Here is a 286959-nt window from a genome sequence, read left to right as displayed (position 1 = left end):
GCATGTAGCTCCAGACAGGATCTCTCCAGACAGGATCTCTGCTTGTTGTGGAACCTGAACTGGTAGACAGGATGGAGGCCCCCATATGGTGCCACAAATGTAAATGTGTTGGTCCCTCTCCTAAGGAGCTTACAATTTAAAGATGAAACTAAAGAGATGGATGAAACCTAATGTGCTGGGGTGGAGAGTAAGATAGAGATCAAGGCTGCTGCCATTGGCAGAGTCCAGATAAGAGCCTGGAAGAGATAAAAGGCTGCTGAGAGTGGTTGTAGGAGAGGAAGCTGGTGTAGGCACTTGGAAGGGTATGCACATGGCAGGGAGCAAGGGAAGGTAGTGTTGTAATGGTTTAAATGACTTGAAAAGGATGAGGTGAATGTCAGAACACTGGCCAGGATATTAATCTTGGTAAGAGGAATGTGGGCCAACATGTATCTCTGAGTTAGGAACATGTCCCAGTGTTTACTTCTCCCTTTTAGATGTGGAATGTGATATTTTTTTTTCCTGTTTTTATTTATTTTTCCTTTCTGTAAGTTAATTTTCCTGCAGACCTGTGGCTGGTAGATTTGGTGTGAGCAGGTACGCAGGAATGTATACCAAAACACAGGATCACCCTGTGCAGCATCCCTTGGCAGTTCATGTGGTGTGGACTGGGGCCTCTGTTCTTGGTGAGACTTTGCTCCAGAGGCAGCCAGGCTGGTGGAACTGCCTTGGCATTACTACTGGCTCGTTCCTGGGGTTCTTTTAGGTGGCATCTCTGAGTTTCAGGCAGTCTTCTAGCATTGGAGAGAAGGCACAGTGGGGCTTGGAAGATAGTCACCTTTAGGATTTATAACCAATGCCCCAGAGCATTTAGAGCCCATCTCTAGGTGGGGAGGTGTGCATGGGACCTGCTCATTGCCACTGCAGTGCTGTCAGCTGCAGGAGTGATGCCTGTGGAGGCTGGAGTGCAGCACAGTCACTTTCACAGGAGAATGTGACTTTATTTTGGTGTCTATAGCTCAGGTTGAGCAGATGCTGCAGTGGTTTTGGGTAAATCTGGAAGTGGTGGCAGCATCAAGGCTGGATTCACTCTTGAGGGTATGAGTGTTTGAAATATTAATGTTGACATGTTCCACAAGGCAGACCCTAAACAAGAGTTGGACACTGTTGATTAAATGTTGTCTGTGTTTAGTCAGTTTAACTCTGTCCTTGTCAGCTCCCAAACTGCTCCTGGAAGCTGAAAGTGCAATCCTTGGCTCTTGGGCATGTCCTGAGGCTTGAGAAGATGTTGCTTCACACATGCAGTCCAATCTGAACTTCTCTTTTCCTCTCCTGAGTGAGCCAGACTTTGGGGTGTCCTAATATTAATGGAGAGGTGATAATGTAATAATTAGGAAATATAAAAAATTGGTGCATGCCACTGCTGTGTATGATAGCAGAGAGTGACTGATGGCAAAGATATATTTATTTTTCTATGCAGGCACACATGAGCCTGCACAGGTGTGTAACTGTGTAGGTGTTTGGCTGTGTAGTAACTTTTTGCCTTTGACAATAATTTATGGCACTAGAGGTGAAAGAAGAAGGTAGTGCTGAATGCTTGCAGGTGTTGAGGACTAAAGTGGTTGAGAAGAGGGAAGGGATGAATTACAACAGGTGAAACTCCATGTAGAAAGGAAGTTTTGGGAAAGGTGGTTTGAAAGGTGGGGAGCTGTTTCATTAGTCATGAGTGACCCTGCCCTTTCTCTTGGTTGTGTTCCTAAGAAGTTTGGCTCACTCAAGCCCCAGACCTGTGCCTGCAAGCAGACACTACCCAGCAGAGGAAGAGCAGGACAGGTGTGTATAATGCCTCCCACAAACACACACCCAAGCCTCTGATTTTCTTTCTTTTTTTTTTTTTTTTCTTCAGCTTTGGGGGATTTCTTGGGCCCAATATAGTATGTCTGTTTTATAATTCAAGTCTGTTTTATAATTCTTTAATCCAAGTACTTTTCCAGTCTCTCTCTGATCTTGCATTAACTCCTTGTATCCACAGCAGCCCACAATCCATCAGGACATGCTGCCTGCAGACCTCTGTGCATTTTGGACCCTGCTCAGTACCAGCTTATTTTGGCAGCCCCTGGTGTGTGTAGTGGAAGAGATAACAAATCTTATCTTCTTTCTCCAGGCCACTTAGGATGGTGTAGATGCTGTGCCCTTCTCTGCCTTAGGCTTGTCCAGTGTGTTGTACCACACGCAGTGTGGACCTGTGGTATAATCTGGGCTTTTAAAATTTCCTGTTGTGTCCCAGTTCTTCTCTGCAGGCTGAGGGGTTCTTGTCTGTTCCTCACTGGGAAGCTGTGTCACACCTTGCAGGAGTTTTCTCTGCACTGCTGAAACTTCCCAAGTATTCAAAGTCCTTTCTGGATGCAGGAAGCAGGGCTGTGTGTGCAGAGGTGTTTGCTGTGGCTGTTTTGTCTCCTATTTGTTTCCAAAGAGTTCATAATGCCCACTTTGCAGCAAGAGCACAGACAGGAAATATTCCTCCCTGTTGGCACCGAGAGTTCCTGACCTTTGTCATAGGAGCAGAGGGAATTGCAGCAGGTGGTGTTCTCAGAAGCCACACAAACAACTTTGTTTTTTTTGGCTAAAATTTACCCATATTTTCTGTGGTTCAGGTCAGGTGCAGTAACTCACACACTTGCTGTGAGAATGCTTTTTCAAAAGGAAAACCTTTTCTTGATTCTTCTGCAACATGAAAATCTGAAGTTTTGAAATATGTATTTTGAGGTGGAGAAGAGTTAATTTTTAGTGCTGTTGTGTTATATTGTAATAGAAATTTAATATAAAACCACCAAAACAACTCCTCAAAAAAACCTCCAATAACTTCTTGTCAAGCTGTCCAGTGCAATTTGAGTTGGTATTAGACCTCTGCCAAAACTGCAGGCAAGTTTACTAATTCTAGGAATAGTATCAGCACAAGAGATGACATTAGGGAGTGCGCATACGGCCTTCCTAGAAACAACCCTGCTGTTTATTCCAACAGGAAAAAAAGCCCCTGGTGCAAGAGATAAGGTATTTCTGCTAAGTGAGTAGAAATTATCTGAAAGCACGAGAGAGGTTTTTAGCTCATGAAATTGCTGAGCACTGATAGTGGCAAAACCATGTTTTGAATGAACAGTTCTGGTGTATGTTACCAGTTGCTGCTTTTAAATAGTTTACCCAGTGAAAAGTGGCTCATGCAACAGGGGTTTTTTGGTACCAGATTTTGGTTTTTTTTGCTTGTGGAAAGTCAGTAAAATTATAGGTTCCACATACATTAGGTAGCTGTTTTTGAGTATCATTAGTCTGTTGTTGGCTAAAGAAACTATATGGAGTGTGTGCTTGGTGGTCAGCAGGTAGTTGAACACCTTGCCAAATCAGGATGTCTCTGTGTCAGGGCCTCATTTGGGTCACCCAGGCACCACAACTGCACGTGTGAGGGATGCAGCAAGTGGGTCAGGTTTTGATTTGTATTTGTAGACTTAGTGTCTGTTAGATGCAAATTAAGAAATTCAGCTTTTCTCAACTGACACTGCGTGCCTCTAGCAAGATCTAAAGCTGTGCCATTAAAATAAGAATTCCAAGAAATAGGACAATTGCATGGGATAGTACTTGGTAAAATTTGGAGCAAAAGAAAAATTTTCACTAATTTGTGAAGAATTTATTTGGGCAAATGAGCCATCCCTGGCCTGCCTGCCATGGGGAGGGCTCCATGTGGAGCTCTCTGCTGTGCTCCTGCCCCAGCCTGGCTGCTGAACAAAATGCTTTTGGATGCCACATTGTGTCCTGAGGTTGTGCTGGGTTTAGTGCTTTCCTGAACAACAGGAATATTGTGTGGCTGTGTGCACAAAACATCTAGGGCTGCTCTGCTGCTTTTGATCTGCATAAATCAGATTAATTCTGATTTCCCCCTAACCTGAAGTTCAGGAAATGGAGAACTTCAGCAGTGTTCTCCACAAAGTATTAAGCTGTCTTAGTCTTTGACATGGAGATTTTAATAATTTAATTATCTTAAATTAATATCTTCCGTAAGCAAAGCTTTTATCCTTTTAGGAATCAATTGCAGAATTATGTCAGTAAAAGCCTTTCCTGTAAAAACAAGTATTATTAGGATGGATTTCTTTGAGAGAATTAGGGTATGTCTGCTGTGTTCTCAGAACCTCTCAGTATATTTCAAAGTGTCCTGGCTTGTATGGCCTTGATAATTCAGATGCAGGAAATGAAGTGTAAATTTGGTATATTCTCATCTCATACATTTTCAAGTGGAACACACTGGGTTTGCATCTAATAAATTACAGCTGATTTATATCTCTGCCCCTACTTTTTATAAAACTGTGATTTTTGCATAGAAAACTTGCAGTGCTTTCTCAGTGTGTTCCTTAATTTTAAATAAAACGTCTTTCAGCAATGCTGCCATCCTGTTTTAAATACTTGCCCCTTAGTTTCTGTTCTGCCTTGTGATCTTTTTCGCCTGATTGTTCCTCAGCAAAATTCAGACAGTTGCATTTCGTTTTATAATCTGATCCCATCTTAAACTGATGAATTGAAATGGAATTGTCTAATGAAGAGAACGTCGCTTCAATTTTCCAAACTTTGGTTATATATTTCATGAGATGAACTTTGAAAATGTTTGGATGCTGTCTAGACTAGTTTTCCATATTAAACATTGATAAGAAGTTGAATTTGTATTGTTGTCAATAGTCTGAAGCAACAGAGCTCAATTTTGAATAAAGGCTGAAGCTTTTGTGGAAAATCTGTTAATAGAGTTGAAGTTTGGATAGAAAAGTTTTTTTTGCAGTGTTTTTTTTTGCTGCTTGTTTGTTATCAGATTTTATTTTTTTTTAGACTGTGTAGATTTTCTTAGAAGAGCTTGTGACAGTCCAGGAACAGTTTTGTGTTTACACTGCAAGCAAAAGTTCTGTCTGATCTGGCCACCAGGCTTTATTTGGTGGCATTTTTATTTGAGAACTCAGGGGAGTGCAGGGATACTCTGTGAGAATGTACCTCTTGTCTCTGCTAGTTCACATCTCATGATTTGTTTACCTTATAGAAGAGTTTCTTCATCCCTTTTCCTGACAGCTTCCTTTGCTTTCAGTTAGTGCCGAGTTAAATCCATTTATATGAGACCTGGTATGAAGTGTTAATCTGGGTTTTATTGTTGATCAGCAATTCCCATATCTGTACTATTAACGTAGGAAATTGATGTCTAAGGAATCTTACATTATGAGACTGAAATAAATATTCAGCTTCACAGAAGCACTGCTGTTTCCTTCAAGCACTGCATGGCCTCATTAGGTTTCCTTCACCAACTGGTTAATGAAAAAATGGAAGCAGTTCAGGTGTGGGAGAGAAGAACCATTAAGAAGCTTAATGTGCAAGTTCTTTTGCAGCCTCTCAAAATAAGGTCATGTCCCTTCAAAAGGATCCTTCTGGTAGGGGCCACAGAGGTGGGGATCCAGGTGTCAGCAGCCCAACACACACTGGCCTTGTTCTCACATTAAACCCATGTTACACCTCTTCTGATGAGCAGCTTCTCCTGATAAACCTCCCTGGTGCCCAGTGACCCCGGGGTGCTGTGACCCAGCCCAGCTCCAGGGATGGGGGTGTTTGGGAATGGTGGCTGTGGCTGCACAGCTGCCTTGGGCTGGGCTGCAGACCCCACTGGCCCCTGGGTGCAGTCACTGGTGCTGACATGGGGTTTCTGTGATGCTGGAGGCTCGTGCTGGGTGACCTGTGGGCCTTCGGCTGCATGAATGGACTCCTGGGGTGGCCCTTGGGAATGGTGGTGACTGCAGCACTTTGCGGGAGGGATCTTGCAAGACTTCGGTCTCCTCTTAGATTTCAGATGAAATATTTTTCTTTTATGTGGTCAAATTTCACAAGTTGCTCTTAGTCTTTTCTGTCTGAGAAAAGATACATGATATATGTGGTATGTATGAAATATGTGTCCATATATACATATGCACATATATATGTGTGTGTGTGTATGTGTATATATATGTATATCTGCTTGATACTTTCATACCAAAAAAGTGCTGATGACTCAGGACACCAGCCAGCTGTACTGCTCCAACTGCAATATTGCAGTTTCCAGCTTTAATAAGGGGATTAGAGAAGTGGTGACAACCAATAGCTCCATGTATGAGAGACTCAAGGCTTTATGGACTGACATCAGCTTGTCGGTAATGTTTATGTGAAACTCACTCATGTTTTTTTACAGTTCACACAATTCTGTTTTACCTTAAAAATAGAGAAGAAACATGTTGAAGTGTAGTTTATTATTATGGAGGGAGGAAATTAATGATCTCTTGTTTAGGATGTGCAGCGTTTTGGGAAGGGGCGATACTGCAGGGTGGTCCCAGGCTTTCTTCTGGTTTCTGATAAATTAATCTGTGCTGTTTGGGGTTCTGCTCAGAGTTACCCGATGCTCTTGCTTTAGAATTGGTTGCCATGCTGCTGAGTACATCAGGCTGCTTCAGAGAATTAAACTTAGGACTTGAGCAGGCTTGGGGTTTTTTTGCTCTTAAGGCCTTTCCCTCCAAATACCTTAAATGTAATTTGGCATTAGTTTATGAAGATTTTCAACACGTTTTAGGTGTAAATACTGAATTCTGCCATATGGAATTGTCTGATTGAAGCAACTGGGCTTTTGCTTTTCAAAATGTTTTGGGGATGTGCTTGCAGAGATTAGAATAACTTGTCAGACAGCTTTCAGGTGTGTCTTGTGTGTAAGGCGTGGAGGAAAAATGTCCTGACAAAAGCAGAGACAGTTTTTGAAGTTCCTTTTATGTAAGCTTACAGGTCCACAGCAAGGAAAGGGTGGGGGGTTGCTGGTAAAGTTAATTTTTATTGAGTATAAGTTTAATATAGAAGCTTTAACTGTTTTAATGTTTGACTTGCATGCATCACTGAGGTGTGATTCATTGCAAGCTGTGGTGCATATTTTCATTCTTTGGTCTTACAACAAAACAATATTTTTCTAAAGAGGAAAATTATTTCAGAAATAATAGCTTCAGTTGGCATTTGTGAAAACAAAGCCATTGCTGACCACATCACGCTCTGTGACTACCAAGCAATAGCTTTTTGTAGTGATCTTATGATGTCTGTGAAATAACACAAATAGAGATTCTCAAGTTGTGGCTGTATTTTGGCTGTTTCTTCCTTTAATTGAGGAAAACGAAGTTGCTGTATTTTTGAAATCACTGAAATATTTGAAAAATGAAACACAGCAAGGACCTTTGTGAGGGCTGTGTAGGATTCAAAGGGAGTTTCTCCTGAAGTGGAAGGACCCATCTATACTTCCACACTGCTGCCAGCCCTGCCATTGCCTTGCCTCTGTCTCTGGAGCCATGGGCAGCCTTTGCTGAGTGCTGGGATGGGGCAGGGCTGCTTAGCTGAGCTTTGGTCTTCTTTCTGGTTTTTTTTGGCTTTCTTATTTCTTTCAGAGGGAGAGTACTTTTAGCTGGACAGAAGTCAGAATTTCTTTAGCACAGGGTGGAGTTTGTGTGTGCATACCTCATGATTGGTTTGTAAGTAAACATACAGGTTTGCATTATTACACATAATGCTTGTTCTTTACATGGTCATCTTTTCTTTAGCATATCCTTGGAGTAGAGGCAAGGAAGAGCTCTGAGATCTTCAGCAGTGAGATGTAGCTGATGTCCCTGTGACCCCCAGCAGAGCATGGGCAGGATTAAGCCCAGAAACCCCTTCCCCTGTTCCAGGGGCCCGTGCTGCCATTGCTGTGTAATGAAGTGTTCCCATATTGCAGCTCAGGCAGCTCCCAGAGCAGGGAGAGAGCTGGCACTGTGTGGCTTTGAGGGAAAAAGTAGCTGACATTTCTGTATCTGTTGTTTTCTTAAGCCAAAACCTCTTGCCCTCATTGTTTCTCAATGAGAGCAACTGGCTGTTTCCTTCTTCGCTGTACTGCAGGTACATCCTGCAGGCATGTACCTCAAACCTTGCAGAGCAGGTGAGCACAGACACCTGGCCTGGCAGAGGACATATATATATATATATGTGTGTGTGTGTGTGTGTCCTCAGTCTTGGCTGAGAGGACAGAAATGGTGGAAGAGGACAGTCTGGCTGAGCTGGGAGAGTGTGGTTCACTGGCTGGGTTGGCAGTAGCCCTCCAGACTGAAAATTAGTGTTCACGTTGGCTCAGCTGGGAGTGGAAAGTGACTTTCTATATGTTCCTCATTTGTGTTTGTGCAACTGAGAAAGCATTTGCATGCCCTTCATCACTTTGTCTTCCATGTCAGGAAACTCCTGAGTTGCTCTCACCTTGGCATGTGCATGGTTAATTGCAGGGCTGATACTGTGCTTTGAGGGCAGGCTCCCTCCTGTTGTAATTTCTACCTCGTCACCCATCTGTACCTTCCTACAACACAAGAGTATATTTTTTGCCCCTCATTTTAGCAAGCACTTGGACTTCTGCCTTTTCCAGTCAGTTTGGAGCCCTTGAAGAAGGGAGCTGGAGCTGGCTGGAGCTGTGTGCTTTTGTACTTGGGTGTTGCCTTTCAGCGAGACTTTCTTCAAAAAGGGACAGGTGTACTGTGAGGTGTTTCTGGTTATAACTAAATAAAGCTTTTTCCTGAAAAGCTGAGGACAGGGCACGCAGCTGTGCTGATTTGCTGCCCCTTGCTTGGAGCAGGAGTGTTGGTGTTGCAGCTGTGCCCTGCTGGGAGTGCAGTGTCGGGTCTGTCACCCTGCGAGGCAGCGCTGGGCTCTGAGCCCTGGGCTGTCCCCAGCACGGGCTGGCAGCACGGGCTGGCTGCTGCCCCAGTTCCTGTGCCATGTACACGTGTCACTCTGGCTGCAGTGGCTCTTCAGTGCTTGCTCCAGGCTCCATCGTTGTTCCTTCCCTCAGGAGCTCTGAGGGGTTGGCAGCTGGGGGTGTCCCCCCCTGCACGGAGGACCTGCGTTCTGCAGTCAGCAGCTCTCCCTCCTGCAGTGGATAAGCTCCATGTGTTCTCCTCCCTAGAAAACATTTTTTTTCTGATATAACTTGCATCTGAAATGTCACTGACTTTTTTTTTTTTTTTCCCCCTCCTTTCTAGACTGATTGCATTGCCATGGAAACCATTGTTGGAAGAGAAGACTTTTCTGCTGGTAACTCCAGAAACTGTGTGGTGCTTTTGGAAGCAAAGCTCAGCTCCAGCCGGCTACTTTCATTTCCACCAGCACGGACATAGACACACATCCTTTTCATTATTTTATTTCATAGACATCGGCTCTCTACAATTGAATTAATTTGAATTGACATTTTTTCATAGCTGTGCTTTGGTGATGGAATTTGGTCTTTCATGTCATATCTATTTGGGAGGCAGTGTGAATGCTAATAGGAGATCCCTGTATGTCCCTTTCTTCTTCCTGCCTCTCTTGTTAATTTAAAAAAAAAAATTTATATTCTGAGAAGTCAAAGCTGGTTTCTGATTGTCTGTTTAACATGGGTTTTACTTCTCTGGTACATTAACAAGTGGTTAGCTTAAAACATGTATTGCTTAGAAATACTTTGGCAGTTCAGGATTTTTCCAGGTGACTGGGCAGAAGGAGGGAGGGAGACGTGCACATTAGCTTGAGGGGTGAACCCGTGGGACTGGACGGGTCTGAGGAAAAGAGACCTCTTCTGCCTTTTTTTTTTTCTTTTTTTTTTTTAAGGTTTTGCTTTTATGGTACAAGAGGTATTTCTTGAGCATAGGCTAGAGGCTTTTCAGTCAAGTGTCTGTCAGAGCTTAAACGGAAATTTTTTTTGCTCAGAATTTTGGTATGTACAAAGTAGGATTAATGGGCTGGTTGTCTTGTAGATTGTTTTTGTTCTTGTTTATAAATATGAATTGTGTAAAATGAGGTTTTTGTTCATGGATTCGAATGGAGAACTGCGGAGTCGTATCCAATGTTTGTGACTTCTGCATTAGACTTGTCAGCTGTAGCTTTTTAAAGGGAAACCACCCTAATTGATCTTACTTTCAACCAAAGTCCCACTTTTAATTTGGGACTATTTTTGTTCTTTCTTTTTGGCATAATGGGGAAATAAAATGTTGGCTCATCGATTGTCTTTATCCCACTGACAGAAATGTGAACAATGACTATTTGACATTTTTTAAAATAAGCCCTGATTTTTCTACAATTTAAGTGCTTCACTCTTGTACTGAATTTTTTTTTGTTGAAATGAGTTTAGCTTTTTAACACTGCTATGAACTTAAAAGAGCATGACACTAGTCATTGGTACATGCAATGGATTATAAAAGGCACTGACGATTGCTAAAGGGTTTCAAAGTGGTACACAAATCCTCATGCTGTACTGCACCACACAGCTGGGAATCCTCCACATGTATATTGTACAACGGATGTGCCAGGCTGCCTCACCTCCAACAGACAACCTTTAGAGTGCTGGTACAATTTGTGTAACAAATCAGACACTGTCAGCTTGGATTGTTCAGTGATGTGTACCAGATCTGTTTCTGAGCAGTAATGAAATGTACATGTCACTAAAATACGAGGTGATTGTTTTGGGTTTTTTTTAGGAAACATGGTACCAATCAGTTTACACAGTGTCTAGTGACAGGAAAAACTGTTGCTACAGGGTTTAAAAGCACAGACCTGTTTTTGATTCTGGAAGGGAAGTTTCAGTTGGTACAATTACTTGCTGCTAAACATACAGGAATTAAAAACACGACCACTCTTACAGACCATGATACTGTCTTGCCATATAGCTGTTGGTTGGTCTCATAAATGAATAATGCAATACGTAGACAGCTTTTTATAAAGCTTTACATCTTTTCTAAGAAATCAAAATTTGGTGAAGATAGTTCTAAACATTTAATGTGAAAGGAAAAGGTTGTTTTGAAGAAATTTGTTACATACTTATTTCATATTAGAGTCCCTGAGGCTGCCATTGTACAATATACAGCACTGATTTAATACATGCTGAATAAATAAGTAAATGGGTAACCTCAAGTATAGTGGTACAAATACTAATAGGTACGGCATAATAAATATGCAATCTTTTTGAATCTCTTAGTTTACAGCAACTAATTTATTCAGTATTGTGCTGGAAGAACATTTTCAGATGATGTAAAACATATCACTATATATACTACCTTCCAGCTACCCGTTTATGCTGCTGTATAGTACGGAAATACCAATGATAGAACAATGTTTGTCCTGTAAATTTAATTTGATATTGGACAGTTATTGTCTGTACAAACTAAAACATATATGGTTGAAACTGTTCATTATATTTGCTATTTCTGCTCCACAGATCTGTTTTAAAGTTGGGCTGATTGATCTGGCTTTGTCTTCCATTGTAAATATTGTTCTGTTGTTTTCTTTGTAAAACACATCGCGTTTGCGGTTTTGGGAGACTGGCTTGAAGCTCTGTATAGTGTTTATATTTATCTGACTTGGCTTTCCATAGAGCTACTTGCAGTAAATACGTGTTCATGTAGCTCCGTGTCTGGGTTTTATTTTTAAACAAACTTTTGGGTTTTTCCGTCAGACCTCCTGCTGCGGCTGCTTCTCCTGAAAGTGGTTTTGTCACCCTGTATCCCTGAAGATTTGGAGAGATTTTAGCACTGTTTCAGGATAGTGATTCACCATCTCTCCAGTTTTCTTTGCCTTTCCACTTACTTTAGAAGGTAAGATACAGAAAAACACCCAGTTTTCTTTGCCATGGATTCATAGTGCCTGTAAACAATTACACTTTGGAATAAAAACAACAACAAATATATATATATATATATATATATATATATATATATATATATATATATATATATATAATCAGTGCCCAGTACATTTTCTGCTTTAAATGTAGAAGGCATGAACAAAAAATTGCCCCAGACTTTGACCATGAGTGCATAGGGAAGTCTCATGATCCAAAAGTACTAGTCCTCAAAGAAATTTTTAGCAGTGTGTTATCAAATAGGGGCCTGACTTTGGGGCAGGAAGCAACAGGTGTGTTTTGGTGTTGTATCTTTTACAGTGACATTTTGGTTTTAAAGATACAGTAAATAGGTCTGAGTGTGTGAAACACAAACACAATGTCATCACTTCAGGTAATGCACCCAGATGTAAAAACAACTGAAGTCAGAAAATACCAACAAAAGGTAGTGCCTTTTCAGATTCCTTACTGACATGAAGGATATGGCAAATAATTTTCTACAGAAAGAGGCTTTTATCCATAGATGGGACTATATATATGATCTCCATAAATGTGGGTGATTACTGTGGAATATGTTGGATGAGACCTTTCTTTAAAATTACCCAAATTAATTCTTTCCCTGTTACTCAGAATAGTACATTGAAACAACTCCCTGGAAAGGTCAACTTTGCTGTAAGAATAGGGTTTTCCTCAAATAAACCAGCCCTTTTCTTAGGGTCCCTGTGCATAGTGTGGAGCCTGTATTGGGAGGGAAAAGAATAGGGCTGCTCAGCCACAGCAAAAAGAGCCCTACCAGCAGTGCAAACAAGGAGTGACTGTTATCCAAACTCTGTCCAGACTGTTGTGACAGCGTCACAGTAAGTGCTGCAAACTACCTTTGGCTGATTTGATTTGAAATGGGCCAACTGCTGGAAGGCTGTAGTGTTTTTTAGGTGGGGAGACACAATTTTACACTGATTTTTCAAGCCCCTTTGGCTGCCTGAGCTCTCTTGCATCTGAAGGATAGTGAAAGCTCTCAGCTAAAGCTAAAAGGAAAGATAGACTTCCTGGCTGCATCCAAGACAGTCACTAGAATACAGATTAAAAGTCTTTGGAAAGGCATTGCCCAATTTTCTTGGCCTGTGTTATCTCTCTGAGCTCTGTGGTACTGGAAATAACCAAATACTGGGCAGTCAGTGAGTCACAGCCCTGGAAGAAGGACCTTGTTAGAGGTGTCAGGTATCAATACAATCTGTACTGCATTGTTTTCTTATCCCTGCATCCTCTTCTGGCTATAACAGTAGTGATTCCTCAAAGATTATATATATATAAAGTTTCTCCCCTCCTTTGTCCATGCAGAGCTGTGGAGCAGCATGTCCTGGGGAGAGCAGCTCTGAGCTTGCTGTGCATGTCTGGAAGATAGAAACTTTCCCCCCTCATCCCCTTTTGCTAAAGAAACACACCAAGTTTGGTTACTCTGGTTTCCTTCTGAGTTGATTTCCAACTTTTCAAAGCAGCAGTATGGTTACAACCCGAGTGGGAGGCAAGAGCCCAGCAGGCACCAAAGCTGCTGCTGGCAGAGCAGCCTCAGCCCCTGTCCCGTGCTGCAGCCAGGGCAGAGAGCCTTTGTAGGGACAGCAGGTGTCAGTGCTGACCAGGTACTGTCACCTTGGCTGAGGCTGTCCTCAGGCAGTGCTCACCTGTCTGCTGCAAAGGGGTAGAGTTAATAATCTTTCTTTCCAAAGCCTGGGAGTTCTAGATACTTACCCTACATTTTAAATGTAGAACACTTACTGCTCCCCTGAGCTAACCACTGCCTCTGTATCCCATTAGCAAGTGTCCTGCTTTTTTTCACTGGACTAACCTGGAAAGACTAAATTATTGCAGTCTCTTGTGCAGTTTTCAGCTTGTGCTTCTAGTGGAAGTAGCCATGGCAGCAGAAGTATTGTGTGTCCAGCAGTGCTCTGTTATCTAAGCATAACTTTTCTGGGAAGGACCTGTTGAAAACACATAATGCTGCTCTCAGCAGCACAGTTCAGGCAGCAAGATGACTACAAAAGTACTGCAGCTGGGTATCAAAGTATATAGAAAATATTTGCAGAACATCAGATTTTAGAACTTGAGCACTTTTTGCTTGCAAAATCAGTATGTTGCTTTTTTCAAGTTGCAGAACTACTTTTTAATACAGATCCTTCCTGCACCCTCTGTTGGAAATGGTCACTAGAGAGGAATTGACTTACACAGCAGAGGACAAAATGCTGCAGACTTCAGAGCTTCTGCAGCACAACACTTGTGTGTGACATCTAGTTTAGGGTACAGAAGTGCTGCTGCACTGCCCTGTATGCTCATTTCGGTTGAGGTTGTGCAAAAGTGCTTAAGAAGTTTAAATCCCACCCTAGAAATTAATGAGATGTTGAAGGAAGCTTTTTCCTCTTTTAATAGGATTTCTAGGGGGACTGAAGTGTCTGCCTAAAGCAGAATGTGTTTTTAACACTAGAACAGTGTAAATCCAGCCTAGGCACAAGATTACTAAATCCTGGGTTTAGGATTAAAACTAGTATTCCTGTTGAAAAAATTGCACTTTTTCACTCATCATTCTGGTTGCAATTTACAGTGCCCCACCTGCAGCAGCTTACAAGAACTGGGCCTGTGCAGTGGGCAAGGAAGGGTGAGGATCCCCCTCCTGCAGAGCTTTCCTGCAGCCCTCCCTCCTGCAGGCAGGGCCAGACCTGTCACAGCTGCTGCCAAAGCCACACGGTGCCCTCGAGTGGCTGCAGCATGTCCCCGACAGCTCAGACCTGCCAGGTGCCTGCTGAGATTAACTACAACAGCCCAAATCTGTGTGATTAGTTATGAGAATAAAAACTTACAAAAACATACCAGACATCAGGAAAAGAGCCCTCACTGGAGCTGCAATGGTGGCCACAGCTGCACTGTGTTTAGGCATTGTTGAAAACTATTTTAAGGATCCAATGGCCAAAGCATTGTTTTCCTTTTTTAATAATGAAGCTGCAAACACAAACTTTTACCTGTAGTTTAATGTTTATATAGTGATGGATAGCACCTAGAGGCCCCAACCAACATTTGAGCCCCCTCAATGTCTCTGCCCCAAGGAGCTTACAGTCTAAGCATCAAGAAGCAGAAGAGAATAATAACCGTGTTTTCTTTTATAGATCAGTAACTCCGATCCAACACAGGTCAAGTGATTTACCTGCTCTAAGGCACAGAAGGTGTGGTGAGAATTAACCCAACATCTCTTGAATCTCTGCTGCAGACCTCAAACTAAAAGATGTTCCTTCATGTCTAGACCACTTTTCTCTTAGTAAAATTCCCCTTTGGAATTCTGTGCCTGAAGCTCATTAAGGTTCAGGACTCCTGTCCAGGTCAGGGCCAGAACAGAAAACAGAGCTGGCACAAGCTGCTTTACATACTTCACTTTTCTCTGGTGATCTCAGAGCCTGGGGCCCTGGAGCTGCCACAAGACCAGCAGGTCTGGGTGCTCTGTGCCTTAGCCTGGAATAGGATCTCCTGTCTTGGTTTTACCTGCTGCAAGAGAAGCACAGATCTTACAAAGAAGCACCAGTTATGCACTGGTTTACTAAACATGGTCCACTCTATTCCACATTCCCACATCTGAACCCTTTGTGTTGGTAAACACAAGATGGGGTGTTGGTAGGGAAGCATGGGAGAGCCCTTTCCTTTGAGAGCTCCTTGGTCTTAGCATCCATTTTGCTGCTGGTTTAGGGCTAGGGATTGGTTGGTATGTTCATTTTAGACTTCTGCAGAGCCAGCAGCAAGATAAGGGCTTGTGTTTACATGAAGAGACTTACTATTTTATTTCAGCTTTGGTAACAAGTTCCTGACTTGGAGGTAGCAGCAGGTTCAGTTTATTACTACGTGCATCAGCAAACCAAACTAAACTGAGCTGAAAGATACACATTGCTGAATTCCCACTCTCTACCAACAGATATAACTGCAGCTAATGGAAAAAAGACAAAGCTATTATTATTTTGCACTTTAACCTAAAGAACTTCAGTTTCATACTTAGTTGAAAGCTAGAAATCAGCACCAATCTCATTGTATATCACTGCCACCTGCTCAGTCACCAGTCCTATGTCTTTTGTCAATGTGTAAAACAAGGAGATGTTGGATGCTCCGTGTTTACAGGGATAACTGGAAGGTAAGAACAGCCATTAGCAGATAAATTACTTAACAGTACTCAATAAACAAATAGACATCACCTGTATAGAGCAGTACGTTAATTCACAATTAGGTTGTATTGATAGTCGAGGTGGCAATATACAATGAAAATATGAAAATATTGTCACTTGACAGAGTCCTGCATTGTCAGGGAGCTGTTTATACACGAGGGTAAATGAAACGCTCTGACCATAGAAGCTGAACAGTCATGCATACAAAAGTGATCACTTTTCAGCTATTGCACAAGTAGTGACACTCTTTAGACATACATAGGAGGGTTCTTACAAACTGACATCAGAAAGACTGCATGCACCATCTTTCAAGGCCTTATGTGAACTATACATACACAGGAGTTGCTGTATACTGTGAATACATTGTGGATGTGTATAAATTCACATAAGATTAAAAGATAAATTTGTAAATAAGAAGGTTTCCACCAGCTTATGCTTTATTTTATTCAGAAGGTTTCTTAGTGTGTATACTATTTTGGATAAAACACATGACACCACTTCAGAGCTGAAGTTTCATGTAAGCATCACCCTAAATGCTTTGGTAACTGGATATTCCCAAAGGACAGGTTTGGTTAAACCAAACTGATTACTAAAATGTGAATGTGACTTGTATTCTTAAAAGGAGGATATAGAATATGGCTAATAATTTCACATATTTTCACAAGATAAAAAAACCCTTTTCAAGTGGATTGGGTTTTCTAATAAAACCATTGCTAGTATGGTGTACAACATTTAAAACCCTGATCAAAATTACTTCAGAATAATTGTGCATTCCCCAAATATATCAGGTTGGCAACTGAGGAAGGAAATTAAAAATTAAATGAATAAATTTGCCTAAGAGGGGTAAATTCTCTCTGTATCACAAGTTTCATAATAAAATACTGTCTTATCTTTTAATTTTAGACATAAGGATTTTTATATCAGTCTGGCTTGTTTCTAGATGACTGAAAGTTTAGATTAAAAAGGTGTTTACACAATATACACATTTCATTACTTACAAAGAGAAATAAGCTTAAAATTTCATATTAAAAATACAGTAGGGTTAGTAGCACCATGAAAAATGTTTTTCAAAACTGCAGTCTTGTTATTTTAAACATACTCAGTGCGTCGTGTTCTCGATTCTCTTGGTTGATCAAAAAGGTGCCATTTTGGTACAGGGAGAGAAATGAAAAAATTCATCTTCTGATCCTTTGTGAACCTCGAGTGTTCTTTTCTGTTTCCAAGAGGTCAATTCTTTCATCTTAGTCCCGTTGTCAAATACGTACTGAACAACCCTTAGTTTGGCACATGAGTGAGGTACACTTGAATTTGCATGGTTAAAACAGTTTGGATTTTTTTCTTTTCTTTTCTTTCTGCACAGTAGCACCATTGTTGCAGCTGGAAGACAGTGCATCTTAGGAATTTTCAACTGTTTCATAAAACATTCTCCAAGATGTTACGTCTTCTTCATGCAAACTTGACAACGACTAATCCGCGTCCTCAAGTCTCCAGCTTTCAGTGTCTCAGACTGAGGTTTGCTGGTTGACAGACACAAAGGAAAGGGTGCATTAGGTTTTTCTTTGTTTACAGTTCAACTTCTACTGATTTCATCATTTCATATAAAGCTTAAGTATGTGAGCAGGGAAAGAAAAACTCTCAAATTCAGGATTCAAAGAGGGATCATTCTGTCTGATGCCAGCACCAGGTGGCAGATGCTCAGTTGTGTCAGTGTCCCCAAGGTATGCCAAGCAGCTGTTTCAGTCTGGCAGATGATGGAGCACAAACACAGCCCGAGGGGAAGGTGAATTGTGTCCATTTAAGATTGTATCTGAGGTCTATTTCTGGCCTTTAGTTGAAGGGTACTTTAACAACACACCAAAAGTACTGCTACAGTCAGAGCTGTATTTAAGTGGTGGCTTTACCAAATAATTTATTTTCATTTTGAAAGAGTAACAAGATGGGAGATTAATGCAATTAGTGTAATGTGTGTGTACACAAGTCACATACTGAAGTTTATTTGAAAAACAGAATGAAGAAGGAAGTTGTTTTAATGGGAGGAACAAAACAGTAGAGACAAATCTCAAGGGTGCACGGCAGTTACTAATAGGAAGTTTTCACTGGTGAATTACCAATTATTAACTTCCCAGAAAACTCAATTATCATGTCAATTACCATGATTGTAGGTGTTACATAAAACCAACTTAGGGGCCTCCATTGCTCAGAGCATAGTGCCAGCCCTGTGACACAAAGCTACACTTTTCAGTTAGGTGGCAGTGGAAATATTAAGTTTTTTATCAGCACACAAACAGGGCAGTAGCTATTTATTCTATGAAAAGAGATGATTCTTCAGTGAAGAAATGATTTGCTACTCAACTTGAAAGGGAAAAAGTTCGAGGAGCTGAGAGACTCCAGCTGAAATGCTACTGCAGAGAAGCTGAGGACACAATGGCCACTGGCTTCCTTGCAGCCAAAATACCATCCTGTTTCCTTCTGCAAAGTGTGGATAAAAATGCTGGCCATGGAGGGTAGGAAACTGTCTTCATATAAGATTTTTCAAAACAAGTCATATGAACCTTTGCCTTAAAAGGTTTAAGTAGAGTTGATCTTGTGTATCTGTGAACCACCTTTCCAAATATTCAAGTTTATTGAAAGGTTTGGCAAGAAAAAAATGAAACTTGTTCTTTTGGGCTCCAAATATAGTAAACGCAGTAGGACTACTTTCAGAGGAGGTACTACAACAAAATGTGAATGAGAGTTGACACAAAAAGAATCTGGCTCCTTGCAAAACAGAATGTGCCCTAGCAAGTTTTCACATAATATTAAAGGCTTACCAAAGAAACACTTGAAAAACTGGTTGTGAGGGGGAAAACAAGCTAAATTATTTCCCTATATCCCTATAAACAAATATCTTTTGATCTTTGGAATAAATTGAGTTTCAAAAGCATTCATTCTGGAATAAAGCAATAGACAAGAAACAGGTTTTCTTACCTGAACATTTCTGACACCTCTACAGTTGCCAGCCAGAAACTGTATGAATTGGCATAATAATTACAGGTGCCCCGGCCGTGGCATTCGATGAACGGTGCCGAGCGGAATTCCTCCAGACAGGATCCCGGCGATGCCAAGGCCTGTCCAGAGCCCTCTGCCCCAGCACTCGTGTGCTAGTGGAGGAAAGAAGGACACAAACAAGGATCTTAGGTGTTAAAAACTTAATAGCACAGCTGTCAGCTACTGAAAAGTCACTGTTCATTCTTGGCAGACACCTCCATAAACGTCAGTGATGCTGGGATCTGTGCACTGCCAGTCCTGGCTACCTTGGTTAGTGGCTAAAGGTAAAATGACAACCCTTGCAGTTCTTAGCAGTGTCCTAAAGCAGCTGAGGACACAGGTGGGCAGGCAGTAGCTGCTTCTGGAGTAGCAGGCAGTTCTTACCATCATGAAAGAGTAACCAATCCAGAGGGAGTCCCAGCCTGGAGGACATGAGGGGATCTGAATGGTCTGGCTGTGGACAGCTATCACCATAGCGGGAGCTTCACACACAACACATCTGGACACAGGGGAATACCAGAGAAACACATGATGTTAAAATATAATAGCAGTACGTTTTATTAAGAATTCTTACACTGAAAAAGGGAACAAAATTTGCCTATTAACCTAGACTTCTAATTCTCACATAATTTGTAACTACAATAACAGTATTTTGGAGCTCAAATCTGTCTGTATTTTCAATACATTGGGTAAAATACTGAAGCAGTTCCTGAAACAAAAACTGGAAATTCAAAGTACCCAGGTAAGTGCCTTAATTTAGAGACAATGGCTTCCATGTTCTCTTTCCTGTCCACAGTGATCTCACACTGCTGACTACAGAGGCTGCTTGTTTGAGAAAAGCTCTACAGCCTCTCTTGTCACTACTGCAGGGAGATGAACCTCTGCAGACAACGAATACTTTAAAACAAACTACTTTTCTAGTCTCTCCCAAGACAAAACATGACAGATTCATCTCTTAATACCCAACCTGCATGTTGGAAACACCTGGGTAAGATGTTCTATTTCTGCAGACACCAAAAGAGACCTGCTGGCCTGCTTTGCCTCACCGGCTAATGAACGGCTGAATGCTCTGCCCCGTCAGTGGCTCCATGCTCATCGGCATCGACTCGGGGGTTGACAGCCAGTAGGAGTAGTCATTCCTTGATGCAAAGTTACAAACATTGTTGATGTTGCAGAACATGAAGGGCATGGTGCTGAAACGTCTAAGACAGCTCCCAGCAGTACCTACAGAGTAAGACACATAAGACAGCAAAGTTTTCACTTTGTTGCTTTTTATAGCAATTCTTTGAGAGCAGTACTTGTGGATCCTTGCTCTCCCTCCTGTGAGTGCACAGCAAGTGCTATCAGAAACTTCACTTCTCCATTTTGGTTTACATTTCTTCATCCAGAATTACAGTGTGCATCCTCTGAGACAGCAGATCTTAGCATGCAATCCCCACCCTCATCTAGAAGTCTCCAAGACTGCTGTGTCTTCAGAGAACCCAAGCATTCAAAGAAGCAGCTACAACACATTTCCTCTTAAGGAGAGCATACAGAATAGCTCACCCAAATCCTGGCCATGTGCTCTCTCATTTCCTTGCACATATAGAAGAGAGAATCCATCATATATTCTTGATGTTCCCTGTGGACATAGTGGTGTATCCCTGGTCTGGCTGTGCCGAGTTATAAGGAATCCGTGAGCAACAGAAGCTGTTCCAGGAGGACCTGGTGGGCCTTGTAAGCCATCAGGGCCAGGAGGTCCTTGTATTCCTCGTGAACCTGTTCACATAGAGAAACAACACACAGTGTTGATTAACACCATTGCTTGCTCTTTTAGGACCAACACAGCTCTGGAAGAGTCTTTTTCCAGTGAGTCCTCACAGCATCAGCACCCTACCTGGCTGGCCTGGGAGTCCTCTCTCTCCTTTTCGTCCTGCTGGACCATCAAATCCAGGAAGTCCATCCCTCCCTGGGTCACCAGGAAGACCAATTGGACCTAGAACACACAAAAGCATAACTGAAATAAAAGCTCTTGAAATCTCACTACAGAAATCTTCAAGTTGTCAGTGACTCATCTGTTGCTTCTTTCTGACACAAGAAGAACAGCCCATTAAACCAGATGTGTGTGGTGGAATCCTGTGTTTATCTGTTAACCTGTATTTCTCTCTTGCCCCTTGCTGAGCTCAGTAGCTCATCTCTGCAGCCTGTGCCATGTCACTGGCACTGCCACCTGCACTCAGACACATTTCTGGTCACGTCCCCTGCAGCCCCCTTGGATCGTACCTGGCAATCCCTGTGGCCCTGGCAATCCAGGTGGCCCTTTGGACCCAGGCTGTCCTGGAGGACCTGGGGAACCAGGATCACCTTTGACAACAATGCTTCGTCCAATGGTACCTGGTAAACCTGGGGGACCTGAGAGAAGGAAGATTGGTATTAGATAAACCAAGGTGCAAGACAGCATTAGAAACAGTTTCTTTATTTCAAAATCAGAAGCCAAGAGCTCCATCATTGCAAGAAAGAATAAGCGTATATATAGGACAAAAAAGTACTCTTGGTGACCCCCTCAGAGGAGTTAATCCATATAGACTGGATACAGAGTATAGAGCATATTAGAATTACTTGTAGGGGCTAAAAAGTACAGGTTGGAATTATGTTGAAGATCTTGCTCACTTTACTTTGACTGCTGCTTGAGACCAACTCATGTGTGTAACAAATTCTACTGACAGGGAGCAAAAGTGACAGTGCCACTACCCAGGACTCCTACCTGGTGGGCCTGGCAGTCCCTGGCTGCCCGTGAGGCCGGCGGGTCCTGCAGGTCCAGTGGGACCCTTCATACCTGAAACATCAAATTCACACAGTTACCCAGTGAAAGAACATGCTGTTCTACAAAGTCTGCTGCAGGAATGGCCTAAACAGGCTGTTACTGTGTCTGGAGGTTTTGCTCAAAGTGCTGGTTAAATACCTGGGAATAGCCAGTGAAATACCTGGGAATCCTGGAACGCCTGGAACCCCGGGGTCACCCTTCATTCCATTCAGACCTGGACGCCCAGGATCCCCCTGAAGAGAAGAGCCTCATGTTATTCCCTCATCTCAGCAGTTCCACAGAAGCAGAATGGAACAGGTGGCTGGGAACAGCAAAGCACACTGGGGGCTGTGGGGGGCTGCAGGGGAGTGGGAACACATGGACAGCTCCAGCCCCCATGGGAATACAGCAGGGACATCCTGCCTAGATACTGGGGGATAGCTCAGGAAAAATCCTCTTCCTTGCTACAAGACAGGGTGTTAGCCACCACATTTTGGCTTTCATTATGTTAAACTGCATGTTCCACCCAAATATATTCAATTTTTACTGGATTTAAATACTAACTAAGGGAAAACCCCATTTCTTGTCCTACCTGGCGTCCAGGTGGTCCTTGATCTCCCTTTGGACCAGTCAGGCCAGGTGGACCAGGTGGACCTGGGTTCCCTTTTTCCCCTTTAAGTCCTCCACTGCCTGGTGGCCCTCGTGGACCTTCTGGGCCTGGTGGACCTTAACATTGCAGAACAAATATGCCCACATCAGTATATATCATTCATTTCCCCCAAGCTTGTGCCTTCAGTGTTAAAAAAAAAAAAAAAGGTATTTTGGCTTAACTTCCCAGCTCTATTTCAGTGCTAAACTCAGGGTAAACTAAAACAAGAGGAATTATTTGCACTACCCAAGTCAGGAACCAAGGCCCCTTATCTAGCTGCTGAAGCAGGTCTTTCCACAAGGCAGTGCAGCTCACTGGTGACCAGACCAGTGCCTTCACCAGGAGCCAAGAAACCCAAAATTAGATGGTACAAATATCCCCTCTGCTGACCTGCATTACATTCACCATGTCTTAAGTGCCTCTTAACAGCCTGAATTCCTTTTGTAAGCCAGTCTCAACACTAGCACAGTGCAGTGTAAACACTGTAGTGCTGCTTTCTTTTTTGACATACCTATTAAGGAGCACACGTGTGCTGTCTCCTGACTGCTGGGCAGCAGGGAGCTTGTCATTCTGCCTTGCCTACATAACCTGAGTTGCAGAAACTTCCTTATGTTGAATGACTCTCCCTCAAAGTGATTATTTTTAATCTTTAGTAGACTTACACTGCGTAAATCTAACAGAGAAACTGGGCTGGTCTTTAAATATTTTGCCTTTGTTACAGCCAGATTAATTCAAAACAAAGCAGTGGGTATAAAAGAAACTTCAGTTTCTGGAGAACTCAAAGATGAGACCTCCACCTTTGTCCCACCATCTAAATGGAACGTAACCGGTATTAATTTGTGGCAAAATAAACCATAAGTAAGTGCAGCAACAGCTAATAACATTTTACAAGTTAGATCTCATAACTGGATTAACAAAAGGATTTTTTTGCAGGACATTGCTATGACATTCTCTCCTGTAGTACAAATCTAACAATATTTATCAGTGTGCTGGATATTCAGTCCTCCTGTGACCTTGAATAACTTGACATCTCCTTTGACATCTTCACACTCTATACCCAATGGATAAATTTGATGATTTGTATTTCTGCATGCAAATTTGAGTGTAGGATTCCTTCCCCTTTTAAATCAACAGCAGTTTTTTACCAGATTTCACACATATCCTGCAGCAGTTTCAGCTACAGAAAACATCCCATCATGCAAGGATTTTTTGCGTTCGTTTTGCTCTTTCATACTGGTCTGGTACTGTACACATGCAAAATAATACCAGGTTACCATCTGGGGCATGCTAATCAAACACATACGGTCTGCAGAGTAACCACAGCCCTTAAAAAGACAATCACAGAATTACAGGAAAACATCTGTTTCTCTTACATCAAGTGCAGTGCAGTAAAACAAATTGCCCGAGTTAAGAGTCTAACCTGGAGGCCCTGGAAGGATCAGAGTTCACCAAAGCCCAATGATCGATGTTAGAAGGGTCAGACATCACACAGTACAAAACAAGATTACTAGTTAGAAATAGTACAGATGACAGCATATACACTACACAACACCCCCTTTCACCAGCATATTTTGTATTTACAGTATAATCCACATGCATGCATAAAACCACACATGAATACACAAACAGGTATTTTCAGATACTAGTTATTGTGACTAGGCTCTACTGAAACTAATTTGACACTTCATTTAACAGCAAACTTAAAGCTTCACTAGAGAAAGTATTATTGCTTTAACATTACAGCTAAGGCCTGTAAATGTTAGTCCTGCTCACAACAGGGTTTGGACTATGCAACCATTTCACTGACAATACTCAGCCTCACAGGGCCCAGAGCTTGGCAAATAGGTAAATTGTGAATTACAGCTTACTCCTGTGCAAAATTCTGCTTTGGAAGGAGGGAAGTGTAACTAAAAGAAGGACTTATCACCACTAATCAGGTGTGAGCCTCAACTATCTGTGAATACAATTCCAGGACTGAAAAGTAGGCTTATGCCCACTTTGAAACTGTAAGCAGGATTGACATGGATCAACAGGGCTGCAAATGCTGTAAGCAAAAACACAGCAGAACTTGCAAATTTAGAATTTGTTGTCTTTACTGTTGGCATTATTTTGTCTTGATAAAAATATTTCAAGATGCTATTTTACCTGCTCAAGGTTGTATGAAGAATGGCACATGATAACATCCTTAGAAAAATTATTTAAATGTCCTCTCTCAAAAGATAGGAGCATTGTAGGGACAACCAGCTTAAGTTAATATATATTTTAGCTCCTTTTTGCCACTTGCATATTTCATGTCAGTGAAATGATTTAAATATAACATCACCATGCAATTTTCAGCTAAAAACTACAATATATACACAGATTTACCTCACAGCACTATTTCTTACATATTTGATAAGTTATCTTAAATACTAACTGTAATACAGTTGTTAAAAATAATGACATGGACATTTCATTGTTACTGTTAAGTACTTATAAACTATATTTCACTGATAGGTAAGTTTTGCTATGATTTATAAATCAATCCTACACATGTTCATCACTGAATTCTGGCTGATCACAGACACAGGGTGGAACAAAACTTGATGCAATTGCTCAGTTCCTCTCAGTACCCCATGATGGCAGCTCTCTTTGAAAGTGTGGTCACTGCTTGAATGACCACAGTTAAATTAAAAGGTAAAGCCACATTTCCTTTTTTTGACATGGCTGCATAAAGATAGGATTCAAACATCAGAGGCTACCAAATTTGCTACCTTGTGGTGCTTAGGACAGCAGCCTGAAAACTAAAATATATTCCTTTATTAAATTTTCATGACAGTTCTTTGCTGCCTGAAAGTCATCATAGCAAAACCTAAAGACATCATTATTATTAAATAGATATACCAAGTCATTTTCAGTCTAGACACAGATGTTAAAATCTTCCTAAGTGCCAGTTTGGGCTCCATGCTGATACACTAAGGTTACAAGAAATGTCTCACCAATTCTGTCCCACTGCCCTAGTGCCAGGGAGGACATGGCTGTGAGCTTTATTTTCATTAAATATTTGTGGAAGGAAGAACTTTCCTCATTTCCTCTAAATGGGCTAGTGAAGTGAAACAATGGAAATAAGGATTTCTCTGCACTGAAAACTTGAAATGCTCTAAATTGGGAATCTAAAGTATCACTGTTGGTCTATATAAATTTTCCTACCGATACTGTTGGTATAAAAGAAGCATCTAATTTGTTTAAGTCACTTGAGAGTGTCCAAAATCAACAGTAGCAGGTGCTACAAAAATTGCTACTGTCACTTGCCCAAGCTGCAACACACAATTATGCAGCAAGTCATGCAAGGACAGTGCAGTGTGCTTTTTTAAAAAAAGCTGAAAATCAGAATATATTGTTTCCAACTGCACTGAGGGGAAAAAAAAAAGCTAAAAACAAGTTTCACAGCTGGGGACACTTTATAAAAGCCTTGCAAATCTACACTCGCATCGTCTTTCACCATGGGCAGAGCAACTGTGTCCTTCCAATGTCAGTCCCACAAACACGTGGATGAGATGGCTGAAAGCCAAATTTTTTCCCACCACAAATTAAAAGGTATGTCTGAAACATGACTCTGCATATCTACATTTAGATACTACAAAAATAATACATTCATTTTCATGCAAAGTTATTATTTTGGAGTTACGGGGCTAACCTGAGGGACCTGGGAGTAGGGGGTCAGAATTCACCAAGGTCATCATTAGAACAAGGGGAAAAACATCAAAATTGTTAGAAATATCAACAAACTAACATATTCAACTAAACCTTTCTTTATAGATTTAGCTCAATATTGCTTTACATACAGTGTGCAAAACACCAAACTATTATTATTCATAGCAAGGAAAACAGACATGTGGAGTAACAGCAGTGTTCTGTTGCCCTGGAAATTGGCTTAATTTTATAATGAATTAATAAATCTATGCCAACACCATCTATCAGTGTTTATTTTAGGGGTAACTCAGCTGGAGTCAGAGAGCTACATCATGTTTGACTTCATCTCTTTTACTAATCTTAGAATATACCCAGAAGTCAACAACAAACAGTACACGCAAACAGCTTCTGGTTTTATTTCTGTCCCTAGAAGGGGTAATTTGACAGCCACACAGCTGCTTTTATGAGTAACTGCCTTATGTTGAAATGTTACAAAATCAGCATTCCAACAATAGACTCTGTTATCATCGGAAACAAAAGGCTGGAGTGCTGATTGTACCAGAACTGCAATAATAGTTTGGTTTATCCACATTAGTTCACACATAACTGAGCAAAACAAATGCTTCACTTTATACATTGCATGCAACAAAAATGGAAATAAGAGAAAGAAAGAGAAAAAGAGAGAACATGGCTGAGCAGAACCTCACTGGGTGTTTCCCCTGCTCATAAACCTGCACATAATGAGTCCCACCATTGCTCCACCTTCCCAGCTGATCAGAATCAGTAAATGCTTGATTTAGACAGGGAAGTCTAAATGAACAGATGAGCAGCTCCATAAAACCCCAATGCTACAGCAGAGCAGAGATCTCAGTTGGTACTTCTATTGCACCTCAGAGATTGCTTAGCCTGGTGTACTTTTAAAGACTTCTTTAAAATTTGGAGATATCCTCTGTAGAAGAAACTTTTAAAAATGAAAGCCTATACTGTTATGGACCAATCACTGTCCTAGGCCAAAACTTTAATTCCTGCACTGCTTTACATACAGAAGAATAAACAGAAAGTCCAAAGCAAACTGGAGCTACAAAGAGGCAGGGCTGCCCTGCTGACTGGTTAGAGCCACTGGGGCACAGCAGGGAGGCAGCTCCTCCAGGAAAAGGGGGAAGGCATGCACTCCTCATTCTACTAACCAAATAGGAAAGCAGGCAGACATTGTGACTGGCTGGGGATCATTGGCCCACAGGGTGCTTGTTCCACATCAGTCACACACAAAGCAGGTTCAGGATGAAACACAACGGAAGTGTTTTTACTGGCACTAAAAGAAAACCTCATTATACTGGCAAACAGCACCTCAGTTCTAAGGTGTTATAGATTAAAACCAATGTTTATAATTACTCACTTTTTAAATACACAGTTAGGGTATATGAGTTCATAGCCCACTCTGCAAAAGAAAAACCTCATATTGCCATTGATAATAACATATGATTCAATTTCAGCTCTAGGGAAAATATTTTGATAAAATTCCATTCAAAGAAACATTATTCAGTGTGACTGCCTCCTCTTGGGTCAGAAGCAAGCATGAGGAAAATGGGAACCTTTAAATCTCTTCAAGGGTATACTGCAAAGCTAAACTCTCCCTTGATACCCAAAAATCAACAATGTCTGTGCTGCAGCTATTTTACAAATGTACTAACTCATAACTAACTTTCCTCAGAAAAGTCTTTTATTTAAAGAATAATTTGAGGGCAATAAAGAAAAATATTACTTCACCATTAATCTGCAAAGGAAAAAAAAATCCCTCTCATCAACCAATGGCTTGGTTCGAAAGCAGGCTCCTTTAGGGAGAATATCAATCCTTTTATGTGAGATGAATCTTAGATATAGCAAAGTACTTCTGGATTAGAGGTCCAGAACTAAGCTTGAGGTGGAGCTGTGGCAGGTTCATTTAAATCAGATTTTTTCAAGAGCAGTATCTAAATGCAAACAAACATTCTATAACGCCAAATAGAAATTAATTTCTAACACAGGCCAGGTAGTTGCTCAGCAATGTTAACTCAGAGTAGTGTTTTCTCATTCCCAGAATTAGTTGGTGCAGGAATAAGATGCAAACATGGAATGGAAAGATGAACACGGCACGATGGAGCACGGAGTCCAGGGAGCCACATGACACGATGGAGCAATGACTTGTGTTACATGGCCCGGAGATGAGGAGCAGCATCCAATCTGGCCATGCTGGGATGCTAGTGGGAATTGGATTGTCATGACTCTTAGGATGATGGGGCTTGTTACGTTTGGTGTTTTGTGCGCGGTGACGTTTGCTGATGGCGTGACAACACTGCAAAGTCTCGGGTGTTCTCGTCGTGCTTATTGTGAGTGATTACTGGGGCAGCATGCGGAGACCCTCCCGCGGGGAACACCTTTGATTTTTGCTGCCAGGCATCCCAAATTTGGAGAAATTGGGCTAGTTTGTTTACAGATACTGAGTTTTTCTGGCAACAAAATGCTCTGGTTGCCCACACACCTATGCCATGAGGCTTGACCTTATCCATCCAAATAAACGGAGCCAATTTAAAGGCTGATGGCCTACCAGCAAAATATCAAAGTATAGGCAGATGTTCACAGGTATGGATCATGCTCTTACCTGGCCTTCCTGGAACACCTGGTGGGCCAGGGCTACCTTTAGGACCCTCCAGAGGTGGCCCTGGTATTCCTGGTGGACCTGGTGGACCCTGCAGCCCAGGGAAGCCCTGGAAACCTGGTTCTCCCTTTGGTCCTGGAAGTCCAGGGGGTCCTGGTGGGCCAGGTAACCCCAGTTCTCCTTTTTGCCCTGTAAAAAGTCATCTTTGTGAATACTGAAACTGAAAATTTATATAAAGCCCAAAAGCCAACTTGCAAAGCCATTTCTCCCTCTTGCAGAAGGCACAAGTCTGGCCACAACTCCCCTTATTTGCAGGGTGAGACAGGGTAAAATTGTCTAACATTCAGAAAAGATAATAATCCTTGCAAGAGAACATGCCATAGCTTATAACATGTCAAAAAGTCTTTCTAAGTCAGTGATGCTGTAATTCATAAACATGCTTGGAGACTGTAAGCCTACAAATAAGGCTTTCTGTGAAGAAACCTGTCAGTATTAAGACTTCATCCTTTTTTTGAGATGTTGCTGAAAATTAGGACATACTTGCAAAATTTTCAAATAAGCCTGGAGCTTTAATGCTACCAGAGAAGAGCAATGTATCAAGTACCTATACTTTCAAAGCAGCTTCATTTGTCATATGTTGTATGAATGCTTTATTTACTGACACCAATCGGCAATGTTCCACACAATGCATTAGGCTATTGCTCTGTGTGCATTTATTCTGGCTGCATAATTGCCAATTTACAAAATACAGTGGTCAGCAATAAAATGTCTTTATTGCTGTGGTTAAACTAAAAGTCTGCTGAGGAAAAAAAAATTACTTGTAGCTATAGCATTCATTTGTTACAGAAAAAAACAACATACCCTTCTTGGTTTTGGTGTGTAAATGTGTTTTACATTGAACCTTTTTAACAAAGGGCCACAGAAAAGCTTTACCTGACAATCCTGGGAGTCCTGGGGGTCCTGGACGACCAAAACCTGGTAGACCTGAAAAAAAGATAGATTTAGCCAAAATTAATATTTAGCTTTCAGGTCTCCAGGAATGGGAATATGAGGCTTAGAACAATGAAAGTGCAGTTCGTGTAAATAAGTGATTCCTTGAGATGACCTGGATTCTCATCCACTCACCAGTCTTCCCCAAAGTTGGAGGGTTTGCTATTGAACACATCCCTAACTCTCGTAACACTTTCCATCCCCTCACAATCCACATTCTTTCAGATTTTGGGAGTTACTATGTTTGCATTTTTGTTTGAAGATCTATCTTTAGAGCAGGGATTACACTGTTTATGCACTGTGTAACTGAGCTGAAGCTATACAGCTACCATGGAATACAGGAACAGGGGCTGGTGTTAAAGCCAGGTAATAAAATCCAGGAGAACTGACTGAATTCTTGTCCTGTGCTTCCCTGGCAGCTTCTCTGCACCCTTTGTGAGGCACCCAGCAGCCAGGAACCACAGATGCAGCTTTGAAGGTGCAAGGGCAGTTAGAGGGAAGAAAGACTAGAGCAAGCAGGACATGTCAGGGCAGAGTGAAGAGGAGGAAAGAAACAGGAAGGACACCTGACCTGGTTCACCCTTCTGACCCGCTGGTCCAGGGATGCCATCTCGACCTGGTAGTCCCTTTTCCCCTGAAGGACCAGGGGGGCCAGGACGACCAATATCACCTAAAACAGGGATGGAACACATCAGCACAGTCTTGCCTAAACTGCAGTAAAGAAAAACAGCATCCCCTTCATCACCACCCGAATCTAAAGGTGTGGTAATGCAATAAAATATTTACAGAGGTGTAATCTTAAAATGAAACCTCTCACCCCTGACAATTCAGAAAAGCCTTTTAGGCCTGTGAATTTTCAAGCAGTCACTGTTTGCTAAAAATATAATGCTTCCCTTTAGAATAAATTAGGATTTTGCTCCTATAAAAACAGGTTAGACCACTGTAATACTTAGCATAAATAAAGCTGGTAAGTACAGAAACAGTTAACTTCTTGTTTCAATAGCTAATAAATTGACAACAAATACAAGTCCCCAAAAGAAAGTTAAAATTTCTTTCTTTGCTGTTTAATTTCAGTGAATTAAGTGTGTGCAATGGTGTTTGAGCACCCATGTACATATAGAGAAACTTCTATCATGCTGAAAAGATAAGAAAGGAAGTGCCTTCATGTGTTATGTTTTTCACAGCTGATCTCTGCTGCACTGTCCATGCTCACCTACTGGCCCAGGCGGTCCAGGCAAGCCAGGATTACCTGGAGGGCCCTCAATACCTTTTGGTCCTGGAATTCCTGGTGTTCCTGTAAAAGTACAAGCATTTCAATCAAATAATGAACAAAACTGACTTTTCAGCAGATCATGAAATGCTACAATCTGAGATGCCCTGAGTAACAAATGAGCTAATTCTACCAAGATACTGTATTTATGCTCCTTTTGCAGATTTACAGCTGGTCAAGGAGATGAATTAGAAAGCAAAGAATGCACAGAAACAAAACATACTGGTACAACTGCCCTTCATGCTACTCTCAAGCATCCTCTTGACTGGTGAGCTCATGGCCAAGGACACAGCAACTCAACAACTACCATTGTAAAGACAGATGTTTCTGCTTGACAACAAATTGAAAGCATTATGAACTGGGATTGAATAGTCCTTCCCCAATCCTCTTTTCCCCTCCTGAAAAAGGAACTTGGTCTCAGAGTTTACACTGGATTCTCACCCCTACAGCATGAGCTGAGTGGAGGCAGAAGAAACACCTGATCTGTTGCATGTCTGCTCTGAACAGCACCTGAGCAAGGCAGTGTCTCAATACACCTTGTGGCTGTTCAGTCTTTTAGGCATGACACGAAACAGGGTAAAAACTGTCAGGTTCGTGGTCACGTTTTGCTTTCTTCTAAGCTTCCTGCTGTCATGACCACGGTTGTAAATTCCCTACTTTTCTACATCAAAGCAGCTCAAGCATATTTGTAAAACAGCCTTTACCTCTGCTGCATTTACAGCACTAAAAAAACTTTGTTTCTTTAAATTTTGAATGAAAAAACTGACAAACACTTGTGAACAACCAATATTTATATTTTTTAAAGAACAAAGTGCAAAACCTAATTTCAGAGATTTCTCTTTAGAACACTTTTTTTACAATAAATGATATGGAAAAAATGCTAAGTTTTCCAGGATGGCACTCTTTTACTGATTCACGAAATAAAAATATACTTTTTTTTTACCCTAATATTAGTGTTAGAGGAGGTAAGAGTGAGTGCTCTGGAGAGTATTAACCAACACAGCTGCTCCATCCCCTCAGAGGAGAGGAACAATTCAGAAGGCACTCACAAGAGATGCATTCCCACACTTTTGCAGTGACAACTCCAACAGCACAAAGCTTAGAAGCAGCAGATAGCCAGAAACTCTGAGAAGCTGGAGTCTCCTCCAGTTACCCACTGTGTTTAGCTGTTCATACCAATATTAGCAAGAGGGGAAATGAAAAAAAAATCTGCTGAGGATTACCTGGGAATCCAGGAAGGCCTGGTTCTCCTTTTGCACCTGGACTGCCTGGAAATCCAGGCAAACCAGGACTTCCAGCTGTACCTTTAGAGCCTGGACTACCTGGGTATCCAGGCAAGCCAAGATCTCCCTGGAAAACATTAAGCAGAAATAAGAACCCAGACTTCTAAAGATAGGAAAGCCCTTATTGCATGTTCCCCATCCTACCATCGCATCAGGGCCACGAGGATATTGTGTACACCTCTCCTCATCTCCAGTTAAAGTGAATCATCTCAACACAAAATAAAGCAAAACCAGCAACAGTAAAGACTTCAACAGTCTTTCCCTATAGTTTTGTGTACAGTATCGTAGTTTTTCCTCAGAACTGGCCTATGTTAAAGAAAAACCTATATTCCTTTCTACCAGCAGGATCAGAGATTTTTACCCCATGACAATGCAGAATAAAAAAGAAACCAGTGCAGCTCTAATCACGCAATGTTTTTGCTGAGTTAATTGTGCACAACATCAGTTGCAAGGCATCAGTGAAGACTGCAAGGAATTCTGAAGATTTTTGTCACTTTTTTGTGGGTGCCAGAAAGGATGATATAGGCAAATATTAATTAAAATACTTTATACTTTAGATTTTAATACTTCAGACTTTAAAATCTTAAGCAGCAGTAACCATGCTATATTATTAGTAATTTGTTCTCAAATGCATGTCTGAAATTTTTAGGAATTAATGACAATTAGACAGGGGGACAATGATATTAATTGTATAAATCACTAGCAACTACAAAAGTGTCACAGTGAAGATTAGGCCACTAAGTAAACCCAACTTGAAAAGTTCTCCTTTAACCTGATTAAGTTATATAGAAATATTTTCATCTTTAAAAGGAAAAATTTTTATCTCAGCTGAAAAGTCAACCCTGCTTGTTACTAATACATTTATAAATATATATTTACAGTTATACATAATATATATGAAGTAATAGTTGAGGGGAAAAATCAACATAAAATTTAATTTCCTCATGTAGTTTTCAATGGAAGAATTTTGTAAAGGTACCTTTGGTCCAGGGGGACCAGGAATACCAATGCCTGAGAGACCAGGGTCACCTTTCTCCCCTTTGAGTCCAGGAAATCCTGCAGGCCCAGGCTGCCCTGGACGTCCTGCTAGTCCTTGGCTGCCTTTAAGCCCAGGGGGACCTGTCCAAAAGATAAAATGAAATTAAAAAAAATAAAACTTCTGCAGTAATTTACAGAGATCATTCAAAGTACAGCAACTGAACTACAAAGGTCTAACAATTTGACTGGCTGGCCTTGAATACCTAATATTTTTTTACTTTTAAAACCAAACTAAAACAATTACCTTAAAATCTCCATTATGTATGCAGGGCTTGATGCAATCCTCACTTTATTGCTATTATTACATGCTAGACACAAGCAGAGTCATCTTTGGGGAGATATAAGAGGAGAACACTGACCCAAATGAAGTAAAATTCAAGCACAGAAACTAACCTGGAAGGCCCATCTCTCCCATAGCTCCTTTTAATCCTGGAGGTCCTGTTGGTCCTGGCTGCCCAGGAAGCCCCATGTCTCCCTTGATGCCTAGGAAAGGTGTGATTGAGTTAATTAATGGCAATAATTACAGGTTTCTGGTATCCATGCATTCTCATATGAACATGCTTATCTGATTACAAGCAATGGATTTGGAGTTGCTTTAGGCCTCTACTGCTCCTACTTGCTTTTCCACACTTATTTGTAGTAAAATATTCAACACCTTCATTTTGTTGCAAGCCAAGATTTGATCGGGATCACTGCTGATTTATTTTGAAATAAGTCTAATGAAATAGGTCAAATCTCAGTCCAGGATTCAGTTTACATCTCAAAGGATTCAGCACTGGTGTGACATGGTCTCTCACGAGTTCCTCTGCAGAAGGAACACATCATCTCTTTCTTATGTGCAACAAGTATTCAGCAGCTTCTTTTACAGAATTTAATGCAACCTACAATGCCCAAACTAGTTTGAGTCCTGGATGTTAACAATATTCCCCAAGCCCAACGAAATATTGACAGCAAGACCTACACTAGACACAGCAAGCAAGGACTCAAGATCTCAGATAAATTGTTACAGCTGCAGGGAGAAGTGGTGCAAAACAGAATTAGCTTTCTTGGTCCTTGCAATTCTTTAAAGCAAATATCTGACACCCTGACAGCCTTTGCAATACATCCGTTTGGCCATTTCAAAATATGATGCTTGGCAGTATACAAAATAAGCATATGAAATTTGAAAGTCCTATTGGCAGGTTCTGCAGTCACGTTGCTTGCTCAAGCAGCAAGTGCTTTTCCAGTCATCCCAAAAGACACCTTAATCTTTAATGGGATCAGTTTAAACCTGCTCTTGAGTCTGTTTGAAGGAAAGGGCTTCAAGCATCTGTTTGGATAATGACTCTAAATGTCCCAAAAACTGTGCTGCAGTTTTAAGTGCAAATCCCTAAGGTTGGTTTAGATGTAAGTGGATTAACATCCCAACTCCATGTGATAAAAACACACGCAAATTTTTATTCATCAAAACTGTCCAGCTGAGGCATTGTTTACTGACCTGGCAATCCTGGCACACCTGGTGGGCCACTAAGTCCTGGTGGGCCTGGGTCACCTGGGAGACCTTGATAACCTTTCTGGCCTGATAAACCAGGAACACCTCAAGGGAAAAAGACACATTTTATTATTATTACTATCACTATTACTGTATGTTTTCTTTTACCTTAAGAGATCAGATGTAGATATAGGTGAATAAAAAAACAAATAAGGATTTTTCTTCAGTAAACATAATTCCTCCTAGTTTAGCAAAGAAAAGTACCAGAGAACACAAAGTATTTGTTCTGGAAAATTTAAAATTACTAGAGAACAAGAACAATATAATAAGTAGAGAAAAAAAGGAAGTTCATGACTAATGCCAATGTATTTCATTCAAGGGCTGTCTTCTGCATGAGCAGACTCCATTTGAACCTCTGCATTCCCCCCGATTATTTATATACAAGTTAAATTACATTGCTACACCAAAATCCCTTTGGGACTAATATATCATAAAATTTAATGCAGGTATTTTAGCAGATTTTTACAAATTCTATGTGACTGTTATCCCCTAAGAACTTTGTGTTGCCCTGATGACATGGTTAAACCTGCCTTCCACAGGAAAAGAAAAATAGTGTCTTAGGAGCCTACCTAGGCTTGTGAGAAATTAATACAATAGGTAAATTAGCACAGTAATGGCTGGGACAACATTGGGGAAAAGCATTCTGGCTCTCTCTAGGGTAGAATATTTTTTACTCTTCTCAAGACTAAATTAAAGTTCAAAGGAGACTTCAGAACCCTTGGTGGGGGAGGAGGGAGAAGCCAGCAAGAATGAGAGAACACAGACTTGAGAAAGGCTTCCAGGCTGCCAACTTGCCAAGCAGAAACACACACAGAGATGACATTCAGCTCACAGGTGGTACAGAGACATCCAAAGGGTAGAATACAGAGGTGGTGCACGAGCAGATGACCTGAGCAATTTCATCCTATGTGGCAAAGACCAAAGGGCCTTTGAGACAGCAGGAATGCAGCCAGGACAGCAGCTATAAAAACTCTCTCATCATGCTTAGGAATAACTCCTAGAAGACTGAATTGTAATCCTGCTGAAAGTACCTTAGTGCTATTACAAAGCCATGTGCCAAATAATGACAACAGCTAAGGAGCAAGGACACTGCGGACTAACCATAAAGAGGAACTTTGTCACAAAGTTAGGCTTTTAAAAAAGCCTAAATACAAGACCCTTAAACCACATCTATATTTAGTTTTTTTTTTTCTGTAATAATGAATGAATAGTAATGGATTCAGTCACAGCTCACTACTATGTGTAGAGGACAAACCACCTCCCCACATCCACATGCAAAGCTCCTTACCTGGAACACCCGGCTCGCCTTTTTCTCCTTTTGCTCCCAGCTGTTTGGGATCAAGTGTTCCAGGTGGACCTGGCAGACCTGCTTCACCTTTGATGCCTTTCTGCCCCACTGGTCCAGGAGGTCCTGGTGGACCAGGCAATCCACTATTACCTACAGAAGGTACAGCCAACAAAAGGAAAAAATAAATCCTTAAGGTAGGCTGATTGTCATGCTTTTTCTTACAAGGCATCCCATGATTTATTCATGAGGTTGGAATTCACGGAATGATCAAGCAGTTTATGGAAGGTGCTCCACAGCACCTTTAGCCCTGGAACAAAGCAGAGTGAATGGAGTGCACAGGGCTGTCTGCCAGCTCAGGGCAGCAGAAGAAGCAGCTGTGCCTGCCTGAGCACAAAGGGGTCACAGCAGCTACAGCACCTTTGGATTCAGAGCCTCCTTGCTCTGGAGAGGTGACCTGGGCTTTCTTCTACCAAACTCTTTCAAAATTCATCTCCAGCAAGGGGGTTGGGAAAATGCAGAGAGAAGAAACTCTCTCTGATATACCTATATAGCTAATTCTTGATGAATCCATAACCCTAAGCTACTGATTTTCTTCTTTCTGCTGTTTTAAGCAGGCTTCAAAACACACTGCAGAAATATTGCCCCACTTCAATGCCATCAATCCAAAGGAAATGTTTCTAAAATAGCTAACAATTCATGACATCAACTAAATAGTGATTGAAAGCTATGGCTTAAAAATGCAAAGCAATTCTGAACATCACTACTGTCACAAGACAATAACTTAGGCAAGTCCCAGAAATTAAAAACCTAGATGCTAGTATTACAAAACCTCTTTCAATGCAGGAGAGGGAAAACAGCATTCTGTGTGTCCCTTTCAGGGGTGAATAAAACAAACATTACCTTTCAAGCCAGGCAGACCATTTCTTCCAGGAGTTCCTGGAGGCCCTGGAGGACCAGGAGCTCCCATGACACCCATCTCACCTTTGGCACCTAAAAGCATTGAACCAACCACACTGTCATTCTGAACAGAGACTCAAAACCTAACAGGTACCTTAAACTTGCTTCCCTGAATCTCTATGGTATTTACTAACCAGCACATGCCTGTTTTAAGGTAATTACAAGCACTCATTTATTGTATAAATGAATATCATATAAAATGACACTTGAAAATTGTGGCAATTTTTCCAGTTAAGTCCTGAGAATAATATTTGCACTGCTCTGCTATGGTTTACATCTCCAAGAGGTTTAATTCTCTGGTTTGAAACACAAATACTACTCAGAACAAACTTGACTTGAGTGAAAGGCAAGAAGACAATTAAGTATACACTACTTCTAGAATCTTTTGTATTGCTCCCTCTATCCAAGAGATGATCAAAATTAATTTTTAGTATTTCTATTTCAAAGGGCAAAACAGACTAGCTTAACTGAATAGTCTAACACCTAGAATAAGGAAATTAATACTTAAAACTAAATAGCATTTATAATTATTTTCTTTAAACAAATTTTATTTTTAATTATAGCAGTGACTAGAAAAAAAATCACAAAATAAATTAGAGAAGTATCATAACAATGATGATCAAAGCCATATCTGAAAGTTATGAAAAAGAATTATGTATGAAATATTTAAATCATGTTACAGGGAAGAGGTAATAAGGATTTTAATGCAATAAAACTTGTTACAATGTTTGGTTTTTTAAAGTATGAGGTGTAATGGTTACATATATCCAATTTTAAATAGGTAGGATAAACACTTAAGCACATTAAGCTGGCATGGCCAAGCACAAAGAGTTTACCACCTGTAACTGCAGTTTGGGCATTCTCCACAGGTAAAATACATGAACTTACCTGGAAATCCAGGTATTCCATCCCTGCCAGGGGGCCCAGGTGCACCCTGAGGCCCTGGTAGTCCAGGGGGTCCTGGATATCCTGGAGCTCCTTGGTCACCTGGAGGCCCAGGAATATCAAAGCCCGGAGGACCTGGATCTCCCTTCTCCCCTGGAACGCCCTGCAGCCCTGGACAATGAGGTTAAGACACAGCTTTTAGCAAAAAGTCAGGCAAGGCTGAGATCTGTGTGGCTGGGTATAGTACTGTAGGAGCAGTTTTAGTTGCAATCCATTCCTAGCACTGCTGAAAACCATGCAATTCTTCTAAAACAATTTACTTTTTAATAGCTTCCAAGTGTTGGAAGGCCATATTGTCCTGAAAAGAAGCATGACTAAAATTTTATTAAGATGCAGCAAATGCAATTCATATCTCAAAAGGAAAACAACTCTTTTCAACAGCATTTTAAGTCTAATTATTAAAAGAAAAAGCCAAATTTATTAGACTAGTTTGTATTTTATAATTAGGTATTCAGATTCACATATTTCCATGAATTATTAAATTTTCCTACATTCTAAGATAACCTCAGTTGAATATTTGTGAAGGTTAGCAAAATTTTGCACTGCATTGTATTTTCCCTGATTGAAAAATAATAATTGTCAAAATATGCTTAAGGTTGCTCAATGCTAATGACCCTGAGCTGAAGGCACTGAAGCAAGCACGTGGCTCGTTTCCCTCCAGTGCACAGGGTCAGTGAAGATGCTCACTCTGGAAATGGAGCTGACCAAAAAGGAGAATTCATAAATCTCAAGTTAAGAAAAGGCTTTGGTAAAGAAACCACAGTACCTGGGGGACCTGAGGTTCAAAAGCCAACGAGTTAGAGCTCATCAGGAAGTTGAGACAGGTAGCAGTAAGCAGTTGTAATAGTCATTAAGTTAGGAAACAAAATAAAGCACATATAGATTAGAACAAAGACCAAACAAAAAAGTCTATCTAAAGTTACTGAAAACAGATCTAAATACAAAGAATTCGATGCTAATGCAGCTAAGAGAAACCAGACTGCAAGGAAACTTGGAGATCTTTTTCAAAGTGCAGCCATCCCTGTATGCAGAAGCCACAAAAAGATATTTTCAAATATTGACGGTACATTAAAAAAAATTTTCCCCTCTCTCGTCATCTGTATTCTTTACAAAAGTGGGGGACAAGCCTTTTCTGATATGTTTCTTACAAAACTCTCATTTCTAGACACTGGCTTGCACCCCTTCTGAACACCAGAGTACACCCTATCAATCAGCTTCTCATTGATTTGCCCCACATTCTGTTAAATCCCTCCAAATATGGATTTTCAAAAGATGTTCCTTCCTTACTACACAAAAAAAGTTCCATTATTTCCCCACATTCTTTTAGTTCTATTGTGTAAGTGTACATTGTTACCCCACAGATGGTATACTGCATGTTGCATGCCCTGGCATAGTCTGAGATAATTGACACTGCCACGCCAAAACCTCATAAATAACTGCAAGGCAGCAGAATTCCAGCCCTGTAATGGTGACCCCACTCTCAGCTGCAGGAACAAGTTTAGGAGTGATGTCACCACGTGTTTTTTGCACACTGAAAAGGTAGATTGAATTTTCTTGATGGCATAAACTGTAGACTTGCATTTATTTAATTCTAAGCATGTTCCCCTCTGGCAGAAGCTTATCACTGCTGTAAAACCATGGTGTCTTGTGCCTGCAGTGGCTATTTTGCACAGAAAAAACACAGTACCAGATGGGCAGGGGATGCACATGCTCTGTGTTCAAGGGCTTTCTATCAGCAAGTAGGAAAAAAACCCCAAAACATAATATGTAGGACAAACTCCATACCTAGAATGGTAAAGATATTTCTTCAAATAGAAATTAATTCCAATCTAACTTCTGGTCTCAAAAATGTAACCACATCATAACTAGAACAATATGGACAACACACTAAATTCTCAAGTAATTTGTTACGTATTCAAAAAGGAAAACATGTTGAGCTATTGCAAACTAGTTGAATAAATGGTGGTGCAAAGAAAGCAAATTTTGAACAGGGACTTCCTTCCAAGAATTTTCCAAATTACCTGAAAAACAGGTCCCAGAAACTTTACCAAAATGCTGCATAAAGGATCAGAATCAAAACAGACTAGTAAAACACACAAGGGATGGGAGAAGGGAATGTGAGGCATTCTGCACAGAACAGAGACAGAGCAGTGCCAAGGGAAATAAGGATTTCTCAAGCAGGACCTTCCAGCATGCACCAGATTTCAGAGTCCCATGCTGTTAAAAGCCACACTGATTAGTCAGTACAGACATGAAGAGTGAAAATAGAGGCATTTCAAATCCATCAGCTCTAGTAATCATTGTGCATTTGTCAACATTGGTATTTTGCAGAATAAATTGGTGGACACATCAAATCAAACTCCGGCTAGCACCAGAGATGTTACAGGAAGACAAAGAACATGCATTGGATGAAACATTCAAACCCACACTTATCCATCTCCCCCTCACCCCAAAATCTGGTCCTTCCGTTTCAGTTTAGCCTCCAGTGCAGCTCAGGACCCTACAGTCAGCACAGCCAGCCAGGCACAGACCCACTGCTGCCCCAGGGAGCCCCTGTGTGCCTTTCCCAACCTCCTCTGTGCCCTGCTCCCAACACTGGGCACATCCCAGGCTTGCTGGTGCCCTGACCACATGTTCCTTGCCCCGCTCAGGAAGAACAGATTTAAACATGACCCACACTGTGCATGCAAGCCGAACTCAAGCTCCATGGGTCTGTTTACTCAAGTGCTTGTCCACCTTCAAGTTCAGCATTTTGCTGAATCTCAGCTCCCAGTTCATAAAGATCTGAATATGACCAACCAACCCATGATCCACGGTCTTGGAGCTGGCCATGACTTTGTCAGCATGCATTGCAAACAATGACAAGCCCAGTGCTGACACACGAACATGTTCAAATAGTGTAGCTCACAGACATGCAACACAAACATTTTACAGGCATGGCAGAATTAATTATTTTATTAAATACTGGAACTGGATGGGTTTGGAAGGGCTTCAGTGCAAGGCATGCTGAAGACCACAGGAGTGTTCTCACTGTGGTGACTGCCACATACTTGCAACATCAAGAGCTGGTGCACAGCAAGCCCATTCACTGAATGAAAGGAAAAGGAATTTCCCTGAACAAACTTTGTGAATAGAATGATGATGTACACGCATGCACATGTACCCTTCTGTGTAGAGATGGAACAAGTTCATATCTTCATCAATCACCAGTCATTTTAGACAAAAGGCAACCAAACTCCCTTCAGAGACATAATTATCACTGTCTATCTGTGAGTGGGACCTTCAGCCTCCTGTGTCCCTGCTTATATATGCCAGAAATAATCTATGGGAACCACTCATGTAAGTTTTACCTGGGGGGCCAACAGGACCTGGAGGTCCTGGAGATCCAGGAGGACCCTGACCACCAATGCCAGGGATGCCTGGTGGGCCTGGAAGTCCTGGTGGTCCACTTGGTCCAGGGTCACCTAAAAGAACACTCTTGTTTAGTCAAATACTGAACTAATTTCAGAGACATTTGCTTTCAGAGCAGAGTCCCTGCACATTGTACTTGAAATCTCATTCTTGGATGCAAACAAACATTGATCTAACAGAGAAAAAAAATCACACTCCAGAGGCTATTTCCCAAGGCCAGGGATCTGTCCTCACTCAACATGGACCACATGAAGTTTACATTTCCAGACTACACACATATTGCACCATCATCCACATCAAACCCCAAAGATGCTCTCCAGCAACCAGGCATGCTGGGCAGGTCAGTACAGACCATGGTCAAGAGCAGAGGTAAATGAATTGCTAACTCTGTGCATGTGGAAGCACAGTGCATCTAAATGACAATTATTCTACTGATAAAGCTTTACCTTCATATAAACATTATTTGTCTTTAGAATAGAGAGCTTCAAGTACTGACCCACAGATTGGGATTTATTCCCTTAGCTGCCTTTTGAGAACACAATTTGCCATTTACACAGGTGTGTCTGCTTTGGAAAAATTGATTTTGAAGTAATGGCTCTAAAGTCAGCACTGCTTGTATTTAACTGCCATATGCCTCCCAGCACAGCTACATTTTTAGAAGTTCTATAGGGGAACAAAACAGGGGAGAGTTCTCAATACCTTTGGGCCCTGGGGTTCCATCAAAGCCTGCCCGGCCTGGGAGACCAGGGTTTCCTGGGAAACCAGGATCACCTTTAGGTCCTTGAACTCCTTTTATGCCTGGGGGTCCTGGGGGCCCAGGAGGTCCTGGAACTCCAAATCCACGGTCTCCCTATAACAAATAAATTTAAAAAATTAAAAGAGGCTTTTCTAAATTTAGCCTCTCCTAAAAAATGTTAAAAGTAACAGATTAAAAATGGCCACCATCTTAGAGTTCAATTTCTATTTTACTACCCTCACTCAAGATGTCAAGTAAAATATTTTACTTCCCCACCATCAAAAGCTGAGAACAAGAGGTGAAATCCTCCTCACCATCTTCCCAATGACACACAAAAACCTCTAAGGGAAGTTTTATAGCAAACAAACACAGACCTTCTCTCCTGGGAAACCAGGTGATCCAGGAGGTCCATCCAGACCAGGGCGACCTGGAGTTCCTGGAGCTCCGGGAGGGCCTGGAGTCCCTGGGAAACCTACACACAACAGGAAGATTAGGGAGCAGAAAGGACAGCAGAGAGCATTAGGACAACTCCTCCAGACATGCCCAAAGCCCATGAAAAGAGGTTCTGTTCTAGCCCAAGCATACTTGAAGGGGTACCCATTCAGCTGAGAGAACTTCTGACATTCAGTCTTTGCCACAAAGGGTCTCTGGAACTCTCAGAGGGGGCACTCCCTATGCTTTGAGCTTTTACAAAAATCACAAGCAGTTCGCATCAGAAACATTAACATCCTGAGGCAGCATTTGGAGATCATTTATTGATGCAAGCTCATTTCCCAAAGTTTTATCAAAGTGTTATTGGTTTACTGAAAAATGCAAGCTACTGAGGAGCAGGACAGTGAACAGAGTAATAAGAGCTCAGCAGCTTTTTCTCCTGGTATTTCTGAAACTGTTATAAAGATGAATAACTTTACGACAAACATTTTTAAAAGGATTCTAGAGACAAAGTCAACTCACTAGTAAAAAGTGAAGAGACACTACCCCTTAAGCCCCCTCTTCCTGCCAGTACAACACAGTGCCAGGGCAGTAAACATACCCTTGGGGCCTGGTGGACCTGGAAGTCCAATGCCAGGAATACCTGGCTCTCCCTTTGCACCTGGGATGCCAGGTAAACCACGCTGACCTGGCTGACCAGGATCTCCTGTAAAAAGAAGAATATCAACATAGTTATCCAGAATCACAATAAAAAGCTCTTGGAATCCCCTGGGTATCTAGCTGTTGCTTTACCTGGAAGACCTGGATCACCAATTCTTCCTGGAGGACCAGGGGGACCAGGAACTCCTGGTTCTGTAATAGTCTGGCCAGGGTCACCTTTTGGACCTAAAACCAAAAAGTAGAAATATGAATCACTCAGTAGGAGATGCTTTTCTGTTTTGTTTTTTTTTAAAGCCGAAACAATGCCAGTCCCATCCCAAGCTAACAAAGAACTCAGACATCAGCAATACTTGTATTCAATAGACTCTCTAGTCCCAAGCCCCACAAAGCACTTAGAGGTTCAGAAGCCCTGTTCAATGCTCAGACAGTTTTTCTGAACTGTTATTTTTTAATAGCTTCATCCTAGGTACCATCATGTGAATAATATTTCCATAGCTGACACCAGCACTGCTTGATTAGGATCTGTGTAGTTGACAAGAAAGTAACAAAAGCAAACTTGTTCAGAGCAAGCCCTTTTTTCCCAGCCTGTTTTAGCTGCAGTATAGCCAAGCACACAAAGGTAGTTACAGTGCATTTCCACTGCAGTCAGTGGGGAAGGAGAAACTTCCCTGGAGGTCAGAGCAGAAGGTGAAGCACGTGCCTAAAGTGACTTGACACAGATGCTGCCCTCCCTCTGGTTCTGTGAGGACCCTCAGTAAGGCAGCACACAAATAACACATCATACAAAGCCTCTGGGAAATGTTTAGAAACAGCATTATGTTCTGAGAAGTACCTGGAGCAAAAGGGGCAAAGTTTGGCATTGCAGCACCTGCTCAGCAGCACCCAGAGACCAACTCACCTGGGACACCAGGAGGCCCTGGACGGCCAGATACCCCTTGGATGCCCTTTTCACCAGGTGAGCCTTGTGGACCAAAACCAGGAGGTCCAGGAAGTCCTTTCTCTCCAGGAAGACCTGGTATCCCTGGGTCACCTGGAATACCCATTTCTCCTTTGAATGCAACACTGCCCTGAAAACAAAAAGAGCATGATGGGGAAGAATGTATTTACTGCCAAAAGTGTTTCATTGTTTCTGCCTTGAAACTCTGTCAGTTTCCATCCTTCCAGTTCTCATGAGCTGCCTACATCTTGCTAACATGGTAGAGAGCAGGCCTAAACCTGGCTACAATTCCTCTCAGTACCCAGGGGAAATGTAGACAATGGCAGAAGGGTCCCTCTGACACTGCCCAAGAGGAGCCTTAGCTTATTTCAAGAGCACTGGCAGATTCAGGAGGCACCTCAGTGTATCATCACTAGACTGGCATTTACTGAAGAGAATTCCTGCCTTATCACATACAAAGTGCATTTGTGCCAGCTCTCTTATCTGCACTATGTCAAATGCAGGACTTCCCAAAACATCCATCCAGTCAAGGACAGCCTAAAATGGCACTCACAGGTTCCCCCTTAGGGCCAGGCAAACCTGGCAGTCCATCTCGTCCAGGAGTGCCATCGATGCCAGGGAGACCTGGGGGTCCTGGGAAGCCAGGGTCTCCTTTGTCACCTTTCAGTCTTGGAGAAGTCAGGACATCCCCTGGGTCTCCTTTAGGACCAGGTCTACCAGGAGCACCTGGGGTGCCTGGGAAGCCCTGAGGGAGGAAAAAAAAAGAAAGGAAAGAAGAAGGTATTTTAGTTTTTCCTTTCACTCTGAGTATGGAACAATGTACAAATCATGCATTCAGGATCGTTATGGACAAAAAAAATATGTATTAGACAATAAATTAAATCTATTGTTTACAGATCTACCTATCATGCAAGACAAACGAGACACTGTTTTCCCCACCAGAACATAACACCACCACTTACTGGTGGCCCTACAAGGCCAGTTAATCCAGGAAGGCCCTTTTCACCTTTTGGTCCAGGAAAACCAGGAGAACCTGAGTAACGCAGAAAAAACAAAAGAAAAACAAAGCTGGAGAGGCTGCAATATCAAACATTGTTTCATTGATAATAGCTAAATTGTTTTAAAACCAGACCAAGTTTACTCTGGTTTTTTTGGGGTTTTTTTGAGAGCTTCATTTTATTTCAGCAGAAACATATTTTCAACTCTAAGTTGAATCAGTAGTGTCAAAAAACGTCATGCTTTTAAAAAGCTCCAGCTCTTCCATTACTCCAGGAATAGCAGTAGTAGAAGTTGATTTTTCTCTCTCAGTTAAATCTACAGCAGACCCTAAACCTTCAAAATGCAGAATGCTTGCAAGGCTGTCTTTGAACAGAAATATTTCTCAAAGACTAGATTTTCAAAGAATGAGTGTTTGTTTTACACACACCCATCTTGTTTCTTTCCAACTGTGAAAACACAACGTGCACCAACTCTGCACTGGAGCTGACAAATGCTTGTACACGATATACAGATATATTGTGACCATTGCACCCACATAACCCTGATAAAAAGTGACTTTATGGAACATATTAAATCAACTACTGAAGACTCCAGCCCTACCTGGACTACCCGGAGGTCCTGGTGGTCCCCTCTCCCCAGGAGGACCAGTTACTCCAGTTCCTATGCAGTTGAAGCATGTGTCTCCTCGATCACCTAAAAAGATTTGCATTGAAAAAAGTGTACTTGAGCATCAGGTTTTAGAAAATACTAAAAGAATTCAGCACAACAGCAACTGTTTTCTTGCTACTGATCTATAATACCAGGTCCAAAGTGACTACTTTAAATAATTATAAGCCTCCCCTCCCTCAAGTTAAACTAAAGCTTTTTGGTGGCTAGGAGTCAGACAACCAATATCACATATGATTAGAATGTATTTATGACAGTGAAAAATAATTAAAACAAAAACAGGGCTTTCAGAAATAGAAAATAAAACCATGGACTTTTTTTTTCCTCAGCAATAGTGTCCCCTTTTAAAGTAGGTACTTGATACTCCTAACTACAATTATAAACCACCTGTATCAAAATCCCAAACAAACTCCAAGACTGCAAAATAAATACTGGGAATGTTTCATTGATTTGAAAGTAGAGTAAAAGTATTGAATGAGTAAAAAAAGATTTGTTTCAAGAAGCTTAGGAATTTCCTTCACATACAGACTTATGTGACATTCATCAGTGAAATATTTGAGCATTTCATTTAGGTTAATTAGTTAATCTTTACAATCTCCGTGACAAAATATTTTTCTTTGAAGTGAGTACAAAATTAAGTGAGATGTCTAAAGTCATTTATGATGTCCATGGTTGGGCTAGGAAAAGATTCTCACTTACCCATGTCAGCATCCTCATTGCAAGGTTGTCTTTTTGGAAACAAGGATATATATTAAATATGACTTTCTTTTGCTTAGCAAACAAACAAACTCACTGCAGACTGACCAGCTCAAATTAGGAGTCTTGTATTTATAACTTTAATGCTGCTTTCCATAAAAAATGTCAAATGTATTCATTTACTAGAAAACATTTTCACACAGACTTGGCCAGACTTGCTTGCTGTTACAAAGCACACAGTTTCTATCTGCCTGGGAGATACTCATAAACCTCAGGTTCCATTTTACTTTATTAGGGATCATTATTGGTTACAGCCTCACTCACTCAGACTCCTGTGCTTTAATATTAGGTGTGAAGGAGTATCCTACACTCAAAGCAAAGCTTTCTTACACAGAGACATAAAACATCTGCACTCAACCCTACTGGGAAGGGGCACCATTAATCACTATTTAATGCAGACTTTACATTTTTTTACCACAGTTTAAAAAAAAAGGAGAAAAATAGAAAACATAGCCATGACACTGTACCTTTTTGGCCTCGCTCCCCTGTAAAACCTTGTTGTCCTGGAATTCCTGGAGGACCTGGTGGCCCTTGCTCACATAACCCTTCACCTAAGGAAAATCAGGAGAGGTTTAAATATCTATTTGTGTTAGACTGACAGCAGCACCAAATAAATGTATTTGTGTGGAGATTCTAATACACCCACCACAATCACAAACATTTTGGCAAATCAGACAGGACTGCTGGTGAAAACCCACACATGTAATTCAATCTGAGAAGGAAACAGTGATATTACACAACAATCTTCAATTCTTTACAACCTCAAACATCTCCCACTGCTTCCCACAGCCTACACACTTCCATCTCTACACTTCATTCTGATGTTCAGCCTCATCATAAAAACATGCCTATGAATCATCCTCAGAGCAAGGGCACTTCAGATGCCAATGCCATCCAGACACTAAATTCCTTCCTGAACCATCTTAGCCCCTCCTCACTACAGCTTTCCAGTTCTTATATTCCATCTGCCATTCCCCACTGTCCGTATGCAAAAAAAAAGCCAAATGCTTTCATCCAAAGTATCCACTCCAAAGCTAATTTCATGTGGTCTACACACTAGAATATTTATGACATGAAACTGGAATTCTGTGAAAAGTTACACCTTTGACTCTCCTGCTATCACAGCTCTTAGAAGGGAACAAATTCTGTACCTCTCCTTAAGCCTAAGGTTCTCCTACAGATGTCCTGATTTGCAATGGGAGCAACTTGGAGAACCTATAGCAACAGAATCTCATGGACTTCAGCTGCTGATAAACAACATCTCTGGAGGTGGAATTAGAAAAAACCAAACAAACAAACCACAGAAACCCAAACCTAAACAAGTGTCAAAGCTGTTTAGTCTCCTCTACTTGCTGTTTATGTGATCATCACTTACCAGGAGCAACAGATGGTGCAGGTGGCCCTGGGGGACCTGGTGGTCCTGGCGGTCCTCGTGGTCCCTCCACTCCTGGCTGCCCAGGAATAGAAACCCCAGGTAAACCTGGATCTCCCTTCTGTCCCCTCTCACCAGGTAAGCCAGGTGGGCCAGGAGGTCCAACAGTAGTGATCCCTAAGACAGGAAGGATTTAGTTCCTTGCTAGCTTAATGGTTTACATCACATTTTTGCAAGGATGACAACGATACACATTTCACATTTTTGGAGACGTTTGTTTGAAAAATTGACCTGAAACTCAACAACTAAGTTTATGATTGGGAAAAAATAAAAGCAAAATGAACAAAAACCAGGACTAATGAAAGAATTATTGATGATAAAAACCCCCATACATAAGCTGTATCATGAGAATCATTATGTTCCTCTCTGTGCACATATAATGCACATACAGGTGTCACTGCTCACTCCCACTGTAGACTCAGATCATCTCCTAACAGACATGTGGTACACAAAACTTTCTCTGTGCCATGCAATGGACAACATATATTAATTACAGATGAGTGATATGACATAGATTACCCCTAGGAGCATAAAGCTAGTATCTGATCAGCATCCTCACTTCACCACAGCAAATGAATGCTCAGAATTCCTCACATTATCCTCAGAAGTTAAAAACTACCCCTCAAGCTCAAACGTAGTTCTAAATATTCTGCTTTCTGTCAAAAGGAGTGTGTAAAGGCTGTGAGCCCAAATACCCAATCACACATTTGAGCATACAACTTCATTTAAAGCTTGCGCTCCTACCTGGAGATCCTGGCAAGCCAGGTGGGCCTGGCCTACCCGAGAATCCACGCTCCCCTTTGGCTCCTGGAAGTCCTGGCAATCCTTTGCTACCTTTTGGTCCCACTGTTGCATCTATGCCTGGTCTTGGAACAACCTGTAAATGTTACATGCTCATGTGAAGCTAATTGCCAAGAAAAGAGTCATTGGAATCATAAAGAGTTGTGAGGGAGGGAAAGTTCAACATACTTTGAACCTTATGCCAATGACAGGATGCTTTCCCCACTCCACTGAATTACCAGGGAAAATTCCAGTAAAGAGCACTCCCCAATAGGAAGCTGTTTGCCTGCCAAGCCAACACAGTTACAACAGGCTTCAGTGAGGCTGACTCAGTCCTGCTGGTCTGAGGTTATAGCCCAGCCTGTGTTTGTGACCCAGAAAATCCCAGAGCACAGAACTGATCTCGAAAGAAGGAAACCATTGTTTTTGTCAGTGTATGTATGAAATATTTTCTGGTGCTCTTGATGTTGTACCCAGAGATAGGACCCTCAGACAGCCAAGAACTACAATGAAACAACACCATCAACCAAATGCAGAAAAAATAAAGGATCAGCAACTTACAATTCCAGGAGGACCAGGGGGACCCATGTCACCTTTTTCACCCTACCAATGAAATTAAGAGCATTTTTGATACTGTGCAGCACTACATAAACAAGTTATTGCAAATATTCCTCAACACTGTAATAGCAAAGGCAATGCAGTTACCACTCAGGCAGAAATGAACTCAGTGATGGCAAATTATCCTTCTATTACAGCAATATTGACAAAAATCCTGGCATACCTTTTCACCATCTCTTCCTGGAGCACCATTTATTCCAGGCCCACCAGGTAAACCCTTCAAGAAAAGGGAAATATAATCACATTCAGATCTTCTCCATATCAAAAGAAAAGCTTATAAAGAGTCTGTTTAGATTAAAAACATATGAATTACTCACATCCCTACCAGGCTGACCAGGTTCTCCATCTTTGCCAGGCTTTCCCTTCAAAGACAAACATGCATTGAAATAAAATGTTTCAATGGTAAAGAATTCTTATGGAAATTATGTTACTTGTTTCCCATTTTCAATGAACCAAACTATCTAGAATGCAGTCCCTGGGACAACACAAAGACATCAACCATAACCAATGGAGTTACCTAAACTGAGGTTTCCATTTTGAAAACCAGAGCACAAAGCCATGACAGTCTCAGAGTAATGTTGGGTGAATACAGCACAAAATGATCTCCAGTTAACTACTGCTTATTCATTGTGCTTACTACTCCTTTTATTTTAGCATTAGAGAAATTCTTTATTTGGAAAACAGATCCTGAATCCCTAAATAGTAGAACACTATACTTAATTAGGAAATTAGTATAATGTGACCAGTGAAACTAAATAAAACTTTGTGTTTGACTTTTAACTCTCCTTTAAATCAACATGACTTTCTCATTAGTACCAATGAAAATACAAGATGAAGTTCTGCTCAAAGAAGTGACTTCTAAAAGGCATGTTCTTGCTGAACAGATTTGTCATTGCTGCAATAAAAGCAGGGCAAGCTCCACTTTATTCCAGACCATTCACTGGGCAGACAAATGGCACTTCACTGTCAGAGTCACAGAAGCCATGTCTGGGGGCACAACTCGAGCAGGTGATTGAGCTTCACCTAGTGAACCTTCCTCAGTGCCAAGATCAGCTCTCAGTCATTGATAAATTGATAATAAGACCCCACAGATTTAGTGAATCGGAGTATAATGGGATTTGTGAAGTTTGTTTTCACTAGTGATGAGCTCTAACTCTCAAAACTGAGGTTTTAAAATTTCCTGTGAATGTGCAGAACTATCTATTTGAATATGTAGACTGACATTTTTATGAATATATTTGAAATGGCTTTGAGCCTCACAGAATCACATGAAGCCCCAAAGTGCAACTTTCAAGTAACTAAATAGCAAAATTGCACTTCAAGTATGCAACATGCTCAGATTCAGAGTAATAAAACCAAACAAAAATATTGGTAAACAAGTTTTTTGCAAAAGGCATCTGACATATCCCTCAGGACTTTTATCCTTTGAGATCTTTGCAAATTTATGTGGTTCCCATTTATTTTTGCAGAGAGAAGCAACAATTTAAAGCCCACTCAAAATATAATGAGACTTTTGGCTTGGTAAATCTGCTTTTCATGCTCTTTAAAAGAGACAAATCAAAGTCCATCTATAAGTCTCAGCAACTATGAAGGATTTTTATCAGCAGTACCAAACATTTTTTCCACTGTATTTATTTCCTGTGGAAATTGTAAAACCTACTACCAGCATGTTTCTAAAGTATTCATATATTGTCCAATTAACCAGAGCAGAACTTGTGCCTTGATTTTCAAAGGCACTTTGTTGATGAAACAATGCATTCAGAAGCGGTGGAAGTGAAGATACTGAATGTTTTGAACTGGTTACAGCCTCTCTTTTCTTTGCTGGTCCAGCCCATGTTATTTTTATCCTACTTAGCACTTCTATGATCTTCTTCAGCTTTTTGAGCTGTGATATCCAAGTACATTTAAATTCCAGGACTGATTTGAGTCTGATCAGGAACAAAGTGACTCCTGCTATCCCCAGATAAAGCTATTCTGACTTGTGCCCTCCCCAGATATCACATAAATCAAGACATTCTCTTGGGAAGTGACAAATGGACTACTTTTGGTCTTAACAGAGTTCAGAGACTTGGTTTTGAGACTCACCTCACAAGCAAACCCATCAAGAATGAGTTTACATGGACCAGCTTTTATATATACATATGTCTACACACACACCAATCTCATGCTGCTTGGCAACAGAGCAAACTGAATGAAGACCCTTTCTAAAAGGAAACAGCAAACTGCTGCTTCAGAGAAGCAGTCCAACAACTTTGAAGGTTTTCATATGTTAACCAGGTAACAAACTATTTTCTCCTGCCCCCTAAAGTAAGATCTACATGTAGACAGCTCTGTCAGAAAGCACAGAGGGCCACAGCTAGAAGCCCTGTCATGACCCCTGCACGTCATCTACCAGTTGCCAGGTTACAAGGAGGAAAAAAAGTAGTCTCTTACCCATAAGCTGATGGCCCCACCTGAATTCAACATTTGCTTAATTGTCAAAGATAACACTGAATGGAAAGATAAATGTTTGGTTAAACAGACTACTTACTCTTTTGCCTGGTTCTCCTTGCTCACCTTTTTCACCTTTCACACCACCGGGAAGACCCTGGACACACAAACGTCATCTTAAACTGAGCCCACAAGCCAGAGCAGACTGAAGTTACAGTTCTGATAGAGATGCATCAAAATAGAACTAAGAGTTCTACTCACAGGAGGGCCTGGAGGCCCAGGAAGTCCTGGTGGGCCTGGATCACCTGGAATACCCTGTCAAGCATGGGCAGAGAAAAAGAGGATTAAGGCTTTCGTCACTCCCTAACAGCTCAGTTGACTTTTTTTCTTAGCTAGAATATTTTTGCTGTCATTTAGATTCCAAGCCACAAAGAATAAATATGATCCTTTCTTTGTGTGGAATTTCAAGTGAATCTATAAATTTTATTAACTGCTCATCCTGTTTATTTAGGTGATTCACTCCACTAAAAACACAGCTGCCTCTTGCATGCACTGCAGCAGCTGGCTTGGTGGCCTGCAGGTGCTATCCAACAGTAAAGAGAAGAAAGGAAAAAAAAGGAAGAAAGAACAAACAAATGCCAAATCCTGCTGAAATTATAGTAACAACAGTAATTAGATGACTGGTAATTGCTGAAATTGAGAGGCCATCAGGATCAAAGTATGTTTGTCAGAAAAGTATCACAGGCTCATTGTGTTAAAAAATTATCATTTCTATTTTGTCTTATTACACCTTTTCACTATTAACCTAAAGAAAAGTTACAGGCTACTGAATCCTCAAAGTTTCTGTGCAGTTTCCATTATTTTCTTAGAGTCATCCCAGACTCAAGCCCGTCTACACTTGATTTTAGTCAAAAATCATAGGTGGAAGCACATACCAGAACTCTGCGTGCATTTCACAAAAAAAGTCACTGCAATGTTGACATTTTTTAATGATTGTGCACTACCAAGCAAACATTTTGCTGAAATAAAAACCAATTTGCAGACTTGGAAATCATTATAAATGTTGGTCAAAGGCAAAGCACTCAGAATGTTTATAATTCTTAGTGCTTTAAAAGAAGTGTAGATAGAATGCTTTTACTTTGTACATTTACATAAATTAGGGCCAGTGTAATTAGACCTTCAGGGGTCCCTAATGACAGAAGCAAATTATTTTGACCCCAATAAAATCAGATTAATTTTTGTTTCAACAGTGCGGTCAAAATGTTACCTTGTGTTTTCTTAGAATTATAAAGACACTCAATGCTGCTCTACTTTCTGTCCTATCACCCAGTTACAGACAAAACCAGAGACCTTCCCAGGATGACTGTGCACTGCAGCACAAAGTTCTAATTAATGCCTTAATGGTGCTTAATGCTCTTCTGAAAGGAAAAGTAACAAATGGTTTTGATCAAGATGAAGGGCAGAATTGTCCTACACCCTGCTCAGATAAAACACTGCTGTGTCCCAAAGCTTTCTTCTGTGACACATTTCCCAAGATAAGAAGATGGAAAGGAAGAAACTGATGGAAACACTGATGGAAGAAACTAATAGTTTACAGTTCAGTTACTACAGTGACATTTGCAAGATAGCCAGAGCACAAAAACGTGCTTTCAACACTTTCCTCAAAGTATCTACCTCAACTCTTCTATTACCCAGGGTGGTATTTGAGAACATCACAAAAACTTCAAGGAAAATGTGACATCCAGGCACCCACGATCCTGCTGGTTTTGCTCAGACTGTCTATGGCACCCAGAATTAAACAGAACTGCAGAATGCTCCCCAGTGAAAAAGAAAGAGAAAAAAGTGTAATAACTTAAAAAATGCCAACTCTCCCAATGACCTTCTGGCATTTATGGGTAGGGAGGGATCCATACCAATCAAAGCAGTACTTTGAGCTTACTTGTAACAATATGGCTGATATTTACTTTTGAGATGCCAGAAACAGGGAAAGCACTTTATTCAGACCACAAGGAATAAAGATCTTGGGGCATCACTAACAACAAAAAAAGAAGAAATTGAATTAAAATTTTTGAAAGACTTCTTCACAATGGATGACACAGCTGGTTAATTAGTGGGAATCTGAATCCCCAGACTGCTTTCAAAATTGCAATTCTGGGTGTTCCAAAGAATGGGAGTATTTTAACTGCTTTTAATGTTCCTGTGAACTGCTTTTAGAAAGTTTCTTTAGAATAGTTATTTTACAAAGGGAAATAAAAACTAATGTGACTAGCATGATTTCTATTAAAGGAAAAGTACTCAGGCCTGGAATATTCAGTACTCTGAGAAATAAAAAAATAGAACCTCTGCAGTAAGCAGGATGTGACCATACATAAGCCAAACCAACAGAGGCTGCAGCTTGATCACACACCCACCACAGATGGGTGCAGTGTCCCACTCACCTGATCTCCTTTCTGAAACTCAATGTCATTTGGTCTTTTCTGTTCTCCAATTTGTCCTGGTGGCCCTGGAGGTCCCTGAAGACCTTGTTCACCCTAATGTGTAGGAAGATGCAGCTTGTTACAGGCAATACGAGCAAAAATGGCAAGCATAAGTATTTTGAAAGTAATAAGTAAAAATATCATTATGATCACCTACTCACTTTTTCACCTTTGGGTCCTTGGAAATTCAAACCCATATTACCCTGCAAAAAGTATAACTCATTAGCCCTTAGAAATCACAAAGAGAAAGAGAAAGAAAACAGTTCATCAATATGAGAAAGACAGTACCTTGGGTCCTGGCAGCCCTGGTGGGCCAGGAGGTCCCTATTGAAAAAGGAAACCAAAAAACAAGTCACTTAAAAGCACTTTACAATCTCCTGTAGAAAAAAAACCCAAATAACAACAATGCTGCAGCTTTGATTCCTGTGAATTATCTCCATGCTGAGAAGGCACCTTGCCTGCCTTTGAAAACTCAAGCTGTTCAACTTCACAAATGTGTAAGAGACTAGTTCATCCCTTAAGTGAGACCATAAAATGAAGCTAAACAGTCAGGTATTAAATATCACAGTCTAAATAAGCTAAATCTTGTCTCATGTTTCACATTAAGAAGCCTGCACAACGATTCAGCACAACTTAGAGCAAAAAGATGTCTGGAACAGATTGTTTCAGAATTATGCTATTTAAAGGTGCCCAGTGACAGCTCCAGGCTGAACTGAATGTGTGCTTGCTGCTGTCCTCAAACCAAGTCCTGACTACCATGATCTCTGCACTTTCCTGACCTGCCTGTGAGAACCCGAAATGCAGCAGTAACTGTCCCATTTAAGGCTTTCTGAACAACAGGTTAAAGAAACTTACCGTCAAACCTGGGGGCCCTGGAGGGCCAACTGGGCCTGGTATTCCCACGGAGCCAGGGGGGCCCTGTTGAGGAAGGGGAGGAGGCCATGAGAGGCACCTTTTTATGAAAAAAAACCCAGTGAGAGCCTTAAGCTCAAATAACCCCAACAGCTGGCATCCCATCCATGTCACACCAATGTAGCTGACCACTAACCTACCAATCTGTCCTTGGGGAACGGCCTAAAGGGGTGTACATCATGTTAGGGGTTCTGCTCTTAACACCAATGCATCTCTTTGGCTGGGAGAGGGGAATGCTTTTTGGTTTGTTTTGAACGACTTCTGCACTTTCTTTCTCTTCATGCACTGAGAGAGAACAACAAAACACTGTGTTTGTGATTCCTCCCAGCCAGAAACAGACAATAGGGAAGCACAGATCAGAGGACCAGAAATGCTAACAGGCTCAGTCTGGTCACAGCAAAGTGGGGCTTGCCTCTCTGTACCAGGAAATGGGAGGCTGGCTCCTGCCCAGTTCACACTGATAGACTCATTTTCGGCTCCCCTTGTTCTTCCACTAAAGCAATGAATGGCTCAGTGGGGAAGCACAGGGCCTGGAGTCACCAGCTGTTTGCACAGAGCACTGCTGGGAGAGCAGAAACACTGCTCAGGATGGGCAACATGAGGAGAACAGCTGAGGCATCACCCTCTCCTCCCCACCATCCAAAACAGCAGCTACAGCCAGGAAGCCAGATGGGACCGACTCGGGGTAAAGAAAGGAAGGGAACTCCAGTGATACAAAGAATGTCTAGGAAGGGGGAAGAGGCAGGGAAAGCAGGGAAGCAAATCAGTAACTGAGTACTGCTGTCTGCTGGATACCACCCTCCTGACCAGGGGACCTTTCTGGCTTCTGTGGCTCACCCTGTTAACAGCAGTATGGAATCACACTTTCCCTCAAGCCACAAGCCAGAGGTACATTAAATGTGAGCCCTGCACCTTCAAGGTAACATATGAATCCCCAAGCATCAAGTTGCCAGTTTTCCTGTAATAAGAGTACTTTTCATGTTATCTTTTTGGCAGAACACAGCCCAGTAATTCTTTATGCAACTTACAGGTATTCCTGGAAGACCTGGAAATCCTGGGTCACCCTTCTGTCCTGGCAGCAAGGATGTAATTATTTCACCTGCTTCACCCTAGAAAAAAAAAAAATACAGTTGACTTTAATTAACAACACATTTTACAATTCCTTACCACCATTTTGGCACCAAAGGGCACATAGTGGCTCCTAAGACTCAAGAGAATCTGAGCTATGCTACACCCTGGCAGTACACCTTCATATAAACTCTAGATTCTCCAAGAACAGCTCTGTTTAAGAGAGATTAAGATTCTAAATGGCTAAACTAATAACTATTAAATTTATTCTGTACAAAGATAGCAGCACTGATTTAAATTCCAAAAGATTAGGGGATTGAAACACAAATTCTTCACAAAAGAAACATTCCAGCTTCATGTGAAAGCAGTGGATAGGACACAACAGAAAAAAGGCTCATTCAGCTTTTTGCAATGTCCCAGCTCATGAGATTAATGCTGAGTGTGCTGCTACAACAATTATGCTTTGTGGTCCATATTGAAGTAATTTCTTATTGATTTCAGGGAATATCTTTGTTTTGAAAGTATATATTCTGATGAGACTGTCTTTTAATGTCTTGAAAACAACTGGGAAGAAAACAACCGGGAAGAAAAAACAGCTAAGACAGACAATTTGGCTTAATAGTCCCAAATTTCCAGTACCAGTGTTATGCTGTCCTCTCAGGAGTTTAACAGTGTAATTTCCTCCTAAATAGATCTCAATCAAAACTGATGTTTGGGCCTGTGCTCAATTGGTCAAAGGTACAACAAAACCATTAAAAAATAAAAGGTTCAACATCAGATCGTGAGACTCTAGATTAGGAGAAAAGGCCACCTATGTAATATGTAGAGTACAAAAAACCATTTTCAAAAGAACAGAAGATGTTGTAGATTCTTGTCACTGGGTATTTTAGGTCACTATTGTTTAGTCTTTAGGAGTGTTTTGAGTATGCACAGGCACACTAATGGTGCATTTAGGGGCTTGCAGACATTTTGTTAACTTGGTGCCTCAACACTGACCCTTCACAGTCCCAACAGCTTCAGGAAACACTCTGCTGCTCCTCGAGCTACTGACCCAAACAAAGCTACTGCAGAATTCTCAGTTAGCTGCACTGGGGTGGCCTGGAAACACCAAGAATGTCACCCAGGTTCCAGGGGTGCACACAGTCTTGCATGAAACAAGCAGGTTACGCATGGCAGATCCCACTGCACACCCATGTCTGGTAAGCACCTGGATGTGAGGGTACAGCACACTCACCTTCATACCTGGCAGCCCAGGGGGTCCCTTTGTTTAAAAGAAACAAAAAAATTTAAGATCAATAGAAATAAATCACTGGTATGTTGTTTGCAAACCACTAATCAGATCTACACCGTGAGGCAAACATTAAAGACAGGAATTTATAACAATATATGGAACAGGGGAAAATAAATTTTTATGAACTTCAGAATCAAATGGAAAAATTTGAGGACTTTTACAGTGAACGTTGAGCATTAGAAGGATTACAATTTCCTTTCTTAGCAATTTATTTCTATGCTGCCTTCTATTATCTATCATGTCTACTACATCTCTGTACTTTGGTTCTGACAGTCACTTTCCTGTCTCCTTGTGTTTTGTACTGAAAACACCCTACCTTGTCTTTTTTCTGACCTATTAATCACCATCAATACTCTTCAGATACACAAAATCTTCCTTCTCTGACACATATGCATGTATTTGTATTTTTCTGCAGGTGGTAAAGCATCTAGCATGTGAGAATTCAAAGGGGTTTTTAAGCTTTACCACAGCATGTAGCAGAAAAACTCACTTTCATTGGACATTTAAAATGCTCTGATTAAATATTTAAGAAAATCCTGTTTATTAAAAGAAGAACTGCAAAAAGACTGATATTTATCTTATTTTTCACAGAAGTCTTTCAGTGGATTACAAGATTGGGAAATCTTTTACTTACAGGAGGCCCTTGTAAACCAGGAAAGCCTGGACTGCCTGGGAATCCACGTTCTCCCTTAGGGATGAAGGAAATTATTAGCCAACACCAAACCAAAACATAACAAAACCAGAGAAACAAATTTTGATTCAAAAGTCTAGTTTGTTAGCTTAGGACTCCAGAATAGAAAATTGTACTGGAACAAGACAGAATAATCACTTAGTTAATTCACACAACTGATGGAAACAAATTTCCACAGCCAGGTGTTTCTGCACACTTCCAGGAAAAGGACCACACTACAGAGATGGAAAACTCACAGAATGCTACAATCAACTTGTCCTCTGGGAAAATCCCAACATGAAGCTAAGGAGCACATCAGAATGAAATTACTCCCTCCAACATCGACACTGAATCAGTATTTTCAATATAATATTAAAAATTAATAATTAAAAAGTCTCAGTGTTAAGTAATGAGTTTTCATTGGTAGCAGGAGTCTACTACAATGAGGAGACACTGCATCAGAGGTAATTATCAGACACCTCTCAGCTGTAACTTATACAAGTAAGGATTAGAACACAGAGTTCAACTACAATGGCTGCAGAGCACAGAGTGCTGTGTCTTGGTGCTGGCAATTTCTGCCAAAGTTTGTGCTTTAAGTACCAGACCAAGACTCCTTCTCTCAATGAACTGTCTTGGAATCACCTTCACAACTCAGTAACAGCAAGTACTGTTGCACACAACAGACCAAACCTATTGGGTAGAGTCAGGAGAACAAGAGCTTTTTACTGTATTATTGTTGCATTAAGATTTTTTTAAGGAATTCCACCTTAGTTCCATTGCATCCTGGGATACCCTGAGGTCCTGGTGGCCCATCTTGTCCTGGCAATCCCTTTAAAGTAGAAAAGGGAAAGAAGAGTTAGAGTGCAGGATGCTCCTCTGGGCTTAAAAGACAAAAGGGAACAGATTTGTATCTGCACAGCCCATTGCTACTCACAGGAAGTCCTGGTGTTCCTGGAAACCCGGGAAGCCCTGGTGGACCCTAGGAGGAAATTAACCATGTGTTTGAAATAGTACCGTATGAATGGGTGTGCAAAAGGATTTGCCAAGATTTCACTAAATATAATTTATTTGTGCAGATGTAAGTAAAGACAGACAAACATCTGAATCACCTCTAAAACAACAACAAAAAAAAGAATATCATGCTGACATGGCATTCAAAGTTCTTACGAATCTTTCAGGGAAATAGTCACAAAAACATAGAAAAGACAATACAGAACTACTAAAGTAATAGATTATAGATATGAAGAGAAAATGAACACTCATGGTGTGAAAAATGGATGTAGGCCAATGAAATCAGATGTATCAATTATTACCAGCTGAGGTGTCTGACAGAAAAACAAAGGCACAAAATCTAAAGGACTTCCAGACAAGTCCACCTCTCCTGTGTGTACCACAGACATACTGCCTCTACTTCAGAATACACTGAAACAAAAGCACTGGCACTTGCTTAGGTCCTGTGTTGCCAAACAGATCAAATGAGTATTGGGGCTGCTCTCCCTAAACAGTTCATGAAATACAAACAACATGTAAGATAGTATTGCCCATGCAGTCTGGTATTAATTATAAAAAGCAGTACAATCACTTCTGGTGGGTAGATTACCCTTCAGATTTAAGTCAATTTTTTTTCTTGTCAATCACCATTCCTGGTAGGACCCACCCACTGCCTGCTGGTCTTTATCATTATTCCAACATATCACCCCAACACTGCATCCATACTTACTCTGATTCCTTTGGGTCCAATAGGCCCTGGAAGACCATCGTCACCCTAAAAAACAACAGAAACAAACAAGACCCCACACTCAAGGTGCAGTTTGTGTTTCCATCAAATTAAACAGCAAACCTTAAGTTTCTCCTACATGTTCACAGTAAGCGGGCTAAAAGTTACAGTAGTTGCTATTTCCTGATTTAAAGGGCTGAAAATTATTTTAACTTAAAGCATTTGTTCCAGCTGATTAACCACGCCTCAGAGGAAAGCTTTCCTAAGGGCCAGGGTGCTGTCAGGTCCCTGGCAGCCTCAGGGCCAGCCCCGTGTGGAGCATCCTCCAGCGGCCCCTCGTGGGCAGAGCAGGGCAGCCGCGACTCTGCACGGGTCAGACTGCTCTGCACCACCATCACCACAGAACCACAATGCACAACTCTGCATCTAAATCCTAATAAAATGCGTTTATGGAATAAAAGGGTAGCAAAAGTTTCTAGTCCAAGACCTCTGTGCTGTTTTGCTCTTGTTATATCCAATTAATCTTCTCTTTCAGTGTAGACCGCCTTTATTTTTTCCTTATCACCTGCCTGGTTTTTCCTTTGCTTCTTTTTTATGTGCTTCTGTTAGGTTTATACTGTGAGCATTTACAAAAGAAATGGCAGATCCTGGCTATCCTTATGTATGTTAAAGGCAAATATATTCAGAGGAATTTTACTGCTGAATTACATCTATCTGAGAGTAAGGATGCAATTCAGTAGTAAATAAAAGTAAATGGAACCCCTCCAGGGAAAGCCAGGAGCATTCCTCAGCTCTCTGCACATAGGTTCAATGAGGCTCTCATTTGCATCACCCCAGGAATCCCATCCCAGGAATGCCAAGAGCTGCAAACAACAGTTTACCTACATGGTGGGAGCCCAAGGGCAGCTGAGAGCAAAACTGCTCTTATCAGTAAACTCAGCTAAGCCAGGATCTCTTAGTGCAAGGACTAACAAAGCTGCATCACAGCCCCTTGCCAAACCCGTTCTTTGACCCTAATGGGCAGCACCCAGTGAAAGGCAGTGCTGGCAAGCACCTGTGGGTGAAGAACTGCACAGGAAACTCAGAGCAATCTTTTTCCACTGGCTGACTGTTCAAACTAACCAACCAAAAAATCTGTTATATCCCAACAGCTGAAGATTTTACCTATAAAATCAATGACAATCAGGAGCTCTGGAACTGCTTAGGATCAGCACTACAGTTAAGCTAACACTGCCCAGTGCCTTCATACTGTTCAAGTGAATTGGGACTTACCTTTGAGCCTCTTGGACCAGGTGGTCCTTCTGGTCCTGGAAATCCAGGCAAACCTGGCTGTCCTTCCAAGCCTGGGAATCCTCTTTCACCCTACAAAAAGAATAGGTGGTGGTGGAGGTGAAATATGACCAGAAAAAAAAAAGAAAAATTTATAACACATTATCTTTCTGTAGGAAGTCATCACACTGACAAACTAACAGTGACTAAACATCTCACCTGATTAACTAAAGAAATGCCTGAACAAAGACAGATTTACCTTTAATTACAGCACTCAAACTGATTTCACAGGTTCACAAATTTTCATAGGGTGTTCTCCCCTGCAAACCCAATACAAGTACTTCTGCATGCTGTAGAGTTGGTCTGCTACCTTATCTGAAAAGTGACACTCAGGAGGGGCATTACTATCTCTGGCCAGGATATTAAAGGGTTAGTGTGCCCCTGAAGGAGAGAAAATGAGGAATTTGGGAGTGCCAGATAAAGAAAACGTTAGGCAAAACCAGATTTTGGAGCAAGCTCTGGCATGAACTGTGTTTGCACACTGAAAAAAACACACCTGTGTACAAGCAGCATGTCAGATGTGTGAGGGGCAAGCCAGGCTAGAGTGCCTCCTAATCTCAGTTTACTCACTCTTCACTTTTTTGTTACAGCAAGTAGCACCTACAAATGGTTCTAGAACAGTTTTAACAGAGAGTTGGCCCTGTGTGAGGCTGAGGAACTGCTCCCTAAAATGCAACTATGCCAAGATCTCCACTCCAAACAGTCACGGAATGGGGAAGCCAAGGCCTTCAAAGAAAGAGAAGCATCAAGTCAAACAGCTAAGAGGAGTAGAAGAGGCAACAACAGCTGCTAGTGAACTGTAGTATTGAAACTGAAATGAGCATTTTCCAAGCCCACTTTGAAAGTGAGCAGCAAAAATGAGAGCCTTGCATGAGGAAACTGTTGCCAGGGCAACTTCTGTGGAGTTTGCCAGCAAATTACCCCCAAAAGCAAACAGATTATTTGAAGGACTGTGACTGGGGGCAGCTGAGAGAGTACATCAGACACGTCCTAAGGGAACTTGCCTCAAAGTTAAAATAATTACCCTTGAAATAGCTGCACAATAATCCCTATTTTTGATTAAAAATTGGTTAAAGAAATGTGAGCAAATTTTGTGGGAAGAGAAACTATGCTGATCCAGTTCTCTTTGTTTTTTTTAACTGTCTTCTACTTAAACAGCCTATAGATGATTCCATAAGTGACAACTGTTTTCAGATGTTGCTTCTGCCTCCAGATTTTTCCTATTGCCCACACCATACTGATTTTTATGAAGATTTGGATGCTACAAATTTGGCAGGAAAAAACTGCCTGCTCACTGCAGGAACATACTGAAACAGAAAGGAAATTTAACAAGTCTTCCACAAAAAGTCAGTGCCAAAAAAGACATTATATTGTTGGGGATAGAATGTGATTGAAGTCCCTGGTTAGTGTGCAATAAATTTTCTTATAAATTCAAAAGCTCACTAGGCAGTTGTGCTTTCACAGAAAGAACTGAGAAAGTTGGATACTTCTTGTTTCAGACTGGAAGCTACTAAAACATAAATAGCAAAGGTTTAGATCTCCTCTTCCAATCCTGAAAATACAGGATTGTTTTCAGAACAAAATAAAGTTGCTTCATCTATAAACCATCATTTGCTTGGGCAATGGGCAAGGAGTCAGATTCTGATCTCAATTGTCCTCAATCAGCTACACCAATATGGCAAAACAGTCAGCTCACAAGCCTGAACATGACTGTTGCTTGGGGCATAGAAAGAAACAAAATAGTTGGAAAACACCCTAAAATTATGCTTTGCTGCAGCAAGATATAGCCAATTAAACAGGCATACAGAAAAGTCTGGCAGAGCTCCATGTACTCCAATAACAGGACACAAGCAGGGACAGATGCAGTTTTAAAGCATGGTCAAGTAATTCACATTTCTAGAATTGGTTCTCCAAAAACCTATATTTATAAAGAGACAGTATGGGAAAGAAACCAGAATAATTACTTACATTGATGTGAAATACTCATGGCAAAAAAAACCAAAAAAAAAATTGGAGCAAAAAAATCCCTAAAAACCAGAAAAGCAGTAGTTGAAGAGCCCATGTTAATGTCTAAACACATTCAAGAACATGGCTGTAACATTTGATAAGAGTGGCACATACTTGCTTCCTGCCCTTGCTGCAAAAATAGTGAACTTTAAAAAAGAGTCCAAAAACACTTAACTATGGGTGACTGCTTAAAACTAAATTCATGTACAAATGTCCATAGTAATATTAAGATACAAAGCATGGAATAAGTGATGCCACAGCCACCCATATTGCTCTCCACAGTTATAAATAACAGGGTGAAAGTAATGCCTGCCTCACATTACAATGTCAGCCAACAAATTCTTCTTCAACTCCAAGAGCACTAATTCAACATATTTAGAACTACAGTATCTAATCAAGACCAACACAGAAATCCCCTCTGACAGGACTTGCATTCTTCAAAACACATCACTCCTGGTTTAGAGGTCACTGCAGAAACAAGCAGTATTGGATTGGGAAACTTAGATCAAATGTATAACTGATACACGCTGAGGGATCCAGCTAATCATCTTAGGACAGCCCTTGACATCTTGTAGTAGCACAAGAATCTAGGAAGATTCAAACAACAATCCAAAACCTCACCAAACCAAAGCAAAGAATTTATAAGATCAAGCACCAGAATTTCAGTCACAGATCTTGGGGCCCCCCAGAGCTGAACTGCTGAATCCAGCAATGCATCAAACACTGAGGGCTCTGTAATTATAGGGCAACTAACAAGGAGGTGTGCACATGTATGCTCAAACAAGTTCCACTGGCAACACATCATACCTAGGAAATGTGGGCTTTGCTTTTCATCCTTCCTTTACATAAGGTACATGATGGTCTGCAAGATTCAGAGGGACTGTTTAAAAACCCTCTGACATGCTTCAGGATTATGCTGTGTTTACCTTGGCTGCAGTGGAAATGAATCACAGTTCCCCAATTTCATATCCATTCTAAGGACAGATTGCATTAAATCCACATTAACCAGACAACAGCTACTTGCCCAGTGAATTCACAAAAAAGCTGTGACAAGTGCCAAAAAAAAGCCAACTTAGAAGTGCAGAAAGGTTCTCCAAAGTTGTACCTGCAACAACTGTACTGGGCATACAAATCCAATCTTTGACTTCAAACTGAACCTGAAATAACTTGTGACTAGTTAGGATGCATTTACTTTGGGCACCTGCATCTGAGATCCTCTAGGAACATTAGCCAGGCTCATGTTTGGCTAACCAAATCTAACTTGGAAATCTTGCCATCAAGGGAATACCATTCTTCACTAGGTATGTAAACAGGGAATGTACTCAATGAACTAAAAGCAAGTAAATGCCAAGGAATGACCTCATCTGTCTGGAGCTATCTGGATGGCAGGTGTGGCATTGAGCATTACCTTGAATTTTGGACAGTTGCCTTGTTTAGCCTGAGCCAATAGTAAAACTCTGCAATTATAGTGCCAGGGTTGTGAATTACTTTTGTTCATTTAAAGTTACATTTTTTTATGCAAGTCAAAAATCACCCTTGAAATGTGTCAAAAATTAATCTAGAGCACTGAAACTCTCCTAGAACCTTGCTAAGATAGGATAAGTTGTTTGATAAGACATGCTTCTCAAACTCTGTTATCAGTTCACATCTTTAAGACAACTCCACTGTATCTCAAGCAAACTCTTTACAAGACTAAGAGTGGAAGCATTTTGAGCAGCCTCTGCCCCTTGCAGTGACCACATCCCATTCATTCCCTGTGACAACAGCAGCTACATGGGAACTATTTAAACACAATTGACTCCCAACCATGCTCCCCCACACTGGAGAAAGAACTGAATACTTGCTGGGTTACAGTACTGAGCTGGTTATCTACAGTGCATTGTCCCTAAAAGAAATGCTGGGCACCTGCTGTTTCCTCAAAGAAAAACAATTGTAAAACAATAAGAAATAATGCTCACAAACTTGAAGTACTGTACAGATATACTGAGAACAGGCAGGGAGAAGTCAAAGCTGCAAGGAAGAAGGAAAGCTCCAATATGTCAACATGCATCTCAGCCTGAGGATAACATCTGGGCAGGCCAAAACAGCTGGCTGCACCTGAACGAGGCACACTGAGATGCTTTTTGCAGTGGGGATGGATTTTACTCTGCTTGATCCAAGAGTACATGTTTGGCCTTTAACTAGATGCTTACTTGGGTGGCAGCTAACTGTGTTGGGAAAGCTGTATTTGAATTTTGTCACTGCCATGGTCCAGCTCACATCTAGACAGCGACAGCAATCATCATCTTTGCATACAGCTGTACAAATTAAGAGGTGAAAAGCAGTACAAGTTACTTAGTGAGCATCAACTACTTATGAACTGACAGTGCAAGAAAAGAGAGAAAACAACCCACACTCACTCAATTTTAAAATCCCACTGAAGCATTACTAGCACAGCCATTATGCTACATTCCACACCTTAGCCTGTCAACACTAAGTACTTTGTATAGGCAGGCCTTGGCTGTAAATAGGAATTCTTTCTATTTTACCAGAATTTGTCTCTTCTGGGTTTTTTTTTTTGTTTTGTTGAGTTTTTTTTCCAAATAGTCAAACAGATGGAAAAAAAATCTGTGTATTAATTCCCCATTCTTGAGAAAATAATGATATGAAAATCCTACACCGTCAGATGGACCAATCAGTCTGACTCAATATCTGACTGTTAATACAGATCTGCTCTTTGGTGCATGCTCACACTACCATCAAAGAAAAAAAGATATGAGCAAGAAGCAAAGAACTATCACCCATAAGCTTCAGTTATCTGAAGCTGGCATATGGTTCAGTGGTTTGTGTGCTAGTCTGACAGTAAAAAAAATAAAAAGAATATTTACCTTTTCACCTTTTACTCCACTGCAATCACATTTGGATAAAGATGTACATCCATGGCAAGCCTTGAAAACATAAGGGGAAAAAATTATTTTTAATTGGCATAAGACTAGATGAAGTATTTAATGCTATCACAAAAAGTTTAAAAGTTTGTCTAAAAAGTAAACCTACAAAGTTTGTGCTCCAGCCATTATACAAGTGTCCAAAGCAGACACAGTTAACTGAAAGTTCAACCACCTTTAATAATACCTATGTTTGTTTGTAAGTATTTAACAGTTCATTTTAGACTTCCAAATTTATGCTTAAGCAGTACAATGCAACACCTATAGCAAAAAGCACCAGCACTTTATAGAACCCTCTTCAGCACATTTCCAAGTGAGGAGAGCCCAGTTATGCTTCCCACCAGCAGATGTCAGGTTTTGCACAGGAGTTTAAATCAAGCCTGAAGGTTATGAGCACATCTGTGACAGTAATTAGACAAATACTTACTACGTGATTAATTCTTTCCCCCATAGCTCAGTTACTGAGAAAAGGCATTTACAAACCTCTAGATTTGATGGAGCTGCATTCCCACACCAGAGCAAAGCTTGACAAACCAGCTACAACAGGCTCTAGCATAAGGTGACAGTCAGGTGGCTGAGTGACTGACTGCTGGATTTCAAGGGGTTCAAAGGAGAGGAATATACAAGTTTGGTTCACACAGAAGATCTGAGTTAAATAACCCTCCCATACCACATCTGCTTAGATTGTATTCTTCCACCCCCATTTTAACATGGGATATTCATTAGAGCTCCATGTTGATCTCAGATTAACAAATGCGTTTACAGAAGTGAGATTTCTAGAATAAGTCTTTTTTTTGGTAGAATATTTCCACATAATACCTGTTTCAGATCTCTCCACAGTTAAAAACCATGGGCCATATTAGAAGATGCACTAGCTGAAACACTTCAGGGTTCAACTCATTCTGAGAATAGGTGCAGCAATGTATTAAAAACACAGAGCTGATGCTTTAAAAGATTGAAAAGCTGAGAATTTGGGGTCCTCCCCTTCAGTAATCGACAAAGAACATTATGTACAAAGTTTCAGTCAAGCAAGAAACCAGTCAGTATGTCAGATCTGAATTACACCCACACTTAAATTCTAGCCTTCATTACCACAGAAGCATTTAGAGTCACGACCCATCCCCTACCTGGCATTAGGAATGTCCTGGCTCTTAGCCTAAACATACTACCAAGCATCAGATTGAAAATACAGAAGTAACTTAATTCACTTGGAGCTACAAAATCCCAGGATCAATTAAAGCATTTTGCAGCCAAAGGCAGAGCTTTGAGATTTAAGGCCAGCAGTGGTGGTACACAACATGACCAGAGTGTCTCTCCTGATCTTCCATGTGGCTTTTTTCACCAGTTTCTTGATGTTATGTATTATGAAAACTCAAAATTCTTAGTTAACAGGGATTATTGAGCCATTTCCTAGAATTAAATGGAATCTTTCTAGCCCAGCTTTCAGATCAGGCTGGACAAGCAATGAGGCCTGAACTCCTGGCTGTCCCTGTTTGGAACAGGGTGTTTGGCTGGAAGTCCTTCTGATGCCCCCTTCAATCCCAGTTATCCTATGAATTTGGTATCTCTTTCACTTTTAAAAGTGGGTTTTCAAAAAGCAAGTTCCTTGTGGACCAGTTTTTGGATTAATCTCCCTAACAAAGCTTAGTTTAAAAGGGATTAACCCTAGTTACATGCAATATTCCCTTCCCTCACAGTACAAACCTCGCTCACTGTGCTGCAGCACCTGATTCTGTATTAAAAGGATGGAACAGTGAGAGCAACATGAAAACCTCTGCTGCCTCCAAGAGGTGGGGAAATGAATAAACTTAGCAAAACCCACCAAAAACTGTGCTAGAACACACAGGTTAAAATAGCACATCCAGAAAAAGCATGATCCAGACCCTGCACAAAGAGAAGGGTTTATTCAGCCTATAGAGCAGAATAAACTCATTTAGTCTTCCTTACAGCTTCCACAAAATGTTTCTAATGGAATTTTTTTCAGTTTTCAGGTACAAGGGAACTGTTGGGGTGAAAAGGGAGAGAAGGAAGTCGGGAGGGAAAAGGATGGTGTGAGATTACATGGCCCCTTCCCAAAACAAGTCAGAGGTGCACAGAGTTGTGAAGGTGAGTTTCCAGACAATTAAGCTCAGGAGTCTCTGCCCTTTGCTTCTGTATGCAGAAAGCTGCTTTGTCAGTGCTTACACATCTTTAACAGTGATTCAGCACCAAGACCAAATGAAATTGATCCATTTAATAAAACAAATGAAATAATTTGGTGTGGAAGGAATCACTCAAAGCAGGGCAGCTTAGGCAGTGTGCACAGGTCCTTGTTCAGTTGCACCTTGAATAACCACTTTAGTGGAGATCAAACAACCCCTTCCTTATGTTGCAACTTGTATCCACTAAAAGTTTCATATATAAAGTTTCTAAAAAATGTCCCTGTCTCCCTTATCTTGTTTGCACCAAAGTGCTTTGATTTAATCAATGTAGGGATTCTTTTTAAACCTGTGACTGCCTTCTGAAGCAATCTATATATTCACACTGGATTTCTCATGTTTTGAGTAACTTCTTAACCCGCATAATTAGCCTGTCTTGGAGAGTCAGGAGTACTCACTGAATGCTTTTTGACAAATGGTTTTGGATATCCAGTTCAGATGCATTACTTGCAGGAAGGAAATACGATTTTTCTCAGACAGCAGTGAAGGGAAACTAAAGGTCTGTGATCAGAAAAGTCTTCAAATACCCACTGTAATCAAATGGTAGTAAGTTTTTGGCTTAAATCCTGGGAAGATCTATTCACCCACAAGCTTATCAAGAAGTACTCCCCCAGCAGAGTCACTTATCTTCCTGTACAAAAGCTGTGTTTGGCAGACTGTGCTTCTCATTTGCATTTACTTATATCTGCACCAAATTAAGGTATTCTTAATGAAAGAGTCTGAACAAAAAAAAAGCCCTGAGAATCTATATTATCTCAAGATTAATTCATGCCACTTAGAGGTCTTATTGCTGTAGAGTTTAAAAAAACCCCAAGGTAAAACATGATGGCACAGAGAAAAAAAAAGCTTAATGACCTACTCTGAGTGAAAGCTTTCTTCTTGTTTAGACTTTTCAGTAATCTCAAGGCCATATTTTTTTTTAACTTGGCAAAGCAGGCACAAAAATTGCACTACAGGAGATTGCTGCATAACAAGTTAGTACAAGTTTGAAAACCACTCAACAGCCACAGGCTAGAGATTTTTGATGCCACAGAATCAGTTGTATATCTCACATGAATGCCAAGGAAATCTAGGCTCCACACTATGCACAGGAACACTAGGAATTTCTCCTGCAAATGAACAGTAAGTTATCTACACTTCAATCACACAAAGAAAATTGATGCAGTGAATTCCAAATGCAGAAAAATCTACATTAAGAGCAAGATTTAGATGGTTACCATCAGTACTTTACCCTTAGTAACCAGTTAACCATCACTAGTTATGAAAATTACATGACCTTCTGGGTTTCCAGATATGGAAAACTGAATTACTCCAAACCTCAGGGGAACTCCAAGTTACACTTGGCACATGATGCAGCTGGAAAACCAAGCAAGGCTCTTGCCTTGTATTATTACCTGGCAGCCAGAAGCCTTCAGTAGCAGTTCAGTTCCTGGCTCTGGCCAGTAGGATACATTATCTTAGGTGACAGAAGACAATAAAAAATACTTGATATAATAGCACGTTGTATCTTGAGCATTAGGAGCTGGTCACAATCTCCATATCAATCAAAATCTTTTTGTTTTCAACTACACCAAGATTAATAAGGAATCCAAGCAGCTTTTTAAGAACTCAAACTGCTTAGATTTGCTCCTTGCTGTGCTCCTGTTGCCTCCCTTCTCACGTACCTGTAAAGATGAAGGCACTATCACTGCTTATTCCCTATGCTGCGACTTCTCCAAAGGCTCTAATTAATCTATTCAAGTTTAGCTAATCCTTTCACTGGATTTTCCTGACAGCTTCTACCCATTGAATCTGTGTGTAGAGAACAAGTTCTTTTCATTAGTATATAAAAGAGGGATGGTATTGGTTTACTGGTCAAAGGATAATTCTTCCAGAGCAAGCTTGGTCTTTTGTATCTTACATGGACTGAGGAAAACTGCTTTATGCCACCAACAGAATGCAGTTTTGTTTGTTTGTTGTTTTTCAGTTTGAAGGAAAAAAGTACACATTCCTACTCCTGGTTTGTTACAGTCAGCTCAGTGAAATGAATAGCCTAAGTCATCTCAAAATGTGTTGTGGTTAAAAGCTTGCCTTATGCATTGGGCACATTCCACTCCTTTCTCATCAGGCCCAATGACCTTGGTTACAAGACAATTTCAGCATATTCCATTCCCACCCCACCTCCCAGCTGGACAGTATTGGACAAAATGTTTGCAAAAACTACCTGGAAGATGAATGCTGCTGCTGGAGAGAACAGTAACTTGGGGCTTTACAAAACTATGAAGTGAAAAAGAAGTGATTTACCACTACATACACACAGTTGCAGAGAAACCTAACAGCTAACAGTGTGCATATAGGGAGGGGTTTAAAAAAAAAACACCCTAGAGTACTTCAATAATGTACTAGCATTAAAACACATACGAGTTTAAGAGTAATTTAATACTCTTCCCATGAGCAAGAATAAAGAGGGAAGCCAATAATTTCCAAACCTTGACACTTACAAATTACCAATCAAGAGAAGGTGAGGCTTCTTACAGAAGCACAGTAGGTGACTCAATGAGAGTTCTGACATAACCCAAGTTGTTTACAAATGAATTCTCAATTCAGGTATCAGACAACTGGATAAAAAAAAGAAAAGAGAAATAGTTTGAACAATTTTTTTATTCCGACTTCCTCCTTATGTACAATTTTATCACAAATCGAGAATTTCCTGTTTGACAAATCCTCTCATTTCTAGAGGAGCAAAGTGACATTACTGAATCCAGCCATGCAGTTTGTACTAACAGACTGCAAAATTTTCTCGAAAGCTCCATTCTGATAGCAGGAGGAGGTCAGAAAAGAATCAAAAGCCTGATTGTGGACAGCTGCTGATTTTAAACGCTGGTGTCACCTGTAATGCATTAAGACCCCCTCAGAGACTTAAATGATGACACTCCAGTGAGGTTTAACTTGCACACACTAACTTCATAAACAGGTGTTGTCCTGAAGGGAACCAGAGAGTTATTTGACACAACATTGTCATCTGCCTCACCAGGTAAGGATTGTTCCCTCCAGTTGGAAAAAGATGCACAGGAATCACTGAAATAAATTCTGCTCAAGTAAAGAGGGCCAGAATTTTAAAACAAATTGAAAACTGCAACAGACACTGATGACATGAGCTTAACTGAACTGTAGAACAATGTGAGTGAGGAGCAGAGAGCAAGCAGTAAAGGCTAGACAAAAAATGTTAATACACACTCACATCATAGTGTAGCAATTGCTGTTTGTGTCCTGTATTTGTATTTTCCCATACTTTTTCCTAATGACTTCCTTAGGATTTATTTGCTACATATAATGAAGCTTTTTGATTGTTTGGTTTTACTAAGCCTTCCATTCTCTAGAATAGTCAAAGGAAGAGCCATCCACAAAACCCATTCAAAAGCAGTTAATCTCTGAGGGCTTCCATACAGCACAGTCTGTGTCCCCTAACAGCTCTTGAACCTGAGCCGTGTACCTCAGGTTTTTCACAGATACAAGTTACAGAAGCACTTCGGCAAGGCTTATGTGGTTATGAGTCCTTCCACCACCTGCAGCAGGTCTGACTGCACAGCCACTAAAGCAAGGAGTTGCTGTGATTCAAAGCTACAGTCTCAACTTGACAATGGACACACAGTAACTTTTTATTTTCCTTTCCTTCCAAGTGTTTTTAAAAGCTACTAGAGCACTTGCTCCTATTAGTTTTAGATTATCAAGCATCCCAGCTCTCTCCCTTCTGCATTTACGAGCAACATGTGACCAGATACTCCTCTTAGCAAGTTAATCAGGTAATGAAGTTACTGTAGTACTAACAAAAGCTGAATGAAACATGGAGCTTTGCATTCAGATAGAATCACACCAAACCACAAAGCAGTGTCAAAAGAGCTGCAGGTACATCAAACCCTTCAAGTTCTAGCACAGCATGCACCAGCCCCACCAGGTTTTTACTGCCAAAGAGAAGGGCAAGAGGGGTTAGAAACAACGGAAATGTTAATTAGGCTGAAATCCATAGTTTTGAAGTCTTTAGTCCAGAAAACAATGATATGGGACTTTCCAATTCACCAAGTCTGACTCTAGACCACATATTTGGTAAAATATACTTACATCTTGGAATTTCTACAGCATCTAAATTAACTCAAATACACACAACTTTACTGCTGAGAAGTAGTTTAACAGTGCTTTGTAGCTCATGAAAGCTCACTGTGGAAATTGCAGATTTTCAAGCTGTTCTCCTTCATGATTTAGGGGTGGCAGAAGAGAATTTTCACAGTAGGGGCTGCAATTACCTGTTAGACATCTGTGAAAGATACTCCTAGAATAAAGCTTATACACAGGGAACAAATCCTTAATGCTACTAACATCACCCTCTGCATTCAAACAAGACAGCTTACCAGTTGTCAGCATAAATTCAGCTTCAGGAAAAAAAGGAGCATAAATACTGAATAATTTTATCAATTATAAAGACTGACTGTTGTTAGAAATTCACTCTGATCAAAATCAGCAAATTCAACATACAGCAAAGCATCAGTTACAAACGCCTTTGCTCTAGGAGGATGGCTTAAGTAATCTTCCCGCTGTAACCACACCAAAAATTATTCGTACCTTTAATTATAATACAAATAAATTCAGCCTTTCAGTTCCAAACAAAGATTGAGTTTTATTTTGGTGGCGGTCCTGAAGAGCATCCTCATATCCATTAGCCTGCCTATAAGATTTGTGTAACAAAACACCTGTGCAGCTTTCTAGCTAAGGATTTACTACTCATCCAAGTCAAAGATTTCACCATTTATCTTCAGCAAATTGATTTTCCCTTCTCTTGCCTGGACAGAAATATAACCAACAAACAAAAGGTTTTGTGGGGATTTGACAAGAAGAGTTACAGCAGCTATTGTGAGTTCTAATTATGATTTCACATCCGTGCTCCTTAGGCTTAAGCAGGAGGACAAATTTGCAGATAACAATTTATTACTGATATCTGTGTGAAGTCAGCTATGGCAGCAAAGCCACCACAGGTCTCTAATTCAAATGGCCATCCTTTTCTCACTAAAGTGGTGTATTTATGAGCAGTAATATTGCTAAAGCAGAATCTGAATTAGAAGCCTTTTACATACCTTCTAAGGAATTGCTTCCCTCAATCTACCAAAGATATGAAAGGAATAAATATCATGGTCAAAAATGTAAGAGTCAAAATGTGTCTGCAGAAGTTCTTGGCCATTTTTTTTTTTAAACCAAGGGAACTTCTGGCACGTAATTTCATGTGTTGCACCTTGAGGCAATATATTGTACAGATTTCAACGAAAGATAAGACCTGTTCAGACTGGCAGAGGAAACTTAGTTATAGTAGCTGTGAATTAGAACAGTTCTGGCCACAGTGAATGAGAACACAAAAGGCAGGTTAAAAACCATTCTCAAGCATCTGATGGATAAACAACTCTTCTGTTTCCTCTGAAGGGGTAGCACTATGTGCTTGTTGTTTAGATGCATGAATAGCTACTAACAATAACAACATGGAACAACTGTAAGAGATCTGCTAAGTCTAGTTATCACAAATAAATGGTCTAATTAAATGGAAAGTTTAAGAATTAATAAATTCTCTTAAAATACACTTACTATAAATTGGTTGGATGTACTTAGAAAAACCCTGAAATTATCAGCAAGAAAAGCTTGACATAACTACCTTCAGAATATCAAAACAAGTTTTTCTGTGTTAAAAATATTATAAGAAATGGACAGGAGCTCTTATCTAAAGAGGATTGAACTTTTCCACCTGTACCTTGTACTAAATATGGAATTTATTGCTTTAAATGGAAATAATTATGGTTCTTTTACATATAGTTTTACATAAAAAGTATCTTTCACAGAAGCTTCTAGTTAAAATAATGGCAATACTTGCAGAAACAGATTTTCCATAGACCAGTCTAACTACAGGCAACTTTTGGAGTCAAGGACTCTTTACAGAATGAACACCCCAAAATTTGAACAACTTTGATTAATCCCCAAACTGCAACTATTCATCTATTCAGAATGGGAGGTATCACAACCTGACAGGTTCTCTGTACCTGACTCCTGAACCAGAACAAAAGACAAAAAGTAGAAGAGCCCAGCTGGACATCTAATTCTCTCAAAATCCCAGAGTCTACTCCCTTTCTCAATACTTGGTTTTAAGAGGGCTAAGGCTGACAATTCTTCAGGACATGAAGAAACATTAGGCAGAAACTTTAAGTACAGAGTTTAAGGAACAGTTAGCCCTTACAACTCTCAGTAGTTCACTCCTACTTTATACACAGCCTTCCATCTTCAAAAGTGGTTTTGCCCTCTGCTTGAAGGGGCACTGCCAGCCTTGCACCCAAGTGTAGGTGAGGAAAAGGACATGGACATCTCTCACCACTTCCGAAAACCCCAAGGTTTCTGCAGTCTTACAACACACAACAAAATACACTGCACTGAATCCCTGAGAATGGGCTTCAGTGCAGTGTATTTTACTGCGTGAGACACACAGAAATAAAATAACCAGTAGGAATAAAATAAGGAAGCTCTGCTGCCCTTCTTTCAAGCATTTCAAAGCTACAGCTGAAGAGACCTGAGAAGCCAAGTACTTCTGGCCTAATGAACACAGATTTCCGAACAGCTCTACATCAGGCTGTGTGAATTGGTAAAATCTCCTTTAACAGCAACTTAGAAATACTATCTTTATGCTGCCATCCAGAGGCAGCATCTTACAAAGCATCTATGTTTAGATTTGGCAAGTACACCTCCTGGTAAACACTGCAAGCTAAGAGCATGAAACCAGAATGTAAACTACCAGGTGGCCTTCTCAACCCACTCCATCTCCACATTAATGAACTGGCAGATGCCAAACACCACATTCATTTCCTTCAGCAAGCACTGCAGCTGCATGAAACCTCTAAATACCCAGCATAACTAGAGAAACATCCTAAACAAAGTAACTCTGGTTGGCTTTGCAGTTTGGGAATGCATACATTTCATGCCACCTCTGTAGGCAGTCTAAACCTCACCACTGCTCATTTCAGTTCTAAATGCTGAACTCTGAACAGCTGAATGCAAGCCATCTTCTAACTTTTATACAGACCCCTAAACAAGTACTTAGCAAATCAGAGGAATGGTTAGTTTTAAGCATGCCTCCATCTTTGCCTGCACAGGTACACATCTCTGCAACTCACACCATCCCTGAGACACCCACATGGAGCACCTGGCAGTCAGTCAGTGGCAGCATACAGTAAGCCACTTGACTTTTCAGGAAGTCTCAGTTTTACTTTTATTTTACACACAAGTCTCTAATCACCAGCCTCTTGGGGCTTCCTGATTTTTTCCAGCTGCAAGTAAGAAGTGCCATATGGTACTGATTACAGGTTAAGATTTACTAGTCATTTAGGACCTTTCCCTTGTGACAGGTGTTAGATGTTGCCACTTTCTATAACCATGTCCAAATGTAACACAAACCTAGACCAAAAGCTCAGTTAGGCTTCTGAGCCTCAGATATGCTTGCAAGCCAAGTATCACACACTCACAGCACCAGTCATTCTGGCACTCTGTTTTTACTCCTTTCCCAGTTAAAGAAATGGAATAAAGACACAGACATTCCCTGGAAAGTGTCCTGTTCCTCACCCTCGTCCATGTAACATGCAATAGAAGAAGCTTCAGTTCCAGAGTCCTGCTAATAGAGGTCAGACATTTGTCACTGCCAACTGCACTTTCAAGTGTCAAGAGCATGAAGCAGACCACACAAGAACAGAAACCCACTTCTTCCTTGGAGAAAGGAGAGGCAAAATTGAATAGCATTTCAGATTAATCCAAATCCATTCTGGTCTATTTTGAAACCACTGAGAGCACTAAATTAATACCAAAGATTAAGCAAATATACATGCTAAAAAGAATAGAGGCTGTGCAGAGTGATATTGCACTGAGATGTTATCTGAAGAAGTCCACACCCTCTTAACTGCCAGAACAAGACCCAACTCACTTTAAGGCTTGGTGGGTGTCTGGGGGATTTTTTTTATTTGTGGTGGAGGCGATTATCAGCTCTATTCTCCTTCAGTTCTTGGACCAAGTATCATAGCTTCAAGGTTCTTCTAGTTTGAGCTGTTTTATCATTTGTTTATGCCCGTGGCAGCAGCACAATCTGTGTGTGCACTTTAACACCTAAAGAGAGCACTACAGGCAGCACTGCCTCTGTGGTGCTCAGTGCTAACAAGGAGCTACTCTCCAGCCTCAGGTAATCAAAGCTGGAAAAGTAAGTGGCACTGAAGAGGGCCTAGTTAAACAAGGAAGCAATGGAGACCAAACAATTCTCCAACCCTGCCAGTCAGAGGCACTCGTAAAAGGGAACATCAGGATCTGATGAGATGGGAGACCCTTCTGTCCCCATGGGTTCAGAAATCCCTAAAGCTGATGAAAGTTGAGTATTTAGTGAGAGGTCTCAGATGCCTGTTCAGGAGCTCTCATGTTGAACTTCAGCAGAAATGGAGAACCCCCAGTGTCAGCCTCTCAGGTTCATTCACCCAAGCATGGTTATGTGCTACAGCAGTAGCTCAGGGCTCCTTAGAGCACCTGCCACTTCCAGGGAGGAACTTCTGTGCAAAATGCACCTTCCTATAAAGGAGTGGCCTTCTAGTGAATGGAGAATAACAACAGTAATTTCCCAGACTATCTTAGAGGGAAAAAAACCAAAAGGGGGCCTGATTGTATTTTATTGCCTTTAAAATGCTGTAAGACAGCCCTAGGCTAGAGCTAGTAGAACATTCTATCTAGCACTTGCAGATCTTGGAATGTGATACTCAACTTTGATTAGAAGAAAAGATTCCACTCCCTTACACCAGAGAAATTACATCCAGAGGCTATAAATTACATTATCCTGAGAATCATTACATTTGGATTGCACTAATCATTGCTAAACAGAAAGCAAGTTTCAGGAATTAAGTCACACTTCTCAGAGACTTGCTACATTAAAAAAATTGAGCCCATGCAAGGAAGCAGTTGAAAGGGCCACAGATCAGATCTTTAAATAAAACATTAAAAAGGCAACAAAATGTTTAAAGTAATAACATTGTATCAATTATACAACAGGCAAAAGAAATCTGATCAGTGCTACCGAAAGGGGTGCAGAGGGACAGGAAAGACACTTTATATTTTTGTTTCAAAGGGAAACAAAAGAGGAGGGAGGGAGGAAATCTTCAGCAGCAGCACTAAGCTTCTCCTCACTTCACTACTTGTAAATTTACATTATTGCTTTTGTCAGCAATTAATTTTATTCCCAGTCACATTCTGGAGGTTCTCCAGTGGCAAGTTGACAATATCTTCTCTAAACATCACACTAAAAAATGTCAGTTTAAAAAGGGGTTGGGTAGGCAAGGAGAGAGCACACATGGCTCCAACACCCCAGGACAATAATTAAAGTGAGGGGATCCATTAATAAGAATAGCCCTCAAGTATTATTAAAACTTGAGATGCAGTTCAATCTGAAGCTTGGCAGGAGTAACAAACAGCCCCTGGCATTTGTACTCATTCCAAAACAAAGTCACTTTCTCTAAGGGAAAGTATTCCCTCAGGCACCCCGTTTTTAGGGAGTATACCAACTTCCACAAGTGCTTGGAGCCAAACATATGCAAAGAAAATAACCTGCTTCAAGTTTGTGATACATGCTCTGCATCCTACAGTAATCAGTAAGTCAACTGCAAATATTGAATTAGGAGCTTTCCCATCAAGTTTTAACACTATTCCTACAGCAAGTGAGGTTTGGAATAGAAGATAGTGTTTCAATGCCCTTTTAGACTGCAACAATTTGAGCAATAAACAGAAATTCCAAGTCAGCTCTACTTTGAGAAAGGGGTCACCAAGTCTAGACTCCAGAACAGAAGGATTCTGCTTCCAGCCTAAGTTTTACTATGATCCTACAATAAATTAGCTTGGAACATCACCACTTTTTAATTTTGTTATCTACATCTAAGTAAAACTTTTCAGAATGTTAAATCCAACAACACTTTTGAGGTGGGTGCCAGGTGCCCACCAATTTCCACTATTACTGCTTAACTGGACAGGAAAGAAAAAATACAGCAAAAGGTTCCTGGGCCAAGACAAGCACATGGAGAGATCATTCAACAATTAGCATGACAAGCAAAATAGACTCAGGGAAATAAATTTTATTGCCAATCAAAAGTCAGTGTAGGGTAATGAGAAATAAAAAAGAAAGACCTTCCAACAGCTTGCTCCTGCCTTACTTCTTCCCAGGCTTAACTTCACTCTCAATTTCTCCTACCCACCCCCAGCAGCACAGGAGGATTGGGAATGAGGGTTCTGATCAGGTCACTGCACATGGTCTCTTCATTATCAGTTTCTCATGACTTCCTTCAGAAAATTCATCTTTACACGTTAAATATCCACCTTCTCTATTGATTCTTTTAGCAACTGATGATTATACTCCTGAACACCACCAGAAAAAACAAGAATTACTTTAAGTTATTTTCTACCAAATTATCAGCATACTCAGAGTCACAGAGTAAGCTGAGTTGGAAGGGACCTCAAGAATCAGCATCCAGCTCCTGGCCATGCTTACCACCATCCCCAAGAGTCACACCATGTGCCCTTTTCTTACTTACTCTTGCTGCTATTAAGACAAAAATAGTTACTGAAAAGCTTACACTACAATTTACAACAATACATCTCAGATTCATCTGCTTGTTATGTTAAGCACATCTGCTTAGTCCAACTGTTTAAAAAGACAGGGAAAAAAAGTGCTGCTATTTCCTATTTCTCTAGGCTGTTTCTGTTACTATTTCTAGTAACTAGTAACTATTTCTAGTAACAGAAACAGCCTAGAGACTGTGCTCTCCCTCCACAATTACTTTTGCAGCGTATCAAAAATATAAGGTTCTTTAAAGAGGCCTGTTTCATTACTCTGATTTTTGGGTACAGTATACTAATGTCCTGAAAATACACATTTCCTGAGCATGACTTGACCTGTCAACAAGCATTGTCTCATCCAAGCATAAATAAGTTTTCTAGGTTCACCTAGGATACAAAAATTCATACACTAGACAGAGATGTTTCAACACTTTATTACTACCACAGCTTTAAGAATATGAAAGATTCTAGAACAGAAAAGTGACTTTCTGCTGATACAGGAGTGTCATCCATTCCATTGACAAGAGGTTTCCATCAGGATTCTGGCTCAGAAACTAAATGGAACTAGGTATATACTCTTCCTTCAATCAAAATTATAAAAACATTTCCACCCAGACAAATACCAACTTCTGTATGGATGTTTTCACTGTGTGTCTGGGCAGACTCTGGGCACAGCCTTCTACAGCAACTTCCATGGCACTGCCTTCCCTATTAAAAAAGGCACCAAATGAATATTGGAAGTCAAACTACCAAAAAAAACCACACTCAAGTGTTGCACCTTACAGAATCACAAAATGAACTAGGTTGGAAAAGACCTTTAAGATCATCCAGTTCAACCTATGACCTAACCCAGCACGTCACCATCAAGTAAACCACAGCACTGATTGCCATGTCCAGTCTTTTTTAAACACAACCAGGGACACTGACTCCATCACGTCCACAGCTAGACAATTCCAGTGACCAATCACTCTTTTAGTAAAGAATTTCTAACATCTGACCTAAACTTCCCTTGGTGTAGCTTTAGGCTGTGTCCTCTTGCTCTGTCAGTTGCTGCCTGGAGAAAGAGACCAACCCCACCTGACCACAGCCACCCTTCAGGGAGTTGTAGAGAGTGATAAGATCACCCCTGAGTCTCCTTTTTTCCAGGCTAACTTCTCATCCTCCCTAGATCTTCTCATTATTTTAAATATTTTTATATTCTTAAGTCATTAAATAAGTAATGGTTTTGCAGAAATCTGAAGTTTTTTCCCTCATGTCTGAAGACACAGTGAATTGATGAAAAGAGAAGGCAAAGTCAAATATGAATTCTCATCTCTCAGTGCAGAAGCTCCCTTTTCCTTCTGGATAGCTTTGCCCTTTCAGGTTGGGTATACAAGAGAAGTGTTCTAACTAATTCAGAACAATTTTCTATCATGAAGCCAATTCCTATTGTCTGAATGACAGCTAGAAATTACCTTTCAGAAACAATGGCTTCTGCTGTCTTTCTGTGTGACAGGTTGGTTCTAAGTAAATTGACTCAAAAACCCCACTGCTTCATAAAAAGGATTATTTTTAAAAGATTTTAAAACCGAGTTCATAAGCTCCTTCACCCAAACATTGTTTTCAGTGGCATTTCTTGTCAGGACATCACAATTTCTGGGAGCTGGAGGCTTGTCTAGCCTTGCCTGCAAGTCACGTTAGTTTTCATTGCTTTAAGTAAAGCGATTTAATTGTGGGTTTTAATAATTACTACTTTAATTCAAGGTGTAGAAAGAATGCAGTTCATGGTTCAGGGTGGTCATTTTCTTCCTTTCTATCAGATTCCTGGGGCATTTAAGTGCATAAAGAGAAAGGTTTGCTTTTGAAGAATTGTTGCTGTATTTAACAGACACAGACTGATGCTAAACAGAAATGTATTTACGACTCACAAAATAAAAACTTTCCTAAGGAAAGAAGACAAAGCCTTCGTTGCTAACATTGTGAATTACAAATATCAGCTACAACTGTGGAATTAATGATTGCCTAAGCTTGACAGCTTTATGTAGTTAATAACTAATGCTTGTTATACTTTCATACAGAATGCGGGAGATGGAGTGGAAAGGAACCAGAATAGATAGAAATAAAACTAATAGATAGAATAGATAGAAATAAAACTATTCTGAATATAGTGTAATTTTTGACACATGCAGAAATACAAGCAAGTCCAGTATTTATAATCACTCCTTATTTCCCCCAACTACTTTTAAGTAGTCCAAGGATTCCAAGTCACAAGTTTTGCATCATGAAGCTTATACTATAATACAAATTAAGTTACTACTTCATACAAATTAAGATTCATCAGTCATATCTTTCTAGATTAAGACAGAAAAGTATAAAATTCCTACTATAAGAAAAGCATGAAGGAGTTGATAACAGGAAAATAAGACTGCCAGTCTACAGCACTGCAGGCAAGCAAAAAACCACAGCACCCATTGATAACTGATTATTCCAAATATCCAGCTAATGACTTGAAACAGCATTCAAAACTCATCAAGGGTTTAGTACAATTTCTCTCAGTACAAATGTTGTAGTTTACTTCACTTTAGCACTACAGTTTACAGATAAAGCAAAAATTTTATAGCTTGCATAATGAAGTTCTATGGTTTTGTCCAGCCCAGTAGCCATATAAAAAGACAGTCAAACTGGAAAAGAAGCTACAAAAGGAACATGTGCATAGTTCTGTTTAATTTTCTATACAAAAGCAATAAGATATTTAGTGACTTCTGTCACTTACAGCAGCAGCTCCTGAAACAAGCTGATCTGAAGAGTCTCTATGAAGCTTTATCTCTCCAGTGAATGGCTCTGAATCTCTGAAATGAAGCCATTCCACTGCAGCTCTGGACATTTGCCATGGCTCTCGGGTGAGTCTGTGCAGCAAACAGCACCAAATGAACCTGACAAAACTCTATTTCTTCTACCAGAGCCAATGAGGTGATCTTATCTATCTGAACTATGTCTCAAATACAACAGCAGGACAGACAACTACTGCAGTAGAGAAAGAGATGTCAGGAGATAAAGTCTTGGTTTCATACAGTGAACCACATCAACAGCAACCAAGGATTTCCTCTGTGTTCACTGTTTCTCCTGCAGAAGGGGGGTCTGCCACATCCACAGACCTCAGCAGCAACCAAAGCTTCCGTAAGTCTGGTTTCCAAAAGCATCTAGATTCCCCAGGAAGCAGTACAGCATAAATACCTTTCTCTAAATTAATGGTGTGGTTTAAGATTCACCTTGCTAACAACTAAAGGCAGTCCTAGAATAAACACTCCAACATGTTTAATGCCTTTCAGCAGAAAATCCTGATAGTTACAAACACTGGCAAAAAGACTTACTAACCTGTGTTAGTATTCACTGTATTCACTTCAGGGAAGTGAACAAGCCTTGGCTTATCTTGAGGAAAGAGAGGGAAAAGCAGGATTTCAGCAGAGCTGCAGCAGCAAAGCTTATCTAGTATGCACTGGCATCATGTTGGACTGGAGCAGGACAGCTCTGCAGGTCCAGCTATACCTCAACAGAGCAAATCATTCTGTAGATAATAAACTAGAACCAAGAGTAAAACAGCAGTGTGTTGCACACATGCCTTTTACAGTGCTAGGAGAGAGAAGAGATTGAAATTCAACTCTGACATTTTAATTCTCTGTAGAGATTAGGTAAAAGAAACAAAATACAGATGAGAGACTAAACTATTTCCCTTGCCCTCCAAAAGGAAGGGACAAAGAAATCCAACAACAGAGCTACAATAACTAAGAGCCTTCAAGTGAGCTGAAATCCATAGCTTTAAAGCCCCTTTCTTTCCAACTCCTCAAGTAAAAAAACTCCCAAATCAAAACCCCTAAACATCGTCTATATTGCCACTACAATTTCCCTTCTGTTCCATTATCACGGAATAAACCACATACAAACACACACTTCATAAGACACCTCCACCAAAGTGGAAGACAATTCCACTTAAAATTCTGAATGCTATATGCTGACACTTTAAGAGATTATTTTTTAGCTAGTAGAAACTAAATTAAAAAAAAAAAACCAAAAAACCCACCAACATTTAATCTGATACCTTGCAATCCACAATTTAACTTAATGAATTATGATTAACTTTTAATTACTGGATATGAAAATTGTCTTAACAGAAAGTACACCTAGGAGCACAACAGTACTTCTACACAATTTTAGACTTTTAGGATAATTCAGGCTGGAAGGAGCCTTGGGGTTATTTAGTGCAGTCTCCTACTCAAACATGTAAAAAGAGAGGCAGGGTTTCATAACCAGGAATCACACAATATCAGTCTTTTTGAAGCAGACTAAAGATACGTCTATAATACATTAGTTTCAGCATCATGCCTTCTGGAAGAAGAGAGAGTAAAGGATTAACAGGCTTAAGCTACAATGTAAAACTTGTAATACAGCTTTGCAATTATCTAATTGCCCTTCATTCATCTCTCTTAAAATTAAGATCACATCCTGCAGTCTTTGCTTCTTGCAACAAGTTGTCCAAGAAAGACTTAAGCTCTGCAAGAAAGACTTGGTCAATTACAAAGCAATTTTTAAAAAGTAAGCAACAGATTGCTTTTCATAAATAGGACCCTTTCCTCTTCATGTCAGTTACGTTTATTCTGATGACAATTTCACATTACACTGAAGCTTTTCCTCCCTACACTTAGCAATTACACAGCCAGGATGCTCAGCACATTGCCTTTTTGTCAGACACTGCACTGTACCAATGATATGTAACAAGGTTTAATTGCATTGCAAACCTTTCACAGGAGGGTAGAGAACATTGCTTAGTGATCCTTCAAACTGCACCAGCACTCTATCTTTTGAACAAGTTTTATTTCAGGTACTCTTGAGAATAGATGCTTTACAGCACTACAAAGTCTGCAGCCAACCCCAGATGGCCAAACTGCATTGAGCAGGAACTTCAAAGCACCCCAGTGGTTTTTAATGTTACTGAGTCCACACAGCCTTATGAAACAGACAAGCAAGAAGTGTCTCAATTCAAAACAACAGTGTCTGGTATTGTCAGCACTGGCAGAGGCCGTTCAGTGCATGCAGTGCACTTGTGCAGCACCATCCCCAGAACACACACCTGAGCATTGCCTGGCTGGCTGGTTCTGGGGTGATCAGGAGCGTTGGCACAGCTGATACAATTGGAAAATGAAGCTTTTTCATCTCAGTGAATGAAAGGTAAAAATGCACAATGCATCTTCACTGCATGTGCAAAACACATTCCGCCCTGTACTTTGCTCCAGCCTGAAAATATGCACATTAGATTTGCTGGGATGCCCTTCATGATTTCAGTAGTTTTGTAATACAGAAAAGTTTGCACATGTTCTAGTAAACCCAACAACAGCTAATTGCATTACAGTAAGCATCATTGCTTGTTCAGAGTAGAAAAAAATCACTACATAAATTCACATTTGTTATTAAATAAATTAACTAATTTATCCTAGGAAAATTTCCCTTTCTACTTTAACAAAGATAACTAATAATTGGTTCCAGTGCATAGATTATTCATGCATGACCAGGAAAATGAAAGCCCAGGAAGTTCCACTGAAGTATCACTCTACTTCCATCATGTGGAAAACTTGAAAAAAATACATAACGATTTTGTAAAAGATTCTGTTATGGTCCAAATTGTTCTTACATTCTGCTTCATTCAGGATTCCTTGGATTTGTTAGCATTTTAGTACATGCTGGAACAGAACTTGAGATATAACTTTTACAATATATCTTCAACTAAAAGCCATGAAAATTCAAAATCCAAACACGTGACAAATGATAAGTTGCAAGCGGGAGGCCTTGAGCCTTGATGTTACGAAACTCATCTTGTGCATGACTAATCAAGACACATCTACAGAATTTCAGGATTAAATACCTTCTGAATCCTAAGAGCCAGCTCCCACTACTTTCTGCTTTTACAGACCTAGCTTTTGTAACTAGAAAGAGCCACTGCCAGTTATGAAACGGAAAATAATAACAACACCACCACTACCATGATAAAATAGTTAGAACAAACAAGAACACAGTAACCATATAAATCATGTACATTGTAATTACTGACATGACACCATGTATTTTTACATACTGTAATGTCTGAAAAAAAGAAATCTCAACTGAACTTAGAGAACTTTCCCAAATAATACATGACTTCCTTAAACACAAATTATATCCATCTTACCTTACCATACTTGAACAACACTTTTCAACCCTACACTTCTAGTCAAACTGGAATTATAATGGAAGGCAAAGAAAAAAGACATTGCAGACACTACTCAATTTTTACTAACTTTTGGGCTGACAAAGTCTATTTACATTTTTAAAATCTAGGAGTTAGCTTTGAGGGAAACTTTTCCAATATAAGCCAATAGTCAGTCACTAACTTCTAGTGAGTTTCATAGACAGCACAACTGACAAATCTAGTCTATCTATGTTCTTTAATTAAGCAGATTTCCCAGTCCCAGCTTGCAATCACTTTTCTATAACAGTGCAAGTGTAAACCTGCCAGGAGAAGAAAAAAATTCTGCTTATAAAAGATTGTCTTGTATACATGTATGTAGATTTATATTAAAACTAGCAAGGCAGTTAAGCAATAATTGAAACTGTCCATTGGAATAAGCCCTCATACCCTCTGCTAAAAGCATACAAATAAGCCCTTTTTAAAATATTCCAACTTCATTAATTGATGAAACCATCTTTCATTTCATTCATTCTCCCATTCAAAAGTAAACCCATTTTCAAACTCCCAGTCACTTTTACACTGCTCATCAGTACTTACAAGCTTCACTCTACACCAACAATGAGTGCACAAGAGAGCATAGCATGATCCATATGCTGCTCCCCAAGTGCAGACTATGGGCTGTGAAAACCCAGCAATGAAATCTGAACGATGAAATCCATCCCTACTTCACCATAAAATGTTGGATTGGAGTTTTTTAATAAGTCACAGGGATTTCTCTGTGATAGGCACACAGGCAGATGTCTCTTAACTATTCTGTCACTTGGTAAGTGATCACATAGCAATACACACTATTACAATGATCTGGAGTAAAGAAGACATTTTTAAATTGGAAATGTGAATTATGATGTTGAATAACATTTTCAGGCATTATTTGAATAAGGGCACCAGAATGACTTGAAATCATATGACCAAATTTACCCTTTTGGGGGAATGATTCTGACACAGGGTCCCAAAACAAAATTCACAGAAGAGACTGTGAGAATCAAACATACTGCTGCAGCATTTAGTCAACCCTTTCTGACAATGGGTAGAATAAATTGCTGATACCCATTAACAAGGATCAGCAATATTTAGTGTTATCACAGGAAATTCAAAAACATCAGAACACCAAAGTACTGAGAAACCATATTACAAAAGACCAGTGGGATTTATGTAGTTTGGAACAGAGGCATCTCTCTCTTTCCCCCACCCCCACTTAGCCCTTGGGTCTTCAGTTAATCTTATCTCACTGCAAATCCTAAAAGAGAGGCTGCAGCACAAGGGGATGTTAAGAACCAGAAATTCTACCACTGGTTTTGCTCCCTTCTTCTTTTCTCCCAAGGAAGGTCACCACAGACCCCTTCCCACACCCCACAGATTCACAGCAATTGCACACACAGAACTCTGCTTGGACGCTTTCCTGAAGAAAGAAAAGGGCCACATTTATGCACACAAATCTCCCCTATCTTCAAACCCTACCTGCTAAAAGAGTGAATTTCTGTAGCTGGGGCTGCCTGGGTCCTTCCTTGGGGTGGGGGTTGTGGCAGGCAGGCTGGGCTGGCCTCACTGAGCAGAGCAGCAGCACCAGGGCCACAGACAGCATGGAGCCGAGCAGCTCCTATCAGTGAGCCCTGCTGGCACACCGGTGTCACTTACACTTGGGTTCCCACCTGGGCACAGCAAGGAGGGGTGGAAGAGGAAGGAAGTGTATTATGGCTGGGCTTTGCTTTTTCAGAGGGCAGATGAAAGGTCTACAAAGTTTCACTGTAAAGGAATGCACTTCAAAGGAGAGTTCAAGACAAATAAGATTTTGTCAGCGCTAACTACAGAATTGAAGGGGGGAGTAGCAGAATTATACTCTGCACCTATTACCATAACATATTATGGCTTTTCAACTAGAAAGGAGTCCTAAATAACAGAAATCTGGGTTTTTTTTTTTCACTAAGTAAACTTAAAAAAAAGTTAAGAAAGATACATGGATCGTAAAATCTGAAATTAACGCAGGTTAAAGCGGGAGCCCCTTTAGATCATTTCATCACTTGTTAATAGCTAAAGCTCTTAATCAAATAGCCTGAAACCTGAACCCAGCTAGATCACCTCTCCCACCTCTCAGTCCCAAGGCCCTGCCACTCCAGGGAAGCTGGGACAGCATCCCTTTTCCAAACGGAGACCCAAAGGCTCCTCCAGGCCGCCTCCCGTGCACTCTCTGCTGCTCCGCACACATTTACCATCTCCGCTAGCACTTCCACTTGAGTTTTAAGAAAGCAGAAATGCAACCCTCGAGAAAACCAAGTCCCCGTGTGAGGCACAGTCCTCCGACAAACCATGCCCACATGGTTCCATCTCCCTGCCACATCCAGGTGTCACTCACGGCTGCAGGTGATGGCTCAGCGGCAAGAGCTCAGACACCTCTCCACGCAGTTCTTTGGGGGGGAAAAGGCAGTGGGGGAAATCTTTCCTCCTTTGTCCTGGAGGAGCAGCGGGTTCAGAGCCCACACGAAGCTCACCGGGGCTTCCCCTGCCTCGCACTGCCTCCCTCCCCGGAGCCGCCGGCGACCCCAGACGTGCGGGCGGCCCTCGGGAGCGCTCCGGCCCGACGGGCAGCGCGGGGCTCTGCCCAGCCAGAGCGGCCCGGCAGCGCCAGCGCCCGCGGGCAGCCCGAGCGACCCTCCCGCGGCCCAGCCGCGCCGACCCCCGCCGCAGGACCGAGCTCCTGTCAGGGCGAGCCACCTCCAGCCGCCCAGCCCCAAAGGGGCTCCCCCCGAGGCTCCGCACCGCGGCCGCGCCCGGCGGGGACCGCGGCGCCCGAGGAGAACAAGGAGGGCGCCCCGCACTCACCGCCGCCGCCGCCTCCCGCGGCCCCCAGCACCCCAGCAGCAGCAGCAGCAGCAGGCAGCCGGCGGCCAGGCTGCAGCTCCGCCGCCGCGGCTCCATCCTGCCCGCTCAGGAGCTCCGGGGCCGGCCGGGCATAGCCCGGCGGGGCAGCGCGCTCCTGCAGGCGGCTCGCACCGGCCGCCCCGACGCCAGCGCCCGCCCCTCTGCCGCGCTCGTCCGCTTCTCCCGGCTCAAGTCCTCCCGGGACTACAGTATTCCTCCGCTCCGGGGGCGGGCGGTGTGGGGCACGCTGCTACCGCCCCTCTCCGAGGAGGCCGCAACCCCCCACCCTGCCCTCGGGCGCCGCGGTTTTGTCGGCTCGAAGAGCGGGCGCCGCCTCTCCCCGCCCTGCACCTCCACCGGGCGGGCAGCGGGACCCCGGACTATTTTCTGCAGCGGAAGTTGCAGGGGTGGGTGGGCGCAGGGGAGCCGCTGCCAGTGCCGGGTCGCCCCTCTGGAGGGGCGGGCGGCGGGCGCGGGGCTCGCCCGGCTCAGTCTCGGCCCCTCGGGCCCGCTCAGGTGCGACGCCTCGGCGGGGCTGCGCAAGCTGCCTGCCCGGGCACGCTGCGGGGGCCGCGCCGCTTCGGGGAGCGAGCAGCGAGCCACCCGAGCGGGCAGCGCCGGCGCTGCTGCCCCGGAGCTCCGCCGCGCCGGGGAAGGAGCCCGCGAAGCGCTCGCACCGAGCCCTGCCCGCCCGAGGGACGGCGGGGCCTCCTCTTGCTGCGGCGGGGCTGCCCGGCCATGGGGCGCGCAGGGTGAGTGCCGGCCCGCGCCCCCGAGCCGCGCTCGCCCGGCCCGCCGTGACTGTGTCCCTTTGCTCCCGCAGGGCGCTGCTGCTGCTGCTCCTCTGGCTGGGCGCGGAGCTGGCCAGTGCGGTAAGTGCCTGCAGGTCCGGCCGCAGCGGGGCTCGCTGCAGGTGAAGGTGCCCGGGCGAACCTGTCGGGGTTTGGGCATCCTTCGGCCAGGAAAAAGACGCACCCCCGCCCCCCTCTAAAAGATGCGCGGATTTTTAAACTTTTTTTTAAATTACCGTACACCTTTACTCCAGAGTTCCTTTGTGCCTTTCGTCTGCTTTACTTTGACTAAAGTACACTGGGTGGAAGACTGTCTGTGTGCGGTGTAACAGCTTTTAGTGTCTGATGGTGTGATCAGTGTCTCTTTGCAACTGACCTTTAGTTCTTTTTTAGCCTCTCAAACCTTGCTGTAAAAGCCGACCCTCTGGGTCCTTGTTCACAAGGGATCCAATCCAGAACACGTCACAACTAAGTGAAAGAGATGTGAGAAATTAAAGGATTAAGCTTTTAAGTGTTGTATTAAGGTTCATGACTGTGGATTAGTAAGTGTCTTTTCAATTCTAAGTTGGTGTACAGAAACAATGACTTTATGATCTATCTGACAACTTTATGACGTAAACATGGATTTCTCTTGCTGTTCTTAACCAATGTTTAAACAGAGTAGTAGAGGGCTACAGATTTTTTTAAATGTTCATAATTTTCTTTTTTGATGTTGCAGTAGGTTTTTGACAACTGGAATATGCAATTGTTAGCCCCCTTAACTAATGAATAAATCTGTAGCCTAAATTAAGTGTCCAACTGATGTACAGTCAGCAGTTCAAAAACACCTCTTTGTTATATTGTAATGTAAATTAAGATTGGACAATAATGTTTGTGGTGTGGATTTTACAGTGCAAATACAATATTGAATGAGTGTTAGTATAATATGTGTTAAGCATGTTTATTTTGATTCAACTTCAGACAGATTTCTAACAAAACCAGTTGAAACATGGGTTCTTGACTTGGTAGCCAATGTTTTTCTACTGCTTTTGCTACTCTTGATTAAAATTTTATGGACCTTTCTGTGCAGCTGAGAAGAAATCTTTTGAAAAGGCTTTAATAGCAGAGGGGTTTGTACTTTTTATAAATAGGAAAGGCTTGATTATGTTTTGCATTTTTCAGAATCAATTGCACTAGTAGAATTTCATCATCCTGATCAGGTGGTAGTTACAAGCTCTAATCTTCTCAAAGATTAAAAGATTAGAGACTTTTATTCAACAAAACCAAGAATACTTCTACCAGAAGTTCTTATTGCAGTGGAATCTAGGTAAAAATTACTCTTAAAAAGCAAGTACTTTAAAGGCAAATGTTGAAATTATTTTGAGACAAATGTGCCGCATTTTGCAATCATTTATATAAATTCATGCAATATGGCAGTGAAATTATTGCTGATTGATGCAGATGTAGCTAACAGCAGATTTTCAATTGTTTTCTCCAATTTTGCTCCATAGCTGTTGGAAAGCATCTCCTAAGCAGTCAGATTTCTGTTAGTTCTTTCTCTGCCCATAACGGGACTCTTGTCAATTAAGTCAATCACAATAATTAAAATCAGTATCTACATGATATTTCTAAGTCTTCCTGAGAGTTTTCTTCAGGCTTAGAAAACGATGAAAATCTTAGTTGCTGTGTAATCAGTCTAAGTATATGAGGACAAATCAGAAATAGGTCCATAAAATACTGAGTACTTTATATGTCTAAGTAGATAATGGATTTAATGATTTCTATTAAAATACTGTCAAACACAGCCAGCAGGAAAGAGTACAACTCTATTTTTTTCAACTTCAGATACAGCAGTAGGTTAATAACTGACTTTATGGCATCACTGATTTAAAAACACGCCCAAACACCTTCCAGCATGAAGTAAGCTGTTAAGAAAAAGTACTGGTGATTGAACTTGCACTAAACAGAGCTTTCTTAGGAAAACTAGGATCTCTGAAACACTTCTTAATAGATCTCTGGTGTATAGTTTGAAGTGAAGTATAATGTCAGTAGAATGAGGTTAAAGCTTTGGGTTAAGGAGTAACAACTTCCAGAAGCCTATTCACAGAGACTGCCAACTTGGTGCTGAAGATGCTGTAATTTATAACTTTGTTCATATATTTTTTTAAACAATCACATTTCAATAACATACCTGTTGTAAAAGAAGCATCACTGGAATGTTGTTTCAAGTTCTTGAGCACTCTTCAGGAATGGTACTGTGGACATGACCAGTATATGCAGTGGCTGGCATCAGGCCAGCATCTTGTACCAAGTCTGGTCTCAGTTATGAGGTGTGGTCATCTTCCTTTCTGTAAGAATAAGATTTTTAATGTGTATCTGAATTAATATCTTAGTTAATAATTATTTTTATTTGGTATAAATTATGATTATTTTGAATGGCAGTACAAAATTAGTCTTGTAACATGATCTCTGTTTCCTTGAAACAAATGTTGAAAACATGGATGACTTGATGTTACACACGGGTTACTTGGCAGAGAGATTGTGACCCTGGAGACCAGCCTAAGAGTTTCCCCCTAACAGCTTTCATCTTGGAGTCCCTTGAGAAGCTATGCTTCATTCGTGGTTTCAGTCTTTTATGATCAATAATTTGAACCAGGAGCATCAGTGCAAGATGCTGTGCAAACACAAAACAACAACATAGTCCTGTATTCGAGATGTTCATTGCACTAAGACAAATCACAAAAGCTTGCCCAAAGGTAGGGGAGATAACACAAAATATTGGAACAGTGCAAGAGAGACAGGGATTTACCTTGGTTAATCACTGTCCTCCCCTGAGGCTTTTGCAGGCTTCAGTGCAAAGCAGAGTTTTTAGGAGAGGGACTTCTAAAAGCATAATCAGAGTTTTGCTGATGTTTCTGGGATGTCATAAATGTGAGATGGAGCATGTGCTGAAAATGGTCACTGAACTGAGAGACAGCCTCTTGTAATGAAATTTGAGATTGACAAAGCTCTCAGCTGAGCTGCAGTCCTGTGCAGTCATGCTGTGCCCCCTTGAGAGCATCCCTGGCATGCAGGTGAGATGGTAACTCCTCATTTATTCACTTTCTGATGTTGAAGTAGTTGAACACACCTGGAATACATCCTAGTTTTAAAGGTAGCCTAAACTACTTTTAGGGCTTACTATGAGGACTTATTGTCAGATATGTTCTGTTGGAACAACTGAGCTTTCAGGTGGAGCTCAGTAAGGTTTCTTCTGTGAGTGGACTTCATGTATTGTTACTTTCAAATCTGAGTGGGGTTTTTGTTGTTGTTTTGTAGTCTTTTTGTTTGGTTTTGTTTCTTTCTTTTTGGTTTTTTAGCTAATAATGTGCAGATTAACTAGAGCCACTTCCTTTTCCTAGCACTTGGTATCTTGTTCAGCAGAGCATCTTCAGTATCCAAGTAAGGCAAACAAAAACTGTGTGTAAAACCAGTTCTGGGAAGTCTGCCCTATTTTGAGTAACTGAAGTTCTGCTAGTTTATGCCAAGCTAGCCCAAGTGATCTTATTTATCTATGTCTTAATATATCCCAGGTTTTCTGTGTGTTTTCTATTGTTTTTATATCTATGATACAAATGCTTCATCGTGTCTTTTCCTTTAATATGTACTGGGCCTGCTTAATTGAGCTCAACTCCTTGTTTTCAATGGCCAAAAATAAATTTTGTTCCAGAGCCTCTGACAGAGGCGAAAAATTAGGTGTTTAATAATGGATATTTTAAACCAGAGTTGCAGCTCTTACTGTAGGTCTTTCCAATTCAGTTTCTGCAAATATGATGTTTTCCATTAAGAGGTTTTTATAAAGTTTTGACCTTTCCTTTGCCATTTTAATCAGTGTTTATAAGTAGGCAACCCTTCTGTAATTTGACTTTTACAGCTGTATTTTTATGTAGCCATAAACTTTATTGGGAAAAAAACCGAGTATCTACAGTAAAGTTTCTTTTATAAGGAAGGAGTCTAGAGAAATCAAGAAATAATATAAATCTCAGGATTTGTTTAGCAGACAAGGCAACCTCTAATCTGTAAGAATGCATGGCCGTGGAAACACTTGCTGGTGAAGACTCATGTCCTGCATTGAGAATGGTCCTACTGCAAAGGTCAAGTTTGAATAACAATAGGTCTATGGTAAAATAATGAGAATTATACTCTGGTTCTTTAACAAAATAAGGAGAATTACTAAAAACAGAAATTGATTGTTGATGAAAGGGCTGATATTCTAGCTCTTGCTAAGATGTGTTTTCAGGGAAATTTTCATTTAAAGCTGAATATACTTTCCCATTTGAACAAATAATTGCTTATTTGCTGAATATTTTCTATATGCTGAAGAGAATTGAGGAAGTGGCATTTTATTTGGCACTCAGATGCTGTGTCAGGTTACAGCAGCTATGAAGTGAAGTAATGCATGCGATTGCATTCTGAAGAGCTTTTGTGATATCATTATCCTTTTAAGGCTGTGGCTGCTTTTTGTATAGGTGTGAGAGGCACTGTGTGACCCGAGGAAACATTTTATTTCCTCTTGTGGACAATCATTGCCACCAGCCACTGTGGTCCCTTGACTTAGGAGCTGCTATTGTTATGCTGGTGTCCCTAAAGGAGGCAGAGCTCTGATGCTGGGGGTTCTCCCCTCTTTGTCCATCTTTGCTGTAGAGAATCTCTTTATAAGTAGGGTTTGGTAATCCTGTATCTCAGCTTAAATGTTATAATCGTGACTAAGAACTATAAATAAGAATTTTTTTAAATCTTTCATTGATAGATTATTTTCAAGCTGTCTAAAAATCAAGTCTCAAAATAAGGACTATTATTGTGGAAAAAAAAATGAAAGCTTCTCAGTTGTTAGCTGTGCAAGGGATTGCTCCAGCAAGGTCAGTCTGTGTTCCAACAGGGAATAGAAGGAGGCTGAAAGGCTTATTAGAGGATACCTGCAAAATGATGTCTTGATATTGACTGTAGTGTTTTTTATGAACTTAATTTCATTAGGTGGCTGGGGCTTTGTTTTGTTGGTTTGTTTGGTTTTTTTTCTTTTTTATTTTTTCTTCTTTTCCTAGACACCCATATAACCCAAAAAAGGCTCTCACTCTCCTGGAAAAGCTGTAAACCCTGACTGAGCTTTAAATGTTTATTTCCATTTACATGTCTGAACAGAAAGAGTGTTTAGAGTGGAATCATGCAAATCATGCAGTTCTTGTTACCTGTACCCTGCAAAAAAAGGAAATTTAGATGTGTAGGCAATAAATCTGAAAATACATGGGAAAAGCAAATAATTTGTGCTTTTTGCACATGCTTCCTCCAGTTCAGCCTGCCTTGAGTCTTTCCATGTGATTTTCCCTTCCCTGATGGTGCAATTTATATGGAAGTTGTGTTGCTGCAGTTTCCAGGAGTTGTGTTTAACTACTTTAAAAAGTTGTTGACAATAATCTACTACTTATAATCAAATTCATCTTTTCAGAATGGTTTCCTCTTCTCTCAGGTCTGAAGAAACACGAAGAGGAAACATAAATACCAAGTCAAAGGAATGGTTCCATTGATCTGCTTTGTCTTTGGCTTCTTTGCCACATTTTTTAGCAGATCTTGCTGGTCAGAGGTGACTTTGCTGGCCTTCTGATTCTGCTCACACCCAAATGGATACAAAGCTGTAGACATCCCTCTGGTCTGTGCTTCCCTTGTTGTTTCTGCAGAATTTTGATTAGCTTTGGTTGTGTCAACCTCTTGGGGCCACTAAACCAGCACCATCCAGTTTGCACAGTCTCTGCTCACTTGGTTACCTTAACACTGAGGGCATCAGCTCTGTGAACCAAATTGGTCTGATTTGATTCAGTCCACTGAGATGTCAGTAGCTACTGTATTCTGAGTTTGCCTCATTCACTCACTGCTCTATTTTCTCCCATTTGGCTGGAATCTGCTGTACTTTATACAGCCTCCAGCCCTTGCCTCAACGTGCTCATGAGCTCCTCTGCCTTTCTGTGTCTGCTTTGTGCTTTAATAGCCAGGGAGGCTGCCAGGATGGCTGCTGTTAATCCTGCAGTGCTCTCTCTGATTTCTCACCCCCAGCAGCAGTGAGGACGTGTCAGTGCCTGTTACCCAGGAATCTCTGTTGCACAAATCTCCTTCAGAGGTTTGCACCTAATGTTCCTTGCTTTCCCTGTCAGTGTAGGAACAAACCATTCCATGCTTGGCACAAGCATTTGGCAAGACCCCTGTGTGATGACACAGGTCAGCTGGGTGTTGTAGCTGGACTCGTTGGGAGCTAGCTGGAAAAGGCACTACATCAAAGTAAGATGTGAAACTAACATTTCATTTTCTTCAGTTTTGCATATTTGTCATTTTTCTATTTTCACTGAAGAAGAAGGGCTGGAAACAAGGTAGCAGCAGCGAAATTAACTGTTTTCTTAGCATATTTTTTTTGGCTGGTAGATAAAACCTTTCTTCAAAACCTGCAGCTTTCTAGAGATTAGGCTGAAGTGTTTGTACAGAGTAAGCCGAAAGGCAACTGCATCAGTTAATTTCTAGCACTCTTTGGAGGTGTTGGTTTTGACGTAAAAATCAGAGGAGAGGAAAATGAAAGTGAAGTTAAGCAAGAAATAGACTTATGAATACTCCTGTGCTTCTTCAAATCTCCACAAATTAAACATCACCAACTCTTTTTTGCTAGCAGCATCACTTTAAAGCTGTGAATAGTGACAAGTCAATGCTTTGTCATCATTACTGTAACAAAGTTAAATAGATTAAGTGACACACTGAATAATGGCTTTATTTTTCCAAAGAGGAGCCAGGACCATTTTAAAGTTGTAATAGTTGTCCTTATATAAAACTTTTGCTGTGAAGTATTGTGCAGATACTACTTGCTCTGTAAAATATGTATTAAAAAAAAATTTTAGAAGCAACTTGGAATTATTGCTACTACTGTAGTAGAAACACATCAAAACAATAGGAAGGTGAATCATTGTATTGTACTTGGATGATTAAAGCTATCCACAAAGCAGGGTGTAACTCAACTGGAAGAACATAGCCTGCAGGAGCAAAAAGCAAGCTTGGATAATTAAGAATTTATAGTACGCTTCAGACTTTCCCATAAAAGGAGCCTGTGGGCTTTCAGCTTCAGCGTTGTGAAGTTATTATCAAAGTGTGTGTGAGGGGTTGAAAAGCTGGAACATTATCTGTAAAATTAATGTATCCCTGTAAATGCCCTCTCCATGAAGTGCAGCATATATGAAGTGTGAATTTGGCTGGGAGGTGTATTGCACTGCACAGTGTATACAGCATTTTGCATAGAAAATGCTGAGCCTTCATTGCCAGAAATTATAGAAAAGTGTGCTGAGTCTTGGTCTCTGGGATGACTGAGGTGATTTCTAGTAAGCCCTGGGTGCCAGAAGTAAGGTGCTTTGTTCCTGGGGTGCTTTGGAAATGCTGTTTTTTGCTCTACTAGGGAAATGGGTGTGACACAAACACATTGCTTGCTATTTAGCAAAAGTTTTCTGTCTGTTTTCATCAGAAACAGGGTTTTTTAACATCTGTCTCTTCTTGTAAACTTTGTGCTGATTTTTACAAAGGAAGAGTAGTGCATTTTTAACATAATAAAGTAGTTTTGGCTTAAACTGGAAACAGCCTATGAAATCTCTCTCTACATACAGTGCTTGGCTTTTTGCTGTGACCTGAAAAGGTGGAAGATTTAAGAAAGAGAAAAGAAAGAGGTGGAGAAATATGTTAATATGGTGATGAAATGAAGAAGCTTTCAAACCACTCCTTTAACAAATGTGTTCTTGTCACCAAAGTAAATGTCAGATCTTTAGCCTGCTTTTACCACAAATAGTACAGAAAATTTCCTTGAATACCACAGAGGTTTTAAAGTTAAATGAGTTGGTGACCATAAACAGAGTAGTTAATGGTCTCTTCAGTGTAGTGATTATATGGTTTGCTCTGTGGTACTTTTAACAACCTTAATCTCTGTGAATGTATAATCTTGTTAGGATTAAACCAGAATCTGCCTAGATAATTAGAGTGAGCTCCAGACTGTGGTTTGACCTGTATCTCTTGGTGGAGCAATTTCCATGTGAATGTGCTGGCCCTGGGGCGTGTGCAGTGCTGGGAGCCTTCAGCAGCCCAGGAGCTCCCATCCCTCGAGTGTCCTGGGGAAAATCGCACGGGGGGCTTTCCAATCTGCCCTTCTGGGACTGTACCCACCGGGGCTGGGGCAGAACGTCTCGTGTGGCACAGCACGTTTTCCTTGAAGGTAAAATGTGTTTGCAGTCCCTCCACTGTGCAGGGTTGCAGGGTAGGTTATCCTGAAACGAGCATTCCTGTGGAAGTTACAGCAACATTTGATGTGTTCTGACCCTTCTCTAGAGTTCATTTATTAAATTAATTTCACGCTGTTTCCTTATGCAATACAAAGAAACAAGTTGCAGCTTTTACTTTAATCATGATTGTGTTACTGATGTCTTCCAGCCCTGAGCGATTTTCAGGTGTCCTTGCACTGGGCCAGGCTGAGCACTGGCATTGCTGACCTGGATGCTTGAAGAAGGCTTTGCCTCAAGTCATGCATCGAGTTTTGCTTCTTTGAACTGTTCTACCGTGTGCTTTGTATGCCCTAAGGCTCCTCTCTAAATGAGGGACTTGTACAAGCTGCCTTTGGAGATCTTGAAAGCTTGAACCTCTAACCTAAATAAGGCACAAAACAGTAAAAAGTTAATTATGGCTACTTAAAGACTCTCCATTCAATTGCACTTTCTTCTATGGGCAAGCGTGAGACTGTGAAGTTTCCAAAGAATCTGCTTGATTTTTATCTTTCAGGTTTGTGCTATCCAGCCATGTTCTGCACTTTCAGCCAGGAAGGCAAGGATTAAAATTCAGCTAGTGAGTTTTAACGAAGTCTGTCAGTGGTAGAGTAGAATTAATTAACATTTATATGGGATCTCCAGTGCTACTATAAGTTTTCAGCTCCATTCAAGGATGCTTTATGAATCACAAACCAAAGTGTTTACCAAATGTCTTGGATAGAAGTAAATAAAGGCTATGAAAAGGCAACTTGAAGGGTTTTTTTTTGGTTGTTCAGTGAAAGTTTTTGTTTTTTACTAAGTTACTGTCCACATTTGGAATGATTGTTTTACAGTTTTCTTTGCACAGAAGACTGACAGCCCAGGCATCTTTGTGCAGTGATATCGGCTACAGATTTTATTTGGATTATATGATAACATTGAATTTACCAGAGATAAATTTCCCCCAAGTAGTTCAATGTTTTCTGTATACAACAATAAGTGTTCTTTGTGAATAACCAGGCAAAATACTTCAAGCATCTGTTTCATCACAATGTGTTCTTATAATTTCCATTAAAGAAATTCCAGTGAGAAATTTACTTCCCTCCCCTTCATTCTGGTGTTATGAGCTCACTCAGAGGAGGGCAGAGGGGTACCAGGTTTCAGGCCTGAATTCCTTTGCCAGAGGAATGTGCAGTGAGACACAGGTACAGACTAGCTCCACGACATACTTGTTTAGAGGGGCCTTTCTGCAACCCAGCAGCTCACAGATCTCGGATTTGCAGCACTTCCTTATCTGGTTTTGTTTCAAAAAGTGAAAAGCAGGATTAGTCTTTGCGAAGAATGTTGTTATTTAATTTTCAAAGAGTGGGTACTCTTCTAGATAGGCAGTGGAAGTGTTTTGTAAGACCCTCAAAGGCTGTGGATGTGATTGTGAGAAAGGTGAAATCGATTGAAAAGCACTTAAACTGCTGTCAGGTTTATGGCTACTGTGTTCAGCTGAGGTCACTGAGAATTTAGTCTGCAGCTTACATAGTGTGTCACTGGAGGCCTCACTTGATTCTGGAATTTTATTTAGTGTATGGCATGAGAAATCTTGATTTTCCTTATATATCAAATGTCTGTGGCATCTTTAACCTGCTTATTTCCATGTTACCTCGCACTGTATCAAAGTAGCACCAGTGGCAACTTGTATCTCCAAAAAGTTGCGCAGAAGTGCTGAACTGCTTCCATTAAGTTCATCATAAAACTGCTATGGGAAAGGAATTCAAATTCTGTTTGGAACCAGATTATCTCTGTAAGATGAAACCACCACAATTCATTCAATTGCTTGACAGACTTGTGAAATTTACTGTGCTTGCTCAGTTTATAACCACTGCAGCCTCTGCTCTTGATAAGCCTGAAATCTCTAATTTCTGTGTGATGATATCAAGAAACTGTAGCAGGATATGGGCTTCTATCAGATATTTTATGGTTAGGGCAGGAAGCTGGTATTTTGTAGATAAAACATGAGGACTTGATTATGGCATAAAGAATCCTAGATTCTATTATCCATACAGCTTGATGAATGGCTTTGTGTAACTTTCTTAAATGCTCCATACCGTGTTTGTAGCTATCTGGAAAATAATCATACTGCTCCAGTGGTTTGTGTGCCTGTTTATTAAAAATTGCAATTCTCTCTCCTTTTTTTGAAGGCATTGTGCTGGGGGGAGCTGCTCCCAGAGGGGAGGGTATGCCTCAAGGCAGAAAACTGTTGGTAACACTCAAAACAAATTTAGTGGGGAGTTGAATGAGCAATTATTTGTGTTTTCCTCAAGTTCCTAAGGTGATGCAAGTATTTTTCTTTCTTGAGTTTCATAACTAATCTACTAGCTTTTCTAATAGGTATGAATAGAGAATTATGATAATATACAAATATATATTTAGTAAAAATTGATCTGAATGAAGGTTTGAATTTCAGTTTTAATTTCACAAAACTGAAGACTTTACCTGAATCTTGTTCTTTTCTTTACATGTATTCCACTCAGGTGCAGTGAGGCTGGCTAGAAATTAGTATTACTTAAAAAAATTAGACTGTACCAAACAAATAGCATCTGCGTAAAGAAGTAGAAAAAAGTTGGTGTTACTTTATTTTGTTCAAATTATAAAGGCATAATGTAAATAAAACCAAAAAGTAATACAGTATTTTGCACAGGGATACAGGTGATGCCACATTTTTTCCTTGAAATATTACAACAGGGTTGGGTTTAAAAGCACCAAAGATTTAGTGTCTTTACTATCTTTGTTTTAACAGTAGCATATGCTATTTTTTAAAAATATAAAATATCAGTTTCTATCCCTAAAGCTTATTTGAGGAAATGAGGAGAAAACAAAATTCTCTTTAAAGTATCAGGGTTTCTTTCACGGCTTTTAGGTCAGGTGCTTGCCTGTAGGGACCTGTCATGTAACATCTGGATGTTTGACTTAAGCACTGTTGAGGAAATCAGAGGAGGAAATCAGGAGATGGTTTTCCTGAGACTGGATTATCTCAGACCTGTCAGCTCTGTGGTTTGCTGCATCTTTGCAGGAATAATTGGCACCTGGACCTGTTTGGTTAGGATATCTGACAAGCTGGATGGAGATCTGTTTAGAAAGGTCAGAGTTGGACAGCAGGAAAGAAAAATAGAAATCATACCTTCTGGCCTCTAGGATCTGCTGTTTTGGTTATGTCACATTTGATGCACACTGGACACAGTTAAGTGTTCAGAACAAAGTTTGGATTTTAAAAGACAGTAATTGCTTGAACCTTTTCTAAATAATGTTTTTAATTGCTGTGTCTTCAGATGAGCTGGAGTGGGAGGAGAAAAGCTGTTAAATGGAGTGAGAAGCTCCAGCAGAGAAGCCTGCCAGGTGTCAGGAGTCTTGTTTGCTGTTGCATTTCCTGGCAGAGGCTGTGCCTGGCCTGGAGTGGGTGCACGTTTGTGCAGGGAGGATGGAGGGCAGGGGTGCTGGGGCTGCTCAGCACGCCTCTGCTGCGGCCCTTTGGCAGCTCTGTGTGGGGTTTGGTGCAGGCAGGGAATATTTCTGTAGCTGGTTAAATACCAATGAGCTGGACAACTTCTATCTTAAGATAACTTATCTAACTAAATAAATTGGGTAAATATTAATTCATTCTTTATTTCCCATTTGTGTCACTCTGCAAGCTTATGTGCTTTAAAAGTAATCAAATAAAGTATGTTCTTTCTTTCAGTCACTCTTTCCATGCTGTTTTTATCAACGTTCTTAGCTGAAATTAATTCAGTGAAAGAACTAATTTGAAACCTTTCCCAGGTCATACATTTGGATGAAACTTGATATTAATTAATTTAGTCTTGTTTGCAAAGTACCTGTGGTATATAAGCTGCCATTGTTCGGACAACTTGGCAAAATGTGAAATGAAATATTTTCTTTTGAGCTCACTGCTCGTAGATAAATGAACACTCATGTAACCTTTTGTTTGGTTTTCTATAGAATTTAATTTACAAACTTTGCTGGAAAATAACCTTTTGCCCCTATTAATGTATTCCGGAGCACAAAGGAGTCTGCGGGGTGTCAGGGTGCACAATGTGCAGCCCCTGCTCTGCAGTGGGAAGTTGCTGTTGGTCTCTCATGGGGGGAGGTTAGGAACTTCATGTTTGGATCAGTTCACAGCTGAATTTTCAGCTCTGATACTATTTCTCCCACGGCAAGTGTAGGCCTTGTGCCTGTCACAGCAGGTTTGTCTGTGAGATGAATGTGGGAGTAGAGATAGCTGTGAATTGTTTTTCTTGTGGTTAGAGGAAGGAAATCTAGCACTTATCAAAAGTCCAGTGCATGTAATCTTACTCAGATTTTACTCTTCAAAAATACCCTTTAGATAGTACTTATATCAGCTTTGTTAAAAATCTGAGATTTAAGTACCTCCATGGAACACTTTTTTCTCTGAAACTCACAACTTTGTGAAGCTGTGAACTTTCTTGCACATTTTTCTAGGTTTGTAATTCTCCCACCTGTGAACTCAGGTCACCACATCTGACCCTAGTGTGCTCTCATACATGAAAAATCAGAGTTGAAATACAATCCCTACTTCAAAAGATTTGCAACCTGCCAGATATCTGTGAAACCTAAAGAAATCCTGGGAAAATATTGCTCAGCAAGGGGCAGTCTCATCACACCAACCGTGGAATTGCGCTGCTGCTGTTTAAGAAGCTGTGTACACACAGCTTCCTCTGGTATTCATTCTGGTTAAGGATGGCAGCTTGTCTGTCTCTAAAAACCTGGACAATACCTGAGCTAAATGTTGTTCATGGGTACAGAAATGGAGTTTCAAGGCTGATTTTAATTTAAAATCACTTACTGCAGTAGGAAGGTGTTGGTAATCATCTGGCTGTGAAAAGTCTTGGAAACAATTGTTGTTGCTCCCAAAACTGTTCTTTGTCAGTCTTGTGGCAGGATGGTGAGCTCAGAGCACAGCTGTGCTTTATGCTGCTGCTGTGTAAATAGGGACCATAAAAAAGGAACCTTTCTGCAACAGGATTTTATTGTTAAGCTGATTGTTGATGTGATAGCTCAGATCATAAATCTTTTGAGTCAATGATCCAAAAGAATCACTCTCTTCTTTTCCTTGCAACAACAGAAACATTAGTCTTCTTGAAAACATCAAATTATTTCATTTACTGAGGGATAATCTGCCCCAGCCAGAAAAGACATCTCGTTTTTCACTCTGAGAACACTGCACACTCCTCTTAGAAATTAATCAGGGTTGTAATCTTTGGGTCAGACTAACATTAGAGTATCCAAAGTTATTATACTTGATTCAAGTAAAAATCCATGTGGGTGTATGTTTATATACAGCTATTGCTTAGTTTTGACCTCCTGGGAATCTCAAAGAACAGAAACAGCAGGTGGAAAGAGTTTTTGGGGTAAATTTGACATCGTATCCAGATTAGTTATTCAGTACCTCTCACTGACACTTTTGATCTCTAGAAGAAGCTTAAAGGAGAAGAGGATATTTAGCCAATCTAGTTTTGGAGCTAATTTATCCATTTAACCGAGGCATGACTTGGAGAGTAACCATTAATAACCTGAGTCCTTTTATGACCAAAGGAGGATGGTGAGAGGGGTAATTTTGTGAGCACCAAGGTCAGATGGCTGACTGACTTAAGGAATGTCAGTGCTCACCTCTGACACAAAGATTGTTTTTCATAGTGTGCACACTTGTAAACTGGCATGTGGGTGTACATGAGAGATCTGCAGGAGGATGGGACACGGCACAGCTGGGCACCCATTCTTTCCTTGCAGAGAGACTCCAGCAACTCTAAAGGATTCCATCCATGTAAACTATTTCTGTAGGTCTCCCTGGGGTGGGCAGCCTGTCCACATTCCATCACTCTGGAGAATGGGGGTTCAGGGTAGTTATGCTGGTAACAAAACCTAATATAGCCATTATCAGACAACAAATAAAGTGGATTAAACAAGTGTGTTGTCATTGTGGAGTGCAGTGCATTCCTGCAGTGTTGGTGATTGGTTTTGCAGTATGCCAATAAACATTGCACAGCACCTTTGGGGTGCTAGAAGAATATATGATTTTCCCTGAAACAGTGAGGAATTTTTAAAGAAGGCTGAATAAACTTATTTGTCTTGGAGTATGACCAGGATTCAATGCCTAATAACTCCAATATCTCTAGCTTCCTAATGGCCACCAGATGCTAGGACCTCTGGTTTTTATCTCATCTGAAAGAAAGTCTAAGTCATCAGAGGCCTTGATAGCTCAGGATGGTCTGAGATATAAATGCTTCCTGCTAATTCCCAGCCCTGTCAGTTCTATCAGTTCTGTTTCTGGTGAAGCTTCTTATGACAACACAGTTGTGCTGAGGTTGGGATTTGTGAGATGGGGTTAGGTGCAAAAGGTTGCAACTTTCCTGTGAGACACACACATTCCTTCATGTCAAGGCAAAGGTTATGGTCACTATTGTCATAACAAAGTCAAAATACATCTAAACACATTTTCTCTAAGGTATTTTAGCAGTACTGGATCTCTCCCTTAAGAGTAACTTAATGGTCAGTCTTTAAAATAAGGATTTGTGATCAGTCATGAATTCAGGAGTAGTTTTTGGGCCAGAATTAATTAAAATACAGCTTGCAGTGCATAATTTCAAGGAGGGATTTCATAACTAGAGAGCCTTTTCTTTTACCCTTTATTTTCCCTCTTTTTATTTTCTAACTATTAAGAAAGCAACCAAATATTAGATCATGTGTAAGAAATTTAGTATTTAATGAAGTTTTCTTCAGAAAGCTTCCTTTTGGGATGTTTGGCAAATCTCTGTATTTGTTGGCCTTATAAGAAAAATATATAAACAACAACGTTCCTTCTTAAGTCCAAGTGAAGATGTCATGCTTTTGTGTCACAATATTCAACAACAGTTTGTGAAATTCTTCTCCTGCATGTAGTCAGCGAAGGATATCAAGGTTTTAATTATCACTAAATGCATGAATTTCCCTCACCTCTTAGGTTCAGTAGTGATTGTATTATATTACATGCTAACAAGAGGATAAAACCAATGCTGTTTGTGAAAGGAAAAATATATAGTGTTGCTTTAATACAGTAATTTGGCAGAAAGAGAATCATACAGCATTGTTTTTGCTTTCTGTATTTCTTTAGCTATCTAGATACATGTAAAGTACATAACCAGGCATGTTACAGACACATGAAATAATTTTATTGTATTATATTTGTTAATGTTGTGCTGGCTATGAGCAACTACCATTGTTTATCAAGAAAACAGATCTTTTCTTCTGAACTTTCTTTCTTGTATGTTGTGTGGCCAGAAATTTAAGCCTTGCAGCCCCTGAAATTTTGGACACAAGCTAGTGTTCAAAATGAGAGTGAAGAGCAGCTGTAGTTCCCTCACTGAGCCTCCAGACAGCTGGTTCTTGTTTTTAGCCACCACAATTACCTATAAATGCAATTTATAGCACGTATCTTCCAGGTGAATGAGAAGGAATTTTCTTTTTTGACTACTATTTTGAAGGGGCAGCTTAAATTCCATATGCTGTGCTGTGCATCTTTGTTAATGGAGCTTGGAGGGTTGCCAAGAGCAGTTTGTTGTCTCTCTCCTTTTTGGTGGTGAGTGGGACTAGAAAAAAGCTCGTGATACTGTGGGACAGTAATGAGCCTGTGAAGGGTCATCCTACCACCTGCTGCATGGCAGGATATTGAACTCCAGCTCCTGCACAACATGAGTGCAGTGAATGGCTCGTGGAAACTCCCACCAGAAGTGGAAAGAGGGACCTTTCAGTCCTGTGCTCCTCTTTTGACAAACTTTAGGAAATGTTTTCTGATCCTGCATCTCTAACTACTGGCCAGCTTCTGTTCCTTTTTTAAAGAACTATCAAAGTTCAGCAATAATTGCAAACTAGAGCAGCAAGTTGTGCAGCAGTCCTGCTTAGAAGGGAAAATGGGGAGCAGCAGAGAGTCATATCTCAGGGAGATGTATCTACTAGTCCTAGAGGAGGAATGAGAGAAGATGAACTTGACTGCAGATCTGAAGGTCAAAAGAAATCTTGGTCTTGGGGAATGCAGTGAAAACTGTGCAGCACTTTTGGTAGCTGAGAGTAGGTGGATGAACTTATGAGTTAGGCTAACTAGAGAGATGCAATAGCTGTTCATGGGAATGGAAAAGCTATTTTATTTATTTTTACTACATGTGCCAATACAGTATTTCAGCAAGAACTTTAGTCCTTAAAGCCTTGCAAATGAGTTTCATGCAACTCAGCATTTGAGAAGAGCTGTGAGCAGATTGAATGATCATTCTTTTTTTCTTTCCCATCTCTTTTCCCTCCCTCCAGCTAAATTCCAGCCTACGTCTGACCTTCCACTGAAAGCTTAAAACCTTTTTCCTTCTGTGTGACCTTTGCCCTCCCTTTTAAGCAAGTGCAGGAGCAGGGGTCAGAAGTCTTGTCCATCTCCTCCCAGCAGCAAGAGCTCTTCCTGAACATGGGAAAAATCCAATGAGAAAATCAGGATTCACATTCAGGCCAGTCCAGCATATGTTAAAACCTTGACACTTGGATGTTATCAAAATATTATTGCCAATATTGAGCTCTTTTTAGTCCTGTACAATTTTTCTTTTCTTCTTAAAATTTAGATGGGTATTTCTGCTCTTATTTTTGGAATCAAAGTACTAAAAGCAGAGGGTGATTTGAACACTTCAATTTTTAATAGGTCTATTAAGAAGACAGTACTGTTGCTAATTATTCACACAGCTCTTGTATGTCTAATCTGACATGAAAATGCCTTAGTGTAGGCCACCTTTGCACTCCAAGGAATCTGAGAAGATCAAGACCTAAATGTTTCTTTTTCCAAACTATGTGCCATTTATTTTTCCTTTTCGAAAAATCATTTATTTCCTTTTCATTCTGACCTTTACAGAGGGATGTGAAAAACGGGAACTGCAGCTTTTGAAAAATACCTCTGAATAAAAAATGATTGACACTGATAGTTTTATATTCAATTAGATCTCATGAATGCAGTTCAACATGTATAAGCCATAGGCTGATGGTCAAGGTTGCACAGAATAACCAAAGAAATGAACCTCCTCTAGTCAAAACTCTGGTTGAAGCCACATGAGGAATGAGTAAATGTTTTAACATTTTAGATATTAGGTATGTGAAAAATGGAATATTCTATGTGTTCTGGCTCTTGCTTTTTCTGTATGTACCATGCTAACAATATTTCCTGAGCATGGGACAGGGAGGGGTGGTTAGCAGTGTCCAAGCTGTGAGGTGGCTCCCTCCTGGTCTATTTTGGCATTTTGCTGACCTGTACTAATGCCAGACTCATATGTTTGCTATGTTATTTAGATCTGTTAAGAGATAAATTTGTCTCTGCTTGTAGTTACTAAATTTAAAGGAGCTTATGTATAGCAACTCTGTTGAGTTGCTCAGATAAATAATACTGAGAGATTGTTTGGCCTTGTGCAGATTTAAATGACACATTACATCATGGTGACATATTTTGTAATGAGTAGAACTGTGGTCTTGTACAAAAAAAAGTGACCATTCTTATTTGCTCTGTGCTGGCCAATGTCAGTACTGTAATGTAACAAGATATGTGAGGATACACTAAATCATTTTCCATATTCTGCTCTGAATATGTGAGTGTCAAACAACTCAAAACAAACATGAGGCTGAATTAGGAAAATGAGCCACATGTGTTCTTGGTTGTGTTGACTTCAGAGTCCCTGCTTGGCATCAGTTGTGAACTTGGATCCAAGACTTCATGCAAATATATATATCTGTGTCAGAGACAGGAATAAGGAGGCCAGCTGAGCTGTGTCACCCTTGCCTTCCCTGACTCTCTTGGCGTTTTGGGAAAGTACTTTCTAAGAACAGCCTGAGTATTGGGAGGAACATAAAATGTTCAGACCAGATTGTGTGCAAGTGTTTGGCCAGTAAGATTCTAGACCTCCCTATTGAAATCAAAGTTAAATGTGTATGTGGTGAGTAGCTCTAAGTACAACGATTTATGACAGGCATTGATACTTGCTGTTGTTAGTGGCAAATTTTGCTCCCTATATTTTATTTCATGTATAAAGAAGAATGTTCAGAAAGAATGTTCAAAGGTGCATGAATACTTCAAGAGTATCAGGGAAGTGGGATCCTGTCTGTATTACCTAGGCTAGCAATTTTCATGAGTGTGATTACAACAGATAATATTTTTGGTTCAAATGAACTGTATTTTAAAAGTTTTGAGGTTTTTGTTTGTTTGGGTTTTTTTGGTTTTTTTTTTTATGTTAAAAAGATCTAAAATCAGCACGTTTCAGCTGCTGGTATGCAATCTTTCAATCATGGTCAAGGATACCCGAGCATTTCCCTACATTCTTGTGCTTCTACCTTCAACTGTTTGATTTCTTCTGCTGCATTCGAGGTGGGTAGAAGTCACAGAACATCCAGTTGTTCCCATAGTCCATTCAGCTGGGTGGGGAGATGTCATGATTTAAGAGGCCCTGGAGTCTTCAGGTAAACAGTCTTCACTGTTTAAAATGTCAGTGTTTGTAAAACTCTCCTGGAGCTGTCTTCTTTAAACATGCTGTTCAAATTCCAAACTGAAGAAACAAAGAGCAATTCTAACAGATATCCCTGACAGAATTCTGTTTACTTTGCTCTAACAATGACACCATATATTTGTTTAGAGACAGAAAATATATATGTACAAATGAAGGCAGAATTGGTCTAATCAAAATGTGGGTGGGAGGGAAGTGAATAACCTTGTTCTGTGAATGAATGTAAATTTCTGTAGTGTGGTCTCTTTAGATATGTTCTCAGATGTGTTCTCGTCATTGTTTACATCTCATCAGTTCCTGTTTTCTAAAAGCACAATTTTGCTTCACATTGCTGACATAAAAGAAGTCTTTGAAGATGGTCTACTGTAAGAGAAACAACTTTGTGTCATAGTGCAAGTGCCAAGCTGGAATTTAGAAAAATCAGAGTTTTGGTTGTGGGAGCAGTGTTAGTAATTTTGCTAATGTCCCTCTGTATTTCCCTCTGCAGCTGTCAATGGGAGTAGTGATAAAGGTGATGAAAAGCTGTTGGCTAACACTGATGAAGTATATAGTATTTCCAGCATAATTTAAGCTCTAAGTATTAGCAGATGCTATGTATGAAAAAACATTTTGCCAGGAAACCAATTTTTAAACATTTAACTGTGCTTGACACTGATGTTCTTAATGATGTTGTCCTTATGCTGTGTTTGCATGTTGATTTCACACTGACAGCCTCTGCTTTCTGCAATATCATTTCTGTAACCATTCTGAAATCAACCATTAGCAACAGCCTTTGCAGAGGAGAGGAAAAGAATCCAGCTAAGATATTTGTGCAGTAAGTAGGGCTTTTAATGCAGTCTAAGGTTTTGGACAGTGCTAAAACTTATCTTCTACAAGATAAAACAGTACAGCATAATTGCAAAACCATGGAGAGTTGTAGTTCTGGTGATGCTTCAGCAAATCATAGGCTAGCCTTCAGATGACAGTGCACTGAAATGTCAGGCTAAGTTATAAAGAAAGACACTGAGTTGGCTGTCACATGTTTTGGGTACCTTTATCCCAGCTGGAGCTGGACTGGGTCAGGCAGGTCCTCTTAAAGTTTTAACCACTGAAATAAAGAGCTTCATCCTTTATGATACTGAGCTTCTTCAATCATGGTGTCTTCATTCACATGTTCTCATACAAACAAGGTGTAAAACTTCAATTTATTTTAAAGTGTCAGCTGAACCTGGCAATTGAGCAAGTTTTCAATGCATCTCGCTGTCCACTTGTCTAACCTGTGCTTTATTAGTTTCTCTGTGAGCATTGTGAGGCACTGTTGAGCACCTCACTAAGGTCAGGGTAAGGAACAAAAACTCCTCTCATCCATTAAGCCTGACATCTCATCCTAAAAGGCCATCGGGATAATTAGGCATCAGTTTCCCTTTACAAATCTGTGCTGACTGTTTCTGATTATGTTCTTGTCCTCCATATGTTTGGAATAGGTTTTCAGAAGAATTTGTTCTATTGACTTCACAGGGGCTGAGAGGAGGCTGAGTGCCTTGTAGTTCCCCAGATCCTCCTTCATGCCTTTCTTGAAGACAGGAGTGAGATTTGCTTTCTTCCATAGCTTCCAGGACCGTCTGGTCACTGTGACTTTTCAGATAAAATCAAGAGTAGCCGTGCAACATCAGCTGGCTCCCTCAGTATTTATGGGCACACTTTATGAACTTGTGTATGTCCAGTTTGTTTAAATGTCCTATATCCAGCAAGCTTAAGTCTTACAGACTGCAACCAGAATCTAAAATACCCCAGATCCACAAGCAAGTTAAGATTCAGTAGAGTGTTAAAACATTGGCTTTGCAAATGTGGTTGCGAAATGAAGGAACATTACTATTGTGATTTAGTTTATAAAAGGGTATATTGTGACCTTTAAACATCTGCTTATAAAGAGAGGGTGTTAGGCAGGACTATAGGCCAGATCACTTTGTTCTTAAAATGACATTTTTGGAACTTTCATTACAAGGACTGGCTGTTCCTTGCTTTGTGAGAGGCCCCTACAAAAGTGTACTGACATGTGAGATTCCTCTCTCATACTGTTGCCTCTCTGGGCTGCTGTCCTCCTGCCATATGGTCAGTCAGAAGGATTATTTGCTTATAGGTTTGACAATAACAGGAAAGCTGTTCAAATGGTGAAAGTTTACTAGTGCTGTACAAATGTGTTTAGTCTTGGCCGAGCTTCCAACAGCTGAGGCAAGGAAGTTTATCAATCTCAATATAATTATTTACTGCCTAATAATGATGACTCTGATGGCCTAGTAGCTAATGCATTGCTGGGAAATACGCTCCTCTATCATATGTAGTTTTTATATTAAAATTCTGTGCAGGAAAGAGCAGCATAAGCATTCCTGTTGTTCCAGGCATCAGCATCAGCAGTTCCTGCAGAGCACAGCTCAGTTTTGTGGCACCATGGACTGGAGTGCATGGGTGCAGTGATTGCTGCCCTGGAGCATGTTTTGACATCTCATGTGTCAGGTATACCCACTGCTCCCTGCCCTGCATGGCTTTTGCTATGGATTGAAATGGAATGGGAAGTCTCTCACAGCATGGGAAGAAAATTACCCTAAACAGGATCTAAACCTCCCAATACTGAGAGCTGAGTAGCTGTAGCTCTTTCCTGTGCTTTGGCAGGAGAGGACTGTGAGGAAATCCCAAATGTTGGGGAGCAGCAGTGTAACAAGTACAAGAGATGGTAAATTGTTTTTGTTCCTTGGTCACTAATAAGAGGTAAAAAGGATGCATGGAGTTGAGCATGTAAACTACTTCTTTCCAATAACAGACTGTATTTGTGGAGTTCTGTCTTTAAAATCCATAGATCCTCTCTTGGTCCTGGTAAGCATGAAGGTACCCTCAAAATTACATTTAAATCTTGCTGGTTCTTATACATAGCTTTAAAGTGTGGGCTGTATGGAAAATGTTTTGGTAGTTTTATACCTATAGTTTTTTAAAAAATATATATATATATATATATAAACTACAATTTCTGGTGCATACACGAGTTGCTTTGTCTAAATATCAGTTTAGGGTTGGGAACACAGTACAAAATACTCCCTTGAGACACAGCCAGTACTCAGTCACCAGATAAAATGGCATTTGAATTTGCTTGAGAAGGACATTTTGGTAACAAGCTCAATCTCGCCTCTGTTGGAGTCTGTCAGAAGTTTCCATTGACCCCTCTGAATGCAGGATTCACAAATACTTGCAAATCTTTAGTGAGGTCAGATTCTTTGCCCTTCATGCCAGTGCACCAAGCAAAGAAAAAGACTAATCCCACGAGGATCTGAGCCCATCAAAGTGAGAGAAGTAAATACAATTGAATACTTAAATCCAAACCTTGTGTCCCCTATCTTCTATCAAGGGCAGTCTTACACTGCACTTAATCCTATCTAAGTGTGGGCTACCCTGTGTCCTGATTGTGGTTTTCTGCCTCCCTTTTGCTGGATCAGTTGGTTAGATGGTGAGGCAGAGCAGTTTATTGTTCTGACAGAAAAGTGCTCTCTGCTGTTCTTCTGACCCTTCATATACTCAGAGTTTGCTGGTTCTGAATAAGTGGGAATGGGGAGCAACAAGACAGGGAGAGGAATCTGTGAGAGTGGAAATGAGACTTGGGGCAGCAGCCTGCAGTCCAGAGGAATGAATGTGAAACAAGGATGATTGTGTCAGTCAACCTTGCCAAACCAAACTAACTGGCCTATTCAGGTACCAGAAACGTAGTCAGACCTTTATTAACTGGGCAGAGTGAAGGAGCTAAGTCAGCTAGAATAGTGTCAGTGGAAACACTGGGAATGTTGTCACAGCAGATGTGTTTTGTCCCTGTGTGTTTAAGGGGTAACGTAGCACCCATTTCTACTTGCAGCAGGCTGACACTAGCCTAACTGCATGTGCCATTTTCTTGAAAAAGCTTCATAGCTATTTATTTTCTAGAAACTGTTACATCCTTCCCAAATCTTTTCACTGGCCTTTGTTACTTAAATTTCAGCGAGAGAAAGGAAAAATTATAGCAGTTCATACTGACGTAGTTTGGTTGGAAAAGGTGGAAAAAATAGTTTAAGGTACATTTAGGATTTTTTTTTAGATGATAATGACTTTTCAGTCACTTCATGTCATGACAAATACACGATGATTTCAACAGTCATCAAGAGACTGTATTAATAATGGTCTTAAAGCAAATGAGTAAGTTGCAGAAGCTTTTAACTTCAAAGTGCTGTACAAATGAAGGGGGCCTCTCAAACAAACATGCTTTTTCTGTTTAGTGCTATTGCAACCAGATTGTGCTCTGTGTGTGTCAAGGTGATAATGTGGCAAAAATACCCAGGAGCTGTCTGGTGGAGATTGTTGCTAGCAGGAGGCTTTCAGGGACTGGAGGACTGTACAGCCTTTCTCACTGTTGCTTTACATCCACCTCTGGAGAATAATGCAGTGACTACATTGTGCTATAGATATTCTCAGAGTTCAGGCCTGGAAAATTGATTTTTTTCTTGTGTGAGGCTTTTGAGCAAAAGGAAGTTGTGGAAATCTATTTTAATAACTTTCTTACCCAGTTCTTTGTTACAAAAATTTATGTTTCATTGGGTTGTGAGCTCAGATATCAGTCCTTTTGAGGAAGACTACTTTTTTTTACCTATTCAGGTCCCTAACATTAACTTGGATAGAGGCCAATAGTCCTGATACTTACCTGGAACTGTCCTGTGCATGTATTAGTAGTCTGTCCTGCTGATGTAGTCTGCCTGCTGTACTGAATGGGTCTCCTCTGTACTCTGTTTCTGCATGTGACAATAATGCTATATACAAAATACTGTAATGATGCCTGCAGTACAAAGCATTCTCTCAGAAAACACTGATTTTCTTCACCAAAATGGCTTTTGTCTGGTTTTTAGACCTATAATACTATTTAAATTTTCCTCACCAGATTTTAGATTTTCATTTTTTTCCTGCTCTTCTATAGAAAGAATAATCACAGTAAGAATGAAAAATAAGGCTTTCAAGACATAGCTTTTTGAAAATTGATTTGAAATGGTTTCGACAACTTCAAGAATTTGAACCAGAATTTGTGTCTAGTTGTTTTGAGGATTTAAATTATTCTCATTATAGTAAATAATATTTTCTAGAGGTTTTGTAGGTTTCCTGGATGTTTATGTCCTGCAAGCCCAGGAGAGTGATGTCTCTGCCTCTGCATTTACTGTCTCCTGAGTCTTCTATAGCTGAAGTAAAAAGCATCCAGGGAAGAAAGGAGGCTGGGGAGCCTAACTAAAGTTTGTTCATTGGCAGAACACACCTGGTCTGCTCAACGTGTGGGGGAGGCAGATGTGGTCTGTGATTACAACTCACAAGGCAATGGCCAGGTCCATCTCTGGGTACATGGCTGTTGTAACCTTGCAGCCCTGGGAGTCACATCTGTTGAGAGCTGATGAGTGAAATCATCTTGTGAAAAGCAAATTATTTAATCTGAAGTTACCTAAGTAACTTACTGGACAGTTCAAAGTATAAATTCTTTCCACTCCTGCATTTTCAGAAATTCTGGGGAACAAGAAACACTAAAATTTAAGTTATCTCTTGTCCAGATCTAAAGTCTGTGTTGCTCTCTAGTTTAATCCTTCAAAGGGCCATGCAGTGGGAGTCTTGAAATATTCTCCTAAATTGCAATGCATGTAAATATTACTAAGCCTGCTCTGATGCTAGGGCAGAGGTGGCTTTGGAAAATTCAGTGCAGGTCTGTAAGTTTTCTGTCTGTTCAGTTTCTTTTTTCATGCTAAATTTGCTGGTTTTTACAAAATTCTCTCCAAATTTTCTTCTTTAGGATATAATATCCTTTAGGCCATTTCTTTAGGGTTTTTTTCTGATGTTGTAGGATCAGAATTTTTCAGTGTGTCATGTTGCAGCTGTGTATCCCTGAACAAAGCAACAGAGCTGCAAGGATGTTGGCTTTCATTGTGATCTGCTCTGCTGCTTTTTGGGGCAGGGTTGGTCGAGGGGAATGCAACAGAGTTTTGGTAATAGGCTCCAAAAATCAAATGAACTTGTGCATGGCAAATTTACAGCGTGCCTTTTCTCCTTAAGAAAAATCTCGCTGGGGAACAATCTGAAAGGACCCAACATCTCAATAAGACAGGGTCCCTCCCCTCTCTCCCTGCCCTGAAAGGGCCCTTTGTCTCCAGGTCTCAAGGTGGGCTCATTGACTTTCATGTTACCATGGAACCAGCATGTCTTTCTTCCTGAATTATATTTGCTGGTAATCTCCACAGCTTTTTCAGCAAATTAACTCAGGTGATTTGTGAGTGGACTTTGTTGGACTAAAGGCCAGCGAAGAACCTGTTTGAGTAACCAGATGAAGAAATAAAAGGTGTAAAAGTAAAGTTCTGGGGTAAGCCTTGGTTGAAAGACGGAGGGCAGCTAACCAGAAATGCTGTTAACTTTTACTCTCTATTATGTGTAACACAGGAAGGCTGATGTTGGATTTGAATGCTGGAAAACAAGTAAATCAAGTAAAGGTCTGTTAAAAAATAGAATTTAAAATTGACAGCAGTACCTAGTATGGAGTTACTTAGATGAAAGAGGAAAAGGTACTTTCATGGCAATTAATGGTCCACAGTTAAAAGCTAGATGATTCTGATTTGTTCAATAAAACCTATACATACATTTCCTATTTTTTCTCAATACATATCAGCCTGCTGTCTAATAACACAACTGCATTTAACATTAATTTAGATGGAATAGTTTTTCTTCCAAATATTCTATTCAGTGAATATGAGGAATTTGGGCCAATTTTGTTGACCTTCTGTACAGGAGTGATAAACATTTTCATAAAATGAAGCCACTTTGATTCTAGTCCTGTTGTGGAAGTTTCACACCTAGGTATTCCAAGGAAGATCTGATGATTTCCTAGAAGATACATAGTGATTTTTCATCAGTACTGTGTTAGACATATTTTCTGTTGGTTGTGAGAGAGTCCTTGATTTGGTGAATGTGCTGTCCTCCCATTGAATCTCAGAGTGCTCAGCACTTGGTAGGGCAGGTCCCTGCCAATATGAACAGTTCCTTTCTCTGCCTGGCATTTCCTTGTCAGTGATAGCACTTGGAAATATCTGAGTCTGTTATTTTAAGAACATCTGTTGTTTCGTGTCACAAACCATGGCATTTTTCAGCAGGAGCCAATGATAAGTTAGAATCCAGTTTACCAATTAAGGAAGAAATGGAGTAGTCTTTTCTTAATACAGTACAATTTGAACTAAATAGTGTGCAAGTGAAAGTACAATAAAACAGGAGAAATTAATATCCAGTACAGAGAATAATTGTTTGCTCTTCCATTAGACTTTTTACTTATATTTGTGATGTTATTATTATGCATGTGGCCAAAAAAATAAAAAGAAACTGCTTAAGTTGGCAAAGTCCTTGAAAGAAGTTGTTTGAAATAGCGTGGGTGTTTTTTTCTCAGGAGGGACAGCTGTGCTTAGCTAGCATGTTGTAAATTTTAGCACTAATCTTCGTTTCATGAATTGTTGGGTTTGCTGTTCTGAGTGATAATGTTCAAGGTTGGATATTAAGTTACTAAGAATTTTCTAGTAGTGTTTTCTACATTGCATGTACAGCAACTTTTCATGTCCTGGGTAGGTGCTGTTTGTGTAGTGTAGGTCATCCCTTATCACACTATGCCTGACAGCTAAGAAATAAATTAACTCAAAGCACAATTTAGGACACTTTGAAAGCTTCAGAGGAGTTATTTGCTGGTATGGTTTCAACTATTACAGTGTCAATTCTGAGCAGTAATTCCTTTTTTGTTTCTTTTTCTTTTCCTTCTTTTTAATCTTGTTGGTTTTTTTTAGTAAAACTTACTTGGATTATGGTGGCAGCTGGTTCATAAGTGAAAAGCTTCACCCTCTGAGTCCTCCATGTCTGAGCAATTCTAACTGCACAGCAGTGGAATCAGTCCTGAGGGACTGCTTGAGAGGATTTATACAAACAGGTCATAAGATGTTGATTTCAGTGAAATGTTGTGATTTTTATCTCCTCTGTATTGGTTTCTCTGTTTAGGTGACATCTGTCCATTATTATCTCTAGTGGGTTTCAGGGAAGACAGAGCAAGGTAATGCTTAAGCAGAATGGATGTACTCCTACAGGACAACTTTATTATTTTACAGACTAACTTCTGTAAACATACTTGCTTGGACTTCCAGAATTAAATAACTGTTTATTTAATATTTTGTCCATTTTTTTTAAATGTTAATTTAAATGTTAATTGGCTTAAGATTTCATTTTAGCTGCGTTTACTTCCTGAGCTGCTGAGAAGTCCAGGCAGTATGGCTTTAGGTTGGACAGGGGTAAAAGGGGATTAGAGGGTTAAAATTTTTAACAAGTCCCCATTTCAAACAGTTGCTTGCAAGGGCACACACACCTATTGATAAAGATCTATGATGGCTTTGGCATGAAAGACTTCTGAAGATTATATTAAGTAGGCATTTTGGTTCTAAATTGCATCAGACTCCACAATCTAATTTTGTAGATAGTTTTAGTCTTTCTGATGACAGTTTTTCCCTTTGCATGGTTTAATAAAGACTGAAAAAAATATTCAAATTTCATGTCAGGTTCTGTGAAAAACTGGACATCTGAAGGTTGATGTTGAATATGCTCAGTATATGCCTTTTCTTATCTGTAAAACAGTCTGAAAATAAAAGCCTTGTTTTCTGTCCCCCAACATATAAAATAATATGTGAAACAAAAAAATCTCAAAAAAAGTTTTACTTGCATAGAGGAAAAAATGAAATTAAATTAGTGTTTGCATTATTTTCTGCTTGAAGAGTTGTGATAATGATGTCTCCAAAAACATATTTTCAGTGTTTTTAGCTGTTGCTAAGAATAGTTTCCTTTTGTCTCAGTTTTTCCTTCCCTTATCCAGTACTAGCAAACCAAGACATTTGGTTCTGTTTTCTAATATATCATTCTAAAGTTCATACTCTGCTTAGTAGCCTAGAAACACACCTAAAAAAAATTAGGATGTTTGTAAATAAAATTACACATTTATTCTGCCAGTTCTATGTTTTGTCCTTTTTTGGTTTCCTGGGAGAAATGTTTGCAGCACACTTTGTCTCAGATTTAATCAGTACCTATTCCTCAGCAAACATACACTTACCCTGTCAAAATATTGCATCAAACTATACTTCCTCAGATCTGTTTAATCTAGATAAATGTTATAAAGGCTTTTTGTCTTTTCCCACTCCAGACAGGTAAGATTATCCATAATGAAGATTGTACATTTTGTGTTGGCAAAAGTTTGCAAGATCCACAGTTGATGAATAGAGATCTGCTCTGCTCAGAAGTGTTACTTGAAATTAAATAGTCCTAACGGTAAATCAAATACATGACTACACAATGGAACTACTTAAATTTCCTTTGATATTTTACGGTTGTTTACCTCAGTTTATATTTTCTCACTTCTCCTTTATCAGTGTCACTGGGAAGAGAAGTTATCACGATATGCCAGGGTCTTCTCCAATGTTCAGAGCACAGCCTTTTTTGGTTTCTCAAGTTGCTGTGTAATTTCCATGTGGCTCAGCTGTGTGTGCTCTGCAGTGAGTGTGCACTGTGCTTGCTGGGCTGCCTGCAGGGGAATCCTGGAGCAGAGCAGTTGTGCCCTGCAGGGAAGGGCTTGACTGCTGAATTACTACAGGGGGTTGTTTTACCATGAAAGGACAGGTTGCTTGAAAGCCTCAGTGAAATGAGAAGGGCAGCCCAGAAAACAAAGCAGAACCAACAGCTGTAATAGTAAATACAACATCCTGTTGTGCATGTTATGTGCTATATCTATAGATGAAAGTGTGATTACTCTGTGGCAAAAAACCCACAGGTTGATTTTACATCTTAGGTTCATCAGATAAACCAGAACCCTCAGGGTCCTGAGTGATCATCTAAAACTGTGGACTGGGGTGCTGTGTTTGTCCTGCACGTGTGTCCAGCCAGGTTCAGAGATGGATCCAGGAGCCTCTCCCAGGGGCTATGCCATTGCTGCTCTGCAGAGCAGCAGGGCAGAAATGCACACTTTCATTGTGAATTTTTCTGGGTACTCTCTTTGAATTTCCAATATGGGATGAGCTCCCCTCAGAGCTGTTGTGTGAGTGTGAAGTAAGAGAGGGATTGCTGAGAATGTGCAGGAGCTGCACCTCTCACAGCAGCCCAGACACACTCAGCTGGGAGCAGGGAGCAAGCAGACTCGGCTGTAGCTGTTTATATGGCTTGGGCAGAATTTGGAAAGGGTGTTATTTCTGTTACCTAAAAGACTTGAATTCCCTTGTGTCCTCCAGCCCCTTACTCTTCTCTGCCTGATCTGAAGCTGTTCTGTCTCTTCCTTGTACCCTTCACCCCTACTATTTGTATCTGCATTTTGGGATTGCTTGCTTTTGTTCGCTTCCAACTGATGGACAGGTGTTTCATTTGCTCCCATGGGTTTGAAAAAGCAACTTTCTTGGGAATACTGCTGGGAGTAAAACTTGAAAGGCCCCCAAATAATCTGTTGGTGTAGATGAATTTTTTTTTTTTTCTGTAGAAAACCTGCCTGGTCTCTGCCTCCCCCCCCTACCCACCCCCCCCCCCCGTCAGCAGCCAGAGCCTGCCGGCATTTGGGTTGACGTGCTGCTGAAATCCAGGCTCCTGGGCCTTGCTACAGAACTTGAAAGGTGTGCCCAGATCTTTCTCCAATGTCAAAACCATCCTTTTTTTTTTAAATCCTGGAAAGACTAATTTTTCAGGTTTTCTTTTTTCCTAGCCTTTGTTCCATATGGAATGAAAAAAATGTATGAAATGTAGTATTTCCAGTAGATAAAATTTTTGCCCTCCCTGTCTTTTCCCAGAGATAGTTTGTTTGAAAAATACTTTGCAGGACCACCAGTGTGTTTGTAGAGAACATAAAGATAAATGTGTTTATAGATAATCTGTGTTTAGAAACACAGGTTTCTGAACACATATGGTTATTTTCACTGGTGTGATATGAGGGGCTCATCAAAGTCACTTTACTCTCTACAACTATAGCTAGAAAAGGGAATTACTTTAGTAAATCCCTGGTTAGTTATGTAAGCCTGCTTGCATGATGATATAGTATCTCAAATGCATACTCTTGGTTTTTTAACATAATTTACTTTTATGATTTTCCACCTATTACTTACTCATTTTAATTCTGATATTTTTATAGCGTTGGAAAATTCTTAATTGCCAACTGATTTATCCTCTGCTAGGGACTAAATGGGAAGCCTTTGGACTTCAAAGGGCATTTAGACTGCATTTGCTGCTTGGATGGGCCTTTTATGCAACTTTTCTTTTGCAGAGTTGTAGGGCTACAGACAAACAGCATGTCTGAATTTTACTCTTATTACTTTTAATTTGTTTGCTTTGTTAAAGGTGCACACAGATGTACATACAATTTTAAGGATGTACTAATAATGGATTATTTTTCATTTTAACATTGAACTGATGTTCTGATTTATCAATGACATTTGTGCTGGCACAAGATGTTTGTGAATGGTACTGATGTCCTGGTGGTGTTCTACATTTCTCATAAAGGATAAATGACCAATCAAGAGTGCAAAGTTGTTAACAGCCAAGAGTAGAGTTGTATGCTCCTGGGACATGTGGAGACTTGGTAAGTCCCACTCCCTGAAGATAGAAATAGTACACTAGAAATAGCATAGAGGATAGAGGAACAGCTCCAAAGGTATTTACTTTTTTTAAAAAACAACATTTTTTCTTAATTATGTTTACTGCTGTGGTGCCCAAACATCAGTTAACAACAAGGACCCATTGTGCAAGGACACAAACATAGTAGCACACATATTTTTCCCCTAAAGGAGAGCAATTTCTCTGTGATTCTACTCTTTGAAGTATTTTGTGGGTGGAGCACACAGTGCCTCCCTGGTTTCTTTTGTGATTTAATTAACCAAGAACACGCTATGTGCATGGTACTTTCCAAAGCTGATGTAGTAAATCTTTCCTAGAGGACTTAAAACACAGTGGGATGTCTCACTGTGCTGTTTGCAGTGGCTTTACTCTGTTCTTGCTTCAGTCAATGACAAAACCTCCAGGGAAATTAGTGAGGATACATCCACATCCAAGCCAGCTCTTATTTTCAGGATCACAAAATGCAAGGGAACAGAATGTCTACAGAGATAGAGGCTAAAGAGTCAATCATGTTGGTACTCCAGCAGGTAGTCTTCTGACAGTTCCAGGAGATGACTGCTTATGTTTTTTATTTAGATACTCTCTAATTATATAGACTTTCAGCTGTTTGGGCCTTTTGGCCCTTCTGTAAGGTATGAGGAAGATTGTCTATTTAAAAAATAGGGTGAAAACTTAGGTGAGAGCAGAGGGGTTGCTGAGTTATTTATCTGTCCCACCCCAAAAGGAGAGAGAGACCTTGGTGTAGATATTGTAAGTGAATTGGAAAAGATGGGTAAACTTTATACCTGTCGCTAACTTTTGCTGCTCATGAGAGTGGTTCTTGGCACATTCCACCATCTGCAGCTGATGTGTGCTACTGATTTTGGAAATTTAATCTGGAGAAGTATATTAGTAATCTGAACAGACAAATACTGAGTCTGTAGCCATTAGTTTGGGATACAGGCATAGCTAATTGTTTTTGTGTAAAATAGACATGCCCAGCCCATCTCTGTATAAATTCCATTATTAATGACAAGCTTCAGCAGCAATAATCTCTTGCTACAGGAACATTATTAAAGGAAACTCAGTTCTTAGTCACTCATTTTCATTTTCAAAACTGTAGTCCTCTGGTAATTAAGCATGGGACATCAGAGTTTCTTAATGAATGGCTTGATAATGTGACCAGCAATTTGAATACAAGGCACTGTGTGAGATTATTTAGTGCAGATTTGGAGTCCCTGCTGCAGTTAGGAGGAGTGTTTGCATTCCCTCCCCAAAATATGGACTTTGTAGAGTAAGAATTATTTGTCAGAATAATGTGGTGGTTGAAGTTGTCCCAGACATTTTTATCACATGCCATGTTGTGGGATGGGGATGCAGGAGTTTTCTTCTGTCTGCATTCTGGAAATACTAGAGGTATAAAAGTGGCTGTGGCTCATCAGGATTATTTCTGTCACTTTGCTGTGGAGAAAAGTTGCCATCTAGGTTTTTTCAATGTCTGTGCAAACGTGCATACCTGGGCATTCAGTGCTGAGGGCAGCCTTTTCCTAATCTGACAAGGAAGGAATCTGGAATATTCTAAACATTTTATTTTGTCCAATGGGCTAATCAAGAGAAACGTGTGCCACATTCCAGCTAGAAGCCACATGAATATTTATTTAAAATAAAAGTATCAGATAAAAGAGGGATTTTCACACAGTGTTTTGGAATAGCACTGCTTCTCTTATAGTTATAGAGGTATTTTCATCTTTCTCAAGGTGATTATTCCTAAAGAAGGAATTGTGCTGTTTGGTTTTTCTTTCCATGTCATGTTCAGAGTGATTTGTGGCAGGGAAGGGCAGTCTGCTGTACTGCTTTGGTCTTTCTGGAAGCTGAGGCAAATCCAGGAGGAGCTAATGCATATCCTTATTTCTTTGCAGGATTGTTCTGTGCTCAGGGAGGTATCCTGAGGGTGTTTCTGAGGCCTTCTCTGAGCAAAGCCAGGGTGTGCCCAAGTTCATCTCTGTTTAGCAGGGCATTCAGCCGTGTTCTTTGGTCCCAATGATATCAGAATTAAGCATGGAATTGTAGAATTGATTGTTTTGGTGTTTTTTTCACTAAAGATATGTTTAACAGGGTACAGCAGTGTGCAGCCTTGTTTTTTGGAAGGCCATGTTTTCATTAGGGAAATAAAGTAGTAGTTAATTTGTAAATAAAGTAGTTAATTTGTAAATAAAGTAGTAGTTAAGTTTGTACTAATGTGGATATGTGTGCCATATGTGCACAAACAGAGCAGACCTGGGGGATTTTGGTTATGTATATTTTTTTTTTTCCCCAGAAGTTGATTTACTTTGCTTAGGAGAGACTTTAATGGAAGAAACTGGCATGAAAATAATTGAAACCAATGGTATTCCTTTGAACAGGATTGGTGATGGCTTCAGTGACCTTGGTGGTTACACAAGTTCTTCAACAATACTTTGAAGGATAAAATCAGAACAGCAAAGGACTAGACTCCAGAGCAGTGAGGTTTGACTGGCTGGAACTCCCAGTTTGCAGCTTCCATCTGTGTTTCAGACAGTGTTTAATGCTGAATCAGCTGAGCCTGCAGACCAAGTTGTCCATGTGAAGAAATGGCTCAAAACCCCCTGGCTCAGAGGCTCAGCCCATGGCAGCTCCCTGTGCTCATCCTGCTGTCACTGTCTCCCCAGCAGGAAGATCAAGCATCCTCCTCCCAGCTGTCTCCCACACACAAGGCTGCATTGACCCCTAGTGTGTCTTCCCTGGAGAAAGCTGTTACAGAAGAGAGATTTTTTCAGCTGACTCAAATCCAAAAGATACAGAGAGGGAGTTTAGTAGATAGCTTTGGTGTGGGAGGTCAGATGCAGCTCCTACCTTCACTTCTTAATCCACCCAGCATTTTGCCACAAGTATTACTAAAATTGTGGCCAGATTCTACCAATATTTTCCTTGGGTTTTGCTATTTAATAGTCAGCTCTGGAGCTTCATTTTGGAAAGGTTTTTAACAGATGGCTTTGGGGGCATTTTACTTTTTGAAAATAAAATGCAAATAAAAAATTGCTGTCATATTTTCAAAGTATGTGGTCTGTGATATGTACAAATTTGTAGGATGAATCACAGTGGACACATGCCAGCTTGCCTTCTGATATGTACTTTGATGATAAATATTGTGAGCATCCCTTTAGGTGAAGGTTTTCCTTCTCTAGTAATTTTGTTAGAACTGTTTGCACAGTGGAGGAGCTGAGCCATTTTTGGGGCTGATGTCCTGAAGATGGAGCTGTTCAGAGCCAGGTCCACGTCTGTTAACATGGAATAACCAGTATGTGACATTCCTGCTCCTGTAGTGTTTGGAGACCAGTCATTTCTGTGGGACTATAGGAAGAACAAGGTGCTTATTCAGGGTGAGAGAGGGGCTTAAAGCCTGACTTTGTGTGTGGTTTGTGAGTTAGTATTTAAACTGCAGTCTCTTCCTTTTGAAGGTGTGTTTTTTACACTCTAATTCTGCTAGAGTCAATGAAAAATCCTTTTCCAGGCTTTTCACAATTTTACAGCAGATTTTAACACAGCAGATCATAGGAGAAATTTGCAGGTGTAGAAAGCAGAGACCTTAAGGACTGCTTAAGTTGGGAAGTTACTGGAGACAAGTGTTGCGGAAAAAAAAGTCATCCCTGTCATATCTCTTTATGCAAGTTAGAGATTCTTTCACTTTCTCTTTTATCATCAACTTTTTTTTTGTCATCATCCTTTTTTCTTCTTTTATTGTGACTATGCTCTTTTTTTATCAGACTTTACACACTCCAATTTTGTGTGCTACTATTCCTTAGAATCCATTCTTTACTAAGATTTTCCAATTTATTTGCCCATTTCCACCACCACTACTTTAGCTTTCTCATTATAAAGATGATGTTTTTAACCTTTCTGCAGTCCTTCCCTAAAACATTCTCTCAGCCTATTCCTCTGGCTTCATTTTCCTCTCTGACTGAAGTCGTTGTCTTCAGATGACATTTTTAAGTCTTCTGCAGCTGATCCTTTGAAACAGAGGAGAAGTTTTGATCCAAATGGAGCCCAGCTCTTGCATCTGAGCTGTGCTTCCTGGAGGTCTCACACTAAAGTCCCTTGTTAGATGGTTTACTCCTACTTGCTCTCCTACAATTTTTGTATTTGCAGGCAGGTCCTTCCAGGTCATGTACTTTTATTCTGTTGCCTTGTATGTTGCTCTGGAGAAGTGGGAATGAACATTCTGGGACACCTCTTATGGCATCACAGCTGTGAGGTCTCTTTACTCTTTGGCTCCAGTCCAGAACAAGCTGAAGTCAATGGAAAGATTTGAATGCCACTGCTTCTTCATGAATCAACTGTGCATAAATGCTTGATAGAAGTACACCAGAAGCACAAGAGGAAAAGCGTCCTTACAATTGACAAGTACAATTACAAGTGACTTTTAGTTTTGAATGTCCTTTAATAATAGTTTCTCACTTGTATCAATACTTCTCAAATAGAGTGGGTTTTTTCTACATTGAAATCATGGTAGTGATTCTTATGTAAGTCTGAAATAACTCAGTTAAAATCAGGATGTATGTTACTCAGTTGATATTATGGCTTTTAAATCTCAGAATATGTGTTTTCGTAACAGTGCTGCTATTTTGTTTTTTGTTTCCAAGATCTTGGTCTGCTTCCATGCAATGAAATGAAAATGGTTTCATTAATTTATCTTATAGTGCTGGAGTGTACCAGTATAACTAATAATCTTTTTTTTAATTTTTTTTTTCAAGAGCATATTAATCAATCTGAAATGTAGAGCAGTAGGAAAAAAATCCCTTCCCTGAATACATGAACAGAACAAGTATGACAGGGTCATGTTTACATGGTCAGGTTACAATCTGTCAATGTTTGAATGACCTTACATTCATATATTTGAATGAGAAAATGTATTAACCTTTTCAGAAGAGAACACTGCTGTCTAGATCTTATATGCAACCTTTAGAGTTATGTTCACAAATATTATGCACATGGCTGTTTACGATTTAAATAGTCATGGTGTCTGATGTCAGCTACTTCCCCTAAATAAAATACTCAGGACATGTTCACCTGGTTTGGAGCCAACTGGCTTTGATTTGCTTCCTTTCCAAATGCTTTCATTCATAAGTGAGGAAAGTGATCCTCATGCTGTGAAAAAGAAACCTAGAAGTACATGGTGAACACAGTTTTACACAAAATAGGGACATACTTTCAGTTTTTCACAAAGCTCAGTGAAAGCTTTATCCAGCTTCCTATAAATTAAAAAGCAATATTTCTTTTGACTTCAGTGGGATTTTGACTAGAGCCATATTTACTGCACTGCATCAATGATGGGAGCAGCAGGAGCCTGAGGGATAGAAAAAATCATGGATATTTGTTCAGTCCTCTGCCACTGGGGAAAGACCTGACTGCCACCAGAGGCAGGGGATTCCTGCTTGGAGACAGTGACTGTTGCAAGGCAGTGACCTCAGAGGGATACAGAGCTTTGGTGAAAGGAAACTTTGGCGCTGCTCACTCCTAGGAGCCATCTGAATGGGCAGAACCAATGGCCCCGAGGGCTTGTGAAAGTGACTCCTGGAACTAGGAATAAGTTGGAGGAAAAGGTGATTGCAAGTTTAAATCTCTGAAGAATTCAAGGTTGAATAAGTGTCTGGGAAAGCATAATCTGGCTACCTGGAGGCATGAAGCTGTGTGTGAAGAGTTTAAATGCAAGGTTAAGTGTCAGGAATAGAGACAGGCATTGCTGAGCAATGGGTTCAAATGTCCACTGTGAAATGGGCATATAAGCTTGGGGAAATATGTATCTCAGTGCACTTTACTCTAAAAACAGGTTCACAAAGAAATGACCTCTCAGCAGGGTGTCCATTAGGATAGGGACCAGTTTTTATGTACTGAGCTTTTGCTGTTGCACATTGCAGACTCAAGTTCATGGTGAACATTCTTTGAGCAGAAAGTTTGGAGATGCTCTTAAGAGTCTAGTCTATAACCACTAGATGCATTTTGTCTCCTTCTCTTTGCTTTTGGGTAGTTTATAGGCTGGCTGGTAATTTTTGTTTTGTTAGCTGTTTGGGTTTTTTTTTTACCTCTACTTCATTCTTTATTTTCTGCTGCTGAGTTAGAATTGTCTGTGGTGTTTCCCATTATGGTGCTTCTCCTGTGGTGCCTTTCTTCAGTTCCAGTTTTGTGTTAGATCCGGCCATAGGATTTTAATGAGTAGTCCAAAAGCCTCATATCTAATGGGGTCTCATCTGAACAAAGATGCCAAAATGTCTGCAAAGTGGTTTCATAGGATTTTTTTTATACTTGGTGCCTCTAGAATTGCTTGAAGGTTGTTATGACTATTTTACAGCAAGAGACAACACTGCTTTCTGGACAGGGAAGTATGGGAGATTGGATTTAAGGCTTGTTGTTAATATCTGTTCATTCTAAGTCCAAAGGTGTTTAATTTAGCAAAACAGTATAAACATCAGTATGTGTAGAGGTTTTTATTTACCTTCAGCAGAACACTGATCAAGTGATGTCAGACTGGTTACTTTCCTTGAGAAAGCTGATTCAAGAAGCTCAAAAGTTGAGAAGCTTGCATGAATTGTCTTTCATTTTTCACATTCCTCACTGTCAGGAAATTTTAAAGGCTTTAAAAATATTTCCTGTGAATGCTTTTAGTAAGGAAATTTGTGGCTCCAGTCTGAACTTGTTTTGGCATTCAGTTTGATCACCTGCATATGAGAAGCTTAAATATTCCTTTCAGAATTTCAAAGACTGTAGGGACTGTACCTGAGCATGCTGGACAGTGAAAGTTTCCTTAGAGAGGGGTGTTCACAGCGTGACAAAACTACATTGCTAAGGGGGACCTTTTTTCCAGGATTTACATTGTTGTCAGTAGCATTGCAGGGCTTTGGGAAGCCCAGTCCTTCAGACCTGTTTAGTGTGGAAGCAGCTCAAACTCTCTAAACTAAATTCATGTTGTTAACATTCATGTACTCTATTGGCTGGGAATTAAGTTTGTGATATAGGGACTTCTGATTGACTTAAATACTGTAATTATTCTTCAAACAACTAATGCCAGTGCAGCAAGTTTGGAATATATTTTCAGTTTAAATCCAAATCCATGGTGGTTTCCTACACACTTTCTTGCACATGTGCTCTTAGTTAAAAATGCCATTTTCTCTCATCCAGTAGCTTTTGTTCTTGTGGTTTAGAGATGCAGCTTCTTGTTCTTAGAAACATGCAAGGGTCCCAAAATCAAATTTGTCTTGATAGTTCCTATTGATGTGAAGATACTTGTTTATGCAGGATGGCTGAGGCACAAGTTGCAGTTACCAGTTATGATCCTAGTCCAATAGTGTACTGAGTACCTCAAAACATCATCTAGTTTTATGGGTTGAGAGCCCTGGGAAGCACTCTGCACCTTGCAGAAGAGCACCAACCTGTGTAAATTCACTTGTCCTCAACGAATTTCTAGCCCAGCTCTTTCTGTTTATTTGGTGATTCCAAAAAGGACCAAATAGTGGAAAAGTTAAAATGTAAGAACATTTTGCCCAATTACTTCCCAGCAAATTCACACAGCATAGGTAATGTAGGTGAAAAGTGTTGAAAGTGTTTTAATTAAAGAAGATCTTCAGCTAACAAATAGTTATGAAATTCGATTTTTTCAAACTTTTTCTTTCTTTTTAGGGTGGAAAGAAGTCCTACAGTGGGCCGTGTGGGGGCCGCAATTGCAGTGCTGGATGCAAATGTTTTCCAGAGAAGGGTGCACGGGTGAGTTTGTTTACACTTGTGTAACTTGTCCTTGCCTCTTACCAATCTTTTTAGAAATAAATGAATAAATAAATGCTATGTTAATATGTGTAATTCTCAATCTAATGACCTCATGAAATGACAAATGATGAAGACCAGCTGCATTTCAAATATCCCTGGCCAAGATTTCAAAAGCTGTTGTAAAGATTTACAAATGGCTCACTTTGTAATGGGTCTTCAATAGAATCCCATTTCTTTATGGGATCTGAGCCCTAGTTCAAAAGAAGTCAGATGGTTTTTAAGTAGATTACAACAATTAAAATTAGGAAAATCAAAGTAATGTGGGCTTCTAGTACAGATTTTGCCCAGGCCTTACTGTAATAGCTTCTGTTTATTTGTGGAAGTGTTTTTGATTTGTGTATTTGGTTGTGGAGGAATAATAACTCAGAATGGATCTAAGCAATTCTCTTTGAGGAAGTTGCTTGTGTAGCTGAAGTCTCTCTCTCCAAAGTCTTCATTTGAAGAAGACCAAATGTTTAAGCAAGATTTCTGTAAAAATTTTTAATTTCTTTTGCTTTTATGAATAGACTGTAACTTAGGTTAATGCAGCTGCTTATCTCCTGTCTTAGGGGAATGCAGTAATTGACTTCACTCTGCCTTCAATTGCAATGTTAATTTTTGTCCAGACACCATCTATTTAATGGTTTATCTTAAGCTCTAGAGCATTTTAACATGTATGAAAATGAGTCTTAGAGATTTTGCTTTTGGAGATGAAAGAAGGAAAGAGCACACAGTCGGTACTTGAGGAATTCAAAAGGCTTACAGAGAAGGGAAATAATACAAGTTGTCTTGTTTAATTAATCAGCTGTACTTCCCAAAATCATATTGAAAGCTCATCCTCTGAGCAAAACCAAAATAAATTAAGTCTTATTTAAACACTAGCAATCCTGATTTTTTTCCTGTCTATTTCAGTGACACAGTATGTGTATATGCAAGGCATTACTTTTTGGACTGAATTTAGGAAAATGTTGCTATTTTTAAATGATTGTTTTAAAAATGATGTTTTTTCCTAATTGCAGACAGAGTTGAGTGTGAATGCTTAATTGATAACTGGTGATGTGTTTGCTCTGGAAATATAAAAACTCTTTCAGTTCATCATGTGGCAGAGGGAAAACATGTCTGAAGAGATAAACAGAAAAACACTGCAAGGAAGTTCTCAATATGCTCTAGAATATGATCTAAAGTGAATTGCTCAGTACCTTTTGTGATTAGATACAGTAAGGGACAGACCTAGTTTGGTTCTGGAACACAATATCCTGTAAATGCTTTGACCTTTAGACAGCAATGAGCATCATTCTTCTGTCTCTCTACATTCCTGGGGTCCAGCTTGATTGTTTGAAGTGGCCACAATGCTGTTGACCTTGCAGTTTGAGCTCTTGGCATCTCTTTTGTTAAGATGTCACAAAGATTTTAGGCTGTTTTCATTGCTGACCTGAGAACTCATTTGGCTTTTAGCTTATTTCTTATGTGACCTGCATGGGTTGAGCATTGATGGAACACATATTCCATCCTGCTGAGACCTGTCCATGGAGTGAAGTGTCTGCTACAAGTGGCAATCTTTCCCTTTTACAACACCACTTCCATCAGTGTGCTGAGCCCTCCTGACACCTTCTTGGACATCTGCAGGCAGCTCCTGGAGGCCTGCCCTGCCTGAGGAGATGGAGGTGACTGGCTGAACTGGGAAGTGGATGGTGTGATTATGTATCCTGCACACAGCTTGTTTATTGCAGGACACTGCAGCCTGAGGCTAATTCCTTGGCTTCCTGCCTAGCTGCTTCCCCACAGCTGCAAAACCTTTAAGTTCAGAGATGGAGACAGGACTTTGTCAATGCCCTGAATCCGTATTTTGTTTAAAAAAATGTTTCAGCTGTCAATTTTCCACAATTAACCAGATCAGAATAAAGCTAAGCTTTCTTTTTCAAAGAAGGAAATAGCTAAAAAGCACAAGAAAAATGACAATAAGCTAACAGCTTAATGAAAATAATATAGACAATGTCCTTAAATGTCCTCCCTGAATGCACTTTTGATCAGATCAAGTTTTAAAATTTTTATTTAGGCAATAAAAATGTCAAAACTGCTTCAGACTACTTGATTAGTAAGAGATGTTTCTAGAAATGGGATGCAGATGTGTGTAATCCACAGCTGCCCATGTTCTTGTTTTTGCTATAGGCTGCTGCTGTATATGCAGGATACATTAAAAAAAACACCAAAAACCACAAAAAAACCCATCAACCAACCAAAAAAACTCACCCCAAAACTCAACAAACCAGTATAATCTCACTATCAGTAAAACTGACCTTGTTAGAAGACTAATCTCTATGAAGTGAGTCAGCAATTTGTGGAATAATTGAGATTCTTTTCTGAAGGAAGGATGGTACAGTGCTTGTCTAGCAGCCCCTTGGGGAGCTCTCCTAGCAGTGTGGTAAGGCACATCTCCTAAAAGAGCAAATTTCCCTTCTGTTGTCTGACTGCTTGCCTTACATTTGAAAAGCAGTAATGTACCAATTTTAGGCTGTGCATTGAATGATCCAATTTACTGTGAAGCCTGCACAAAGAAATCTGTTAGGGAAGCATTCTTCATCTTAGCCAGGGATTCAGAATTACAGGTTCTTTTATCTAATGATGAGTTAATGAAAAGCCTGTCTCTGTGTAATTCAGTGGTCAAACTCCTTGCCATTGCAGCCATTCTCCCCTCCTTATCAGTTTTTATCTTGTAAAGATTTGTGAGTAGCCATCCAGTGATCTGTGCAGAAGTCCAGCTCTTCATGGAAAAGTTTAACCTTGACTGAAGGGTCCCTCCAGGACCTTGTCTGGAGGTTTTCTCAGAGGTCAAGTTAAAAGGTTAAACTTGATCTGGTGTGTGGCTCTTACTGCTGAAGTGCACAAGAGGATATCTACCCGTGGCATGATAGGGTGACAGTAAATGTAATAGCAAGTGAAGCCCAGGAAACTGATTTTAAACCTAGAAGTTTTGGGTCTGGTTGTTCTGTTCCCCTAAACTGCATTGTTAGAACTTGTACTGATTTTGATATGAAAGCTGATGTAATGCTCTACAAAGAAAATGCCAGGGAGCTTCCCAGAGGTTACATGAGCCCCTGCCTAGCTGGAGTCTCTAGGTGAGTATGGGGATTTTCTAAATCTCTGTGTCCCTACTCTCATTTTTCTGGCCAGAATTACCAGTCATCCAGCTAAGGCAATTTGAAAGGGAATTCTACTGTGATAGTACCTGAATGAGCCCTGGTACATATAATTTTTTGTGACAGGAGACAGTCTGAACACAAACTTACACTGAACCTACTTTTGCATACGAGACTTACATACAGTCATCTTTAGGAACAACAGCTGATGGGTAGAAAAAGTGCTTTATATTAAATTATGAAGCACAAGAGGAAAGGTAAAAGAAAAGCAATCATATTGAATAAAAAGTTAAATGAGAAGGTGAATGTAAATTCTTATACTAGTCCCTATCCTAGTGCAAGGATATCTTCAGTTTCAGTGCAGGTGAGTGATCTACATCTAGAAGATTTTTGGGACTGTCAGAAGAATTTACTGTGTTTAAAGAAGTGTTTTTCATTCCACTTGCTCACTGTTTGTCCACAGTTTATGGGCAGGGATAATGCTGCTGAGAGTTTCATGTGGTATTGGTGGCTGTCTTGCTAAGAAATGCTCTACAGATAAGTCAGCAGGGAACAGGAGGCATTTTTCATACTTTCAGAGTATCAAGAAGCACTAAATAGTTGGCGGCCTGCACCATTTCATTTTGCAGCTCATTTTGCATTTGTTTATAATAATGTTGGCTTTTTTGTTTCTGTAATGTCATCAACTTTCAAACACTCACAAAGATAAAGTAGCAGACTCAGTCTTTGTTGCAAGTATACCTTCTCCTGATGCCTGTTCACTTATCTTGGAATTTATAACAATATTAGAGTTCGTTTTAAACTTTGCTCAACATGTGCTGGAGCTAATCTTTTGGGTTTTTTCATTCTCCCCCACCAAAAAAGAAATTAAAGAAAAAAAAAATTGTTTGCAGGGCTTCACAAACTACTCAGGAGAGGCTGTGTCCCAGGCAGCTTTTACAGCTTGGAGGTTCTGTAAATTGGGAAAACTTGATGTTACTAATTATGTATTTTTTTCCCTGCAATATGCAATTCTCTCTCTCTCTCTCTCTCTCTCTCTCTATATATATATATATATATATATATATAATGTGTTCTTTAAAGCCCATTAAAATATTATGATATTATAAATTAGAAAACTATTAATGGCATTATAGAACCACTTTCCTGTCTCAAAAAATATCTCCACAGAGACTATTTGTAGCAACTGGTGTGGTTGGAAGGGGGTGTATCTGTAGAATGAGGCTGTTGGTTCTGAGGACATGGTGGGCACTTTACACCGGTCCAGTAAAGTAAAGGACTGCTGGAGTGCATCAGGTATGCCAGGGAACCCATCCCCTGACCTGGACCCATTCAAACAAAATCCTCTTTTTCTACTCCAAGACTACACCACAGCGTGAAGCAAAGCATTGTGAGTAGGAGGAATTGACTAAGATTGAGAGATTTGCTGAAAAATGTGGTTGCTCTCTGAATGAAGGGTTGGTGTGCCCAGAGATACGTGCAATTCTCCATGGTTTTTCTGAAGTTAAAATGATGACAGTAAATGTAGTGTAAATTATCTCTGGGCAATCAGTTTTTGATAGAATTACTGCAGATCAAACAAGCAAGAAAAGCTAGACAGATCCTCAACATCCATGCAGTGAACAGCATAACCTGAGGTCAGAACTTTGGATGATTAATCTAATTGTTATCTAGCATAAACTAATGTCGCACTGGCAAGAGATCTTAGATTAACTTTTGTCTGGAACTAATCCCCTCAACTTAATGCTGGGTGTACGAAGTGTCTCTCTTGTGATAATTAGATGAAGATTGGTTGACCTTTCTTTGTTATGAGGTTGTAATAATTATAAATTGTATTGTTAATAATGTTTGCTGATTTCTGCTTTGGCTGGTTAATCGCTCTATTTGGAACAGTCAGAGATTTCCTGATGAAACACAGTTTCTTTGAAAGTGTCGACTCAACAAAATGATTCTTTTCTGGAGAAGTGCTTTACACAAACATATTTGCTGGTGACAAAATTCTTTAATGCTGTTGGTTCAAACTTCTCTGTGTTTCAATGTGGTTTCCTGCTCCCTGACTTGACAAGTACTGTGGGACATAGTGCTGCCATTTGGATACCCATGGTCTGCAGGCTGACCAGTTAAATTCAAAACAGACTGTGGGATGCTGCCATTCTTTCAAACTGACAATGCCAAGGTGTGAGCACTGCTAAATGCACTAACCATATATACAGGTACAAATAATACTGGGATTGTTATCTCGTTATTTTTGTAAAGATGGACTATATGTAAATAATGTCTAGTTCTTGTTCCAATTCCCTTCTGGTTAAACATATAAAATGCCATCATTTGGTTTGGGAAGAGGATTATCTATAGCATTGAAAAATGTTGACCATCTGTTTGCTGTCATTAAGAAGTTCTGGAAATATTTTGGAAGAAAATGAGGTAATAGTTAAGTCAAACAAGTTACGTGCCAGCTGCTTTTTTTAACAACTGCCAAGGTTTGTTTTTTTTTAAAGTAATAAAACAAACTTTGCCAAATGTAGCATTAAACAATTATTGTACATGTCGTCCTGACCGAACCTAAATACACTGAGCTTAGCTCTCTAATGAGAACCATGCCAAATACTAAAGCAGCATAAATAAAACCAAACTCATTGCATTTGAAAGGGGTTCCTTATGCAATGGGTATCAAGACCAAACCTGTTTCTATGTGCAGTCTTACATCATCTCTTTGGGAAGACTTCTTGAGGGGACAGGCCCCCATTTATTGTAGAATTCAGTAACAGAAACAACTGTGCCAAAGCAGGGTGACCAAGGGGGCTCTGGTAGCAAACCCTTCTCTGTGATTTGTGTCTGAGAGGACACGTGTACTAAGGGAGGCTAAATATATTCTAGGAAATGTATATTGTTAAGAACTAACCAGGATCCATGGCATTTCTGTGTCACCAGGGTGGGTGAGGTAACTCTGTGACCTGAAACTGTTTCTCACTCTGCCTGCAAGGGCAGCAGATTTTGTAATTGCAGTGGGGACCTTTGAAATCAGCCAGAACACAGGTCTTCAAGCTGTGCTCCACAGAGCACTTCCAGATGGCTTAGTGAAGATGTGTCACTGTTCAAGTAATTGTGCCTCATGTGAGCTCTAACCCAGGATTTTAAAGTCTTTACACTGTTTTGGAAGCAAATAGAGCATTTAAAAAGCTCCTTGTTTCATCCTACAATCCTGTGAGTTGTCTTAGTTTAAGAATTTCTTTAGTCTCACTATACCAAATGAATGTCCTTTTTGTTTCTGTTTTTTAGTCTGAAAGTTTCTCGTTTTCCCAAACTGAGCTTCTGAGAGGTGAGGTGTTACTGCTATGGATGGAACCTGAGATGACTCCTGAAAGTCAAGCTCAGCTGGCACAGGGTTGGGTCCCTCTGCCCTGCACTGTGATAAATCCTCCTCATCCAAAGAGACTTGGTGATCCTCTGCTCTGTTGCTGGCAGGAGCTGGGGTGCAGGCACGTTGCCTGGCAGTGGGAGCTGTATCATTTTTGTTTGTCCCGCTGCCATGGCTACCCCAGTAACCTGCAGGAGGAACGTGCTGTTCCCCTTGAAGGCAGCACCATCACTCCCACTGATTTCACGTTAGGTGTGTAGACAGATGGGAAGACAGAACCAGACTAGCCTTGTCTCTCCCTCTTTGGAGCCTTGCCATGACCAACCTTCTGTTCTGACTTTGTGTCTGTGGCACTTTCTCCAAGAGCAAAAGTGATAAGTTGTGCTGAGGATTTGCTCCATATGGACAAAACAGAGAGTTCAGCAAGAGTTTCCTTGTACCGACCCCCTCAGCTTCCTAAGTACTGGAGAATAAAAACATGTATCCAAATTAGTTCTTTGTAAAAATTGTTGTTGTCTTTCTTGGCCATAGAATAGAGACTTTGATGAGTCTATGATGTTTTACTTGCCACCTAATAGGACTAGCATTAACCTTTCAATTTCTCTTGTGTATTCATTTATTCATTGTAAGAGAAGAATTATAATAATATAAAATATATTAAAATTAAATAGTAAATTAGTAAATATTATTAAAATTGTTTTCTGTCAGCTGCTCCACAATGAAGTCAGAAAGAAAACTAAGAATTTCTGCAGGAAGATAAACTCGCTGGTGTCCTGCCCAGGACAAGAAGAACTGTTATTGTGAGTCTTTGAGACATAGAATTGGCTTGTTGGGCTGTTGCCTAACAAAAGCTGTAGAATTTTGTGCAATTAGTCCTGCAATGATGTCTCAGTTGAAGAGAGATTTTTGATGCCCTCTTACATCTGAGAAATGGCACAAGACTTTCCTCTCCAAGCATTTGATAGACAAGAAGGAGTAACTTATATCCTGCCTCGAAATTACCCAATTGGCATTTTCTTCCAGAACGTTCTATATTACTCATGTACACTACTCACCACCTAGAGTATGCCTTTTTGTCCAGGTTAAATTTTCTTAAATACCTCATTTTTGCAATGCCTTTTTTCCCTTACCCCACTCCAAAACTTGCTCATATTCCAACTGAGTGTGATTGGCTCAGAATATTCCTGGTACTAATTATTTTTTAAGCTTCTTAAAATGAGAAGAGGTGCCTTTTGAAGAAACAAGAGTCCTTTTTTAAAGAATTTCCGCTGACAGCAATTTCCAGTGTGATTCCCTGAGTAAGTCAGCCTTGGAAACAGAAGGATCTCAGAACCAATCTGTGAGCAAGGCCCAGTTTGAGGAGATTTGGCTGACAGTCAGGTTAGCCGGTTCATGAGCCAGGAAAACAGCCAACAGCAGGGATTACTACAAAGCAAACTTAATTAGGCAACAGATAGGCAGGAAGTACGCCAGTCATGGAGCCTGCAGCCAGAGAGCACACAATGAAGACAGCTAACCAGGAAAAACTGTGTTTGTAGTGCTAGGAGAGGCTGCAGTGCCAATTAGTTGGAAGTAAAGCTGAGTGCAGAGGTGTTTCAGGATACCTGTGTTCTGGGAACTGTATGCAGTATGTTTGGTGTGAATTGTAGCTTTTCCTGGTAGGAGATTTTAGGAGACAGGAGAACAGAATTAGTTCATCAGTGATAGGCTAGGAAATGGGGAGATGCTGTCTCCTTGTGAGTGAGGCACGTGTGTTTGTGGTGTCCAGCAAAGTGTTAGGGCTGACTTTCTGAACACTTGATGATGAAGAAAATGAAAGACAGGAATAAAAGGGAATGATGGCACTTTTTTAAAGCAAATAAAGCAACATCCAAATAATAGAACATAGTGGGAATAAGAGAAGAACTAATAACATGCAGGATACAGAGTGGTCTGGCTGAGAATCTGGGTATAAGTGTAAATTGTATAACTTTTCCGTTGACGTTACTTATTCTGCAAAAAGAAAAAGGAATGTTCAGGTGTTTGCCAGTCTCCTCCTTCTAAGCTGTTGATTGGAGACATTTTAGCTGTTGCTCTCTAATCAGTCATAAATCCATTGACAGAATAAGCTTTTTTTTGTGACTGTCGTGATTTGATGGGTGATATGTTAGGGTTACTCCTTTAACCTTCTGTGGAACTGCCAAAATAGAAGACAAATTTGGAGGAAAGGTACAACTGTAGTAAGAATGGGATACTGTGAATTGTATCAGGTATCTCATCCAGCTACTTGTTTTGGAAATAGAAACAATTTAGTAGTCTGAAAAGTAGCATAGATGCAAATATCCTTGTTTGTAATGAGTGATTTTTGGAAAGGTTTTTTTGGGTCTTTTTAAAAAAACAGTAGAGTGTTGCCAAAGCTAATAAGCAGAAAGTTAAAATAATTGCAGAATTTCTGGGTTTGATCCATAATAAATACAGTACAAATAGTGCACAGGTTTTGAAGGACTATTAAGAAACATCTGGTCGTCAATACTTCTTTTAAATGATCAAAGAAAGCTGTCTGTATAAAATGACTCAGCATGTGCTGAATTCTCACTGTATGGTAAAGGAGGAATTTTTTAGTACCCGGTGTTTAGCTCTAAGGGTGGTGCAATTCTGCACTAAATTGTTTTTCAAAGTTCTATAAAGTTGCTATCTCTTTAGACAGATCACTCAGATTTGTGTTCTCATCCATGATACTCTGCTGGAACAGTACAGGAGAGCTTGTTCTGCTTTATACCTGAGCTGTGCTCTGTTCACCTGCTCCTGAAGCTGGGATACTTTTAACAGTGGCGAATCTCCCTGAACACCAAATTTCTTTTGCTTCCATCTCTATTGCCAGACTGGCACCATCTGTCTGCTTGTGTGTCTCTATTTCCTATCAGGTTCTAAAAACAGAATTCTCTCTGAGAATTACATTAGTTGTATGTTTCTTCATGTTTTATTCAAGAAATCTTTTGCTTGCTTAACTATATTTTCAGGAAAGTGACTTCACAGAAAATATTTTTATATAAAACTCTAAAAAGTTAGCTTTCTGTGCTCCTTAATAAGAGACCTCTGAAAACAGTTAATCACTTCTTCTGGAATACATTTTCTTTCCAAACTTAGATTTATTTGATAGAGAACACAACAGAAGAGGTTTTCTTGTCCCATTTTAATTAGGGCATATCTTCCTAAGAGGACAGAATGTTTTTGGAAGATGTCAACCTTTGGAATATCCCTAGCTATGGAAATATAACCCAGCTTGTCTCACAACAAATTTAAAATAAAGAAGTAAAGTCTGCATGCAAAATCGGGGCAGCAGGTGGTCATTCCCTGTATAACTCCAGCTGTACTTGAGTTGTAAATCCAAAAGCATTACAAAACTAGCAATGGGACACCCAGTGATTCTTTGCAAGCTTGGATCTGTGTTTTTGGGACCTTAAAGGAAATTTTCCTGAGACGTAATGTTTTCTCTTGAAACAATAAATGACATAAGTGTTATCTCAATTTTTTTTTTCCAGAGCTGTGAAGTAATTAAACTTCACTTGTTTTTTTAACATCAGGACTAAAACCTGAACTAATCTAGTTTAATCATTCCCTTGTCTTTTATCAGCTGGAATGTGCATTAACTCCTGAGAACATCTGAATAGAACTTCTGCTTGCAGTGGCTGGATTTTGTACACTGGGTAACAAAAAGTAGTCAGGGTTTTCTTCACAGAGTTCATGTAGATGCTGTATTCTGCATTATTTTTTCTTGCAGAATCACATGTCAGATGTTCCACATTTAGATGTCTTTAGGTTTATTTCATCAGTATCTGCTGAAAGCAGGACTTGGGCTCTGACACACTTTTATTGTATTGTGTATCAGTGTTATCAACTCTCCAGTCTGGACTGAGGAGAAAAGCTGGGTTCCACTGGTGTTATTGAGGGGTTTCCCAACATCTATGAGAAAGACAGGATTTTAATTTTCAAAACTTTAAAGCAAATTGCTTTCAGGCTTCTAAGAATGACTGCTCAGATAACCGTTTATGTGAATTTTAAGTGAAATTTGTGTTAAGGGAAGCAATTTCAAGGGAAGTACCTCCTGATGTATTTTTCTTTACATTTGTTAGAAGAGTTGTGTGAGTGCTTCAACTGAGGTTTTGAGGATGTTATAGCTGGAGGAAATGCATTAATTTAAACTGGATCGCCTCTGCAAAATTGAGACTTTATTCTGCAAATGATACTCAACTGTGACCATGCTGAGTCAATGTCTCATCTCAGAACTCCATCCTGCTTCGCTGAGTTCCAGTGCAGGGTGTTACCCTGGGGGGAGGTTTCAGCTCTGGACCTGGCTGCTAGAAACACACACAGGTTCCTAAGGTTGAGTTTTTAATGAGATTAATTACTCTAAAGAGGTGAAGATTTTCTCTTCAGCACATGGACAAACAAGAATGGGCAGGAGGAAGGGAGGAACCCTGGGATTGGTTGTGTTTTACAGTATCACAGTGTAGTTTGCCATGGAGAAAAAAACCCAAACTGTGTGTCCCTCAAGGATATGGAAATTGAATGATCCTTCCATCTTGTGCAATAGTCTTCTTTGGAACCTGCAGATATGTGATCTTTTCCAGACCTCCTCTTTAAGCAGCACAATTCTGTCATTTTCCAGACTGTCACTTGCAGTGCCTCATAAGAACCATTCAACTGCTTAACAGGGGTTTGAGGTTTTTATTGTTATTTCATAAAATGTCTTATCAACTTGTGAGCAACTGTGGTGCTGGTTGTACCCACTTTGATGATGTTTGAATTTTTACAAACATCATTATTTTCTTCCATCTTACACTTTTTTTCAGTAAATACATCTCTTGGCATAAAGGAAATTTAAGTGGGAGTGTGTTTCATTAAAAAAATAACATCCCTGTCAAATAAATCTGTACTTAATTAAATTTCCTCTGTTTTAACTGCACATAGGAACAGATAACTGTGACAAACAAAAATAAAGAATCTTTACGAATACTGACTCACCTCTGATAAGAACCATCTGTGGCATATGCATATTCTTTTTTTTAGCTTATGCTTTACTAACAAATTGCCATTTGGTTCACATTTCTTCCTTCTACTTTGGGCTTACCTAATAGGTTAAAGATATGTGACTTGAAGACTAAAGCCCTATTTTAGAATTTTTTAAATTACTTTTTTCTTGTATACTGAAAAGCATGTGGTACAACTAGCTTTTGCCTAGTAATTACATGACCACAAACAGATATTTGATAATTTGTAATTTTTAATTTTGTAATTAAAACTAATTTGATAATTTCCCTATCAGATAACTGTTTAGAAACTGAAGAGAAAACAATAACTGGTTTTCACATTGTTAATAGTACAGCTGTGGTTATTATTATCTTGGTAGCCAGCTGTGTTAATTGGGATTGCTTTCAGTGCTTCAGACTGTGGCCATAAAAATCTTAGATGGCCTGGCAAAATGACCTTGGAAAAACAGTTTCATGTTCCTGTGGCCGTTTCCAGTTCCATGTGTTGCTGGTCTCAGCTGTTTGTCTGCAGGAGCAGGGGTCAGAGGCTGCCCAAGGCAGGAGTGTGTGACCTGCTCATCCCTGCTCAGGTCACCCAGCTCCCCTCACTTTGCATTTCCTGTCTTTTGGAGAGGCCAGCTCCTTTTCTTCCCACACTGCTTGTGCTGAGGAGCTGCAGGGGATGTTGAGAGCTGTGGTTCACATTGGGAATGTGGAGCTGTCCTTTCCAGGCTGCATGGGAGCGAGTGTAGAGTTTTCCTTCCATGTAAACCCAAACTTATCCAACACCTCCAGCCACACAGACACTGCACCTGCCTGCCTGGGTGCCAGCCAAGCACAGGCTTCAACTTGGAGTCTAGTCCATGCTCAAAATCAACGTTGGTCTGTCTTATGGGTTTGCTACTCAAAATGGCAGAGCAGATTTAGAGAGTTTAGCTCAGAGAAGAGCCTGGCACCCTATTTGAGGATGGAAATTCTGTTAGTAAAAGAGGCAACTGCAGGTCCTGATAACTTTGTAATTTCTGTTTCTGGCCACTAAGTTGGGTCATGGACATACACAATGAAAAATTGGCTTTTTGAATAGCAAGTGACCATATTATTAAATGTAAGTTGATTCACTTCAACAAGGAGTTTAAATAATTTCTCATATACTTCTCATTATTTTATGTGTGGAAATGTTGGTCTGAAAATAGATGTGAAGTAAACTGTGAACAGAAGAGTTATGAGGCTTTTATGTTTTCAGGGGATTTGTAGCTACTTTTCCATTCCCTCAACAGATCAGACATAGAAATGTCTCCTGTGAAGAAGCTGCCTCTCTCTAGTCTTTGATTAATTAGAGAACATTGGAGCCAGTGTGGTTTTAATATATTACTGGTTTGAGCATTTGAAAACTTACATGCAAAAAAGCTCTGACAGAACAACTGTATTTTGATCCTGTCTCAACACAAGGCCACACAAAAATGGTCTGATTTTACTGCAGAGGAATAGAATTGATGCAAGAGATGGGAGAGGAAATGTATTGCCACTCACCTTTTGGGGTCTTTTTCCAAAGGAGAGTAACACAGAAATTGTAAGCTCCTCCTAAGATTAAATAGTACATTTTTAATATCTCAAAAGTTTTGGCTGCTCTTGGTCCCATCTGAATTGTCTTTAGCAATTGTGATTTCAGGCTGAGATTTTTTTGTAGGGATATGTGGAGCAGAACAGCATCTTCTGTTGGTGTCTGCTATTGATTTTTAACTGGAGTCATGTTCCTCTTTGCCAGTAGAAAGGAGAATGATGCACAGGGAACTTCTCAAGGTGCTTCAGGAAAATGCATCACCAGGTGAGAGGAGGTTTTGAAATTGGACCTTTTCCACATGCTGTCTGCAGAGTAAACCCTTTCTCTGTTCCTATACATTACATTATTGGTGAAATGCAGCAGGAAATGTTTATAGTCAAGGGAAGTTTGTACTAACACTGTGTCATGGAACTAATCTGTTTGCATTCTAAAGAGGAAACACTAAGTTAGCTGCATTTTGCTCCAGACTCAAGTGTCTTATTAAATATTTATACATGGATTAGACTGTTTACTTTCCATCTCATACTATAATTGTATTGGGAAGATCCAGAACACCTGGGTTTTAGTGAAGTCTTAAGGAAAGTTTGCTTCAACTTTCCAAATTAAAGATTAAGAGCTCACTGAATTACTGAGTATATGCAGGACAGTTTTAAATCAAGAAATACCAGTTCTAGAAACACATTTATAAAATTGTGTATAGCAAAATATTAATGAATACCAGATCTTGGTTTCACTCTATTCTGCTGCATTTCTACACTTCTCAGAGCAGTGTCAGAAATACCAAAGAAATACCAGTTTCTCCTGGTTTAGCTTTGCTGGAGGTTTGTTCTTTACAGTAGTGAAAACCAGTTACTAGGATTAAGAAGTCACTTGGCTGACTTTGGTGATCCTACTTTAGCTTTGTGCAAAAAATGGTAAATGAATGGGATCCTGGATCACAGTATTTCCAGTATGCTGGCTATGTAAAATATTCTCTTTTTAAGAGAGGCTGTAGATCTACCCTTACTTTCCATATTTAGCTGTAACTACAGATATCTAATTGATATCCAGTAGTGGAGATTAAGTTTGTCTAGGCAGAATGCAGAAAAGAATAGCCCAAACCTATTTTGCAGAGGATAATCCAGGCCTTTGGTGTGGAAACACTGATTCCCTGGAAGAAACGTTAAAAACTTTAATGTTCTTTAAACTACAGAAGTGTGAGTGAAAAGCTTCACTTGTAGAATGAAAGCTACAGCTAAACAAACTTGAAAGCTGGTTATTTATGTGTAAGTCATCCTAGGCTGTGCATTTTATTAGAGAAACTGGGGAGCACTAGTTTTAAGCCATGACCAGTGGGTTTTGGTGTTTTCTCTCATGTTGCCCAGCACTGGGAACATTGGTGCTGTCCAACCATTTCACAAATCAGCAAGAACCTTTCTGATGAGCACTCCCCTCCAACAAGTATCTGCTCACTTCACCATGAGATGTGAACACTCACTCTCTTTCTCGAGTGTAGTGGCCTGGGGTCTCGGGCAGCTTGGAATGTAAATGGCTTCTGAGCAAATTCACACATTTCTAGGATCTAGTGCCCTTTGCCTTCTGCTAAATGTCACTGCATATCAGAAACTCCCCCCTAAACACAACTAGCTATTCCAGTTACACACTTTGGAGAGCTTCCAGAAACCATAGCGAGTACTGCTTGTCAGAACTGGTAGATTTTACTAATTTTTGCTAACATATAGGATTTGATCTCATTTCAGCTTTACAGGAGTTAATATTTTAACCACTGTCTTACAAAAGAGTGAAGGAGCCTTATTCTTGCAAGATAAAGCAGTAATGAAATGTGGCTATGACTAATAATGCACTTTACTTTCTTTCTGCTGATTCTGAACTAATGCTTCCTATGTTTAAATTATTTTCCAAATATTTTGTGCAAGTTTTGGAAGTAAATAAAACCTAAATTTCTAGGTATGTACTCTTATAATCTACTTTGCCCCTGAGTTTGTTTGGATAGGATTTAAGAGTTGTATGTGCTGTGTAAAATTTGTGTTCCAGACTAAACAAAAAATGTATTTACAAATTGTCTGCCTAGTTTAATTTTTAATGTTCTTTCCACAGAAGGTACTGTTTGAGATACTATTTTGTTGATATATCAATGAAAAAATATTGATATATTTTCACATAACTTTTGTGCTGAAACCTATCCAGAAAATTTAATTGTGGAAGAGATTTTGTTTCAATCAATTACTTTTTCTTTATTTATCACTTGATTAGTTTTTTCTTGCATTGCGCTTACATGCTACCAGAAGTACTACACAAATTTTTTTCACTATCTCTGTAGAAGAATCAATTTATTCCTGTAAATTAGCAATATATCTGTCATGTAACAGCTCTGTTAATGTGGGAGGTAAAAGGTTATTTCCGGTAGAATTGGAAGACGCCATCCAACTGGATCATATTTTAAAAAGAGCATTTGTGCAAAGACTCTAGTTGCTTTGGTCTGGTGATTGTTTTCAGTATTTACAGTACAGCAGGGCCTGGGGCCTCAGTTACACATCAGGATCAGTTGTACTTTGTATAAACAATAAAAAAGCCTTGCACCAAATAACTTTTCTTCTAAGCATTAAATGTCCTGATTTTTTAAGGAAAACACACAGCTGGGACAAAACTATGGAATGATCCCAAAGCAGCTGGACATAAGGGCAGATCTGGATTTTCTTCCATCTGTGTTCAAGAGCAGTGGAGCATTTGGATTTAGTCCTCACTGGAGACATAACAGGGACATTTAAAGATTGATTTCACGAACCCTCAATTTAATTAAAATAAAGCATTCCAAATGTACACCCAAGCAAAGCTGAAGGAGAAGACACTCAGTGAAGAAGAGCTTGAGATTATTTTGGTAGAGTCTGATTCAGGAAAGCAGAGGAGTGCAGGAGGTCTTTGCCCTGGAGCTCTGGGCAGTGGCCAGCTGGCCATACCTGACTGGGTGAGTGTCTGCTCAGGTCATGCAGCCTCTCAACAGAGCTGAGGAGCCATAAAAGCACCACATGACTCTGTGGGATGTCCTGTTTCTAATCATCACACTGTGGATCAAGTTTTAGCATTCTTTTATTTAATTTAGAGAAAGATAGGTCACTAGTTTAACCCTTATTGGATGACTGAATGTATGTACATCACATAATTTAGATTGACTTGCAGTCAGGGGTACAAAGTATCTTCAAGATAGTGTTGTGTTTCTGAGTGCTGGCCTGCTAAATACAGGGGGGATCTGATCTGTCCTGCTTTCATGGAAGGTTGCTGGACTTGGAGATAATTACCAAAAAAAAAGCCTTTGAAGCTGCTGGTATTTGGAAAAGGATATGCACTTCACACTTTGCTGTAGTGGAGAGGAAAATGAAATAGTTGGTACTAACAGTCAATTCTCTCTTTGATAAATACAGTATGAGCTCTTAGCGCTATAAAGATGTAGTGGTAGGAAAAAAAATCTTTCTATCAAAATCAATAATTTTGATTTGATACCAGTATTCACAATCTGAAGGAGTCCCAGAGTTCTTCCCCTCTTGCTGCTGCATCTAGAATTGAAAAGACAAGGGAAATATTTTTAAATTTTCTTTTATTTATTCAGCAAAGACAAAGTTTTCTGAACAGCTAAATTTCACTTCCCCAGGATAAATCAGCTGTTATTCCAGTTCACCCATAAATGCTTTGACACTGCAGCGTTACTTCTGTCAGTGGGCAAATGTTGTTTCTACAAGCAAAGAGATGATGCAGGTTTTGAGACTCAGGTGAAATTCTGGTGTTTAGGATGCAAGTCCTGTGCTCGGGCACATCCTCTGTGAGAGCTGGGACAAGGAAAGCCGGGCTCTGTAGCCTGCCTTTGCCATGGCCTCCTGTGGAACTGCAGCTCAGCATTCCTGGGTCTGCTTCTCAGATTTACCATTTGGAGCAGCAGCAAGATCAAGGAGGTGGCCACCAGAATCACACAATAAGCAACCAGCAACAATCTCTGATGCACATCCTGACTGCTTTCAGTCTGGAAACAAGGACTGTACATGCAGGACTGTTGGCTTTTGTGGGCTTCCCTCCTGGGTACTCTTCAGCCTGTGCCATAAACTGAAGGTGGACAGTATAGTTGTGCCTCCTCTGTGCTTCCTAATATTATCTCCTTTCATTTCTCAGATACTTTGTCTTTCATTCTGCTTTTAAACTTTGACTATTCAGCCTTCCTCAGTGGCATGATTCCTCTCAGGCTTTGGTTGGCAGACACATTTCCAGTCAGTGGCAGATGTAAGACAACATTTCTGCTGATGCTGATTCAGCCAAGATTGGCTGTGCTGGCAGGAGCAGTGGCAGTGGAGGAGTGATGCCTGTCTCTGACACAGGGCTGTGCTTCACTGCAGCCATCATGTGTCTGTAGGGATGTCACTGAGAAGATACCAGAGTCTTTATGTGCTCTAAAACTCTGCAGAAGTGAATGTGTGTTCATTGAACCAGCTCACTGTTCTGCTGCTCTTGCTGGCTAAAAGGCTGTTATAAATGCCTGTGGGGATTATCAGGAGCTTAGCCTAGTGTGAGAAGGGTGGTATGTATGTGTGGGCTGAGGGCAGTTTGTTGCATGCTAGGCAGCATGGTTTGAAGCTTTAAAAAACATCCTATGGAAAAACATAGCTGCAGCTAGCTGTGGTTCAACTGAAATTGGAGTGAGTGCAGAGACAAGGGAAGTACAAAGCCAGTTTACAGCAATGATCAAGAGAGGATTCTTTTTTTCTCTATTCTTTTAAAGTATGCTTTGCTTATTTTTCTCAAATGGCAGTGGGATGGTTGGTCCCTGGCTGATGGCTCCAGGGAAAGGGCTTAGAGTAGTTTGTGTAGCTCAACAGTGGCTGTTCTGGCTGCAAAAGGAGCACTGGCAGCAACTTCCAAAGAGTCCTGCTGAGTCTGTGCAGACCAGATCCACTTCCAGTGCTTGTCATCCCAGGGTTTCTGGGGGGTTGCAATTTTTTATGAGCTGTGGGAAGGCTATTTGCAGATCTGAGACAGTTTTGGTTTCTCTGAAATGACATGTCATCATGTTGGCATGTAGTGACACTGCTCTTTGATGTAATAGGACGATGTTGAACTAAAACATCACTTTATTGTGGCGTACTGGTCCCCATTTGTTATTTTTTAGCAGAGTTTGCTGTCTGAAACAAATCCGTAGAAGTGTGAACTTTGTATCTTTCAAACCTTAGATAATGCCTGTGTTCCAAGTGAGTGCAAAATACATGAGAAATAAGATATCATCTTTCAGAACAATATGGCTGCATCAAGATAACATACTGAGATATGTCAGTATTTGCTGTTAGAAGAATATATATGCAAAGAGGAGAAAAGCAATAAAAAAAAAAGTTGAATACCTACTATTTCTTAAAATGATAAAACGGGAAATACTTGTTTTGGTAAAATGTGGTGTCTCTCTACAGTCTTTTTCTGATTTCCATAATTATCCTGTCCTGGTAACTTCTGAACTACTAAACAGACTTAGCCAAAGTATGTAGTTGCCAACCCTGTGTAAGCTACATTGGGATAAAGACTACTTCATTCTCCTCAATCTCTTCTAGACATCAAAATTAAGGTCTACTAAAGGCTTCTGTTTTTTCAAGTGAAGAGCAGTGGATAAAAGGCATGCAATATCCTTAAAGTTTTTAAATTTATGCTGTTACTTCAGGCCTTTTTTCCTTGGTTTTATTTTTAATTCTTCTAGATACGTAACTTTAAAGTGTTCTGAAAACAATCAGAAACAATTGCAGCTTTGATTAGCAGCTAAATTAAAACAACTGATGAGCTACCCTACCTCTCCCTTTGTCTTGTTGGCATGTTTACTTAACTGAAGGATACATTCCTAACCCTTGGACTTTTCAGTTCTGCTGGGTGCAGTGAAGGCCATTTTCTGGCTTGCCAGCCATCAGAACTGGGAACACTTTCACCTTTTATTTTGAGGAGGAAGAAGCTGCTGAGCTGATATGGAAATAGCAGGCTGGTTATTGTCTGTGAAAAGCTGCTGAGACCTGTGTGCAGGACAGCCCCAGTCAGGCTATCCTGTCATCATCACAGATCGCTGATTATCACACAGCAGTGTTTGTGATCTTCTGCAGCGCTGCTTCCTTCTGTCTCCCATCAAGGCCCAGTGAGCACAGACCGTGACAGGTAAAATCTTCTTCCAGACCTCAGATGCTCCCATACAAAGAGCCATGCTTAATCCCTGGCCTAGTGTGTAATTTAGTAATCTGCATGGTCATGAATTCCAGGGATATATGGGCAGGAAGCGCAGAGCAGTGTGGGTAGCAGAGCAGGCCTACAGAGTCATTTAAGTCTTTGTTGTATTGTGTAGTGAGGGATTTTGGGGACAATGAGACCTGTCTGTCAAAGATTAAGCAGACTGGAAGTGTGGTTTATACCAACAAATGAATGAAGCTTTTTGGAGTGTTAATACAGCCACGCAGTAAATGTCCAAGGACTTAAACATACAATTTATGTGATGACAAGCAACATTGGAATAGATCATTTATTCTATATACCTTAGCCAGTGGGAATTCAAGTAGGTGAAAAGTTCATTTCCGTCCTTACCTCAATCAATATGCAACACTTATATAGGACAAATGAAAAATCCTCTTATTTTGTTCTCTCTCAGACTTTGGTTTGAAGTTATTTTTACTAATTGCAGTTTATTCTCTGGCACTGCCCAGTAAACCAGCTGCTGACTGACTGGCGCTTATGTTATCAGGCACTGCAGTGAAATTTTGCCTGGACCCGCTCTGCTTAAGCCCCTAGAGATAACTGGAATCTGGCCAGATGTTATGTTAGTAGATATGCAGACCTCTGCTACTCTCCACTCCTGCTTTGGCCTGTACGTTTCCAAGCAATGTATAGATGAGAATTCACAGACTCCATTTTTTCCTTTAAAGTGAATTGTTTACATATTTGCAAAGCTCCCCTTGGCTCTGCTGTGTAACAGATCTCTGGGAAGAGGTTTTGTTCTAAATCTGCTATCTTGAATAAGCATGAGGTGGTTCCCATCTGAGTTTTAAATCTTGACTAATATTATCTATTCCAACAGATACTGTTGGTTTTAGAAGAACCCTGTGCAAGGAAAGCTGCTCAGACCCTTCTGAAGTGCCAGGAACATGCTGGGAAGGCTATGGGAGGCAAAATGTAGGGGAAACTGCTTGCAGAGAATCTATTGTTTGCTGCTGACCCTGTACTGGCCAGATCTGTGCATGGCCTACTTTCCCCGCCTGCCTTTCTAACTAGAAGCATCCTTTGGGGCTGAATGACCTTAGTGGATAATGAGAAGTTTTGCTGTGTTTCTCCCTTGTAAACAGAATGTTTAACATGTAGAAAATGGTCTAGTGACTAAAATGGATACTTTTTCTAAAACATGTGTAGAGGGCTTTTTTTGTCGTTGTTGTTTGTTTTGTTTTGGTTTTTTTTTCTTTGCCAAAAAAGAGGCTACTTTGTTCACTAGACAATTAATGTTATACATGATATGGTAGTAAGTTTTAGAGGCAGTCATGCTGCATGTATCACATGCCAGGCTCAGACTTGCTTTCAGAATTACATTGTACTCAGCACTAATTTGGTTGTAATAGCACAAACACTGACTATCAGACAGGGGAAAGGACATAGTAGTGCATCAGTAAGAACAAAGGGAAAAAGACAAGATTGTTTTTCTGGAACATTGCTTAACTTACAGCAATTTACAGATACACATTTTCTGTGTGACAGTGAAATGCCATAGAATAATTAGATTAGAAAAATAATAGGACAATCCAGTATGATAAAAGTGAGCCAAAAAAGCTGTCATGAGATTGTTGTCCAGAGTAGGTTAGGCTGTGACTGGGATTACCAGCTAGGATAGAGGAAAGGTTCAGGTTTAAATACAGTTATCTCTGCATTTCACACACTTTTTCTCTCGGGAATTTGAGACAACTTGAGAGAAACTCCTAGAAGCATAATGGATGCAGACATTTAAATCTGCTTTTAGAATAGCAATGTTACACTTGGGATCCAAATCTCTATTGTTCATATTCTAATGATACACTATGCATTCTGCAGAAACAGAGAACACAATAACAATAACTGAAAAGTTTTATTTAATTATGATATTATTACCAACTGAAAAACCACAGCTATGTTTTATTCCAAATATGAATAGAAATCTGCATTATTTTAGTTAATATTAAGTAATCTCTGTAAAAAATTCACCTCGCTATTTAATTTATTGCAAAATGCAGTAAGATAAATGTCATTGATGTGAGCAGCCACATTTACTTACTAGAATATCTGCAGATAGACAAAGAGTAGAAAGCAAAGACTGAGCACTTTTTATGAAGATTCAAAGACAAGCTGTTAAATATAAAGATTGTTCTCTTAGTTGTTAATTTTGCAGCATTTAAACAAAAATAAGTTATTCTGTTTTAGCTGGAATACCATGAGACGGTTAACAGCAACACAGGAAACTTCTGTAAGAAGGGTGAAAAATAGGGAATCCTTCCTTTTCCTTTTCCTTTTCCTTTTCCTTTTCCTTTTCCTTTTCCTTTTCCTTTTCCTTTTCCTTTTCCTTTTCCTTTTCCTTTTCCTTTTCCTTTCCCTTTCCCTTTCCCTTTCCCTTTCCCTCCCTTCCTCATGCCATCCTTTCTGCTAAGCAATAGTTGTTCTTGGGAAATGTGGTACTCACTCCCTGCTAGATCTGCTCTTTGCCCACATCCCTGTTTGGTCTCTGAGGAAACACTAACTTTTCATAGTCGTTGCTTGCGAAGGGGAATTAGACATTTTTAAAAAAGGGTTTGTTGTAAAGGAAAGAACTGGAGAGGAGCCCAAAGCAAATTAACAGATCTGGACACAGCAGACCCTGCGGAGGTTTGGAGTCTGCTCGGCTTCAGCATGTGGCTGAGCCCTCCCTGCCTTTCCAGATACAATGTCCTTTTAATAGTCTTAACAGGCCTGACACTGGCAGGATTTCACTTGCTCAGTACACTACTTAATACAGCTAATTTTCTACTGACAACATTTTTTTGCAACAATGAATCTTCTGTCACTCGAGTCCATGGGGAAGGCAGCTTGGAAATGCCAGCCAGAGGCAGGGGGAGCAAGTTCATTGTCACTGCTCACTTAAACAGTTCTTTAGAAACACACTGAGATTTTTTTTTTTTGTTTGTTCTTTGGGGTGCTAGGGAAAAGTGGAAGGGAAAATAACACAACACTGTGTGTTCTCCTTTCTTCATGAGCCCATAGCAGATCCCTGAATGTTGTTGTGTAGGGGGTATCTTGAGGAGAGTCAGAAGCTGTGGGTTTGTGGGCAGCTGTCCTGATGTGGCTGCCCACGAAGTTACTCCGATGGAACATCTGTTTTCCCCAGGAGACATGTCTAATATCTATGATTGATGTTGTATCTTCCCCTGTAATGAGTTAAGTAAGACCCCTTGAAATTGCTTGTGAACAGTAACTTGCTTGATCTTACCAAACGTGTGGGAGAGATGATAAATATACACATTTATGTACTCATGGCCATGAGAGCCAGGGGACAGAGGAGCTGTAACCCTCATTTGTCATTCCACCCATCCCCCTTGTGGGGACTGACTGCCAAGGAGCTCCCACTTGGTCATTTCCCCTGCCATGCTCTCACCAGAGATGACCTGTGTGCATCCCGGGTTGGAAAACACTTTGCATGTGCTACCTTGTCTGCTTCCCTGTACAGCCACCAGGAGAATGGAGACAAGTGCTAGGGAAACCCGGTGTTTTCTTCTGAAATAACTAATTCTTTTGTATTAAAATTCAGCTCAGGACTTTTTCTGCTGTCAAGAGATGTACACAATGCTCAAATTCTCTTCCTTCAATTAAGGGCAGGAAAATGTTATGACAGCTGCTGTCCTATGTGAACAGGTCGGGGAACTGTAAAGGCTTTCTAAAACATTTTTTAGAGATTAGGCACTGAAGGCTTGAGGGAGAGAATATGAACTGAGGTTGCAAAAGACCATAAAATCTCATAAACCATTCAAACCTTTGGCTGTACTATGCTCTTTTGTTCCTTGAAGTCAGGAATAAAAAATTGAAGTCACTTAGACCTCACTTGCTTCAACATTTTTGCTAAGTTTTCATAATTGAGTATTTCAATATAAGCCCTATTTTTTGAATGTTGATGAGTGTAATGTAGTGCCAGAGCTCCATGAGGTGCAGCAGCAGTTCCTGCTTCTGTTACCTCCTCCTTCATGTCTCATTTCCTCAGCTGCCTCTAATTCAGGCTTAAACATGTGCATGATTTCAGAGGAGTGCCTGTTGTCATTCTCGTGCTGTCTGCACAAATTGTCTTCATTGGTCTATGAAGCTTGTACTGCTCTGCCAATTGAAAGTACAAAAAGACCCTCAAGATATCAGTCAAGGTAGCAAAAAGAGTTTTAGCTGTGGCAAATGGCAAAAATATAATCTCAGATGACCAAATATCACCTGAGGCTCACGGCCAATTGGCTTAAACAAACAGTGGGTAAGCTGGGGATTCAGGGGTGATCACCTCTGCTCCAGTGATACTCTGTGATGCAATTCATCGGGATCTAGTCTCTGCAAATCTTTTTTTCTGCTCAAAAAAAGGTATAATTTTGACTGATCATGAAAAGGCAAGTAAATGTAATTCAAATACCTAATACAGCTCCTTAAAAATAAGCTTTAACTCATAACTTTCATACCTTGGTTATTTGTTTAATTGAAATACAATGTAAGCCATCACTCTGCTTTGTAGATCCTGCTGCTTGTTCTTTATTTTAAAAAATCCCCATAACTCAAATCTTTCTGTTGCTGTAGTGCCCATCATTGTGGGTGTTGCCTGTGGCTCCCCTCCTGTCTGGAGCTGAGCACAGGAGGGCTGTGGCCTCAGTGGTGCTTCTCTCACACAGATGTTACAGCCACAGGGGATTTCACAGGCTTTCATCTTATCTGTGCTCTCCGTGGCCTGGAACCTTTCCACAGGAGCTTATTTCTTATCTAACTTGGACATTTCACAACATCAAAGCAAAAAAGCAACCAAAGTTGAAGCCATGCTTTTTCACTTTCGTACATTTTTCATAGTTGCTTCAGAAAGTTGTGAAGTATAAAATGGAATAATTACTCTCAGTTCACATTGAGTCACTCCTGGCATTGTCCATGGTGGGGAAAAATATGACAGTATGTGGTCTCTTTGTGTGTTTTAAATAGAAATAGCAAATATGTGGAATTGATTGGATCAGGATGTTTCATTAAAGCTTTTAACTGGAAATCATGCATTCTAAGGAACAAGCTTTTCATAGATTTAAATATCCAATTAAAAATAAATATATTCTTAAAAATTGTCTAGAGTTCATATATAGTTCTGTATTTATAATGTGGTAAACCATCCTTTCCAACTTTGTTACTGAAGTATGGGATTCATCAAATGATTTGTGGAATCCAATTTCAATAATTTTTAAGCAGTTAAAACATAGGGTGTAAAACCACATATATATATATATATATATATATATATGCACACATACATATACATGCACACACACACTTTTTATCACCTAGATTTTCTACTTGCAGTCATGTTTAGTCAGACTTACTGGAAATAACAGAAGTATTGTTTGAAAATGGATTTTATTGTATGAATTAATATTTAAAATTGTAATAAGACCCAGCCTGCAGTTGCCCATTACTACATTAAAAGATTGGTCCTGAGATGACCAGAGCAGCCTTGACAGTCAGCAGTGTGAGCATGCCAAAGGCTGCTTTGCATAAACAGAAAACTTCTGAAAGGCATTGTGATACTAAAGAATTTCATACGGAACATGAAAATAATTGTCTCTTTTGTTAAAATTAACTGAAAAAAAAATTCACCCTAATATCCTTCCTTAAACAGTGAACAAAATAGAAAAAAACCCAAACAATGGCATTTTTGGGAGGATGCTGAAGTAGGATTGTTGCACAGGATTATTTCTGTGTGCACATACAAGTTTTTGTATTCTTCTCATGCTGTGTAGGTAAAAAGCTGTGTAGAGGAACAATGAATTATATAACAGAAATAAAGGAGCCATTTTTAACTTAGGACTTCCCCAAAGTTTTTAGAAGAAAAACTGAAGAATAATGTTCTTTAAAAGTACAAAGCGTTTTTCAGTAGGGAGAATAATTACTTACTCTGGAATGTGAGCAGGGCACTGGATACCTGACCTGTAATTTAGGAAAATAGTGAAGGGGTTTTCATCAGTAATTATTATTATTACAGTAGAACTGTGGGGCCCCAGCTGAGAGCAGGACTCTGTTGTGCTACTCCCTGTCTATCTGGCAAGGGAGAACCACTGCTGTGGGAATCTTGCTGTGAAGGCAGAGCAGACTGAAGAGGACAAGGGAGGAAGTGGAGGTGGAAAACTGAAGGTTGGCCCAAGGCCGTGCTGCTCACAGTGGACACGGCTGCCTTGCTCTGGTAAGTCACTGACAGAGCCCTCATCTGAGTTCAGGGAGATCCCTGGGTCAGCTTTTCTAACCTGGTGGCTCTCATCAGAGAGAATGTCCCTGGCTTAAATGGGAATGCAATCTGTGTGTGTGAAAGAGCATCTTGAGGGACCAGTCCCTCGGACAGGCTGTCCTGTCCAACAGGAATCAGGTGAATGAAGATCTTCCTTAAAAGTTTCAGCCTTAGAGTATGCAGTGCATGAGAACATGCATTTTTAGGGCCAGAATGCAATGAGTTAATGATTGGCTGTTTGGTTCACCTTTATGTCATCAAACAAGCATAAGATGCTTCAAGCTACATACTTCATTTTCTCACGAAGTAAATGTTTCACTAACAATCTTTTGTGTCAATAAAACATGTTTTATTGACACAAAAAAAATAATGGGTGAAAGAATAGAGAATGTGAATAAGAACCTTTTAAAAAATTTGGTTGCTGAAATCTCATAGAGAAGGAACCACGTTAGTTTCAGAAGACATGAACATATTTAAATTCAGTTGCTCTTTTCATACACAGGACCTTAATTTTACTTAGAAAATGAATAGTGCTTTTGCTGCTTGAAATACGGCAGTCTGCAAATTATTCCTACCAACAAAAGTAGGAATAATTTCTGCCCTTCCTGATCAGTAGTATTTTCTGCTTAGTTACCAGAGCTGCTAGATTTATCTTAGTGGGTTCCAGTGTTTTTTATGGTGATGAATCACTGAGTTGGTATTTGACAGTGACTTTGGCCAGTTGAATTGTAAGTACGTGCTTGGTTGTTTTTTTTTTTGTCCCAGAAATAAGGGGCCTATCCAGTGGTTCCATACCACTTCCATGTGTGTTCCTTTACACAGTGACAAATCAAACAGATTTACGCTTTATTCTCCAAGCTCACAGAGGCAATGGGAAATAAAAGAATGTTTGGAATTTGCAGTGCTATGTGCAGCAGCTCTGCTTCAGTGGGCGAAAATTTACGTGGGGTATTAGAGTTGGCAAAAGGAGTAGGGACAATAGAGAAACTGTGATGTGCTGGGTTGTGCAGCAGCAGAGGCCCCATCATTACCCTGTGTTCAAGTGACACCTCATGACACCCTGGGCCAGAGATGAATTTAAAAGGGTATAAGGGAGAAGGTACATGTTGCAGAACCTTTTCCATCTTGAAGGACACTGCCATCAAATTACACTTTCAGGCTGTTTGGTTTTACTGCCTTCTGCAGAGTGGTGACTCGGAAGCAATGGGAGGTTCCTTTTCCAGGCATTTTTTGCTGTTGCTTACCACACATTGAGAATGGAAAGCTGAATGTCTGAGCCAGCTGTGTATTTGTAATGGTTTGCAGTGGATATGTGCATAATAGAGATGCACATGATTAATGCTGATCCTGTGACACAAAATTGGTCAGAATCCAAAATTAGCTATGAAGATGCTCAGGTATATAAAAAAATAATGCTATTTTTACCAGCATCATATTCATTACAGACAGGCATCTCATTTAGTGCTGCTGCATTTTAAAAGCCTGGTGCACAAATGTGTTTGAGAATGCAGGTCATAGATTTCACATAGGAAATTCTAGTGGGCATTTGAGAGAACATTCACAAGTCACAGTAATTTCACTGGCTTTGCTATTGCTTGGTGTTATTATCATTCTGTAATTTTCCTGTTATTAAAAACAATTATCATTCATCTGGGAAACCAAACCACTTGCATTAATTGCTAATGGCTTTTCTGCAGGCTACTGTGTAATATATGTTGAACATTAAAGATTAAATATAGGGAGCTCTGTTGATTCATTGTAGTTTCTGTTTGATGTAATCCACATTTTATATTTCAGCTTGTCCTCACTGCTAGGAGTTTTTTCATCCTTTTTATCCTTGGGATAAGTAAGAGCAATCCTGGTGCTAATGCCCAGTAAAGACTAGGTAAGCACATTGAGGTCAGACAGAAGTTCCACCTGGCACTGAGCTCTGGTTTATCTTGTGGTAAAACCTGAGTCTTCATTGTGCTGTTATCCTTGAGTTGCTCCTGCATGCCACTGTGCCTGCTCTTTAGAATGCTCTGATCTTGGAACAGTTCATGGGAGTGCTGCTGAGTGACGAAAAATACTGCTTTTTTAGCAGTGAAGGCAAGTCCTTTGTTTCAGCATAGAAAACATGATTTCCATCCACAAAGACTTCAAAAGAAACAGTGGGAATTCTTGAGAGCCTGATTATCATGGCATAATCACATTATCAGAAAGATTAGAAGCACTTTACTGTGTCCTTATGCTTTAGTGACACTCCAAGGCACTGGAGAAAATCGAGTGCTGTTAAAATCTTTCTTGTAGGGCACTAATGCAGGAGAGAGCCCTGAATGGGGCTGTGGGCCCTGAAATCACAGAGGACATATTTAATTCTTCTGTCACAGAGCTGCTCATCCAAACACAAGGAGAAGGTGTAGTTGCTGGCCTTTACTCTCCAGTCTAGATATATTTCTCTCAGCCACCTGCAGCAGAGCAAAACAAAAGCCTCCTAAAATGTTAATTTCCATCAGTTCCAGTCATTGTGAAACACTGTCATTAACCAGGCAATCAAGCTAATGAAATACAGAAGTATTAGCAATTCAAACAAATGAGGAATTCACAGTGTCTTTTCTCTACAAACTTGGTGGGCTCTTGGATGTCATTTCTTTTGTGAGAGGTAAGTAGGACTCTAAGTGTAACTGTGCCCATTTTCAGGTTATGCCTCAGCACTGCTGTGGTGCCTGGAGGTAAACAGTCCACAATCCATGCTGTGTAATTGAATTGTTGCCTGAAAGCCTCTGAATTGCTCGTGATTATGGGAAATTCAGTCTCAGCTTTAACTTTTTGAAGTGAGAGCAAAGCACGTGATTTTTAATGTATCTTGTTGTGTATGGTTGCCAAGGGCAGCTGAAGATTTGGGGATTAATGTTCTGATTATATAGTTTCCAATGTAAAGGATTCCATTGATAATTAGCTCAGAGTGAAGAAAGGATTCCATTGATAATTAGCCCAGAGTGAAGAAAGCTAAAAATAATCAACATAAAAGCATTTTCAGATGTGAGTCTGTGCCTCTGGAAGTGCACACTATGGACAGTGTCTAGACAGAAAAGGTATGAAATATCAAACATGCACTTGACCTCCGTTAAAAGGCCAGGATGAAACAATCTCAACAGAAACAGTGATATGGGAGAATTGTTGCAGTTAAAAGAAAACTGCAACGTGAAGAAAGACACATGGAATATGGGAAAAAATATTTTAGCCTAAACAGGTACTAAAAATGATCCTGGAAAAAGAATTTTTAAAGTCATGTACACTTTGCTTCACTTTGCTTGATTTTAAACATGTAACAACGCATTTTTTAAATTAACGATAAAAGTCTTTTACCTGCCAAGCCTTGAGTCAGGGCTTTGTATGTCTCCAGCTGAGATTACTAAAGCACTTGCAGCAGGGAGCTGCATTCCTTCTGCTGTTTTACGGAGTTAGGGAAGTAGAAGGGAAGCACACTTCCATGGACATGAGAATGAAAAACAGAGGGATTTATGTGGTGGAATTATTAAGGTGTGGGGTTTTTATAATTTCCTCCTCTATTCCATTTTACTGTAAGTCTCGATCCTTTACGTGGGTAATTTTGTGTAATCCATGATTGTCTTGCCGGCGGAAGGCATAGCCATGAACCGCATTTTCTGGTGACACTGTGGGAGCTTAGCGCGGTGTCTGTGCTGTTCTCTGGACACGGCCCACAGGGGAGCGCGGTAACGCCGGGCCGGGCCGGGCCGGGCCGGGCACCGTGAGCGCGGTAACGCCGGGCCGGGCTTGGCCGGGCCGGGCCGGGCACTGCGAGTGTGGTAACGCCGGGCCGGGCCGGGCCGGGCACTGCGGGTGTGGTAACGCCGGGCCGGGCACTGCGGGTGTGGTAACGCCGGGCCGGGCCGGGCACTGCGGGTGTGGTAACGCCGGGCCGGGCCGGGCCGGGCCGGGCACTGCGAGTGTGGTAACGCCGGGCCGGGCCGGACACTGCGGGTGTGGTAACGCCGGGCCGGGCTTGGCCGGGCCGGGCACTGCGGGTGTGGTAACGCCGGGCCGGGCCGGGCCAGCCGGCAGCGCCATCCCGCGCAGGCCGCGCCCTCTGCCGGCCACGCCCGGCACTGCACCCGCCGAGCGCGCCGCTCCTCCTGCCTTGGGATCCTCCGGGAAAAGGGGAATTCTGCCCGTGACCCGCACAATGAGGGGCTGCGGTGTGTCCAGGGAAGGGCAGGGAAGCAGCTCCAGGGTCTGGGGCACAGGTGTGATGGGAGCGCCTGGTGGAGCTGGGCTTGTTTAGCCTGGAGCTGTGAAGGCTCGGTAGGGACCCCATGGCTTTCTGAAAGGAGGCTGGGGTGAGGTGGGGACCGGCCTCTTGTGGGCAACCAGCAAGGGGAAATGGCCTCAAGTGCCTGGGGAGACTCAGGCTGGATAGTCGGAAAAATTTCTTCACTGCAGAGTGATTAAGAAGTGGAACATAATGGAGTCGCCATGCCTGGAGTTGTTCAAAGAATGAACAGATGTGGCACTTGGTAATATGGTTTAGTGTGCATGGTGGTATTCAGTAAAAGGCTGAACTTGATCTTGGAGAATCTTGCAACCTTAATGATTCAGCACATCATCACCAGACAGTTTAGGGAGGTGGTTGTCCTTCTCTACTCTGTGTTGGTGTCGCCCCATCTTGAGTCCTGTGTGCAATTTTGGGCAGTCTTTGTCTGAAAATGAACAGGGAAAACTTTAGGATGTCCTAACTACCCAGAGAGGTATCAAATTGCATTAAAAGTTGAGTTGGAAAGAGTAATTACAGAGGAGTTTGTGGACATGATGCATTGACTTGTTTTTAATGTATATATTAGGGTCGACCAGGACCAATTGGGCTTCAAGGACCAATAGGAGCACCTGGATTCACTGGCCCTGAAGGTTTGCCTGGAGCAAAAGGTGAGAGAGGAGCAGTGGGCCCTCCTGGACCAGCTGGACAGAAAGGTGACAAGGTAGGCTCAGCAGTGACTTTTCTGTCCCTGCAATAGTTCTATGGCCTTGTGTATATTTTTGAGTGGATAAAGATAATCTTGGGCTGTGTGTCCAGGGATAAAAATACAATTGCATTTCAACAGTATCTTTAGAGAATTGTCTGCATTTATTTTTGAATAAGAATACAGATGCTAAAGCTACTGAACGGTGTAGCCATCCTGGTAGATGAGCTACAGCCAAATGAATATTGCTGTTGCAAACAGTCTGTCACTTCATATGCCCAGGGGTAGATGGCTATTATTCACACTCTGTTCAGGGAGACATGGGACTGGTTCCTGTGCAGGAGATCCTGAGCTGGTGTCTAGAAAAGCAAAAAGAATGGGTACTAAACAAAATCTGCAGTTTGGTTTTGCAGGTGCAAAGTTATTTCTAACAAAAAGAATACAATAAACTACATCATAATCAATGGAGTAGCCCATAAGGTGTAGGTATCAATGAATGCAATGTGCAAGATTGGAAACAATTTCTTTGCACTGAAAAAAAAAATATTCCAGAACTGTTTCTGTCCCCTGAAATGATACATATGCAATACCAGCATGCCATAAGATTCTCTCTCTCTTCATCCCTTGCAAGACAAATATATTTTACCTTTCCAAAGAAGAACAATTTAGGGTATTCTCCTTACACAGTCTGTTTTGCTACTATTCAGAGCAGGGCAACAAGATGTGGCAATTATTTGTAGCTTGGGCAGTCTGTAGTTAATGCAGTGGTCTGCATATCTCTGGGGGTCCTATCCAACTACAGACAGAAAAATATGTAAGTTTTGTTGAAACTCTTGGAAAGACAAGGGTTAAATTTACAGCAGGTTGTTTATTTTCCTGGCATCTTGTTTTCCCCAGATGTGCAGTAGATTATATTTTTAGTTTAAATTGCCTGATTAAAACATTCCCGAAACACTCATTTGGCATCCAGTCAAGCTCAGATGCTCAGTTCCTGTCTTCACTGACCCCTGTGGTCAGAGGGAATCTGCCTGTGATAGTTTGTTCCTTTTGGTTTGGAAAGCAGAAGTCCAAGACTGAGTGTTGGAGTGAAAAGTATCTCACAGGTGACTGAAATATACAGACCAGTGAAGTGAAATATAATGTGTGCTTTTTCTTCAGGGTCCAATGGGAGTTCCAGGATTCCAGGGCATCAATGGGATCCCAGTAAGTTTGCATATGTAAATATAAATCACTAGAATAGCACATGCATAGTGTACCTTGCAATTGTTTGCCTCTGTCTGGAGGAAGATGGGTGTGTTTGTTAATCCACCTGGTGATTCCACGCTGCTTTGTAAGACAATAGGAAGCTGATACATATCAGAAAGTGAACCTGAGTTACATGGGGATCGTTTGCATGATTGATTAGCTTTTCTTTCAGCACCATGTTCCCTCAGCACTGCCTAAAAACCCCTGTTGCATAAAATCAAAGACTTCCAGAATGGACAGGGGCCTCAGGGAGTCAACCAGGCATGATCAGCTGTGCTTCAGGCCATTTTTAACATGTGTTTCCTAACCAGTTCTTAAAACCTTGTGATGATAGAGACTAACTTCTCTATTAGAAAAGCTTTGCTAATGCCTAACTTCAGTCTTTCTTTCTGCAGTTTAAAGCTCTTAGTTCTCATGTTACTGATGAGGGACACAAAGAGAAGATTGTTCACTTTTGCTTTGTAGTAGCCTTCTTGTATGTGATGGCTGTTACCAGGTCTCCCTCAATCATCTTTTGCTCTGACATGAATGGAAGCAGTGATGAGAGCTGAGGCTCTCCAGATTACCCTTAATCCTCTTCTGGGTTCTAGTCCTGCTTTAGATCAGGTGACAGGTAGGTAACCACTTTTCCTAGCCACCAGGAACTTTTTGTTTCTTTCATTCTTTAGAACTTTACATTCTAGAGACAGTTTATAAAAAAATTATGTGCCTAGAGTGTTTTGGCCAGCTTTCTTTTGCTTGGTTTCTCCAATGATTTTTGCAGAGGTATCTTGCTGTATCTCAGGGGAACTTTAACTGGATCCACTTTAGAAATTGCCCCAAACTTCCTTACTCTTTCTACACCATTTGGCTTATCCTACTTTCTCCTTCTGATATTAGAATTACTTTATTTTCTTGGTGGAATTTTTCCATCCTGTGTGTCATTGTGCCTTCAGACTGTGCTCATACTCTTTCTCATCTTCCCTGCTTTCTCAGACGGCCAGGAGCTCCAACAATTGAGCTGTGTTTTCTTACTTCATATCAAAAAACTGAATAGTTGTGATAGATTGGCTGAAAATCAGTTGGCCTTGTAAATGAACTTATTTGATTCCAGTTCCTTCCTGGCCCTTGTCCTTTAGTCCCCCTCTGCTCATCCTTGCCTGTTTTCTCTCCTGCTCTACTCCCTTGCTGCTATTTTTTTCTTTTACCACCAGCCAACTGTCTAGGTCTGAAGAGAACAAGCTGTTCCCATAATACTTAATTTAATTGAACACACTGTGGGAACATGCTGTTCTCAGGGTGTTTTTTCAGACGAGGCTCTGGAGAAGGGGATTCCCAACATGAGGGGAGGCAGAGATAGAGCAGCAGCCATTGCCAGGTAGTTGGCAGCGACAGGCATTCCAAGGGGAGAGCAGGGAGGCAGATGAGAGGATTCAAACTTCCAGAATATGCAGATCTACTCTGCTTTGTAACATTCTGCAGGTGGGTGAATGGGAAAGAGGCAGATTTTGCTGGTCATGAGTAGCAAAGTGCTCAACACTGTGGCTCTTCTGTGCTACAACTGCAGGGCAGAAAAAGGGGAAAGGGAAACTTTTTCATACTGCTTACATTATAACCACTAAGATAAATGCTTCCATTGTAGGGTGAATATAGCAACCACCACTGCTTGAGTAAATATTTTTACTTTTGTCATTACATTTCAGGATAGGGAGTAACTTAAGATTTTTTGTGAAGTGTATACCAATATAGGCACTTCATATGGATATGTGGAATGTAGAGCAAAGGAGAGAACGTGTGTGTGAGAAAGATGGGAGAAGTAAAAAGATTTTGCTATCTCTGCACATCCAAATATGAATAGAGATTCTTTGTAGTATGCAGGTATGTTGGTGGGCAGGTGTAGTTTAGTCATGGCCATGGGCAAGGCTCTTTTTCAGAGGGGAATCCCACTGCTGACCTTAAGGGAAGTGGTATTCCACAGAGTTCCCTTGGGAATGCTGGTGGCAAGTAAATCATGTTGTTGCAGCTGGCCTGACTAATCTCTTTAACCTAGTAAATACAGCAGCTACATGTGTTTATTGCTAGACTTTCATGTCATGCTGTAGGAGAAGCCCTCAAATCCTTAGTCCTACTTGGGAAGTTTATTTTTTCTTATAGGACACGATTCAAGGACACCTCTGGCAAAGGCTGGAGCTGAAGCTGGGAGATGTATATAACTTTTCATGAAGTGTCCAAGGAGTTCTAGAAGGAAATACTTTTATGATAAGTGAGCCCTTGTCTGTGCATGAAAGCCAAAGCTGTATGAAGAGGCAGTTTTGTGACCTTCCTAGAGTAAATTCAAGCACTTGGCAATGGCTGTAGAAAGGCCACTTGGCTTAGCAACCCATGAAACTGTTAATTCAGTTAGTTTTGTATTCATCCCTAATTGCATTTGTTTATCTGTTTTTAATTATTTATTGAGCTGTCCTGTTGGGATTGCCTTTTCCCTGTTTGATTTACAAAAGAGGCTCCTTGGGATCACAGTGTCAGTGTACAGCAAGAGTCAGATAAAGGAGGGCCCAGATAACCAGTTCAAATTTCCTTATCTGTCTCACACCAAATGCCTCCTTTTGTGAGTACAGGGAGCACAAGCATCTCTCCAGCCTGTGTTTTAACTCAGATCTGTAAACTAATCACCCTGACATGTATAAGTAAAGTCTGTGAAAGTCTTGTGCCTTAGTCAATTGAGGTGCTTGTGTTCAATTGGCACATCTGCCAAAACAGGAATTAGAGGAGGTGAGAGCAATGGAACTATTAACCACCACTTTTTCAGGTCAAACCAGCTCTTTAAATCAGTGTTTTAAACCCCTGGGAAAAAGCTTCTTTTAAGGCAGGACTTAGCAACTCTCAGGGAAGTCACTTGTGGGTGTTCAATATCTCCTCAGATAAGGGTCCTAAAACAAAATATTATGAACTCTGATTGCAGATTAGCTTTAAAGTAGGAAATCCTGTGGATTGTTTTCCTAAAGCAAAAGACACAAAATATGTGTGTGTGCTTGTGTGTCAGTCTGTGTCATGCTTTGGCACAGAGCCACAGACACGGATGCCATGGGATTAAGTGACAGAGGCACAGATTTATTTAGCACACATAAGAAATCATTGTGATCAGCATATTTTATGTCCTCTCTCTGTAAGCGCTTCTCACATTTTAAGAGGACACCAAAGTCCTTTGGGCCTCTTACAGGCTGTCTTGGTGTGAGAGTTAGGAGATCTCACCCGAAGCGTTTCCCAGGACGTGGCTCACCCGGCAGCTGCGTGCCACAGGCTGGCTCTTGGCCAGCAGGAAAGCTGGAGCAGCTTGGCTCCCTGTTGTCTCAGTCTGAGGGGCAGATGTTGGCCCTTTCAGCTTCACTAAACCTTGCAGCTGGTCACCTTGTGCTGTAACCAGATACGTGTGCACTTCTCCCACATAGCTCCTGATCTTGTTTATGCTGTAAACCAAGTGAAAGACATGGTGGACACTGACAGCTCTGGCCTCTGACTCTGCAATCACTGCCTGTCCTGTCAGAGACTTGATGCTCTTGACTATGATATCCTGCATGGATCAAATTAATTAAGTAATTTCTAAGAGAAAAATCTAAGTGGCAATAAATTGCTGCTTCAGCCTACTCCAGTTGCTTTACCAGGGCCTGGCAAGTCCCTGCTTGCACACCACATGTGGTTATTTTGACAAGCAGACTAATCATCAGAGCAACTGGTGCTGTTAATGCAGCGGTCTCTGATGGTAATACTTTAGGATGACTTCATTCCATTCCTTGTTAAATCTCAAATTTATACTTGTCTGGGTGAGCTGCCTTAATCGTGCAGTTGAGGCACACCTGACATTGATTCAGTTTGTACCTTGTTGACTGACAGAAAGCAGGTCAGGTCCCTCTCGATTTTGTTGGCACAAATCTCAATGCAGTTGCCAAATGAGCTGGACCAAGGACTTCATCTGACTGGAAATTAACCCCATTAAGAAATAGAACAGTTATTTCTCTGCTGTGTTTGTTTCCTACCCTGCCAGCACAGGGAGGAGGTACGTGTGAATAAGCAGCAATGTGGAATAGCTGTCCTGGCAGCAGCTGAGGCCAGTGATCAGCTCAAGTAATTACATAAATATGGCTTAAGTTGTTCTGCATCCTTGAGAAAATCACCCTGCTACTGTGTGTCCTGAGCTTCCCATCTATAAAATTATGTTATAGCATTCCCACATTTTTTCAAGGTATTTAAAGATCCTTAGATAAAAAGCTTTACATTACTGCAAAGTTCTCATTGAGTTTCATCTCAGTATGTGCTATTGGCTCGGACTGGGAAGATCTTTGGTGTTGCAAATGTGTTTTATTTTAAGTGTCAGGCATGAAGAATTGCTAACGTTCTGCTTTATCTCCATTTTATCCATGTTTATTTTTTACTTTCCTAATGTGAGTCATAACTTGCTTAGTGCCATATCTTAAGGACAAATCTTTGGGATCAAACAAAAGTACTTTTGGGATGAGTCAAGATCACCGTGTACAGAGGGGGGAGAGAACTGTCAAGTTACTGATACTATCTCCCTAAGTTTAATTTTTCTTCTTCCCTTAAAACAATGTTGTTGAGTGCCACAGGACTCACTTATAGGAGCTGCCTGACACTTGGGCATTGTGACTGACCGTTCTGCCTTTCTGTCTTCTTTCCTCATATACTCATGTGGCACTGAAGAAAAACCACCTGAAGTCCCAAACTTTGGTCTCCTTTGCACTGGTACCATGCTGAGTAAATTCTAGTCAAATTAGTAGACCTATACCAGGGCAAAAGATGTGTGAAATCAGAATTAGGTACAATTGCATTTTGCTCTGCTTGCTTAATAATTGGCCATTGCAAGTACTTTTTTTTAAATGTTGTTAGTTTAATTGGGTCTTTCTCCCAGTTGCTTTGCCTAAGGTCTTATGTTTAATATAACAAATAAAGCTGTTCTGCTTGAATGGCCTGATACTGGAGCTTTAACATCTGTTCATCTATTAAAAGAAGGAATCCACACTGGAGAGGAAGAGAAGTCACTGAAACTCCAAGCAGATTTGGATTATAAATGCTCAGTATTGTTGAGTCTGCCTCTGCCCTTTCTTTCACATGAGCAGCTCCCATTCCTGGTGTCAGGTGCACCCTTGCGTGCTGTTTGACACTGTTACATTCCATATGGTTCACACTGCTGTGGGATGGTCCCTTTTGGGACCTACTCATGCACAAGTTATGTACTTCAGAAAAGTATCCCTTGGAGAAAAAGGTAATCAGATGAATGAAGCCATTGTTTTAGGATTTAACCTTTAGGGAGGATAAACAAAGCTGGCTGAAGAAGCTTGTTCTGTTACACTGCCATATGCTGAACTTGTCAGGAGTTGTGCAGTTCTTTTTGTTTGTGTTGCCATTTGGAAGGAAGATATCAGTGTTCTAGGGACAGCAGTATTACTGGCAAATAACAGATCCTGTTGGTCATTCTCTCTCTTTCCCTTCACACAGGGTCACCCTGGGCAGCCTGGACCCAGAGGCCCGCCTGGCCTCGATGGCTGCAATGGCACCACTGGGAGCCCTGGCTTCTCTGGACCCGATGGGTTTCCTGGCCTACCTGGACTGCCTGTACGTCCCAACTCTGATGTGCTGTTCTGTCATCACTCAACCAGGGTTTGCTTTTTGTGACGTTGTTGGAGAAGTAACTGCCAAGAACTTAGGAAGAACCCAGAAAACCCTAAGTTTATTAGAGTTGTTAGAGCTCAATTTTCTTATCCACTTTATCCTGTGGGTAGAATCCCTTCCCTCACCTGCTGCCATCGCTACTTTGGATGCAGCCCAGGATGTGGGTGGCTGGCTGGGCTGCAAACTCACACTGACAGTTTTTCATCCACAAGTACCCCAAGTTCTTCTGCAGGGCTGCTTTCAATCCAGTCATTGCCCCGCCTGAATCTGTGGCTGGGATTGCCCCAACTCAGTTGCAGGATCTTGCACTTGGTGAAGTTTACATGGGCCCATCCCTCAAGCCTGCCAAGTCCCTCTAAATGGCATTGATGTGTATTTGAACAGGGGAGTTATACCACATCAAACAGGTTCAAATAGGATCTAAGGTTGTCAAAGGCCTAAAATGACAGGGAAATCTAATATAAACAGGAAAATATCAGGGAAAATGTTTGCAGAACCTTGTTTTTCTAAAGCTGCAGGAAATCTTTAGTTCTCATTATAGCACAGCTTCTCTGACAAAGCAGCAGTGGTACTTTTACAGTTAACTGGAGCCAGGAGTTTGCCTTGTTCATTATGCTAATTAGAGATTATTTAAAACTAAAGCAGTATTTTTTAGAAAAAATATTTTTTACTATTTTTTTAAATCAGGGTCGTCCTGGTCCAAAAGGCCTTAAAGGAGAACCTGTTTTTGCTCAAGGCAGTCTTAAAGGAATGAAGGTAAGACTTGTCATCACACAGGAGAAAATGCAGTACCAGAAACTCTTTGATGTCCCACAGGTTGCAGGGCTGATACTGCAGCTTTGATTGCTCATGGTGTCAGTGCAGAGCTGTGCAAAAGGCCTTGTAATAACCTCATTAATGGCAGCACAGAATACTCTCAGAGCCTGGAATTGCTTGGTCTTTGAAGAGATCTTATTCATCCCATACTGGGATGGTGAGACATTGCTCATCCTGTTACTGTTCAGTGCATGTTACAACTTCTGCTGTGAGATTCCAGCTGCCTCTCAGTGCTTCTGGTACTGGAAGGTACTAAAAATTTCAGTCACATTCTCAGTTTACATACATGCTTCGTTAAATATTGAAAATATTGAAAAATTCACTCTGTGATGTAAGGCCTCTCACACTGACTTTGTTGGTCAAAATTAGGAACTCCTCTAAAATTTTGTCTACATTATATACACTCACAAGTTCGTAAAAGTTAAATAGGTCTTTATTAATTTACTTTCATAATTATGGGAAATAATTTATTATTATGATGATGTGCTTTTGCATATTTTATAGCAGTCATATAATAAGAGTTTTTATAGTGTTTTTTCAGTGGTTTTGTAATTAATATTTTTAATGTCACTTTATTTTCTCTTGTTACACATAAATAGAATGGTTACAATTTCTCTAGAGGTCTCCATTACCCAATTCAAATATAGAAGCATAGATTTCAAGATATTTTCCCATTTACACTTGATCTAATATTAACTAACATCAACTATTTCTATTTATATAAAGCTTGATGTTCCTTATAGTTTTCTGCAATAATGTGTAATTTTTATGTATGCATTTATGATTTTTAGGGTGAAAATGGTCTTCCTGGCCTGGATGGGGTTCCTGTAAGTTGTTTAATATGGGGTATAATGATTTTAAACAATATTAAGTAGGTACATTTTCAGGTATTGATTCTCAAGGACCCTTTTCAAATTAGTAGGAAGTGTATTTACATGTCTGATACCAGTAGTGTAAGCAATTCTAGATTTGTAAGGGTGTGAGTGGATCCACATGATGGTAGTCCAATTTTTCCTATTACCTATCTCATTATTCATTTTTCAAATCAAACTCCCTTCTACCACTGAACTTTGTAACTTTGATTTTCAAAGTACATCTAATAATATGATGTAAATTGCTTTAATATTTAAATTGGCTTACTTAATTAGGGGATATTGCTTAATGTTTCCTGAGACTCACTTTGGGTGGGATTAGATGAGGTGAATTTTACACATCCTCTATTTGTCCTCTGCTCTTTTTGTAGGGCCCAAAAGGTTTTCCAGGTCCAATAGGTCCTGCAGGCCCTATAGGATTACCAGGTTTGCAGGTGAGAGACCTCAGCTGTTGCACTTGTTGATGGAACAGTTCCAGCTGCTGGCAGTTTTCCTTTCTCTTGTCTGTTTGTGTCATGGCAATGAGCAAGAGTGCCTGTGCATCTGAAAACACTGAGCACAGCTGCCTTCCAGCACAAGGTGCTCAGTTTGGGGTAGTTTAATGTGATCACAAGAGCAAAGGCTCCTCTCTGGGCATCCAGAGCAGCAAACGAGGCTCCAGCAGAGCTCTGCAGGGCTCTCTGCAAACACAAACCTTGTTACACTGCTCTGAGCACTGCCTCATCCCAGGGCTGGGGGAATGGGCTGGCCTCTGCTGCTTGGAGCCTTTGCTACCATGAGATGTGTTAGAGCTGCTTCTGCAACATCCTACAAGAGAATTTCTATTGGGCACAGGTAAAACCCAACTACACTTTTGTTGGGTTTCAGTTGAAGTTTTCTCTTAATGATGTTGCCAAAGAGCTGTGCTGTTAGAGATGTGATGACTGGAGAGCACATGTGTTGCTCTTGCTTTGGAGGCAAGAAGGTTCAGGTATCACTGCAGATCCAGCATTGCTCCAATTGTTTGCATCCTAATTAAGTCAAAAGAAATAAAATCTTGATCTTGTTTACATTTAGGGTCCAGTGGGTCCCCCTGGGCCACCAGGTCCAAAAGTAAGTAGCTACCTTTCCTGTTTTCTTTTTACACCTATTTTTTGGGGTTTAACAGTGCTGTGGGCTTAGATAATAAGGAGTGGTGTTGTTGCTGTTGTTTTATTATTCATTCATCCATGGTTGTTTTCTCTCCTAGGGTAACATGGGACTAGGCTTTCAAGGAGAGAAAGGAGAAAAGGTAAGTGAAACTTGTTTTATTATGGAAAGAGCAAAAAATAATACTCCAGAGTTCCATCACAGCTTGGTTCTCTGGAAAGTGGCTAGATTCTAGCATTTTCTTCTTTTCCTTTTTCTTTTCTTCTCTTGGACTGACTGGCAGTTCAAATACTAAAGAATCTTGCTGCTTCTTTATTTATTGGTACACTAAAAAGGATGGGAGCCTTTTCTGAGTGAAGCAGGGGAAATCTCAAGTCAGTGCAGTATTTTTGTGGTTATCAAGACCCGAGGTCATTAGACATCTTTTGAATCTCCACTTCTCAATTTCTTTGGACCATCACCTGTTGTATTGAGTTATTCCAAAGCCTTCATTCTTCCTGGCTTTCCTTACGTTCTTTGAGTCAACTGGTTTGTAAGTTGTAGTCTCACTATCCTAAATGGGTGTCTTGCAGTCAGAGTTTACACAGGCAAAATGGGGCTTCTTCAGGTTCTCAATCTGGGACTTCATTCTGCTGATATTAAAATTGGTTCTCTGCCTTCCAAAATTCTAATTGTTCCTTCTCTTATTTTCTTTCATATTTCTCCCCAAAGTTTTTCTGCAATGTTTTCCTGTTGGTTCAATAGCTGAGCCCTTTTTTCTTTTTTTTTCTTGGCTTGTTTTATATACACAAGGCTTTGGAAACAGATGCATTTTGTTCATCCTGATTTTCCATCTGATCTTTTGATTCCCATGACTAAAGTCCCATGCCAGCATTCAGGCACACAGATTTCTATACATAAGATATAATTGAAGTAGTTTTCCTTCTGATTTGTAGGCCATTTCCATAGAAAATCAAGCATGGTCTGCTATGTTAATATCTCCCTCTTTTGTCTACAGGGTGATGTGGGGCTGCCTGGACCTCCAGGTCCCCCACCATCCACTGGAATACTGGAATTCATGGGATTTCCAAAGGGGAAGCAAGGGGAAAAGGTCTGTAAATTCAGTTTACAAACCCTCTCCCTCTCCATGCTCTTTCATTCAAGAATGAACAAAATTACTAAACAGTGAAAGCTGTTATATTTCCAAATCAAAATAATTTTCTGTGCCAGTTTATTCTGTCAAATGGTTATTGAATAAAAGTATTCATAGCTCAGGGCATTGTGGACCACTAGAGAATACACACCTCTCAGAAAAAATCTGGAAGCTATTTAAAAGTTTTTGTCATTAATACTAAAAATAAGTGACCCGTAGTTTGTTTTTGTTGAACTTATGAAATTGTGTCAGCTGAAGCAAAAAAATCAATTTAGAAAAATAAATGGAAGCCTCAGCTCTTTTGCTTTAGTGCACACTACTCTGAAATAATCAGACTTTTTCACCTTTATTATTAATCTCAGTTATTACTGAGATGTGAATTTAGGTCATTGGTGTTTTCATAAAATCTGTGTGGTCCTTCAGTTAAAGATTCTCTAGACACTTGAAATTTCGGCATACTGAGTTAATCTGGGACTTATACAGGCTGGTTTGGGAGCCCAGTCTGAGCTTGCCTGAACCCCTGTGTCTAAAGTAATGACAGAGATTGTTGTACTTGATCACTTTACATTAGTGTGAGCTGAGGCTCAGACAAGCCCCATTCCTTTGGGCTCACTCTGGAGTTTGTAAGCAGAGTTGTGAAAGCATTGCTGTCCCATCCTGTGCTGTTCTGCTGCTCTCACGAGGCACTGGGCACGGTGCAGTTTCCCAGCTGGTGGTATGAAATGCCCCTGGTTTGCCTTGCAGCAGCTGTGGGCAGCAGAGCAGCAGTTGCCAGGCAGTGGCCAGGGAATCACCAGCTCTGTGCTGAGACTCTGATGCAGCACAAGGTGACACAAACCCCGGGCACTCGCTGGCAAACAGAGGACACAGCTTTGCTTTAGGTGTCAGGAGCACGGAGGGTGGACAGGGAAGGTCTTGCTGTCACAGACACCGGGATTTATTGTGTTTGTCTCTTGCCCCTTGCCAGGGAGAGCGAGGTCCTCAAGGATTCCCTGGAGACCAAGGATTGCCTGGCATCCCGGTAAGGACAGAGGAGTGTTTTTAACACCTGCCCAATCAGGCTTAGATGGGCAGCACCTCTGAATAGCTCACAAGGCCTCTACAGGAGTTTCTAGGCACCAGAGAACGTTGAAAATCTGATTAAAATGTTCACAAGACTTTTTGAAAAGTGCAACTGTAATCTGATAGTTTTTTTGTCGTGTAGGTGCAAAGAATATAACACTGTCCTGCTACAGACTTGCAAAGTTGCCCATATTTCAGTACCTGCAGCCTGCTGTTTGCAGACCTGCTCAGAGCTCTGCCCGTGGCATGGCCACTTGATGGCAGTCTTCCTTGTCCCACAGACATTTTAAAAAATCCTATTTTCCCCCCCTTTTATTATATCTAGACATATATTTATTATTATATTTATTATTGTTATTATGTGTTGTTTTTATTTTTATATTCTCTTTATTATTGTTGTTTTACTTTAAAGCTGTAAAGTACATGCAGATCTTTCTTTCTATCCACATACACCCAGTTAAAATGGGCTGTTTAATATTAGTGCTGATCAACTCAGCATGGTGTTGCATCTTCTCTATATGAATTAAGAAAAACAATTTACCCCTGAATTTCAGAGAGCTATTTCCCAGCTTAAAACATTTTGTAAACAGAGGCTGTTTCAATAAGTTTAGGGAATAAATATTTTTGGGAACTTCTGACTAATAAGATAAATTGTTTGCCAGTTTCTTCAGTGTACAGATGTTCTTAGGAAAAATACGTGCAAGCAAAACCTGTACATGAAGCACAGTTTGTTATTAGCCTTTCTGGACATGTTCCATGCTTAGCTTTATGCATCACAAGAGACCCATTGAGGCTGGTGAAATTGAACATATGTACAAACTTAACCACAACTGTAAGATATTTTAAGATTGAAGCCTGGAAATTGCTTAACTACTGTAACTCTTGCTGAAATTAAATCCTGGTGTTCTGTCTCTGGATTTGATACTTCTTGCTGACTGGGAAAGCCACCAAACATTTCCATATGTTGAGCATGAAAATGTTAGTTTTGTGTCATTCATGGCCTTTGGAAGGGAAAAGCAAGCTTTGAGCATTCCCTTGAGCTGCTGCTGTTAAGAAATGAGACTTGAAAGAATTTCTCAATGTAGAATAGAATACAGAGTAGCATTGGCAGGTCTTTGCTGTCTGTAACATGGGGTCACTTGCAGTTGCTACTGAAATGTATGCCATGGTTTGAATGGATGGGAGTCTTGGGGAATAAAGCAGGTACTGTACTGCACATACTGCCAAGTCTGATTGATAGGAGCTTTTCTTTCTGGGACAAAGTAGTCCCAGCAGAAACAGTCAGCTCCCTTTGTCTCACTATTGTACTGTTTATATAAATAAATTGGTTTGTGTTCCCTTTACTTAGGGATGTGCTGTTCAATTCCAAACAGATCACAGAGATTTAATGTTGACATTTTTCCTCAGGGCTTTGGAGGTGTTGGAGAAAAAGGAGAAAAAGGTGTGCCTGGCTTACCAGGTGGCAGGGTAGGTAACTTCACCAAGTCTTTAAATGCCTGTTCTCAAAGACATGAAGTGGGCAGTTCATCAACAGCCTCATTCCCTGCCATGATGTTCTCCTATGCAACAGGAAGACCAAGACATTCTGTTCTTTGTGTGCAGAATAAACTGTCTGATAGAAAGTCTCCACCACACTAAAATTTATTGGTTTTGTGATTACGTTGTAACACCGAAGTTCCTAGTAAGTTGAGACACCATGACTTCCTTAACTTCCTTAACTTGAACTGCCAATTAGAAAAACAGTAAATTACATAAGCCTGCTTTTATCAGTTATTTTGTTAAATTCATTAAATTGTTATTGTTAATAATTGAGAGATAAGAAAGGCAGTGGTGGCTTCTCCTTTTGAAAAGTTTAATTTTTAATTCTTTGATGCTGAGATATTTGAAGCCTGATCAAACTGGGATGAAGCCTCTAAAAGTTAATGTCTTTGCTGTTCTAGGGTCTTTTGGGACTGGATGGATCTGAAGGAATTCCAGGGAGAAAGGTGAAATTTATTCTATTTTTTGCTGTTCTTAAGAGTTACAGAAGCACTCTAACTGCTGACGATCTACAAACTTATATTGTGGCTTCAGGTTCTCTGATGGATGAATATACCTGCCTTATTGAAATAGTTAAGCTAAGTAGAAAGTACAAAATCAGTAGATGCTGCGTCACCCAATGTTTTGGTGCCAATAATTTTTTAGAAGGGGAAACAGTGGGGGAAAAATGTATGGGACAAGGAAAAGAACATTTTAGACTCTTTGTTTTGCAAGCATTTCTACAGTTCTGTGTGAACTCCTAGGTGTTCTGATTTGCACACCTTCAGCCTGCTCACAAGTTCTCACCATCTTCACAAGGAGGCCTTAAGGAACTCTGGTATTTTGTGAGTGCTGAGAAATTGATGCCATCAGTTTTCTCTTTATTTAACCCTTCTTCAGATGTTTGGTAGGACAAAGAACTTGGTTTGTGATTTGAGTCCAGGCTCTGCAGATGTCTCAGCTGAAAAATAATACCACTTAGTGTCTCACTGTGTATCATTGTTCCCTTATGGGATTTTGCAGGGCCATCCAGGTGTTCCAGGCTATCCAGGACTGGATGGAGTTGAAGGCATGAAGGTAACTTCTCACTAAAGCATTGTGTTTTTTTATAGGTATTTGTATGAATAAATAACTATCATTGCTCCAATCAAACCTCCTGTTTGCCTCTATTTCACCGTCATTTTCAGTATGTTTCAGTTCCCCATTCACTTTATTGTTAAGCACAAAAATGAATTGTTGCTGAGCCATGAACACTCAGGTATTTTAATAATTTTTTCAATGTTAATCATTGAACTTCATGACTTAGAATCCTAGGTGTAGCCTTTCTGGTCTCTTTTATCCTTACAGCAGTGCCATTTTTATTGGACCGTTGAGCCAAGATTAGGTCGAAGTAAGTTGATGTTAAGATAGTTGCCAAGGCTATCTGAAGTCTTGGATCACAGATCTACAAGTATGGACAAGCCTGAGAACGTGTTCAATTTCTTGTACTAAATATAGGTGATGCATAGCAGACATTTTATGGGTATCTTACAATTTGGGCAGTCAGAGAGCTGGAAACTGAGTGGAAAATGATTAGCTAGTAGTTTGCTGTGAAAACACTGATCTGCCAGCAAGATTGCAGACTTGTAAAATGCAAGTATTGAAGGGCTGTTTTGTACATGGAAGAAGTAGTATTAGATGTTTCTGTACAGAGAAGTATTACTGGAAGAAGCAATGAAGTGTGCACTGCCTTGACTCACTGCTTGGTGTTTATATTATAAATATGATGGCAGCTTGGATGACAGTCAAATTTTGTGCTTGTGCTTTCAAATAGGATACTCTTTAAAAGTGTCAGTGAGAGAAAGGAATGACACTGCAGTTTGTCACAACTTGCCTGTTCTACCTGGATGATTTTATGAAGCAGTCAAATTTTCTGTAAGCTTCTATTATTGAAATTCAGTATTGAAGGCAACAGACAGCTGCAGTGATGAAAGCTTTTAAAAATGAGATAACTCATAGCAGCTTTCACCACAAAGTGAACAGATATTATCTACCTGATATTGGTCAGTGTGCTGACATAACTGCTCTCCAGTACATGTTGTATATACATGTCTGTGCTTCCTACTGAGGTAATTGGAGACCTTCAGAGGATGGCTGGACAGAAGCAGCCATCTTATCTGAAGCAGCCATCAGTTTCATCAGACAGGAACGATGTAAGTCATGACAGCAGATGATTATGAGCAGCCGAACAAAGTGAATTCTTCAGCAAGACAGAGAATGATGGTTACTCAGTGAATGGCTGCAGACATTGGTACCATAATACAGTCTGCTTCCTGACAGGCAGCCTCCTCTCCATCACCCATCTGAGTGTGGCACCAATCTGTTTTCTTCACAGGGTGAATTAGGTGACATTGGTCCCCCAGGTCCGCCTGTCGTTATTGACAGGGAAGGTCTAGTCATTTCAGGTACACATTTCCATTTTCTTTTGAAACTCATTTAAAGCACTTTTTCTGATCCAACTTTCTTTCTTACTGTATTTTAACACTTTCCCACATTGTATATTTGGTCTAATCCATCCCTCGTTATTTTTTCTTTATTTCTGTATTGTTTGGCTACACATATAATTGTCCATAACTTCAGAATTTAAAGAAAGCCATTCAAATGATGTGTCTCAAGGCAGAATGAAATGTCTTGCCTGGGAGACAGACTGGGTGTGAGCACAGGCAAGTGCTGTGTCTGCTCTACAGACACACTTCAATCTGTCTTCAGTGTACCAAGGAAAAATGGCTTCCTGGTGCTGCATGGTAAAGGGTGCTCTAAATGTCATTCTGCTGTTATTTGTTGTCCAATGAGGTAAGAATATTGTTGATGAAAGTTAGCTTAATTAATGCCACAGCTGATTGAGGCATGGGAGCAGTCTCTGAAGCCATACAGATAAGGCAACAAATTTCATGGTCTCTCCTATTCTTTCTTCTTCAGTCAAGTTTGAAAAACTTCTGTAACAGCTCAGAAGGATTTTTTCCCAATATTACTAACTTTGACTAACAGACTTCCTGCTCACAGCTTGGCAGCCTTTGCTGTCTGAGAGATCATTGGCCACTACAGTAATTGACTGAACAGTATTTCAGCAGAAATTCTGATGAGGTTTTCTTCCTTGCTTTCCTCTTTTTCTAATAGGTGCTCCAGGTGACCCTGGAAACCCAGGACTACCTGGTCCTCCAGGAGATGAAGGGATTGTTGGCTTACCAGGCCTTCCAGGAGCTCCAGGGTTTCCAGGCCTGGAGAGAGGTAAAGCAGCTGGGACAGTGCTCTTGGCAGGCTGTTTGCTCTGGGTTTTATGGAGAAGTTTTTGGGTAGTGGCCTGGAGACGGTGGAGGTATTGGAGCAACCTCTCCCTGCTCCTTCAGCTGGCTGATTTGCAGGCTGCTGCTGTATGACAAGTAGGGGGCAGGGATGGCAAATAGGGAAGCCAGTTGTGTTGGCTTGTATGGGAGCAGAATTGGTGCCACAATTATTACACCCCAGTCTTCACATGTGAATATTTGGTGTGGCAGTGTACAGAGCAGGCTGTGGTTTGATTTCCATTTTGAATGTGCTGATTGGAAGAACTTTTCCTGCCTTTTAAATTATGATGAATGTATTTGAAAATTTTTAATCACTTTTTATATTTGCAATAAAGAGCTAACAGATTGCTTGATAAACCCACTGGGTGTGCAACCCATTTGTCCCATTCAAGATCTCACTCAAAAGTTTTTGTTTCACTTGAATGTCATCTGGGAAATTCTGGCCTGCAGTAATCCAGAGATTTGGAACTGCCAAGAAAATCAGGAAATAAACCCCTCTCAGTGTTACATAGTTAATTGTCTGATTGATCATAGGGACTTAAACAGTGCTGTGAGGTATTTTGGATCACCAAAGGAGTGTGTAAATAGGAGCCAGTTGTTCCCTCCAATTAGTACTTTTTCCTTGGTGTAAAGTTATGAATTGTTCTGTCTAACATGATTACAGTTCAGGGTACAATGATAATTACCTTAACATTAAAAATACTTCCATGTGTTTGCTGCTGGAGGGCTGCTCATTGTGTCATTGTTGTCTAGATGGAATGGGCCCTGGAGGGTCTCCAGGTATTCCAGGAGTGAAGGGTGAAGCTGGAGAACCAGGAAGAGCAACAATTGGAATACCAGGCCCTCCCGGCAGAGGTGGTTTGCCAGGTCTGCCAGGAGCACCAGGATTGCCTGGTTCACCACGTATGTAGAAGTTTTACATCTATTTTTGTATTAGATTCAGAGTGAAATAGGATAAATAATAATTTATTTTGCCAGGAAGGATTATTCATCTGTAAATTGTAAATGTTTGATTGACACATCATTGTGATTGTAGCTCACGAACTTATACATATGAGTTGACACTGCTATAAAGTAAGACAATGGACCTAATTATTGTTGAACATGTTAGCCTGAGAGACTGAATCATGAAGTTGTGTAGACACAATTTATGACACCAAGGGCTTTGAAGGTCTAGGCTAGTCTCTGTTGGCTTAGGTAAGGAATAGACCATGACCCTTATAAAACCTGAGGTAAATATCTGTCTTGTGAGCAGGTAGTTTGGGTGCCAGGAGTCAGAGAGGATGCCTGGAGAGATGGTTTCCAGACCTAAGGAAATAGGATTTTGTTTTTACATGTTTATTTGCATGGATGTCTGTATTAAATTAGTTGTGCATTGTTTTGTTTTCCTCAGAAATTGAGTATTACAGGATCAGGGTTGAGTTTAAAAAAACTGTGTTTTACATCCTGCCTTAAGCTGGTGTTTTTTTGACAGCCAACCTTTCAGAACAGGGGACACTCCAGTGACAGTCAGTGAGCATGGCCTGATAAACTGGTTTTCTGTGGAGAAGAGATAAGTGTTCTCTTAACTTTTTGCTAGTCAAATCTGGCTCACTTTTCTGCAGAGTCTGTAAAGCTCCCGTGGCTGTGTTTAGCTGATGGCTGCAGTTTGTTTCCATGGAGCATCAGACTGTGCTGGTCAGCACTCCATCTTACTGTTGTCACAGAGGGGAAGGGTTTGCAGACAGTGTAATTTTAGATTATGTTTGATTGCTTTCTGCTGCTGTTTCCATCAGCTTATGTTTCATTCCATTCAGCATATAAAGAGATGTAGACAACAATCCTGCAGTCATGAAGTGAGGGACAGGGAAAGTCCCCTTAACCCTTTGCCCTTAGTATCTTTCCTGAGCTGCAACCACTGAATGAAAGTCATTTGCCATTCTTTACACTGCCTGTCCACAGTTTGGTGAATTCTTTGGTCAGCTGGTAAATCTGAAAAAGTGCAGTGGCAGAGTATAGGAATGAAACTCTGTTGGATCCACACTGAGAATTTTGCTTTTCTGTGTGAAGAGCTAGAAGCAAATGTGGCAGAGAACTGCAGAACTACCATGGGTGGTACCAACCAAGATCCATCTCCTTGTGTTACGTCCACAGTTGCAGTTTTGTCTGGTGCCAGTTGCATGACTGATTTTGTTAGTCGGTCATGAGCTGGAGATCAGCCTTCTCATGGCTTTTCCTTGCCTTCTTTCTGCATATAGGCCCTTCATTCTCCCCAGGGATAATCCTGAGTGGAAGGACTGGGGCCCCAGGGGAGCCTGGGCAAAGAGGGCTGCCAGGAGCTTTGGGTCCAAAGGGCTACAAAGGTAATTGACTCTTGTTTTGAGAGAGCTTTTCAGCTGTCATTGAACTGAAAGACATTTACATGTGGTTAATATCCTAAGGGATGAGTTGTAAGTGTCTTTATGACAAATCACAGGAGGGGTTAAAGGAGCCAACAGCCTTTGCAATTTAGAGAGAGTTGTGCCCAGCACTGTTAGTAAAATCCTATTTCTTCTTATTCTTCTCAGGCAAATAAGCTGGTAAACATATCATACACAGAAAATTGCCTAAGTAAGTTATACTTTAAAGCCATGAGACTTAGAAATAAAATCTTATTCACTGCTTTTTGCAGTAGAGGCTGTAAATGACAGAAAAACTTAATTTTATTCTCCCCTGTGCTAAAAATCACGAGAATTTGGGTGTTAATGTGTGACAGAACCAGAATCAAAAGCCATGATGACACAGATATCACTGTGCTTGGTGATTGTTTGGGTTCATGACCAGTAACAATTCAGAGGGTCATTGTAACCTACTGTGAGGGGGAGTATGGATTTGATTTCTCTGATAACTATCTCTCAAAAAATGCACAAGACCTCCCTAAAACTCCCCTAAACCCATCTGTTTACAAAAGTTTAATCCTTTGGGAAGAGGTCTAGAAGTGCTGAGGTTCATGCCACACATGGTTATTTGGTGATGGGCATTGCATGGAAATTAAACTGGAGAAAACCCGAGCTCCACTTGCTTAGCTTTCATATCACCTGAGCAGAGGAGGCATAAAATCAAATCATATGAGAATGGCTTTGGCTTAATTGAATCAAGTACTGCTTTTGGAGCTCTTGCAACTGAAAAGGGTCTTTATCCAAATGTAACTCATTTTGGAGTGTTGACTATTTTCCAGGAGAGGCAGGTGATTGTGCTTGTGATGGAGGAGTTACAAGAGCTGGCCTAAAAGGCATCTCAGGTCCACCAGGTCCCTCGGGAATCCCTGGTGTTCCTGGTGCCAAGGGCACCAGTGGGGACCCGGGCTCTGTGGGAGCACCAGGACTGCGAGGCCCTCCGGTAAGGCAGCAGGAGTTTGTGCTGGTTATTCTGAGCTGTGCCCACGTGTGATTGCTGGTCTTGAATGTAATGAAAGAACACTTTTTTTCATAGTTGCTTCTATTTGTTTGGATTTTTTAAAAAAAGGCAACCGAGAAACTGATCTGTGTAAAGAAACTGAAAGTAGAGATACTATCAGCTATAAAAATGGGAGAACAAATGGTTCTTAAATTCTGGGAACTGCACATTCATCAGTCAAGGGAAAAGCAGTAAGAGTTATTCATCCCAGGACTTCTTGGAAGCAAACACACACGAGAATTAGACCCAGGGCTCTTCCTAATTGAGGGCTGGCTGGGGAAGCCAGTACATGTGCATGGAGAGAAGATCTGAAAGATCAAACAGGGAGATCTTTTCACATCATTGCTCATAGCTATAAAAACTGTGCACCACAGATGGAGTCTGCTTCCTAGCTGCTGTATGCTAAATACATGAATGAGAGTTGAGCTCTGGTTTTTATCAAACAGCGACCATAACAAATAGGATTTTCCAAAGTGCTGAGCATTGCTCATTGCAAGTATTTACTTTTGAAAGTCGTAGTCCATAAAGATACAAGTCATTTGTCTTCAGAGGATCTTTATCAGTGTCAGTAAGTGCAGCACACCAAGCAATAGGGAAGAAGATTCATTACTTGGGTCTCATCATATCACGAGTGATGTGATGTTCCCAGATGCCATGTAAGATTGCTGTCACTGTTACCAAGGTTTGGCTTGCCACTGTGGAGCTGTAGTGACAGTAGAAACAGCTGAAAACAAACAAACCCCTTTCCTCTCCCAAGTTAATGTATACAGTAGGAAACTCTCTGGAGATTCTTTCTGATCTGGTCATTGTGTCCTGTCCTTGTATGACATTTTTAAGAAGCAAAGCCTTTTCTCTGCACGTTCCTTTTCTTTATCTATTGGTCTGTAGGCTTCAGCTGGTCAGCAAGGACTTCCAGGCCTTAAGGGAGAAAAAGGGGACCCATCCTATGCAACAGTCAAAGGCGCTCGTGGGGACCGCGGTGCGACGGCGCCCAGAGGACCTTCAGGCATCCCAGGAACTCCGGGCAGGGATGGACTTCCAGGCTTGCCAGGCCCACCAGGCCCTCCAGTAAGTTCAGATTAACTTAGCAGCAGTGCTTCAGACCTGGAATAAGGAGAAGAGCAAGCAGCCAGGCCTGGCAAACTAGTCCTGGTTAGCCCTGTGGTGAATCTTCAAATACATAAAAAGCTCACAGTCCCTGAGCACAAATTCATCTTGGTCAGGATTAATAATTGGCATTCCTAGTGCCTCTATCAAAAGATAAACTTCAGTAGACCCTAATGCTATGTTGAGTCCTAAAAGACATTGTAGGCATAATTATGAGTGAAATCTTGAAATAAAAAAATCACACCAGAATCTTATCAATTAAAAAGAAAGTAAATATCTTTCAGAATCTGTAGTATTTGCATTTTGGCAAATACAAGAGAAAATATTCTTTGTAATAGTCACAAAGTTTTGCTGCATTTTAAAATAAAGATGGATAATTTACAGTGGTTTCTGTATATCTTTTCAGGCTCACCTGAACCTTGCACAGAACCAACCAAACCCTTACACACTTCTTAAAATTATAGTGGTGGACATTCTTTCTGCATCCCTTTGACTTTCAGCTGTAATTGTCTTTGCTGTGCACAGGGTGATGGAGGGCTGGGTTTCCCAGGTGAAAAGGGTCTGCCAGGACTACCTGGCTCCAAGGGCCACCGAGGAGAACCTGGCTCTCCTGGCGTTGGGTACCCAGGCCCTAGTGGAGTTCGTGGACCACCAGGTGACAGTGGAATGGATGGGTTGCCAGGACAAGCAGGCCTTCCAGGCCCTCCAGGTGGGTATTGCTGGGTCTGCTCTTACTTTGAAAAGGGTGCAAGTCAAATGGTACTAATTTTACTGTTGTGCCTGTGGCCAGGCCTGAAGATTGCATTAGGCTAAAGACTGCTCTTCAAATTAATGGAAACTTGTTTGTGGGCTCACCAGGCCTCACACAGCAGTCACAGATTTTTCAAGTGTTCATGTTTAGGAGGACACAGATAATAAGCAATAAATACTCAAGCAGTGCTGAAATACTGAGAGGATTAGATGGACCTACTCCCTGACTATTGCTGGAGAGCCATTTTACACCAAAGGTAGTTAGGAAGAGTGATAAAATGAGGTTTTTGAAAACACCTAATCATTGTCCAAATAAAAATAGTAATTCACTGATATCTGAGGTGTCTGATTCAGTTTTCAGAACTATTCCTATTATTGAAATAAGAGCTCCAGATATTTTTTAAAAGAATGGGTAATACATTGTATGAATGAACAGGTGTTGATGAATAGAGGTTGTCAAGACAGGTAGGGAGTTCAGTTAAGACTTGTGCAACCAGCTCTGGGCTCTGTTTGCTTCCTGAGTACTATAGTTTGGCTCAGTTGGTGTGTCATTATATGCTCCTAAAGCATACCATAATGACAAGTGATAAAGTGAGTAAATATGGGTTTGATAATACTTCATATATGATATTTTATGCTCATTCTTAAAATGAGTTACATGGAAATTCATGTCTAAACATTTATGGAAAATGTTTTCATTACAAAATGACTGCAGAAAGCTGGTTCCAGTGTCTTGATTCCATGTCAGCCATTTAAATATAACTTAAGGTAAACTATTTTTTCTTTGTCACTGCTGATTTTCAGTGTATTTTACATGCTGTGTATATTTGAGCCTCTAGGTTGGTAATTCTGTCTAATTGTGTCAATAAAGCAGAGCCAGTAATGTATTTGCAGGCATAATATAGTGGCATAGATTCTGGAGTGATAAAGTGATGCTCTGAGCTCAAAACCCTTGGTGGCATGACTACCACAGTGAGAGGAGTTGGCAGAGGAATGTCAGACCCAGAGGGAGGTGAGAGCAAGGCCAGGCAGCACCAGGAGGTTCCCAGATGTGCTGGGTGGGGATAGTACCTCACACCAGTGTCGTGCTGCCTTGTTGTTATGGGAGGAGAGGTAGCATTAATTTCCCCCAGGGATAGTCTGCATCAACTTTTTTTTCCAATTCAAGTCACCTACTAAATGCTAAAAGCTTTACTAATTTACTAGTTGTGAAAGCTTACATATTTGTTCATTAAATTTTCTCCTACAGAATCTACTAAATTAAAGTTGCATTGTGAGATAAGTAAAAGTAAAATGCTCTGTACATGATGTGAACTCCATTTATTCTGCAGAGCACATCAGAAGCCAGCTTATTATGAGTGCTACATGCAAGCTTTGGGAACAATGAACAGTCCTTCGTGTAGGAGAGTATTTATAGTCAGAATATGTGGGAAAGGGAGTAAGTCATTAGGCAGTTCAGTTTGCACCTCTACAGAGATGTGTAAGAAAACTTGTGAGTGCACCTTTCCTCCCATTCTAGGAAATAATTTGCATACATTAAAATACATAACATCCTTTGATGTAGTAAATTTTATCTAATATTAAGGAAATGTCTGTGGGTAGAAGAAATAATCATTCCTTATTTGTCCAGATTGAAAGGCCTTATTGTGAAAATAATAAAAAACATTTAAAGAGTCTGTGAGTTTGTTCTAGTTTGAAAGCAAACCAGTGAGAGGTCCCGAGTCAGAACTACAATTTAATAAGAAAATTAAGATAAAAGTGATAATACAGTATCAAAGGCTTAAACTGGTAGAGTCAGGCCACAACCTCAGTGTTTCTTTTTTGCAGGTATCACCTTGCCCTGCATAGTTCCTGGAGCTTATGGGCCCCCAGGGACTCCCGGGTTTCCAGGACTGCCAGGTAGGGACACAGGATGATGTAATGCACTGACTGACTGCCAGACAGCACTTACTTGTCAAAGAACATAATACAATAGAACAATTAATCCTCTTCCGAGTGATAGTTATTCCAGAGGGCTAACTGGCAGAACAATGTCCTTTTTTTCCCCAGAGTGACTAGGCCTGAATCCCTTGGATGATCATATTAACTGCACCAATTTTTAGCCTTCATGTAGCCTTGAACACAAATCTTCTGCTTCTTCTGTGTTTATGTAGCTCATGAACAGCCATAGCTTTGAGACTTTATTTAGCTTAAATTTTGTATCTAGGTTTTCAGAAAAGATTTGATCCTGTTTTCTTGTGCTGTGTTTTTGTCTTCTGCTATTTGTTTGTTGATATTATTAATTAATCTGTTTTTACCCTTAGGTCCCAAAGGCAGCAAAGGCTTTTCTGGCATTCCAGGCCAACCTGGGTTACATGGGTCTAAAGGACAGCCAGGGTCTCCAGGAATAATAGGCTTGCAGGGGGAACCTGGTAAGAGGGAAGTTGCTGGAGGTCTTTTTATTGTCTGATCAATGTGTACAGTGCTTTATCAAAAGAGTTATCTGACCTTCCTGGCCACTTGTGCCTCACACATTCATAATGCTCCACTGAGGGTTCCATTGTGCTCCTTACAAATACAAGCAGGTGACTGCAGCTTGGGAGAAAACAAAGGAAATATTCGGGATGTTTATCACCTGCCTGTAACACTGTATCACTGCTGGGAGGAAGGAGAACAGTCAGCAGTTTGTTTGTTCAGAACCATTGTCACATACTTCGTTCCAATTTAGGTTAGCCACTAATTTAGTGTAACACTTATTTTAAGCCCCCTGGTACTCTGGTAAAGGCACACTGTACACAGTATTTGGACTCATTTTAGACATAGGAATTTCTGATGGTTGTGTAAAGAAAGATCAAGAAGCAAAGGTGGTGAGGGTTAGGAGTTTTGTCCTTTTCCTTAACCTACCATCTAGCAAAACCAAGCTTGGAATGCTTTATACAGCTGCAGCTACACACTTCTACAGTATTCTTTTCTTGAAAAAAAGCCAAAAAACCTAAACCTGTCAACAGTTTCATCACTTTATATCACCAATTATTGTTTCTAATTCAGTACTGAAATATTTTGCAACTTTTCAAGCAACTTCTTCTTTATTGGAAATTTTTTAAATGTATATTTTATTTGAGATGCTATTGGAAGCAGTATTCTGTACTTCTGTTGAGTGACTTTTATGGATCCTCTCTTCAAGGCTTCCCTGGACCTCGAGGAGAGCAAGGCTCACAGGGACTTCCAGGACTGGATGGAACAGATGGTTTGCCTGGGAAAATGGGTGCTCCAGGCTTAGCTGGAATAAAAGGAGCTCTTGGAGATGTATTTGGTGCTGAGAGTGGAACTGTGGGAGAGCGTGGCCGACCTGGACTTCCAGGGGATAAAGGGCTTACAGGTGATATTGGATTTCCAGGACCAAAAGGTAAGCACTGATATTGTTTGTATCTGGGAGTATCAAACTGTTTTTTCTTCCAAATACCCTTCCTCTTTCCAATCACTTTAAGATAATGCAATTCCTCTGAGCTGCACATAGGTGGTGATTTGCTGGTTCTCTGTTAGAATCTAATGCAACTCAAAGGCTTTTATTAAAACTCACTTTTTGATTAAAAGTGTGAACTTTGCTTTGTTTGATCTGTAACCTCCCATCTCTCTGTTTCCAGGGCTGGATGGAAGACCAGGCCTCCTGGGTGTTAAAGGTGAACAGGGTCATCCAGGATATTCAGGAGCCCCTGGATTGCGGGGTCCTCCTGGCCCTGGAGGTCCTTTTGGCATTAAGGGAAAACCAGGACCCTTGGGGTCAGCTGGCCTTGCAGGAGCACCAGGTATGTGGTGTTTTCAAATGAAGACAAGTAGCTGAGCTGAGCTCTGTGCTGTTGAAATGTGGGAGAGGTTTGGCATTGGAGTGAGCTCCTACCTTTGGTTAGGGATAGCAGTGCAGAATTTGAGCCTTTTGGCTCTGACTGCTGGGCAATTCCTGCTGGGAAATGATACCCCAATACTGTCAGAAGTACAGCAGAAAGATAGAAGAAAGCATCTTAAATGTCATGATGTTTTTTTATATCTTTGCTCTTACATGTCGGCTGCATCATTGACTAATCTTCATTTCCCATTTTCATGACAATTAATTCCTACTGTGTGAGGTTGCTTGAAATGTGATTTTGATTGAAAAATTGTTGACTTTCTCAGGACAAGCATTTGTCTTCTCTGTCTTTCACTTTGCTGGAGCAGAAGAGAGCTTTATTTTCCTTCATTTCAGAGAAAAAAAAACCCCAACCACTAGAGTATAGTGGTATCAGTAAAGCTGCACTGACTGAAGTGTTTCATAACAGTATATGAAAGACTTGAGAACCAAGCAAAGAGAGACCTGGGAATTGGTAGATGATGGTCTGGGACATAAAAGTGTTCTTCTGACATGTAGAATGACATGAAGCACAGTGGCAACAAATGAATGAAAGCAGTAACATCATTTGACATGAAAATTATGGAGTTTTAAATTTTAATATTAGCATTCCTTCTGCATCTCTCTTGTTTCACATTTATGGTCTGTATGCCATATTTGACTTTACTTCATCTGTTTTTAAAAACCTCTCATTGCTAGGATGATAAACTCCAAATAACTAAGTTTTTTTTTCAGCTGTTGTCTCCCTGAATCATTAATTTCTTTTGTAGCCTTGTTCTTTCTGTTTACATATTTTGTCTGTTTTTTCCTTCACCATGTTTCTATTCCATTTATCATCAACTCTCCATTTCTGATGTCACACTGTTTGGTTATGGGTTCTTCACATAGGCTGTCAAGGTGAGAAAATGCAGTGTAGCATAAAAGCTCATGGACTAACAACCCAGCTTTTAATGCTACAAGAATTGCATTGACCATAGGTGATACCCCTTATCATTGCTAATCAAAGCAGAAGGCCAAGAACCATTGTAATGAGAATGCTCAGAAAATAACAAAGTCTCAAGCCTATAAGGAAATTATTAATATGCAGAGATTTTAAGTGTGTTTGTTTTCTTTGTCTTCATAAATAAGGCATCTCTGTAATCTGCTTAAAAAAATGCTGGGTTGTAGCACAAAGCCCTGAGTGTAGCAGAGCTCAAATATTGACTGCAACTGCAGCAAATGTAATTCTTCAGAAGCCACCTGAGTTTTCCTTCTCTTCATGCCTTTGGATCTGAGCATTCTGTTTTCAATGGTTTGAGCCTTTGTTTAAAATTGTAAACCATTACAAAGCTTGAGCTAGAAACATTTGGAGGCAAAATAGTGCATATGGTACTGGTTTTGTGAGAGCACAATCAGCGTGTTCCTGTAGTGAGCAATTGGCTCTTGAGAAGCACAGCTCAACTCCCAAGGTGAAAAAAGAGCTTGTGAAGATAAGCCTGTCTAGCTGATTGATCTCTGTTCACCCAGACGATGGGGTAGGGAGCAGAAGCTGGCATTAGTGATGCTCCCCATTCTGCCTTGGCTGCCTTGATGGTGAAGGTAAGACTGTGCATTGCAGGTCAGTGTCTGGTGGTCAAAATAAGGGGTTTCACTCTCGCCAGTTGTGTAGTGATGTAGGCAGTAACCCTCCTTGTAGGTATTTTATTATTAGATGACTAATGCTTCTGCAGTTCTAAGCTTTATGCCTTCTAGTAGGCTGCATGTGCCATAAAGGTCCATTTGTCATTAAAAACAATGCTGTGTTTAAGGAGCTTGGGAAGCTGCCACAAACTGTCCTAGTTCTGTGCAATATCCTCTACTGAGTTCTTTCCTTTATTGATTCAGGACCTCCTGGAGTCAAAGGTGTGGCTGGGGATGTAGGACCACAGGGCCCTGCTGGTATGAAAGGTTTCCCAGGTCTTGATGGTGCTCCAGGATCTCCTGGGGAAAGAGGATTCTTAGGGCCACCTGGGCCCTTTGGTCAAGATGGACATCCAGGTTTCTCTGGGCCAAAAGGTAAGTGTTACAGTCCTGAGATTGCTGTGCCCACAAAAAATAACCTTGCTGGTACTGATTTTGGTTCCAACTTGTTGGAAGGGAATGAATCCCCAAATAGTGCTGGGATGCATTTGTTTTGCTGCTGAGTTACAAGTTATGGATTTAATTATCAATAATGTTGCTAAGGAAATCTATCTTGAAGAGCCTAGGTTCTTGTGGACAAAGGATTGTGTAAATCAAAATAGGCAAGAAAATTGAAGAAATAAACAGTGAATGAAATTTATAGAAAGAAGGGAGAGAATCAAGCACAAATCAAATAAAAATTTACAAACTGTGTGATCTTTAAGCACCAATACAGTAGTTGGTTACCTGGAGAATAGTACAAAACAATAGAGCTGTGGAACTGCATGTTCTTTTGCAAATTGATTGTGTTTGATCTTCACTGGAAGCTCTCAAAGGTGAACTGAGAAGTGCTGGTTGAAAGTATTGTGAGTGGAGACCTGTGACACAAGTGACAGTGCTGTGCCTGTGCCATGTGCCTGTTTTAGTACCCAGATTTGGGTGATTGGCCAGACCCAGGCAGCCTCTCCCTGCCCCAGGGTGGGTATGCAGTGTACCAGCAGAGCCTGATATTCCCTTTTTAATTCTCAACATTTCTGTGCAGGTGAGAAAGGCTCTTCTGGCCTGCTTGGGTTCCCTGGCATGCCAGGACTGCCTGGTGTCCCTGGAGTGAATGGCTTTAAAGGAGCTCCTGGCACAGCTGGAGGAAAAGGAAGTCCAGGAGTTGTGGGACTTCAAGGTCAAAAAGGTGAGAAACAGCTGAATGGCTTTTGCTGTCTGTGCAGCAGAGGGACTTAGGAGGGAATTCTGAGATGTCTGTGTCTGGCATTATTCTTCTAAATATTGTAATCTTCTATTTTTCAATACTTTGGCCTGTTTACCAAAGAATGCTGATGAATTTGCATCAGGAGACATGGAAGTTCTGTTTTTCTCTGATAGATTATTTTGCAAGAAGATTTCCTGAGTTTTTATTTCTTCAGGTGACAGAGGTGATATAGGTCCACCAGGTCTTCCTGTTCTTGGGACTTCAGAACAGGCACTGCAAATCAAAGGAGACAAAGGAGATCCTGGATTAGCTGGACTTGGAGGATTCCCAGGACCTAGAGGTATTTCACAACATTGCAGTTAGTTGCCAGTATCAGTTCAATATCTGGGCTTGTTATCAGTGGGGCATGGTCTGTCCTGTGGCAGTGCCTAGAGTGTCACTGTTTTCTGTTCTGCCATTCCCGTTCTAGCAAGACTTGCATATGGCAGTTCTGAATTTTGAGAAAACAGTTTTCCTACAGAAAACAGTTCTGTAGATCTAATGCCATCCCTTCTTCCTCTTTAGGGGAGTTTAGGGTAAGAGGCCAAATGAGCTGGATGTCTGTGTTATTGAATGAAATTCCACCCTTCTGTATTACCCAGGTGATAAAGGAATCCCAGGAAGCCGTGGACAGCCTGGTCTCCCTGGTCCAGTTGGGTCACCAAGCAAAGAGAGAGGTCTCCATGGTGACCCAGGCCTCCCTGGTCCACCTGGACAACCTGGCCTGCCAGGGCAGAAGGGTGCACATGGTATCATGGGATTTCCAGGAATGCCAGGAGAGAGGGTAAATACCTTCTTCAGTACCATCTTCTTCTCTGGGTGCTCTTTGGAAAACCCTGTGTTCTAATTGGTACTTCTGTAGCACAGCAGCAGAAGCTGGCAGGATTTTTCCTTACAAAACTTCCAGATTGTTTTTGTTTGGCTCATACCATTAAATGGCATTTTTACATAGTATTTCTTCCTACACCTTTGTGTTCTGTTATTCCACATGACCCAAGCTTGGAACAGCAAGAAGAAAAAGCAAAGATTAATTGTGTTTGGGTTGGTTTCTTTCAGGGTTCAGATGGCACCACAGGAACACTTGGATTCCCAGGACCTGTTGGCCTTCCTGGTCCAAAGGGTAAAAAACCTTTCACGGTGTACATGGTATTTCATTATGCACAGTCCTAATGTTAATGACACAAAGGAATAAGCAGTGTTCTGGAAGTGTCCAGTGCTCTCCAGTGACTGGCTCCAAGTACATATCACCTTGTAAGAGGCTTCATTCAGACAAGACCTATACCAAGCCTAAATACTTTATGGTCCTCTGAAGGTTTGGCTACAGCACTGTGAAGCCTGTTGGACAGTGCAAGAAGCCCCCTTTTCTCTCATCTCCTCGTGTCAAAAGTGCAGGATGTTGAGAAATTACCTGTAAATGTCTGTCTTGTGCATTTGCATGAGTGGATCTGCATCCATTGATGGTTATAAGACTCAGGTGCATCATTTGCTATTGTCTTTGTTTGCACCATGAATTTGAAATATACCAAGGTTTATTTTCTTTAACAAGCCCTGGAAACTGATGTCCACAGTCAATGACAGAATGGCCTTTCCTTCCTTTTCCAGGTGAACAGGGAGAGTCTCTTGGTGTTCCTGGCACTGCTGGACCAAAAGGAGAGAGAGGAGACCCAGGGTTTCCAGGTGAAGTAGGCCTTGATTGCTCACTTCAAGAATACAAAATTCTAGAGACTAAAGAGTTTGGCCTTGCCAAATTTGGGTATTTTTGTAATCCTGAAAGTGAGATTTGAGAAGTCTGCAGTCCAGGTAGGCACAATTCTGGATGATAATGAACACATCTGAGACCAGCCCAGTTCTAGTGCTGGGTTCCCTTCACTTCTTGAGGAGTGAACTTGCACTGGCATTGGCACCCTGGGACTCCAGCCCAGGGCCCAGGTGATGGCTGAGCAAACACAGGTGCTGCAACCTCAGCATACCATGCTTCTCACCCTCTTCATGCCTTCCTCCAGTTTCACTGGTATGTTTATATCCTTTTAGGAGAGAGAGGGAGAGAAGGACTCAAGGGTGAACCAGGCTATCCAGGAAGCACTGGGGTGAATGGACCCAAAGGCAGCCCAGGAGATCTTGGCCAAGAAGGACCAGCAGGTACTGGACTGAGCACCTAAGTTCTGCAGCTCATGTTGTGACTGTGACAACCTCACCTTGATGCTTCCTTAGCCCTGTTTGGCCTGTCTCGGCTGGGGCTTAAACAAGAAGTTTGGCAAGAAAATGGGAATTTTCTTTGACAGTAGTGTAAGGTCACCTCGTTCTGCTGCTCAAATATGGTGAATCCTGCAACACTGAAACCCAAACGAGTCCCATTAACAAATAGGAAAGATCTCAGTTAGATACAAGCAGTAGCAGCTTCTTCACAGCTCTTTAATTGCAATGTTTTTGTCTGTTCCCTCTCTAGAGCCAAACCTACCAGACAAATGGAAGTGTCTTTGGGTTGTGGGGTTATTAGCAGGTAGATTCCCAAATGGTTATCAAGATCAAAGGTTGGAGAACAGTAAAAGTTGTTATTGAAATGTTTTATTTGAAAAACAATTTAATTAGTTATTTGTGTGTGAACTGTTCATGTGTTACTTAGTGGATGATAAAGAATGTCACTACTATGATTAAAAAAACTCCATCAAAGAGTTTGATAAATGTGATGGTAATGGTGACACGAGGAGAGATTTGGATCTGATTTTGCTTTATTTAAATAGTAGTTTATTCTCCCATCTTATGAGCTAAGTGCAGGAACAGAAGCTGTAATATGGAGCTGTGAGCTATTTCAGCCTGGACATGATGTGTAGTACAGGAATATTTTTCTGCTTGCTTTTAGGAATCCCTGGAAATGCTGGGCTGAGAGGAGCCCCTGGCCCACCAGGACCCCCAGGACAGCCAGGATCTGTTGGATTCCCTGGAGCTCGTGGAACAGTGGGACCTAAAGGTAGATGTGCAATCTGCACATGGGAGGAGGATTTGGGTCAGAAAAGCAGTGTTTTGGCCAAGTGCCTCGGGCAGGCAGCATGTGATGGGCCAGCTGTGCGTGGGAAAGGGCTCCCTCTTGGCAGCCTTGTGAGGCACCAGCTGCTAGGAATGAGCAGAGCAAGGGCTGGAAAGGGAGGGGCTTGCACTTGGTTTGAATCACTGATGGGTGTTCATGGAGGGTAAAACTGGAGAGAGCAGTGGGAAGGGTTTCTGTGAAGGGCACTTGTGTGAAGGAAGACTTTACAGCTTTATGTACTGTGCTCACTTATGTGTTCCCAATGTCTCCTCAGGCTTTCATGGATTTCCAGGTTTAAATGGTCTGAATGGCTTGCCAGGCACAAAAGGGTCTCCTGGAACACCAGGTAAAGGAAATGTGTGATTGCTAGGGAAATATATAACTGATCCACCATGAGAGCACTGTTTCCCACAAAATTCCCCTACTTCACCCAGTTCTGGCTTTAATTATGACCAGAAGAAAAACCTCAGGATACTGAATGTGCATTAACTAACTCTTCTTCAATGCCAGTAAGAACAGGATGCAGCCTGTGGAGTTGAAGAGGCTTTTCTGGTGGTGGTTCTCCTTGAATTCCTGAAGGATTGTGTCACTTCTGGAAAACTAATAGAATGAAATCATAAAACTCTTTCTAATGGATGTTTGATTTGAGCAGGGCAGCACCAAATGCTTGCTTTGAATTTGACTTAGAAATGAAATGTTTCTGTACTGCTTTTCAGAGCCCTCCATTATATGGAGCTCAAGGAAGGCATCAATAAAATCAGAAACTGATTTCTTTGATTTGTTTCCAGATTCTGCTTTTAGGGAGATTTTGCTGGACTTTTTCATATTTTGAATCATATGAAATGGAATGCAGTTCTGTGTTGCAAATAGGGTTTTACTGAAGTAAAGAAGTGAAGAAAGATCTTACCAAAAAGACTTGTTTAGTTACAGTCATGTTGTAAAGTAGCAGCTAAAATTTGTGGCAGCTGTTTTATGCATGAAAATTGATAGACTTCATGTGTACAACTCAAACAATACCTGTGTTTTCTTTGTTTAAAACATTATCAGAAGGCAATGATTTGCAGCATTTAGATCCTCCACAATTTATCTGAGAGAGCTGCTTTTAGTGTATACTCTTGCCAGAGTGGTATTCTGGACATCTCCCTGCAGCTTTTCAGGGAGCCTCTGTCCTGCACCACTTGTGCCTGTGTGTATTCTGCAGCAGTCTGTGCAAACTGAACTCCCTCCCTGTGTTGCAGCATGAAGCCACGAGGTTATTTAAAGACCAGAACCTTGAGTCTGGTGTGTCCTAGTGAGAGACACAGCATACAGGCTGGCAGCAGATCCTGTCACAGGACTGCTGTGTTCCCATTCTTGTGCAAGAGCTTGTGGGGAGACCAGAGCAGTCATGTGCTCTTCTCTCAGCATCTCACAGATTGTTTAAATTCACTCTGCACAACCAGAGTAACATGTGAGGCACCAAATCACCAATTCCAGCTACTCTACTGAAAATACAGAGACAGTAGTAAATGGCTAGTTTTTAAATCACCCCTCATTTTGTGTAATAATTTGACTGCCATTAGGCAATTTGAATAGGCTCTCTTATCTTTGTTAACCATGTTTAATTAGGTCTGAGTGAAGCTGGACTGAAAGGACCTGCAGGTCTCCCAGGTACAAAGGGTGAAGAAGGCTCTCCAGGCTTGGGAAGAGGAGCTGCAGGATTCCCTGGACCCAAAGGCTCATCAGGAGACATGGGTAAATACTGATGTTCTGAAAGCAGGATGTATTGCAGCTGAGGTTAATGGGTTGCATGGTCAGCAGAACTACCAAAGAAAATTCCTGAGGCCTCAAAGGTGGTTAGAAGCTTGACAGGCAAATGTGAAATCTGTGATGTTGCTCTGTATTTTGAGAAACAGTTGGTTGCACAGTTCTGAAAGTATCTATATCACTCCTGAATAGCACAATATGTGTTGTTTCCCTCCTGTAGTGAGATGTCTCTTTGTTCTCCTCAATATAAATGCTTCCCAGCCACTGCTTCTGTCAATGTCTGTGAAGATCCATGAAGACCTTTGGTTGTCCCTCACTTTATGTTTCTTATTCTAGGTCCCCCTGGTCCTATGGGGCTGCCTGGCCTGCCAGGAACACCTGGAGTTTCTCTTCCATCTGATATACGGGGCAGACCTGGAGATGCTGGTGTTCCAGGCACAGATGGGAGTTCAGGTGTGTGTGGTTTGGAAGCTTTGCCACAGTGGCACTGGTACCATTCAGTACCTCACAGCCTTGTTGGAGAGGCTGAGATTCCAGCCTTTCCCCACACAGAAAGAAATGCTGGGGATACCCCAGAATTTACTTTGTGCCAGAAATAGATTTTGCCAGGTAACTCTGTTGTCTCTAGGTTTTCCAGGTCCTCCAGGACCACGAGGGCCCCCTGGCCCAGCCTCTGACCAGGGGGACACAGGCATTCCAGGTTTCCCTGGTGTTCTTGGCTTGCGAGGCATTAAGGGTGACGTGGGACCCACTGGTCCAATTGGACTCCCTGGAGCATCTGGATTCAAAGGTAATCTTGCCTTGAAAGGGGCTGGGAGTGGTTAGGCAGCTGTCATCTTGACAGTAGGAATGGTTGTTGGGTGCTTACACCTCCTCAGTCAGGTGTAACAGCTGAATTTGATGTCTCCACCTTTCCTTTTGGCTCCTGCAGCTTTTACCTACTGGCTTCAAAAGCAGCAAAGTGGGGCCAGCTCCAGGTGTTCTCAGTGTGTCCCTAATTATCTTTTTCCTGAGTAGATGATGTCCACCTGCAATGTTGCTGTGCTTGTTGACCCACTTGTGCTCTCTAGGCAAGGACTGGAGTTGCTGTTTCATCCTACCTGCCCTGTATCCTCAGAGGCATTAGTAGATTTAGGTCTCAACAAGAGGATTGTAGGAGTTCAGAGATGTTCTGGGCTAAGGCAGGGAGCATGTTGATCTCTCTTTGGTCTGTAGAAAGGAGGCCAAAGAGCAGCTGCACACAGAGACTCCAGGAGCAAGGTTTGAGGGACACCACACAACTCAAAGCCAGGGCAGGATGGAGAACCACTGCCAGATGAACAACTGTCTGCTGTCTTTGTAGGCTGGCAGATCCCATCCCTCTGTGCTGTGCATAGAGATGGATTTCAAACAGCAAAGATGTGTATTCTCCAGTCCCTGTCCCTGGGCTATCCAAGGAAGGGGAAGAGTACTTTCAATAAAGTACAGCTAGGTAGCAGTGGAAATCCTTGATTTGAGGCTCTCCAGGAATTGTGGATGTGAAACTGGGCACAGACTGCCTTGAGGGCTGTGGTCCCCTCCATCTTGGAGCCCCAGTGCTGTTGCTGCCATCAGTGAGAGCCACAGCTGTGGGTCAGAATTAGTGCTTAGGCCCAGTCTTAGCTGTGTGTCTTTGCAGGTGCAAGAGGTGAGCCTGGCCTAATGGGGATGCCAGGTAAAGATGGGCCTCCAGGGGATCCTGGTTATGCTGGGCTGAAAGGTGAAATGGGCCCTCGAGGTGAGTGCTGGAGGATTTAAAAAGCTGTTCTTTATTGCACCTGGTTTGGGCTGGGGATGACTTCAGAGCTCCCTTGATGGGCTTGTTTGGGAGACTCTTGATTTCTTAGAGACTGAACTAAGTTAGAAGGAGCTTGACATACTTTTTATAAGATTCTCAGTGCTGTTGTACAAAGGTGGTCTTAATTTCACATTTTTCTCCTTTGTGTCAGGATTAGCATCAAATCTGTATGTTTTTTGTGGGGTACTTACACATCCTTTGCCCCATGTGCAGGTCTCCCTGGCAGACCAGGGGCTCCAGGAGTAACCCCACAGCCAGAAGAAGTCACAGCCCCTGCAGGATTGCCTGGTCTGCCAGGAATTGATGGTGTTCCTGGCTTTGATGGAGATCCTGGATTCCATGGCCCAGTCGGAAAACCAGGTAAAAAGTACACTCAGATCACCAAAATGCTGTTCTTCTGGAAGAAAAAACACTATTTTATCAAATGCATTAGGAATGTTTACAGTTTTTTTTTTTTTTTTTTTTTAATTAAGGAAAGAATTCCATCAAAATGTAGACAAATATAATATATATAAATATAATGCTGCATTTTTAACCATGTGTGATACTCAGCTGCACCTCTTAATCCTTTTACAGACAACCAGATCAGGTGGACTCTCTTTTGTAGGTGGCTCTTTATAACCACAGCTGGTGAAGAGTGAGCCCTTGGCATGGCTGCTGACATCTTATTTCCCTTCTGGAATAAGATTGCAGGAGTCAAAGCAATAGTATGAGGAAATAATGATACTAAAAACTGTGTTTTATTTCAGGCCCAAAAGGTTTGCCAGGAAGGTCTGGTTTGAAAGGACGTGATGGCTTACCTGGAACTCCTGGCATAGCTGGGGATCCAGGACTTTCAGGTGCCCCAGGACCACAGGGATTTGAAGGTGATTTTATGATTTGGGGAGCACAAATCAAAAAGAAGCAAACAGTAGAATTGTGTTTGCTTACAGCTTCTGCAGAGACACTCCCCAACACCCAATTACCTTAGGAAAACCAGGGGATTTCTATGGTATTGTCTTGTATCTGTAATGAAGGAAATTTAATCTTCAGTGAGGAAAGTTCTGTCACATGTCCTTGTTGCTGTCACAGCAGGACATTCAAACCTTTTGGTTTAAATGTTTTGTGGGTGTGGGAATGATCTCAAAGATCTAGAAGAGTGATATAGTATTCACAATAACCATAGGTGTAAGGCTTAGACAGGAGAGGAAAGGCACAGTGAGAAAGAAGAGGAATATCCTCAAGGAAAGTGCTAGAGCAAAAATGAATGAATTAGGTTTTGGTTGGTGCTTTGAGATCCTCAGAACTACTGTACTGTGAGATATACCTAACACACTGGCACCAGAGTTGTTGGGCAAAGAAAAATAACTAAAAGTGGAGGGGAGTGGGTGGGTGGTGCTGTGAAATGGCTGCTTTTGGAGCTGTTAAGTCTAGTAATTCACATAACACCCATATAGCTCATTGTACAAGACTGCCATAAGCAATGCCAGTGGGGTACAGAGCCAGCTGGTGCCCCACTGTGCATTGGTTCTTCCTCTGTCTCCCAGGTGCTGCGGGGAAGCCGGGTCCCCTCGGTTTGCCGGGCATGCCCGGCCGCAGCGTGGGCGTTGGGTACACCCTGGTGAAGCACAGTCAGTCAGAGCAGATCCCCCCGTGCCCCATTGGGATGAACAAGCTCTGGGATGGCTACAGCTTGTTGTATGTGGAGGGGCAGGAGAAGTCACACAACCAGGATCTCGGTGAGTTGAAAGAAGTCTCTCAAGAATGAGCAACACAAAATTACATTGAGAAAGCCATCCTCCATGGCAGTGCAGAGGGCTGTAGCGGAGCTGGTGGCAGCTGGCTTGGCCAGATCCGCACTGGGAGCAGTGTCCCTCATGCCATCCTCACCAGTAAATGTTGGTGTGTATGGCTTGGAGTCTTTGGCAGGTGCTTGGTATGACTGCTTCTCTGATTCTTCCAGGTTTTGCTGGCTCATGTTTGCCTCGCTTCAGCACCATGCCTTTTATTTACTGCAACATCAATGAAGTGTGCTACTATGCCAGCCGAAACGACAAGTCCTACTGGCTCTCCACTACTGCTCCCATCCCCATGATGCCCGTGGACAGCCTCCAGATCCCACAGTACATCAGCCGCTGCTCTGTGTGTGAGGCACCTTCCCAGGCTGTGGCTGTGCACAGCCAGGACATCACCATCCCACAGTGTCCCCTGGGCTGGCGCAGCCTGTGGATAGGATACTCCTTCCTTATGGTAAGGACACTACTGCTGGTGCAAAGGCAGCTTCAGACATTTCGATCTCTCCTCTCTGATGAGGTCACTGAGACTGTGTTCTGTGAGTTACAGGAACCTGGAACCCTGTCTCATGTTGCCTCAGTGCATTTCTTCATCAGCTGAGTTGCTGTAGCTCTGAGTTTGTCGTGTTTAGCACCTGCCCTGATGAGTTTTGGTGCTAACACTGCTGCCTAAGTTCTGTATCACCAGAGATGTTTGTTCTTCAAACCTTTAAATGTAGAAACAGTAATTCAGCTACAGTATTGACTTAATCCTCTTTCTCAGTGGAAAAAGTTTTCCATTGCACTCTCCTAGAAGCTTATTAGTGTAAGACTATTAGAAAAACATGATGTCAGCATTATTGTTTCCAAATTTTCTCATCTTCAAGTGAAAACCTGGTTTTCCATTATTCCAGGCCTGCATATTCAGCCTAAGTATGTTCCTTTGCTCTTTGCCTGACTCAAGAGACAGATACACATAGCCAGGGTATAATTTTGGTTGCCTGTTCACCTCCTTCTGTTCCTTTGAGCTCACTCCCCTTGCCATCTTCATTTCAGCACACGGCGGCGGGGGCGGAAGGCGGAGGCCAGTCCCTCGTGTCACCGGGCTCCTGCCTGGAGGATTTCCGAGCCACGCCGTTCATCGAGTGCAATGGTGCTCGGGGAACCTGCCATTACTTTGCCAACAAGTACAGCTTCTGGCTGACCACAGTGGAGCAGGAGCAGCAGTTTGTCAGTGCTCCTCCCTCAGAGACTCTGAAAGCGGGGCAGCTTCGGACTCGCGTCAGCCGCTGCCAGGTGTGCATGAAGAACTTGTAGTAACAGAAGTGCAGTTATGGGAACAGCCTTTGTTACCCCACAGTAGGCATCACTGACTGGAGAAGGGTAAATTCACAAACCTCTTTTGTGTGTGTTTGATGGGTGAATCAAGACAGCCAGAACTCTACAAAAATCAAGTTTCAAGTCCAGGAATTTGTGCGCAGAGGAGGGAAAGACAAGACCAGTGTTCTGAAACAATTTTTTAAATGAAACATGGTGCTATATTTTTACTTTGATTTTTATTTTCCCCCCTCCTTTGTGGCTACCTCAGAAAGTCTCAGTGAGTTCCTTACTCAGACTGAAGAGCAGCTGACACCTCGTACCACTCCTCTGTCTGAGGCACATCCAGTTGTCACCCAGAGAGACTTTGCCAAAGCTATGCTTAATTAGTGTCTTTGCAAACAGTATTTGGTCTAGTGTGAGGGAGTGGAGAATCATTCTCCTGTGAAACACAGAACTAGATAAAATTTATCAGGATATGCTGGGTGACTTGGACACACTATGCACTAATGGTTTATAATGGATTTTCTTAGAAAAATTGAAAAATGAATGATTTGCTTTGCTTATTACACAGATGGAACATTCTTTCCTCCAGTGGCAGGTAACCAGCTCTAATCCAGCCTGCTATCCACAGCTGACCTTAATGCAATTTTTCATGTGAAGATAAATCCAAAACACTTCTACCATTTTTCGTTGCTTTCTATTGAAATATATTCCAGGTCTGTTGGCTTCAAGGTCTGTGCTTATCTCCTTGCAGCCACTGATATGCAGCCATACTTCATTAGCCAACATTTTATTACTCTGAACATAAATTTCTTTTCTGAGGCAGCTTTGGCACACTTATTTTCAAGCTTATTATTCAAGCTGTGTGTGTTTGAAAAGTAGAGCCTTTACTAGCTGGCATGCAAGCTTATGCAGATCCCGGAGTAGGCACCCATGGGATGTACATTTTTTACTCCTGCAGTCACCATGTGTTGTATACTGCTTCCTCTGGGCTCCATTGCTTTAAGTTTAAAAAGTTTGTATCTCTACTGTATGCACTATTAACTTTCCTTCAGGGCGTAATTAAAGAGAAGTGCCACTAATTGGATTTTCTTTGTATATTTTAGGGGAAACCCATGACAAAGGTATGGTTATACCTATAATGAATTCATTCAGTAGGACTAAAGTTATTCCCATTAACCTCTCTGGAGTGAAGCGTGTGAAATCCTTGTCTAGTGCCATTCCAGGACATTTCAAAGCAGTGCCTTGCAAATACACTGTCACCTTGCCTTAAAAAGCTTTAGGACAAAATTATTCAGAAAATTATTATTAATGCACAACTGAGACATTATTTTAAGCAGATACTAATCAGTAAATATGAAAGTATTACTTGCATAACACATTGTTATCTTCACAGATGGAGGCCAGAGCTCTCCAAGTCTTGGAGTTAAACCTCACTAGAGATGAGGAACAATGTAGTCTTTCATCTCTCTTATTCCTAATTGTGAAAGATCAGCAACTGCTTTGGATGTATTTTGCAAGTTTCTTTAAGGCATTTTAACACTCCTCAGCAGCAGTCCTTTCCTGCAGATATCCAGTCTAGTTCCTAGCTGTCCTGGCACAGAGACAGCATGTTGGATTTACATCCTGGGTTATGCACATGAAACTTTAAAACATTTGTGTGCACAGAGCAAAGCTCAAGACTTCTGAAAAAATCACAGATAACTTAGTACAATGAAATTTTCAGCCACTGGGTTCCCATGGTGCTACAAAGAGTCTGGTTGGCCAGGTCTTTTATCTGCAGGGACTTGGCTTTATTTTTGAACATGACACATGCAAACACAATTAATTTATTCCCCAGGATCAGAGCTTTATGCATTTTAAGCAGTACTGCCTTTAGAGAGCAGCTTCTCTTGAAGTAACCAGCTCCACTGCTCTGTCCAAGGTTCCATGCAGTTCCAGCAGCCAGTCCCTGTCAGGTGCAGGGAGCAGGAGTTCCAGTCACCAGCTGTTCTGCCATCAGCCCCTTTTCCAGCTGTTTACCCCCACCCAGAATCCTTCAAGAGCTCAGCAAGGCTCAGGCTCCTCTCTGAAGAGGCTGAGGGTGGCTGGGGAATGAGCAATGGGTACTCCACCGAGGGTATTTTGATTATTTTTGTAGCAGGTACTGCTCAAGACTGAGCATTTCAGAGCAAGGGCTCATTTTAACTTTTTGTCTGTGGGGAGGAGAGGGCTGCAACTGATGTCATAAGCACAGTAACTTCATGTAGTAATGAAAAAGAAATACTTAGGTTATAAAAACCCCTAATCCTGTGCAGCTAATTCATGGAGAGGGGAAGAAAATTGTATTTTTCCCATGTATAGTTTCCAAACCATGGCTAATAAACATGAATGAACTGTGCCCAGGTCATGACTATTTTCTTGGAAATCACACTGGCCCTCATCCAGAAGTGCAAGTGAGAGGAGACAGCATTCAGGATTTCTCTACATGGTCATTTATTTCTGAAGATGAAAGTGTGTGACTCACGTCCATTGCACTATCGTGACAAAGTGATCAGAATGGGGACTGTGGTAGCAAAAAGGAACTGTAGAATTAATTAAAAGATCTTTGCCTTTATTCTGAGCTGGTTTTCTTATAGCTGCTACAGAGATACTCTTTCTAAAAAGAAACAAAACTGCACCCCCTCTGCTGATAAAACTGGAGAATTAAGGCACTTTTACCAAAACAGATTTCAAAAGGCAACAAGTCAAAACCCAACAATTAAGTAATTTGCATATGCCTATATATTAAGTTTTAAAATAACCTGGGTTATATTTAGTTCACACAAACAAATTAACAAAATATAGCAGCATACAACCTATGAAAAGCTTAAGAAATTTATTAGATGCACAGATAAAGTGCAGTAACAGAGATACTCGTGTAAATCTTTTTTAAAATAAATAAGGTACAGTTAAACCACCTTTGACTCACTTTAGCTCCGAAAGAAAAGTCAGCCTAAGTTTTAATGATTGAACTTTAAGGTCAAGGTGAAATATATCATAACTATAACAGTGGTTGTGATCTGTATCAACTATTTGAGGCTCCTGTTCCTCTTGAGGTCTCCCAGAAACAGGAAGGCTATTGCAAAATGGATACGTTAGACATAGTTCCTTTCACAGAAACATTTTTGTCATAAAGTGTGGTTGCTCAAATACATGTTAAAATATTTAACAAGGAAACATTTTTCTCCTGATCCAGTTGATCTTTTAAACAAGACAATGCATTTTTTCTATGATGCAGCCCACAGGAAGGAACAGAAGTAGACATCCTCCTTAACTGAAGACTCTTGCTTTAAGAATGAAACTATTGCATTATGTGAGAGCAAGAAATACCCATTTTGTGTTATTCCTTTCTCCAAACATACAGCCCACTGACAGACTCATTTTTGCCTTAATCTCAGAGGTCCATTTGTCTTCAAGAAAGACACACATTAAAAAGAAGTTCCCTTTCAGGGTCTTATAATAAAATCTTTCAGTGCCTTTCCATCTGGGGAAGCTCTTTGACAGAAGGAACTGTCCCTGTAGGAGTTTTGGATGATACCAGGTGTTTGTGCTCTGTTATCCATGATTTCAGGCACTTTTGGGCTAACATGGCTGTGTAATTTATGTCAATGCAATAATACTAGCAATATGTTCAATACTCAGAAGGGTCACCACAGTTTCCTTCATACACTCAGGATTTCAAATTCTTCTTCCAATTCAAATAGCTTGTCAGTAGATTCAATGAGTTCTGAAAAATAAATTAAACTATTTAGAATGTAAAGACATGTCTGATTTTGTTTACTAAAAAACCCTCAAACCCTGCCCCCAATCCTTTTGACATGCTGCCTTTGAAATATTTTCAAAGATTTAAAAATATATTGTGCTAACACTGTAAATTGGACATGGCCTGTTTGGATAACTGATACTCTGTAAGAGTAAGGCATTTAATGATGCAGTGATTCCTTGATCCTCAGGAAAGCCCAGTTATTCCACCTGTGGTGTTCTGCTGGTGGCTGAGGAGCCCCACTCTGTGCCCAGCAACACTTCCAGGGTACCACACCTGCTCCTGTGGTTGTCACTTCTGGCTTGCTTGGAGGTATGAAAGGAGGCCAGTGGGGTGGGTGCTTCTGGACCAGCTCAAACATCCGCAGGCTCTGCTGCTTTAGAATCTCCTGAGGACAGAATACAAACACAAAACTGCCTGCTTAACTGAAAACATTTTTAATACTGTGTATCTGTCAATGAACAAAAGCTGTAAATTCCTGTTAGGTCAGGTACCTGCCATCATGAATCACAGCTTCACAGATCTCTAGTATTGTCCTACTTGAAAACACACCTGCAAGATGGATCTCTTAAACTCCTACAAGTTATCAGTGCATTATAATGAGCTTTTATACATCTATAATTATGTTTACATGGAGCAAACACATACAAGAACATACTTCTGCTTTTTCAAAGTAAATTACTTGCTTGGACCTCTCTGTGTTCAAGTTTTCTGTTGATCAATGGGAACAAAACCCAGATCTATATTCAAAAAAATCCAACAGAATTTGGAAGACAGGTTTTGATCAGGAGAAACAAGTTATTATTGAAGCAAAATTTCACTGCTATCAGGTGAGCTCCATCATAGCCTCTGCTTCAGTTATTTGCAAACTGCTTTCTGTAGCCATTTTTTAAATAAATGCTTTTGGTTGGTGGTACTTCATATTCACATTCCTGTTGCTTAATATTCCAGCTGCTTGCTGTTTCTCAGTAAATGACTTAGGTATGAGCCACTAACACAGTACTGCTAACAGAAGACACACTCAGGAAGGGGGTGTATGCACTTGTTCTCCCAGTGCCAGGAACCAGGGTTGCAAAATGCTGAAAAGCTCCATCAGCAGTGTCAGCTCTCCCTGATCATTAGTGCCACCATCACTGGGGATCATTTCACTTGCAGGCTGGGAATTTCCATTAACCAAGAAAAGAACAGCATCCATTACTTCATACAGAGCAAAGAAAGACCGTAGTATTACCTTTTGTACAAGACTACACCAGTTATCAAAATCACATTCTTCTTTGCAAAAGAAGCCCTAAGGAAAGAATACACACAGTAATGTTAAATGCAATATGAGCAAAGATGCTGTGGTATCTATCTATGGGTTGGATCTCAAGTGACAATCACCCATAACCCAACCAAAGGACACTGGCACGAGATCAGACTGAATTTCTTCAACTACCACAGTATTCTTGTGAGCTATACTGGATTACTTCTACAAGTAATTTCACCTGAAGATTTGTAGATTAAATAAAACAAGCTCAGGTAAGTATCTTCTCAAGAGCAACCAATGCACAGATGATAGTGATGGAATAAAATAAGGAAACATGATTGTGTTCCTTGCTTTGACTTTCAAACTACTTCTTGGAAAAGGACTATGTTGCCCAGAAAAAAAAAAAAAAACAACTCAATTGGCTCCCAGGATACAAACAGTTGGTCTCCTGCTTCAGCTGAAATTAATGTATCCTATGCAGTTAATATGTAAACTACCATGTGTTGGATTTTAGATTGCAGAAGAGTGCCCTGTGATATTGACTCTGATCAAGGAAACGTTACTGTCCTTACCAACACACAGAGATATTGCTTTGAACAAAGTACACACATTTATTATCTTCTAACACCTACTAAAGCTACTGAAGGGTCCAAATTCATGATCTTCATTCTGTGTGGGGCTTGCTGGCAGTGGAAGCTCTGGTCATCAACTGTGCCATTTTCTTCTGAATCTACAAAACTCTGAGTGGTGTGAGGGTCCAAGTAGATCAGCTCATTGCCTGGAGGGGTAAAATCCATATGGTGATAACAAGCAAGAAGCAGCAATAAACACTTATTCCATGCAGACTTGTAAAACATAAATGGGATTATCAGCACAGTCTGTATCTCAACTCTCTAGCTAGGGAGTCTTTAAGAGAACTAGAAAGGCAGTCACAACAGTATCCCACAGGGCATTTAGTGTAATTTTCCACTGTTACCTTTTAGGGTAGATTTTTTGGGGATTTTTTTTCTACTTTTGTCACATACTTTCCTTTATCTACATGAAGTCCAGTACATGTTTTAAAATCTCAACTGCAGTAATCCCTAACATTCGTCAAATCAAAGATACAGGATGACCACAAATCCAATCTGTAATCCCATCAGGCATTCACCCAGAAATTGAGCAAGTAAGTCTGACTAAAACAGCTCAGGTTTTACAAAAGAAAGAACAAAATATCCAAGAAGTTACGAATCAAACCAGGGTAAAATATCAAAGGCTGAATCTAGGATCAACTATTGCATTAATTAATAAAGACATGGAAGAAGGTGAAAGACATACTGCTTTGAGAAAAAATTGAAAAATATGAGACAATAATTTAAGAAAGCCCGTAAACAAAAGAATAAAACAAGACACTCTTCACTAGAAAGTATTAATGATTAGAAAAAATACAGTATTTAAGCAGCAGTGACATCTGACACTTGTTGAATGCTATGAACTTTTCTTAGTGTCTTGTTCTTGCTTATATAATTCCATATTTTTATATCAAGCCTTGCTGCTTCCTTTCTGTTCCTATAAGGATGGTCTCATACTGTTCCTGAAGTGTCTGTTTCTTCTTCTCCATTCTCATGCTTAAATGCTTACTGCCCCTTCCCAAAGAAAATCCTTTCAGTCATATGGATATTTGCAGTAAGTTTCTTTCTTCCTTACCTAAAAATCCTATAAAATAATAGGCATTATTGGGTTTCCCTCCTAATGCTCCCAAAGACTGTGGCATCTTAAAGCATTCCTAGGAGTCCAAAGAGAGAAAAATTAAATTGATTTGTTTATTGATATACCAGATACCTGAACACACACAAACAAGTCACTGAGGAATGCCTTACTTTAAACGCATCAATATACACTGGGTTGATGTGATTAATCCCTAGCCGGAGAGGGATAATGAGCAAGAGGGGCTTCCAGCCTGGGCACAGTCCTGCTGTGTTCTTGTTTTGGCCAAGAGCACTCCTGTGCAAATGTGCACTGCTGTGGGCAACGCTGCTGCTCTGCGCAGGGGACCAGCACATCTTCTCTGGGGGAATGAGAAGAGACAGCAGTGAATGCACACAGGAATGCACAGCAGATCTTTCAATCATGAATTAAATTACTTTTCCAGACAGCTTTTTAAAGCTCTGTTTTAAGACAAAAGGAGCAGGGTGTGGAAATCCTGACTATTTAGTAGAAATAATTCTGGCAGTCAGAGTATGTGCTGGCACATTAGTGAGACATGAGAAAAATGAGGGGATGAATGTTTAAGACTGAAGTTACATTTACTACTCGCAGTATTAAAGTTGTCAAGCTTTGCCTGGGAGATAATATAGCAGGGAGGGAGCATTAGAAACTCTTCAGGGAACTCTTCCCTTCCAGTGATGTAGACAAAATAAGCAGAAGTAGAGACTAAAGTAGAACCAGGCTGTGGCTAAATACCACTTGTAAACCCACCCTTCTTACAGTTTTAAGTTGAAAATGGGCCACACGTTTCTGAGGGATCTGCCCTTCATTTCCCTTTTGCCTGACAAAAGCAAATTTCTGGCAAACTCTATATTACAAGCAATTTTCTGTATTTTTACATATTGCAGCTTCATTCCATTGCTGGAGTAGGAGTTAAGGTAGCACAGACCAAACTCCACCTTCTCATCCACATGGTATGTGAGTTGGTCACCAAAAATGCCTCACTGTTCCATGCTAACTTTACTTTTGGAAACCTCAAACCTGAGTATCCATTTCCTTTATTCCTTTTATTACCCTGGGAACAAATAGGGATGGTGCCAAGACTTTGCTCATACTTAGATACATTCAGGAGAGTGAATTCAAATCAAAAACTGTCACCAAGGAAATACTCAGAATCACCAAATCATTTATGCCAGAAAAGACCTTTAACATCATCAAATCCAACCACTACCCTAATACTCCCAGAAGCAGCTTGTCCAAACAACTACATTTGCCATGAGCTTGACCTACTCTTTGGTATCTGCTGAGACACTACAGCAGTCCTGCAAAAACCCCTGTTTCACTTACTGATGTCTTCGATGACCACTGTATTGTCCATAGATACATAAACTGCTAACGAGTTCCATTCATCAAATAAAGCAAGCTTCCTGGAAAACACAGAGGCAATAATTAATAAAAGCTTACTGGGACCGTAAGGAGAGCTTTTAACTAGGACAGTTAAATGGTTCTTGAGTTAAAAAGTCACTTATTTGGAAAAAAAATTGTTGGCTTTTTTTAAGTCTCCATGTAATAAAAAGATAACTTTCAGTGTTTAACATATTTAGAGAAAAATAATAACGAGTGGTTCCAGGAAAAGCACACACACTTTACCATGTGAAAACTGTTTTGTCCTTTTGCCAAATGCAGGGATAGTAACAGCTCAACCACATAATTAGGCTTATTACTTTTTATTGCAATTAACAGATTCCGCTTTGGGAATGGTGCCTAACATCATGTAGAGAAGAAAAAAATTCCTATGCCAGTTTTTCCACATTACTCTGTGCTTAAGAAGTTCCACAAATTCAGTGGAACTATTTCAGGTTGTTAAAAGCCAGAGCAGCTCAAGATTGTGGCACCCAAAACTTAGGATTGTGGCATAATGAAACACAGGTTTCTGTCCACATCCAGAACTCTGGGGAAGGGAGCTCTTAGGCTGCACAGGCAGTGTTGGTTGTCTCAAATAAGCCTGAAAAACTGGTATGTGAGTCATGTAGAATTTGTAAGGGAAAGGAGCTGGAGGCCAGAAAATCCTTTAGCTCCTTTCTCTCTCCAGAACGTGTCTGTGCCAGGGCTGCAGCAAATGGCACCCAGGAGCTGCAGTCCAGCCTCCACCTGAAATCTGGGACGTTCCCCTGTCCCTCAGCAAAGCCAGCTCCAGAGAGGCTTCCAGAGCAGGAGGAGCTCCCACGTTTCCTGCAGCAGCCTCGGGCAGCACTGCCTCAGCAGCCCCGGAGCACGTCCCGAGGGAGCCCCTGCCATGACTTACTTCAGTACTTGAGCAACTGTATTTGGTCCAAACCACTCTCCAATGGACTTCCCCTCTCCAACACCCATCTGCGCTGTTTTGGAAAGGGAAACACACAGGAAAAGAGCACAGAGAGGCTGGTCACAGCCTGTGTCACACAGCAAGGCCTGCTAATATCTCGACAAACACTCTAGAGCAAATGCAAGCTGTGTTTAGCAACAATTATTCTCTCAATCTATACTCTTTTCAAAACTTAATGACTGCTAGTTCCCTTAGAAGAAGTTCCTAAACTGTAATGACAACGACAAATATGTCCTTACTTACAAATTACAGCAGTAACTTTTATGACTATTTTAACACGATCAACTCTGCTACCCAAAACCTGCACACTTTCAAGAGCTAGATTCTAGAATACAGATTTATTTAGGTCTTAGTGAATAATATTTCTGAATTATTATACTTTGCATACATTTTTATTTATACATAAAAATATACACTGTCTTTGCAATCAACTCTTAAAAATGTTTCATTAACTTACTTCAAATTAGAAAGTTTCAACACCATAGGAATTTCAGTAGACAAAAGGAAGTTGATGTGTGTTCTTACCCATTTGATGGATGGAATAACAGCAATCTTTTCTATCCAGAAAACACCGTAATATTCTATGATATTCTTCTGGTTGTTGTTTGTGTTTTTCCCATTGCCAGTCTTTCAGGAAAAAAGTTATACAGAGTAAAAAATAATGTTTTCATTGTACTGATCAGATTTCTAAATGGCAGAAAGCCATACAATGAGATCTTAAGAGATGATTCATCTCTAATATTTGCATTTTATTTAGAGATCCTAGAAGTCACACCTTGTCATTTACTATCAAGCTGTCCTTTATCTCACATGCTATTGTGTGAAATTTGGGAAACTAAAATAAATTGCCAACTGCAAGTATATCCTGAGTGATCACTGCTGGGAATTGATAGCTATTGCTCTATGTGAGCTTCCAAGACTATTTAAAACTATCTGTTCTGTTTGGACTTTATTAAATTTGCAAGCATTTGTAGGATAATAAGACTTGTAAAGCAAAATCCAAACACAATGCTGGCCCTCTCCCACAGCAAAATCCAAACCATGGCTTTGCCACATGAGCTGCTGCTTCTAACATAAGGTAGTTACCTCACAGTTACTAACAGAGAAACAGATACACAGGGCTGATGCTATTTAGATCCATACTGCAAGTTCAAGGTCTGGTTTTTCTCAGGTAATGTCTGTTTGCCTACTCTTTCAGTTAAATCTTTGCAATACCATTTTGTGGATTCAGTTATTAAAGTGGTAAATCCACAAATCATGCTGCCATAGAAACCATGACAAAAGAGCATAAGGATCACAGACCCAGGCACAGCAAGGTGTGTGACAGAAGAGTGACACCCAGAGCAGACCTATGACAGTCACCCGTGGGACATGGGGTGTTAGTACAGAGTTAAGCAGGCACAGTGGGGTCTGCTGTGGGTTTGGACTGGGGCTGATGATGGGTGAGTGGTTTGTGAAGTACTTTGTGTGGTGTCTATCACTCTGTCATTACTGACACCATCACCCTGGCTAGCATTTTGGTGGCTATGTAATGAAAAGAGGGGAAGAACTCAGACCCATGGTAGCAAGTTTTCCCTTGGCTTCAACTTGGGTATTCCTCAAAAAGATTTATAAAATAACAACCGTGGGATTCTCTATTTGTCCTTCCTCTGTTTTTCTTTCTCTGCTGAAGGCTGACACGATTTTGCCCCATCAGACAAGAATAGTTCACTAATAACTTTACCAGGGTATCACGGAAAGTTTCATTAATAAATTTAGGTTCTATGCTTTTATGGAAAATGACAGCAAAAACAAAACAGCCTCCAAATAATACAAAAGTTGTCTCAGCAACAGTACTCACCTCTTCCTAAATGTCTGCAGATGAGTGCCTGGGCCAGCATCATCTGCCCACACCTCAGCATGCATCCCCAGCCCGCGTCAGACGAGGGGCCGGTGCCTCCTGGGGACAGAGGAGCTCCCATCAGCCCGGGCTCCACTCAGAGAGAGCCCACAGCCAAACTCCAAGAGCTGTCCCACAGCTCCAGCACCGAGCCAGCTCCTTCTCCCCACAGGGCTGGTGTCACTTCACGGCTTGCCCCACAAACATGAAGACCTCACTATATACAGGTACAAGCAAACACTGCTTTTAATAGCTTTAATCTTTTGTTTGCACACAGTTAAATTATGATCAAAATGTTCTAGAACTGTAAAAATAACTTTTCAGTCCCCAACATCAACACTAATCCTGCTAATCCATAACCAGGCTGCTGGAATGCTGCATACTCACCAATAGGTGAAAACTTTCTTCTATACGTAAACCAGAGACGAGCACTTATATCCAACAATAACTTAGATTTGTCTGGAATAATTTTAAGAAGAAATAAATTATTAAAACAGACTTAAAACTGAAAAATTAAAATTATCCCTGTACAGTCAATATATAGAGTGCATGGAAGGCTCCTATAGCTTTTATGTACAAGACCCTTAATACTTAAAACATTTTTTAGCAGTTTAAAAACAGAGAGCTTTTGCTGACTGCTAATTAGAGTTAACTTATTAAGGATGAAATAATTATTAGCCAATGAAATTTTACAAGGTGCTTGGAATGACTATGCCCAGCCTGAATGAAACAGCTCTGGAGAACTACATCCTCAGGAAAGAGCTGGTAAAGCAGGTTAAGAAGTTCTACGTGCAAATCACCACGGAATTATACATTACCTCCAAACCCAACAGAATGTCATTTTAAGAAAATGTTAATGATGTTAAATTGAATTAAACCTCTTGTTTTTCTTGTTTGTTTAAACACATGCACTTACAGAATTCTCCAAAGAATTCATTGCTCTAACTTTTAGGCCATGTATTTATTTTCACTAAAATGCAGTATGTGCCACAGACTAACTTATTGCTGTTATTTGAAATATCATTTTAGCTGCAAGTAACAGGCTGTGGACAGCATCCCTCACAGGAAAATGACATCAGTAAAGCTGAACATTTCCCAAAAGTTATATAAATATGTATTTCTGAGGCCCTGATGCTGTGAAGTGTTGAGGCTCACATCTGACAGCCTCTGCTATGAATGTGATCATATTGCATGAATTATAGTGGAAGCACATTTCTGTGGAAGTACATTTTGTTTCTGTACAGGAGGAATTCCACTGCTTACACCTGGTCTCTCACTGATGAAGAACCAACTTCCCTCATGAGACATTCAGGGAACATAAGGAAATCAGGAGCTGTTGCTGCATGTGAAGCTATGAATATTCTACAGATGTTACAGATAATTTAATTCTAAAGATACCTGTATTTAGGTGATGCTGCCTTCCTAAAATCCACACTGGCTCATCAGTTTCTGGAAATTCTTCTAAGTAGTCTGACAAAATAGTGATCTGGTTTTCATACCTAGATAAAACTGAACAGGAATACACAAAATTCAAACTCCATTTTACCCCCTTATTCTTTTATGCACAACTTGAAGCTCTCAAACTGAACTGGTTTGCAGTAAGTCTTTACAGCCTTTGGGGCTTCTGAGCAGTTCTGCCAGCTGCTTTTAATTTGCTCTCTTAAAAGCTGTTCTGACACTGCAATAACCAATGCCTTGGTTTTTATTTAGAGCCTCAGTGAGCACTGAGAGAACACCAGGAATAACACCTTTATAAGCAGTCTCACTGAAGCCAGTGACAGAAGTTCAGGATGACTGCAGTGAGGATGAGATTTCATTCAAGATAATGAGGAAAGGAAAAAAAAATAGGCACCACAGCTTGTCTGAAACGTAGAAAAAAAATACGTATCAGAGTGATTACAGTCTCATGCTTAATGGAAAGCATGTGAAAAGTGTTAGCAAGACTGGGCTTTACTTTCCCAACTGGAGATTTGAAACACTTCAGGAAAAAAAAAAAAATAGATGTAATAATGTTATTATTCAAGACCACATCTATTTAGTGAAAAATAACAAATGATAATTAATACTACCAAAAGAAGACAGTCCAACTATTTTCTAGATCATTAAAACGCTGCTTTTTGGAAGAGTGCAACAACCCTTCAAGTGTAAAAATTAATGTAAAATCACAGAATGGAATCAAGTAAGATTCCATTAAAAAAGTATACATTCCAGCAGTCAGCAGGGAGCTGCACCACGCTGCGGCTGGAGCCCCGGGCCAGCAGAGCAGGGCGAGCCCCGACACCCAGCGTCCCGCGGGCAGCGGGGGAACACGGGCCCGGCTCCTCGGGGCTGCAGCCCGGCAGAGCAGCTCCTGCACCGCAACTCCGCCAGAAAAGCCGTGCTCGCTGCACTTCCAGAGCAAATTATCTGGTTTTTACTCCAAAGACTGAGGACACTCTGGACTCCCGAAATCCAAGCGGAGGCACCCGCACCCCCTTCGCGCCGCCCTGGCCCCGCTGCCGCGCGGAGCGCTGGAGAAGAGGGCACCGCCAGGATTCCTTTCCCTTGCCGGGGTCTCCTTCCCCTTCCCGGCGCTCCCCGCCGAGCTGCGGCGCCTCCCGGAGCGGGGTGCCGGACCCGGCTGCGACCCCCGGCCGAGCCCCCTCACGCCCGGGCCCCCAGCCCGGCCCCGGGAGAGGCCGCGGGACCCCGAGCGCCAGGCGACCCCTCAGGGCGGATCGCCCCGCGCCGGCCCCCCGCTCCTCAGCCCGCGGGCGTCTCCCGCCGCCGGGAGCCCCCTGGAGCCCCGGCCTGGCCCCTCAGCGCCGCGCCGCCAGCCGTGCCCGCGCCCCGCGCCCCTCACCGGCCTCCATCCTCCCGCTGTCACCATCCTCCTCCCCCTCGCCCCGACACGGAGGCACAACACGGCCGCACCGCGGGGCGCCCTGGGAGCTGCAGTCCCGGCACCGGCCGGGAGCGCACCGCCCCCGCGCCAGCGGGACTACAAACCCCAGCAGCCCCCGCGACCCGAGAGGCGAGAGGGCGCGATTGGCTGGGCTGGGCGCCGGCGCCCCTCCGATTGGCGGGTAGCGCGCTTGTGCCCGCCCCGTGGGCGGGGCGGCGCGGGGCAGCATGGAGGGCGCGGTGTCGGACGTGGCCGTGTGTAACCTGGCGTTCGCGGGGCGCCTGGAGGAGCTGCGGGCGCTGCTGCTCCGCGACAGGGCCCAGGCCACGCGGGCCGACCAGGTCAGCCGGCTGCGGCCCCGGGCGGCTCCGGCCCGCCGCTGCCCGTCGCTGCCCCGCTCACCGCTTGCCTCCCGCAGGATCACCGCACCGCGCTGCACTGGGCCTGCTCGGCGGGACACACGGACGTGGCGGATCTCCTGCTCGGGCTCGGCGTGCCTGTGAACGATAAGGACGATGTGAGTGCCGCGGGCCTGGCCCGGCGCGGCTGGGGGAGCTCCGGGGCTGCCGGGTTTGGGCTCTGAGGGCCCCGGGGCGCTCCCGGAGCCGCTCCCTTCCCGCCCTCATCCCTCTCCTCCCGTGGGCCGTGTGCGGGATCGGGTCCTGGGCAGCTCCGGGCTCTGTGTGCGCTGGGAAGGCAGCGTGAAGGATTTCACTTTTGGAAATAGGCGTGAGGAGGAGAGTTGAGAGCTGCTTACTGTCCCGGAATTTTAGGAGAGCTGCACTTAGGAAGGAAGTTGCAAAGCCAGGGGTGTTTGCGTGGTTCTTGGGGTTTTGCCTTTATCTCCGTGTGATCTCTCAGATAATGTTGTGCCAAATCATGAGGCAGCCTGAAGATCTCTCACACTGGGGAAGGCATTAATAAAGCAGGGCAGGTTCAGTAATCTCACAGCTGGAAAGGAGGTGGCCTGCTCCTGTTCTAGAGGAAGAGTTGAAATATTTGTATCCATTGCAGAGCATCCACAAAGAAGGAAATGTCTCATCAGTTTAAAGAGTAGGATATAGAAAAAGTTGTTAACACTCTTTTCTACTACTGCTGTTTGTTCTTAAAAAGGCACTAGTGTAAATTCTGCAGGGACAAAGTGTTCTGCAGAGATATCATGCATAGCAGAAGTCATCTCTCTCATTTAACTGGCAGCCTTTTCCAGGTATTAGTGCAGGCATGTAAGAAGACATGAGCCTTGCATCTAGTGAAAATCAGTAATATTTTAGCTTTACACTGGTAAGAGTATGAGCAGTGTGAGTAGTTCAGGTCTGTCTGGGTTATACATTATCGTGTTTTTCTGCCTGAAACTCATGGTTTGAATAATGTGGATTTCTTCTTGCCTCTGTAGGCTGGTTGGACTCCCCTGCACATTGCTGCTTCAGCAGGCCGTGATGAAATTGTGAAAGCCCTCATTGCTAAGGGTGCTCATGTAAATGCTGTCAATCAGAATGGCTGCACGCCCCTGCATTATGCAGCCTCCAAAAATAAGCAGGAGGTATGTTTACCTAAGCTACTGGAGCTGGTGGTGTTCTTGGAAGCAGGATTTAGGTATATTAAGCCCACATCCTCCTCCCCTGCTCCTTTCTCTTTCAACATGCTCAGATTGCAATCATGCTTTTGGAGAATGGAGCAGATCCAGATGCAACAGATCATTTTGAATCCACCCCACTACACAGAGCAGCAGCCAAAGGAAACCTAAAAATGGTACAGATCCTTGTGCAGCACAATGCAACTTTGGATATCCGGGACTCTGAGGGGAACACTCCTCTGTAAGTAATTTTTTATTTTTATTTTGCTTAATATAGCGTAATCTCTGTGAAAAGAAACTCCATTATTTTGATGTCTTTTTCTGTCTTTAATTTTTCGTTGCTTCAAAATAATCTCTTGCTTCACATCCCTGTGCAATTAAAAACTATTTCAGAAAGTCATACTTAGTATGCCACAGTGATTTGTACATGCATACTTTAACTTGTGCATCCACTTAAAGAGTGTGGAACACATTCTGTGTTAATCTGGAATACGTTGGTTTCTGCTACAGGGTAGAAAGTGAGCTAATGACATCAGAGTCAGAGGAAACTCGTCTTGCAGGCTGGTCTACTCTGTCCTGCCAAGCATGAACTCATTTCAGAAGCTTTTGTTCACCTCTCTAAAGAAAATAAGTTGCAATTGAAGTACAATCAGCCTGGCGTTTGTTGTTACCTTAGAGATCAATTTGAATCTGTAAGGGTTACAGCTATTCTGAACTTGGTGTCAAAATCACAGTGGAATCCAGATTTTGCTGTGAATAAGATCAAGCAGTGAGTTTTAGCTGTACATAAACCCCAGTATGGCTCTGGAGTGCACACAGTTCTTCCTGGGACACTGTGCCAAATGGAAAAAAGCATTTGCTGCATTTGCAGCAATTCATTATTTTTTAGCATCAGACAATTTATTTCTCACCTTCAATTTAATAGAGATTGCCATTTTCCATTCTCACCATGGATTATGTTCTCTTTAGCTTTGCTGACTGCAGAGCCAAATCCTAACCCAAAGAACTGTCTTAACATTGCATGGAGAGCAGCAGGAGGAATGTTCTTGAGTTGCTTAATGACAGCAGAGGGACTGGACAGCAAGCTTTGGAATCTGTCTAGGTAGTTGGCTGCTTGTGGATTTGTTGTTCTCAGATGTATCTCCCCCCAACATTCACACTGTCATTTTGACACGGTGTAATTGTTGCTCTTTAAAAGCTTGGACAGTTTAACAGTGGCTCTGGGTTTCTTGTTCTCACTGCAGTCATTTAGCCTGCGATGAAGAGAGAGTGGAGGAGGCAAAGCTGCTGGTGTCTCACGGTGCAAGTATCCACATTGAGAATAAAGAAGAGCTGACCCCTCTGAAAGTGGCAAAGGGTGGCCTGGGAGCCATCCTTAAAAGAATGGTGGAAGGCTAGAGAGGGCTTCCCACTTGAGCCTCTCTCCTGTTGCACTTCTGCTTAGGATTGCAAACTTCACATTTTGATAGTTCATCTGGGATGTCACGTACGGTGTCAGCATGGTAATGAAATGTTTTTATTGAAGCTGTCCTTCAAGTGCAGTGCCAAAACAACTCTTTGTACTTCCTGTTAATTAAATCGTTCACTGATTTTAAAGTATTTTTCAATATCTTGCAGTTTTCTTTCAGTTTACAGTGTGATGGGTATAAATGTGGTATTTTTTCTACTTCAGATCCCGGTTTAGAATTATTTATTTCAAGAAACAGGACCAAAAATGTTTTAACCATTTAAAGCCAGTTTTTGTTTTCTTCTAGAGTCTGTGTTTTTTCTCTTAGCTTTTGTGATTTGTGTGTGGGGTTTTGTCTGTGTTTTGTGGGTACTGATTGTCTTTCCCCAGATGACTCTAAGCTACACTGTATTTCTCTTTGTAGAATGCAGTTTGCCTGTTACTTAGGTAATTGTATCCATTTTTGCTACTCTTGGTGTATTAAGTGAAATCGGAGTGCTTGGAGCTTTTCTGTTGTTACTGGTTGTTATCCTTTTTTTCTCTGAGTCTTTAAATACATGTATTTGATGAAGTGCACTGGACTGCTTGCAGAATGCAGGCACAGTTTCAGGGTTACCTCTGCAAATACACTGTTTTATTATAATGGATGGCTCTGGATACTCTGGGATGTACTTCTACTTTAATATTTTTTCTTCTTGTTCCTTTTGAAGGTTTCTTCTTCTTTCTGTTTGACTCCCATATGCAGCACTGACACTTGCAGTTTACCATCTTATTTTATAACAGAAGGCTGATTTAACCTTTATTTACTCATAGCAAATCCTGATATTAAGTTATTACAAGGCAGAGCTGACAAGGTAGAGCCTGAAACGTGACCTCCAGTCCTGATGTTGTTAAGATAATTTTTGACACCAGTGGATAGATTTCCACTTGAACAAAGAATGAAATTCTGTGAAATAAAGAACTTCCCTAAACAACAGTCTTTGGTATTATAAAACTTTATTAAACTGACATTTAAGAAAACCAGTATTTTCTAAATAGCTTGTATGTTTGGGGTGTGAACAACAAGATGAAACTCTGCCATCCCTAACACAGCATGGAAATGCAACATGTTTGCTCTTCAGCCTCGAGGAAAGGATGAAATGCAAGCTGGCAGCTTCTACAGTTTGACTTGTAGGGCTTAAGGTAATGCAATTTATTTTGATTAGCAAAACAGAAACTTACAACCAAACAAATACCTTCACCGAGGACTTTAAATGTATCTTAGAACACAAAATGCAGATTAAATTTCACTGAGGGGACTCATTAAGAACAGGAGAGATAACTTGCCTGTACAGTAAACTCTGGCCATGCAGACCTTGATTGAAGGAGGAACCTGACTGAGAAAATGTTTCTTATGTTTTCACAGGCATGTCTGAAAATTTGATTGGAGAGCAGCTGAAGCTAAGAGTTCTGTGTTCATTCTTGATCTTTGTATAGCAAAAAGCCCTGCTCTGTAGCTTTGTAAATCTACTTCCTTAGGAGCTGGTGGCTTGAATGCTGGCTTAGTTTCTGGTTCCCATATTAATGATCCCTACTCCCTATGGGAAGATAAATGGGCCATGCAGCACGGACTGTTGGAACATCTAAAGCTAATTCTGAAAAACAGTTATGCATCTGCATAGCTCTGCAGGGTTTTAGAGCTACACACCATGGATCAGTACCTAATTGGACTTGTGCTTTGCCAAGAGCATCGGTGGGAAGCTGAGAATGGTGCCCCATCCTTCTTAATAAACTATAGATAAACAACAAAATAACAAACATCTGCCAGAAGGCTCACATAAACCACCACACTATGGTAAGGAATTCCAAATACATGTTATTTTCCTCATCTCTACTCCCAGCAGCCTGTTTTGCTTTTTATTTTGCCTTTTTACTACCATCTATTCCTCACTGGTGGTTAGAAGTATGAGAGGAGTCATTAGTCAAGAATGTGGTGGATTGTTCCTTTCTTTTATATAAAAACTTAAACATAACTTGAGCAATTTCTACTTTTTGAACAAATATAAAACCTGTGCTGTTCTAGGAAGACTTTACTATCTGTAGAAGTTAGTGACAACTTAACCAGCATAAGCTCCTATCTTTACTGTAGTAAGTTAGGTAAGAGATACCAGCAGATAAATGTGGGAAGTGAGATGAAGGAAAGGTTAAAAGAAATATGACCACGAACAGAGTCCCCTCTTCAATCACAATGGTGCTGCTGCAGAGATGTGGAAGCTGGAAAGGTGTAGCAGCAAGAACAACATGACAAGAGCACATACATGCAGGAAATGGCTTTAGAAGAACTAATACAGCTGTAGCAGTGACATGAAGCCATTAATCTTTTCCTATGAAGGGCAGGAGTAAAAGAATGCTTAGGAATGTCAGATAAATTATTTTAAATTATTGCTGTCAGCCAAGCCTTTGGACCAATAATTGATTTGAATTATATCATCAGGAAACACCTTCAGTAAGAAATAGCACCCAAAGAGCAGCAGGTAGTACTGACTGTTCCTTTGCTGTTTCTGAGTGTGTTTAATGTCATCATCCTGCAGGTCTACACAAATTGGCTGGCAATATCAGATATTTTCAGTAAGCTGCTTCACCTGGATGGCAGGATGTGAGTGAGGAATTTGGCACAGAGTCACTAAGAACTGCCTGATTAAGGAGACTTCTGTATAGATCCCAATTTGAGATTTACCCTGGATATTTTGGTTTGAGAGGAGCTTTAGGATCCACTGCTACAACGTGGCAGTATTGGTATTAGCAAGGATGTAACCCTCTCAGACTGGCACAGTTTTTGGCTAAAATAGTGTTAGAAGAATACCATTAATTCTCTTTTAGTCTGGAATGAAGCTAACACTTTCATGGGACACACCTATCAAAGAAAAATATTTAGAAGTCAGAAAACTGAGGAAAAAGCAATGAAATCAATTATGCTTGAAGATCCAAAATAAATATTAACTAGGATCTCATGCCTTACATCCTTAAATATTGCCACATATTTTTTCCTTTTATATATATATATATTTTAACTCACTATTTTGATAAACATACTTAGAGCTGTAGGAACTGAAGATGAAAATTTTAGCCCAGAAATCTTAAAGATAAATGCTGCATATAACTAATGGTTATAGCCTAGGAACAGTCACCAAAGGATTTATGAATATTAGATCCTATGAAAGACTTAAGTGCCAAAAAACTCGAGATCCCTGAGCCAGATATGTTTTCCTGCAGTGCATGAGACTGAAACCAGGGTCTGCCTGTATCAGCAAGGTGTGGGTCTGCATTTGCCTAAGCCCCATGGTCCTTGAGCTTTTCTGGAAGTGTTACCTTTGCCTTTATGAAAAACTGAGTTTGTGTAACCTTAGAAATGAGGCCCGGGGAGAAGGATCCTCTAGTGACCCAGGTGTGTGTGGTTCAATTCCCTTTTCTCTTCCAAGAGGGCACTCATGGCTCATCTGCTGGCTCGGTGTCATTGCTGGTGGGCTTTGCACCACTTACCTTCCCTCTTGATGCTTTCATCTCTAGAAGAGAGATTGTTACACTGGGTAAGAGACCAGAAGAAAAGTAGAGTGAGTTTTTTGCGTAGTGGGTAGGACTGGCCTAGACAGAGATTTCAATCATCCCAGACAGAGGAAGCAATCAGAACTGATGTGCTGTATGGAAGGCAGCATCACTCCTAAGTTTTGAAAGCAGCTATATCTGTGTGTCAGGAGGAGTGTGATGCTGTGCATGCCTATTCGAACAAGCCTTGCAAAGGATTTAGATCTCCAGGTCCTGTTGTGTAGAGCTGTCATTTGTGTCTGAACTGGGTACCCAAATGCCAGCTCCATTAAACTGAAAACCAGCGTTGCTGAAACAGACAGCTCTGGAACACTGGCACCCTTGGGAGCTTTAAGCCAAGGAGGTCACTGTTAACAGAATGTTTTCCATGTCAGGCAGCAATGGGGTAAAATTTTCCAGGATTTTTTTTTTAAGCTTAGGTGGAACTCAGACACGCAAGATTTCCTTGACGCAGGTCTTAACATCTGTTAAGATGTTAACAGAAGTTTCAGCATTCTGATGACATTAATGTAACTTCTTTTTACTTCTAATGTGCAAAATCAGTTCCTTGAAACACTGCAGTGTACTGGCCATGATTACTGTTCTTGGTGCACACGAAGCAGGCTGGCTAACACTGTTTCTGGACAAGGCTGCTGTGCTTCTGAGCTGTGTGGACACAGCATTACTGGTAGTTGACTGGAAAGCTCTTCAATAAATACTTCAGCCCATTTCCTAATTAGTTTTGCAAAATAGGTTGATGTACATAATACTATTTTTATATTTAAATTTTTTGCACAGTATAACAATATAATAAAAGAAATTTGGTTCACTTTAAAGGCCAAATCTTCTATTCACAAAGTGCCTGTGTGACAGACCCTTTTTGATCCACCCCAGTGGGTCACAATACAAATACCTTGAATACAAGTTTTAGTCATGCTTCTATGTTAATTCAATGACAACAATTTTGTACAAAGGGGTCCAAAGGTGACAAAGAAAACTCTATTATAAACTCTAGGCTGTTTCTTCTTTTTCTGCTTCTTGCTTCTCGTCATTTTCAGGGGTTGCAGGAGCTGCTGGTTCATCAACACTTGGGTATTCATTTGTTGCATTGCTTGGTGGAACTGTGGTCACAGGAATGTTTTCTTCATTGGGTACCTGAACATAGTCTGCATTGGATTGTTTCTGAACCATTTCTCTGCAGAAAGACAGGATTAGGATTGTGATCTCACATTTTGAAATCCCATGTACACTAGAGTCTTTCAAAATAATGAATCTTTGTATTTGCTATCTGAACAGTAACCCCGATGTTATGATGTCTGTTTCAAGATTGTGTGAAAAGGTCACAACACCACTGGTGCTGAGACAGAGAGACTGACAGCATATTAGCTAGAAAGACCTCTGCATTGCTGGTTTAGAATAAATGGATTTTAGTGTGTTTAAATGTTATTCCAGGAAAATAGAAAGGGAAACTGAGTGCTGGCAGCATCTGAGGATGATAGCAAAACTTGTTGCTTCATGTGAGCATTCTGGGAAATTCCATATAGATTTGGGGTCCCATTGAAGTGCATGAAAAATAGAGTTCAGTCAGAAAAGAATTATAAAAAGACTGAAATCTGGAAAGGTAATATAAAATCTATTTAGTATTCTAGAAAATATGGAAATCTAGAAAAATATTTTAGTAACAGGTATTAATTCCTTTTATATTATCAAAACAATAATAAACCAACTCCCAATACTGAAGCATTTGCACATGGTAAAAAATATCAGATGCTAGTGGATTAATTCAATGCAGTAAGATTTATTAGGATCCAAGTACAAAACTAGGTGTTAATGCTGCATCAATTGAAAGCAAAAATCAGGTGCGTGAGTGACTGATCACTGGTCTGGGTTAGCAGAATTCTGTATTAGGAAATCTTAAACCTGTGCCACAGGGAAGTCACAGTTTTTTTCTGGACTCTATGTAGTTATTTAGCATTTTACATCAATGGGCTGAATACAGTCTGTATAGTGCATGAGATTATCCCTGTTCTGAAGATTTGGCAATTTAAGGGAAAAATGAGCAACCAAAGCACAGAGAAGAAAACATCTCCTAGGCAGGATCGAAATGGACATTCTGGGCTCCATTCTGTTGTCTAAACCTTGTGTTTCCTGCAATCTGAGATGCCTGGGACTATCCCAAGTGTGTGTCCTGTAATTTCAGATAGCACTGACCTGAGCCCACTGTGTTTAAATATCAGTAAATTTCCTGAGGTGGCCCTTAGCTGCTCTTTCTTTTTTTACTTCCTCCACCTGCTTTTAACAGACCCCATTAATTTTAAATCAAAAGAGCTGTTTTTATAACTTGCCACTTTAGTTTGTGTTTAAAAACATTTATTTCACTGTTTCAGATACTGCTAAGTGGTAGCTGCCTGTTAAAATAGGCAATGGCACCTTCTGTTAAAAGTGCAACAGGTAAAATGTCCCCCAAAAGCAGATGTTCACTCTGGAAGTTTTCTCAAAACTTGTATTTAGCTCTGGATTAGCAGCAGTGCTTTACAAAAATAATTGTCTTAAAATGAAGTAAACAGAAATTCTTACTGCATCTCATTATTTGGTGACTTCCTATTTTTTGCCTTCTTGGTTAAGACCCAGACAATAATGCAGATTATAGCAGCTGCCAGAATTGCTCCAATCAGTGCTCCAGCAACAACACCACCATCTGAATCTGCAAAGAAAAAAAAAGATTACTTGACTTTTCATAAAGTAGTACAGCAAAATCCCATGGAAATTTATAGCAGGAGCCTTTAGCAGAAAGAAGGGATTGATTCAAAGAACTCTTTGCAGGAGGGTGGCCAAAGATGCTCCAGGGATGTGAGAGCTCCGTGCTTGGGTGGTCTTTGCTGCCTCCCTTCTCATTGGATAGCTCCCTGTCCCAACAAACTCCCTCTTTGTGCCTGGCTAAGGGAATCACTGGGCTGTAATACTGAGAACAGGTTAAAGCCTTTGCTTTTCAATCATTGCAAACACATCCTAAATCCATGCTGCCTTTAGTTCTGTCTTTCAGCCAGTGATCACATCTCCAGTGCCCCACTCCTTGTACTACCACATTTCACTGATGGTTGTAATTTCTGGGTGGGGAGACCTCAGTGGGACTGTTGGCTGGAAGAAATTGCTCAAAACTCCTTGTCTGTCTGTTCTCAGTAAAGACTCTGCAATCAGAGCCAGGTCCAGCTCCTGCTCCTTGCAGGAAATTAAGGTGGGGATGTTAAATCCGTTTTCTAGGTCGTTGTAAAGCCTGGGCAGGCCTGGATGAAAACTCCAGAGCTCTCCAAGTCCTGTTCCATTCTTACTTGAAAAAAAAAAATCTAAGCTTCAAAGTTGTTAACGAATTTTCCTGCAAGCTGTGTGTGTCCTCCATCAAAGATGTGATTGCTTTCATGTGTTTTACTTACGTTTTGCTGTTAGGTCAAGCTCACAGGTGCTGTTCCCCAGGAGGTTGCTGGCTATGCACCTGTAGTAGCCAGTTTCAAAGGTGGTGAGGTTGCCAATGTAAAGGATGCCAGAGTTTGGATCTGTGACAAGTGAGGAGCAGGTACACATTACTGTTTGTATTCTGTAGAAGCAAACAGTTCTCTGCAGTGGGTAACACAGAGCTATTCGGATATTTAAAAAAGGGTCCACCAATTATTGATTTATTTTGTGTGGGGGTTTTTTATATTCTTTAAAACATTTACCTTCCTTGAAAATTGCTCCAGTGGATTCTTTGGGGGAGTATTAGAAGTCCCTACTCTGCCAACCAGTCTGGCTGGTGTTTTACCCACATTGATACTGTGGCTGTCTGTGTAACTCCACAAATGAAAATGTAACAGGTCCAGAAAATTTCTGGGAGGGAAGGATGTGCTCGTACTCGAATGACAAATTGATTCAACTTAAATTCACTCAAAATTTCAAGGGAAGAGAGATGTAAAGACATAAATATTTCTCCCTTTTTAACAATTTAAAGGCATGGACACGACTTCAACTTTATATTAAATAGAAGGAGCATCCTGTGGTTTTGACAGCTGTCAGTTGATTTGAATAAGTAAAAATATGATTCTGTGCCATTGAATGTTGGAAGAGGATTAATTTAATTAGCCTGTGTGATACACAGCATTTGAAATGCTGGAATTTCAGATCCTGGACATGGTATGTTAGTCCTGTAGTTACATACCAAGTTGTTCTGTCACAGGCTTGAGGGTGTTCTCATCGACTTTGTACCAGCGGTAGGTGGGGCGAGGCAGTCCCTCTTCACAGTTGCATAGGAGGTAGATCAGATGGCCTTTTTCAGGGGTTCCTTCTACTTTGCAGAAAGGTTTTGATGGTTTGACTGTAAAAGAAGAACAGACACATCAGGAGTGCACACCCAGACTGCAAACATCCACCTCAAGTTCTGGTACCATGCTGCTCTGAGCAAAGAGCTGAACCCCATCCAGGTTTCCATCCAAGAGCAGAGTCTCATTTATGGAACTGAACAAATCCTCTCCTATCAAAAAATTGAGTAATAATAAATATATGTACATGGCCTAGGATACAGTTTTAGTATCCTCCATTTACATATTAACTGTTAGGGAGGTGTTGAAACTACAACTATCAATTATTTTCACTCACTACTACTCACTATTCACCATACACCATTCTGACACATAGCAACATCATGTTCTTTAGAGACACAGAAGGAACTTTTCCACAGAGGGAGAGGATCAAGGCCCAATTCTTTCAGTATATTAACAGTGGTGAAGGAAATAAATCAGCTATAGTTCTGTTAAAAAAAGCATCCATTTTTATATAATGTCCTCACTTTTCACAAAAGGGAAGATTCTGTCTTCACTTACACCATTATTTTTCATTTCCCACCTCCAGAAATGCTTTTGTGGTTCTTTAGGAACCACAAGGGAAACCACCAGCAATGAGCTTAGCCCAAACCAACAACTTTTCATAGTTTTCATGTAGAAAGTGAAATCTTTTACTCAACTGCTCCAAGATTTACTATTCATTTGGGAAATTTTAGATGCGAATTATCAGTTGTACTTTGGTTTTTCAGGAAATCAGTTTACATATATTTTTTGCTTATCCCTGGAAGACAGACAAGTGATGCCAAGTTAATCTACTTTTCATCCTTTCTGCTCTGCCTGTTCATGGTTGAATATTACTTTCTTCCACACAAAACAGACTTTGTGCTACTTTCATCCAACAAATACTAAGTTCCTAGAGGTTTTGGGAATTGATATGAGTCAGAACTCTTGGGCTATGCTGCTGCCTCTCCCTAGGTTTAGGCAAGTCACCGTGACCAACATTAGGTAAAATGGGTGAAGTTTGGGACTGTGCTGGGGCTGTATGTAGTGGTGTCAGTGAGAAGTTGTCACTCGCAGCTAAAATAATGTTTTATTTTAACAAAATTATTATCAGTTTCTTTCTCAGTATGAAAAATGGAGTGCAACTGGGTAATTCTAGCCACCCTCTTACCTGTGTACCTAAAGGATCTTTTTGAGAGCACAGTGTGACTCTGAAGGCCAGTGGTGGGAGGGTGAGATTTGACTGCAGTTCAGGCAAAGGCAGCTGTGCAGTGAAGCAGGTCAGTGTGGCTGGAAGCTAGAGGGCAGCCAGGCTCTGCCTGCCTCCAGAGCCCTTGGAAACTGCAGCAGTGACTCAGGGAGCTTCCCTCTGCGCCACGGCCTTGTTTACCACAGCCTGGTATTCCCTCTGGCCCTACGCGTTTTGAGCTGTGAATTCGGTGTTTCATAACATGGGATGGAAAAGACAATACAGCAATAGAGAGGGGAGGCACTTACCCAGCACATTGACAATCACAGATTTTTGACTCTGTCCAGCATCACCCTGAGGGCTGAAAACTTCACAGGTGTAGGAGCCAGTGTCTGAGGGCTGCATGTTGGAGATTGTTATTGATGCATTCCCTGGACTTGTTGAGGCTGTTATCCTGTTCTTAAATGCTCCATAGGAGTAAGACTGGCCTCCTGAATAATAATAGATCTGTGATAAAGAAACAATTGTTAGGTTAATAACAAAAGATCTTCTTGCTGCTTTGTTTGGTACTCAGAATATATTTGATTTCTGATTAGAGCCAAGCAATGTCACCCCCTTTCTTGCCTCCTCCCCCAAGAAAGCAGAAATGAAAACATAGTGCATTAGAATACATACTTCTAAAGGTTCTTAAAAGACAAGCTTTTCAGAAATGCTATTTTAATTGTGTAATTGACAGTAGCTAAATCTTTGTGGATACTCCAAGCACAGACTGATGCAATTGCAAAAACAAAAGTGAGACCATTGAACACCACATGACAATTTTGTGAAAAAATGCTAAGTCATGCACATTGAATAATGGTATTAAGTGAAGCACTGATAACTTGTGATAGCATTAATAAGAGGCTGAGTAGAAGATTATGACAAGGATGGACCTGTCATTGGAAAAAGTGTGTGGCTGCAGAGCTTTCCAAATACAGAATCTGGCAAACAGAGGACTGAAATGAATTCACAAGACAAAGGTCTAAGCAAGCAAGGCACCTGATCTGTTGGCAGTAAGTTTGAAACCATGAGGATGCAGTGAAGAACACAGCAGAGTCATCACACATGCAACTAAAGCAGCCATTCTGTTCTTGTTTGTATCATCAGTTTTGGAGGCAGTGTCATGGACTATCTTGGTTTTTTTGAATTTATATCAGGGAGGAAGTAAAGAATACCTGCTGGTCCTATTTGGGATCAAGAAATTCCCCTTTTACTAAATAGCAAAAAAATGACTTGCCAATTGATGGGCATAGTAAGGATAAATGTTTCTAAGGAATGCAGCATTTCCTCACAGATAAAAATTGGTGATTTGAGATTGACTGATTTCACTGAGTTCAGTAGCATCAATTGCTATTAGCAGCATTGTGGAGTAGAAGTGGCCTCATAAGCCCAAACTTGTCTGCTGATGGAGAGGAGAGGTAGAATTGTGTTCACTGCAGAGCCTGGATGGCAGTCTGAGCCTTGGGCCCCGAGTCTGTTTAGGAACTGCAGGATCTCATCTGCTCTGGGGTAAATATAGTAATTCTCAAGGAGTACCTGCCCTCTGTCCAGTCTAACTCTGCTCTGAAACCAAGATCTGAAAGAACAAAGACGTGGAAAACTACAATTCATTAATTGTTTTTCTGAGGTGTTAATGGTAGTTTGTATGAAAGTGACACTCTTTGTGAGAGGCAATGTGTTCCCCCAGTGTCTACATACACACACTAGGCAAAGTGAACAGCTCCAGCACACTCAGTCATTTCTCTAAACTGGTGACAGGTGTCCATATAGAATTACAGGTTGTGAATCAAACAGATCTACCACTGCTCCTACTGGCAATATTACAGAATCATCAGTGTAAATGTATTTACTGAAGTTGAAGTAACAGCATGTTTTTTAATGGAAATAGTGGGAAAATGCTTGTAGGAAAAGTTTCACAGACTCCTCTTCACAGGCCATTCTCACTTGACTAGTATCAAAATTTCCTTTTGGTCAAAGTTGCCTGCCTTTTAGGGATACTGCAGATCCCCAGGCAAGAAGTAAAATTTGCTTTACTTTGCAGATCAACTGATTGCATTTTGAATTAAGAATATTAATTCTTAATTCTATTTATCCTCCCTGATAGGGTGTTGACTGAAGTCTTTAAGGAATGTTATCTAAAAGCCTTTATTAGCTTAAAGCAAGGTACACTCCAAAACTGTCAGAGCACAGCTGGTTTATGCAAAGATATGGCTGTGGAATGAAGGTCAGAATCCAGCTTGCACAGCACCAGCAGCTCCAGGACTGCAGCTTGGCCCTCTCTCAAGAGCAGTTTTGCATACTCCTCAGCCAGACTTTATCTTTCCCTGCCCCAGGATTACAAACACTGGGTACAATTGATGCAGGGCTCTGAGCACTAAAGCATTCCCAAGGTGTGGAACACTGCTGGCACAGTGGGGAAGTGTAAGAGCTCCAGGGTCAGCTCGATGACAGACCTGGTTGGAAAGTGTTGAAGCTGGATACTCCTCCCAGTTTCCATTGTGTGCATGCAATACCATCGGTTTTCAAACTGATTTTATGCTTTGCAAATGTCTAGAGATGGAACTCTTTTGCCAAACCAGAGTCTGGATGGACACACTGTATTCCCTGGGGAAGGAGGGTGTTCAAAATAGGGAGTTTGGTTTAAACAAATCACTCATCAAAAAAGTTGTCTACCTGGAATCACGAAAACACACTGGCCACGTTTGTCTCATTCTACATTTACCTGAGTAAATATTATAAATATTTCTAATAATTTATTTATTTTTTTATAATTTTATTTTTATTTAAATATATAATATATTTATAATATATAAATATTATACATAATACGCAATAGTAGCATATTATTTATCACTGTTACTTGCAAGAGTCTCAAGTTACTAGAACTGTGATTTCTGACTTCAGCCTCTTGTGAGGCTGGTGTTCCTGGATAGCTCTCAATAGTGATGGGCTGGATTCCCATCTCCTCTCCAACTGCACTGTTGGAGTAGGGCAGTGAAAGGGATTCCACCAGCTCCTTATACTAATGTGAAATTAAGCTCTACAATGATTTAAATGAAGTAATGTGTCTTGCTGCAGCATGAATGTTGTGGCAGGCCCATCATACCCTATTAAAGGCTTGATTGTTGGAAAAAGGGGCTAAATTCTACTCAGTCTACCTCAGAGTGATCTGGGATTATGTGAGAATAAATAGTAGCAGAAGGGGTCCATGGAATGCCCATTTAGATACAGCCCACCTCCCTGGGAGTAAGACTGGCACTGCAAGTTGGAAATGAGCCAGTAAACACTGCAGAGGAGCAAGTGCTCCTTGGTGTATTTGGCCTGGAGTCAGGGTGAGTTACGTGCTCAAGTCCTCATACAATGCACTGAAAAACTAATCCTGTGTTCTCTGTTTCTGAGTCAATGAATGCAGAGAAAATATTTTGTGTACTCTGTTAAATCTGAGGCAGGTGTCAACACAGCAGAGACTATTTCTCCTCCTCATAGATTCAAACAGAGTCATACTGGGTCACTTTTTGTCAGCCCTGAACATAAAGGCAGTGAAACATTCTCAGGAAATGTGTTCAGTTCCTCTGCAGGCTCCTGCCTGTTCTCTGTTCTCTCCTGTTCCATGCTTATCTCCCTGGCTCTGGAGTTCTTTGCCTGAAGGAAGGTGGTAAACACCAAAAAGGCTGAATAATGTTCTGATTAATTGCTGAGTGTATATCTTGTCCCAGAGGTATGATTGGATTGTGTACACAGGAAATTTCATTTAAGAGTAATATGTTTCAGTTAATTGGCTATGAATTCATAGTCCATTTTAAACAATACACTCAAAGTGGATACTTTAAACCCTGGTTCAAAGTGGTTTTATGCTGTCCTTGAAAAGCTGGTTTGTGGCTTTCAGAAAACTGAAATAAAAATCTTTGCAAAAGTATTTCTCTTTTGATTCAAAAGTAAAAAAAAAAAAAAAAAAACCAAACAAAACAAAAAAAACCAACTTGTTTTCTGTTGAAGATATGGAAAACTTTTTGGTTTTGGGCAACTGCCAGCTAATGTTTTCTCCTACAGACACACATCATTGATTTTTCTTTCCATATTATATAAAATATGTGTATGGGAAAATTGTATATTTAGTCAATGGTAGACTTTTTCTGGAAACCTTTTAAATCTCATGTGATAAATATATTTTAAGTGCACCATCTTGGATGAAAAAAAATACAAAAGAAATCTGCCGTGCTTCCCTTCAAACAATCAGCTTTTCATGTCCTCAAGCAAATCATGAGCAGCTCTAGTGGAGTTGATGATTTACCAGAGCAGAAACAATATCGAGGGTGCATTAATGGTTGTTGCTCCTCCTTACCAGCTAGTTTGTTCAGGCAAGTCATTATATAATGGTGCCTTTTACATTTCATGGAAGCAGCTGCCTGGGTGACTAACCAGACAAACGACAGAAAAAAGAGTGGAAATTATCACTCCTAAAACTGTTGTCCCTAATAACTTCATAATCTGAGACACTAGTTCCTGCTAAACAGCAAAGTTGCCCAGAAGACATCTCTGACCTTAGGAAGGGTTGCAGTTCAGCTGGTTGTTCAGCCTGTGGGCCAGGCAGTGCCTGGAGCTGCTGTCCCCAGCCACCCCAGCCCGTGCTGTGGTTACCCTTGCTGGCCACAGGCAGCTTCTCCTAGAGGGATGGTGCAGAATATATTTGCCTGCAGAGGAAGCAGTCAGCAGGGCTGAGGCTGAGTTGAGGGCTTTCAAAGGCTGCCAGATGTTCAGCAGCGTGTGAGGAGCCCACCTCCAGGTTTTTGTTGTACAACTTCTGTAGAAAGATCTTCCTTAGGGTGTGAAGGGGGTGTGTGAAGAAGCAGGCAGGAAATTAGAAGAAATTGCCTCCCTCTGCCTCTATTCTTCTTTTGACAGTGTAAATATGTGTTTTTCAGATGGCTTTGGATGGACTTCTTCATAATTTCCAGGTCAATACTCCTCCCATCCCCATCTCCTGGAGTCACTGCATCACAATGCTCTACATGGCTAGTTCTTATGGACATCAAAGTTATGAGATGCACTTGAAGGGGCATTACAGTGTCCTGCTTAATCTCCACAGAATCCTGACTGACTCAAGGGCAGTTTCAGGACATGACCTCTTTTCCAGTACCTGTCTTTCCTCCCCCAGCCTCTTCTCCCTTTCCAGCACATGTGAGTCTCTAGGATCCTGCTGGATGATGTTTTTCTGGTGGATTCAGTGTGTGACTCAATCTTTGCCTGGAGAGCTGGAAGGCTCCAGCATCCAGAGGGCCCTGTCATTGGGTCGTTTGTCATTTTCTCTTTGACATTTTCTCAAGATACTAGAAAATGGAGGATATTAACAACTTTACTGGTTTGAGATTGTGATCTCTTTCTGAATTCTGAGGACAGACAGAATTTATAAAATAACAAGGGGAAAAAATGTTCGTCACTTCCCTAGGCATCTTACCATCTAATGAAAGAACAAATGCCACACAGTCAGTGTTAATAAAGGCCCAAAGCTGAGATTCTGAGCTCAGCTAGCAAAGAAAGCAAATGTTCACACATGTGTTGGTTTCTTTGACACATGTCACATGGCTGAGTCTGGGCCCAAAGCCCTTATTTCATCCACAGCTTCTTTTCACACATTTTTGTCAAAACTCTGATCTGCAGAAGGTAGTAGGGATATTGTAGGGATATCCCTTACTGGGCTTTTTGCATGGGGAATTGAAGGTATTAACAACGACAAGAAGTGTCTTGTCACAACAGTGAAGAAGAAAGGGAGGGAGTGAGAAGCCTTTAGAGGATTAGTCATTCAGCAGCTTTAACTGATGCAAATATACTGAAGGAGCAGCTCTTCCATGTTCTCACAGTATCATTCTTGTGGCTGAACTATTAGTGAATATTGCCATCAAGAACAAATATGTTTTCTTAGTGCATTTGGTGTAACTGCTCTTCAGCAGTTTTTATTAGCTGTCAGTTTGCATTAGGCTGTGCCCTGCACCTCATGGTGAGGCAGGAGCCCTGCTGCAGTCAGAGTTTGGAATGGGTTAGGGCTGGAATGCTGAGCTGACAGCTGAGAGGAAGCAGGTTCAGCCCAGTGTCCTCGGTATCCATCACATCTCAAAATGGTTTTGTATTCTAGAAAGGAGATCCAGGATGATTTTTTTTCTGTGTAAATATGTAGCCCCAAGTTTGGGCTGTCCAGTCTTGCTCACATTCAGCCCAGAAGCTCCTTGTGGGTGCACACACCCTTCAGACACCCTTTGGGTAGAATATTCCTGAAGGAGCCAGTGCAGCCACCTAGAACAGGTGTGTGGGGGGAAACTCCAACACAACAGCTACATCCAAAATAATTTTGACAGAAAAAAAATGCAATAAAAAATAGGGTGAGTTAAAAATTCTGGATCATGCACCCAATTCAACTTGTTTCAGTCATGTGCTGGTTTTGAGATTTCAATACAGAATATGAATACAGGTTTCACAGTAGCACAAATCTAGTAGAAGCTATTTAGCTCTGTTTCCCCCTTAAGATGATGGGGATTGTTTTCTTACCTTGTATCTCCAGCTACATCTTCCCCGTGCATCTGTCACATACACCGTCTTTTGACAAAGACTGACTGACTTTTCATCCATACTCAGAATACCATGACACGGGGAATGCTGTATTTGAGTAAAAATGTGCTGATCTGAGAGTTAAATGAGACTTTAAATGTTCCCCCAAAACCACAGAGCCATTTCTCACACAGCTCCCCACCTACCATCCGTGCTGATCACGAGGGCAGGGTGCCTCGTGTTCAGTGTTTTGTGCAGAAAGTACCTCAGGCCTTGCCAACCACAAGATGAAACAGAAGCTTATTCATAAATTCTACCTAAAATTAGGCAAACTAAGATTAAAGTCTAATGTTTGCTCCAAACACCCCAGTTACAGCCTGATTATTTTCTTCTTGTCTGCACTTCCCTTTGTGATAACCACAGGCAGTCCCCCATAGTCCCAGTGACATCCAGGGTCACTCCAATGGCAGTGGCACTCCAGCAGCTCCATTCCTCTGCTCTGGAGCTGTTCCCTTGCTCCCCATGAAGCTGTTCTTACAGTGCCTGCTCAGGCATCTAAGTGCTAGATACAGCTCAGTTTGAAAAAATCAGCTCGAGGCAAAAAGAAATGCTTATGGGTGAGAGAGGCCCTTTGCAGGGAGGGTTCCTGTGCTGCCTCAGGAGCTGCTTCACACAGGCTCACCTTTCTCATGGCTGGGATGGGCTGCTCTGCTCCCCAGCTGCTGTCCCCTGCAGCACTGCCAGCCTCTGCAGCACGGGATCTCAGGTGTCTTGTGAAAGTGTGTGAAGGTGTCCCCTGAACTGCTCCGACTGCATGGAGGAGAATTTGTTCTTTCAGAAGCTTTTATGGAAACCCCCCCACATACAGGGCTGGCTGGCCTCTGGCTCTCACCTGGGGTAGCCCAGTGGCTACAACTGTGCCTTGCTTTGTGCTGAGCAGCAGAGCTGTGCTGCTATTGGGATACTGATAATCTGAATTTGGAGTGTCAGGGTGGAAGGAGCTGACACATCTGTGCTCAGGTCACTCTTCTTGCCACTTTCCTTCTTTGGGTTTTCCCTCCTTGTCCCTTGCTGCTGACCAATGTGCCACAAGTTTGTATTTTTTGGAGAAGATTTTAATAAGTCTATCAATCATTCTGTTTTGCCTAAAAGTAACATGCATCCATGACCTTTACTCATACAGAATTTAAAATTTCAATCAAGAATCCTGCCCTGGGCACATCTTGGTTAGCCAGGCAGTGCCCCTGATCATTTCACTGACTGCAGCTGTGGCTGGGCTGAGGCTCAAGGTGTGGCCAGGTTGGGTTCAGGAGTTGGATTTAGCTTTGCAAAGCTGCAGCCTCGCCTGTGAAGAGTCAACAGAGGCTTCAGCTTTCAAACATTTACTTTGGTGCTTTACACTGGGGCCAGCCAAGTGACTCAGACTGAAATGAAGCACAGATGCAGGTCTTAGCAGGAGCTGAGCTTTACCCTATGAATCAGGCCAGGCTGTGATGTGCCCTGGGTGAGCAGAGCAGTGTTAGCCTCAGTTTGTTGAGATCTAAAATAGAGATCACTCAGTGCTGGAAAGTTCTCAAGATCCTTGGCTGGGAGTTATTATTTAAAACTTAAATTCAGCACTAAAGGGCATGTTGCTAAGGGCTAAATGGCAAAAATAAAAAGTTAAAAATATGTATGGCATCCTATTTTCCATTATTTTATACGTACATTGTTAAATTCAAGTGAGGGAAATTACTTCTACTACAGAAACTTCTCAGGAAAAGGGCAGAGTTAGGCTCAATTAGAAAAAAATGTTTATTCACCCACTAAAGCTGTGCTGTCTTCAAAAGAGTGCTGTGAACACCTGGCTCTGTTTGCTTGCCCCATTTTCACTGTGCAGCCTGTGAGCAGCCTGGCTGTGGTGTAACTGCCATGCTTGCAGCTGTGAGCACCTGGGCAGCCCTGGGGAGGGTGGCAGGGCAGGGCAGGGCAGGGCAGGAGAACACCACTGCAAGAGCAAAGGACAGAACCAACCTCACCCAGGCTGTGCTGGGAGGCAGATCTGCATCGGCAGCAGGGCTGCAAAGCAATGCAAAGCACAGCCTGCCCTTGAGGCAAGGTAAAATGTGCTGCTGAGTACTTAGGGACATTAAATTAACACTGGCACTGCTCCTGATCCTGGCATTACTGATTTCACTCCAGCCAGGACTGCACCTGAGCTTATGGATCTCAAAATACACTGCAAAATCTGGACTCTAAGTGGCAGTGTAAATCAAAGGGGTACCTATGGCCTCTGCTTTTTATATGTTATGTCCTAAAATCTAGTAATTTAACCCTCCCATTCATTAATGCTTAAAGCCAAAAGCTTCTTAATGGTATAAATTAGCCTTATTTATTAATAACGTTTATAAATGCATAAAATGTTTACAGCTTGCTCTGTTACTTGTTGCCACTGTAGAGAGAAAGGGCCATGTTCTCAGTTGTTTAAATAAACGGTATTTATTAAAATCAATAATTTTTTCCACACATATTTGCTATAGAGAATATCTCCTCTGCTTAATCTTACTATTTTCAGTATAGTACCTGTGTGAATAACATGGTCATCAAGACATCTAGCATTTAGTAAGATGTCAGGAATATCTTAAAATTTAGTAGGTGGGAGAAGATGTATTTCTGGTTTTTTTATAAAACTTCTAACACGCCTGTCTTCAAAATATTTGGCAGAATTTTCCAATATTCAAAAATAGAATTTGAAAATGTTATCCAATTAGTTGCTGAAAAAAAAGGGCAAATTTTTAGTAGAGCCAGAATTTTCAACAAATTTTTTAGCGCAAATATATGCTATTTACAAGGAAGTGTTTGGTACTTTGTTATGGATCTGTAAGAAGAATCTAAATATCTCATAAAATTAAATAATTTTATTCCAGTTAAAACTCAAGCTATTGTTCTGGTATTCAGTAAGATACGGTGCCAGTCTTTCCAATATAGTTTGGTTTGTCATCTTACCAGCATATGAAATATATTTTTGAATTGCATATTAGTATTGTTTTACCTAAACAATGAAAGTCAAAGCTGGCAACCTCCTCCATTTTCATGCACATGTTTCCTACTTGGAACAAAATGTGAAACTTAATTCAGCAATGTGCCAAGCCACCAGGGCAGAGCCAGGTTTTTAGAGAGATTATCTTTTTGTTTAAACTTGTGAGAGGAAAACATGCAGGCTTTCAGGCTCTCAGTCCTTTCTGAAATTCAGAAGAGTCATCAGCCTGAAATAGAAATACCAGCCTCATTCAGAGGGAGGGTGAAAATCCAACTTTATGTTCAGCTGTGTTGTGTGATTTCTTAAACCATATTTTCCACAAGCAATCACAAGCCTTTCTTCCCAGTGTTTGCACTAACACCATTAATTTTACTGTGAATAGGTTCAAAATGGTAAGGAATTGCCAGGGGGTGGCAAAAGGACACAGGGTCCAGTAATACAAGACTGAAAGGGCTGCTGAAAGCATTTCAAAAGAGCAGTGCCCCAGCCCTGCAGCCTGCAGGGACAGCAGCAGCATCCAGGGAGCAAAGGGAGCCCCTGAGCCTGGCTGAGCCTGCCAGCCCAGGAGAGCTGCAGGAGAGGAGGTTGTGCCCTGGTGCTCAAGGAGAAGGGGACTAGCACTAACCCATGGCCCCTCCAGACTGAACTGACCTTATGTAATGAAAATGCAAGTCACCCATCACAAGCACAGCCTTTACAAATGTGTGAATTTGCCGTGAAATGAGTTTCAGAAGGGGGAATCCTGCTGCAATTTTTCCCAGCAGTGTTTCTCACGGACCTGATAGGCACAGCTTTCCCACTGCCTGGAGTGAGAGCTGCCAAAGCCAGGAGGGAACACTGGAGGGATTGATCCATGAGGTTTCCCTGACATCTGGTATCTTGCATTGGTTAGGTCTTGTTGAGGGTGTTCTCAGCCACCCACAGTATTTTATGATTGTAATTTTCAGGCGGTATTTTCTCATCATTAGCCACAGTTAACAAATGGTTTTCCCCTCCTGGATCTCTTGAAACTGTGTGACTTCCCTCTAAAATACTTATAACAACAATCTGCTCGTTTCTCTTGATTGTGACCAGAAAAATGTATGGCATTTAGTGTGTTGCAATATGGAAAATTTCATACAAGTAGAACAGAAAGACTCTAACCAAACCTGGATGAGATGAGTTTGAGCATATGTCAGTGCTGTACTTCCCACCTGAACAAGCAATTATAATTTCAGATGTAACATATTGGATCAAAATTATAATATATTGTACTATATACAACTTGGGAAACCTGTAGCTACCACTCTTCCAGGAATAATTCTTCATTTAATAAACTAGTGTTAACTTGAGGAAAGCAAACAATGAGTAACAACTACTCAGCTACACAATCAGGCAAGGTGTGCCTAATCAGGCATTCAGCTAGGGTCAGAATTTGGGATGGGCCCAGAGTTTGTACTTAGCACTGATACAGGCTTTGTCTGTGACTGTGATATACTGCAGGTGAGTGAGCAGTTAGTTCTGTCTTAGGTTAAATTGCTATTTCTTACATTTTGGCTGTTGCTGTTCAATGCCAAATACATTACAACCTGCACATTCTGCAAATTACAGGCTAATTCTGCTGTCATTTATAAACCAAATAGAAGGTGCAACTGTATCAGCAGTGGCAAGCCTCTTACTGAAATATTATTAGGAATTAATAATGAACAGGACAAAAATATCAAAAATATCCTGAGTGTGGACTCTGACACTCCTCTAAGTCAAATTTCTTTACATCAACTCTCAGCTGTAACACCAGGCAGGAGAATTGAACTTCCAGAAAAAAAATATTGGCAACAGTATAAAAACAAAGGGAAATGATTGTCCCACAAGCTTAAGCCTGACACCAGGGCATGGAAAAGGAATCCCAGTCATCTTCAAGGATTCAGCAACACTTCTAATTAGGATTTCTTCTTACAAAGGAAAGTGTTGCTGGCTGCTCACCAGCTGTCAGGACTGAGCTGATGGAGCTCATACCCTGTGTGTTATGCTGGCAATGACATTCATGGGTTCATTTCCCCAGCAAGACATAAGACGAACAGATAGTTCTTGAGTTTGGGCAGTAGTGTGAGTACACACAGGCAGATACAGATCCCATCCCTGACCCCTTCCAGGCAGACCAGGCTGCTCTGCAAGGTCCTGACAGCCCCACGAGAGGCCCAGGCTGTGGTTGGACCAAGTCACTGCTGGTGTTGGTGTCCTTCCCCATCCCATCCATGCTGACACTCAGCCTACACCACGGTCTCATTATCTCCCAGAGTGTGATATTGTTTGGCTGTGCAGCCTTTGGGGGTCTCAGGAAGGGCAGGGACCATTTGCCCTTGGCCTGTGATTGTTCTGTTTCCACAGGGACAGCCATGGGATGCTGGGAAATACCAAAGCAAGTTTGCTGTGGCAAATTTCCTGCTATGAGAACTTTCTGCAGAGTGCTGCCAACACTTGCTGCTCACTTTGTGCTCACAGCCCACCCTCATGCACAGCTCCTCTTTCTGAGCTGCCAAAAGGCAACTGCAGTGCCTGAGTCAAGGAGCTCTCATTTGACCCTTAAATGGGGAGCAACAATTGTCATAGGCAAGGGCGTCTCACCAGGAAAGCAGCTTTCACAATGGCAGGAAATATCTGCCAGACAGGAGAAAAGGGAGCTGGTCCAGGAGCTGCAGCACTTGTGTGATTTTTGGACACCTGGTCTTTGCTTCACACTTCCTGTGTGACTCGGAGCAAGTTGTTTGAGCATCTGAATCACTTTTGTACTTTCTCATCAGTTTGTGAAGGCATTCAGGCATGTCAGTGGGAACTAGGAGCCTAGATAGTTTGTTCATCTGCCCCTAAATTTCACTGCACCCCAGTCCTTAATCTCTAGGGTAAGAACCCCAACATTACCTGGTCTGCAGAAAGGACAACCCCACCAAACATAACAAGACTCTTTGAGGACTTAAGGATATTTCTAATGTAATTTCATAGTAATAAGAAATAAATGTCTTACGGTATGCAGCTGGCTCTCTTTGGCACTGTAAAAACTCCACTGAATAAAGAAATTTCCCAGGGGTTCAGGACTGGTGTAGGTGCAGAGCAGAGTTGCATTTCCACCTGTTGTGACATTCACTGTCTTCTCAGGGACCGTCACCACGACCCCGCTGGTGTGGCCTGTGGGCAGTGAGTGTGGAGAGCAGAGATCAGCTGGGGCTGCCCTGGGAGCCATGCAGGAATTATACACTGTGTTATTGAGCAAGCTGTAGGATGTATCTGGCTGTTCTCCCTTTCAGTACAGCTTCCCTTGGGCTTTTTGTGGAAATTTCAGAGAAAACAAGCAGGGACTGGGTAAAAGCTAGCAAGAAAATAAATCCCCCAGAATACTCATGTCCTTACAACAAATAATATTCTCAAAAAGCAGAGTTCCTAAACCCATACTTGTTCTCATTGGCTGATAGTGATCTTCTCACTGAGAGTCTGTGGTCAAACTGAGCCTCTCTTCTGCACTCACAGTGCTCTCCTGTGCTTGCACTCTCATTCACAGCTGTGTCTACCCCTCTCTTACACCTTTCTTGTCCTTTTTGGGTTTTTTGTAGTAATTTCATTAGATATCAGGTCTCCTTCACTGTGGAGCATTATCACCTACAGTATTTTCACTTCATACTCCCTTATGTTCTGACTGGGACTCGGTGGCACTGTTGGATCCCTCAGGCTGGAGTCCAGCAGCTTTTCTCTGCTTTTCTTTGCTAATTATTTTGCTTTTCTTTAGGTTTCTAAGTGTTTACCTCCAGAAGCTGTTTTTTCCCCAATGCTATTACACTGGAAAAATCAAACTAAACATTTTGGAAGTGCTTTTACTGTGTGGGTTGTAGGGAGTCCTTTGATAACTCGATCAGCCCTTTCTGTTGTGCTCAGAGCAGAAAGGGAGCAAACACAACTGGGGAGCCCTTCCCCACAGTGCTCTGATCACTCTTGGCTACACAATCACAGAAATGAAAGGAATCAAGCACCCCCTTACAGTATTTATCTGTTTCTATCCTCTGTGAATTACTAGCCATGATGACACATGACAGCAAAGATAGAGCTGTCAGAAAAATAAATCTGAATTTCAGGGTTTGGTAGGTCACTGAGTGCAGTTTGAAAGCTAATATCTAAAGATTCAGACTGAGAATGCATTGATTTTGATTGGGATGGAAAACATTAAACATTTTGGAGCTTTCTATGCAAAACAGGTAAGGTGAGAATTTAATGTTATAATAATTTTCTTGTGGATTTATTGCATATATTAATGATTGAGACAAAGATGTACAATATTTTTCTCAATGCAGGATCTGTGCATCTTATGTTGGGGTGCTGCTTTTGAGAGTTTAAGCAGAATCTGCAGTAATACCAAAGAGTATTTTGCTGAAATTAACAGCCTGTGTGAGAAACATTGTTTATAAAAATAAACACTCTATTTTGTCTTTTTAAACTATGTAAATATTGCAAATTCATGAGTTAATACAAATTCATGAGTATGCAAACCTATGTGAACTGTTTTCCTTGTTTGATGGCTTCAACAGTAAAATCTCACTGCAAGGAAGGAAGAAAGGAATAATACAGTTTCTGTGTTAGTGGTAGCTAGGATCAAAATTAATGGGTTTAAACTGCCAGAGGATTTATATTATGTGCAAAGACATATAATATAGTGTCACAGGCATGGCTGGAGACTGACCTAAATGTGTCAAATCTGCCTTGGGGAAAGAGAGGATCCCAGGACTGGCTGCAGTTCTGCTTGTCTTGTGATTTCACAGCAGCTTAATCCTTACTGAGATCTAATAGAAAAGCTGTGCCATATTATTTTAGGTATCTCTGTTCACTATTCTCAGCTTTAAGAATTAGTGTTGGCCAGAGGATGATTGCTTCCTCCCACAGTTTACATGCATTTATTTTCTGCTCTTTGCAGGATTAAAGGTACTCTCTTTCAACACAATGTTATTCTGGTGAAAACATCCATTTTCCAGTCATCTGCTCCACATATTTACTTTCTCATTCTCTGATTTTCAAGTCAGGAGTGCCACAGAATCTGACTGTTAAAAGCTTTTCCAGAAGAAATTAATTTTAGCAAAAATTACTCCACAAAGCATTCTAGTTTCCATAAAACTATATTTTGAAGAAATACATTTAATTGAAATAATCTTGACTCAAGTAAAAAGGCTGTTTAAACCAATGCTAATTGCAACATGGATCTTTTGACTGGCAGCAGAGTGAACTGACCCCACAGAGCCTGTTTCCTCACCATGAATGTTAATGGCAGTTCCACTCTGCATTTATGGCTTCCAACCCCTAATCCCATTTCCTACATACAGACCTTGTGGTTTAAATTTTTAAAAAGTGCAGAAATAAGAAATAACTCAGTAAAAACAGATAGACTGTTTTTAACTTGTTAAAAATGGCTGATCTGTGTCTTTACTCACCAATATCATAGTGAGACTCTTTCCTTCCCCCAGAGAAAGTCATTGCAGTTAATTAGGAATCTCCCACTTTCACTGAAGTCCTTTGCAGTTCTTAACACTCATGAAATAAATTGAGTTTGCTGATCTTTTCTGAGCCACAACAGAAACCCCAAGTCAGCAGTGCCCACCAATATGGGCACATTGCTAGTCTTAAATCCAGAACTTGCAAATTAGAGGAGATTGCTTTGAAAAGTATAGATGGTACCAATTCTGAACTACTTTTCATATCTAAGGTAAAAATCTGTTTGGTTTATATGTGTGTGAGGGTTAGAACACTGGAACTCCAGGAGCAGCTACTTAAAATATTTCTATGGCACCCAAATCAAATAATTCCATCTGGAAAAGAAGATGTGGAAACTAACTTTCATTTTCTGTAGTGGATACAGGGACCGTTTATCTCCATGGAGCATTAAAATGACTGCTTCTGTATATATTAAAAATAAAGCTTAGCACAATGAAATGCCCTTGAAATATGAATAATACATAGTTTTTACTATACCATAAAATTCCTGGATTCCACAGAGTATTATGTCCTCATTTAATTAAAAGATTCTTTGCATGCTTAAAGTTAAGAATCCCCTCAAAATTTTTTTTGATGTTTGGGGGACTGAGGCATCATTTTCCAGCCCTATTATCAAGGGAAGACAAAAGCCAAATATGGAAAAACCTGACCTTGAAACACATGAAAGACCTGAACGAGCTCTTTGCCTCTTCCTGACATCAGAGCAAAGCATTAACCTAGCAAAGACAAAATTCTCTTCTTGAGCAAAAAGCTCTTACCAGGCAGGGGTCAGTTTGTGGATTTCCAGAGGATGGTCTGGCAGCATAGCCATGCTTTTTATTCCATCCTGAAATCATCTCAAGAGTTGTCCCAGTTTGCTAGGGGACAACAGGCTCACCTGCTCTCTTCCTCCCACAGGCTCCTTTGTGCCAGCACTACCTCCATCAGTTTGTTATTCTTACCTGCAAGGATGGCTAGAATTGGAAATATCTTCAGCATTGTTGCACACATCTTCTTGATGCTGGGAGAGAAAAGAGAACAGATGCTTGTTTCTGGCTGGGACTGAAACTGAGCTGGTTTATTTTTTGAAGTTGGTTTTTTGTTTTGCTTATCAGCTGTGTATCAACACGTCATGAGCTGTTTCATTCTCCTTTATCACTTGTGTGCCTTTCTCCGACTAGTGGTGTGACTGCTCACTTGAAACCATTTTGTGGGGTTTGAGCAACAAGGGTTTTGTTAATAATAAACCTTTGAATCAGAGAAGACCAAATTCTCCCACTTTTGCCAGGCCCTGCAGTATTTGCTTACCTAAGTACTTCCACTTGAGTACAAGAAAAGTATTTGTGGAGCTATTTAGTAGTCAACCTGATTACTGGTGTTGGGGTCAGGCCTAATATGAATAATCCTTATTTCCTGCTAATTCTGTAATTTCCTTTTAAAAATGGGCATGTGTAGATAATACATTGTCAGTACATTTTCAATTCAAAGCATGTATCTCATACATTTTGTTCAGCTTCCTGCAGGAGCCAGATTTGCTTTTAGTGCTCCATGGTGCCTGACTGAGGCTGATTCAGAGCCCTGAGCTGCAGTGGGAGTATCTGCCCTGCATAGAGCCACGGGGAGTGAGTGCCTGGAGGCAGAGCAGAGGGCAGCATTGCCTTGTACATGTGTGCCTGCACCTGGGACCAAGGCAGGTAACATGGCCAGGGGCTTTTTGTATGCTTGTTGAAAGCATGAGTCTGATTCATGCCTGATGGTCCCATGGGAAGCCCTTTGGGAAGGTGGGGTTCAGCATCTGGCCATGTGAGGTTGGAGGGGAAAGATACAACCAGGCTGTCCCTCATCTCTCACGTGATATGGTGGCAGATCCTTCAGCAAAGAAGTCAGGTTGCTGGTTGTATCAGTTGCTGCTGGGATCAGGTTTATGGACTACTCTATTCTGCCAGATATTTCTGTGCATGGCAGATGCCTGAATAATCTCTGGGCAGATGGCAGGGTTTGGTGATAGTTTTATATGAGCCATCTCCAAAAGTTTTGGGGATGTCTTCTCCTTGGTTCTGGCTGTCAGCACTTCGCACAGATTCCAACAGAGTGGGCAGTGCTTGTCTTTAAACTAGAGGGTAGGCAAGTCTTGCAACTGTTAAATGCCTTGTCCAAAAATCACAGGGGACCCAGAGTCCAAAAAGGAATATGTACATTGGAAGACTGAAATTCAAATTCAGATTTCTTCCAAAAGTTGAAAAGCATTTAGATTCACCTTCACTGAGGAAGTGTGGAGGGATCACGAGCACTCATGGAAAATATTCTCTGGCTTTCCCTAAAGCCTAAAATGGGAGCTGCTGTTGATTTCTAGTCATTCAACCATGGATGAGTGCAAATGATCTGAACATGAGACAACCTACAGACACATTTCAGTGACTGCCTGTGGCAGCTCCATAATACCCAGGAGTCTGACTGGCAGCTCACAGAGCCCTGACCCTTTGCATAAGATAGCAATTGTCAAAAAACCACTGCCACTCTGCTGAGTAAGTCAGCACCTGCAGGATCCTGTATCTTCACCACAGTATCAGTGTGTGCTCTAATTCCCTCTCTTCTATCAACACCAAAGTCCTTTCCCTGGCATTTAAATCTCCCTCAGCTAACATGTATTTTTGCTTTGTTACATTCACTTTTTGCCAATTTAAAAAATGACAGAACTACATTCCTGAAGGGTGAAAAGCTCAGTTTGACCAGAGAACAGGAGCCAAGAACACAAATCCTGTATCAACATGTGGCCCTTTAATTTTGGAATGAAGGGCTGAGATTACCAGTTACAGAATGGGTATAGCTCATAGCAAAAGATTACAACCATTACCCTGTTTTACGGAGGATTCTGAACAGCAGGAGTGTTTGTGTTTGACTATTACCCACCTGGGGCTCATTCCACTCAAAGCAGAGATTCCTGCAGGCCCTCCAGGGTTACTCTCCTGTGAAGGGAATAGATGGTACCTGTCAGCTGCTGCTTCTAACTCATGGACAAGCAAAGCACTGCCTGTTCAGGAGAACTGAACACAGAAAACAAAATCTGCTTTGGTTTGATGTTTTAAATTACAGTGGGAAAAAGAACCTCTCACAGTGCTCAGCTAAGAGGAGAGAACAGGCTAGAATGCAGCAGCACAGCACCCACTTTGCTCTGGGTGGAGAAAAGACTCCTATCTTGAGATAAAATGGAAGGGGCCACTACCAGGAGCTGTGTGTTAACAGACTTTGTGAGTCAAGCCTGTGTACACTGAAATATATTCAGAAATGTTCCCTTTCGAGCAGCTCCCATTATTCACTCTCTAAATAGAAGTGTCAGTCATTAAAAAATGAAGCCCAGAGGCAAACCCCAAGCAAGGCAGGATCATCCAGACAAAGCACTGCCAGGATATTTAGGAGTTGCTTCTGTTGGCCTGAAACCTAATTAAAAAAACTTCCTGTAGAATTCCATGTTTTGCTTGACAAAGCTCAGCAGTGTTCCAACTGCTGTCTTCCAGAAATAAGCTAAATCTGTAATTGTGTGATGACACTAAACCCAGTCTAACCCAGTGATTTATGAAGCTCTCTAGTTCCATATCACAGCTGATGGCTGAGGACGAAGAGAAGTGTGTAATTAAAGATTCCAACAAGTGCAGTGAAAGAGTTGCTTTAAGCCCCTAAATCCATCATTAGGTTGATTTTCAAATGCACAATACAGTTTGCTTGCTTATTGCACAGCCCTGTTTGTGGTTTAAAAAAACATTTATAAGTTTTTGTGGAGTGTTTGCAGCCTAAAAGCTAATTAATGAACTCACTATTTTTAATCTTGTAGAGAATGAAAGTAAGTTAACAAAAATATAAACTCTTCTGAGGAGAGCACTGTGTCTTGTCACTTCAAAGTAACTTGGTCAGAAATATACCTAACTCTCTGTATTCAATCCCCAGATGAATATTATCAAATATCAAATTATCAGTTTCTTATCAAAAAGCACAATTCCATTTCCTTGTAAAGGGTCTAGAATGGTCCCTTTTTTTTATTATTTTAAATATTGTCTCTTTTCTCACTCCAGAAAGGAGTTCTATTTTCCTTTTAGCCATTCAAAAGCCAGAGTTTCCTAGAGCAATCCTTGTCCAACAAACTTTCCACTTTCTGGGGAGGAAAAGAAGAAAAACAAGCACTGAAGTGAGATGAATCAGCCACCCCGTGCTCTTGTCCTGGCACAGAGGATGCTCCCAGTGCCTCTGCCTGCCTTGCACTGCTCTGGCCTCCACACAGGCCTGTTGGGGAGCAGAACCAGCCTCTCTGGCAGACACAGACCGTGCAGGAAGTTTTCTTGTCCTGCATTGCTTTAGGAAACTGATGCCTGCTGCAGTCAAAGGGATTTGTTTGTGTGCAGCACCTTGCACCAGAACTGTGACACCTGTACCCACAGCAGTGTGTTCCCAGTTCCTTGGGAAATTGATGTGAATGTAAACGTCTGGACACATTTGTGGGTCTGGCTCACGGTTTTTGGTTGACAAGAACACTCCTCTGATCTTTCCTACCTTCTGACCTGAGGAAAAAATGAAAAGCAGAGAAGCAGCTGCTCATGATGCTGCCCCAGACCTCCTGGGGATGCTGGTGGAGCATCCACATGCCCTGGGATTAGGCTGCCTTGGACTGTGCTGGAGCAGGAGGATGGAAGGCTGGAGGGAGTTCTGTTGCAGCAGCAGGGGATGGTTTTACATGGTAAATGTAAACACCTTGCATGCAGGGGAGCTGAGCACCACGAGTGCCCTGGTGGATGCAGGATAAAGAATGACTTTCTAACATAAAGTGCCACCATCAGAGAATCCATTTCTGCTCTGTGGCTCAAGTTCAAAGCCAAAGCAAGCTCTCCCCTGCGTGGTAAATCTCAGTAAAATGGTGCTGCCTTTGTACCATCACTGTTCCCTTGGACTTTCATTGACTGCATAACCTTTTCCCTGCATATGATTAACTCTCCTCATGTCTTTTCTCTTTTGACCTCTTTTTCATGTAGTTTCAAATTGAAGCTAATAAACAAAACAAAACAAAACAAACAAACAAAAACCACCAAAAACAAAACAACAAGGAAAAACACAACAACAAAAATGTAAAATAAGGAAAATTCACACTGAAGATATGGGGATTAAACTGCCTATCAATCTTATCAGAGGAAAAGGTCTTTTTTCTAATCATTCTTTGCATTTTCATAGATTAACAGTTTTCAAAATTATTAAGTGGTTTTGTTCTTTTGGTTTGGCAGCATTTGTTGTCCTTGTCTAAAATGAAAAATGCTTTCAGCTTAAGAGTGCACGGAACTGCATAATTTAAATAGTGGCTGCTTGCCTTAAAAGGTATGATAATGTAATTTTAGGGTTACTCTGTCGTATTAAAACTGGCATAAAATTAATGCAATTGGGCTGAAGTCTAGGCTTTCCCCCTGCTCCTGCTGCCTCTGGATTGGAGGGTTCAGGTGCATTGATGTTAAAAGGATGTGCTTGTGCTTTCAAACACAACGGTTCATGCTGTCAAATGACTACAAGGTGACCTCATTCTTTATTTTAAAAAATAGCCTGTTTTTAAGTTCTCACTGTTTCAAGGAAATTCTTGGACTCAGTGCTGACCTCAGCTGCTCCCAATTCCATGTATTGCTACAAATCTCTCTGCTTTTGGCACGCTCCAGTTTAGGAGAGAGACTAAAGCAGCCTCTGTGTCTGAGCATTGCTTTGCCTGCCCGAGTTTGACCTGGCTGTGAATCCCTTTCATTTTAATTCACATAACTGGCCCCTGGAGGGAACTGAGAAGCTGTTTCTGCATCCAGGCTCTGCAACTCAGCTGCCCTTGAAGGAGCCTAAATTTAGTGGGACTGCGTGGCCTTTTTCTTGGGGAGGGAGAATAACATTTGTATATGCCATTAGTTATTAATTAATGGTTGTACAGCTGGTTTTGCCCAGCTGCCCTGTCCCAGCAGAAATGCCGTGGGGTCCCTGGTGGCAGCTGGAGCCCGGCTCTGCCTGCTGGCAGCCACTCCCCAGGCTGCTCTGGCACTGCCCCTGGAGGTGGTGTCTGATGGGGCATTTTCCTTGGGAAACTCTGTGCCCAGAAGCTGGGCAGTGCTTTGGGAATGCTGCAGCATGTTAAGGTGAGCAAGCTAACATGGAGTGAACCAAGAGCAGCTACTTGCTTGGTCCCTGGCTTCATGAGACTTTTCCTTTTGATTCCCAGGAGCTTCCCAGGAGAAGGTTACTTGTTTACTTGGTTTTAATACTCAGCAAGAATGATAAGATGCTTCCTTTCCTGCTTTCCTAATAATCTCATTAGACTTGTCTTATTTATTTGTATTAGACTGAGCATGGCAAGATGATAATGTGATGAAGTTGTGGGGCAGAGGATCAGCAATCCTGAACACAAACCAGTGCAGGAGACCAGGAGATAAACCTAAGCACTCGTTTTGTCCTGCCTTTGGCTTGTTTGTGACAGGCAACCAAAGTTATTCTTCAGCTGCTGGGGACTCAGATCCTGCAGCCCGACTGCTGCTGTTCCAACTCTTTGGAAGCTCTCGTTATCCTCCAGTGATCAAGTGGGCACTGAGTTTGCCAAGTGTAGGGAAGGAATGGAAAATGAACCTGTCAGCAGCCTGTGCATCGTGGGAGCAGCTGGGAGAGCAATAGCTCAGATGATTTCAGATGAACTCATCTGAAAAACATACGGATCTTAATAGCGTGTAGGGTGTAACCTTTGAAAAACACCTGTCTAATCCAGTCGTACACGGCAATTTGATTCAAACGAGCTACTGGAAGCCGTGGGGCAGCCCCGCCCGGCGCAGCTCCATCCCTGCGCCGCCTTCCCCCGGGGCACCAGGGGCTGGCAGCCGGGCGAACCCGTCCCGGTGCCGGTGCCGGTGGTGGCACCCGGGCGGGTCCCGCAGCCCGGCCCCGTGTCCTGCACACCCGCGGCTGCCCGTGTCCCTGCTGCGTGTCCTGCTCCGTGTCCTGCTCCGTGTCCTGCTCCGTGTCCCTGCTCCCTGTCCTGCTCCGTGTCCCTGCTCCGTGTCCCTGCTGCGTGTCCTGCTCCGTGTCCCTGCTCCGTGTCCCTGCTGCGTGTCCTGCTCCCTGTCCCTGCTCCGTGTCCCTGCTCCTGTCCCTGCTCCATGTCCCTGCTCCATGTCCCTGCTCCGTGTCCCTGCTCCGTGTCCTGCTCCCTGTCCCTGCTCCATGTCCCTGCTCCATGTCCCTGCTCCATGTCCCTGCTCCTGTCCCTGCTCCGTGTCCCTGCTCCGTGTCCTGCTCCCTGTCCCTGTTCCATGTCCCTGTTCCATGTCCCTGCTCCTGTCCCTGCTCCTGTCCCTGCTCCGTGTCCTGCTCCGTGTCCCGGCCGGCCCTGCCCGTGCCAGGCGGGCCGTGCTGCCGAGCCCCGGGTGGTGCCTCTCGATGAGAACCGTGCCAGGCACACCCGTGCCAGGCACACCCGTGCCAGGCACACCCCCTGTGCCATGGATCCCCCGTGCCAGGGACACCCCCTGTGCCATGGATCCCCCGTGCCATAGACAGCCCCGTGCCAGGGACACCCGTGCCAGGGACACCCCGAGCTGCAGCAGCCTCCCCTCCCCTCTCCCGGCTCCTCCTGCCCCTGCACCCACGGAACATCTCCCCGGCTGCATCATCTCTGTCCATAAACTGCCCTGGGACTGCCACTCTCACAAGGGAAAGGCAGAAAGCCACGGGCTTGTACAGCCTTTCCCAAAGGATGAAATGGCTTTGTGAAATTATCAGAAATGCGGCTGGGATCTTTCTTTTCTCTTTTCCTTCCCAAGCTCTGAGTACTAATTCTGCGCCAGAGATAATGTGAAACTCCTGCTGGGTGGCATTTTCTATAATGTTCAATAAGTGGTATGTTCTTGGAGCCCATATGAAATGCTGAAAAGCTTCCAATTCTATAAGCAGACAGCCCTCAGAAAGGAAAAACAGCTTAAAACCCAGTTCAGGGCCTTATCTATCAGCACCACTGATGTGATTTGCATCAGGTTTTCATTTTGCCCCTTTTCATTCTGCAGGTTAATGTCACATATCCAGCTGGTGCTGTTCTGGTTGGCATCCCTCACTGCCTGTGCACAGCTAGAAAAAGCTGGCTCTGTTCACTGGGATTTTGGGAGCCAGGTCACACCCCAGATGACAACTGGCCTGTGGCAGACAGATTAGAGTGGTTGTACCTTCTAGCAGTAATTACATGTAATTAGAGTCTCTTCCTGGGACAGGAAGCCCTGACCTTCCAGAGGGTGGTTTGCAGCCTTGATTTGAGTCCCGTGGTCAGTGAGATTCCTGCAGCACTGGAGCCATCCACGTGCACACAGCGTGGGAGCAGGGCTGGGCCTGGCCAAGGGGATGGCACCACTGAGCACCTTGCTGCAGAAAGTTGCTGTTTAGCCTCTGTGTTTCATCATTAAAATATGTCATAGATGGGAGACACTGACCTAAGGTGCACCAGGACTGTCAAATTTATCATGACCCATGCAATGACTAATGATTTCCCCTACCTTTCTGCCCCTGGGCATGGTGGTGGTGAATAATGACATGAAAGGTCAGTTTCATTTGCTCTTTCATTAAGGAAAGGCTGCTTCTATCCTGTGGATTGCAAAGAAAAAAAATCTTAAAATAGTTCCAAGTATACACTTAAAGAGCAAAAATCAGAAAGCAAATCGATGACTTACATAATTTTTATTTTTTAAAAAGTACAAGCCTACTGAAGCACCCAGTGACCTTGAATATGTCAGCATTATAAAGGATTAAAAACTATTAGCAGCTTCTTGCAATTTGGAATTTTAAGCCAAATAGGGCAATGCCTCTTCCTGATATTTCTATGTCAACATTGTAATAATAATAATAATAATAATAATAATAATAATAATAGTATAGTTGACAGTTGCTACGTTCTAGAAATAAGTTTGTTTGAGCAATATAATCTCTTTTGCAGTTCAAATGCCATTCATAGGGTGCTTACATTTTTTGCAAATGTTTCCTGTTTTAGGACATGAACTGGCCAAATAGATAATCAAATGGTGGGGGAGTTCAATACAAGGGCTGGATCTCGACAATTAAAAAGGACTTTTTTTGTTGTGGTTGAGCACAAATCCACGTGATAGTTTTAAAATACCTTTTATGTGTTATCCCTCAAGTAGCAGCTTGATTTGTACTTCCAAAGAGCATCAGCAAATCTTTCCTGTTTCCTTAGAAAATGCTATTTTTGTGATCTTATTCCTGTAAGCCACACTCATCTTGTTCAGTAGTCCCTCAGGTCAAATACAGCAAAAGCAATACTTCCTCTAAGTAAATATCAGCATGATGCAGTTAGGCATCTTTTTTTCATGTTTTAATAACATAAAAGTCTGGCAGAGTCCTGGTTTACTCCAGGCATGTTTAGCCTATTTTGATAGCACTTTTTACAATACAAAAGCTTTATGTACCTTGGTAACTTAAAACCTCTTTGGACCCTTTTGAGATGGGAATGTGCTCAGGTGAGAGTTTCAGCCTTGCTTGGATGGATGGGACCAGGGAGGAAAGGAAGGCACTTGTTCTATGGGGTCAGGGAAAAACCTTCTGGTATTTCATAATGGGAAATCATCTTCAAACTAAGGTTCCTTTTTAAAGAATTCTTCTCAAGAATTGTCCTTTCTGTTTTGGCTGCTTGTTAAGGCACTAGATACAAATGCATTTGGTCCTTCAAAATTATGCCTCTATAAGCAGTTTTGGAACCCATTTGAGTAGAGTTCGCACACTGATGTCTGGCAGTTCAGCCCTCTCAAGGTGGGTCTTTACTTATAGCACTTCAAAAATAACTGGGAAAATGTGGACTTCTAGTTCAGAAAAGAAATTCCAAAGCTGAGTGTGTGCACTGTTGATTGTGACAAGTAGACCTGAAATGCTTGTGTGCTGACTCTTGTGTTGGAGCACAGCATGGGTTCATATTGCTAAACACCATTTCTGTTTAGATTTGCTGTTTTACACGACAGATCCATGAACAAATCCAGCCTCTGCTGACCCTAGGGGCTGCAGGGTGGGTTGGAAAGGCCTGGCTCTCCAGGGTGCTGGTACCCTGCTGGTACAAGCTTCCTCATAATGCAGTGCAACAGGCTGGGCAGTGCTGCTGGTGAAACAGCAGCTGTGGGGAAGGTTGTGCCCCTGGAGGTAATTTTATCCTTCACTTTTATTCACTGGAGTTTGCTCAGTAATCTCACTGCAGATACTCTCATTAAGCAGAGTAAAATCTACTCCTGTTTTTGTGTCTTGCAAACAGCTTTGCCTCTGTGTTACCTTTCCTTGTGTGGTGCTGTGCAGCACTGTAGTCTTTACTTTCAGGAGATCCTGAAAGAACCAAAGAGAAATCCATTTCTTAAATGTGATTTGGACTGCAAGAGGGGCAGAAAACTCACTAATATTTCAAAGAAACCCCTTTATGAGAGAAGATTTATTGTTTGGTTGTTTTAAAGGAATGCCAGGATGTGTTCCCAACAGCAGAGACTATTATTTCCTCTTACAACACAGAGCAATTTTAAAGCCAGTTAGCAGCAAGCATGTATCTCTCAGGGCTTCCTGCTGACCAGAAGGGAGCACGCAGGGCATCCAGAGGGCAGGGATGAACAGTGTGAAGGGATCCCAGGCAGTGTCACTTAATCATCAACACCACATTTTGGTCTGAAAATGGTAAAGCTTTGCTAATTGCCTCTCTTTGATAAGTTACTTTCTGCTCCATGTTGTGTTCTGCTGGAAGCCGGGTCACTGCATTTACTGGAAGCCAGAGAACAGATTTCTCAGGATGCTTTTTGCCATGTATCTAGCCTAACTCCTCAGCTCAGCACAGCAAACCTGGGGTGACAGTGGTGGTATGAGCAACTGTGTGGGATTTCCTTTTCTGTGCTGGTATCACTCTGGCCAGAAATAAATATATTGCAACAGAGCAATACAAAAAACCATGCTGGCTTATCTCATGCATGTGGAAACTCCCATTTCCCTTACGAACACAGATCAATACCAGTCTTGAGATGTGGCTGGAGGTCTCAGACCTGTGGGTCTGTTTTCCTGAAGGATTTTGCTTTTCCGCAGGTGCCTGTGTTTCTCTTTTCTGCAGGGAAGCCTCACCATTAGTAACCCTCTCTTCTCACTACAGAGAGGAGGCTGGACCTTGCCCCATCCCTGGTGCAGGCTCCAGCCCCTTGTGTTGCTTGAAACATGGGTGGCTGTGTGCACTTTGCATCCCACTGTCACTGCTAGCTGGGATGAACACGGCCCTGCAAAAACTGTTGGCTTTGCTGTAAGCAATTAGCAACATCTTTCCCATGACTTGGGCTGTGTGATTTGTAAGTCTCAGAAATCTCCCTGAAACATGAGCCAATTTCTCTTTTAAAACTCTTATTACATTAAAAGAAAAAAAATAACTTAGCGCTGCTGAGCAAGATGGTATCAAAAATATAGTTCTTGCTGCCAACCAATACAGATTTATACCTTACAGCAGAAAGGACACAGAGCCTCAGTTTTTGATTAGAACAGCTCAGCTTTTCATCAGTAAAAATTGAGTTCCACAGTGCCAAATAAGGCCAGCTTCTTAGCTAGTTTAAACTGGATGACCTCCATCCAGTGTCACTTGACCTGCACTGAATCTTACTTGCTGAATTTTGGCTGTAAAATTCACCATCTCTAACCAATTAAGACATACCGCAGGATTGCAAAGGATGTGTCTAAAGAGATATGTTGCTATTCTGCTCCTATCCAGTCCTAGATGCCCAGTTCTTGCAGATAGAAGTAGGACCCTGCTCACACACATATTTATCAGGGTTTTTTTCCTTCTTTGGAGTCTGTATTTATGTTTATGGCTTGCTGGTGAAGGATTTGTCCTAGTGGAGTGGGGATTTTATCTGTTTCTTTATTTTGGCAAGCTGTAAACCAAAATTTTAACACCCCGTAAACAAAACTGAGAGGCAGTTTGTTCTCAGAAAAATACTTTTGTGATACAACAGTGGTAAGTAGAAATGGCACCATGTTCTTCCTTTGGTGCTTTCAGTAATTTTAGCACTGCAATCAGGTAGCTGGGAAGGAAATTTTGGGGTTGCAAAAATTTCAATGAAAACCCCCAGTGAAAGAGTTGTTGGTGATTTTGTCATGCTTCCACATTTAGCTCCTCTAGAGGAGGCTGAATCGTGAAGAACCACCGAGAGCATTAATCACACTGATATGTACTTTTCAGCTATCTTTTGGCAGCCTTTTGAAAGTCACAGCTAAAAATACTGAAAACACTCTAGGCTTAGTGGGATTTGAGTTAAGAAAAAGGACAGCATAGAAAGATAATCCTTAGAACAATGGGTTGTGCTATGGCTGTACTTGCAGAGGTCCCAACTTAGGTAAGACAACAGAAGGACTGTTCATCTGAACTAGGGGTGCACCTCATCTAAAGGGATGTACTCTGGAAAGCTGTGTGGGTTTTGAGGGGCTTATCACTGTGATGGGAATATGAATGGACAAACCTTTTGGTGGTGGGTTTATCTTGGCTGGATGCCAGGTGCTCACCAAGCTGCTCTACCACTGCCTTCCTCAGCAGGACAAGATGGGGTGGAGGAAAATAAGATGGAAAAAACCCATGGGTCAAGATATAGGCAGTTTAATAAAGTAAAAGCAAAGGATGCACATGGAAGTAAAGGAAAACAAAACATTTATTCTCTACTTCCCACCAGCAGGCAATGTCCAGCCACTTTCCAGGAAGCAGAGCTTTGGTACACAAAGCAGTTGTGCTGGAAGAGAAAGGTCAAAATAATGAATGAGCTAGGGGCAGGCAGCAATCAGCATCTCTCAGACTCAGAAGACCTCCTGATGCTTTAAGCTTAATAGCGCAAGTCTTAGACTTGAATCAGCAGTTCATTTTAGGATATGGACTATGAAAGCCTAAGTAGAAATCAGCAAGTAAATAATTTTTTTTCCCATCGCTGCCTACTATTTTAGTGTTTTACATGATTTCTGCCAGTTGTTCTCCTGAAGATATTAAAAGACTGAAACGTGAGAAAAGCATGGGAGGCACAGGCTGTGGTAATAAAATGCATTCCTTCACTGATTTTACAGGCTGTTGTAAAGTCCCCACGTGACTGCATTTACTCACTCCCAAGTCACGATTTTGTCCAGCATTGAGCAGGAGTGGCCAGAGATAAACCCTACACTAAGCTCCTGTTCCTGCCTCCACTGGATGCAGAAGCACTGACTATCCAGCAGCCAGAAATTCAAACTCTTAGTGATGTCAAAGTGTGACTGGTTTTGCCTCAGCTCTCTCTGCAGTAGAGGATGAAAACTGGGGGAGCTGCCGTGAGTGCGGCGGGCGGGACAGCAGGGACAGCCAGCAGCTCCCTGCTGCCTCCTGCCAGAGATGCTCTGCTTTCCTCCTGACCACTGGCACTTTGTGAACTGCCCCTGGGGAATCAGCGAGGCGGGCACATTCCCACATTCCCCAGGGCTCCTGTCACCCTTAGGTCGGACATACACAACCTGACCAGGGTCTAAGAAGAAAAAGATTTTATTTGTGTGTTCTCTAGTTTATATACTCTTAACAAAGCATGATCTTAAGTCATTAACTACATTACAATAACTTATTATATTTATTGGCGTAAAGCAATCACCGTTAATATAATTGGCAAAAGTTTTACAGAAGTTTAATAAGGCACGTATACACATTTACTTATGCACGTAGTCTAGCTTACAAAAATTTTCACGTATCTTTTCTAATCTGTTCCCATGCTGACGGCTTTATCTTCTTCCTTGCCATGGATACACTCAAAAATCATCAATTATTATTTCTTCTGTTAACTCAGCTGTCAAGCCCCTCCATAGTCTCCTGAAGCCTCCTGATTTTCCCTCCCCATGTAAGATTTATCTAATGTATCCCTCACTGTGTCTTGGAAGCAGTGTCCTGGTTGAGGGAGCCGCACCGAGGGGCAGCGTCACAGCTCTAGATCGAGTTACCGAGGTAAACAGCAGGGAGTACAAATCCCAGTAAACTGGAATTGCTGGAAATATACCTTCAAATCCTAGTTTGGAGCTTAAATCTTTCCTGGTTTGGGTTAGAACAGGGGCTGGGCGGGTTCACTCTTGGTTACCTGCCGGAATTGAACCCTGCAATGACGCTCGTTCCCAGCATCCCTGCTCACTCCCTCCCGTCCCCCGGCACAGACCGAGGGAGAGGAACAGGTTTTGTTTCACCAGGAGGCAGCTTTGCCACGCTGAAGGGAGATGGGGCTCTGCTCTGCCGGCTCCGAGCCCTGCGGGTGCCTTCCTGCCCACACCTCCCCTCCGAACACCTGATAACTCATACCTGCTCTTCTCACGCCTTATCCTCTCCTAAAACCTTGCCTTTCTGAGGCGGGTCCTGCCCTGGCTGAACCAAGGGTGGAACTAATAATTTTGTATTAATATGCAATAACAATATTTGGCAAGACTGAAAGAATCCCCAGTCCAGGCTGCCGCCAGCCCCTCGCCGGTCCCGCTGACCTGCCTCGACCCCCGCCCCTGCTCCGGCCCGGGTTTTCCGTCTGGCTGCTGCCCCGGGATGGGAACGGCCCCGCCCCGGGATGGATAGCCCCGATTCGGGATGGATAGCCCCGATTCGGGATGGATAGCCCCGATTCGGGATGGATAGCCCCGATTCGGGATGGATAGCCCCGATTCCGGATGGATAGTCCTGCCTCGGGCATGGATAGCCCCGATTCGGGATGGATAGCCCGGCCCAGGAGTGGATAGCCCGGCCCCGGGGATGGATAGCCCGGCCCCGGGATGGATAGCCCGGCCCAGGAATGGATAGCCCGGCCCCGGGGATGGATAGCCCGGCCCAGGAATGGATAGCCCGGCCCCGGGGATGGATAGCCCGGCCCAGGAATGGATAGCCCGGCCCAGGAATGGATAGCCCGGCCCCGGGTGCACAGCCCCGCTCCCGCCCCGCCCGCGCCGCCGAGGGCAGGTAAGGGCTGCGGGGCTTCGCCGTGCCCGGTGTGCAGGGGGGCGGGAGCGCAGCCCGGCCGGGCTCGGTGCGAGCGCTCCGTGTCCGTGTCGGTGTCCGTGCCCGTGCCGGTGCCGGTGTCCCTGTCCCTGCCCGTGTCGGTGCCCGTGTCCCGGGCACAGCCGCCGCCGGTCGCCCCGGTGCCCGCCGAGCCCCGGGCGGCGCTGGCAGCGGGCGGAGGTGCCGCTGCCCCCGCCCCGGGCCAGCCGAGCCGCGGGTGCCCGGGGGGCTCCGGGACTTCCCTGCGGGCCGGGTCTGGCCTCGGGGCGCCGCGCGGGGTCGGGCGGCGGCTCGGAGCAGGACGCGGGGACAGCCGCGGTGCCGCGGCGGTGCCGGTGGGACACGGGACACGGGTGCCCGTGTGCGCTCGGGGTCGGGATGGAGGTGGCCGTGCCTTCCCCAGCCCTGCAGGGGCGGCTCGGGGCTGCCGGAACCCTGCCCGGGCCTGGGGCATCATTGCCCTGGGTCTGGCCGGGACTTTGGGCTGTTCAAATCGAAGTGTATCTGATCTTGCGTTGATGAATTGTGTTATCAAAGCCTTTTGCAATTAGTCACAGAGTGGTTTTTGTCCTATCTATTAAAATAAAGTTTGTGAGGCAGCTGCTGGTTTTCAGAGGAGAGATCATAGAATCAGAATAGTTTGGGTTGGAAGATCATCTCATTCCAAGCCCCCTGCCCTGGGCAGGTACACCTTACTCTAGACCAGGCTGCTCAAGCCCCATCCATCCTGGCCTTGGATGCTTCCAGAGATGGGACATCCACAGCTTTCTCTGTAGAGAAAATCAGACATTAAAAACTTTCAAAAAAGCACAGTCTTAAAAAATAAGGGGTACTTTTGATGATTTATAGTGTACTTTTTGTTACTGCTTCCCCACTTTGTATTCTAACTAACTTGTAAAAATGTGGAATGTGATGTGTCACTTCCCTGTGACTTCTGCTGTTTTGTCTGTGTTTTCCTAGTCTCCCCTCTCCATCCTGGTTTTATTTACTTCCTGTTCATGCTTCATTGTTGTAAATGCTTGACATGGCAATAAAACCAGCATTTATTCATTTCTGCTCCCTTTGCAGCCATCTCTCCAGTGTGATCAATGCTGTTGTATAAGCCATGGTAACCTGTGGCCTGTGACCTGTTTGGTCCTTATGTCTTTCTTGGATTGCTTTGGCAGTGAGTAATTTTGACATAGAATAGTTTGCAGTGGAGCTTATTCTCTCCAGTGATGCTATAAACCATTCTGTGTCCCTGCACCTCTGCCCCCAGGGCATGGTCAGACAGAGGAGATCTACTGACCTGTCCCTGTGGAGCTTCTGTGGGGGTGTCAGAGGCAGGAGTTAGCTGGCTCTGAGGGCTGAGCCCATTTCCCTTACCTCCCTCCCTGTTCCACCTTTGGCAGAGTATCTGAGAAATTCCACGTGGTGACCCAGGTTTCTGCTCTCCTGCACAATTCTGTAATTGAAGTGCAAACTTGTTTTTTTCCTCCTGAACTCATAAATTGTATTCCTTTAATGGGCCTCCATCCCTGGGAAAGGGGCAGCCCTTGCCACAGTGTGGCACAACGTGGGACAAAGTGTTCATTGTACAGGAGGCTCGCTTTGATTGCATTTAAATCAATATTGTTATCTGCACTCAGAGATGTAGCAGGGGAGCGTGTGTGTTGGGGGGAGAAAAACAAAGCAATGATAAATGTTTGCAACAACGTTATAAGGAGTGCAAGGCTGTCCTGGGGTATGAACAGGCGTCAGAGCCTGAGAAAAATAAGGGCTTGTTAGTGACACTTGATTCAAAACCAAGTTACTATTTTTTTTGCAAGTTAAACCTAATGGTGCAGTTTATCTTGGAAAGCCAAAACGATGTCCAAAACTCACCCAGGGAGGATGCTGCTGGGAGCTGCTCTGGGTGGCTGCTTGGCTGAGCCTCCATGGCTTCAGGAGCTTCAGCCCAAGCTGTTCCCTTCTTGCAGACCTGCAGCTCCCAGGGCTGACAAAGCAGAGTCACCAGTGTGGAGTGTCCCTGGGCTGGCATCTTACCCTCTGCAGCATAATGTGCATTTTACACAACAGCATCCCCATACAGTTGTGTCTGCGTGGAATTAGAGATGTCACTGCTTACATAAAAGTCCCCAATCTTATTAAGCTTAAGCACCTAGAAGTAAAACTACATTGTTCAACAGTTCAGATGACCTTGTTATTTTTATCCAAAAAGTCTCTTTTCTCCACCTTCCTTCAAGATTTGCTAAGTATTCATGGTGCTGCACAGATGGAAGAAACACCTTGTCTGTGCAAGGAAGTGGTAGCAGATGATCATCTGATACTGATTTTATTTTTAGTGATTTAATTAAATCAGTGCAATCTGTGTTTAGACTTCTCATTTGAGTTTGTCTAAACTTTTATGTTAAGCTGAACTAAATGACAAGCCATGTCCACATGCAGATTTGTGCTGGTTTAAGCACATCTGTTTATAGCTGTGCTTGTAGCTAATTAACCTGGTGCAACTTTGTCCAGTAGAGAGAACCTAGTATGAGAACTGTGGTTTTGTGTTGAAATTAGTGAATCTGATTCACTTCCTAAGAAGTTTCTAAAACTCCTTTTCTTGGATGTTGAAGGGAATTATACCTGCCAGATATCTCCAGCTATGTGATGCACCCTGCTGTTTTACAGTTAACTCAAAACTGGAATGAAAGTATTTCAGAATCATCCAGGCGTGGCTGAGGCTTAAAAATAATCAGTGACCAGAAGGAAGGATCCCTCAGTATGCAAAGTTTCCTAAACAAACTGCACTGTTTTCCCTTGGGATTTATCACCACGCCTCATGCCATTGAGCTCAGCAGGCACAGGAGTACAAAGGAATTGGGCCCTGCATATTTTTAACTTCACTCTGTTACAAAATGAGATGGTTTTAGCATTGTGTTTTTTTAAATAAAACATCTTCTGATCTGGAGGGCTCCTGACCAGGGTAGGTGTTGCAAGCTCACAATTATTGGGGCATAACAAGCAGGGTCAGGAAAGCAATTTAAGACATGTCACCATTGCAGGCAAACATGGAGAAATTATGTTTGGAAGAAAGCACAGTTGAGGTCAGCAAATATTTTTCTGGGTCAAAAATAATAGACAGAAGTTCTCATGGGTGGTTGCTTTTTTCTTCATCTTCCATTTCTGCAGTTTCTTTGTTTGAGCTCAGCCAAAACTTATCTTCCACCTCCCATTTTTCATATTGAAAATATCTGGGTTCTGAGGATGAGTGAGTGACAAAGGAGGACAGGGAGGTGATTAATCTAAATACTTGCAATGTTCTGGCTTTAAGCTGCTAACTGCTCAGTTTTAGACACCATACATTTAATTGTCCTTATCTTTTCAAGTGTAACAGCTGAGAAGATGCTTTTAGGAGCACCCATCATACCAGTGGCATCTAGAAACCCTCCTAGCAGGACAGCTGAGTTTTTAAAAGTGATATAACAAGTCTGTTCTCCCTTGGCTGAGAGGGAAGCCTGGAGACCAGGATGTTTCTCTGATGGAAATGTCAGTGGGGCAGAAGCACGGCATGATGTCCATGAGATGCCCTAAACTGGCTCATAGCTAAACTGTGGGGCTGAAGGGCTGTTGCAAACTAATAAACAGGGAATGCAAAGTCTTGTAGAACTCGTTTTCTTGAGGACATTAAGTGCAGATTTAGAGCAAAGCTCAGCACAAGCCCAAAGCCAAGTGCATTTAGTGGAGGTGTGGGAGGCTTCCCTCTCACCTCCACCAAAGCTCTCGGGAGCAGAACGCCTGTGCTGGGAGTGAAGGAGACAGAGCAGGTCCAGCAGGGTGACAGAGCAAACCCTCTGAGGTACATACTCTCTGGAGGTCCAGGCACCCCTGTTCACTGGGATATTAGGGGATTTCTTGGTGTCCCAGGTGGCTGTGCTTGTTTATTTGTGTTCTGGCAATCTGCAGAATTACAATGAACTACATCCTGCAAGCCCTGCAAATAGTTCCCACCTATGAAATAAACAGAACTCTCAAATATTTAGACTATAGCATTGCATTATCAGTTTATTACCAATTAAAAGACTTGTTGACCTTAAGGAGTCTGAGTCAGACTTCTCCTCTGATGGGTGTTTTTATTTTGGCAGTGTTGGTTCTAGGAAATAATGATTAAGACTGAGAAGCTCAGTCTTTTGTTTACCCTAGGTGGTAAGCAAAGGATGGTTCATTTAATTAAAAATGGCTAAAAGGAAGTAAATTGTGTGTAATGCAAATTCCACCCATGCAGTTCCTTGTTAGAAGGAGATGAGTAGAGTTCAGTGGAGATAATTATTCATGTGGTGGTTACATTGCATTGGGTAGAAATATAGAGGTGAGGGAAAATCCTTATGCATCCTTAACTGAGCCTTCTGTAATGTCCTGGGCCTGGGATGTTCTTTGGAAGCCAAGGTATTTCTGAGGAGTGCAAATAGGCAGAATTCACCCATTTCCTCTGTTAAGCATTCCTCACATGCAGTGAATAGGGGAGTTTAATAATTTTTTTGGCTTAGCATTGTATTGTTGTTCTAAAATATCTCTGACTGGCTGCTCTTGAGGGGCTGGGCTGGGGACCTGCTTGTTCTGATAAATTCCTGCAATTCCTCTGTGCCATCTCAGGGCCATTCTTGATCAATGGAATCTTTCACTAAAGCTGCCTAAGGGGAGGGGGAAGGAAGAGATTTTAGTAAAACAGCAGAGATTCTCCATCATGCTGGACATTACTGGAAAGTGTGATGTGAAGCAATGACTTGATCTGAGAGAAACCACCCAGGGCTTGCTCAGAAGGAACTGAGCAGTAGTTTTTTGTTCTGGGATGCACACTGGAGGGAAGAACCATCTCTAGGGTCAGAGCTGCTCTCTTCTAGCTCAGGGCCTGCCAAAGCTGCCCTCAGTGGGGGTTACCAGCAGCACCAGCTGCTCATCGTTCTGTCTGAGGTGGGAATGGCACTCTGTCATGTACAGCCCTCACTGAATAGAGAAAAATATGTGTAAAGTCCGTCAGTAGTGGAGCTTGAGCAATTCTGGCATTTGTGCGTGGCATTGCCAGAATTTGGCCTTGACATTTCCTGTGTGATGGTAACAGATGTGTTTAGATGTGGACTGCTCTGGGAGACCACGGTTGCCTGCTTTGTTTGAAGTTATTCTGTTTATCTTATCAGCTGTCTCTCACGTGAAGGCCATTTGTATATGACTTTGCTGCTTAGGAGGGTTTTGGGAAGCAGCTGTAGGCCTCTTTCTCTCATTTCTCTGTGACAAGTCAGACAAAATATCATTGCAGTCAGTGCAGTGACACATTTTTAGTGGAATAGCTTTTCAGAAAGCAATTAAACATATTCTCTGTTCTTGTAGTTCACAGCTGTTCTCAGTCAGCAGTGAGTAGACAGTTCAGAGCTGCAAGTGGTTTATTGCAAATTAGGAGAAAATAATGCACCTTGGAAGGGCTCTTGTGATGCTGTGGAGTTTCACAACAGCCAAACAAAAGGCAGGTATTTATATATTAATTACAGTTAATTATACAGTTAATTTCATTACAGTGAGAGGGGAGATGTGAGCACAGAGACAGAGAAGGAGGGTTAGTGGTGTGAGTGTGGCCAAGGCAGAATAGACTGGGGTAGGGGTGTCTGCTGTTCAGCCTTTTCCCTGGCACAGCCCTTGGCTGCCTCAGGAGCACTGTCCCACTTCCCAGCAATTCCATTCTTTAAGAGCAGTGGTTGTAAGCTTGTGCAATACCTTTCCCATCTGTATTTTTGCACCTTGAGGGCTCCTCTGTGTGTAAAAGGGAGCACTTGGACCAGCTGAGCTGCCACAGGCTCGGGTGGGACTCACACCTGGCCCCTCCATCACTCACAGCCTCCCGGGCTGGGACTGCCCTTGCCTTGGTGACCATGGCAGTGCCAGCTGCAGCCAGCTCTGGGCACAAACAGGGATCACAGCTCCTCTGTGCTGCACCACCAGCAAGGGACAAACAGCCCAGCCCCACAGACGGGACATTTTAATGCTGGTTCTCAGCCCATCCCTCACAAAGGGAAAGACCATCCTACAGTTTGCTTTTTATTTTTTCTCTGCTGACAAAGGACATCCATTAAAAATTATAGTATTATAATGGTTCTCAGTGTTTTGCCTGATAATAAAAATAAAATAAAGGAATTATGGCAATGCCTCTGCATATTTCACTGACTGCAGAAGCAATCAGATGGGAGGAAGAGTGGGGCTGGACTTTCCAGCATGAGACAGAGAGAGGCACATGGCTGATCATGGACTCTCTAGGTATGGCAGTTTTGGCACTAAATCTTTCTGGTGCTGTTAACTGCAGCACATTCTGGGAACTGCAGTATGACTGTGGGTGCCAGGACCACATCCATCATTCTTAATACAATGCTTCTCTTGGTTTTGACCTGCCCTACAGGGGCTGTCCTGACTAATGAGGGTACTGGGAAGTGTCCACACATTGTAAAGCAAAAGAAGGTTATTTCCTTACATTGTGACATGATGTGTGATAAAAAGGTAGGGACAACAGCCTTTTCAGCTAGCTGCTATTTTCATTGGGCTATGAATAGTCTTGTGAGATCAGTATTATCTGTTCTGGTTTTGTTATGCTTTGTGTTAGGAGGTTTTCATATCTTTATTACATGGACCTCTGTGCAGCTCAGGTCTAAAGGGTGAGGTGGGTCTAGATGGTCCTATGCTCACCTAGGTGATGGAATGGGGTCTTGACTACCAATCTGTCAGGTTACAGCTCCTAAATTCCTCCTCTCCCTTTACATGCCATTCAGTGTCTAGTCTATGAAATCTGCTTGGCCTGTGGTGTATATTATTAGTCTGTGCACATCCCAGTGCTGAGGAAGATGTGCAGCATTTTGAAGGAAAGGTGCATGCTGAGAAATCAGAACCAAGATTGGAGTGCCCTGCACATGGCCTACAAATAATTTGTGTCTCTAGGTAGATGTCAGCTAGGGCACTGAGCTGTACTGGGTGTCTGTATCTGAACAGTTCATGCTTTAGTTTTGCAGAGCATTGCCATAGTTCTGAGCTCAGTTAAACCTCCCAGAAATAAAATGAAAACACAGCACAAAGCAGGTGTCAGCCCCTTCAGCATCTGCCTTTCTGAAAGGGGATGTTTCACACCTGCCAGGCCAAGCAAGCTTTTAATTTTTAGCTGATCAAACCATTTGAAAGAGAGTTACTTTAAAGAACTCAAACAGCTTCTGGAACAACAGCCTTCTCTCTACTTTTATTAGTAACCTTCTCAGCTTTTCTGCAGGTGGTCAGAGCTCTCCTCTGTCCGAGGGCTTGGCAGAGCCATTTGCTGTGTGTGCCCTGTGTGAAGGCTGGCATTGCCCATCTCCCTGCTGGCTGCAGAGCTGCAGCTGGGCATGGCTTACAGCTGGCACTGCAAAACCAGGCCCACAGGGGAATATCCCCAGGGCTGCAGCTCTTGGAAAGAGCCTTTTTGCACCTGAACACTGCTAAGCAGTTCTGTAGTAAACTAGATCTGGGGCTGAGAAGGGTGTGAGGAATGAGCAAAGCTCCCTGAGTAACACCTGGAATGAGCAAACAGCAAACTTCCTTTGTCTGCAAAGAGGAGCCATGGCTGCGACACAGGTCTGCAAGATGGAGCAGGTGATTGCAGAGTGATCCTTACGGGATTTCCTAATAAAAATACATGAGGATATAAAGTGAAACAAGCAAGTGGCAGGTCGAAACAAATCAAGGACAAGTACTTTAGTGTTTAAAATGTTGTGAAGCTGTGGGACTGTGGGGCATTGAGGATATTGCAAATGCTCAAAATTAATGTGAGTTCAGAAAATAATTGGAAAAGCTGTGAAATGCAGGGACAGTGCTCCTGTTTCAAGGCATCCCTGCCTGGTAGCTTATAGAAGCTGAACACAGGATGGCTCTGGCTGTAAGCTCTTAGATCAGCTGGTGCATTACAGGGACCTTGAGTCCAGCTCTGTGTGGCCTTCCCTGTAGTGAGCTGGGCACTGACAGCATGCTGGGAGATGAGATGCACACATGCCAGGGCTGGTCTCACATCTCCAGCCACACCTGGCTCTGTGTTTGATGAGCTGCACAGCAGTGCCATTCACCACCAGCACAGATATTTCTGGAGACTGAAGCACTGGCTGCTTCGTGGGGAGGTGGCCACAAGAAATCAAAAGCTATCACAGCAGGAGATGCAGCCAGTTATGCCACATGATGGGTCCTGCTGCTGCTGCTTGTCTCCACACCCAGCATTTGTCAACAGGACTGGGCATGTGAGTTGGTCTTTGTGATCTTCTCTTCCCCAGAAAAGCAGTCAGAGGAGCAAAGGTCCTTTGCACATCCAGCGTGTTTCTCTGTTCACATCTGTGGTCTTTCCTGTAGCCATGGCAATTTTACCCATCTGCTTTGCTGTGAAATGTCAAGACCCCCTGTGTTGGGGTGTCGTGGTGGTGCAGAGCCCGAGGGCAGCCCACATTTGTTCTGCATGGTGGGCCACAGGCCTTGGGCAGAAGTTGGCTGTCTGACACAAACAATTCACTTTTTTATGATTCTCCATTTTGCTCCTGTCACCAGAGTGAGGAGGGGTCTCTAGGAGGGGTCTCCCACTGGTGAGAGGGAAGGAGAGTGCAACTTTCTTTGTGCTTGTCACAGTTCGTCCCCAACCAGCTCACATCAGTGAGCTTGCACTGAAGAAGTCTCAGTGTGGGGTGAAATCTGCCCCAGCACTGTGCCATGACTCCTGTCATTGTCCTGCAGAGCTGCAAGGCTTTTGTGTTTTCCTTCTCAGCTGTTTGCAGAGATGGCAAGGCCAGGGCTGGGCAGGACATGCAGAAATTGTTTTTATCTGTGTGGGACCCACGGGGTCCTGGCTCTCCTGCTGACTTAGGTGTTTGTACTACATCACCCCTGTGGTGTCCAAACTGTCCATGGAAAGGCTTTGTTAGGGGAGAGGATGATGTGCAATCGAAGAGAGCAAGCCCAGGCTGTGTGGTGCTGCAGCAGGAGTGTGAGCCCAGGGATGGGGCAATGGTTGGCACTGGGCACTGTGCCTGCCTGATAACGTTCTGTGCCTGCCAGCTCATTCTTATCCTTCATCTGCTGCACTTGTAGACCAGGTGAGCAATTAGCACGGTCTCCCTTAATGCTCCTGAGGGATTCATGGAGGGCTTCTCCTTCCAAGGCTCTGCACTGCCCAGGACAAGCATGGGGCACCCAGCAGAGGCTGCCCAGGCTCAGTGGTGCAGGGACCTGCTGCAGATGGGGATCATTTCCCAGGCTTGTTAGTTCCTGCAGGTCTGGGTCAACAGCTTTGCAGCTCCTGACACTTCCAGCAAAACCTCCAGCTCCAGCGGAGCAGTCCTCTGGAGCAGCTCACTTTCCCACAGCAGGTGCATCAAGTGGTTTGATTTTTAACTATATAAAACAAAAGGAGTCGGCTCTTGGTTTCTGTTAACCTTTTCCTTCTAATGTAGCTATTTCAGTGAGAGAAAACATTTTCATGGGAAAGAAAAAAAAAGGCTCTTTACAAAGTAACCTTTTTTCCCAAGATGTAGCCTTTATTTTTAATTGACTGCCATACTGATGAATAAATATGAGTCTTCTCTGAAAATATTTTCTGAAGTAGTTTCAGCCCACATGTCATGGGGTTTGTTAAAAATAAATAAAAGTTCTTGAGAAGCAAATACTGTGATATGTCCCTAGATACCTTTTCAAAAATAAAATCTCTCCCAGAAAATTCTATGAATGTCTTTGTAGAAGTAGGATTGTGCCTGAGAGGCAGAGAAGAGTAGATGGAAGTAAGCGTGGAAGAAGCATGCCAAGCTGAATGAAATGTAGGTTTAAACAGTAGAGATTCACCAGGGATTTTTTATTATTGTTTCTGTTTAAACTATTTAGAGTGGTATGGATAGTTTCTCACATTATAAAGGCTATATTGTAGTGTGACAAGCACAGCCATTCTTGCCTTAAAGAAATAGGAAATGTTGTTTCCTTTCCTCCAGCAATTTTTTTACAAAAAAAAAGTTTTTTATGACAATGCCATTCATTTTATTAGGTTTTTCCTGCAGTGTTCTGTGGTATTTATTTGTAAACATTATGGTCAGATGCCTGTTCTTTCTTTTAACACGTTGTTACACCATTACAAAAAGGACAAACATTTGTGAGTTTATCAACTGTAAAATAAGGTAAGCCCGTGAAATGATGTCAAGTGATGAGCAAAGTTCAGTTGAAGCACTGGTGCTCAGCTTTGGATGGGTCCCTTGATGAAAGAGATGCACCATGCAGACAGTCCAAAGAAGTGACAAACATGATGAAGACGCAGCTTTGAGGGATCTGAAGGAGCTGTGGTTGGTTAACATGGAGCCTGAGGTGTCAGTCCCAGTGAGGATGGCTGCAGAGGAATAATTCCTGTGTCACCTAGGATGGGCTGACACCTGTCAGGGGGATCTGGGGTAGGCAATAGGAAGAAGTTTCTTGCTGACAGCAAAGCACTGAAATAGGTGGCCTGAAAGGGCTGAGGTTGGTATCCTTGAAGGAACAGATTAGAGACTAAGGGTGATACAAGCTTTGAGGTTAGGGAATGGGCCTGATGACCTTCAGATCATGTTTACCATGAAAGATGGGATTTATTGATTTTTAATGATCTGACTCCCAAGGCTCTGGCTTTGGAAGGAATAGCAAAGTATCATGAAACCCACAAACACTTGAAAGGCTTGCAAACAGTAGAAAAATTGAGTGAGGTAGAAACTGCCTACATGGACAGGAGCAGAACTTTTCCTCCCTCAAAGGTGGGCCTTACTGTCCTCAAGTCGGCCAGGAGAGAGGAGAAGGAATAAAGTGGCAAGGCAGTGCTTGTTTTACCTTTCCTCCACGCCCTGCAGCCTCTGGCCATTTTCGCTGTCTTTTGAAACACAAAGTGATCTGCACCAGTAGTGTTTGAATAGCAAATACCAGTGCAGCATAAAGCAAAGGGCACACATATTAGAAAACAAGCAACCCCTGGTATTTCATAGCATAACATGCAGCAGAAATACTTGCAGGTTGCTGTTCTGTCATCTTCCAATTGTTTTACAAAGGTTGGCTGCTTATCCTTGGTCTCATTGAAGGCATAAAGAAGTGAGGTTAAGAAGAATGGAGGTAAAAAGCAAGCAAGCAACTTGGTAATTTATATACATATTTTGTTTGTGGCACACTGAGTCAACTGTTTATTTGTTAGTAGGAAAGGGCTAAAATAAAACAACGTCTTGGTTAGGTTAATACCACGTGAGGAGCTCTAGGACGGGGAGGAAAGTAGGGCAGCTTGTTTTGGAACTTGTGCTGGAGAACAAATAAAAACCCCCAATGCACACATTCGCTTACCATATGTCATGCTTATCTCAAAGGCATCTCGGTGCTATTTCTTTGCAGGGATGCTTGAACTGCACAGAGCAGATTTCCCTGTCGAGGAGAGCGCATGCCGGAGGTGCTGGGGTTGCTGCTGGTGAGAAGAGCTTTGGTGCCTGCTGAGGCAGGAGCTTGCTGCTCCCCTGCTTCCCTCTGGGACTGACGCTGGCGTCCGGATCGCTGCAACCCTGCCCGAGGAAAAGCAAAGGAGCCCAATTGTGCTGAGAGAGTTTTCCTGGCAGGGGAAGGCATGCAGTGCAGAGAGCTGTGCCAGCCAAGAGCCTGGAAGTGCAAGTCCAGGTGCTAGGGCGAGTTCCACCCAAGCCATGCTGTGGTGACTCCTTTCTCTGCAGCGTGCCTTGCTCAGCACCAGGGCGGCTCTGAGGGGCTGCCCATGGCCCTGTGCCAGCCTGGGCTGGATTGCTGCCTGCTCTGTCCCTGCTTGAGCCCTCTGAGGAGCTGAAGAAGACAGCAGGGAAGATGTTGGACTTGAGCTTCCTGACCGAAGAGGAGTATGAAAAGCTGATGAAGGTTCTGCAGAGAGATGCAGAGCTGAAGAAGAGGGATGGGGATCGCATCAGGTGAGCGCGTGTGTGAGAGCAGGGTGTGAGCTTCCCTTGGGGAAGACTTTTTCATTTCTTTGAGAGAGGAGCACGTGTGTGTGTGTGTGAACAAGGAGAGGTGCAGGTTACAGCAGCGCCGTCCCTTTTGCTCAGACCCTGATAGATCTTTTCATTGTACCTTGTCTTTCTCAGCCATCCTTCTGTTGCTGCTGTCCTCTCCTTGCAGGAGAGGACTCTCCTTTTGAGTTAATCATCAGCCCTCAGAGATGCCAGGGGCAGTCACCCCTTTCCTGTTTGGTAGAGGAAGATGCTGATTTCTTGGTGGCAGAGGTCTGAACAGGGGAGTAGCTGCTACCTTGTTTTACTCACCTGGTAGCACAGAAAGGCTACACTATGGTGTGTTTTAAAATGAAATTTTACAAAATGAGATTTTACATCCCCTTCTCTGTTTTATGTTGCCCCATTGCTTTTTGAGATGTGTGTGTGCACCATCTGTCATACAGAGAGGGGTGATTAGAGGCTGCATGATCTGCCAGAGGTTTGCAGGGAGCTGCTCCAGAGCCAGGGGTTCTGGCTCAGTGCAGCTCCTCTGCCACTGGCCATCCTGGAGCTCAGGTCTGGTTGATCAGGATTGCTTGTTGCTGCTGTTGCTTTTAAATGCCAGCCATTAGACCATCTGGGCTGACAGTGTGCACCAGGCTCAGGGAGCTGGCACCAAATTCTCCATGGCAAGAAATTAGTAACTCAGTGGGTGTGGGTGGCACTGTGCCATTTCCCCCAGCTAAGGATATGAGTCTTTGATTGCTGTTGAGCCAGAAAAAGAGTAAGCCCCATACAGAAAGGATGCTCAAGGCTTGAAGAGGGAGCAGAAGCTTTGCTGCAGGCTCCTGGGAGCCTGTGTGCCCTGGCCTCTGCTTGGAGGTGGGAGCTGGGGAAACAACTGGAAGCCAAAGCCTGGAATTGCGGTGTGTGTGTCTGCATGCTCTTCTTACCTCTCCTCTGAGTTGAAACAATTTCAAAAAGGCTTGCTTTTATTTATTTTGGTTTTGTTTGTTTGTTTCTGAAATGGAGTAAATTTTCCCTCTGAAATGGATGTTTGGTAAAAAGAGTGTTTGGATTATTTTGGCTTTGTTTCACTTCTCTTTGAAAGCTGTTGCACAGAAGGCTTTGATTTGGGAGTGAAGTGAATTAGAGCCCCAGAGCCCCTTGCTGTCAGTTTGGTTTCCTGCAGTAAAACATGTTTGGTTTCAACACAACCTGCCTGCTGGGCAAAATGAAGTCATGGCATTTCCTTGATCTGCTGTCAGTAAGAGTAAAATAACTATTTCCTCTGGCCCAGCACCTTGAGACCCTCATGGAGGCAGCGCAGCCCTGGTTGAGATGGGAACTTCTGTTGAGTCCCCAGGATGGCCTGCAGGGGCTTGAGCCCAGTTATCCCTGCTCCCTCCTGGCCTTTAGGCAGTCAAATGGGACCCTTCAAGGCTCCAGGGTTATCTGGGGGTTTGCCCCCTTTTCCTGCTGAGGAGGGAGCTTCCTCTGGCTTCCCAGGTTCCACAGGAGCCCTGAACTGTGGTGAGCTGTGCCAGCTGCAAGGCAGATAATTCAGGATTAGAGTGCAGAGCACTGATAGGTTTAGGTGCCAAAAACCAGCCCTGGGTGTGCCCAAGAGAGGAACAGTAGGAGAAGCCATGCTTAGCGGGGAGAGCTAACCATGCAAGTGCCAAAACAGGCATGGCAGGGGGAGCAGGGAGAGGAGCAGCATCCAGGGAGAATGCTGCAGGGACAGGTTTCTTCTCTAAATATCATTATTTGTTTCTGTGGTTTGGAGCAAATTTGATCCAAAAGGTTTTGCTATAAATAGATTAATAAGCAAATAAAATGGAGAAGTGAAAGACAGACAAACAGCCCCACCCCTTCCTTAACCCTCAGGGCAGACAAGCAAGTGGACAAATCTCCTTGCCAGGTGAATGATTTGGATTTGTGAAATCTGGAAGAGGTGAAAGCCTGTGTTTACAAGGTGCTGTTACCATTCCAGATAAAGAGTAAATCAGCTGCTGTTTTAATGCTGGTTTGGCTCCAGGGATTGCAGAGAATAATCTCTGGATCCTTCGTAGTGTCAGACAGGTGAACCCATGGACATATTGCAAAGGTGGCTCAGGGGAAGATGTGTTTGGTGTGTAATGCTTGCCCTGCCTTTCAGGAGGATACAAGGCTCCATCACAGATGAAAAGAAGAAGAAGTTTGTGACAGGTGAATGGTTTTCAGAAGTGAAGGCAAAACGGTTCCAGGAGGACTTGGCAGGGCCGGATCTACTTCGGGCATCAATTAGAAGGAAAAAGGGCAAGCTAGAAAGTAAGTATGTAAGAAAGTTAGTGCACATCTCAATAAAACAAATTGATGGACCAGAAAAAAATTGGTCCAGGGTGGGAGTGTCCCTGTACTGGCAGTCTGTTGAGTCCCTGTGTTGTGATAATGGGATTATATGTTTTCAGAAAAACATCCCTTGTCATCAAAATCAGGTCCCAAAGAAAAAATTACACTGTGGCTGAGAACCAAGGCAAAAGCCATGTGCAGTGAATGCCTTTTCCCCACTTCAGCTTCTTTTTTCTTTTTTTTTTTCCTTCTTTTTCCCAAAATTTCTGTTTGCTGGAGGTCATTGGTGTAATTTCTTACCACAGAAATAAAAAGAGAAGGGGATGTTTCTGGCATTAAGCTGACATGTGTGGGTCAAACACATCCCCCTGCCCCAGTTCCTGAAGTGGTCTGACATGAGCTGCTCTCACAGGCCTCTGGAGTGGGGAGATGGTCACATTTCTGCACAGGGTGCCTCTCTCCTCCTGGCACATGTTTGCCCACTGGAGATGCATTGTCCACGCATCACTTCTTACATGGAAATAATTCCAAGGCAAAATGTGGTTTTCTGAGTAGAAAGGGCCCAGTGTGTGCCCAGGCTGTGTGCCACGTGTGCTGACTGGAAGCAGATGTGTTGTTTGATGTGCAGATAAACTTCCATGGTGCTGTGTAAAACAGATCACAGCAGACTTGTCAGCTCAGGGCAAGAGATCAGCCCTGTGTGAAACAAGCAGGACTGTGCTTAGAGTCCAAATGTAACTGGCCTGGAGCTGGGACCTTGTGCTGAACGTCTGTACAAAGCAGAGCTGGGGATGATTCACGTTGTCCTCACCATGGGGACAGGCCAGCAGCCAGTGTCACACAGGCTCCTGGTGGCTTGTCAGGGTGGCAGTCACAGATCCCCCCATGGCTGGGGAGTTATTTAATTACTGGCTGCTGCTGCCCTGGGGAAGTCTTGGCGCTGACAGGCAGCTCCAAGCAGAGCCTGCTGCTGTCTCTGACAAGGTCCCCATGGCTGGGCTCTGATTTTGGCAGTAAAGGCTGCAGCCCCTGGCAGAGGGGCATCTGTGCAGCACTCAAATGTCATCTCCAGCAGTTCAGTTCAGCCACCATCCCTGGGCCCAGCTTCCCCCTCCTGACAGGGGAGCAGCAGTATAGGTCACTCCTTTGGTGAAACTCCTTGGCCAAGATGTGTCTGCAGCAGAATTGCCTGGATTTAGGGTACTCCTCCTTGCTCCATGTTATTAGAAACATTCTGAAAGCTAAATGCTGACTAGGGACTTCACTGAGAGCCTCATTTTCTTTTTGCTCTTTACCTACCCCTGACAGCTCTCATAACTTGGCACAGATTCATTGGAGCCTCTCATGCAGAACTGGCCCATCATATTTCATATGAAGTTGCTTTTATCCTTGGTGTTATGAATTCATGATGTCATTAAATTTACTATTTTATCATACCTCCAGAATGCTAAAGCATATAAAACCTTTTCCATCTTGGCAGAAGTGCCTGGCTTTGCTGCAGAGCATGCTCTCCTTTTTGAGGATGTGCATTTGTGTTTGCACTCTCTTGGCATGAAGAGGCAGAGCTTCAGCAGCCTCTGCCAGCACCCAGGTCAGGCAGATGCTCTGCAGCCCAGCCAGCAGCCTGCAGTGGATAGGATTGTCTGCCCTTTGCCTTGCACCCTTAGCTCTCTGCCCACTTCAGGAAAGCAGAATTTGAAGTACTGTTGGTTTTAGATTTGGCCTTGAGGGCTGATGTGCACATATCAGATGATGTCTCAGGTCATATATAAAATAATCTCCTTACTAAAGCAGCAGAATTATGCAAGAGTCATTGCACGTCCATTGTTTGACTAATGCTGTTTTAAGAAGGAAGAAGCAAATGTTATTAAATTACTGTAATAGTTATGTCTAGATTTAGCCTTTGTTCCTTTTTCGACTTTTTTTAATTCCCTTTTCCCTCTACTTGTATTCTCAGACTTATTTTGGTAAAGCACAGGAATAACATGTGACTTTATTCCTTCCTGTTACTTTTTCCACTGCCATTTTACATCACTGGTTGTGCATCAAGATTCTGCAGCTAATATATTCACCTTAGATGAGATAAGGGCCTTTTCTTGCCATATTGACACCTTTTATCCTTCCCCTGGAAAGATCAGTCATTCACCCCTGCTGGCTTTCAAGGTGATGAAGGGGTGCGTGTTCATTTAGTCAAATCTATGTTCATAACACCTGATTTAAGGCTTTGGAGTTAAATCTGTGTTAGGGAGTGAAATGAAAAACATTCCTTCATGGAAAAGCCCCACAGAGATAATTTCTGGCATTCTCTGTGCAAGGTAAGTGGAGGGGTAGAAATGTGTGCTTGCAAAGGAAAATTCCCAGTGATTTTTTCTGGAGGAGAGTTTTAGCCTTCAGAGAGGAGGGCTGTGGGGATCCCTAAGGGTTTTCACAGCTGGTATTGATTGTAGTAGAAAACATTAGTCATGGGCAGTAATACAAATCTATAAAACACATAGCTACCCTATATTTAAATGACAGCCTGCAGAGCAGCACAGATGGATGAATTTGATGATAACTTCTCCTTGTGCTTATGTGCAATATTGAGGGCTAAAAATCACCTACGAGAGACACCATTTTATCCACCTGCTGTGGCAAGTGAGCCCTGATGCACAGGTAGTTATCAATGTCCCAGCACTAAGAGTCTTTGTTTTAGAGTGGTAGGAAATGAGTAAGAGTGTTAGAGCAGGAGTGCCTGTCAATTTTATACAAGTATAAAAATGCATGTATAGGCAAGTTAAACTGGTCAGGCCACTCCTGATTTCTGTTGGAATTTGCTTCTTACATTGTCTCATCCTAAAGTTAGCAAAGGCATATTGCTTGTCTTGATGGATTGTAATGTACAGAACTGTTTGTGGTGGTAGGAACCAGGCATAGCTGTGTCGGTGGCTGAGCCATTTCTAGGGCAGGGATTTGGATGGGTGGAAGTGTAGGCTTCCTGCTGCCTCTGCCAGCCAGGAATGAGGAGCTCTGTCTGGGGGGGAAGTGTCAGTGAAGAGCAAGTACAACACAGAGCCTTGGCAAGTGGGATGAGAAATGAATGCAGTCTTTGGTTGTCAAGGTCTTTTCAACCATGACAGGCAAAGGGAAAGTGTGGGAGCTCTGTGTTTGGATCCTTTACTTCCAGCACAGCTACCTGCTGGCACCTCCCTCCCCCAGTCTGAGGCAGAAGAGGAGGATGTGGCTCACTGTATCAATAAATCTCCTCAGTGTGCCCTGCTGTGCCCACGTGCCATGGCCAGCACGTGCCACCAGCCATGCCTTGGGTTCTGTCTCCTAAAACAACATTCAGTGATGTCTTGTGCACATCAGTGCTGGCATGGGCAGAAGAGTCCCTCTGTCAGAAACATGCTCTAAAACTGGCTCATTCTTACACAACCAGGCTCTTGTTTTCCAGCAGGAGCAGCTCCCTGAATTCCCACTGCTGTGGAAACCACAGGGCCCCGCTGTGTGCCAGACATGCAGCCCTAGTGCACAGAGCTCTGAGCAGTGCCTGCTCTGTTCCTGCACCTCAGGCCAGCTGCTGGGAGGGCAGGAGGATTGGGAATGCAGCATTTTTCTCCATAGGAATGCACAGGCAAGGGGAATCTTTGGCTATTCCTGTGATTGCAGGCTGGCTGTGCTGGATGGCACCACCAGGCAGTGTTGAGTCTTGAGCCTTCTCACCAGAGTGCTGGCCTGCTCTTGGGCCTCAGGAGGTTTTCCAACCAGACAACAAGCAAGGCTATACTGTTTAATGTTACTTCTGAACCCTCTGACCTTCTTTTTCGATTGTATTGTTTAATTAAAATATATCCTAAAATGGTTTGGCAGTTCTTGCAACAGGTAGATTTTCTCTTTAAAATAGACTTGGCTGCATGAATAAATATGTGCAGATCTTGTTGACCAGACTAAGCTTACTTTTTATTCACTGTTTAAGAGTTTAATCCTTTTGGTTTTGCAGTGGCAAGAAAACCCATTTGCTAACAAAATATCTAATGCAGCATTATACCCTGCAGTCTGTTGTAAAAGTTACCATCCTCTATTGTTTTTAATTTGGGGTCTTTGGGAACTCACAAGATACAGCTGGGCCTTGTGCCAGTAACAATAACAGGGATCTCCTCATTAACTGTATTGGCCTCCTCCTTTGTTTGCCAAGATCGGATGACTTGAGTCAAAACAGGAAATGGCTGAATTTAAATCCTGGAACAGATTAACTTTATTGACAGTCAATGGCAGTGTCCTGTGGAGGTTTCCAGTGATGTGACAGCTCCTGGCACGAGCTGGGCATTGGGCAGCTTTGTCCTCTTGGACCTGTGGGGTCTGGAAATGCCTTTGCTGCCCTGGGACCTCCCATCCTTGGGGAGAGGAGGCAGAACCCCTGAAACCCTCTCCTCTTAAACCCCCAGGGATTGTGCTGGTGGAACTCTTTTTCATTGGGCAAAGCATTTTCTTACCCCAAACAAAACACACCAAACATGACAAGTTTAATGAAATGTCATTTCTCAGTTGTCTCTGTTGCATTTCAGATGAGGCCAACAAGCACATCCAGACAAGTGTGGAAAGCAAAGCTGCCACAAGCCCTGCCTTTCCTGAGGACATTGCTGATGCAGGAGAGGGAAGGTAACACTGCTGCATGTGCAGTGCTCAGGCTGCTGCTTCTAATGAAAATTGAATGCTCCCCATTAAACCCTGGTCTCTGAGTTTCCAAGACTCTATAAGTAATATGTTCTATATGATATTTTAAAGTCGTTCTAGGAATTGTCAGAATATCAATCCACCCCTGATAATCAAGTGCTACTGTGCTTATCCCACAAAGCTCTTTCCCTGCATGATTTGATAAGGGATCAGTAAAATGGAAGCTGTCTCTAATGTCAGGATGTGCTGGTTAGTTTTTCAAAGTAATTATGGTTTTATTTGTTTAATTTTTGCTATGGAGCAACACTAACAAAATGAATGGTTTGAGGAAACTGCTCATTTCCTGCTGGTGCCAACCTTTGTGTCCAGTGCTCAGCACTTTCCATCAAGGCTTGGTAGGATTTCACATTGTGCTGACTGAGCAGAAACATCTATTAAAAGCACTCCAATGAGCAAGTCAGTGACCTCACTCAATATCCATGGACTATGGAGAAGCATTTAAAATATTCACATATTCATATATTGTTGTTGCCATCTTATTTGCCTTTTTTTTTGTCAGCAGAATGAGGAATCATTCTCCACAGGTGGCAGTTGCTCCAGTTAAATATTAAATATGGGCCTTGACAACACTTGGAAACCTCTTGCAGCTGATTAGTGGGTGTTGTTTAATGAAGGACCCAGAGGCAACAGGCTCTAGGTACTCCTGCTTTGCTGGCACAACACCCGGTGGTTTTTTTTGCAGGGGGTTGGTTAAATCCTGAAAAGCTAGCTTTGTTTTTCTCATTCAGTCTTAAGCAAGGTGTGGCCTGTTCCTTCCTGGGCCACAGCATAGAAATGTCTCTCGCTTCTGCATGGCCCTTGGGCTCTTCTGGCACTTCCCAGAAGGGGAAAGTCTGAATAAACCTAGTAGCTGACACACATTGTTTATATTGAGCAAGTTCTGCATCTGAGCGGAACTGAGGTGATGTTGAAGACTGCCTGAGAACCCAAACAGGCACATCATTACCACAGACCTCCTTGTTCAGGCTTTTCTCCTCTCCCACAGATCCAGTACACCTACTCTTGAAACCACAGAGGAGAGAATTTTGCCAAAACCAAAGCCAAGACTTCCTGTCCAGTTGCCTGCATTGTACAAGGTAGTACAGGCACAGCCTCTGCACTTTTGTTACTTCTTGGAGCCTCACAAAATCTATCCCTACTGACAGAGGCTCCACAGGCTGCCTGCCCTGGTGTCTCTGCTCATATAAAATATATTTTTTCCAGTCTTGCCAGTATTTTATACACTGATAAGATTTGTTTTCTGTTCAGAGATCCAGCATAGATGATGTCTCTTCCTCAGAGAGTGACACTGGAACGAGTCCATTTGTATCTGCCACAAACAGCTTTCCTTTGTCTGAAAAAGGTAAGTTTTTTATTCAGTGAGCTATTGGTGCTTTTATTACTCAACATCAAACACCAAGAGACAAGATGCTTTTCAGTGTGTGTACAAATAAATAACAAATAGTACCGTGGCATATAAGAATGGGCTGCCAACACTGTGAATTACAGGCAGGGCAGCAGGGACCAAGGCAGAAAGCAATCTGATGAAACTTCTCCAGGCTCTCAGTACACATTGAACTGAGTGCTTGGCTCTCAGCTATTTAATCCAGAAGAGGACTTACCCTCTCTTGACTGTATAGTGTAGTTTTGGAACATAGCAAATAACCAGCAAGGAACCTGTCAAATTGAAAGGAAACCTGCAAACAAATCCACAACTTGCAGCAACAGTTTAGAGCTCAGTGGATTTTTTGTGTGCCCTGTTGCAGGGAGGACTGGGGTTTTCAGGACTTTCTTCAGATGGAAGGGAGCTTTCTAGAGTCTGAATATGGAAAAGCGTTAGGAATATATATTGATGATTTCTGAAAATTCCCCCCGTCTTCTCATTGAGAAATTGCAGCCCAGACCTTCTGGGGAGATTGGATGTGATGCAGTGGGACAGGCTCTGAGCCTTTGTTGTTGTTGTAGGTCATGGAGTATCTCCACTGCCCACCAAGCCTTCAGAGGATGCTGTGCCTCAGCCCAGCACTGCAGCTGGAGGAGAAGCTGCTAGTGGGGCCAATGGCACCACAGAGGGGCCAAAAACTCCACCTGAAGAAACTTATCCTCCCAGCAAAATCCCAGTTAAGAAGAAACCGAGCAGAACCTTCCCCAGATGTGAGCAGGCTGTGAATCACGTGGGGCCGGCAGAAAACAGCCTGGCAAAGGAGGAGTCAGTGGCAGGCCCCAGAGCACTGCCCACAGCAGGGGACAGCAGCCGGGCTGGCAGGCAGGCAGCGAACTACACCATCTCATCCATGAGTAACAAGGAGGAGGAGATCGGCCTGGACCGCGAGCACTTCAGGAACCTGAGGAAGTTTTGGGAGAAGGGAGCAGACGCGGTGGCAGACGCTGGGCAGCTCAGGCTGTGCCGCTCGCTCTCCCTGCAGGCTGGGCGAGGCCAGGGTGCTGAAGGGAAACCTGGTGCCTTCACCAAAACGAGGACCCCCCACAAAAGGACAATAACGCTGTCTTCCAGCGAGGAAGAGCCAAGCTACGCCACTCCTGCGAGGAAGGGCTCAGCTTCTGTCACTCCCAGATCCACGTGTGCCAAGAGCAAAGGGGGCCTGGTTACAAGAAATGACTTGCTGAGTGAAAGCAATGGGGAGGTGCTGGTGTCAGAGGAAGAGAAGGTGGTGCAGCACTGCTCCAAGAAATCCAGACTGCCTGTGCGAGCGCCCTCCATCCAGCTGGAGTCGCCCACCAAGGAGGTGTGTGGCAGCACAGGGACACCCGTGGAGGAGCTGCTCGTGGCAGAAGACCACAAGCCCATGGCGAGGTCCCCGGCCAGCAGGGTGCAGATACTGATCGAGCCTGTGCCCTCTGATGGTGAAAGTGATGGTGAGAAACAGGAAAGATCTGATTTGGGCACTCAAGACAACATGGAAATAAATGGAGAGCTACCTGAGGAAAAAATGTGCAAGTCTTCAGACCAGCCAACACCCAGTGAACCATCTGGAGAGAGAGAAGCTGTTCAGGGAACAGACTCAGCTGTTTACTCAGGTACTGAGGGCTGTGACTGCCCCCTGTGAGATCCAAATAGAGAGCCATCCCTAAGCTGGTTTTCTTCCCTAACCCTTCTGCATTGTGCACATTTTCTTCATCTGCCCATTTATCCTATATTGCAATTTGTGCAGAGTTAGCTTGTGTAGAATGTGTTCTGCAAACAGCTCTGGAAACAAATTTTGTGTAGCCTAGTGCCATGTTCCCTTGCTTTCCTCCCCACTCCCAGCCCCTCTGCCTTTCCTGCAAGCACCTCACCTTGGGACAGCCCTCCACTGCCTCCAGCACACCACAGGAACTCACTTTATTTCACTCACTGGAAAGATTGTATTTTCTTCAAATGTGGGACTGGAAGAATTCTTTGTGGTAGTAGAGATAAATCTAACACAAATAGAAGAAATAAAATATGAAGCAAAGTGTTTAATAAATACACTGGCTCTTAGAGTACCTTGATATAGCCACTGGCTTGTCAGTGCCTAAATTACATTTTGTGGATTTTTTTTGGAATGCACAAGTGAACTTTGATATTAAACTTTAAGCAAAGTGGACTGAACAAGGAGTCTGATCTTTCTGGGTTCTGATACCATGTTCACAACCATGATGGTGTCAATAGCATCACCGTTTTAGCAGCCTCTTCCTCTGGAATTGATGGGCTCTTGTAGTGACTATTACTGCGAGAAAACATTATTGTTATTTGCAATTCACTTTACATTTGGGCTCTGATCACCCACAGCTCTGCTCTCTTCCAAGCAAAGACCTATAAAGAGAGAGAATCTTCCCTTCTTTTTCTAAATTTTCTGTCGTCATGTACCTGGATAAGACCTGTTTGAGAGGACTTTCCACAGACTCATCTGATTTTTATTTTTTAATTGTGTAATTTCTTGGCTTATTTCCTACCTCATATAACATTCCTATGAAAATCCTGAATTGCGCTTCTGGCCATTGTAAATATTTTCTTTATGGAATATTTTGGGTTATGAAAGACATCTAAGATCATTAGGTCCAACCATTTATACACTAGATCATTCTAGTATTTCTCAGGGCTTTTTCCTTTATTAACTCATTTATTTCAGGATGATATTAGCAGATGGCTCTGTTCCTCTGAAAGCTCTTCACAAGAGTTGGTCTGTCTTGGGGACTGGGTTAACCCAGTATTTACATTTCCTGACACAGTGTGAAGAGGTTTTCTCAGGGGGGACATCAGAGCACCTGGATGATTGGGAAGCAGCCCTGTGCAGTGTGACTGCAGTGTGCTCTGGACAGAGGGACCAGGGGAGGCACACACACACACACACACACACACACAGGCTGTTGATGCACTGCCCATTGGTGTTTATTTATTCACCGTGTTGATTTGGCTTTTTGTGTATTCCAGAGGAAGATGGGGATCATTCTCCTGCTGCTCAGGCACTGGCCCGAGCAAATAGCATTAATCTTGCAAAGAGCATGGTGAACATTTACACAACCACAGAGAGTGAGTAACATCTTCCTTTCTTCTTTTTGGTTTACATTTGCTGAAGGTAATATATTATGCCAGTTTTTCATCACCATGCTTCTGTGCATGTACCAGGCTAGGAAAATGACATATTGTTTCATCATCAAATTAGAGAGTTTATACTGCCTAAAATTAAATTCAGAGCCAGGAAATTAGAGCTAGATTGATGGTTTGTTACTTCAGCAAAAACACAAGGGCTTCAAAGGGTTGGCAAGAAGCTTGTGCTCATCTCTCCTGTTCCTGCACGAGGCTGTGGGATCTGCTGGCAGCCTGGGGATTGATCCGAGGTGCCAGACCTGGGGCCAGCTGTGACTCCTGCTCATGAGGCCTCTCCCTCACCCAGAGCAGAGCCCGTGGCTGCACTGGTGTCCCCAGCTGGGACATGTTTTATGGTGACAGTCTCTTCCTGAGAAACCCAGAGAAGCTGAGGAGAAGGCAACCAAGGAAGCAGCAGCCTGAAGGAGCCCAAGAAAGCTGCAGCCATGGAGAGCACCTGAGGGAAGGCAGCAGCAGCCTCTGTGCCCGAGAAAGCCAGTGACAATCCCAGAGGGTGAAAGCTGGCAAGCCCAAAAAGACAGCTGAGAGCTTGCCTCAGAGGGAAGTGGTGAGGCCAAGGCTGCCAGGACTGAAATGAGGAGCATGGGAAGGCAAAGGCCGAGGAAAGGCAAAGGTAAAGCCACTCAGAGGCTTTGATTGAGCCAGGTGAAGTCAAGGCTGGGTATGGGAGGGAGGCAGCTTGCTGGCAGGTCCCACTGCACAGCCCTGGGGCTGTGCCCACCCTGGGGCACCTCGTGCCAGGCACTGCCCCATCACGGGGTGCTTGGCATGTCACTGGGCACTGGGCTCAGAGCTCCAGGCCCCACATTGCTGTTCAAGGACATGGTCTCCACCAAGACAACCAAGATTTCAGCTTCCCCTTATCTAGACCCCCAACCCTCATCCTTGGATACCCTCCTGTAACAGTTACAGTTTCATGTTGGCAGTATAGCAAATAATCTGTGGATACTATTAGTTATACAAGGTTGGAAATAAAAACAGTAAATCTCAAATGAATGGTAAATCAAGAATCTCTTGGGCATTTTGAGCACCAAAAAATGTATCATCATGCCTAAAATGCCAAACAAGTGTGTATATGAAATGTATCTTCATGTACATTTATCTTTCCAAAACAAATTCTTCTGGGATGGAGAAAAAAGATACAAAAACTAAGTTTTAGTTAGACATTTAAGCAGTACAGTAACCCTCTTTCTATTGATAGGAAACTTTCTAACTTTCTTCTTTTAGATAATCTGGTTGTTGTCCACCTCTGTGTGTAGCAGAGTATTTGAGAGTGTATGCAATGGTGAAGTTGTGGGTATAAATATTTTAGTGCTCTTTTCTACAGGGCAGTGTTCTCTGAGATAAAAATGTGAACATGATTGGTTTCTTTGACAAGGAGGCAGATTTGGGTGGATCTAGTGTAAATTCAGTCTACACAAAGCAGGCAACATCATCGTCCTTGTGCCGATGAGGGAATTAGATGAGCCACTAGAGGGAGTTCCACACTCCCACGCAGTGAATGCAAAAGCACTGAAAATATCTCCGGGATGTTAATTAGCAGTTTTTGTCTTGGGGAGGATCAGCTTCAATGACAGGTGACACAGACAGAGCAAGTAGGTAGTACTCCAGTGCCTTCCACAAGCTTTTCCTCCTTCCTTGTGCCCTTTAATAAAAGTGTGACTTATAATTTCCTGATTCTGACAAGCTATCTTGATGCCTTTTTTCTGTACCTGCAGCATACAATAAACCTCATTTGATACCACATCAATTTCTTGAACCTGAAAGAGTCAAAGAACTGAGCAGATCCTCTCCACTCCTGTTGTCTGAGGTGGGTTGATGCCAGAAATGTCTGAAATAATATTCACAGCATCCCCTGAATGGCAGTGGGTGTCATGAGAATGTTTCTCCTGGAGACCAACAGCACTTGCTTTAGAGCGTGCCTTGGTTATGTCATGAATAAATGAGAAATGCCTTGAGAAAAGCACCCCCAGCAGCCCAGGGCAGCAGTTCCATCCTGGAGGATGTTGCCCTGTGTGTCAAGGCACGCTGTTGTTGCCCTTTCCTGGGGCACGCAGCTGTGTTTGGAGGCAGTGAACGATGACGTTCAGGGATGCCCTGGGGAGGCTCCCTGCGCTCTCCTAACCTCATCTCTGCTAATGGCACTCTGCTGAGCAATCCCTTTTTCTCTCCGGTGCTGCAAAGTGCTCCTTCAGCACAGCTTAAAGCTGCTTCTCCTTTTCTGAGCAGACGGAATCAGACACGGCCTCAGAAATCAGTGTCCAGCTGAGCAGGCACAAGAAGACCCCCAGCACTGGCAGCCACTCGTCTGACATGGCCTCCGTCTCCTCGGTAGGTTCTGACGTGGCCTCTCTGTCCCCTCAGTAGGTTCTGGCGTGGCCTCTGTCTCCTCGGTAGGTTCTGACAGGGCCTCTGTCTCCCCAGTAAGTTCTGGCATGGCCTCTGTCCCCTCGGTGGGTTCTGGCATGGCCTGTGTCTCCTCGGTGGGTTCCAGCTCCTGGCCAGGGCTGCTCAGCCCGCTGCAGTGACGCTGCATTTGGGCTGCTGCTGCTGGGGTGGCCTCCAGAGCAGCCTCTTGGTTTCTACATTGTTAAAGGAATAGGGGTGATGAATTACCTGCTCAGGTGCCACCTCAAAATAGAGACCCACTGAGTCATGGCTGGCCAAATTCCCCGCAAGCGACAGCCCCCTCTGCCAGGTGTGGATGCTCTGAGTCCTGGTGCTGCAGAAGCTGGGGAGGGGGTTTCTACGTGGGAAAATGAGGCACACAGCTCTTAAGGGACATGTTTGTGGTTCAGGATTGCAGATGGGTACCCTCTGCAAGCTCATCCTTTATCAGCAGGTAAGAGGGAACTCGGACAGCAAAAGCATGTTTTGGAGCTTCAGCTTCAGCAAAGCTTCTAAGGAAAGCTGAAAAAAGCTGAATATGTTTAGTTGAGTGTTTTTAAAAGACTCCTTAGAGACAGTATTTGGGGAGGGAGCTGCTCAAAAGTGCTTGGATTTGCTGTGTTACTGTTATAGATTTCTCCAAGGAGTATATTTAAGATTTACAGAACATATGTGAAGCAAAACTGGTAGGGAGAGGTCATGAATGTAGATAAATATGTTAAATACTTTGAGGCACATGAGTTCTTCTCCTAATTTGGAGCATCTGGGACCTGCAAATGAGTCCAGGTCATGCAAGTGTTGAAAATCTCATTCAGGATTCTCTGCTGGGGTGAGCATCCTGATGGGATGGTAAATGCAGCTCCAAGGACTGACTGGAGATGTTTAGCAGGTTTTTGCAGGTTATAATAAAATTCAGAACCAAAGTAAGTCAGGAAAGACAGAGAAGAATTGGGTTAATTACTAGGAAGGTTTTTTGATAAATGTTCATGACTGTACCACAGAGAAGTGCCAAGAGGGTTAATGATTTGCTTTGTAAACAGCATTAGCTTTTATGATATCCTGTCAGGAATCATGAGTGATTGGTGCAAGAGAAAATTATCTCAGCTTTCTGTAGCTGAGCTTTGCTTGTGCTTTGTGACTTTCTATCAGTGAAAGACAAAGACCTGAAAAAGAAGCCCAAGTTGTCTGGGGAAATTGCAGGTTTTTTTCTGGGAAAGCAAATAACTCTTGGGTGCCTAGCTCCCAAGAGTTATTTGCTTTTTCTCCAGATTTGTGTCTGGAGAAACCTCATGTTCCTGTGCCTTTGGGGCAAGCACAGGCTGTCTCTGGTGGGCAGTGGCTCTTTAGAACAGGGTTGTATCTGTTTTGTGCTGCTCCATGCACATTGTGAGTAAGCAACAAGATAGGAATAGTTCTTCCTACATTTCTAGTCTGATAGGGTTCTAATCAGCCTGTTTTGTAAAGGGATTGACAACTGTGTGACTATATCTACCTGAAATAACAAGTTCTTATAATATAGTTCAAGTTCTCTCAATATCTTTCTTTCTTAGAGATGAGATTGGGTCAGGATATCAGTTATTTGTTCTGTAAGCATTGGGGAGAGACATGTGTGGTCCCCCCAGGAACATCTGAGTCCATTTCCCAAAGTTTTGGGATTTAGGAGTGAAAAAACTTCTGTATTTCTTGAGCATTCATTGCTTCTAAGTTCTGGTCTAGGATAGCACATCCTTGTGAGACCCTTGTAGGGATTCCCCAGCCCTGGCTTGCTTAAGAGCAGCCACAGCTGTGAACCCTCTCTGTGTCAAGAGCACCACACTGCACAAGGGCAGGAACCCAGAGTTTTTCTCTGGGAATGCATTTCTCAGACTCTCATCTTTGTCCAGAATGAGTCAGACTGTGCCTGTTTCAGTGGCACTGACCTTGCTCTTCCCCCTGGCAGGTGAGTGGCAGTGTGCTCAGTGTCTACAGTGGCGATTTTGGGAGTGTGGATGCCCAAGGAACCGTGGAATTTGCTCTAGACTATGACGAGAAGAACCGGGAGTTCCAGGTCCACGTGTCCCAGTGCAAGGACTTGGCTGTCGTGGATGAGAAGAAAGGCAGATCTGACCCGTGAGTGAGGTTTTAGTGCCTTGTGCCTTCTACATTCCCAAGTTCTGTCTTCTGGAGGACTTCAATTTTCTTTAAATGTAATGGTTCCTTCCTGCCAGCTTCCTGGAGAGCTTGGCAATGTGGGGCAATATCCAACTGGAGTTTGTTTTCTAGGTATGTTAAAACTTACCTGCTCCCAGACAAAGCTAGGATGGGTAAGAGGAAAACGTCAGTGAAGAAGAGAACAGTGAACCCCATTTACAATGAGGTGTTACGGGTAAGAACAAGCACACACTCTGAAAACCTCTGTGGCAGTAGGCACCTCTGTCAGGCAGGTCTGGAAAGATCCTGCCTTCTTGGCCAGATTGTTTGCCTGCCTCCTGCCAGCACTGCACTGCTCTTCCCTGGGGTTTGAGAGGCCTGGGATGTTAAAGGTTCCTCTGCACCCATCTGTGTGGCACACAAGATTTCTCTGCCAAAACCACACAGATTTTTGGAGGCAATAGGGTCCTGCAGTCAGAGCTAGGGCTGTTTGTCCTCCCCCTTCCCTGGCATGCAGTCACAAGGCAGAGCACTGGTAAGAAAGGTCTGCATTATGTGATCATACTCATCAAAGCATAGAGGATTATTTAACAATGGCCAGGCCTGTGTTAATAATTCTTGAAAGAATATTGGTTTTGCCCTGTGATGAATGGAATGCCAGGTTTCCCTGTGCTCAGCAGAAAAGCTTTGTCAGGGCAGTAGTATTGCTACAGGACAAAAAAAGAGATGTTCAGACTGAAGCCATTCCATTGGTAGTGCATGTGTGGGGTGGGTTTGAGTGTCTCCGAGCTTATTCAAGCTTTTGAGTAGTTTATTTCTGTTTGTGAAAGAAACAGAAGAAAAATTTGAGCAACCTGATTTCTTTTTCTTCCTCTAGTATAAAATAGAGAAAATGGTGTTGCTGATCCAAAAATTAAATCTCTCTGTTTGGCACAATGATCCATTGGGACGTAACAGTTTTTTGGGAGAGATTGAAATAGACTTGGCCAGCTGGGACTGGAGCAACAGGAAACTCAACTGGTACCCACTGAAGCCCCGGGTAAGTGTCTCAGCTGCAGCCCTGCTTTCTGGCCCAGCCTGAAACCTTGAGGCTGGCAGTAGTCCTTCCTGACTCCTCTGGGTCTTTGGGTGGAGCAGAACAACATGAACTGCAGTAGGGAGCAACCCCTGGACACCTTAGTGCAGTTCAGTGCTCAGAGCAATGGCCTTCTCAGGTCTGTTTTGGTGACTGGTCTGCAGGGACACTTCCATAAATGCAACCTGACACTAATCACTGAAACTTTGACATGACTTTGCCATTCTCTCCACTCACATGAAGCCTTCAAAAACAGCAGACTCTTAAAGTCTTAAAAACAGCAGAGTACTAGGTGAAGCAGCTGATGTGCTTTGAGAGGTAAATATTCATGTTTGTAAAGCCTGTAGAGCTTCCTGCATGCTTCTGGATTCACAGGACTGATATGAGGTCCCTTTTAAGCAAATAGAGGACATTTATCTTTCAGAACAAAGATGCTTAATTATATCCAGCTGGGCATGTCTGGAAGGGCAGCCTTGTACTCTGAATCCTCAGGCTTTTGCTTCTGAGAGACTGAGTTTGAGAACAAAACCACAGAGAAATGACCTGCCCTAAGAGTGGGCTGCTCCACCATGGAAAATCAGAGTTTGTCCATTTGTGCTCCTCCACTGAAGTCAAAAGCTGTTTGCCTTGCTGTGTTTCCACAATCCTCCATTTAGCCAGTCATAACTCTTTCCATTTCAGAGCCTTTCTGCTGTTAATGGTGTGGATCACCGAGGAGTGATGAGTTTGTCCATTAAGTATGTCCCCCCTGGAAGCCTAGGTAAGTGTGGTTCGTGCATTAAGGGCTCCTGCCCAAGTGCAAACACACAGCTTGCAATGCCTCACCTGCTTAGGGGCTGCTTAAAGAGCAATCTCGTTAGAGAAAGATCTTAGAGATCAGCACAAAGGCAGTGTTTGACAGCACTGCCCACAGCCTACATCTGATTTCCATATCTGGATTTACTGTGAAAGTACTGGGGAGAGAGGAAAGGCTCAACAACCTCCAACTTATGAGCACGTGGGCACTGCAGGGTGCTGTGATGAGGTAGGAGCAGCACAGAACCCACGTTGCTGTGGGGCAGGCACAAGGTTGCTTTGGCTCAGCAGTTCCATCTCCTTTCCTGTGTGGCACAGCACTGGCAGGTTGTGCCAGGAGCCTCTGCAGCTGCAGCAGTGACAGAGCTGGCTGCAGTGCTGAGACCCCAGGGAAGGGCAGTGAGCACACAGGAGCCGTGTGGCTCCCACGGGTCCCTGGAGAGGAGCCCTGTCACTCTGGGAGCTGTGGCTCTGGCTGGCATGACAGCTTTTCTCCTCTCCTGAACGGCAGGGCCCAGGAATCCTCCCTCTGGCGAAGTTCACATTTGGGTCAAGGACGTCAAGGACCTGCTGCAGTTGCGTCCGTCCGGAGTTGACTCCTTTGTGAAGTGGTGAGTGCCTGGGCACGGTGCTGCTCCTGCCCTGGGCCCCTCAAAGGCTCTGCTGCCTGCTCTGCTCTCAGGCTCACCAAGCTGTGCCTCCACGCTGGAAAGCCTTTGTGTTGCACTGGGAGAAGTGTAGGGAAGAATTGCCCTTGTTATTCACCGGTAGGGAAAGTAGGGAAATCCTTGCTGTGATAAAGCTCTTGGTCATTGTTCAGTGCTTCACGCTGTGTGTTTTCTCCTCCCGAAGCTATGTGCTTCCAGACACCAGTAAGAAGAGCTACCAAAAGACCCGAGTCATAAAGAGAGACACGAACCCTGTTTTCAATCACACCATTGTGTATGATGGCTTCCATACGGAGGATCTGAAGGATGCCTGTGTTGAACTCACCGTGTGGGATCATGAAAAACTTACCAACCATTTCCTTGGAGGAATCAGGCTGGGCCTTGGGACAGGTGAGTATTTTCCTTTTTATTAACTCAGAACTGTTACTGTAGTGCTGAGCTACAAGGTAAAGTGGGAAGTACTTTCCTGTTGGAAAGAAATCAAGGTGTGGATGTGTTTGCAGGTCCCAGGACAGAGGAAGAGATGAATCTGACTTCATATTTCTTAGAAGGCTGATTTATTATATTATGATATTATATTATATTACAAATGCTATACTAAAGCTATACTAAAAGAATAGAAGACAAGATTTCATCAGAAGGCTAGGAAAGGAATGAATAATAAAAACCTGTGACAGAGAGTCCAACACAGCTGGCTGTAATTGGTCATTAAGTAAAAACAATTCACATAAGACCAAAGATGCACCTGTTGGTAAACCATCTCCAGACCACATTCCAAAGCAATCAGACAGGTGATTGTTTACATTTCTTTTCTGAGGCTTCTCAGCTTCTCAGGAGAAAAATCCTGGCAAAAGGATTTTCATAAAATATCACAGTGACACCAGGGACGAGGTGTCTCAGTAGCTGGAACCTGCACTGTGTCTTGAATGGAGGGGGCCCTGGTGCCATGGAAACAACTCTCTGTTCCCACATTTCTGCCAACATCAGATCTGAGGTCTGGCAAAACTCAAGAGAGTTTTCCTGCTGTTACAGGAAAACGGGCTGGATGACAAACCAACATTTCATTGGTGCTCCTCCCAGGGAAGAGTGCTCAGGGCTATCCCTGGAATGTCACACGGGACAGCACCACCTGGTGACTGTCCATCCTTGAGGTGCTCTCTGAGCGATCTCACAGTGTTGCAATCCAGGATAAGTGTTCCCTGGGGGACAAGGCTCATGGCAGCTGGAAGCTCTGCCTGGCAGCACACACTGGGGCTGTTGGATTTGCCTTATGTTCTCTGTTTTCCACCTCTAATGTCATCAGGTGGGTTGTGAACTCTCCAGAAGGAAGGGGCAACAAGAATAAGACATAAAAATACCAAACCCAAGATTAGCTGGAATCTAAATTTAGACTTCTCTCTCACTGACAAATAATTGGCACCTAAAATTTTGGTTGAATTGGAATGGATGTACACACTTTGTATTTTTGATTCCTATAGAAATGAAACAAGAGAATTTTGATGAATATTCCATCTTGTCCACAAGAAAATCTTTTAAGAGGAAAACCAAGCCTTTAAGACCTTTCTTACCATTCAAAAGACGCAGAAAGGGCTGGAGCCCAATATTGCTTTCCTTGGCAGATTATGTTCAGGGTTCTTGCATTTTGTGGCTTTTGCAGTGACTTCATTCTGAACTCTGGAGTAGAATGGGCATTTGCAAGAAAACAGGAGGTGCTCAGGGTGCAGCTTGCTGAGGGGGTGTCAGCAGCTTTTATATTAAGACATTGCCTTGCAGCAGTTGCATCCCACTGAGTATTTTTGCATGGAGTGGGAACTCTTCGTGTAGCTCCCAAAGTTTCTCATTCTTTCCAGGTTTGAGCTATGGCATCTCTGTGGACTGGATGGACTCCACACAGGAGGAGGTGGCCTTTTGGCAGGAGATGATGCTGGCTGCCAATGAATGGATTGAGGGATTGCTGCCGCTGCGCTCACTGGCAGGGAGGAAAAAGCTGAAATAACCCACTGCTGGTGCCATGGAAATGCCCAATGTGCTCATCAGAATTAGGAAAATTCCTGCACCAGGGAGGAATCCACAGGGCTGCAAGTGTCAGGGTAATAAGGCAGTTAATGGACATCACCTTGGAGGTGTTACTGTTCAGTACTAATCCACTCCCAGAGGACATGGAAGATGCCAAACTGATGCCATACACGATTTTAACAAAGAAGAAACTTAATTTGCCTTTGTGTTTAATCATTTATGCATTCAGTATATTTGAATCCCATTAAGCCCTGGGAACATTGGCAGAAGGAAAAGCAGATATGGATACTTTTTTCTTTTTACGATTTCTTGTGCCATTTTTCTTCCATGCAGAGATGTAGTTGTTCTGAAGGAGCAGCATGGTGTTATTCATACTCCCTGCAAGGGGTACACTTTGTACTTGGTGTACAATTGCTCCAAATCACCAGCACAGTTTGAGAATGGGAGCTTTGCATTTGTCACCCATGATAACACCTCTTTAACGTGAGGAAAATTGAGTTCCAAGGTGCATCTAAAGAAAGAGAGGACTATTTGCAGCAGAAAATGAAGAAACCTGAGGAGGATGACAATGAGGAATTTGATATATTAATTTCTTTGTGCTTTAATCTGAAAGAGTGCAGGGGTGCTTTTAGAGATAGTGGGATTTTGCAAGCAGGGACTGTTTTCCTGGCTTTCCCACAGGCTTCCTCAGAGACCTCAGCCAAGTCTCTTTGTGAAAGGAGAGTTTGAGTGCAATATAAACTAAAATGTTTGCCCAGATGTAAAATATGGGTACATTGCTAAGGGGCCTTTGCAATGCTTTGTGTGCAAAACATTTCAATATGAACTGAGGTAGGAGGCAGTGCCACGTTAGCCTGGCATCAGGGGTCAGGGGTGGAAGGTGACAACCTCACTGGAGCACGGGAGATCCTGGGAGCTGGGGGCAGAGGTGAGTGGGGAGTGAGTGAATGTGCAGGGAGTGCAGAGCTGCACATTCCTGGGGGTCTCCTGCATCTGCATCCCCTGCTGCCCTTCCCCTCTTCCTTTCCCCTGATGCCTGCTCGTGAGTTGTCAGTGGCTGGGATTCCCCTTTTGCCAGTAGCTTGCAAACAATCTTTACAATCTTTACATGTGGCACATTGACCGTGGTGGAGTGGTGTTGTGAACACATTTTGAATTGCAGCTGTGTAATTTCTATTCTGGATGTACATACTGTGATTAAATAGAATGTTTTTCTTTAGTCATCAGTCCTTGTACCTATTTTCATTGTGCTTCAAATAACAAAAAAGCAAAAGAGGTGTTAAATTTTGTTATGGCAAAATGAGGCATTTTTGCCAAAGGGCAGGTGAAATGTCAGGAAGAAATAATTTTTATAACTATCCTACTTTAGATTTTGGCTCTCTGATTATTTTTATATTCTTCTTGAATGGATTGATTTTATTTAACTCAAGCCTACTGTGAATTTTCAGCTTAGCAAAGATGGTTGTAAATAAATGAATGGAAAAATGTACACTTAGAGTAATAAGACTTTTTCTTTAAATGGAAACATTTGGGATATAATCAGCTTTCATGGGAAAAAAGAAAGAATTAACGTGTTTTTGCAGTTGGAAAAATACAATAATTGGAAATGCACCAGACACAGTAATAAAAGCACTAGGAGAGAGTCCACAGAGCAACAGAATTAAGCAGTGACTGTGTAATGAAGGAGCTGATACATCTGTAACATCAACCCACAAATACTTTATAGGGGGTCCAGCCTAACATGTTTTGTTTACCAAGATTTGGTCATTTATTACCTTTGTGGGATAAAATAACAATACTGGGCTACATTGAGAGTTTAACAAGAATATAATCTTTACCTTAGGTGCTGAACATGTGAATATTTGTACATGTGTGTGCCTGACCTGCTGAGGAGCCTGGTCTCAGGGGGGTTGAGCTGGAATTGATGTGCACATCAGTGGGTGGCTGGAGCCCTGCTGCAGTGCAGGTACCCACAGCACTGCTGCTTTCCTCCTGGTGCTTCCCTGTGCCCAGGGACAGGGATATTCCTGGAGGCAGAACCAGGAGGGGACAAAAAGGGGGTCAGTGGGCCAGTTCATCCCAGCAGAGTTACTTCTATGAACTTGGCACGGGACTTTGTGAGACTATTTTTGTATTC

General features: G+C 41.9%; 8 protein-coding genes across 15 annotated transcripts in view; 4 read left to right on the top strand and 4 right to left on the bottom strand.

Annotated features, from left to right (window-relative positions):
• IRS4 (insulin receptor substrate 4) overlaps nt 1-11446 on the top strand; it is a 22203-nt gene extending 10757 nt beyond the window's left edge. The window contains exon 2 of the mRNA XM_064426854.1: nt 9057-11446. Coding sequence (XP_064282924.1) covers nt 9057-9061 — 5 coding nt within the window. The 3' untranslated portion in view covers nt 9062-11446. The remainder of the gene's footprint in view (nt 1-9056) is intronic.
• A 3215-nt stretch (nt 11447-14661) lies between these two features.
• On the bottom strand, nt 14662-88301 carry COL4A5 (collagen type IV alpha 5 chain). Its single transcript, XM_064426846.1, has 51 exons — nt 88075-88301; nt 66115-66174; nt 61184-61273; nt 59915-59959; nt 59129-59173; nt 58961-59023; nt 58159-58212; nt 57468-57494; nt 56194-56274; nt 55109-55171; nt 54542-54577; nt 54415-54456; nt 54215-54307; nt 52038-52091; nt 51877-51933; nt 49664-49708; nt 49510-49563; nt 49290-49331; nt 48693-48825; nt 47892-48065; nt 46984-47067; nt 45695-45787; nt 45058-45128; nt 44649-44840; nt 44057-44225; nt 43291-43383; nt 43100-43204; nt 42441-42538; nt 42030-42180; nt 41270-41383; nt 37863-38030; nt 36918-37007; nt 36018-36167; nt 34676-34774; nt 33592-33681; nt 33140-33279; nt 32101-32227; nt 30821-30901; nt 30179-30277; nt 29551-29601; nt 28621-28806; nt 22254-22387; nt 21843-21915; nt 21623-21694; nt 21142-21270; nt 20756-20854; nt 20425-20637; nt 19926-20103; nt 19264-19378; nt 18820-18992; nt 14662-17369 (listed from the first exon to the last, which is right to left on the bottom strand). Exons 1-51 carry the CDS (start codon nt 88168-88170, stop codon nt 17288-17290), a joined length of 5073 nt encoding a protein of 1690 aa, XP_064282916.1. The 5' UTR covers nt 88171-88301; the 3' UTR covers nt 14662-17287.
• A 27110-nt stretch (nt 88302-115411) lies between these two features.
• Nucleotides 115412-199920, top strand: COL4A6 (collagen type IV alpha 6 chain). Of its 5 annotated transcripts, XM_064426850.1 has the most exons (44): nt 115412-115472; nt 127075-127158; nt 157591-157725; nt 158866-158910; nt 164443-164559; nt 165304-165372; nt 166224-166259; nt 166676-166738; nt 167361-167396; nt 167533-167574; nt 168430-168522; nt 169532-169585; nt 171034-171093; nt 171567-171611; nt 172168-172221; nt 173519-173588; nt 174301-174411; nt 175221-175370; nt 176705-176809; nt 177664-177824; nt 178770-178949; nt 179514-179697; nt 181566-181637; nt 182042-182149; nt 182902-183123; nt 183362-183523; nt 185464-185634; nt 186281-186424; nt 186657-186782; nt 187084-187265; nt 187538-187601; nt 188084-188158; nt 188513-188620; nt 189342-189449; nt 189781-189852; nt 191115-191240; nt 191589-191705; nt 191881-192042; nt 192910-193008; nt 193282-193428; nt 193818-193934; nt 194595-194786; nt 195011-195297; nt 195876-199920. In XM_064426850.1, exons 4-44 carry the CDS (start codon nt 158872-158874, stop codon nt 196134-196136), a joined length of 4791 nt encoding a protein of 1596 aa, XP_064282920.1. In that variant the 5' UTR covers nt 115412-115472; nt 127075-127158; nt 157591-157725; nt 158866-158871; the 3' UTR covers nt 196137-199920. The 5 variants fall into 5 exon arrangements, with proteins under 5 accessions (XP_064282920.1, XP_064282919.1, XP_064282921.1 ...); XM_064426849.1 differs by lacking the exons at nt 115412-115472; nt 127075-127158 and adding an exon at nt 140500-140526; XM_064426851.1 differs by lacking the exons at nt 115412-115472; nt 127075-127158 and adding an exon at nt 152579-152707.
• On the bottom strand, nt 154941-157067 carry LOC135304069 (uncharacterized). The gene is made up of 3 exons (XM_064426348.1): nt 157063-157067; nt 156098-156943; nt 154941-155196 (listed from the first exon to the last, which is right to left on the bottom strand). The coding sequence occupies exons 1-2, from the start codon at nt 157065-157067 to the stop codon at nt 156328-156330; spliced, it is 621 nt and encodes a 206-aa protein (XP_064282418.1). The 3' UTR covers nt 154941-155196; nt 156098-156327.
• Nucleotides 198980-210059, bottom strand: ATG4A (autophagy related 4A cysteine peptidase). Its single transcript, XM_064426853.1, has 13 exons — nt 209942-210059; nt 208498-208608; nt 207487-207558; nt 207061-207159; nt 205746-205847; nt 205161-205233; nt 204203-204282; nt 203029-203216; nt 202856-202934; nt 201802-201947; nt 201155-201211; nt 200200-200311; nt 198980-199887 (listed from the first exon to the last, which is right to left on the bottom strand). Exons 1-13 carry the CDS (start codon nt 209949-209951, stop codon nt 199823-199825), a joined length of 1194 nt encoding a protein of 397 aa, XP_064282923.1. The 5' UTR covers nt 209952-210059; the 3' UTR covers nt 198980-199822.
• Nucleotides 210060-210168: 109 nt separating this feature from the next.
• On the top strand, nt 210169-213979 carry PSMD10 (proteasome 26S subunit, non-ATPase 10). 2 transcript variants are annotated; one of them, XR_010365843.1, is made up of 6 exons: nt 210169-210324; nt 210402-210500; nt 211377-211523; nt 211631-211797; nt 212526-212658; nt 212801-212939. XR_010365843.1 is itself a non-coding variant. In XM_064426845.1 (5 exons), exons 1-5 carry the CDS (start codon nt 210211-210213, stop codon nt 212952-212954), a joined length of 681 nt encoding a protein of 226 aa, XP_064282915.1. In that variant the 5' UTR covers nt 210169-210210; the 3' UTR covers nt 212955-213979. The 2 variants fall into 2 exon arrangements, 1 of the variants encoding a protein (XP_064282915.1); XM_064426845.1 differs by lacking the exon at nt 212526-212658 and having other exon boundaries at nt 212801-213979.
• Nucleotides 213980-216987: 3008 nt separating this feature from the next.
• On the bottom strand, nt 216988-238685 carry VSIG1 (V-set and immunoglobulin domain containing 1). Of its 2 annotated transcripts, XM_064426843.1 has the most exons (7): nt 238108-238685; nt 234663-234823; nt 222372-222570; nt 220754-220909; nt 219996-220115; nt 219142-219268; nt 216988-217759 (listed from the first exon to the last, which is right to left on the bottom strand). In XM_064426843.1, the coding sequence occupies exons 1-7, from the start codon at nt 238154-238156 to the stop codon at nt 217576-217578; spliced, it is 996 nt and encodes a 331-aa protein (XP_064282913.1). In that variant the 5' UTR covers nt 238157-238685; the 3' UTR covers nt 216988-217575. The 2 variants fall into 2 exon arrangements, with proteins under 2 accessions (XP_064282913.1, XP_064282914.1); XM_064426844.1 differs by lacking the exons at nt 234663-234823; nt 238108-238685 and adding an exon at nt 228643-229085.
• A 13296-nt stretch (nt 238686-251981) lies between these two features.
• On the top strand, nt 251982-286311 carry LOC135304452 (synaptotagmin-like protein 2). Of its 2 annotated transcripts, XM_064426841.1 has the most exons (17): nt 251982-252128; nt 263556-264112; nt 266295-266446; nt 271012-271105; nt 272166-272256; nt 272429-272522; nt 273125-274198; nt 275574-275672; nt 277469-277560; nt 277980-278081; nt 280078-280247; nt 280401-280503; nt 281146-281307; nt 282025-282103; nt 282650-282749; nt 282991-283196; nt 284657-286311. In XM_064426841.1, exons 2-17 carry the CDS (start codon nt 264012-264014, stop codon nt 284800-284802), a joined length of 2865 nt encoding a protein of 954 aa, XP_064282911.1. In that variant the 5' UTR covers nt 251982-252128; nt 263556-264011; the 3' UTR covers nt 284803-286311. The 2 variants fall into 2 exon arrangements, with proteins under 2 accessions (XP_064282911.1, XP_064282912.1); XM_064426842.1 differs by lacking the exon at nt 251982-252128 and having other exon boundaries at nt 263442-264112.
• The last annotated feature ends 648 nt before the right edge of the window (nt 286312-286959 follow it).

The sequence above is a fragment of the Passer domesticus genome, chromosome 7 (assembly GCF_036417665.1).
Source record: "Passer domesticus isolate bPasDom1 chromosome 7, bPasDom1.hap1, whole genome shotgun sequence".
Lineage (NCBI taxonomy): Eukaryota > Metazoa > Chordata > Aves > Passeriformes > Passeridae > Passer > Passer domesticus.
This window is presented reverse-complemented; position numbering and strand designations above follow the sequence as displayed.

Coding starts and splice junctions, on each gene's coding strand:
- ATG4A (XM_064426853.1), bottom strand. Junction 207,160..207,486: donor AAGAAAGTTTTCACCTATTG/GTGAGTATGCAG, acceptor CTCTGTCCCCAG/GAGGCACCGGCCCCTCGTCT. Junction 201,212..201,801: donor TGGACCCTTCAGTAGCTTTA/GTAGGTGTTAGA, acceptor TTCTTTCCTTAG/GGCTTCTTTTGCAAAGAAGA.
- COL4A5 (XM_064426846.1), bottom strand. CDS start 88,170: ATGGAGCCGCGGCGGCGGAGCTGCAGCCTGGCCGCCGGCTGCCTGCTG. Junction 49,564..49,663: donor CTGGTCAGCCTGGTAGGGAT/GTGAGTAATTCA, acceptor CTTTTCTTGAAG/GGTTTACCTGGTGGGCCTGG. Junction 33,280..33,591: donor GGGAGAGATGGGCCTTCCAG/GTTAGTTTCTGT, acceptor TCTTTTGGACAG/GTCCCCCTGGGCTTAAAGGC.
- LOC135304452 (XM_064426841.1), top strand. CDS start 264,012: ATGTTGGACTTGAGCTTCCTGACCGAAGAGGAGTATGAAAAGCTGATG. Junction 266,447..271,011: donor GAAAAAGGGCAAGCTAGAAA/GTAAGTATGTAA, acceptor GTTGCATTTCAG/ATGAGGCCAACAAGCACATC. Junction 278,082..280,077: donor ACATGGCCTCCGTCTCCTCG/GTAGGTTCTGAC, acceptor TCCCCCTGGCAG/GTGAGTGGCAGTGTGCTCAG.
- COL4A6 (XM_064426849.1), top strand. Junction 168,523..169,531: donor AGGGGAAGCAAGGGGAAAAG/GTCTGTAAATTC, acceptor GCCCCTTGCCAG/GGAGAGCGAGGTCCTCAAGG. Junction 189,853..191,114: donor AGGGTCTCCTGGAACACCAG/GTAAAGGAAATG, acceptor ATGTTTAATTAG/GTCTGAGTGAAGCTGGACTG.
- VSIG1 (XM_064426843.1), bottom strand. CDS start 238,156: ATGTGTGCAACAATGCTGAAGATATTTCCAATTCTAGCCATCCTTGCA. Junction 220,910..222,371: donor TGTGATTGTCAATGTGCTGG/GTAAGTGCCTCC, acceptor CTTCTTTTACAG/TCAAACCATCAAAACCTTTC. Junction 217,760..219,141: donor TCACCAAATAATGAGATGCA/GTAAGAATTTCT, acceptor GTCTTTCTGCAG/AGAAATGGTTCAGAAACAAT.
- PSMD10 (XM_064426845.1), top strand. CDS start 210,211: ATGGAGGGCGCGGTGTCGGACGTGGCCGTGTGTAACCTGGCGTTCGCG. Junction 210,501..211,376: donor CTGTGAACGATAAGGACGAT/GTGAGTGCCGCG, acceptor TTGCCTCTGTAG/GCTGGTTGGACTCCCCTGCA. Junction 211,524..211,630: donor CCTCCAAAAATAAGCAGGAG/GTATGTTTACCT, acceptor CAACATGCTCAG/ATTGCAATCATGCTTTTGGA.